This window comes from Rattus rattus, chromosome 2 (assembly GCF_011064425.1).
Source record: "Rattus rattus isolate New Zealand chromosome 2, Rrattus_CSIRO_v1, whole genome shotgun sequence".
NCBI classification, from domain to species: domain Eukaryota; kingdom Metazoa; phylum Chordata; class Mammalia; order Rodentia; family Muridae; genus Rattus; species Rattus rattus.
The window spans coordinates 222,987,448-223,247,646 of NC_046155.1; the positions used below are offsets into that span (position 1 = coordinate 222,987,448).

Consider the following 260,199-nt stretch of genomic DNA (forward strand, 5'->3'; position numbering starts at 1 on the left):
TGGCAACATGCTGGGAGATACGCAGAAAGCCAACCCATGGTTAGAACAAGTGAAGGAAGGGCTTCTTGTTCCCAGGAGAGTTAGCACAGGTTTTAAAGCAGGCAAGAAGAGACTAGGGTGCAGGCAGTGGGGAGGGGGTGCTTGTCTTTCCCCAACTCCTCTGTGTTACTGTCTATAAAATGAAGCTATTACACCCCCATTACCATCTCACTGGGGTCATAGGAGGGTACCCCATGTGACAGCTGGATTTCAGCCCTTTCTGGGCTCACCATACCCTTGGATAGCGTAGGCCAGTGTCATCTGTTCTTGACTGTATACACTCCCTAACATAAAACTGAGACAATGTTCACAGCCACATGACTCCTAAAGAAAAGCCAGCGAGCTTTGGCCATTCTTGATAAGAAGTATATTTTAAAAAGCCAAACTTTTACACCTCTGGGACAACCGAAGATGAGCTTTCTTTGAGCTCCTCGTTTCAAAGATGACTAACTCTTCATTCTTTAAGCGCTAACCTTGTGTCGGACCTTCGAGCATTCCAGTTCCCTGGGGAACTATCATCCCTCAGCTGAGAATAGACTGGGGAGATAACGCTGAACAAAGCTCAAGCTAATGCTCTCAGACTTCCTTGGCCATGGGCTTTCTCAGAGGCATTTCAAATCCAGAAATGCTCCTCCCCACCAACCAGAAGCCCTGTTCTGACTGTCTTCCTTCTGGTGTGTGTTTGTCTATTCGGTATCCACCAGTCACAGAGGCAAAGCCAGGTTGTTGACATCTCCACATATACACAAGGTCTGATTGCACGGACCTATGACAATCATTTACAGACCCTCCCAGCAAACCTGAGTTTCTTCTGGTCTCTTCTAACCAATTCTTTTAACCCATAATGTAGTGCCCCCCTATGCTAAGCCATTCAGATTAGGAAGTAATTGACAGGAAGCAGTAGCGGTCCTATAAGAAACAGCATGCCCACTTAGAAACACCACCAGTCATCTACCTAGACACAACCCTACCTTGCCTTATCTGTTATATCAGTGATGGAATCTCCTGTCTTCTTCCATACACATCACGGCTATGGGAATACTGTCCTGGGGTCATGGTCTCCTAAAGATAGGTCAGCAGCATCTTCTTCTATAAATAGGGTGACCATATGTCTTCCTGTGCTCCACAGAGCCCCAGCTTTACCCCTGTTGACCTATGTCATCACAGAGACAGCTCATCCCCTCTCACAACAGTTCAAACTTTGAATATTAATCACATGGCTATCCTAATAGAAAATTTAACCACTTCTTAAATAGATAAATGTCTTTTATTTAAAAAAACAAACCAGAGAACTAATTACAACGTAATCACTGGGCCTCACATCTTCACTTGAGAAAAGGATTGAAATGAGCATTACAGACTTCCTAAAAATATCCGTGTTTGTCTTCCCATCACATGCAGGGACTGAAGGAGGAAAAACCAGCTGCACGAAGTGTGTACACAAAGCAGAATAGTGATGACATCGAACTTTTTTTTTTGGTGAGAGCTGAGAATGTAGTCCATTGGCCCTAAGAAGCCTTGCAAGGGTAGGAAGCACAGTGGGCCCACCAATTGCTCAGCCACCGCTGTGCGTCTCAGTCTTTGATATCTGAGACACTGTCTCGTTACTCACATGCGACACATGCCCTAAGCGATCTGAATCGTAGGGGCATTCACATCAGGACATTATACCATCCAGGAGCTTATTCTACAAAGTAGCAGATCAATAAACACAGGGAACACTATTCAGAACGTAAGTGTGGGTCATTACAGCTCCATCCGAAGGAGCGTTCATCCCAATTCTTGGGCTTATAGCTGAACTTTGAAGTAACTTGTGGATATGCAGGAGAGCAAACTGCAAGACCTGAATGGTAGCTGAGCCAATGGACCGAGAGACTGTCGCTGCTGCTCAAAAACACAAAATACACACCTGAAGAAGCTACAGCTAGACGTTAGGGGACAGTCCAACGCCAAGGACATGCAATTGCCCAATTGCTACAGACAATTTGATTTTGGATCCTGCTTGCTTGTTTATTTGTTTGTTTGTCTGTTTGTTTTGATGTGAAGAATTAATATCCTTAGGAACTGACAGTAATAAAAATGACTAAAGCTTAAATGGAGATAACGGGTTCTGGATGCTTTAAATTTCCAACTTGCAACCAAACTACTTCCACTATTCCTCAGCTGAGAAATACTGGTAAATCCTGTCCTTCGACACATCACCTTCTGCTCCATGAGAGAATTTGAATCTGTGGAGGGGACGGCTCACTCGTCACCGTTCTCCAAGAGAAGTCTGTCTGCAGTCAAGCCCTTAGAAGCCTGCGACACACAGCTGCACTGTCTGTTGACAGCGCGTATGTCAACGGGAAGTCACCAGTTATGAGTGTGCCTCGGCTGGGCTTTGCTTCTCTGTACCCTCATCAGAGGCAGGGTTGTTTTGGTCTCTTACAGAGTTATAAATAAAAAAAGCAAGCTCTAAAGATTCGCTGAAGCAAAGCTGAGGCTAGAGGAGCAATCCTGCTTAATTGGTCTGACTTAGCCAATGTTCCGGGCATATGGTGTTGCTCTCCCTGGCCAGAGTGACTTCCTATAAAAAGAAACACCTAAAACTGGCCCCTGAAATTATTTTAGAGCTACAGGGTACGAGATGGAGGATACGGAAGATGCTTTTGCCCTAAATTTTCTTCCTAAAGATAAGGAACACCAGTGTTTGGAGATCTGTTCAAAGGAATCTCTCAAATGATACTCTTTTACTTCAGAAGAAAACACTGTTCGACTCTAACCCCTAGGAAATAGAATTTGTTGCGTTGCTAAGCTACACACAGAAGTCTCCGTTGTGTGACTTATACACCCAGATTGGGTAAAAGAGTAACATATGTGTTGGGCCTCCCGTAACACTTTAGCGCCTCATAGCACGGTCTAGGGGAATCCCAAGATGTCACATTGGGCCCTCAGCAGGGTCCTCTACTTGCCACACACCTCCTATCCTTTTTCCATTGTGCTCTTTGTTGCCCAAACCCTGGGAGATGAGAACTGGTTTGAGAAACTCATCCACTAAAGGTTATTTATAAAATGCCCACCAAACTATGTTCTTGAGTGCAAAAAGTCAGACACTACAATATTTTAAATGCTTCATCTTATTAAATCATAACAACTCCATATGTTATATTTTCCCCCATCTGAGGGGATAAGGAAAAAAGGTTTGGAGTTGCTCAATGCCATCTTTTGATGAAGATAATGCTGGGCTTGGGCCCAGGTCATTTGGATGACAGGCCTACCTTCTTTATCTGAATGGAGCAATGGCTCCCTGGATGTCAGTGGCTCAGATCACAACAAAGCAAGCTCACTTCCCCAAGAGCCCTCTAAAGAGAAGGACTTTACTTTGGATTTTTTCCCTGACTCTGTGGAGTATAACCGACCGATAAAAGGTGTGTGTACTTCAGATATGCAGATGCTTCAGTACAGGGTGGGCTAGTTTTCTCCTCAGATTGCTGTGAAAAGCTTCTCCACGTGCTAATTGGATTCTAATGATTTCAATCTTTTAAAAATCTTATTTTCTGTTTCCGAGTGTTTGCCTGCATGTACGTATGATTACTATGTGTGTGCCTGCTGCAGGCAGAGGTCAGGATATCAAATACCCTTGAACTAGAGTTGCAAATAGCTGTGATTCACCACATGGTGCTGGGAATAAAACCTGAGGCCTCTACAAGAACAAGTGCGCGTAACCACTGAGCCATCTCTCCAGGTTGGATCCTAAAATTTTCAATAGCTATAAAAATAAATCCCATCAAGTGAAGTGATTTTTGGCACTGATATTTCTTCTGATTTTTCACAGAGAAAAAAAACCCCACAGGATGTGTTAATTTTGGTTAATTCAGTGAATTAAGAGATGCCCGGGAGATCAGTGAAGAAGGCCTCTAGGAGTGCTTGTGAAGATTGACAGGAGAGAGGATGATTTCTGAGTGTGAGTACCATTGTCTCAAAAGCTGGGGTCTCAAATTGGATAAAGAAGGAAGGAAAGGCTTAAGGGCAAGCATATTCTCTCTCTCTCTCTCTCTCTCTCTCTCTCTCTCTCCCTCTCCTCCTCCTTCTTTCTCTCTCTCTCTCTCTCTGTGACTGTGTTTTTGTCTCTATCTATCTATCTACCATCTATCTACTATCTATCTATCTATCTATCATCTATCTATCTATCTATCTATCTACCATCTATCTACCATCCATCTACTATCTATCTATCTATCTATCTATCTATCTATCTGTCTGTCTGTCTGTCTGTCTGTCTGTCTGTCTGTCTGTCTGTCTCACTCTGCTTTCTGGCAGCCATAAGATGAGCTGCTGTGTCATATCCACTCCACCATAATGGACAGATACCTCTGAAACCTTGAGCCCAAATCTGCCCTCCCTTCTAAAACGGTTATAACTTCTGGTTCACACCCCCAGAGCCTTCTTTCAGTTATAACCCATTCTCTTCTTCATTACCATGACTGCTTGTCTTTCTCCCTTGGGCTCCTGAACAACCCCCAGCCCCAGCCCTAGAGTCCAGCTCCCAGAAACACTCCCTGTTATAGCAAGCAGCTGGGGAGACAATAAACGTGTCTTAAAGCACTTCGGAAAAAATCCATCACCCGTTCAACTTCCCTGTCCTCCCTCCTGCCTTCACTCTGAGCTCTACTCTCTAGCCACGCACTTTCTCATCCACCACATAAGAAGACATGCTGGAGAACCCCAGGGCAAATCCTAGAGCATACGGGAAGAGGTATTTCGTAAGGAAGACTTTACACCAAGGTCAGACACTCACTGACATCTCTCAAGCTCTCAGGACAAGAGTGTGAAATCAACTCCCTGCCACATAAACTCAGTCACAGGCACCCTCACCCGATGGTGCTATGTGCAGGAAAACGTTGTTCATTGTCTCTAACTTTCACCTCTGGGATTTCCAAGGCTCCCTCCACGGTGTCCATTTAGTCAGAGCTACACCGTCCCATTTGTGGTGTAAATGCTCTCAGATGACTGGACACAGAAGCTAACTCCGGCAAGACCATCTTCCCAAACTGAGGCCGTTGGGACACAATACGGCTTCCCGTTCTTCCCAGACTCTTTCTTAGGAAAAACCCCACTTCCTAGACACTTCCCAGCTCATTTCTATTTGCTTCCTCTCTCGAGCTCCTTGGAGTTGTTACTGTCCTTGGTAATGCCCTGGCATTACTTCTTGTGAAGTAATGGCAGGGCCCAAGATAGCAAGGCCAAGATTTCCCTATCCATAGCATCTGATCAAGGCCTTCCTGCAGTGTCCAGTCTAATGAGCCCCTCCAGCTACTCTGAGAGAAGATGCTTGTGCTTTAGGGAGATATGTAGATAATTTAGCAGCTTGTGCCCGAAGTTCAAATTGTACTCATTGTTTAAAATATGCAAAACAATGGCATGCCTTCCTTCTACAAAGTCTCCCAAGTTTTAGTTCCTCAAGCACACTTAGGTCTACAAAGATGGCATTGCAGAAGGTCAAGTTAGAGGTTACACAGCTGTCCAAGTTATGCGGGACATCTTGAATGATAGATACAGAATTAGTCTAAGTGCGAGTTATGCGGGACATCTTGAATGATAGATACAGAATTAGTCTAAGTGCGTGAGCCCCAAATTAGAGAAACCTTCCTAGATCAGAGAGTTGGGAAATGGGAACATGGATGGTGTTGAAGATGGAGAGACCATGAACAGAATAAAAATAAAAAGGCAAAAGAAGGGATTTTTCCTCCAGAGCTTCTAAGTCCTGTACTTTTATTCGCCCCAGAGTGGGACGTCTCCTCTCTGGATTAGAATGGAATGCATCAGTGCTGTTTTAAACAAAGACCTTTGTGGTAGTGAACTGTAACAGAAAAAGGGAACAAACTCAGCCCCAGAAAGAAGAAGAGACAGTCAGGGACACTTTACTTCTGTGTCAGCTTGGAGTAGTAATCATAAAACACCTACCTCTAAACTGTCAGGTACCTCTCAACAGCCTTTTACAACAACTGTTTGTTTGTTTGTCTGTCTGTCGTTTGTTGGTTTGTTTGACAGACACAGGACCACATGCAGCCCAGGGTCACTTTGACTCCTCCATGTAACTAGCAATGACCTCAAACCCGTCAGCCTCTAGCCTCCACTCCCCAAGGACTAGAATTACCAACGCATGCCACCTTGCCAGGTGCCACTGTTACGAGTGTCAAGAAAATGTCACTTTGTCTCCAAATGGGCCCTGCTGCTGCTGCTGATGTTGGGGGGCAGCAGAAAGCGTTCTGAACTCAACTGGGTCCCCTTACAGTATGGAACTCAGCCTCTCCAGATTTGGTCAAGACCTGATAAAGCAGGTGGAAAATTGATTTCATATTCTCTCTTATTACTTAGAATTACAATGCTGAAATTGAGTTAATAAAACTTCTGTGAACAACTATTGTGTGGCAGGAACCGAACAGTGGCTATGGAACTGGATTTCTTAGCTAAGGACCACTAACATCATGCATTAGCTGAAGAGACTGAAGCCCAGAGACTTTAACAATTTCTCTAAATTCTCAAAGGTGGATGGAGGCAAAACTCCGATCCTACCTGGGACTCTGTCTTCTCACACAGTTTCCTATGTTTCTAAGTGTGAGAAGTGTTCAAAGGCATCAGGAGGAATGGTTGAGAAATGGGGGTGTCCAGTTCATGACCCCACTCTACTTTCAAGCTTCTACCATGGCCAGCTTCCCTCTCTGGGAGGAATGAATGGAGAAGTGCAAACCTCTTCCTCTTTTAAAAATCAGAGCGTCTGTGAGTGAGTGATTACACACGTTTGTCACACAGCCCTTTGACCATCTTAGGAATGTCTGTCTGTGGAGCAACTTGTCACAACCCAGCATCCTGTAGCGTTGGCTGCTTTTAGGCTCCCTAAAAACATTTTCTCAAAAGAATTGTTAATATCCTGGTCACATGAAGAACTGTGCCTCTGATATATTAAGGTTATTATTAGCTCGCCAATGGTCTCTCTCCTCCAACTTTCAGCTCCATTTTAATCTGGAGGAACTGTTTTCTGCTGCCCTAGCTATTGGCGAATAAGCCCTAACCTCCTTCCCTCCTCACTGTCTACATCTTCTTATCACTTCAAAGGTGTGACGTTCCCTGATTGGCTGTACAGTTGGCATGATGCCATACTCTCCTTTGTGACTCTTGTCCTAATGCTCAGGTCCCCTTTCAGCAAAGTGAAGAACCACCAGTGAACAGTTAGCACACGGTAGGAGTGTTCTCTGTTAGCCATAATGAAGAAAGAATAAATGCCACGAAATACATTCATTGTTGAAATTATGGCAGTTCTTCCTCCCTTCCCCATGTTCCCACAAATAAGATGCAGACTCAAAACGTATTTACAAACACCTGGGCTATATAGTTAGGTTCTTCTTTGACTAGATTATAACGTACTTGGTTAGTTTATTCTAATCTTCATTCTTATACCTGGCTCATGTACCATGAATAATGGCTCCATCACATCTTCCTGGGCAAATCTCCAGTGCCTGGCTCTGTCCCAAGATTCTTTCTGCCTCTCAGATGTCCTGCCTCCTACTCTATCCTTTCCTATAGGCTGTAAGTTTTTTAATTGACAGGTGAGGCATCCATACAATACACAAGAGATCCTCTCTACATTTTGTGCCAGTTCCATTGAACTCAAGTTTTTCTTTGGAGCAGCAATTTTGCTATTTTAAGTGACAATAGTTATCTGTGTAACAATAAGCTCTTCTAAGATTTTACACATATGCAGTATATATTACATATGTGTGTATGTGTGTGTAATTATATCAATTATGAAGCATATGCTGTGGCAATAAATGAAATAAGTAAGGGAAATTATGAGAAAATGGTTTTTCTCTGTGGTTTGGGAGTTTGCGGGAGTGCATTTTGGATCGTGCTCACAGGATAGAAAAAAAAAATCATAGAGCCTTTGTACCGGTAGATGGGTCAAAATATAAGAGTAATGGTGTGTGAGAAAAGTAGGTCACCTCCTGCAGAGGCTGCCCCGATGCTAGGAATACAAGAGAAAGCAATCCATCTGGGACCTGGCCTATGGGGTTTTTGATTTAAGGTTTTTGTTGAAAAATAAGAAAAATTGCGTCTTATTCCTGTGTGAGACACTCCCTCCAGGGCTCACCAGCCACAGGCAGCAGTCAGCAGGGGTTATAAGCAAGACGATCCAAAGCTTCTTCAGAAATATTGAACAAAACCAGGACGGGTGGACAAACACAGAGTGAAGTCCAGAGTCCACGATACCAGGGAGCAGAAACAAATGAGCAAAACAGCAGAAAATCTCATACCCATCCAACAACACCAGGAGACCCAACTGCCTGTCATTTGCCTTAACAATGACTTGTTAAATATGGAATAATAAGAAAAGCCGAGATGAAAAAAAGTGACTGCAGGTTCTGCAGGTGCCAGACTGGGTACAACCAGATTTCGCACTCGTTGAGCTCAAATAGCAAATGTCTATAGCAAACTCTTCCCCCAAGGGAAGCTGAGACACTCCAGTCTATTGGGATGAGAGCAGGACAAACTCCCATCCTGGTTGTAAGGATTAACTCATAACTAATCCGCTCACAGACTGTCCCCAACCCTTTCCACCCAAATACCAACTCCTTCCTCCCGCAATGGCTTCTGGGGAAGTCCTGACCTCCCGTCTCTCTTCTCTTCTCCTAACGGATTTCTTCTGCTCCTTCTGGTGATTTAAAAATCCACTTGAGATGTTTTAGATAGCATGATTTTCGTCAACTTGACAAGAGCCCAGACTCACCTGAAGAGAGATAATTTCCATTGAAAAAAAAATGGCTCCACAAGACTGGACCACAGACAAGCTTGTGGGGTAGTGCCTTGACCTGTGTGGGAGGGTCTAGAACACTGGGGCTACGCAGCCCTGGGAAGGGAGCCCCGGGCTGTATAAGAAAGCAAGATGACCCATACATATACAGCCACCCAATTAGACAAGATGGATGAAGCAAAGAAGTGCAGACCGACAGGAGCCGGATGTAGATCGCTCCTGAGAGACACAGCCAGAATACAGCAAATACAGAGGCGATTGCCAGCAGCAAACCACTGAACTGAGAACGGGACCCCCGTTGAAGGAATCAGAGAAAGAACTGGAAGAGCTTGAAGGAGCTCGAGACCCCATATGTACAACAATGCCAACCAACCAGAGCTTCCAGGGACTAAGCCACTACCCAAAGACTATACATGGACTGACCCTGGACTCTGACCTCATAAGGTAACAATGAATATCCTAGTAAGAGCACCAGTGGAAGGGGAAGCCCTGGGTCCTGCTAAGACTGAACCCCCAGTGAACTAGACTGTGGGGGGAGGGGCAATGGGGGAGGGCTGGGAGGGAACACCCATAAGTAAGGGAGGGGGGAGGAGATGTTAGCCGGAAACCAGGAAAGGGAATAATACTAGAAATGTATATAAGAAATACTCAAGTTAATAAAAAAAAAAAAAAAAAAGAAAGCAAGTTGAATAAGCCATGCCGAGCAAGCTAGTAAGCAGCACTTCGCCATAACCTCTGCTTCAGTTTCTGTCTCCCTGAGCTCAGACCTTGACTCTCTTCAGTGATAGGCTTTGATATGGAAGTCCGAGATGAAATGAACCCTTTATTTCCAGAGTTGCTTTTCATCATGTGGTTTTATCACACCTAAGTCAGATGATGCTCACGATTTGCTCCAAACCTTGGCGTTTCTACCACATATCAGAAAAAATTATTTTTCTCTCATTTCCAAGGTTACCGAACACATTACAATTTCCTCAGATTGGAAATCTGAAAAGCAAAGTGCTATGTGTTTCTGTAGATAAACAACAGGCAAAAATAACATACAGGGTTGTCTTCAAAGTCAATGGCAGACTTAAGCTTCTAGCTGACCAATTATTAAGAATAGAAGGAAATCCAGATGCTTTGGACATCAACCCTCAACCCTCTATTCAGATACACTAGAGGATGTATCCAAAAGGAGGCAGATTTCAGGCTGGGGAGTGGGAGGAAGAAAAGACAACCATAGAGAGATGACTGACGTTCCACACTTACAATTATTCTACTTTCATCATGGTACAAAAGCAATATACATTCAATGGAAGCCACACTTCGAATTCTGCATTGTTACCTTTTCTTAAGCTAGGGATGCATGCTAAGATGTTTTACCTGACTCCAGGCAGCATCAAGCCACAGCTCACCGAGCACAGCTTTCATTCAACCCTACATGATGAGCCCAGAGTGTGGTTTACTAATCCAACACAGATGGTAAGTCACGCATGATCAACCGAAGGCCGATGTTTCTCCTTACTATACAAGTCAAGAAGTATCTTCACTCATTTTCTTTTAAATCAACTTGGCTGGGTTATTGGCAGCCAGATAGGTGGTTAGAGGTGTCCTGGAAGTTCTTGTGGATTGTCTCAACCTTAAGCTGATGACATTTTAGTGACGTATATGATCCTTTCTAGTGTCTTGGGGCCTCATCCTGACAGGGCAAGCCTTAAGAAGACAAAGACTAACTTGTCTGAACAAAAGGACGTTTTGCTCACTGCAAGTTCTCATTATGTCAAGAGATGAGTCTGTGAAATCAAATTCCTGCCGCAGACTCGGCCACTCTGGAACATTCACCCAGTGACACAGACTGCCAGGGGACCTTGCTTGTTGTGTCTAACCACCCCTAGAGCAGCTGATACTGCCTACGTCTTCCCCATCTCCTCAGTAGCTGCAAAATCCTGTTTCTACTAAAGTCAGTCACTCTCAGATGACTGGACAGACACACTAATTCTAGAAACATTGTCTTCTAGAGGGAGGCTGGCACTGCACCTTCAAGTAGCCCCACCAAGAGAATGTGTGTAGTTTCCTTGTCTTGATTACTCTTAGTCTAACCATAACTTCATTGATCAAACTATGTGTGTATATGTGTGAGGTAGACAGACAGAAAGATGGGCAGATAATTAAGTAATATATAAAAGATGATATCTGCTGCTGCTGGGATAGACTGATGACTAAGAGATAATAGATGATGATGGTGGTCCTGATGAAGACAGATTATTAAATAGACAGACAGGCAGAAAATAGATGATAGATTATCATGATGATGATGATAAGGAAAGATAAACTAATCAATTTATGATATAGATAGATAGATAGATGACAGACTATAGAAGTGTACATATGCAGGTGTAAGCATGACTATAGATGTGTACAAATGCAGGTGTAAGCATGACTATAGATGTGTACAAATGCAGGTGTAAACACATGTTCACATATGTATTTATGCATGACTACTTAGGGAATGATAGAGCAGAAAACACTTTAAGATGGAACCATCCATTTCAGACCTTCTTGTATTCATCGTTCTATAGAATGCCTTTAAGGAGCTTGAGAGAAGAAAATAAGACAACCTTGTAGCCACCATGCCCCCAAAGTCCCACAACAGTTGAGCTTCCTGATCATCAGTTTGACATCAGGATTATTGTAATATGCATGCTTTTAAAATTCCTCATATGCTAGAATCAACAAAGAGGGAGTGGAAGGGATCAAGAGACAGTTCGCTGAATGGTCCCTTTTAAACAATGGAGACATAATAAAGATTGCCCTATTTAACTAGAGAAGGACCTGGAACTAAGAGTGCTTCTATCCCTCAAAACTGCATTTTCTATTCACATCACAGCATAAAGCACGAGGTAAATAAACAAAACTTGGGTTTTGGTTACATTGCTAAGATGTAGGCTGCACCTTGATGACAACCTAGGGCTTAAACTGGAAAAAAAAGACTGGAAACACTACTGTTCCATCCAATGGCATTCCCCAAGAAATCACAGGCAAGTCAAAGACCTCGAAGGACGCTGCCATATTAGACCACAGAACATTCTTCCTACATTAACCTGCCAGTTCCTAGACTATGATTTCGATAGTGCCATGAGGCGGCGTGAATCCCGAATGCCCTTTTAAACAATGTCCCACCATAAGTATCGAGATGGAGACATACCTAGTTTGCTAGCGAAATTTAGGGCTTTTCATTTGTTCTCTGCCATGTGTTCAAAGAGATGCTTGTGTGGAGGATGTGAACTACATCTAGTCAAGAAAATTCTACAGTGAAGGAGATGGCTAAGTCGGTAAAGCATCGGGACCCGAGTTTGATCTCTATCGTCCATGTTCCATGCCAGTGTGTGGTCTCCTATTGCAGCTCCAATGCTAGGGGTAGAGGCAGGAGAATCCCTGAAACTCATTGACAAGGTGGTCTAGCCTCATCGTGAGCTCCAAGCCAATGAAAAGATAAAATCTCAAAAAACCAAAACAAAGCAACAACCAAAAACCCAAGGCAGATGGCACCTAGGAGATGACACCTGATTTTGACTTTTGGCCTCCACATGTACAGGTACACGCACATGCAGACACACATGAGCACGCACTCACACGTGCTCACTCACATAACGCATTCTATATTTTTTGCTATGTATTTGCTATAATGCTGTTGCATTAGTTTGCTTTTTATCGCTACGATAAAATACAGTATCAAAAGTAACTTAGAGAAGAAAGGTTTATTTGACTCACGCTACTGTGACAAAATGCCTAACGAAAAGCAAACAAGCAAACGAGGGTTCATTTTGACTAAGTCAACCGGTGAAGGGAAGGCAAGAAGGAGTTGCTGATTCTCGTGGCCTTTGGAGAATGCTATCATCCAGATGGACCAGGATATAGACCGTGGACAGAAAACAAAAGATGAACTCTAAACCTTAAGGCCCATCCCTGAGGGACCCACTTCTTCCAACTCCCTGAGGGATCCACCTCCTACAGGTTTCATAACCCCTCCTCCAAAAAAAACCAGCACTGCTACTGGGGGACCGGGTGTACAAAGGCATGAATCTAAGTGGGATGCTTTACATCCAAGCTGTAACCCTATTAACCCTAATCCATTTAGTTACTGAAGGTATGCTCACTGGGCTTCTCTCTCTCTCTTTCTCTCTCTCTCTCTCTCTCTCTCTCTCTCTCTCCCTCTCTCTCTCTCCCCCTCTCCCTCTCCCTCTCCCTCCCTCCCTCTCCCCTTTCTCTCTGTTGTATGTGTAAATTGAGATAATGACAAGATAATAATCCCTGGGCCAGCAGGATGTGCCAGCGGGTGAAGGCACTTGCTACCAAACCTGAGGACTTGAGTTTGATCCCTGAAACCCACAGGTAGAAGGAGAAAACCGACTTTCACAAACTGTGCACTGATCAGCACATGTATATGCACGAACGCCATGTCTCTCCCTCTCCCTCTCTCCCTCTCTGTCTCTCTCTTTCTCTCTCTCTCTCTCTCTCTCTCTCTCTCTCTCTCTCTCTCTCTCTCTCTCTCTCTCTCACACACACACACACACACTTTGTCCTCTGACCTCTGCCTGTTTATCATGGCTCATGTACATTCATGCCTAAATAAGTGTTATAACAATTTTAAAAGAGAAACCGCAAAAGCCTAGACTTAGGATACCTGGACCTCACTTCAGCTCTAGACTGCAAGGGATGAACAAACGGTAGGTGTTTGTTTCTCCCTCTCAAAGGTGACATGACTGACCACCAGTGGAACTGAACGTCTGTGACGTTACTGCCGCCAGAACTTAAAAGAGAAAAAACAACTGAACCTCCGGGAAAAACGCTTAAAAAGGGTCACAGAGAAACCTACATGAATTTTAAAAAGGACGATGTTCAGTGCCTTGAGAAATACGTAAAAGAGTGGCCTATTATTCCTTCATGAACTGGTTGAGGCACTGGGTCGCAGGAAGAAGCTACCAGCTCTCAGATCAGTTGTTGCGCATAAAAGAATCCAATGTTCCCATTTACTAAACACGGGGACTCTTTGTTCTCCACACACTGTTATCTGTGCTCTGTGTCCTCGCTTCTCGTCGAAATCACCCAGAAGGCCCAGATCTTGGAGAACAGGGATGATTCTGCATCTCACATCTTGGCTTCCAATTTGGATCCCCAGGAATTGAATTCCTGAGGGGAAGTTTCATCCAAACGAAGCTCCACAGGCAAAGCTTGGAGAGTGCCAGCTTCAGATAGATAGCTTTCTGAGCTCCTGCGGCAATGCCCAGAAATGCACGCAAGCATCAAGGGATGCCAATGAGCCAAATGTGTTTCTCAGATATATCCACACTGTGAACGAGCCAGGGAATGTCTGCAGGTGTCCGTGACAGCGCAGGCTGCTCCATCGCAGACCCTAGGAAGCCCCGGCACTTGAGATCTAAAACTAGCCAGAGAGGAGACTGCAGTCTACCCAGTACCCCCAGGCTGTTCACAGAGGGATTCCCACAGAGTGCCCTCATTCGGAAGGTCTCTTCCTTTTGTGGAGATCACGGGATCTTCAGTCAGGGAGCCTCCTGGGATGAACAGAAGGACCGGGTCTGTGCATGTTCACACATCTCATTCACTCACACTTCAAAAAGCTTCAGCTTATGTTAAATTTTTAGCTCTCATTCTCCAATCCAGTTTTGAAGCTGGCAGCAGTGCCTCCTAGTTCAGGTATAATGGAGCGCCCCTTCCTGCCTCCCACTTCCAACCGGAGCTGGCACGGCTGCCACTCAACACGCGTTCCTCGTTGTTCCTCCTTTCAACACAGACCTGGTGCTTTTCTTGCTTTCCTCAGCAAACGATGTATGGTGGCTGAGCTAAATGTGGAGACGGGGCTACAGACATATTTTGTTCCTGTTTAATGCCCTGCTTCTTGCGGGATGCTTCACATCCACTTCTTGGTTTCCTGTTGCCTCAGAACTAGGGGCTTATGGGTGGAGTCGCGACCTTAGAGTCCACGCTGTGAACAGCAGCGTGAGGAAGAGCAGACCTTATCGTTTCAGGCCTAGAGTGCCTCTGTTTACCTGCTTCCTCCTCTTTGCATAAAACCAGTCACTTCTGTGATCTGAGATCCACAGGCTCCTTGAAGCCCACACACCTGTTGTATTTCAAAAACTTATTTGCTCCCCATTTGTTTCCTGCAAGTCCTCCTATATTCTCCTCCCCCACCTCCAACAAGCTGACCATGGAGTTTTGTGACAAATCAGAAATATTAGCTTTGGAGAGGAACACACCCAGATATGTCTTCTCTCTCTCTCTGCCTCTTGTGATCCGTGGCCATGGACATACTGTTTACAACTGGGAAGTCTCTGTCCGACCGTCCGTGTCCGTCCCCCGTCGCCCCACCCCCCGCCCAAGGGACCCAGTGCATCTGGGGCTCTTACTCACATGGGGAAACTTGGACTGAAATACAGTATAATGGTTTAACACTTGCCTTGTATGAACAAGGCCTGGAGGGAGAGAGGGAGGATGGAGAGAGGGAGGGAGGGAGGGAGGGACAGGGAGGGACAGGGAGAGGGACAGGGAGGCGGAGAGGGAGAGGGAGAGGAGGGAGAGAGAGAGTCTACATTCAAGCCAGGGCTTGGAGAACACCCACATTTGGAATTTGCTCTATTATTTCCTCATGATTAGATTTGTTTTTTTAGATGGCGGCAATAATAAACTTGATACATGCTCATGGCATCACACCCAGTGGCACAGAATGTCACTCTGGCCCTTCACAGAGGTTGCCATTTCTACCAGGTCTTTCCATTTAAAGGAAACATCTTCTTTTATGGCTAATAAAGATTCTCCAGTGGCCTACAGTTTGAAATACCATGAAATTTAGCTCCTCAGAGATTATTCAAGTGGTGGCTTTCTACTCTATTAATGGACTATTTATTTATTTAGTGTATGCCTCCAAATTTGCTTGGGGCTTGCAAATTTATTTTAGAGGCTTAGCATTATCCTCTGTCTCTCTCTTTGTCTCTCTCTCACACAAACATATGCATACACACACACACACACACACATGCACACACATAGACACACACACACACATAGATACACATCACTGCATAGTGACACAGATTTTTAGTGACCATAGTGACAATCTGACATCACTGTTAAATCTTTGTTACTGAGCAAATTGACACAAACATGCTTGCCTTTGAAACGGATCTTCCTAAAATTTCAACTGCTTTTGTTGATTATGGTTGCCTTAACACAAGTATCTAACTTGATCACATTCTTAGTTTAATTGCTTTTAAATTCATTTTAAAAATGAGAGAATTTTTTTTTGTTAATTTGCCAGCATATTTTCCAGTTTCAATCATCAGTCACAAAGATCCAAATGTGTATTTGTGGGGCTTTCTGCTTGTTTGTTTGCTTGTTTGTTTGTTTGTTTGTTTTTGTTGCTTCTGCTTAGAGACTCTCGTTGGACTTCTTTTCCAGTGCAGTGTCTGCTGACAGTGAATTCTCTTGAGTTTTCCTTGCTACGAATTTTTCACCTGGTTTCATATTTGACAGGCAATTTAGTTGGGGAGAGGGTTTTAGGCAGATTGATTTTCTCTCATTACTGGGCAGTGCCAACTCCTTGTCTTTGGCTTGCATAGCCTCTGACCAGAAGCGAGTTACCATTGAGACGACTGTTTCCCCATCCATAATGTGTCCCTTTGTACTTAATTGAAACATAGTTTCTTCTTCTTCAGGTTTTAACAATAGGGTGTGTTTAGATATGGCTTCTTTAGGCTGTAGCATGTCTGCCACATTAAGCTTTTTCCTTCTGTGGGTTTATGGGGTTTGCTTGGTTGGGTAGGGTGGGTGGTGGCCGCTTAGCTGACTGATCTACCCTCTGCTTTTGAAAATCTGAACACACATGTCTATGTAAGTACATAGATATATTTGTCGTCTTTTTGAAAATACAAACGTCATATTTTCTTTATGCCCCCTTGGTTTCGTTGCTTTTTTTGCTCTTTAAATAATGGACAGGCTTCCCATAGCCTGCCTGTGATACCGCCAATTATTGCTATCGAAATAGGTAAATTTGGCATTAAATATAGGGGAGATAAGAGCTGTAAGACATCCTGGCAAGCTTTCCTGTACCCATTGCCATGGGATACCTCTTTATACTTTTACCTTGCCAACTATCAAGTGGTACTTCACGTTGCTTTGTTAAAATTTGCTTCTCCTGAAATGTTTCCTTCACAATTTGAGAACAATCAATGTTCTCTAAAGGACACTTTAAAAAAAAAACATATTTATATTCCTTACAAATCAAGATTGTTTTCCTCTGTCCTTGACTGTGTTTTTAAAACCTAGTTCTTTCCAAGCGCTTCCAGAACTTTCAAAGTTAACCACAACTTGCTTAATTCGAGGAGGCCCAGGAATGCAAATCTTCCAATTTAGATTCAACTTCCTAATCCCTCTAAATATCTCTATAAGGTCTAAAGCAGTTTGAATTCTGCACTTACCCTGCAAGTGGGTTTCCACGGGCAGCAACCTGAAATCCCTAGGCAGACCATGTGACTTTAGTACAGAACAATTTGAATCTGTTCACTCAGCAACTGACATTGAAGACATGGCCCCATGGAAAGAATGACTGGTCTTGAAATGTAACAAACTGTCTCAGAGCGTTTCACTGCAGTGACCTTTCCACTCTTTCTACAATGTAGCATTACTAATTGGAAGGTCTTAGCTAGGACCAGGACAGTTACATAATTCAGTAAACCAGAGATCTCACCTTCACAGGACTTCCCTGGTGGCTAAGGAGACAGTCACCGTCCCAAGTCCTGTTAAACTAACATTTCTTGAGTGTCTCATGAAAACATCTTTGAATAAAAGCCACAGAATTTGATTCATGTCAAAGGCTGACAGGTGTTTTGACAGCAGTGTGTGACAATTGGTTTGGACCTGAGCCAAAAAGACCTATTGAAGGTTTTAAGCAGAAATGAGAGCTGTGGGGGTAGAGGGGACAGGAGGAGTTCAAAGGTCAAATATATAAATTCAAAGTATTTAGGAAAAAGAATATATATGGTACCACTTTTTTTTACTCTAAAAAAAAAGAAAAAGAAAAGAAAAAGTGGAGATTTCATAAACTGGAGTTGGGGAGAAAGCAAAGTGAGTGTTCTGATGGATTTGTCTTCCTTCCTTCACAGGGTTGTCATGAGAATCAACAAAAGTGAATGTGAAAACTTGTTTGTTTGATGCGTGGTGTTCTTGTTATTTCCATGAACAAAAGAGAGCGATGATAACATGGTTATTTAAAGATGTCTTTTTGTCTCCCTGAAGGCCCAGGAGAGAAACAAATTTTACCATATGAAATAGTCCTACTGCGTACCTCTCACTGGAGCGGCTGATGCCTAGTCCATTGGCTTGTACAAGGATTGCTGTTTCCAGGATCCAAAGGGAAACTGTTGCAACCCAGAGAGCTCATTTGTCCAGAAATGCAGATGGGTCATGGTAGTCTGTGCTTTCAGGGGTCTCTGCATCCCTCCTCCAGCTCAGGGGTCATGGAAGGACTAGTGTCACCAAGTCCAATAATATCACCAACTTCAACCTTTGCTCTACCGCATGGGGCATGTGTCTTCAGAGGAATGAAGTCAAGCACAAGCTTCCAAAATAACACAGCAGCATCACCAACATCTTCTGTAAACCTTTGTGACTGACATGGCAGCTAGATATACACAGCAGCCTTTTGCCACTCAGCCACAGGCCTTACTGGCAGAGCTCAGTGGCTGTGTTCCTTGTAATCACGGAAGCTAATGACACTTAATTTCGAAATAAATTCTTACTATCTGTCTAGATCCTGTTAGGAATTTCCTGTTTTGTCTGGCTTAATGTCAGCATCCAGTCACATTTTGAGTTGATTGCGTGATCTAAATTTCCTTTTACTGATGGGAAAACTGAAAGAGAAAGTGATTAAATAGCTCACTCAAATGTAAGCAGCTAATGCAGGTCACCTCCAGGATTTTCACCTTGGACATGTGCTTTCAGAATTCATGCTTTTGACCATTAGAGTTTATTGCCTCCCAACAAAGCATTTCAAGGGTTAAGAGTAGGAAGAGCTTAAAACTGAGCCTGAGGTGAAAACAGAGATATAAAGAAATCATGGTGGCTTCCTGGATCAGAAGAGAGAGAGGAGAGAGCAAACAGAGATGCCCTGGTGTTGAATCATTGCCAAATACTCAGCACTGTGAGTATAAGGGACTTGGTTAAGCCTTTCCTTGTCTCAACCTACCTGTCCCACGAGGGCACAAACAGCAAAGGCAACACGGAGTAGCAAAGAGCCATATTTTATAAAAAAGAAAACACACAAAGAACCTTGGAGTAGTGGTCAGCACGCAGTAAGGCGACTATCATTAAGAACTTTCTTCTCAGCCTGGACTTGGTGGCTTTTAATCACAGCCCTTGGGAGACAGAGGCAGGTGGATCTTTATGAACTCAAGGCCAGCTACTTCTACAAAATGAGTTCCAGGACAGGCAAGGCTGCACAGTGAAACCCTGCCTCAAAACAAGAAAGAAAGAAAGAAAGAAAGAAAGAAAGAAAGAAAGAAAGAAAGAAAGAAAGAAAGAAAGAAAGAAAGGAAGGAAGGAAGGAAGGAAGGAAGGAAGGGGAGGGAGAGAGAGAGAGAGAGAGAGAGAGAGAGAGAGAGAGAGAGAGAGAGAGAGAGAGAGAAAGGAAGGAGGGAAGGAAGGAAGGAAGAAAGAAAGAAAGAAAGAAAGAAAGAAAGAAAGAAAGAAAGAAAGAAAGAAAGAAAGAAAAGAGAACACTCTCTAGAACTTTCTTCTCAGGCAGATTCTCTGAAGGATGTAACTGTGTATTCATTCTTCACTTATGTTCACTTGCTCATATGTGGCAGAAAAAAATCTCTCCCCATACAGGGAAAGATTTGGATAGAAGAGGAATTGAGGAGAAGGGAAGAGTTGTTTGAGGAACCGAAAGCCTCCCACCCCCACCCCCGCAGATATGAATTTGTCTCCACAGATTTCCTGATCATGGCCTTGAAGTGAACTTCCGGAGTTCCTTCCTTCTTTCTCTCTACTGGGGTTTTCCAGCTCCCATGGAGTACATTCTCAGAATTTAGTCTCCTTTCTAGTTACTTCCCCTTTCAACAGCCACAGAGCTAAAGGATTGCCCAGGGCCTCTGGTGTCTACCGCTCTCTTCAGCACACAGAGCCGCCCTCTCGCTAGGGACAAGCCCTGTTTGGAAGGTCAGGCTCTTGGATGGAAGCAGACCTGAAAGTTAGAGTCTCAAGGGACAGGGGAAGCAGTTTAAAAAGTAGAACAAAACTGTCGGAACAGATATGATCTCCACAACTCACTTCACGGATTGAGAAATTCAGATTTAGAGAAGTGATTAGCCCTGTGGATATAGCTGAATGGCAAAGAGATGAGCTCTTATATGCTATCCAATGTATTCCTACGTTCCATCCCGACTGCTACAAAGAGTCAACTAACCTGGTCCCTTGGCAGCTCTCCCAGACTGAGCCATCACCCAAAGAGCATACACAGGCTGGATGGAGACCCCATACATAGGGCCACCTTGTCCAGCTGCAGTTGGAAAGTATGTACCTAACCCTGCAGAGTCTTGATGCACCATAGTAGAGGGATAAGAGGGTGGCATCCTCTCAGAGGAGAAGGGAAGGGGAAAGGGATTGGGGGAGGGGGAACTAGGAGGGGGAAAGTGATGTAAATAAATAAATTTTAAAAAGAAAGAATTAGAGAGGGAAAACAAATGAGAAATAAACGCACATACACATGAGAAATGTTTGGCAACAAGCCCTTGGGTAGGATTTAACAAAATTGAGACTAGACAGATTTTGGGTCCAGGAGCCAGTGTTTTTCCGATGCTCCTGGGAACATCGGGATTTCACTGGAGTCCTTGGGAGGTCTGCATAGCACCAGCATATTGTGGGTGTGCTTTATTTTCATGAAGAAAAGAACTTAGCACTTCGTGAAAAGTGCTGTACTGCCTGATAAGGGTTCCCTAATTTTTCACACATGACAATGTCTTCTCTTTCATGTAAAATAAAGTAGGTGTAAGGATATGAGGGGACAGGTATGATAGAAAATATTACAATTGATGAAAACCATGACAAAGTGAACAAAATTTTCCCAGATATCCGGATTTTTTTTTTTTTTTGAAATCCAGAGATTTTTTGGAAAATGGTAGCACATTTGAGATATTTGTGTAGGCTACAAGCAAAGTCTGTGACATGCAGCAGGAACTTGATAAATACCAGACGAAGAGATTATTTTTACTAGTCCATCTATCTAGTCCAGGCAAATAACGTAACATTAATTTTTAATGATTTATAAGCTAAACTGTATTGGAAGCATCCTGAAAGCTTTATCCTCATTGAGCTTAAAGTGTATTTCAACAATTTTTATGATAGCCCAAGATATAATTTTATGGCTTCAATGCCTCCCCCTCCCATTTCTTCCTAGAAGTTGTTAGGTAGTGACCTTCAGAGAGGCAACAAGGCCCAAGACAATGATTTTTCACTCCTTCTCCTTGCCCTGGAACCAAATGTCAGTCAGAACCTCATGCAAAAGTCTTATCCTAGAGAAGTCTATTTCTTGTCCCTTGGTCTGCAGTAGTGACACATAGAGGGACAGATTCTTGCAGTGTCTCATGAACTGAGTAGTCTCCAGAATCAGCCAGGTACAGAGATTGAGTCCGTGAGGAGGGCCCTCTTCCTGTTCTTGAGAGGGTTACTCAGCATCACTGTGTCCCCTCATGGCAGAAGAGCCCTGGTTTCTCCTACTCTTCATAGAAAGTCACACATTCTGGCATGAAGGCCCCACCCTCACGGTCTCATTTAACCTGACTTTTTCTCCAAGATCTTACCTCCAGATTCTACTACATATAGTAGGAGCGTAGAGACTACTGCCTCCCCCCTTTGTAAACTTTGCTTTAAGTGAATACCTTGGCTGCTGGAGTAACTCTCCATGCTTTCTTAGTCATAGGCAGAGGGATGTTCTGTTTGCTCTTTAACTTTTTACAGTCACAAGTGCTTAGCATAGAAAGGAAACTCCTTTGAGCCAGTTATTTTATTCAACCCTGAATGAACTCCCACCAAAATCACCACAGTGTTATAAACAAGGTTCCCCATCGAAAAGAATCAGCAGCACATCGCCCTCCCACTATATGTGATAGAATCTGGAGGTAAGTTCTTGGAGAAAAAGTCAGGTTAAATGAGACCGTGAGGGTGGGGTCTTCATGCCAGAATGTGTGTCTTTCTATGAAGAGTAGGAGAAACCAGGGCTCTTCTGTCATGAGGGGACACAGTGATGGTGAGTAACCCTCTCAAGAACAGGAAGAGGGCCCTCATCACGAACTCAATCTGCAGGAACCTTGCATCTTCAACCTCCCAGCATCTAGAGCTATTTCTTTAAGCCAGTCTATGGTGCTGTGCAATGCTATCCCAATAAAAAGAGCATACATTCACAGTGCATTCAGGTCAGGTAACTCTTGACCGGGAGTTGTTACACATTACCTTCCCTTTCACTTTCTCACTGACCCACTGAAAAGTCCTCTGCGAGTAGACACAGCTATATGAAGAGCTCTCAAAAAAAAAAAAAAATTCCCACAGTCCTTAGAAATTGGCACTATGGAAACTGCCTTGAGAGAGCTCAATGCTAGCTACCATTTCAAATCCGCGAATATATACATACACGTATCGTCTTCAAGAACTAAACAGAAAGGACTTGTACAAACTGGATTAACTGGCGCTTCTTGAGTGAGGACAAGCCCAGAGCACTTGCCAACAGTGAAAGACGATGACCTACTGTCATTGTGACAACTTGCCGAAGAGTGATTTGGCAGAATTCCAGGTAACACTTCGCTTACAACTACTACCAGGAAATGGCTGAGAAAATACCAAGAAAAGAAATGAATTCCTAGCTGGAAGTCGGAGCCTCCTATCCTCAGTGCAAACTCTTGATTATTTTCTTATTACCACGTATGCACTCTGTGTGAGGCCTTTAAGGTCCAGATTTTTGATCTGTTTAACAGCGTTCCCTTGGAATCCATGTTAAAATTTCCTACCTTCCATTATGCCCCAGAGAGAGGGGGATTGAGGATGGCAGAGAACAAAGCAGTAGTGGGAGAAATGAGAATGAAGTCACACTCCCACAAAGTCAGCCACCTCAGAACAGTTGGCTGTGCGTTCTGGGTTGTTTCCTCTGCACCACCTCCCTCTTCTTATCAGCCGGCCCCAATCAGTTTCTCAAGCGATCGAAAGTCTAGGCATCTGATGTGCATCCCAAGAACTTCCCATCTTCCCAGCGAGTTCACTGAAGACCTTACAGGTTCCAATAAAGAGAGATCACAGCCATTGCAGACTGTCTGGGGATTTAGTGATGCACAAGCTACAGCAGGAGATGTCGTAAATAAATTCTGTTAGCTGTGTTTCCTATTCGTGCGGCTCAGGAAGTACTGTTTCCATGGGCCCCTGTGCTCCCCGATAAGGAAGGTTAACAATGCTCAAAGTTTTTAGATTGACGCTGGAATCTCACTCTCGATACAGAATATGGCAGCCCTCGCCGAGCAGACGGGAAGCCATCCTTGAAGTGTCACCGTTCACTGAAATTGCCCATCAGGGTTTGGGAATTTGGAAAGCTCAGATCCCTCTGGGGGTTTGGTACTGGGTACTGTGTGGATATACAGGTAGACTTAAGTTTAGGACAGACTAAGCTATGACTTTTTAGGGCTTAATTCACAGTAGCATTGTACACAGTAGGGTCACTAGGTCAACCTGTGCTTAGCAGTCTGAATAAACATAATAGGGGTAGATTTGACAGCACGCTGTCTGTTAGGGAACCATAGGAACCATTACTGATCGCATGATAAATGATCGATCACTTTTCTTTATGTGACTCGAAACATATTTCCACCCTGGAGCAAGGCGAGGGGATAAGCATCAATGTAATGAACGGTAATAAGAATACTGATGTTTGCGTGCTGAGAGTTTTGCTTGCTTGAGAGTTACTCTGGAGAGAGAGGTGTTGTGGGAAGGTGTGCGTGCATGTGCCTGGGTAAACAGCCCCAAGTAAGAAGGATACACGGATAGTTCCGAACAGGAGAGCCAGAAACGTGAAGGTATTCAGAGCTAAGAGCAGAAACGAAAAAGTAAATCAGGCATGCGATGAGAACCTCTGTGCACCAAGTGTACCCGTTTGTGTAGCAGGAAGGAAACATAAAGACGCGAGGCAATTATATTCTTGCTGGACCGCACAACCATTGGGGCAGTGGGCGAAGGCATTCTGGTTTCTCATCTCTTCGGAATGTGCATTGAGTGTGTGTTGGCACCAGGAATGCTTTAAAATGGAGGAAAGTCTGGGCAACGGGCTCGGCTTTCTTACTGCGTTCCCAGAACCCACTCATTATGGAAACCTTTCATTGACCAGCTAGTCCTTCCACTCAGTTTGGCACTCCAAACGCTCTCCGGAGCTGCCTAAGAGAAGTAACTAACGGTGATGAGAGAATATGGAAGAGACGTGACTGTTAGCTATCTCATGTGACTGTGGGTGAGACGCCATACTGGCAGGGGAATCCGGGACCAAGGGCACTAGTACTATAGTAAAAGTGCAGTCGAGACAGCAGTTTGGATAATTGATAGTTGGTGCCCAGTTTTCCTTAAGTTCTGCGATTAGATAAGCTCTACTTTGCAAAGTTCTTCCGAGTAACAGAAGCAATGGGATATGTCTTTTGAGGGAGACTAATAATAGGCCATTGGCTCCTGGGTCTGTGAAGACTGGTGTGTCCAAGGATTTGGTAGTGTCAGGGCAAAGCAACACACTGGAGACCCAGGAGAGGAAAACTAAGGCAGCAGTTCCCTGTCCAAGGCTCATCTTGTGGTGGAAGAAAAGCCCATGTCTCCACCTGAGTCAAAAGAAGGGCAGCAATCTTACCTCCCAGTTCTAAGACTTCAGACAGGAGGAAATCGCTCAGGGAAGGAGCTGGACTTTTCCTGATTATACTGGGCCCACCTCCTCTAGGAATTGTAATCTGCTTCTCTCGGTCCAGGTTTAAACATTTCTCTCATCTAAAACACCAGCACAGAAACACTTAGCATGAAGTCTGAGGAAACACTGGTACACTGCTGCCTAGTCAAAGCAACACACAAAATTATCTTTTACATATAGGAATTATAGAAATGCATGCTGGTGGGTTGAGAGATTAAGAGCCATCCTATAGCAAATTTACTCTTACATGGCAGAAATGAGGCTCACTGAGCAGCTTACGAACACTGAGTGAGCCTGAGTCATGAGGATGCAGTCGTCCACTTCCCATCTCCACGGGTCCTGCTCACCTCCTGCTGTCTTTTCTCATCTTTTCCTCCAAAGGTTTCTGTATTTGAGGCTTGCTTCTAAGCATGGTGGTGTTGGCAGATGGTAAGGAACATTTAGGAGGCAGGGTGAAGGGGAGGTAGTTCATCGAGGGTATTAGATTGAGGTACTTCTTAAGAGAGGGCCGCTACAGAAAGCAGTCACCCTAGTTCCTCCCCATCTCTTTCCTTCTTTGATCAAGGTAAGAGTCTTTGTTCCTATGTGTATTGTATGGACACAAGTTCCCTCACCAGACTCACCAATGGAGTCTCCTGATCTTCAATTTTTGAACTGCCAAAACTCTAAAGGATGTGTATATATATATGGCATGGCACCAGCTATAGAGTATTATTATAGGATGGGTAATTACTACTGATTGGTGAACAGAAACTCCCCCCACCCAAGTAATTCTAAAGGCCTGATAATTCAATTATATTGACCGAGTTGATTTAAAAAATATTGATAGACACACTTAGTATTTAATAATATTAAATAAATTGTGGAGAGCCTTCCAGGGCCACTTGCTTCAAGACACTTGGCCTTGGCAGCAATTTGGCCAGGACAGAAGAAGTAAACTCGAGATGGGAATCTGACTTTAGGCCTCGACTCAGGAAATAGGCTCAGATTAAGAACGTTTACGTTTGAGTCAATGCAAAGCTCAGAGCAGGCTCCGTGGAAGCATGTGTGTGTGGCAGTCCTGTTGTCTTGGTCATCCTCACCAGGCCCTAGAAAGGTGTTTACAGGATTTTGTTTACTGTCTTGTTTGTTCCTTGACGTAGACCTGATCTTAGTATTCTGCGTGCACTTAAAGTGGTAAAAAAGAAGACTGGAAAATAATAAACCCGCTCCAGCCCCAGCACTGGCTGGAGTCATGTTATAATGTTGTCTAATTGCCTTTTTATTTTCTTTTTAATTCCTCACTCCTGCCCTGGAGAACCTGTTGACTGACTAAGCTGGCTTGGTCATAAATATTTATTTGTATGATATTTATGTAACATTTATATGTTTGTATATCTAACAATACATAGCATATCATTATATAATAATGTATACAACAAAATATTACATGTATAATATATTTATTTTATATAAATGATATTTATTCATATAACAATTACATATTTAATACTTAATAGCATGAAACTCTCTCGGGATTGGGTTTTTGCTTTCCACATATCCAACGTAGAACATCGAACAAAGAAGGAACCCTAAACGTTCATTAAATGTAAGAAATCACCCAAAGCAGGTCATTCCAGAGAAAGGGAAAACAAAGGCAGAGGAGGAGCTTGCAAGTCAAACAGGACAGCAGAGTGCTGTCCCACTGGGCAAAGAGCTCCCAACAGAGGACAGACAGCTCTGCAGAAGTTTACCAAGAGCAGCAGTGGCCTCTGCCCCAGGACAGCTGCCACCTTCCTATGCTTTGTTTGGGGTTGTTTGGGGAACGGAGGTTTCACCTGATGAGTCAGGTTTCCTAGGAAGCCATATAGATGTCTCTGCAGAAGGTGATGAGAGCCAAGCACATACCAGAAATGGCCTTTTTCCTATCGAAGCCAAGGAAGAAAGTGCCTTTGCTGCAGACACAGTCAGTCAGCAGACTCCAGTCACTTTGATGCTGGGTGCTTGCCCTCGGCTGTGCTGTGCCTGCCTTGTCTGCAAGTCCACATTCCAGCACAGCATTGCTGCAGCATGTAAGACTCGACCTGAGCCTTAATTACCAGGAAACTACCGTGAATGAGACGTGAGGCCAGAGATCGATGCAATAGCAAGAGGATAATTATTCCAGCAAGCTGGGGTCCATCGACCTCACGAGGAGAGGCGACCCAGAATGATTCCTTAATACAGTTTTATACATTCCGTAAAGGGAGGGTTACAACGATGGTGATTGGGCATACGGGGCCAATGACCTTTAGGTTGCCACAGACTAGGGCAGCATCCCGGGGTCCTTGATGTGCATTCCTTTGGATAAGGTTGCGACAGCCCTGGTGTGAGGAAATGGCTCCCTGGCATTCCGGGATGGTGCCAGACAAGATTGGTGCACTCCCTCCTGGATGGGAGGGGCTGTCTGAGGCTGGTGGAAAAGTGCTAGCCCTCTCATTTCCCCCCTTTTCCTTGCGAGTGTTTCAATCATGAAATCACCCAGTTTCTTCGGTCATGACAGCCTGGTACTGGTGTCTAAGCACCATTACTTGTACTGTATTAATGAGGTCTTTAACAAAAGGTGATACAAGGCGATTTAAAATGCAGGGTCCAAAGGTCAAAAACACAATTAAAGGTCCCATCATGGTAGAAACCAGGGTAGGCAAGCATGGGGAGGAATTAAACCATGATTTGTACCAACTCTGTGTCACCTCTTTTTCTCTTTTTCTCTTGGCTAGCCCTTCTTGGATTTTGGCCATATTGTCCCTTTACTACTCCTGGATGATTTATGTAGAAGCAACATTCTTCTCCTAGTGCAACGCAGAGCCCTCCTTGTTGTGAGAATAGTAAGTCTAGACGTCTTTTATTTTGGAGAACCACCTCTGCTAAGGAAGTTAGTGATTCCCATAGGTGGGAGATGGAGTTTTCAATGATCTGGACATCAATATCAATGGTGGTGGGCAGATCAGAGTATTAATGGGACTGGGTTGCTAAGGAGGTAATTCTGGTCCCCAATCCCCCAAGGCTGGCCCCTGTTAGGGCAGTTATAGTTTCTCTTTTCTCCCATACTAGTCCTATAGTTTTTTTCTTATTCTTCAAGGAATTCAGAGTCCTCATGGTACAAAAGCCGGGGCACTAGCCTGACTAAGATGTAAAATCCTTGGGTCCTGCTTAGACCCTCCCGGTGCACGCAGGGGCTTAGTCCAGTGGAACATGTCCACCAGGCGTCCTCGGGAGGGATCGGGTATCTGTCTCTATTGGTTTGGGTACTATGGGTATGACTGCATAGGAACTGTTTAACTGAGCCCACGCTTAATCCCCGACCTGACACCTGCTGTATGGTGAGGGACACCCGGGACCTCTGTCTGCAGGCATCATCTTTGGCCGTCTGATTTACAGAGGTGAGACAGCTATATCTTCAGAGTAGGGTGGAACAGTATTGTAGCAAAGCCCACAAGAGCTGGTGAGCGTAGGCCTAGTAAAGTTTAGGACCAAGAAAGACTTTTCTATTAGGTTCAGAAGCGCGTGCCCATCGCTCTGGAGGTCCCGATTAATGAGCAGATCCTCCGTTACCTCTTTGAGGGGCACCGTGGGAGCGGGCAAAGTGGGTCTAGGGCTTGTTGTTCTGAGGGCCGGAAGTGACAGGGCCAGAACGTAGTTGGGCCCTATGGAGGCGGTCAGGGCCTCAATCCTCAGGAGGATGGTGAGGAGAAGCCCATTGTCATAACCAGATTGGTGACAACTTCACTCCCCAAGTATTTCCCTTTTCCCAGCTACGCGCTCCTTTTTCTGCCTTGGTCTGTAAACTGGATAGAAAGGGGGACAAGTTAAGGCAGGGTCCCTTCCCCGTCCAGGTCCCTGACTCCCCCAAGTGACATCCGGCAAGCTCCAAAGGGTAAGGTGCCCGTGGGATTATTCCATCCCCCTCAGCTGCTGCCTATTAGTCCTTTGCCTGTGGAGCCCCTCTTCACAGTTATCAAGTCCCACGAGGAGTGGGGCTTCCAGTAGGTGTCACCCGTGGTTTTGCAACCCCACGCACCACAAAAGTAGCCATCGGCCCCTCTGCACCGGTGAGCTCAGCCCTTATTTTGTCCATTTCAGGAGCATATGAAAATTGGGGCAAGACAGAGTTCACTTCTCAGCTGGGGGTGCTCACATCCTAATCCTCGTCCCCTCAGGTCACCCCCGAGGGCAGTGCTTCGGGGAGCATATGTGTTTTCCTTTGCATTCAGGTAGTCCCTCCCCTGGTTCCTGGGTGAGTATATCCCACATATCCAGTCTGGCGGTCAATTTACATAGGTCAGGGGTCAAAGTGGCCACCGGGGGTAAAGGGGAGCTTCCGTTGAGGTGGACCATATGGCATCTCAGGTGGCTGATGAAGCCACCCAGGTGAGTCTAGCGGGGGCGTGGGGTTGGGTTTTTCTATAGTAGATCTAACCAGAGAACAAAGGGATAAAGTCAGGAGCCAAGATGGCCTTGGCAGGTTCATGATTCTTTGACAATCTTGAGCTTTAAGGGCTTTTCGGTTTGCCGGAGACTTCCAGGAAGGATCATTGCCAGGAGGGGATGATTTAGATGCTAGCTTCACATGGGGTGAGTGGCCGCAATCCCATCAACTTTTACTGCTGAGGGAGTGGTGAGAAGCACTAACTATCGTCCCTTCCAGCGAGGCTGCAGAGACTGCGCCTAGTGGCGCCGAATATATACTGCATCACCCACTGGTGAGGGGTCTCTGGAGTTCCTGGGGTGTAAAGAGCAGAAAGTTTAGACCAGATCTCTCCTGTTGCACAGACTGTAGGGCCAGGAGTCTCAAGTAGAGGTCTCAGTTGCTAAAGCTATGATGGTCGCCAATGGTGGTCAGAGGTTGTCGCCAATGGTGGTCAGAGGTGGTGGGGTGCCATATAGGATTTCAGATGGGGTTAGCCTGAAGCGGGAGGGGGTGTTCTGAGCTAGGAACAAGGCTAAGGGAAGGGGCATCACCCGTCTGCGCCAGTCTCTAAGGTCAATTTGGTTAGGGTTTATTTTAAAGTTCTATTCATCCTCTCTACCTGCCCTGAGCTCTGGGGATGATGGGCACAATGTAGTTTCCAATTGGTCCCCAGTATTTTTGTCAATCCCTGGCTTACCTATAACACGAAGGCAGGGTGGTTGGGGGAAGATTTCATCTAGGACCTTCTTAGCCACCACTGTAGCTGTCTCTTGTTTGGTGGGGAAGACTTTCTACAAATGCTAGAAGATCCTTGTAGCCATATTTCCCAGGCTTAACCTCACTGAAATCTACTTCCCAGTAAACTCCCAGTCTATGACCCCTAGGCCTCCTTTTTCTGTCTTAGTCTTGAAAACATTTACTTTTTGACAAAATTCACATTGCCTTACTACTTTCTCTGTTAGGGGTCTGAAGTCCATAATGTAATTCCTTTAACTGCTTCTATTAAATTTTTACTCCCTAAATGTGTCTATTGGTGCATTTGACTGTAGCCCCTGCTCATTGCTGGCATCTACCAGGTAGCTACTCCCGTCCATGAACCAGGTAACATCTGTATCAGCTAAATGGCTGGTCGGACAAGTCTTTGTGCCATCCATGGGCCTCTGCTAATATCTGCTGACAATCACGTAGGGGAAACGTACAGGTTCGTGTCTGGTAGCAGGGTCGCCAGGTTGAGCCCTGCCCTTGGGGTGAAGGAGATCCAATCTGAGTTCAGTAACAGAGTCTGAGAGTGAGTCATACCGGCATTAGTCAGCCATCTGTCTGGGGGCTGCCGGATCACGCTCTCCAAGGCGTGTGGTGCTCTTACTGTCAGATCCTGGCCCAAAGTCAGCTTATCTGCATCTTTGACCAGAGCGGCCACAGCTGCTACTATACAGAGGCAGTAAGGCCATCCAGCCGCCACTGGGTCCAGTTTTTTGGACAAATAGGCTACAGTCTTTTCCAAGGGCCTAATTTCTGGGTTAGTACCCCCTTTGTTATCCCCTTGTTCTTGGCCACAAACAGATGGAAAGGCTTCAAGATGTCTGGAAGCCCCAGCACAGGTGCTGCCATCAGGGCCAGTTTGATAGCATCAAAGGCTTCTTGCTCCCTTTCCCGCCATGAGAATGGTGGCCCATTTTTTGTGAGGGGGTAGAGAGGGTTGCTATCTCTGCAAAGCCAGGAATCCATAGCCAGCAGAACCCAACAGTGCCTAGGAATTCTCTCACCTGCTTAGGACTTGTCGGTGGGGGAATGTGGAGAATGGTTTCCTTTTGGGCCTCCGACAGCCACCTTTGGCCATCTTTTAGTAGATAGCCTAGGTAGCATACCTGATGTTGGCAAATTTGGGCCTTCTGTGCCAAGGCCCAGCAACCCAATCTCCCCAGCTCCTCACCTAGGAGCTTGGTGCCTTCGAGGCACTGCGCCTCCCTTTCAGCTGCTACTAAAAGGTCATCTATGTATTGAACCAGGGTGGCCTGCGGGTTGGCTCCCCTGTAGATTGCCAGGTCTTGGTGAAGAACCTCATCAAAGATAGTAGGTGAATTTTTGAAACCATGGTTCAGTCGAGTCGAGGTTAACTGACCAGTTACCCCTAGTTCAGGGTCCTTCCATTCAAAGGCAAAGAACACTTGGCTTTTGGGGGCTAACGGCAAGCAGAAAAATGCATCTTTCAAGTCTAATATCGTGTACTATGTGCTAGAGGGTAACAGAGAGCTTAGTAGGGTTAGGGACCTCTCAGAAGTCCTGTACTGGATGATAATCTTGGGTGCCTGACTTTTTTTTTCTTTTTTTTTTCCTTTTTTCTTTTTGGAGCTGGGGACCAAACCCAGGGCCTTGCACTAGGGTGCCTGACTTTTTAACTGGCAAAAAGGGCGTGTTCCTGGATGACTGATATTTACACAGGATACCCAATTGTAGGAGTCTGTGGATATGGGACTTGATGCCTTCCCAGACATCTCTAGACATAGGGTATTGATGTACTGAGATTGGGGTAGCCTGAGCCTTGAGCTCTCTATGGATGGGGGTCCAGTGTATAACCTTCCCAACCCCTGCCATCTCTGACCATGCCCAGGGAAAGGTTTTTAGACACCAGTCGATGTCCAGGGGGGGGTGGTCTTTCAAGGGGGGACTCAAACGATTTGTACTCGTCTTCTGATCTAACCGTGAGGACTTTGATGGACTTGCTATCTATGGGCTTGTGGTCCATCTGGGAGGAAATTAATTTAGGGCCACATCTTTGTGAGGACATCTTGCCCGAGTAGTGGGTAGAGGCAATGGGGGATAAGCATGAATGAGTGGGATACCCGGCCCACACTTAGATCAACTGCTCTTTGGGTAGTCCATGTATACTGTCTCATCCCTGTGGCCCCTTACACCCAAGACTCTTTGTTGGAGATAAGTCCGTCCACCTGGAGCAGGACAGAGTGCTGTGCTCCAGTGTCCACCAAGAATTGAGTGGCTTTACTCTCCATTCTCCAGGTTACCCTGGGCTTGGGGAGGGGATCTGAACCCCATCCTCCCTAGTCTTTTTCCTCACACAGGGCCAGCACCTTTTAGGTAAGGGATCACCTCTCCCAAGTCATGGCCTCTCTTCCTGCCTTCTTATTTGGACATTCCCGGGCCCAAAGGCCCTGTTCCTTCTTTCTCCCTGGTTTGGGTTGGGGCCCAACTTCTCTACTGTCCCTCACTACTGTTGACAAAATCCTCTGTAAATTTTTCTCCTGGTGTTTTTCTTTCTTAATCTCTCTCTTTCTTCTTCTTTTTATCTCCTCTGTTCTTTTTCTTTCTCTGTCTCTCAATTGTGGAAAACTTTCTCAGAAGCCTGCACCAGATCCCTCGAAGACTTGTCCTGTAGCTCCTCCAAACTCTGAAGTTTCTTTGTAATGCCGCTACTGGCCTGATCTATAAATGCCATGGTCATGGTAGCCGGGGAGAAGGCCACTCAACAAGGACCAGTGTGCATACTGTAAAATCATCCCAAGTGGGCTGAAGGGTAAAGAGAATTGATTGTATCAGGTTAGTGAGTCCCTTGGGGTTGTCTGAGAAGGGCAGGTGTTGTGCCTTCCAGTTTTACAAATCCAAAGAGGAAAAAAGCTAATACTGCATGACTTGGGTCCCATCAACATCTGCGGACCCAAAGGCTCGAAGGGGGAGTACGATGGTTGTATCAGGAGAGGTGGCTCTCCTACTCCAGGTTCCCATTGCTGACCCCAGGGTCCCCTCCTGGTCCGGGAAAAGGGAGGGTAGAATCCTGAAGGTTCTAGGGCGGCACACTTCAGACCCCTCAGCTGATTCCGGTGGGGCCGTGGGTGCAGCTTCTGGGGAATATGGAGGTGAGGGGTCCAGAAGGAGGTAGAATCTCCTTCTGTGGTTTCTTCTCAGGGTGGGGGTCCTCCTGGTCTCCTACACCCATGACCTGTGTAGGCTTGATGGGGAGAAAAGGCCTGATCCAGAAAGGAGGGTTAGTTACTAAGTCTTCCCAGACAATAATGTAGGGGACCTGGTCAGGGTGGCTGATCGAGTCAGACCTGAATACCTTCCTTTTTATTACATTTATGACAGAGAGATCAAATGTCCCAGTGGTGGGCCACATGACCTCAAATGCAGGCCACTCAGATGAGCACAAAGTCGTCCATTTTTCCTTTCTAATGGTCACCCAAAGATTGTTAGCTTGTCCCTTAGTCTCATACCTACTGTCAGACTCAAGGGGGTTGATAAAGAATTCTTAGGTTGGGCCTGTGGAGGTACATACAGTTTAAGAGTGTTCTGACAAGCCCAGGGATCCGGGTTCCATCACCGGGACCCACAGAATAGGGAACTGATTTCATCAACATGGGAAGTGGCCTTTGTGTGTGAATACTCGCATGAACACACATACATAGGAAAGTAAGTACAACTGTGACAAGAGAATTAGACACTGTTAAATATTATGTATCATCTTACCGAATTCTAATAGCAAGTCAAAGAGAATGTTCTTAACATCATCCCCATGCTTTGGGAAATGCAATTAACTTTAGGAACACAAAAGGACCTATTCAAAGCCCATCAGAAATGATGAGCAGGCATTGGAACTCACACAGCCAGACCTCCAAGGTGATGGTTTCTCAGCTTCATTGCTTAACCCCTGAGCAGTGACTCCACAATATTGAGACAAGAGTTGCGAAAAATGGTGGAGGACATGAACTTGGGCTGAAGTGTGCCCCAAGTGTGAATAGAGGAGGAGAGAGCCATGGGGGAGAACACAGAACCTCCTGGGCCTTTAAGCCCAGCAGGGGTTAAAGCCCAGTCCTGCTGGAAGAATCAAGTTTCTTGGACTAGAGTAGTGGAACAGTGTAGAGATAGCAAAGGGCTCTGCAGTCACAGGACGATCTTGGTCTTCACCCCCCACACACAACCCCATGCTGAGGGCATTGGGAGAACTTAGAAAGTTTGAAGCTGGCTAGAGGTACAATCAAATGCTGTACCTCAAAGGAGTGTTCTGCTTCTAGGAGAGAAGGCTTATTCCTAAAGGCCAAGAGAGATAAGAAGGATGCTGTAAGATGCTCAGTCAAGAGATAGATGGGGATTGTCCTGTTCTAAATGGCAGTGTCTATATTCACTTGGTATAATATGGAATCCCAGACCATGTTGACCCAGGGAGGGAATGGTATCCCACCTCCCGTCTGCTAATTCCTGGAGGTAGCCAATCATGGCTGTTAGCATGCATTTCAGAATGTAGACCACACAGTTTACTTCAGATCTCTAGCTGCCTCATACCTAGCTCCAGACCATTCTTTGCATGCATTAATTACCTCTACGTAGAGGTACCTGACTAGCAGTAGCACCCCTTGTGCTTCAGAGTCTGGTGAGATCATTCACAGTAGCTAATTCTAAGGCTTTTCAGCCTGCCTGATGCATTTCCCCACCAAGAAATCCATTACAGAGACTGCCCATGCTCCCCTCCCCTCGCATACACCTGTTCCTTTTGCCTTATAACCATCCTTGATGCCTATGGAGACTTCATGGGATAGCATCCCTTCCTTTTAAGATCTGTGGTAACAATGTCCAGTGGCATCTCTTGGTCTGTTCGCCTCACCACACCTGAATCGTGGCAAGGACTGCAGAGAGAGACAGTGTTGTGTTATTATCTGGAGGCACCATGTTCTCCACAGGCTCTGGTGATTGACTGCTTGGCCTCCAGTTGGTGGCTCTCTTTGGGGAGGTTGAAAAGCCTTTGGCCTCGTGGAATGTGGAGTGGAAGCTTTAGGTTTCGGTATGACCTGTTTCTTGTCCAGTGTCTGCTTTCTGATTCACCAAGATCGGAACAAAGAGCCTCACACTCTTGCTGCCACATTGGCAGATCATCCTGGTGCCTCCTCCTTCTGCTTTGGGGTTTGCACTCTCAAATTGTGAGGCAAAAGAAAGAAATCCCTTTCCCATTAATGTGCTTCTTGACCACAAAGTGACAACAAAGGGGAGTGGTGCAGGCTCGATTTGAAGGGTGTTAGAAGGCACACTAACATAACGTTGTGACGGACCGTGAAGAGGAAAAGTGGATGACGCCAGTAGCTGCATGTCTATTCTGACAGCATGCAGAAATCACTAGAAACACACACAGAGGCCAGGCATCATCTTCCAGTGCTAAGTGCTCTACACACAACTTATTCCACTCTCTTTAAAATCCTACTTATTACTCCTATTTCATGTGGGTTCAAAGGGAGACACATGGCAAAGACTGGCTAACTGCTCCTTCATCCCTTCAGCTCTGCTACTTCGTAGTCCATTGGGTTCCATTTCCCAGCCTCCCTTAGGATTGGCTGTGTCGGTCTGAATTCTGGCTATCAGAACATACTAAAATTGATATGTGATATATGGGATCTGGCTCAGAAAACATATCATGTGCTAGTTTGTGTTTTCTATAAAACTCAACCTGCCTGCTATCAAGATGGATATGGACCCTACCCAGTTCCTGTGAAGAGAGGAGAGCCATGAGGCAGATGGAATATTGGTTATTAAAGGATTTAATGGAGAATTTGAAATTATAAGTGCTTATTTTTTTTGAGAAGCCAAAAAGCAGAATTAAAAATTCTATTAGGAAGGTATCTACTTGCCTTCTACCTAAAATCTGCCATTTTTAAAATGTGAAAACTGGAGGTTGGGCATGGCGGCACATATTTTTAATCCCAGTGCTTGGGAGGTAGTTATCTGAGAGTTCTACGTCAGACTAGTCTACAAAGAAAGTTCTAAGTCAGCCAGTGAAACATAGGGAGACCCTGTCTACAAAAATGTAAGACAATTCTTGGCTTATTGGTTACATAAATAAAACATTAAGTGGGGCAAATCATCACTTATGGGCAAGAAATTAACTACCTTAGCTACTCTTTTCTTGCTGTGACAAAAGATACCTGACAAAGCAACTTAAGAAAAGGAGGATTTATTTTAGCTTACAGTAGAAGGGGATACAGTCCACTGTGGTATAAAGGAACAATGATAGGAGCATAAGATAACTTGTCACATGATATAAGCAGTCAGGAAGCACGGAGAGATGAATGCTGGTACCCAGATTGATTTCTCCCAATTCAGTCCATCATCCCAACTCATTCAACAGTGCTAACTACATTCCTCCTCCCATAAATCTGTCTGCAAACACCTTCACAGACACACCTAGATGTATGTTTCAGGGTGATTGTAAATCCCATCTAGTTGATGGTTCATTTGATCCTCACAATACTTGCTGACCTGGAACACTATGTTCAGGTGGGTAACATACCATTGTAAAAGAAGCTTCTGGTGTCTAGGTCATTTGTTCTAGTAGAGAACAGTCTCTTGTATCAAATCCACCAGCTAAGATGTAACAGAGCTTAGGTTTGAATCCACAGCATCTAGTTTCAAAGCTCTGCTAACTGACAACACACAGTGTTCCCTCTGGATCAGTAGTCTGGGTCAGGACCCCTTTTGTAGTTGCATATAAAATATTCTACATATCAGATATTTATATTACAATTAATAACAGTAGCAGAATTAGAGTTCTGAAGTGAAGATGCAATAATTTTATGATTGGGAGACACTACAACATGAGGAACTGTATTAAAGGGCACCAGCATTAGGAAGGTTGAGAGCCACTGCTCTAGAGAAAGACATCAAGTTTGATTGATGGCTGCCAGAGAGACAGAAAGTGGTGGACACCATTTTTATGCTTCCAGTTATCATCCCTGGGCAGATATCAAGTTGAAAGCATAACAGAACACGGTGTAAATGTTGGAAAAAGTATTATTACCTGAAACAGGTTAGGGGAGCATAGGAATAAACTTCAAAGCAAAGCTGGTCCTGAACAAAGAATGAGGATTTAATTCAAGGGACTTGCATATATGCCTAACAGAAAGCATTTCAGGGATGAGCACATACCTGAGCATGCACAGCATAAAGTCAAACTTGGTAAATAAATATTGGCATTTCTTCAGATCAAGATCATGAAGTACATGTTAAAAGGTTAAAATGAAATACCTGAAATAAGAAGAAAGCTTTTAAGGTACATTGATATTAAAAAAATATATAGCCAAAGATGTGTGTGTTCTTCAGTTATCAGCAAATGGCAGATGGCCACAAAGATAAGAACCAGAGAGGTTGTACGTTGAACAGATGCCCCCTGAAAACCACTAGGTATCTAACATAAGCAGAAGAAATCATATCCAGTAGAATCAAGGGCAGTGGCCTTTTGTGTTATTGCAAGGAGCATAGGTCCCAAGTGAGCAATGTTCCGCACCTTATAGGAACCTCTTTGACTCTATTTGCCACCTTATCAGGTACATCTCTAGAACCGGAGGCCCTTAAGATGGCCGCATTTGAGGGGAGAGATCAAAGAGAAACATTTGGAAGGCACAGCTGTGACCTCATCAATATTTCCAATCTCTCTCTCTCCTGGAGAGATTTTTGACAGTTGATTTAAAACAACCAAGGATGGTTGGATAGCACAGGATGTGTTTATGAAATTTTGTTGAAAAAGAAAGGATGCCAATGGGCTTAGAATGAATGCCCAGACCCAAAATGTTAGATGGCTTAGAGTAGGGTGTGAGGGGGCATTCTCAGTGTAAGTTTCGAAATCAATAAACTAGCATTCCAGAATAACGTTCCTACTCCTTCTTGCCGTCTTTCCCCTCATAGTGGCATTGTTTATATTGGTGTTTATGGTAACTGGTAGGCTTCAGAACAGCTATTTTGATTTTGAGGCCTCGCTCATGGTTAAGGAATGTGAAAAGGAGGTTTCTGTGGCAATGATTTCATTTTAAAATTAAGGTGCAGCTGGTTAATCTCTCCTCCCCATCTCCAGCCTGGGGAGATGATTAACACAGAGTCCTAGGCTGGTGAGGGATAAAACTCTGAGTAAGCATTCACTGCGGAATTTCCCTTCCAATTGTTGCTTTTGTTTTAGTTACTGTTATTGTCCAGGACGGTAAGACAGAGACGTTATTTTTATTCATGGAATCGATTTAGACTGCACCCAAATCTTGAGAGAGAAACAAATGATTGCGAATGACTGTGTACCTTCCTTTGCTTTGGGACTACTTTGCTGTTAGTTGTGGCTTTCTTCTGCTGTCCTGTGCTCTGGAAACTCTTGGAAGAATGGCAAGAATCATCTCAACAGTGGAACGAGAGCTAATGGCTGGTTAGCCTAGAAAGTACATATATAGCATAACACTTAGAGCCCTTCAACTTCAACATACACTTATCATCCTACTCCACGCATGGCATATCGGTACTAACTTCCTTTCTGTTGGAGTCTGTGACTGAAGACTCAGCCGGGCAGTCAGGGAACTTACGTTCAGCTGTCCAAACCCCTACATTCCAACCATACCCTGTTTAAAGTGGAGATAGAAACATAAACACTTTGTGTCTGGAGGTGTGATGTGATATTGGCTCACTGATACAACCTTGGAGGTTTGACAGTTCATATCTGAGCCTAAGAAAGTATCAACCATCTCCAATGCACAGACGGATAGACCCATGTCACCTGGCTCATTGGCGTCTTTCTGCCCCACTATCCCGGCATCGAAAACACAGATCTTGCCAATAGTATCCATCTGGCAATGGTTAATTTCCATGGCCAACTTGAAAAAGAATCTAGAATCACCCAAGATATAAACGACTGGACATGTATGTGAGGAAATTTCATGACTGAATTGAGATAGGAAGGCCCATCCTGAATGTAGTCATCTGCATTACTTCATGGGCTTTCGCCCAAGACGAACAAAAATCAGAATGTAAGGTAAACATCTGCCTTCTTTGGTTTAGAATGTAGAGACAGTGAGACCAGCTGTCTCATATTCCTGCTGACACGCCTTCCTACTATAATAATGTACACCTTACAATGAGCCAAAAGTTACCCTTCTTTTCTTAAATTGCTTTGCTTAAGAAATTTGTCACAACAACAAGAAAACTAATTAGTGTACTTATCCTCAACTCTTGCCCCCAAACTGACCTACAAAATCTATGGGCCACCAAAAAAAGCACAGAGTGTCGAACATGACTCTCAGGCTTCTTTTTTTTTTCTCCAAGATTCATGTTTGAGCTGAAGAGGATAAAGTGGACAGGATCGCTTCTTCAGTAACTTTCAACTGGCTGCTGTCAGTGAGAAAGAATTAATAGAGAAGATGCAGAAGATGCGTGCATGTTTGTACCGAAAAATTCAAATTTACTTTTTCAATATTTGCATGAGGAATGTAGAGATGTAGTCTATGGCAATCAGTATCTTTGAAGATTGATACAGATTCGTGGAAATGACCTATCCTGTCTAGTGTCCTATGTCCATCCTTCAGTAACTCTCCAATTAAAGAGCGGTGGGTAGAACCGTAAGAATGTTATGTGTCATCCCGCAAGCATTTCCCTAACTCATTATTTCCAAGACATCCCTCTATAGAAATACTATTAAAATTTATTTTCAAATGCCAAAAAAATAAATAAATAAAGTGAACTTAAAGGCAGTCAAAACCACTTGGCAGGCAGAGTCAATTTCACTTGGACTTTTAGTCACATATTCTATATGTACAACACATAACTCAAAGGCAATTTTCCTAACTAGTTCTTATTATGTTTTTCCAATTAGTTAACTTAGTAGACGTAGGTATAGACTTTATTTTTTGCATTCATATTCCTTATATTGATATAAGATTTATAACTAAAATCATACATGCAGCTTGCGTGAACTTGCATGACATTCAAACCCAACTGTACATATCAGCCACAACTGATTTAAAGTGACAGGAAGAGCTCAGATGTTAGCAGCATAGGTGTGGTTTCTTTTTCCTTGTATTCACAAAGCATTCTACTTAAGACATTCCCAAGAGCACTACGACAAACATCTTATATTCAAGTCAGGGAATACTTCTCCTCGTTCCGTTTGGGGGGTTGTAAGCAACTGAAATCCGATACACAGGCTTACTGGTCACTGTCTTCCTCTATATTTACTTATGCTTAACTGCTTCACTCCCCGTTAGGCAACCACTCATCTTGGCCTTAACTTCCCGCTAAAATTCGCCTTATTATGCCCCGCACACCACATGTTCTACTCTTTCTTGTTATGTGATCATTCTAGGGGCTTCCCTGGGCGGCTTGTTCATGTTCGGCCACACCTGGTTACATTCTTCACATCCCTAGACACTTTGCTCCTCCCTGGCACCTCCAGGGAGATGGGAAGTCCCTCTCCTCTTTCAGACGGACTCGCCTCACACCCGTGACCACTTCACAACAGCGATTCCCTTACAAAAGCCTTGGGATGTCATCCTGGCTTCTCTTCTGCCCATCCCATTTCGTCTACTTAACAGTGGAGTACACAATAGAGTCAGTAAGTTCTGATGGAGTGGTTCATTACTAAACTAAGAACCCCCTTTGCTTCTTGCTTGCATGACCAAAGAAACACGTTACAGAATAGATGACTTTGGAGTCAGACCAAGCTGGACTTGAAGCTCAGCTTGTCATAATTGTGTTTCTTTTCTTCTGGTGCTTTACTGGTCAGGGAAATGCTAATTATGACACCTGCTTGATGAGGACTTTCTGAAGTAAATAACATCTGTCACACCTAAAACAATAGATATCCACACAGGAACATCCGGATGTGCATCCCCCAAGATTCAGATTCACATAAAAATCTGAGTCCTTCTTGGAGCCCAGTCCTAGCCTTTTCCCCTTAGGCCTGTAGAGGGGCTTATACATTTATACTGGGGCAGACTGAGAGGGCTCACATCAGTCTGGAGACTATGATGTCTCTTCGTAACATTAGCAAGTCTTATCTCTTCATAAGAGTGTAATTCTGCCATTAGCATGATTCCCAATGTCCAAAACTCAACTGAACACAGCCCTACCAGCATGATGATCCCTACCTGGACACTTAGTGCCAGGTACCAGGTATATGATCTATGATAGATGCTTGGTTTATTATAGCCCATTATTATTTCCCCAGCACCAAGAATAGAGTTGGCATATAACAAATGCTCAGCTTTTGTCGAGTGAACGAATACTCCTAGATACACATGTCACACCGTTCAACAAGGGTGACATGTAGCTTCCACAGACAGCAGTCCAATTCAAGAGCCACTAGCCCCATGTGGCTGCCAAAAGTAAAGCTAAATATAATTGGAAATAAATTAAGATTTTAATTTTTCACTTGTACACACCATGCTCCAAGTGCTTAACAGTCATGTGTGGCTAAAGGGTATTTTTGTGTTTGGAAAGTGCAAATATGGAATGAGCTCATCACCGTTGAAGGTTTTATTGGTCCCTCATGCCTTAAAAATTAACAGCCCGGGGCTAAAAGGTGGCTCAACAAGTAAAGATGCCTACTCTTCAAGTAAGGGAACTTTAGTTTTACACTTCAGAGCCCAGGTAAAAGTGGACAAAGAGAACCTTCTCCATCTGATTGATACCTGGTCTCCACATGCGTTCTTTGTATGCATGCCACACACACACACACATCATACATACACCCCCATGGCTAAAAACAAAAACAAAACTAACTGCCTTTACTTTTACTAAGTAGGCATGTCAGGTTAATAAAATCACTTCCTTTAGTTTCTGACTGTTAAGTGAGAGAAGGGTTGATGGATGAAAGGCTAGCACCCACTAGTTTAAACTATTCCTGAAAATGCTTTTGTAGAGGGCTGTTCCTGATCAACGTGTTATGGTCCTCGCACCATGCACTCTACGTGTAATTGTTTCTATAGACACAAGGAACTGTCACAGGGATAACAATTTGAGTACCAGTGCCTAGCACTGCCATCAAACTTAAGCCATAGCAATGCATATTTATAGCTTTGAAGTCCTCGATATCCTGCAGTCAGAAGAGAACTCCAGGCAGACACGCTTAGTAAGGAGAGAGATGTCCAGGACTCCTTTATGCAGTCCCTGACGCATGCCCTTCCTAGAACTGAGCTCTTTGCGTAACTAAGCTTAGGAGTCCAACGACCCCTACCAGCTTTCTTTGGCAAACCTAACGCTCAGAGCCAAAGGTTCCACACCTTGCTATGCCTTCTTACGATGAGCTCAGGAAGCTAGCCCAGATGTCCAGGCACCCACACGCTTTACTCCTATTGGAAACGTCACACTGGACCTTCTGTAGCATTTCCTCTCTTAATTAGTCACAAAACTGCTAAGCTTTTTCGTGTTTCCTTGGAGCCTAGAACCTGCCAACCACCAGCCCACAAATCCTTGACTATTTCTATAGAAAATTTTTATGCTAGAATGTTTTATTTAGAAATGTTTCACCCTTTAACATGATTTGTAATGGAGTAATAAGAAGGGTATCTTCCAGGGTTTGTATACTTGGGCCCAAAATGATGGTTCAGCCACTAAGGGTGCTTGCCACCAAGTTGGATGATCCGAGTTTGATCCCTGGGACCCATACTTTGGAAAGAGGGAACAGATGCCTGTAGATTGTGCTCTTTCCTCTGACCTCCATATATGTGCCAGGACACGTGTGTCTGTGTGCCTGAATGAATGAATGAATGAATGAATGGAGGAATGAATGGATGAATGGAGGAATGAATGGATGAATGGAGGAATGAATGGATGAATGAATGGATGGATGGATGTAACAATAAGTATTGTTATTAACCATTCTTTGTGTTGAGATGAAATTTCATTCATATCAAGCCATATTTATGAAATTCGTGCTTACACAAGCCAGCAATTTTGAATTCTGGTTGAAAGAGGAAAACAGGTCAGGGGCTATGCTGATTCTGAACAAATAGGGGAAACCTACTGGTTGGGTTATTTTGATTAAGTGTTTACATCTGAAGGTGACCCTAGTTTTAGCTAAGTAATGCATATGAATATGTATAAGTAAGATTATCCACAGAGAATTTTAGAAAATTGAAGATTAGCTTTTTCTGCTTGTCAATATTTAGCTATCCCTTAAGGGAAAAATAAAACAATTTCTGTCATGTTCTTGAGTATTACTACAAAGTCAAGGCTGGTTGCTTATTGCATATCAAACGTGGCGAGCATGTTTCTCTACAGTCAGAAACTTGTGGGTACAATGTCCTATATGATGACAAACGGCTCCGGAGAAAACAAAGCAGGCTGTGGCAAAGGCAGCACAGCCATATTTGAAACAGTTCTAAACGAATAGCTTTGGTTACCACTGGAGATGACCTTTGTGTTTCTGAACCTATTTGACCTTAGCAGCTTTCTCTAGAAATTGAGAGGCAACAATACCAAGCCATTTGTTATTTAAGATAGAGTTGGTCAGAGAATTTGACCTCTTTCTATATTTTACATATATGTATATATGTATGTAGTATGTAACACACACACACACACACACACACACACACACGTTCCCCTACAAAGACTTTGTTGCTCTTTGCTGCTGTTTCTTCCTTTCCAGACTCGCACAGTGGACTAGGAAAGAAGACTATTCTGGCCTCTGCCCTAGCCATGTAGCACTCTGCCAGATCCCTACAAAGACAGCTTCACTTTGCTCCCTTTCAGTGCACATACAGCTTCGCACATCCCGGGCCATCACACCTGTGTTTTCTCACTTCATTTTCTCCCTAACGCCCCGCCCCCCCACCACAGTCGAAACATAGATGACGGAAAGTCAAGAATCTGTTTTCCTATGCGATGTACACCCAGCACGAAGAACGATGCTCCATTGCAGCTCATGAAAAAGGATGTTGAGTTTGTCAACGTATTATTTTCAGGCTGTGTTCCAAGGCCGTGGAGGAGGGGGGTCTTCTTCCTACTTGCAAAACCACAGTCCTGATTACAAATCTCGGTTATGACAAAACACCCCAGTTCCCTTTTTAATTCTAACATTTGCTCACTTAGAAGTCTCCACTACTTCTGTGAGCTTCTGGAAAACAGACATCCGCACCCACTCTAGATTCCCATCATCTTCTCAGCTCACAGCTGCTCAGGAATAAATGAAGGAGCACACGTGATAAATTGGGCAAAAGCAAAGGCCCGAAATCCTCTCTACCCTGACTCTTTCTCCATCTCTCTCAGACAGCATGTCAGAGGAGGAAGACAAAACTTTCCCTACATAATCAAAATTATTCAGGAATTCTTAGTTGGTCAGCCTTGTTCACCTTCAATTCACGCTTGTAAAACAGTTATGACAGTCCAAATCGTAAACCAAACCGGTAAGGTCTAAACTTACCGACTTGAGATGTCTACAATAAAAAAACTGAGATTTCCACATTTTATGGTCATTTTAATTATTTTATTACTAAAAAGATTCTAGTCTTCAAATTCCCTTGATCTGTGGATTATTTTATGGTATAGTTCGGATGTGGTTCTTTTTGTTTTGTTTGTTTTTTGTTGTTTTTGGCCGAGGGTTGAACCTTGGAAAGACCATCAAAAAGAGATTTGTCTAGTGGAATTTCACTTGCATATATGTTTGTGTACTGACCGGGAGAGCAGAGCCTCTAACGAAGACACAGTACATGCTTCCCACACTCAAGCCTTTGCACTTCTTAGGCCTACATTCTAGAAACTGCCTGCCGTCTAGGCTAATCAGACGACACATGGAAGCCATTAACTATTACGTCACTTGGTTAGAGATCATCTGCAGTTGATGTGCCTCAAGACAGAAAGAACCCAGCAGAGTGTAGGTAAGAGCATCCAGAAACGAAATCAGAAATGAAATGTAGACACACACACACTCACAAGAACTAGACACCTCAAGCATGTAATTGTATATTTATTTCTCTTTTTAAAGAACACTCCTTAATGTAATTCAATATACAAACTTGTTTTCACAGAATTATAATCCACTATATAGCACAAAGATAACCCAGATTGTGTGTGCGCATGCACATACATGTGCATGCGTGTGCACATGTTGCTGTACCCCTCCCTCTGCTCTGCTCTTCTAGACCTGCAAAGGCTCTCCCCACCTTCAACACTGATCAAAAGCCGTTCTGAAGGTTAGATACAAAAAAAAACTTCCTTCTCCCCAGAGCTGCTTTCTTTTGAAGGCCTCTCTGCTTCATTCCCCCTGAGACAGCCAGGAGTGACACTCTTTCCCTGTTCAAAGGGTAAGGTGACATTTCCTAATGCTGATGGTAACCCTGTAACCATTATGGACAGGCTGATGGGAAGAGCTGGGGAGCAGGTCTCCACCCCTCTTCCCCACTTCCACACCCAACCCTCGAGTCCAAGTGCGAACCCTCCGTGCAGCCTTAGTTCCAGTCACCATCCTGTGCAGCAAGAACCAAGATTTTTAAGCCCAGGTCTTCTCCACGGGCAGCGCACAGCACTGCCTACCAAGCCACCGGGCCGGCCGATAACCAAGCTCTACACAGTCCATGTGCTTTCTCACTTTAATTTTAAAGACACTCTAGCATAGGTCTGTGGCAACCTCGTGTCCAACCGGGTAACACAAAACTGTACCAGTGATGCACTTGTACATATTTACATGGGGGCGGAATGTTTTTCCCATATTTTTTTAAGGTGAGTATATAGATCAACATGTTCACATAAGACCAAATACTTTTAATATTATTTATAACTGATTTATAAAGCTTTGAAAAAAACTCACAATAGCACATTGGTTACTTTAATGCTTTACGGTACTATCCATTTAAAATCACAATCAGCTCTTAAGTTATTGTCAATCCGGCAAACAAGAGACAAAAAGAATTTACAGGTTAAGAACCGACTGATACGTTCTTTATCTTTTTTTTTTTGTAACTTATGCATAAGTGCAGAATAAGATATTCTAGTTTAAATATCTTGCTTACAATGGACATTTCTGTTCTAGTTACGCAACAGGAAACCCATGCTTCACATAGAAAAGCAATCCACAACATTAAGAAAAAAATGTACAGTTTATGAAACAAAATAAATATTAGTATTACAGAATGAGAGCTGTACATAAAAGCTGTTCAGTTTTATCATATAAAAATATGTTTTAGTGCAACCTCACAATATATATAGATGCTGCTTTGCTTTACGTCGTTAAGATCCAAGTGTCCAAAAGAGGAAAGAGATTACATTTATTACAAAGCAGATACACAAATTCTAAAATATGTACAAATTACCGCTAAAAAAATGCTTATAAGAATATAAGCAAAGTAAAGAAAAGGCACAAACATCTGTACAATTTTTTTCAAAGTTACCAGACCCAATAGGTTAATTCCAAATTTTGTTTTGGTCAGGCTCAAGATGACTTGTTAATTTCCCTAATTGTCTTCAAAATAACAAAAGTATTTATAATAGCCAACTACTGTAACTTAGGACAGGCATGCTATCAACTCGTTTACTTCTATCCCTAGAAAAACAAAAACAAAAGGGGGGAGGGGGAAATGTGGAAATGAATGTGTCCATGCATTGCAGATCAATGGAGTCGATTCTTTTCCGATGAGGGCTCATTGCCTTCCTCTGTGCTTAAAGATAATTCCTTGCTGCTCTGAAAGTCCACCTGCTTCTCATCCACACTGCCCTTGCTGTAAAACGTGGGGTGGGCTACTGCAGTCTGTGATGTACCAAAAGTGTCCTTTTCACCATCGTGTAAGTCAGGGTGGGCGGCTGAGGTACAGGGCTGACCTGGCTCAGGCCCGCTAAAGTGTCTAATGCTGATGTGTGCACTTTCCAAGGGTTTCTGCGGGGACTCCTGCACCCATGTGGGCTGATCAGCCCCAAGCAGAGCTGCCTCTTCTGTTGCAATCCGGAGTGAGGCGATGGCTTTTGTACAAGTCTGTATGTTTTCCTCCTGTTCTCTCTCTGTGGAATTTAGGCTGTCTTCTGAAGTACTCTGTTTCATCAATAGCCGTGGGGAGGAGGGAGAACTAGGTAGACCAGATGACTGCAAAACGTGAGGGGCTTGTTTCTCGTGCCGCCTGGAAAGGGTGTAGGGATCCTTGGTGAAGGCCTCCCCGGGTGCTCCTTTCTTCTCCTCAGAGCCCTCTGTGGGCAGAGGCAATGTGGGTGGAGGATGTAAACCGGAAATGGCTGGCGGCAAGGAGTGAACCATTTGGATCCCACCAACTGGCACCATGGGGATAGGAGCTCGCACTTGCTGCTGAGAATGGAGTGGAAGATGACTGAAGACATAGTCAGTAGGACCCTCAGGGAAAAGGCTGGAGCCGTGATGTTCATAAGCACCTTCTTGGTCTCCATAGAGACTGAAGTAAGGAACCTGAGGTAATCCTCTTCTTAGATTCTACACAGGAAAACAGAGCACAGAGTTCAGATCTGCTCCCTCTCTCCCTCTTTTTCCCCCACCCTCCCTCAGGATGCCTGGCACCTAGAAAGAATTTCTCAAAACTGAATAGCTTCCTTAGCTATCTTTTTCTAGTTCTTTAATGAAGGTGTTCACCTGTTGGACAGCGGCTTTTGTTTTTTAAAAGCAAAATGCTAAAGCAACCAGTGTATTTCCCACTAGGCATAAAATCACATGATGGCTATTTCTTCATAAGAACAAGTACAGAAAATTGATTCACCAGAAAAACAACTAACAAACAAAGAAAATAACAAAACAAAACAAAGGATGACTAGTAAATATTGATGGGACTTAAACTCAAAGGAAATAGGATTATCAACTATTTATGCAGTAGGCTGCATTGAAGAAATTCCTGAGGCATGGCAGAAATAATAAGTTGGCAATAGACTTTTACAAAACAAAGGAAGGCGGGGTGGTTTTGAGAAACTACATAACTATTCCTTTGCTTTGAAAAGCTTGGCCTACAAGAAAACATCCCTATTTAAGTCCCTTTGTGCCAAGTACTAATCTAGTAGAAGATACCCCTGCAGAGGAGAGGTCTTGGTATACAAGGTATTGGCCTATAGGAATACATCCCGACTAAGAAGAGACCCTATAGAGAATGCAGAGTTCTTCAAGTCCCAACTCCAGGGTAAATCTTATAGAAATGGCAATGCTTGAAAGGAAGCAAGTACTCATTAATATCATGTGTGTTCAACAGTTAATCAGTCATATTCAATTTCATAGCTGGGAATCAAAGATGATTATCGCTCAATTTCTCTGTTGGTGTTACTTATAACATGAATGTCTTCTTGGAAATTAATGAAGTAAAGGTATTTAAAATTTGGAGCCATAATCCCGAATTTCATGGTTTTCATCCTGAAATGAAGACTTTATTTTGCTATTCTTGTTTTTGTAGAACATAGCTTAGATTGCCAGATTATCTGGTTCTAGTGAATCAGTCAGAATTTTAATTGCTAGGATTCCTTAATAATTTATTTATGCGAGAATTCAAGGTAGATTAAAACTTGTCCAAGATAATAATCTAGGAAAGTGATCTTAAAAATTGTTGTAATTCATTTCAAGGATGTTTTGGCTCTCAGATTCAAGGGCCAAATCCTACCACCAGTTCTGTTTAGATTTGATCCGGGCTCAGGAACTGTAAATTATGCATATGTCTGCTACTGTCTACCATGCTTGGAATTTGTGGTGGTCCAAGCTACATCTTATCCAGGCTGCACACAAATGATTTGCTCTACCACACAGATGAAATGGTCCAATCAGCGTCCCTGGAATCACTGGGACCTCACAAGCCAGAATAGACGACCATTTCAGGACTCAAGAAGAATCCTGTAAGTGCTGTGTATAGTCAGACTCTCTCCCTTAACTCTCGTTTTAGAGAAGATCAAGTCTTCATCAAACAACAGTTAAGGCAGAGGAACCCTAATGCATTTGGTCACAATCCTGGAAGAAAATGAATTCTTTGTGAACCATGGTTATCACATATTTAAGGTTTAAAATAAAACGTGACTTAGGTATTTTTTCCATTTGACTTTTGTCTGCTCTGTGTTCGATCCACTCTATATGTACCTCCCCAGAGTACAGATATTCCAAGTTTTCTCAGGGAAGGGGTCGGCAGAAGACACTAGGAGAGATGTGCCATTGCACAAAGCTACTCGACTTTTGTCTTAACTCTGGGCTGACAGTGGAGCGACAAGTTAGCCTCTAAAGCTAGGACACGCTCCATGTGTCCTAAAGCTACTAAGACAAAATCTTGTGCTCTCAATAGACATTTCCCATTCAGATCATCACTGATCAGAAATGAAGTTGCCCCCTACGAAAGCAAATGCAGAAGTAGAATTTCTACGATTAGTCACATGCATAGCTACCCTAGGTGCCAGACATTTCCACACACATTCCTTCTGTCTACCAAAGTCTTCCAGCCTGAAAATAAACTCCTGCAAACCTTTGTATTGCTCTGCTTTGGTCTTTACTACACGCTCTCCTATTGCTTAGTGACTTGAGCTTCATCATAATACAATGCCCACATTCTAATCAGAAAAAAAAAAGAATACCAAATTTCACTGTTGAGTTGTGTGAGGCTTATGTACACACAATGTTTGCATGCACATATGATACACATTTTTGTATATGCATGTATTCCAGGCACTAGAACTACTATGCTAATCATCTTGTCAACGGTGTGATAGGGCTTCTGGGAGCTGGGGAAGAAGGTAGGAGAGCCTGGCTTCATCGAGGCAGCTGGAAGCAGGGAGGTAGCAGACAGGGAAAGAGACAGAGGCAGTTGATGTAGCTGAGACACCAGCCAAAGGTACCTGAGCAGAAGTCCTTACGTGAGAAATGGAAGCTGCCCTCAATGTGCTGACAGCTCCCGCACGGCTTACAGCTGTGCCACACCTGCCTTTAGGGACAGACAATACCTATGCAAGGTCTATGTCTGCCTGAGGTTTCCTTACCCAAGTGTCCACGATGCAAGAGAACCTGCCCAAGATCCCCTGGACAAGGGAGAGATTGAGCACTGAGTGCTTAACTGGAGACCATCTTCATCTACACACCGAAACGGATATGCATAAGAAGATAGGGTTGTAACTGTAATAGTATTTCCCCTTTGACAAGCCATGTTCCAGTCCTCAAAAGTGGTAAGGGATGGAATAAAGTGCATGCACTTTTAAATTCTATTATCTATCTTACAAGGAACCAGAAGGTGTTAGGGGAGGAATCCTAGTGGTGTGTGTTTCTCCGTCTAAATCGTCTCTAAGTTGAGACGTCTCTAAATCTGGCTCTAAGTTGAGACTAAACCAATTGTATCTTGGTTTATTATTTATGTCATCCTGGATACCAGGGTCCCTTCACATCACAGTCATTGCCCTTGGACGCTTCTATCAAGTTTGCAAAATGACAAAAGGATTTCTGTGAAAAGGGTCATATCCCTTTTGTACATTATTAGAAAGAGGGAAGTCTTCATCAGACAGAACAGTCAGGAGGGACACCTGTCAGCAACTCAGGTCTATTTTTCTCTGACCAGGAAGGTCTCATTCAAGATGCAGTTCTCCCCGCCCTTTCAAAGGCGATCAGTCAATATAAGATGACAATTCAGGACAGAGCTCCCGCTTGGGTCCTGGCTCTGCTCTAGGCAGAGAACAGGCAGAAGGTGGCATTTTTTTCTTTAAAGATAACTGGACCGGGTAGCAAGCCAAAGGATTTGTTGGGGATGATGGATGAGCTCTGTGAGGTGTCTAGAGACTTTTTAAAAGAACAAAATAAAATAAAATAAAAACCGCACAATTAGGAAAAATTCAGTAAGTGGTGAAACTAATTTTTTTCTGTTTGGCACTAAATTTCTTGATTAACTTCGTAGTGAATCAGAGATCCAAAATAAATGAATTCTTTTATTCTGTTTAACTTCTTTAATTAATTAATTGATTAGTTAGTTAATTCTTTTGCCTGAGTTTGACAGCATGTTAAATCAATGGCTCTGTTTTCATGACATGGTTACCTGAATAAGTTCCATTGACTCATACAGGCCAGTTATGGTCTACTTGGACAAAGGCTGACTCAAAGGCTTACAGGACTAGTTTAGCGCATCGGGCTAGCATCACCATGTCTCTATGAGGAAATCCCAGAGGGATTTCCAGGTTTCTATTCATTATATAGTGTCTCTATTAGAGGAATCATTTAAGGACACACCAGAGGGATTCCCAGCTTTCTTATTCGCTGTATAGGGACTTGGGCAGCACAAGATACAGAAGTTTGCAGAGATGTGGTGCTTTTTCCTAGCTTGCTAATTTATTAGCTTGAAATCAGTCATGTCTGGACATCAGGGCATGTCTCTGCAGGATTGCAACACCAAGATAAACTTTATATATGGTTTATGGAAGAAAAAGAAAAAGAAAACGAGGATGATGAGGATACAGCAAGGAATTCTGGGAGCTTGCCTGACGTTTGAGAAAGGTCTTGTGAGGTCATGAATCAAGATAGCAGTAGGCAGTGAAGGGAGGGGACTGGCTACCAGAGCTGGGGCAGACAGGGCTAGGAGTTAGCAGCTCCTGAGAAAGACCATGCTTTGCCAGATGGAAAATAAAGAGGGTACAGTCAGGGAGAAAGATCTGGAAACGAAAACCACTTTTAAAGCAAAGAAACTCAGAAGGCATCATGGCCCTGTGCTCTCTGCCTGCCTTTTGACAATCCTACCCCAATGGAAAGAGATCCACTGGGCTATTGTGCGATGAGGTGCTTCGTGGTGGCTTTCACTAAACCTGTGGTTTCAGTGTGGCCCACGGCCACAACTGCTGTCACCTTCCTTTATAATAAAAGCAAAAGGTGGAAACCTCAGAATATTCTCCCCAGCTTTCTGAAGGCTCATGCTCTATTCTCCCTCAACATTTATACCAGGTGCTAACAGCAACAATAACGGGAAAAAAATGCAGAAATCTTATGCCTTTACCTTACGAGCTACTTGTCACACCGCCATTTCTCAGGTCCTGACCATTTGCACATGTACACACATTGGATAATGTAATGAGTATATTATAAAATGACTGTGGAAGTCAAGGACAAAGCCTGGATCAGAGTCCTCACCTGCTCAAGCGTACGTGTCACTAACAATTTACCGTCTTCATGTTTGTCTACGTAAGCATGCCATACCTGGGGCTTCACACCTAAGGGTTTTGGCTCATGTCTATAATTAGTTAAGCTTACAAAACATTTGGCAGGCTTCACCTGTTCCTAGCTGGAAGTTCACTCCTGCTTTGATACAATTTTATCCTTGGAATAATGCCACAGCCATGTCACTAACACGGTGTGTGATAAAAACGTCTCCCTGCTATTTGAATTAATAGGTTCATGCCTCCTCTAGAGAGACACCCACATTATAATAAATGCCTCATAACTATGCTATAGGAGGTACCCACATACTGCAGCATTGGTGAAGAGAGCTCAGGTTATACTTACAGGAGGCCCCAATACAATTGGCTCTGTTTGCAGATACTGCCCCATTGGTAATGGTGGGTTATGGTATAAAGCCCTTCTGGGAGATGGTGCTCTGATGGTGGTCATATATCTTCTCTCTCTTCTGGGAGAGAGGTCTCTTCTTGTTGTAATGTCTTTTCCAGGAGACAATGGTCTCCGTGGGGACAAATGCCTCCTTGGTGAAGCATCCCCTTGGGACATCTCTCTCCTCAATGCAGCTTCTTTTCTTGGTGACAGATGCCTCATGGGTGATAGATCTCTTCTAGGTGATAAATGTCTTCTGGGTGACAAATCTCCTTTGGGTATCAGATACCTCTTTGGCGAATTATCTCGACAGGGTGAAGAATCATATCCTGGTGAGGACCGGTAGCTTGAAGGGGAGAAGTCCCTTGGGGAGGAGCTTGGCTCTGAAGACAACATGGCCTCTTCGTCCATGGAGCTTGGGATGTCTAACCTGTCTTTGTCGGGTTCGGAGTCTGTGCTTTTGCTCTGGAACAGCCTCTGATATTCTGTCATCTGGGTGTCTTCACAAGAGTCACTGGGTGTCATGAGCTGAGTGACCTGAATACTGGGTAGAGTAACCAAATAGCTGATCAATGACGAATGTCCCAGAGAGCTATCTGAGGGGACGCCATGGGCTACAGCGCCAACATTGACAGGCAAGGACGAGAACCGAGGAGGCTGAGGACTGGTGCTTCTTGACCTTGTTTTGGGTGTCAAATCTCCTTGGTCATCAAAGTCATCATCATCTTCATCATCTTCATCATTATCATCTCCATCCTCTCCGTCAGATTCCTCAGCATCTGAGAACTGGTGGTCAGTTGAAATGCCGGACATGCTGTGCTTCTCAGATGTTTTGTGCAAATCTTCCATATTTTCTGAAAGAACCCAACGGTAACAACAGTGGTTAAGATCCCATTTTGAAGGCTAGGAGCTTGTATCTGCCCCCAACAATCTTCCCAAAAGCCTTCCTTGACCCTCTTGACCCCCTAAAATTATCATGCCTCTCAACCACCCATGGACACTTACTTGTGCCTACCCTACTTGGCTTCATCCCTGAGAACCCTGGAATAGGATTTTATATTTCAGACTTCAGAGAAGTCTCATGACACAACTCAAAACAAAGGGATGTGTCTGGTATTGCTAATAACTGATGCTGAAGGGGAAAAAACAAAGCGAGGGCCCGTCTCTCCGGTTTGAGGTGCAAGTTATTTGTAAGAGGGATCCCTCAGGAGGTTTGCCGACCTTCAGATCCGCTACTGGGGCTAATGATGGATATTTTATCTACTACATTTCCTCTCAATAGGAAGACGAACACATTAAAATACTTTCAATTTCCTCCCAAAGCTTCCCAGCACATAAATCACAGCTCCATCCCCTGCCTCATGCACACATCCCTTCACAGTGTTTAGAGACAACTATTTTGCTAACACAGCCCTCCCCACCTCTAGAACAAGTTACACTCAAATGTTTTCCTTTCTCCTTAGGAGCTCTCAAGCAGTTCAGTGTGCTGTTTTATTTCCTGCAAAGAGTACTTGATAAGGCGGCGTGCAATCACTAGACCACGAAGTCCGCCTAAGAGGCCAGTCCATTCAGTAAGCCACGCACCTGCTTCTTCTGTTTCTGTCTCATCTACTGATGTCATCGAGACGCCCAGCTCCAGACACTTTTTCATGTGGGCCTTAGATTTCATGTGTTTCGTTAGGTTTCCTAGAAAATGCAAACAAGGGATACAAGAGAATTAACTATCAAACTGTAATGACTGGCGTAAAACGTGTGGGATGGGCATATGCACTTTTTATACTATAGAACTTACCACAGGAGACTCAGGGATCAATTCAGGGGCCTAGAGTATATTCATTTGTTCTTATGAAATGACTGTTATTGTCTGTTGTCATCTAGACAGTGTAGGAGTAACACACAGGTATGCACTTTTATTTTCCAGTACATGCTCCCAGAAATTCAGCCTGATAAAAGCATTGTTTTTTTCTCTCTCTGATACAGCTATACTTAGTACTAATTAAATACCTACATCACAATGAACTAACTATTCTTTCAAAAACAACTGTCTCATATTATGATCAATTTGTTGATTGTATCTAGGAATTCTACATATTATTTTTATACATCCAACACATTATGATCAATTTGTTGATTGTATCTAGGAATTCTACATATTATTTTTATACATCCAACACAGATATTTCTACACTTTTATTGCTCTTGTCAAAGCATCTATAATTTTTGAAAGAGCTCAAAGAGATTTTGGATATGTTAACTCTTAAGGGTGTAAGTGAATTAAACGTTACTAATTTTCTATGAATTCATGAAACCCATGTGTTTCCGCTGTTTATGTATGCATGGTATGTACATGGGTGTAGATGCTAAACAAGGTTACATCCAGCCCTCTGTATCCATGACTTCTATATTAGTAGTCTCAACCGCCCAAAGATCAAAACTGGAAGAATATATTGTCTGTATTGAAAAACTTTAATCTTCTTTTTTGAATATTGCATAATCAATGTGATTTTTAAAAATACATAGCAATTACATTGAATAAGGTATTCAAGTAACCTAGAAATTATGAGAAGGTGTGCCCATAATACAGCACTTTATACAGAGAATGAGCATGTGGGGGAGCTCCTAGAATCAATCCATCACAGACACAGAGTAAATTGTGTCTGAACGTTTGTGTTGCTTCCACATACACCATAGATATGAACTATATATATGCATACTCCAAAGAGGAACTCACTTGGGCTCCCTTCTTCTGAGTAAGTCTGTAATCTTCAGAGTAGATTTCTAGATAGAAGTTGGAATTGGAAACAATCCCACCTTGATTTGTGGAAGCCATGAGCATCTGAGGTAGCAGGCCAAAGCAAGGGCAGGAGAGAATAGGCGGGAGCTTGGTACAGGCAAGGGGAAGGGATTCCATTAATGATCAGAGGATGCTCTTTCCTGGTGGAGTCCTCACAATGGTTCAGAATCGGATTTAACCATTTACCTAGAGCACTCTTTTGACAACTTTATAGTGATTGGTGGGCTTTCGGTGTGTCCTAAGACCAAATTTTTACATTTTCTTCCCTCCTGGGGACTTCTCAGCAAGCTGGATCACGATAAGGGAGAAGGGTATTTAGAGAGCAGCATGCTTACTTCCTTTGATGTTCAGATGCTTATGTTCCCTCTCCCTATTGCACTACAAATGAGGCACTGAAGACACATAAATACTCTCCAAATAAACAGATATTTGAAAACACCAAACATTAATACTTCCGTCAAAAGATCACAGTTTAAGATTGTGGGCTACAACTGAGATAGTTATAGATCTCCCTACCAGATTATCATAACTCACACATGTATTTCATTGTTGATATCAGGGCAGACTACTTGATATTGAAATTAAAGGTTAAAACACTGGAAATGAAGTGGGGGGTTGAAGAGGGGCTGTCTACAAGCTCCCTTAGACAGATCTGACATGGACCATGAAGATTTTCACCATAGTACAGAATAACAGAAATACAAGTCGAACAATCTTGAGTGAAACATTTCTGTCTAAATCAGCCTATTAAAACACACATTTGCAAGTAACAGGCTATCTCAAGGCAGGTCCTAGCTGGATGAGATTAACTCTTGAGGTCTGAGAGTAAGACTTGTCTCCATGCTGATAAATACAGAGAGCAGAAGCTATCAAATCTCTATGTATAATTAATGCAGCTGTGGATGGAGGGGCCCACCAGGGAGTCTGTGGGTCCTTACATTATTTATAATCTTGAAAGTGACCATGGCCACATCTTTTCTTCCCAGTAGCTTCCCTTGCTTATCCACTGCCATTCATGTATCGCCTCCCTGCAGAATTTCAATATTAGTACAAATATTACCTAGCTCACATAAATTTCCAACATGAAGTAATAGCTATCCAGACACTTCTAAGCCACTTCCTTCAGAGACAACCTGCCTGGCCCTCAGTCTGCAGCTCTTAATTAGTCATAAAAGGAGTCTCAGAGTCTCACATCCATCCTTTGATCCTGGACAGGAAGGAGGAAATATATCTCAGGGGGTCATATTTTCACAAACAAAACACTCTCTATGCTTGGTGAAAGTGAGTTACAAAATAGGATTCAGAATCCTAAGTAGCCAGAAGTTTTCCTGAAACCTTTCCTCTCCCAACAACAACAGCAGCAAAAGTCAAGCCCATACCTTTCGTTTTGAAGGCGAAATTACATAACTTGCATACATAAGGCCGAACATCAGTATGAGTGCGTATATGTTTTTTGAGCATGCTTGGCTTCTTACAGCGAATTCCACACTCTTCACAAATGTACTTTCCCCGTCCACGTCCTCTGACATACACATAATCTTCATTGGATTTGTACCTATTTGAAGAAAAGCAAACCCCTATGATTTTAAATACTCTTATCAAATCAAAAGCTAGTCACTGCCTGTCTTCAATTTTAAGAGGGTCTTTTCCAATTATTCACCCTGATTTCTATGAACCCTGAGAAGTTTATACAGCGAACAGTTGAGACAATTGTGTAATGGAATTATTGCTGTAAGCAAAGTTTTATTCTATATGGAATTACAGATTTACTGATGGAATATACAAATGTTCCAACAGATTTACATAAGCTCAAAGAGATACAGACCTGGATCTCCCACTTTTGGGCATAATACAGCTTCCCAACAAGGAACATCACTAAATGCATACCAACCTATTAGAATAATGATGCTTTATGCATAATCTGTTAACATGACATCATCTATATTATACGTATGGAAACACTCCTCTACATTTGCAGAAATAATTCTAACTGAGAATAGAAATCTCTCTTGCAAGTTTCCACGCTACTTTTGCAAGCCTGGCACATGTGTGCCTCCGAAATTTCAACTTAACCCAGGCTCGGCTCTGCTCACCAACTGTTGTCTACAGATTTGATCTGCTCTTCCCAGGATCATGAATCTGTACTCATGGAAAGTCTAAATTTCAACTGGCTTCTTGAAAGCCTTGTTGCATAATGAGAACTGGAGACTGTGGGATAAAATTAGCATTTGTTTCCTGAAGGGTTGGTCTGAAAGTGTATTTGAGGCCGTCTCCAGTCATGAACTTGAGGTGAAGAATGTCTCTGACAGAAGAGGAGATACCTAGCCAAATGCTCTGCAGTCTCATCTTGATTAGAAGGTGACAGCCCATGAGAAATCTCATAGATTTAAATTATCAAGCAGTAGACCTGTACTGCCCAACTCAATGAATGGTATGATCCCTCACACCACAGCGGGGCTAGAAATTTTAGATCCCAAGTCACTGTGGCAAGAAAGCACTTCTGAAAGTTCTTCGTATAGCTTCCAAAGGTAGGCTAACACACAAAATTCTTTGTTTGTTGTGAAATTCCTGGATGGTATTTAGACCTAGAGTTGTTTGGGTTTTTTTTTGTTTGTTTGTTTTGTCTTGTTTTGTTTTTTCCCATTTGAAGAGGCTTTGGTCTATACCCATCTTGCTCTAGCTAATACTCCAACAGGTACAAAAACAAATTCAAATTCAAACACTCAGTTTGTAGAAGGCTTTTCAAGATGAAACGTCCATCCATATATTGGAATACCAACTCTGCTATGAATAAAGCTTCATCTTAGCATGTTCGGCATTTCAATAAGTACTAATCAAAGGGGAATATGGGCATTATTACTTTTGCATGCCCTTTACCCTTTCAAAAAACATTTCAACTATGGCTTGGCCTTACAACTTGTTTTCTTCTCACATGTGCATTTTATAATGAATCACAGCACATCCTGGAGGACACAAAAAACCATTCTTCTACACTCAATTTTGCTCTCTGTTCCTATCAAGTATGAAACTGCTTAAAGGGATATGATGATGTTACAGAAAGCCAATATTTTTCAGAAAAGGATACTCTAGCTTTATCTGTATTGGGGTTGTACTGGCTGGTTTTGTGTGTAAACTTGATACAAGCTAGAGTTATCTGAAAGGAGGGAATGAATTGGCATAGAGAAAGTTCCACAAGATTTAGCCATAAGGCATTTAAACCAAAAAAATTAGTGGTCAATGGAGGAGAGAGCCCAGCCCATTTTGGATGGGGCCATCCCTGGGCGGACTGTCCTGAGTTCTATAAAAAGCAGGTTGAGCAAGCCATGAGGAACAAGCCAGTAAGCAGTACCCTTCCATGGCCTCTGCATTGGCTTCAGTCTCTGGGTTCCAGCCCTGTTTGAGTTCCTTTCCTGATTTGCTTAGGTAATGAATGGGAATGTGGAAGTGAAAGCCGAATAACCAATTCCCTCAGCAACTCGCTCTTTGGTCATGGTGTTTTCTTGCAGCAATAGAAACCCTAACTAAGGCCAGTTAGTGCCCACAGAGTGGACAATGGCCGTGACAGACCTGACCATGCTGTGGGGAAGATCGTAGAAGGACTTTGGAATTTTGGATTAGAAGAGCCATTGGATGTTAAGAGTTGTAATGGGATGTTCTGTAGGAGCTTGAAAAGTAAGAATGCTGAGGGCAGTGTACAGGACGGAGACCTGGTTTGGGAAATCGAGAGGGAGTTTGAAGACTCTATCAGGACCATTTGCTATCTTGAATTGAGGTTCTGTGGTACTGACTAGCTGAAGATGAAGAAGCTGCTGTGCTTAAAAGGTGCTAGAACTTCTACATCGGAACTTTGCTTTGTCTTAGGTGATTAACTCTTATAAAGAATGAAATAAAGTAAAATTCTACATAAATCTGTATATGAGGAGAATGTCTTCAGATAGCCTATTTACTCTATAACACTTCTGAAGACCCATAATTCTACCTGATACACAATGGATTTTGAAAAACACTAATTTAAAGAAATATTTATTATCCCTATCAACTAGATAACCTGGATAATCTAGTCAGTAATTCAGGTCATTGTTGTTACCACTTGCAATCAATTAACTTAAGAGGTGAGAACATGCTGTTTGGAATGAATACCTGGTTACCAGAAATTGGTAGAGAATTAGTTCAGAGATTAAAAAAAAAATGACTGGGTTAGAAACAGAAAATAAAAAATATGATTTTCCTGGATTATCAAAACACAGTGGAAAAGGGTCCCAGAAGTGCCCACCTCCCCTAATTTATGTTCTTTGATAGCGGAGATGGACTCCTCAAAACATACAGTAATCCTGATGGCCACGGTGAGCCATATACACTAGTACATATGAACATATACGCAAGTTCACATGCACTACTTTGAAGACAGCTGTTGCATAAAAATATGGTGACTGGGTCATGGAGACCTGAGAGACTTGTCTCTAGGGAGAGACAAAAATCTACATTCTTTTCATTTATGTAATGATAGGACATATGTCAAAAAGCATCGATGCAAAATTCATGCACACATGCAAGTGTGGTGAAAAGATTCGATGCCTGAAGGAAGCAAAACTCCAAAGGCAGCTCAGCCATGTTAATCAACTCCAAATGGGTAGAGCTATGAGGAACTGTGTGTCATCAACAGTTAACATTTTTATGGTCAAAATGACATTTTATCCTTCAAATACCACTGGAATAAAAGTATGCTCATGAAACTATGTAATTTATTAGTAGGTTGGAGAGATGGGACTAAATTACATAATCCCCCAAATATAATTAGTGTAGTTAAATTTTTTAACTAAAATCATAAAACCATAGAGCTAGACCTCTTCCATGGATTATAGCAACTAATGTATTCCTATTGAAACAACAAACTAGCTATCGCATACACTTATATTCTCTTAATTATATATATAAAAATATATATTAAACATGTTATTTGTTACACATATCTATTATTTGATACGTATATCGAATATATATATCATATATGTACACACACACACACACACACACACACACACACACACACACACACACACACTATTGGCCCTTACTACCTGAGTTCCATTGGCTTAGAACACTTGGGAAGAGGTCATTTTACACCAGTGGATAGAGAACACAGCGAGCTAAATGCGGTACGATACCTTGACTTCAAGAGCCAAAGGATCATGGGTAGTGTAAGTGTCAGAATCCCATGAAAGTCTGAAGTTCACAGAAACTATTTCTTAGAAATATACAGAATTATACATGGTTCCACTCAGGTCAACACAGAACATAGATATGTCCACGTAGTAACTCGAATGCCCATGAAGTAGTGTAGGACGAAGGGACATGAGAAACGCCATGAGGCTGCCAATGTAGATTTCGTACAGATTTAGAGAAATGAGAACTGAAGGCAGAGACTCCATGCACAATGGGACTGAGCTCACTGAGGGCAAGTCCTAGAAGGGACCTGTAATTGCTAGCCTTCTCCAGCAAGCACTCTTCGATTTGACTGCAAAAGGAATTTCCTTTAAGCATCTGCAAGATCACACACTATTTTCCACAGTCAACCATTCAGGGACCATTCATGACAACTTACAACCAACCCAACACTTTATGTTTTCCTTACCCCCCTTCAAAGATCTTAATTCGGATTGGCTCGGTTTGTTTGGATCCAAGATCTTTATCTCCGTGAATCTCTCCTTTCCCTCTTTCCTTTAAGACATTTCCCGCTAATTTCCTTTCTAGTTTGTTGCCAAACAAGAAGGGTGCATCAGGTTTCATCTGCAAGATCAGAAGAGAGAATCATTTCACATGCTTTCTCCAGGATAGTCTGGCCCTTGTGTCCTGCCCGTTACTCATCCCTGCAAGTTAGCTTAAACTCTATGATAAAAGGCTATGGATTTGGCTGCAGGAAACAGAGACCACCGGGTATAAAATCAGAGGGAAAAATGTCAGTTTCCATACGGTCAATATTTGAGTGCACGAACCCTGAGTAGCTCACATTTTCTCTGCACAGTGTTCACAGAGACTCCCAATGCATGCTCTATAATTTGAAGGGGCAAGTCAAACAATCCATGTTAAGGAAGTAGTTTCAAAAATCAACGAAGGGAAAATAACCCTGGCATAGTGTCCAAAATATATTTTTCAAATCTCTACTTTTTTCACTATTAATTTTGTTTACTGTATTGTTTAGGGGGAAAAAAATCAGAAAAAGACAGTAACTGGGGAAAGCCATTTTTGAAAGAGATACATAGAATATAAATTTTAGTCAAAAATACACTTGATATCAGGGATGACATTTGCCTTCCGAGAACTAACATCCTCCACACTTCCTCTGCAATTTTTCTTTCAGCATCCATTCCATGTTTTATTTCCTCATTTCTTAAGTCCCAGAATCCCTCATGTCTGCACTATCACTCAAGAAGCAGAAGGGAAAATGACCAGTGGACATTAGTCCCAGCAAGAGAATTTCCTTATCTGGGCTGACATAAGCACTCCCAAGGCTTTTCTGGGAGCCCTCAGACTAAGGGCAGGCTATGGCATCTCCCATCTGGATACTAAACATTCCTAGTTACTAATACATTCCTAGTACATTTTAACCTACCCTTCAGTCTACGTGCTATTTGACCCACAACACACCGTACTTTCTAACCCAAGGTCTGTTGTTACCTGTGCAAACTGCTTCCAGGCACTGGATGATGTGAGCTTGCCGGTTCCGGGCCTGTGCATAGCAGCCAGAGTGTAAATTTCTGCGGTAATTTTTTGTTTGGATCTCAGGAGGGCCAGCGTGGTCTTGGTGTTCAATCCTGATGGGTTTGGGTTACAGGAACTAATGCACCATGAAGCATAAACGGAGGATTTGAAGGTGGCCTGTTGCACAAAATTGGGTTTTGTATAATTTAAGAAGCACCAACTCACAGTAGTTGTTGTCCGCAGACTGGGGAACTGAAGGATCTGCTGGAAATCTGCCACGTCTGTGAAAAGAAGAGTGGAATTTGCCACATTTCCTCCCGGACCAGAGGCCATGTGGACTAGCATGCTGACTGGCAGCTTGCGGGCCTTGCCTTCCTCTTCCTGCTGACTGCCTCCTGTGGGCAGCGAAGAGCTCTGAGGGCTCATGCTCATGTCTGACGAGGTCTCATCGATGTCCAGCTCATCGGAGGACTCTCTGCTTTCTGAGGGCCCACTGAACTTCCGTCGCGGCGGCGCCCGGGAACCTGGAAGTATCTCCCTGTTGGGAGGGAAAGGCCCGCTGGCAGACGGATGGTCTTGAGATGAGGAGGGTGACAGGGAGGAGAAGGAAGATGACCTTGACTGAGAGCTGCCGTCCTTCGGCTCCGAAGCACACCCTTGCCTCACGAGCTGGGGCTTCTGGGGGCGGGAGAGGCCCTTCTTGATGTCCGAGTTGGTTAACTCCACAGCACTGAGCTCTTCTACAATCTGCCCGTACATCTTCTCCTCCTTCACCCGTTTCTGTTGCTTGGTTTCCATGAAGAGCTCCAAACTGCTGGCTGGAGACAGCATCCGCTTGCTTCCTCCGAGAGAGGCCGCGCTGTCTGAGGTGGACGGTAAACACAAGGGGATGGAGGATTCCAAGCCCAGGGGTAGGGTCTGAGGTACTTTCCAAAGAGGGTATTTTTCCAAGCCTGTGCGCTGCCCAAGCACTTGGGCTATGTTAAATCCTATCCCTTGCATGGCCGCGTTGGTTACCAGTGTTCTTTGGGTCATGTTCTCATCGACCTTGCATATGACAATGGCGGGGCTATTCTGTCCAAGTATCTGAGAAATGCTTGTGTACATGACACTTCCATAGGATGGAACATGGGTCTGGATCCGAACAGGAACCACCGTTCCCGGTAGGGACTGCAAAGGCCCAGCATTTTCTGAGGCAAAATCTTCTCGAAGAAGCTGTTCCGTGGGCGGAGCCTCAGTGGATTTACTGCCCGGGTCTGATGGAAACTTCGGAGGGAGGTTCTTGGAGTGTAGCCCTGATGCTCCGGAATAGCACGGGTAAGTCTGCTCTTTTGCATGCGGATAGTCAGCAGATTTCTTTCCAGTGTGTTCTGCTACGTGCTCTAAGGGATAGCTAGAATGAATGTCAGCTTGGAAAGGAGGCTTGCTGTAGCTGTTCTGAGGGTGTGGAGTGAAGGGATGGGGGAAATGCGCCTGCCACCAGGGAGGCTGCTGAGCTGGCAAATGAACCATACAGACGGTCGGGTACTGGAACTGAAACAAGGCATTCTGGATAGGAGAAAACGGGACCGAGTCTTGATGTGGAAACAGGTGGGGTTGTTCGGGTAAGTGCTTGCCCGTCATGTAGGATGTTGCCTGAATCAACGGAGTTCTCAGAGATTCCTGACTGTCCATGTGCATGATCTGTTGCTGGGCAAGGTGGAGCGGTGGCCCTGAGCTCAGCTGGCCACAAGGACCGACCACCTGCTTCCCTGGGTCATCCCCTGGCAGGGGTGGGAGCACAGTGGTCCATGCAGCCCTGAGGCCAGCATGCAGCTGCTCCATCTGCTCCTGCTTGACGCTGGGGTCCATGCCGGCTTCACCTTGGGCAATTTCTGGGGAGCCACTGAAGGAAGCCTGGCGTACCAGAAAGCATTTCTTCCTCTCCCGGGATGGCGATAATGTTGATGGGGATGCTCCCGCCACTGGAGCATGGGACAGGTTCCCATAATCAAATGATTTACTCCGTATTTCTGGGACTTCCGTCGGGTGAGGACAGGGCATCTGCTCAGAGGAGCAACGCCGCATTTCTTTCTGGTGGTGATGACCCGGGACAGACAATGAGTATGAACCCGCGGGGACAGTCAAAAACTCGGAATGCTTCCCACTCTCATCCTGCTTGGGAGGTGCGGTGAGCTTAACCGTTTCTTCTCTATCAAAGGACATGGAGAAACTGGAACTGTGAGATAAGTTGCTTTCTTGGCTTGGACTCCGAGAGAGGCCGGTGCCTGTGGACTCGAAACTGGATTCCCCTGAGGAGTGCTCCATATCTGCGAGCCTCAAGCGTTTCTTTTTGGGAGGCAACTTCTCAGCAGGGAGTTGAGAAAGAGTCTCGCTTCTCTGGGGCCACTGGAATTCTTCCACAGGCTTCTCGGGCTCCTTGGTGGGAGCCTCCTTCTCCTTCTCGGGCTTATCAGGTTCTTCTGTGACTCTGATTTCGGGGACCTGGATGTTGTGTTGGCGAACGAGCCTTGGTTGCCCATGGTAGGAGTGCTGAGGTACCTGCTGTGAAGGGGTTGGCCTGCTTCCGCTCTCCGCACCATCCCCTGGAGGAGCCCACTCTGGGCTTACGGGGCCTTCCAAAGCCTCACTGTCGCCCATCTCAGAAGGAGAGGGGGTCTTGTCCTGTGTACTGGCCGCCATTTCTGTTGACTCAGACCTTTCGAAGGAATTGGGCCGGCTCAGCGAGTTTGTGTGCTGAATCACCGAAATCACATTTCCCGGAGGCTTCTTGCCCAGGTCTGTCATCTTGTCAGGATCACCAGCCGAGGGCAAATCCTCAGACCCAAGAGACGGACTTCTAGACGGCAGCTGGGGCCGAGCCGGGTCTAAACGATCGGAGTGACCATGAGGAAGGCTCTCATGCCCAGTCATGGCGAAGCCACTCCTCCCTCCGTCCTGCAGCTTGGAGTCATACTCTGAGGACATCATGCTCCCAGGAGCACTCCCCATGCCGCCACAGATCATAGGCGTATCCTCCTCGTCCCCTACACTCTTCTCCTTCCTGCGCTTTCTGTTCTCGCAGGTCGTCCCGAACATGGTTGGCACTCCCGGCAATGGCACTGAGGGGTCCATAAAATATTCCCCTCCGTGTTTGAAGGTGCTCAAGCAAGAGATATCTCTGTAGCTCTGTTTCGGTGTTTCAGGGTCTTCCCACTTCTTATACGGTTTACGGCAGGCGTCATAGTCATAGCCAGGCCTATCTCCGGGAACTAATTTCTTTTCCTTCAGGGATGAGCCGGCAAGGCTCTTGGGTACCCTTGCGGGGTGCTCAAACTCCATGTGGCCCTCTTGCACCGACGGCAGCTCGAAGGCTGCCTGCCGTCTAAGCATGCGCTGGGGAGGTATGCCTACGGTGCCGGGATAGAACACGTCATCAGAACCCGTCATCCTTTCATCAAACGAGTGGCTTCCTCTCAAAGAAGGAGGGATGCTTAAGTTAGTTGCTGAAGAAGTTGGCATTGAGTTGCTTCGAATAAGGGGTGAAGAGTCCACGGGAGCTTCTAAGAGAACGGGATTGCTGCCTGGGAAACTTCCTGGGTAAGGTTTTCCTTCATTCCTAACAGATGCCGCCATGGCTTGCGGCTGCCGACACTCGCTGTTGAACTTCGTGGTCTTCAACATGTTGACCTGACTGGGGTCCATTTCTCCTTTGCTGGGAATCAGCTGTGTGATGGGATCTTCAAACATCTTGACCTCCAACCTGGTGTTTACGTGAGGTAATGGTTCCACGAGGCCCCTCCGCCCCATGGCGGTGCGCTCCTGACCCGTGGGGGTAACACTGAGTGTATTCCTGGGACTGAGTCGACAGTATTTCCCGAAGATGATTTCTTCGTAAGACTTTGCGTTTGTGTTGGGTGGGCTTATCTGCTGCTCTGCACTTTCCGAGCGAGAAAAGTAGCCAGAGTCTGTGCTCCCCTTGCTGTGTGGGCTCAGAAGGTTGAGGGATGGCTCAGAGTCATGTCCTTTTTTCTCTGACAGTCTCAGTGCAAGTTTCTGTTTCACTGTGTGAGAGTCATCGGCCTTAGCATTCAAAGACGGGTTTGGGAGCATGTCAGGGCCCAGATACTGAGAGCCCTCACTGGGGAGTGGGATCCCACTTTTGGGGATAATCAAAATTGGCACCTTCATCGGACCTCCCAAGGATTCTTCCAAGGATCCGGGGTAGCCACCTCTGCTAGCAATGTCCAAAGGGATGGGAGGGCCGGGGCTCACTTTGTCAGAAGCCTCAGCAAATAAAGAGCTCTCCTCATCCGTGTCTGTGCTCTGTTCACCATCCGAGTGGATCTCTGCTTCTACATCAATAAAGCCAGCCTCCAGGTCCAGCTTAGACACAGATGATTCGGTGAAGGGTACCAAGCCTGCCTTAATTGCGTGGGCATGAGACTTCCTGTGCTTGTACAAATTGCTCTTTGTCTTGAAAGAGAAACCACAAGGTATACACGGATACGGCCGCTCACCGGTATGGGACCTGATGTGTTTCTTCAGGACACTTGGTTTTGCACATGCCCTGCTGCAGTACGGGCAGATGTATTTGCCCGGCTTTTTGGGTTTGTGCTCTTTTTTGTGAGCATCTTCTGCCTGTTCGATACTTTTCTGGGAGTATTGGCTGTAAGCGGGGTTGAGACTTGAGATCTTTTTTCTAGGGTAACCACTACTGTGGCCGTGCATTGGAAAAGGAAATAAGTCCTCAGAGGCTACAGATGGCAAAGGGCCAGAGAAGAGCCAGGGAGGGCCCTCGAGGCTCTGGTGCGGCTTGTTGCTGTGCATCATGCCCTGGGGCAATGAGTGCTGAGGGAAAGAGAGCGAATGTTGGCATGGGTAGGGACTCGGACGGTGCGGTGGGTATTGCTTCTCTGTGACTTGATGTACGCCCTCGCCAGGCGAGGCCAGCTTCCCAGAACCGAACAGCTGAGCTGAAGCTACATTTCCGATCTGGTCAGGATCTATTTGCGGTTGTCTCTGCCCTTCCTGACTGCTGAAAGTGCTCATCTTAAGAACGGCTGATTGTTCCTGCCTCCATCTACCTGACACACTGTCAGTTTCTCCAGACCTTGAGGTAGCTTTTTGTCCTAGAGCTGTGTCCCCAGTGTCCATTTTAACACAAGGTCTTAAGTGCTACTTTGCCCGGAAGCCAAGCAGACTCATGGAGTGTCTCCAACGCTGTGCTTTTTAAAGCTGGGTTGCTTCTGGGTTCCTGGTTGTCTGCAAACTCGTGGATTGTTCCCCCTCTCTCTGGAACCTTCCAGGATCACACTGGAGTCAGTGGGCATTGGATGCCAATGTCCTGGGACCAAACTATAACAGTTCTCTCCATCCTAGAAATGTCCATCTTCAAAAGCAAAGTGCAACGTTACAAAGGATTCTTGTGGCATTTAAATCTTTCTCAACTAGGATGGGACTGGGATGATGAATAGTCCAGGAGAAATTCTGCCCATCAACTACAGCAATGTTCAACAGCCAGTTTCACTGAAGTGCAATCACCTGAAGGAAAAGAAAAGTGGTTGTCAGAAGAATTGCCCAAGAGGACAGCAAGACCAATGGGACACTGCCAGCCTCAAGTTGGAGAAATTAAAGTGCTTTTCACTCCAATAATTATCTATAGCTATTGCACTAATTATCTAATTAAAAGTTATCAATTTTAAGCTCAGACAAGTTTTATAACTATTCCTTCATTTTGTTTAGGAAGTGTATGTGGGGGCCAGAGCTCAGTGACAAAGAGGCACGCTTAGGATGCATGAGGTCCTTGGTTCCACCAAACGGACACATCAAAAAGCATTTGAAGGACAGTACGCTATTCAGTATTATTTATAACATATGATTTTTAAAGCCTTAATTAGAAACCTTAGCGCCATCCCTAGACAAGTTTTATGGCTTGAATGCAGAAGAGTATTATATAACTCTATAACTTAAAATAAGGTCTGGAGAAAGATTTAAATGCCATAAGAATCCTTTGTAATAATATAGGATGTAAAATGTAAATAATAGATATAATCAATTCTATATAATGCATATGTAATAAAACACACCTAAATGGAATTTAATATAATATGTTAATACAACACATGGGTATGTTTATAGTTTCGGACCAGCAATCAGCAGAGCTAGATCCAAAGCTCCAATACAGAAGACACAAAGATCATCAAAGGACTCTGGAGAGATCCGATTGATGTGTTCTGACAGTACTGTCCTGAAGCTTCCTTCGTTTCCTGGAAAGCGAGGCTTGCTTTGGAGACAGTGTAAAGGGCCATTTAAACATGGAGAGATTACCTGAACAGTTGAGAGTTCTCATGGGCATGATTGTTCTGACACTTCCTGCGAACAAAACAAAGGCCATTAGGAACAAGCCACTCCAAAGGATAGCACTGTTAAACAAACACAGAAAGTCTAACATTCATTTCACTGAGGAGAAAAGTTACAATGCTCCATGCATTGTATTTTAGATCGCGCTATCCTAGCGCTACGGCTTATGCTGAGTGAACCACAGCCAGAGGAGTAAGAGCTGAGCCATTGCGTCCTTTACTGCACATGTTTAGAGGCTGAGGGATGTGAGAGATTTTGTTCGAAGACAAGAAATTTTAGAATAGTTAGAGTAGGCATCCTCCTGTAACAAAATATTTGAAATAAAATTTAAGAAAGTCATCCCATTTGCAATAGCTTCAACAACAACAACAACTACAAAAGAATATATTTAACCAAAGAGCTGAAAGATCTGTATCATAGAAATTATAAGACACTGATGAAAAAGGCAGATAAGAATATACAAGAACTTGGAAAGGCCACCCAGCTCCCTGGGTAGTAAGAAGAAATATCGTTGTATGGCTTTATTACCCAAAATAATCTGTTTTTGATGCAATCCATCAAAAAGCCAACAGGCATTCTTCACAGGCACAGGAAAATACAATTCTAGAATTTACACAGAAACACACGCACTGTGATATGATTTTGCTTTAAAAAGGATGGAAAAATGGCGGTGGAGGGGGCACTATTGTGAAGGCTCACTTGGAAAAGAGCTTGTCAGCCAGGAGTGAATGGCATCTGCACACACATGTACACTCGCACACAAACATGTACACACAGGAGATGGAATTTCATCGTTGGCAACAACTCTCATGTACCTGAAGAAGATTACAGGAAGTGAAATGAGAGAGAGAGGGATGTAAAGACATAGACCATATAACGCTCCTTTGTGGAATCTAAAACGGTCTCATGGAAAGTGAGGTTAGACTGGAACATACTACAGACTTGGGAGGGTAGGGGGAGACTGTGGTCACTGGGTTTTAAGGGGGTAAGGAGAAAAATGTGCACCATGATATAGGGAAAAGAATACTGACCACTATTAACACGTGAAAAATGACTTTGAGCTAAATTCAAACTACACAATGTTAAGCATATTGCATGGTGACCCTGTAATTGAATGAATTTTGTTTTATGTAACTTAAACCTAGTTAAAGTTTTAAATAGTGACTGTTATATTTCCTAAGACATGTGTGTGTGAGTGTGTGTGTGTGTGTGTGAGTGTGTAGCAAAGCTTTTAGATTTTTAAATGATTAATTAACTAATTTGATAATAGTAGTGTTAAAAACAGTATCTAGGATTTAAATATTTAAATGGATTGTTTACTTTCACAATATTTGCATAACAGAAGAGTGAGGGAGTCCCTCAGAAGAGGGTGGCCAGCTCAGCTCAGGAGAAGGGACCAACACCTTGGTCACTGTTGAGAATTTAAATGAATCCTGCACTCCCATCAAGGGGTCATTAATGTGGGACCCAGTGGATCCTGAGACAAATCTTAGCAATGGGATGTAAGTGGTGGTGTCTCCAAGATAGCCTGGGTGGTAGCTTACTGAAACAAAACAGCTGGCATGTGTCTGAAAATCCCTTTGCTGAAAGGTGACCCTCGAGGATGTATCTGGACAAGTGCACAAAGAAACGTGTATGTGGACTAGTAAAATATGGCTCACAGAGGAAACAGACCCATGAAGAAGCAATGCAGGCACTGACACAAAGACTTGCTCAGGAGACAGAAATTAAGTGCGGGGAAAGCTTCCTGCCCTTGAGTATGCATAGTATAACCCACTTTAATAAAAATTGATGGGAGCCGACAATGGGGGCCCACGTTTTTAATCCCAGCACTCGGTAGGCAGAGGCAGGCAGGCCTGAGTTGGAGGCCAGCCTGGTCTACAGAGCAAGTTCTGGGACAGCTAGGGCCATACAGAGAAACCCTGTCTCAAAAAACAAATAAACAAACAAACAAAAACAATAAATAAATAAAGAGTTGAAAGCAGACGAATTCAGAGGTGCTGTGTTGTATGTGTGAGTGTATGTGTTGCGTATGCATGGATGCTGAAGTGCTGTGTGGGTGTTGTGCTCTGCATGTATGTGCAGGCTACAACCTCAGGTGTCAGTCTTCTGATGCTGTCTGCTTGTTTGCCTGTGTTTTTGTTCTTTTGAGACAGGGTCTCTCACTGTCCTAGATCTTTCCAAGTACTTTGGGCTGATCAGACTGACTCTGGCTTGTCAGCACTGGGATTGTGAGCACATGCCGTCATGCCTAACTTTTCTATGTGGTTCTGAGGACCGTGGTTGTGAGGTCCTCATGGTTGTGTAGCAAGGTCTTTTGCCACTGATCCGTTTCTCCAGACCTCCCACATCTTTTAATAATAGTAGAGTTGTTGAAACGGAGCCAGATGTTTGTAGCAAAATGGAACTTCCAGTAGTAGTTATGACAGCTAGAACTTTAAGTCATGAGTACTGAAACTAAACCACAAGCATATTAACTTTGATTTTTCGGGAAGTTTGACCCTGACTGGAACTTTGTCTCCTCGTGGAGATGTTGCTAATTTGAAAGAAAAGTGATGGCCTTAAGATTTATCATTGGGAATTTATTCCGATCAATTCTAGGCATGAGACTAACAAAAGCCCATGGCACTGCGCTTACACTGGTAAAATTCTGTTTACAGTTCAAGATTTAAGATTGCTGTAGACACAGCCTGTTTGGGACTTCTAGAAACAAGTATCACCCTCTAAGATGGAGATAGAATTTGACTGTGACTCATAGAGAAACACGCTCATCCTCAATTGGGATTCAGAGCTTGGTATGATTTTCTATTTACTTCCCAGGTTTACTATTTTATATTTATACTGGTCTATGACTACAGCCCGGATGTGAATATTGTTAGAACTTCCCTTGGAAAAGAATCTAAAATTCAAAACACCCTGAAAGATGAAGCCTCTGAGAATCAACGTGATGCCCAGGGGGGCTATCCATACCTGATGAGTTCCACCAAAGTACTATAAACATTATCTTCAAGCTATACTATATTATATTCAATGTATGTGTGAAGTGTAAATAAAATTACACTTCAACTTCCAGATATCTGTCTGAATATATACACACACACACACATATATATATATATACATGTGTATGTAATAGATATAAATAGATATGGTTAGATATAGAGCTAGAAAAAAAAATATATATATATATATGTTCAAATATTCTAGAATTTCAAACACAGCTAAGACTGTTGGACTGGTCCTGAGCACTTCAGGTGAGGAAGATTCAACCTACACCAGCTATCACTCACGATGCATTTGTTTTACACCAACACAAAAGGCCGTACGTACGTTATCTCACTTGGTGTTCATGACCCGTAGAGGCTATAGAGGAAGAGATCAGGAGACTGAGCATGGGGACTGGAATCTGGCTTGGCTGACCTCTGAACACTAGCCATGGTCATCTGCACACTCTAACGTCTTAACAAAACTTTAAAAATCCTCTCTTTTCACTGTTTTTCTCCAAGCATTTTCACCTAGCCCCAAAATTTCGCTTCCTTAAAATCCTCAAGTTTCGAAAGGCTCTAGAAGAAAATACCTCAGCTTTCCAGGTTGGAGATAAAGAAAGTGGACACTTTTCTTTGTGGCTTCTTAAGGAATAACTCCATAATTTAAATAGTGTTCTAACCAGGACTTAGACAGTTCCTTAGGAGAGTATGAGAAACCTTCAAGACAAATTGCTTTCCTTTGTTCTTTAACGATCATTACTTTAAAGGAAAATATGAACCTCAGAAGTGAAAATTAACATTTATCACTTCCCATTCTTGGGATGACACAGAATATGTAATTTTGCTATAGCAGAAACTTCAAGTGAGGTAAGGACAGAATTTCTTGAAAAGAAAGACTATAATGTACTCATGTTTTCATTTGACAATGAGATAGTTATCATTCTAAATCAGACAGCTACCATTACATTCTACAGCACTCAATTAAAACCATTATACCAGTGACTAGACACATACCGTTCATCCTTGCTGAGGACAAAACACAACATAGACCAACCAAATAAAACTCCTATCAAAGAACAAGCCCATTCTGAAAATAGACTTCAGAACAAGGAGGGAAAGGCCATATACAATTCCAAAGCAGACTTTTGGATAAGCTCCTTGTGATGCTCCACTTTTTAATCCAGGAACACGATCTCCCAGAACTTCCTTCCTACTCCCAGGTCCTTCAGGAAGACCTGTGTGGACCCTCTCAGTTCAAGGATGGTCTGATCCACATTCACCCAAAGGCAGAGTCGGTCTTCTGGAGCCAGTGAAATGTTCAAGGCGAGATAGGGCGAGGTAGGGCGAGATAACTCAGTAGGCTAAGAGTGCTTGCTTGCTTGGCTGGTCATGTTACACACACACACACACACACACACACACACACACACACACACACACACACCGATGGAATCAGGAGTAAGTTCCATTCCGTATGAACCTTTTACATATGATTTTAAACATACTCTTTCAGGCACTATTTTTGGGGAGTCCTCAAACTCACTGATAGTCATAAATCACTGGAACTTTCTGAGACAGGAAAGGTAGGTGGGAAAGGGCAAAATGTGCTGAGTCCTTTAGGGAATTTCCGGATCACACTGAAAAATACTACAGACACGAAGGGACATGTGACCCGCTCGACTCGAGTCACTTTTCTTGGCTGAGAAAGTAAACATGATAGGAAGTACTGGCCATTGACTGTGTGTGTGTGTGTGTGTGTGTGTGTGTGTGTGTGTGTGTGTGTGTGTGTTTCTTTACACCCAAGGCAGGCTCTGGGTATGCTCAATAGTTTGTGCTCTTTTCCTTCACTATGCCAAGGAAAGGAAGTCACTCTAAAAAAACACAAGACTTTCAAAGTTAAATCCGGCATGTGACGAAGACACGTCTTTTTTGTTATTTGATATTTTTACTAAGAGGTTTAATTTTCCAAAGGAAACAAATCCTTTGGCTTGTTTTTCATTACTAAAATGTAGGATAATGGTCATAAATGGGAAGACATTTTATTAGAGTATATTAGGGAGGAAAGTATAATAGAAAACTCACATCAAATGAATTGTTGAGTCTAGGAAAGTATCATGGGACTGGATATTATTTCAAACGTACCATTGCGTAGTTTAGGATTTAAGTTGAACTTTCTTGATATTGGTCTGCTTAAAAGCCATGAAGTTCTATAAACCTGGTTACTTACAGCTATATTATTCCTTTATGATCATGTATGTCCATTTATCATATTTTCAAAAAGCATGTTGAATGTAAATACTAGCTCTCCCCAATCAATTAATATGCCAAAAAATTCAATAACAGAGCAATTCTTATATGAAAAGAAAACAGCTACTTATCATTTTATTCACTGGGATTTCTTTTTATGGTAACCAACCCCCACACAAAGTCAATTTTTGGCACTTACTGCCAACAAAGGACTCAATATTCCAAGCACAGTCTCACATTCAAATTTTAATTTTCCCCAGTGCTTCAGTGCGCTGAGGACAAAATTCAGAGCATATGGGTTTAGGGGTTCCTGTGGGTGGGGTGACAGCCAAAAGGTCTCTCTGCATCAGAAAAGACAGGCACCATCCTGTTGGGCAGGGACACTTTTCAGAGGATGGTTGTATGGAAAAAGGTATTCTATTCTGGGTGGCTGTGACAGGGTGCCTGTGTGTGTGTGGTGTGTCTGTTTGTGTGTGTGTGTGTGTGTGTGTGTGTGTGTGGTGTGTGGTGTGTGTGTGTGTGTCTGAGTGTGTGTGAGTGTGTATGAGTGTGTGTGTGTGTGTGTGTGTGTGTGTGTGTGTGTGTGGTGTGTGTGTGGTGGTGAGTGTGTGTGTGTGTGTGTGTGTGGTGTGTGTGGTGTGGTGGTGTGTGTGTGTGGGGGTGAGGGTGTGTGTGTGTGTGTGAGTGTGTTTGTGTGTGTGAGTGTGTATGAGTGTGAGTGTGTATGTGTGTATGAGTGTGTGTGTGTGTATGTGTGTGTGTGAGTGTGTGTATGAGTGTGTGTAAGAGTTTGTGTGTGTATGTGTGTGTGTGTGTGTGAGTGTGTGTGTGTGTGTGAGTGTGTGTGTGTGTGTGTGAGTGTGTGTGTGTGTGTGTGAATGTGGGTGTGTGTGTGTGAGTGTGTGTGTGTGTGTGTGTGTGTGTGTGTGTGTGTGTGTGTGTGTGTGTAGAGAAAGCGGAAGCAAAGGGCCACAGCATGAAAGAGAGGAGCCAGACAGGTGGGCTGACCTGGCTCAGCGATGGAGACCTGCCCTACTGTGTCTCTTTTTTGGCTGGGAAGAGCATTATCTCAGAAAACAAAAAGTTTACCTCGGGAAATTAATCCTCACTTGAGTGGTAGCAAATGTTAAGTGACCATTGCTAGATTATCACATCCTAAGTAGTAAAATGACAGCGGGCGACAAGCTCAGCCTCTTTGCTTCCAATTTACCAGCGAGACATTTCTTAAAGTCAAGATGGCTCCTCAGCTGTGGCTTGCTGTTCTTATTGTTTTGGAGAACTGCATGGCACTGTGCTTACAAACCATGCATACAGACTTTCCCATTGCTGTGCTGCATTCACTGAATATTTTAAGAAACAAATGAGCTCAGGCATTGACAGTGTCCTTCAGCTGTAATTCTGGCCCTTGGGGGTTGGGGGGGACCTGAAGGGTCAGCAGTTTAAGGTCAATGTTTGCTACTTAGGGCAGCCTGGTCTACAGGCTGTTTTAGAGAGCAGACAACACGCATGCGCACATGCACACACACGCACAGGATCACGACTTGTAAATGTAGGTGTCACCACCACCACTATGATACGATTGATGAATTACTGCTCAGAAAAAGCTAGGTCAAAAAGTACCAGGAGGTAAGGGACCTCTCAAAAAATGGAGGCCAGTGCAGATGTTCAGATAAACACAGATTTCCTTGAGATTGTTTTGGAATGGCACTTTCCTCAAAGATGAGCTATGCGAAAAATGTTTCTTTTAGTAAAAATCTCCACAAAACCTTTCTTCTTTCCTAAAATGGCTAAGTTGCCAATAGGAGGAGAGAACTGTGTATCTTCTGGAACCCTGCCAGACAACTTGGGAGAACTTCTGTGAAACTCGAGTCATGAATGGCAGCCCCGTAGTCCGACCTGCTTGCAGTCGAACTTGACCTGTAAGAGTGTGGAGGAAACAGACGTGTTCTCCCAAGCGGGCAGTCGTGCTGCCAGCACTGCAGATGTAGTCGAGGCGTGTGACTTACTTTGATTCTAGCATGGCACTTTTAACGTCCAAGCCTAAGATTTTTAGAACCTCAGACAGTTGTGATATCATTTTTTCCAGTGACCTCTTTCCCCAATCGCACTGCAAAAGCTATTCTTATAAGGGTTGGGACTACTAAGAACTTTATATGGAAATAAACTATGCCAGAGGAAAAAAGTACTCCCAAATGAGATTCTCCCCATTGAGAAAGTTACAATTAAAGTGAGCTTATCGTAGAAATCAAAAGAAACAACAGCGGTACAACACGCTTCTCTCTAAATGGAATACACCTGTCAGGTTGAGGGTGTTTATGTCTGCGTTCACTGCAGGTCCAAACTGCTCTTCAAATACACACGGAAAAGGAAAGAATAGTGAACTTTAGTTATTAACCTCTTATCCTCATATCAGTAAACTGCATCACCATGTCTCTGCTTCCCAACTCTCTCCACCAAAGCTCAGAGGCAACTTCTGAGAATCTGAAGGATGAACAGGAACTCAATGTCAGCTGCTAGTGCTGACAGTTAACTTAATAGGCAGGCTTATATTTCACCCACAGAGGCTGCCAGCTCTCAAAAAATAAGATTTGCGATTATATCTCTCAAAAGGCATTACTTTGATTTAAAAAAAAACTCTTTTAACATAATGCAAATCTTTGAATGAATACCTGCATTAAAGGGGAATCCCTTGTAACGAAGCAGAAGCAATTTAAAACAATTCTATAGTTACAACTGGATGTAGTGGGGCCGGGGAGACAGCTCAGTTGATAACGTGCTTGCTTCGCCAGCCTGAGGACATGAGTGGGATTCCCACACCCAAAGAGGTCCACACTTGCAATCTCAGCGCTGGGGAGCCAGGGCTGGGCAGATTCCAGGGCTCACTATCCTAGAATACTTGGTGAGTCCCAGCCAGGGAAAGACTGTCTCAAAAACTAAAGTGGACGGTGCCTAAGGAAGAATACTCAATGCCCGCCTCCATGTGCATGCGTGTGTAAGCATGCATGAGCAAGTGCACACATATGTGCACGAAAGGCGCAAAAGTGAATCAAATCAAATCAAATGCACCAGATGTAGAAGCGGGGGCCCTGCAAGTCCAGGCTGCCTCTCTGTCTCCCAGCTTCAGAGATTCCCCACAAAGCTCCTACCAAGAGCCGGCAGGTAACTTCAAATGCTCAGACAGCCTCATAAAAGTTCATTTCTCAGCTGCTACGTTCTGTGCTAAAATTAAATTTCTGAACTAGGAATCCAAAACTAAGAAGGAGATTTTAAAAAAAGAATAAGAGAAAAAGAAAAAACTAGAGCCCCTTCATAGATGCTACCAAGTAATGAAGAAACGGACTTCATTGTACTTTAATATTTATCTAAATCTAAAGAAATCAAAGAAGATCACATTCCTTAACCCAAGTATATAATTAACCATCTGAGATGGTTTGGCTCTATGCATAAGAGGCCAAAAATACTATTTATTATACATCTTTCTGTGGTGTTGCCTGCCTGCAATCCCAGAACTCAGGAAGCTGAGGCGAGATGATAAGCAAATTCTAAGTCAGTCTGGGCTACACAGTAAAACACCATATTAACAAATGACAGCCATGCCCACAGAGGGACACTGCATATTTATTATTTAAGACAGCAACAACACATTGGTCTGTAGTGGGGCATGATGTTTGCAAAACTTTTACCGAAAGAACTGAAGAACCACGACCTAACAGTCAGGTCCGTGCCTTGTCCCTGAACCAGATTCTTACAAGGATTTCAAGGGCTGTCACCCCACCTCCCTAGCCCTCATCACCTCACTGCACCCCTGAAGTAGGACTTTGGGACACCCTGTGCACTTTAAGATATGAATCATTGCAAGCAGGCAGGCCCACTTGGTTCCTCTAAAGACACAAAAGGCACAAAAAATAGCTTCTGCCATTGAGGCAGAAGCCACGTCAGCAAGCAGATGAGCGTGGGTGGCCCGATAAGATCCCACTGCAGCAAACGGCACATTATTAAGCAAATGCTGCGTTTATTTTCTGTTTTAAACTTGGCTCTCCTTGCCGCAAATCAACCGGCTGTGAACACTCCAAACGACAGCCGTCAAGCTCCTCTCTAACCTGGGAATGTCATCAAAGACAAGGAACAGGACAAGGCTGCTTGCCGTTAGAGGGATGGTGACAATGTCTAAAAGCCAAAGATGAAAGCGAATAAAATAAAATACCGCCATCCGCAAATATCACCTCTTCAAAAAAAATGGAATTAATTAAAAAAGAAACATGGATGGTCACACAGTCTCAGAAAGAAGGAAACCCTTCTTTTCTCTCACATGAGAGAAATATCATGTACACAACACTATCTGTATAAATGTGAGCATATACACAGGCCGGTACAGTACCACATGAAGAATGGAGAACAAGAAAGGCTAATACATGCAACAAGGAAGAAACTGAGTCCAGATGATGAACCTGAGTTACGTAAGAGGCTGTAAAGTCAATTGTTTTTCCACTTCTAAGTCCATTCTGGATTTTTGAGCATGGGGTTTGGGGGGAGTGCATAGAATATATTTGAGACCAGAGTGTAGGGTTGGGGATTTAGCTCAGTGGTAGAGCGTTGCCTAGCAAGCGCAAGGCCCTGGGTTCGATCCCCAGCTCTGGAAAAAAAAAAAAGAGACCAGAGTGTAAAGTTTAATGTGAAGCCCCACGGCTTCTGTCTGGAATGCCTATTGTAATTGTACAACATTTCATTGAATTGCATCATGGGGGTGTGATTTTTTTATTTACTTGAAGTTTCCTTTTCATTACTACTAAAAGTTTTTTGTTTTTTTTAAAAGGGGAAGATAAAGCCCCTTAGTAATTGGAGCTTATTATACGAAAGGAAAAACCAGACAAACATGCAAAACCCATGGCGTTTCTCAGAAAAAAAAGGGGGAACAAATCAGTGAGCTCTTTTGCATTCAAAAAGTCATCCAAGACATAAATGGGCCAAGATGCCACAGATAACAACAGACAGTTTTAGGCAACAACTTTGTGCAGTTTTCACTAATACCCATGACTGGCCACGCAACAGTCACTACAGGAAGAGGTAAGAAAGGGATGGAGAGAGCTCAACTCTCAATTGATCACAGCAAACCCCAGCCACTTCCACAGACCAGGCATACTCTGAATGGCTGGCAAGCTGAGACCAGGGAAATGCTCTCACTTCTGGCTGTACGATGACTATGGGAATCGGGACATATTCTTCTCACCCCACATCCTTAACTCTGAAGTTTCAGATTACAGCTCCTCTTTCACCCAGGAAGACCGGTTCGCACCGAGAGGAGGAAAATGGATCTAACAGATGTACAACTGACTGACTTAACCTGACTTATTGCAAGTTTGGTCTTCTCTTGAAAAATCAACAAACCTTAGTGACATTGTTATGCTCTGACTTTGTAGGACCTTCCCAGGCATCACCGTGATCTTAAAGCAGAGATTCCAATGATATTAACATGAACATCACAGAATTGATTGGAATGAGTTTGCCCAGACAGGCCATCAGTTATGGTCTTACAAGCTAGGCAATTATTTTCACCATTAAAATGAAGACCCAGTTAAACCCTCTTGGAAAATTAATTTTCCCATTAATTTTAAGTGAGCTTTTAAAGCTTGGCTTCTCCCTCAAAATAAAAGGAAAATATTTCCCCCAAACTGCTGGTTTACAAGCTTCCATTTCCTAGAAACAGATAGTTTATGTGACACATGGTTGTTACAATGAAAGCGAAAAGAATGTCATTAAAAAAAACTTTACTTTTATATTATTAGACATATAAAATCACCAGGTGACAAAATCACTTTTAATAAATACTGGTTTGCCAGAAAGGGTGCTGATGAACGTTGTTTAAAAATCTCTGGGTCACAGAAACCCAGTGAACTACGCAGGGCTAATGAGTCACGGATCCTGGAGGAGAAACACAGCCACCACTTCACTGAGCCAGCATAACCTTTAGCTACTTTCTAAATATTTGTCATTAGACCCACAGATAAGTATGTGTCCTCATCCCCAACCAAGGAAACTTCTCTTTGAAACAGGTGGACACCATTACAGGAAACTACGGCCCATCCAAATGCAGGCTTGTGGAAGGGATATACCCAGAGAAGAAAACTCCCACATCTAAGGCTCAGGGAACATCGTGGAAGAAGGGCGGATAAGGACCAGAGGATCAGGGAATTTGCTGGGAGACTGTCTCCTGGTAACGTCAGAAACCACGCCCATAAAGTCTCACCAACATGACTGCCTAAACATGAGCTGAGCAAGGACAGCACCAATACACTTGCAAAAACAGACAGGGGAGCCCCACAAGGCAACCAAGGAACACTGAGAAGAGCTGACTCCCTGGTTATCCAATACCAAAAGGTCATCCCTGAAAACATACATATTTGTAATATCATACAGACTAAGCAGGTTAGATTTAGGAATACATATGTACACACATTTACGCATGCAAGAAAAATCAAATGCAGGAATGAGGCCATGCATTTGAAAGAAAGCAAAGAGTGGCAACTGATAGGGTTTGGAGGGAGGGAAGGGGGGGAGAATGGTTACACTCTAGTCCCGAAAATAAAGGGCTCCTCTAAACCAGATTTCTTAGCATGAGGTGAGTATGGCTTCTTTAACTGGGTACAGGCTGTCTGCTCTGTCTCTAGCAGGGTTAACTCCTTACTCCCTAAGTTACTATTGAGAGTATTTTCCAAACATTCATCTTCAATGTGTAATTGAAACTTAGAAAGTCCAAGTATCTCTGTTTCTATCTAAGTGGTTTCTTGGCCTTTTGTTGTCTTGGAAGAAAACAGCCCTTCAGATCAGAGAGTTACCTGTGGATTGTAATTCATTATTTTCATTAAGTTAGCAAGATAAAGAGAATACTCCTTGAACATAGAGAAATGGGTATTTGAAGATTATCCATTGTCTGTAGGACTGGTTGTCTCCAGTCTCTACTCTTCCTGAGTAATTCTAAAAGACAATCTAATGAGACTTCAATGAATTTTTCAAGAGCCTCATTGACAAACCTCTCTGGCACCTAGAGGAACCTCCAACGGTCTTTATTTTTTCTCTCAAGTTAAAAACATATACTAAATCAGAGTTTTAAGGAAAGGCTCAGACAAATCTGCCTCAGGATAAGAACTGGCCAAAATAAAATTAGCCATCATTTGAATAAATTCTATGACAACTGGACCAGTAGAACATGCCACAGGCTTGACTCCTATGTCTCTCAGTGAAAGGGAAGGTTTGAGCATGGCATCTCTAACAGGAGGATCAATGCTCCTTCTCAGCTGCAGGGTGGAACTGTAATTGAGTTTTGAGGGTAGAAGATTTGGAAGTGGTGCAAAACGAGAGAAGGGCACAGATAGCGATGTTCAAGAGGCGTCCTGTGAATATCACAAGCTTCACTTAGACACACCTTTCTCCACATAAGGAAAAAAGACTCGTGGCTGGCTCACTGCTCACCTTTGAAGAGTCAAGAGTGCTAGTGTTAAGTGTCAAGTGGCTGTGAGAAGCTACGTTCGATCTTCATGCACTGGAAACACACATGCAGACACACACATTCACACACCAACACATGATTACACACATCACACACATACCATGTACACACACAAACATATCTTTTCTTTTTTTTTTTTTTTTTTTTTCCGGGGCTGGGGACCCAACCCAGGGCCTTGCGCTTTCTAGGCAAGCGCTCTCCCACTGAGCTAAATCCCCAAACCCCACAAACATATCTACACAACCAAAAACAAGCACCACGCATGACCAGAGACACATACACATAAACACACATACCCTCACCTACACAACACACTCATGCACACATATGAGCACACACACAAACTCATACAGCAAACACACGTACACACCACACAAATGCCCACTTCATGCACATACACACATAAGTCCATGCATATACAAGTTGCACATGGACACAAAAGCAGACATGAGGACACACGCAAACTCATGTAGTACACACACCACACACACATGCACACACAATCACACCAAGTTGAATAAGGTACACTAAAGAGCAACTCTTCCCGAGTCATTACAAAAGGAGGTTTGACAGGTGAACTCCAAGAACCCACTCTGCCACTTTTCATGGGCCTGGTTCTGCAAAGGCCCATTTTCATGTGTATGAAAGTGTCACGTGGTATTCCACACATAGGTACGGAATTAATAAATTATTATCAAAGAAATAAACTTAGGGGTTGGTGATGGTTGTTGGCAAGACCATGTGAATAATGACTGCCAGTATGGCTGCTTCCCTAATGTTTTTGATGACCTTATGACATTTTCAAGCACATATTGAATGCTTACTATACACTTCTACACTTGATCTTAGCCAAAAGGCCAAGACGTGATATATATACACTTCTTCTACGCTGATGTACCTTCAAAATCAGTCTATAGGAGGTAACTGAATGTCTGTTTGATGCCCTGGATCCTGCAGTGTCATCATCCCCTCCTCCTTCCCCCCAGCCTAAGGCATCAGCCTGGAAGCTGCTGTCCTCCTCTGGTTCTGGCAACACCAACTCTCCCACACGTCCATCAGCTCATGCAATGTCTGCCAAGACCATAGTTACAACCAAGGTCCAAAAAGCATATTTAACAACCAGTAAGTCACATAGCAAGCTCATTGGTTTTAGAAGCAAATAGTTACAAACTTCTGTTATCACTTGATATTTTTTTATGCTTAGTCTAACAATATATTAATTTAAATGATCCTGATAGAATTTTAATAATAATTAATATAGTAATGTAATGTAAATTTCCAGGTCATTAAATTAGGCCCAACTAGGAGGTGGAAATGTGAAAAGTCAGTCTTGCTTTGAGAACCAAGACACGCTGTGATGTTTCTGGTCTAGGCTTAATTCTGCAAGCTCTAAGTCAAAAAGAATTTCTTTTCTCCTTTATAACTATCCAAACTCTTTATTCTTGGAACATTAATAACCTGGCCTTGTCACACAGACCAACTAGGAAGGACAAGAATGGACCCTTGAGAGTAAATGAGCTCCACCTTCAAAGAAGGCATTGATAGCCCATAACTTTATTGCTACATCTATCAGACATGGAAGACGGCAAGAGGAAAAAAAAATAATCGATGGCCTTAGAATTACTTTCAGTTTTATTAAAAAATGTTTAATGAAAATTTTAAGCTTCCCTAAATGGGTCAGCAAAATCAGATATCAGTTGATTCAATTTCTACAAATAGTACATTATTTAGTAACCAAAGCAAAAGCAGTGATTTAATCCACAGCCAGCTTTCTGTATGTGCTATTTTCTGTCAACTTGCTGCTGCAGCTCCTTTGCCCCCCCCTTTTCCCTCCCTCCTGCTCTATCTGTATCTCCACTTCCTTCTGCTCTCTCCATCTCTGTTTTCACTTCAGAGCCGGTCTCCTTAAGCTGCCTACATTTAACGTAACTCTGCAGACCTGGTAGGGCCCCCTCTTATGATCCCCTTCCTCCAGCCTCTAATAACAATTTAAAAAAAAAACAACTTTCAAAGTAAACATTTTAATCAAAGAAACCCCTTTCATACAGCCAACGGAGGTGAGCCACATTGTTCAAGGAGGCCAAGGGTAAGAGACCACCCCCGTTGCTGTAGGGTTCTCTTCTGACTGCTACAGGTTAGATTACCTTAGCAAAACGGCAGAGCCATACAGATGGTGTCTGGCTTAATTAAAAGCACTTCTAATCTAAGTGCTCAAGAGGCTGAGGCAGGAGGATTGGGTGTCAAAGGCTGGCCCAGGCTCTACAGTAAGGTCTGGTCTTGCATAGCCTGCTCCAAACAACAATCATCTTTTCTCAGTTTTCGGTACGCTCTCTAATTTTTCTTTTGTCCTTTTATCTCCTTGTAAATCTCTTTATCCTACCTTTAAGTGTTATTGTGGTGCGTAAACAACTGCTTCATTCCATATCGTCTTAACATTAACTATTGAACTAAATATCTGGAGGAACGGGGAGAGGATAAAAAGGTTTATTTGATGTCTATATGAGTGAGAACTACACAAACTAACAAAGACACAAATTCAGTGCATTGCTTTCCCAAGTCTATCTGGGGTTACACTGGGGTGTGTGTGTGTGTGTGTGTGTGTGTGTGTGTGTGTGTGTGTGTGTGTGTGTGTACTGATTTCAATGACACCCAAAATGAATTAAGAAGAGCTCACAGCTGTCCAAGCTGTCCTGCCTTCAAGAAGCTTCCTGTGCAGTTATTTCCAGGAAGTATAAAAAGAATCAGCAAAAGCAGTGGAAACTTCAGAGTGTGTTAGGAAAACACAGAGATAGTTAGGCAATGCCACATGTCAAAAGTACGGATACAGGCACGAAAGGGAGGCATGCAAGGCACTGCAAGACACGTTACAGTGCAGCAGACCAGCAAAAGCTCTAGAACAAGGAATACGGACTAGTTGGGTCAAGGGTTTCTGGGGGCTCTCCTGCCTGCACCACAGAGCCTACTACAGTTATAAGCATAGTAGAAAATGGGTGCCTATTTTTAATTAGTAGATGAATAAATGTGAAAGAAAAGATGAGCTAAAGAATGGGTATGGATTTACTCATGAGTGGGTGTCCAAGATGGGCTTTTAACTCTTTCTTGTTTGGTATCCAAAGAGGGATCTTCTAAACCCTCAGACATGATCATGGAAGAGCAAGATGCTTCGGAACTGCTCACTAAGATATCTCACTAGCCCAAGAAGTTTACTTTTCCTTCAACTTAGACATGACTTTTCCCAGCCTTTTTAGTGGCTCTCTCTCTTTGGTTTAGAAAACTAAAGTATAAATTTGTGTCCACTCTGAAGGAAGTATCTATTCTTTTTTTCTAGGCAAATTTTGGGTCATTAACATCATTGCCACCATGAACTACTTGGTTCATTTTTCTTGTTTCAGCCACATTAAAAGAATTCGTACACACATCTCAGAAAGGGGGAATATTGCAAGAAGCATCATAAGTACTGTTAGGAACCGTTCCCAAAATGGAATCTATTTGTACTTTATAATCACGTTTGGACAGCACAACTAGAAGAACTAATTAGTTCCAGGTCTATAAAAAATAATGGAAACCACTCAAGTGTTTTCCTCCTTCTGAATCCTTAACTACAGCATATTGATTCTAGAAGGTTTTTACAATTGCAACAGAAAAAAAAAAGTACATGCAAACAGTACAACTTAATAGAAATATATATTATTTTTCCTTCTCTAAGAAATTGTGTATGAATAACATGAAATAATATGATCAAATTACATTATCTTTGCGACATGGTCAAGTTTCCAGCTACTGTCAAGTCTCAGCAGGAGGCATGGGAAATATATTTGACATATTCTTGGACACAGACAACTTAGGCTGGCAGACCCCATATCCCAACCTTCTGCAGTCTATTGTAGGGCTGGATGAAGATTCTGTTGAGCACCCAAGGGGTTAAAAAAATCAGATTTAGATGCATGTACTTCAACCAGATTTGAGTCCATCTGATCAAAACTGCCTAATCGGTTAACATACAAGCACTAATGATCCTAAGTGCTATTTAAAATTTAAACAATGAAGAGTCTGGAAACGAAGTGTCATTTTGATTAATCAGTTGCATGGGATGTAAAGCAATCTTGCCTCTCAAGTAAATGTAAACACTAGGGTGGGTGCGCTTTGAATTCCCAGTTGGATTTTGGTCAACATTAGTGATCAATGCCCAACTCGGGCTTACTGGTATAATGCTGGTGTTTTTTTGACACCTACGTAAATCATCAGTTATCCACCTGAAGAGATCACAACACTATGGTAGGCGATGGAAAGCAGCTAGCCAACGTGTCCAGGCCCTCGGACAGCATCAGTTAACACAATTTCAGTGGTCCCATGCTGAGAGAGGTCATTTGGAATTTCACTTTCATTTCTTCTCATTTATCACTGAAGGAAATGGAAGTTGCTCTAGACAGTCCTCATAAAAATCCTTTGGGGCTGGAGTGACAAGGTGTTTGTCTTAACAACAGGAGCAAGGCTTTGGGACTGTTACTCAACACTGGAAAAACCATTCAACAGCCATAACCAACCTCATTAACATACTTTCTTCAGAGCAAACAGAAGCAGATAAGAAATAAAGACAAAGGAGGGTGTGATGGTTCATGCCCTGAAATATTAGGATTTTGTAGGCTCTGAAAGAAAGTCAGGAGTTCCATGGTGACTGGGGCTTTAGAGAAAAACCCCATCTTGTGAAAACAAAATAAGACAATACCACAGCCACACTAATAACAACAAACGACAACCCACCAACAGAATAAAAAATTACCGAATGAAGAATTGTATTATCTGATTTCTAGGCGCCTTGCTGTGCTTTCCCTGAAAGACTTAGACAAGATGCCCAGACTAATTTTACTGCGGCATCTGCTCCTTGATTTTTAATAAGGACATAAATTACTTGAACAAGCAGATTATAATATTGCTCTTAATAACAATAAATATAAAGAGAAATGTATCCAAAATGCCTTCCTCATTCAAAGTTTATTACAGCCTCAACATCCTTCTAACGTGAGAAGACATGCAGAAACTGAGGCTCACAGAGAGGACAGGCCCTGGTCAGCCCAGCTCCTAGAAGACTACATGACTAGATACTTCCAGGCTTTGTAATTCCCAGGACACAGCTATTTCTGGGAATTCCGCAGATCACAGCGGACATGGGTGTCCTGTCTCCTCTCATATGGACCAACATTGAGTGAGCTTGGGTTTTCTCTTTTGAGCTTGGGTTTCTTACTATGTAATATGGACACAATAAAGCTTGTGACCTCACTTCCACACTATGCTGGTAAGTCAACGTTGAGGTGCCATGATAAGGTAGGCTGCTGATGTAAGTGGGAAAGGAAGTTAAATCTCTTTAAAGGCCAAGTAAATATTGCTGTTGTCGTTGGTACTGATGAACACGGCAGTTTTGTTGTCTATGTAGGAAAGTGGACAAGAAAGTCAAAAGACCAACTCCTAACAATTCTTGCTTCACTGAGGGCACCAAGAAAGATCTGTCAACACCGTAACAGTGACGAAGTTTTTATACAATAGGATAATGTGATTATTTTACAGCTAATTAAGACTATAAACCGTCTAAAGACATCTGTTAGCAAACTTACATTCATTACACAGTTGTGTAGTTAGCACCAAACCCAGTCCTTACTTTTGCTTGCTTTTTCTTAAGGAATTAATGAACAAAACTTCATCTCAACAGGCGGTAATAGCAAACCGAATTAAACTGTGATTTAACTCTAAATGATTTCATAACCCCTCCATATACCAAAGAAAGGAGCAAGTCATCAAAAACAACTAATTTGAAATATTCTCCTCAAGGGCACAGTCATTAAGACTGTATATTAGCAAGCACACACCCAGCAAACGCCCAAGCTAAGGACAAAAGCACCTCCTGAATACCAGCTTCCCATTGTCTACATATCTGCCTGGTATGCACTATGTCTGGAAAATCCAGTTTTGTCAAAAGAAAAAAATGTGGTAATTTTACACCAAGGATGAATACTCCTGACAAGAAGGTGTACGGAGGGAATTAAGGTCATTCGTCTTGGTTGTAATTTTTTGCATAGCTCATCTTCTCTAACAAAAAGCTATTTGGTTCCTGACTGCTCCGGGTCATGGGTGATCCCAAGAAGGCTGTGGACTTTGAGGGTAACAGTTAAACTAGGCCTTATTCCTCACACACTGTTCACTAGCAGTGAGACCCTGGTTAAATGAATGACTACCCCCCCAACATGTTTCCTCATCCAAAAATAGTTACGATGCCAGAACAGCATTTTAAGAATTAAGTAAAATGCCCCATGCAAGTCATTGGGGACAACACCTATCAATCATAAAATGTCATAGATTATTCTCATTCTTTTTGTTACAACGGCAAGGTTATATTCCCAGAATTAATGCCTATAGTGCTGGCACTAAACGTAAGCTATTTGAACCTAAAAATAACATGTAGATCTACATACATTTTGTATGCATGTAAGCCCACGTGAACGTGTTTATAGGAAACATACATATTTTGTCCAGTACAGATAGAACTTCAATTATTGAAGTGTTGAGGAAGGTATCTATTTAGACTATTTCATAAAGTTATTATTTCTATTGGGGATTTTCTTAATGACAGGATCACTAGCCGTAAAAACAAGTCTATTCCTTGATTTATTGGCAGGAAGGTATATTAGCACTATCTACAGTATCTACCTAGATATTCCGAACGGACACAGGGGAATAGAGACCTTATTGACCTTGAGGAGAGCCGCTCTTCTGCATAGCATTAAAATACTCAGAGCTAGGGAGAGAGACACCATGTTGCCTAACTGAAGAGCACACATTATTCCAACCCCACCAAACGAAAGCTCAGCACTGGACAGCAGCAAGCTGCTTTAAACTCAACAATTTATTTGGAAAGGTACAGGCCATGGAAAATATCTCCCACATTACTAAACATTTCAGAGTTTTCAACGTCATCGCTGCTCGACTAACTTGCTTAAGACCGTGTACAACTGTGATAAAAGTTCAAGGTGGAAGAGGAACAACTGGTGACGTCAGAAGTCAGGGAAGCCTTTGGGCTGGGCTCCAACCTCTTCCTTAGCTACCGCAGGGCCAGCATCATGGGCTAGCTTGAGTTCTACCTTCCTCCTTGTGCACGAATGTCCCATATACACACATTACTTAATGCCAGAAATCCCAGATGTTTTTCAAATCCAGGTCAAATTGCTACAGGTTATTTACTCTCAGTATTTTTGCCCCAGAATTTCCCCAATATTAGATTAAGCAGCAAATATTTTCCCTTTACTTTAGATTTGATGTCTAGATGGCAGCACAGCTGGGAGGTACCACGAAATTACTGAAAATATCTGCAATATGACTGGTGCGAAAAAAAACCTGTTTTAATTCCATGCGTGAGAGCAAGCGCTCACGAGAACACACACACACACACACACACACACACACACACACACACACACACACACACACACACACACACACACAGTCTGCAGCATTCCACCCAGGAAGAGCATCGCCATGCTTGGCTGCTGAAGTGCGTCTGTCTCTGTTACTGTAATTTTTAGATACTTATCAACATTCAATTAACATCCGTGATACGATATTAGTCATTATTAACACTTATTAAGCACCTCTGCCTCTGCCGTAAGGAGTGCGGAACTCAAGTTTAATAAGGTGGAACACTCATAACAGACACCATCTTTCCTTGATTTGTTCTCTCCTGCGGAACACCTGACTCCTTTCCGAACTTTAATTTTGAACGATTTAGCCTCCATTTTCATCTATACCCAGTGTGTCCAAGCTTCACCATAATGGGTAAATCTATTTGTAAAAAAAAAATGTCTAAAAGGATTTTTTCTCCTACTTAATTAGTACCTATCGCATGGGGAAGATTTTTAACCTGTGGAGAGATTCAAATTAAAGCCAAGAGATGAAATACGGTTTCACTTACTATCACAATGAATGAGAAAGAGGATTAAAAAGGAGAGGATTGAGAGTGTCAGGAAGAGAAATCTCCCCAAACACATGGGAAGTATTTATACCTATGGGAATAAGCAAAGGTACCATTCGGTTTTCTAAAGCTGAGACGTCCTTCTTCACCGGGGTTGAGATCTCAGGCCTGGCTATGAAGGTCCCAGGGTAGCCCACCCAGCATCTCTTGCAGCCTGTTCCGATCCTGGTTCAGATCAGAGGGGAGAAGACCCTCTCTAGGTCTTGCCATGTATAAGGTAAGGGTGCATTCAAAACAAGCAACTGCAAGGGAGCCCACAAAAATACATTGTAGTAAGAGGTAGAATGTTGTGTGATAAGGAAAACCAATTAAGTCGGAGCAGACGTCACAGTGGTTTATCCCTGGTAGTTCTCATTTCAGAAGGTTAGATGGAACTGACAGCCATCCAGAGAGCAGGGCCAGGGTAGTGTTCAAAGCCAATTCTCTTTCAGTCTAGAGATCCCTGATGTTTTGGGGGATTGACTAGACCCCTGTGAGCACACTGATTCTATTCTCCACTGTGTAAGCTTAGCTAACTGAGCATCCTCAATTAAAAAATTGGTACAATCCATCCTGCTCTGCTAACGTTGGTTACTGTAAAACTAAATGAATCTACATGCTCCATAAAGATGGCCTCATCAACGTTAACTCTAGATGGCTCCACCAATGTTAACTCCATCTACAATGGTGGCCATATCAACTCACCTTGCCTAGCAATATCAGAGGTATTTTTGTTTGTGGAAGGAACTTCAATGTCAAAGCCAACTGACAGCACACCTCTCCATTACACGCTCCACCATGATCCATGGGTGTGAAGTGGAAATTTTCTGGTTTTCTTTGGAGACTCAGTTGTGTCCTGTTATGTTTTTCTGGAAGCTGTCTCATGAGAGGACGCTTTGCTGAGAGAGACACAGTAGGTTTGGAAAGAGTAAAAGTAGAACCCAACAGAGAGTGAACAAAACTCTTGCACTGGTACGCTTTGCAACGCTTTGCTGGTCTTCACGCATCTTTGCTGGTCCTGACTTCATAGAGAGAAATGCACCAAAGAATTTCTTGTGATATTCCAGCTGCTTTTTGACACTTCTCAAGACATGTGGCATTTTGATAAAGCTTCTGTTACTGATTTGTTTTGGAATCACCCGAAAGAACTACCTCTAAACAGGTCCACATCCCCCGTTTTCCATTAACCTTTTTCTTCTTCCCTACCTTTGGTCGGTGGGCTAGAAGGGAAGTTGAGCTGTTTAAGAACCCTTATTAAAATAGGTTTTGAGAAATCTAAGCCTACATGAGTTGAGTATGAAATGACTTTAAAATGATAATCACAGCATCACTGTAAGGTGTGACACTGGCTTTCACACACTCCCAAGTCATAGTTTTAGAGATGACTTCTTGGTGAGTGTCATGCCTTGACTTAAGTTCTTGGTTTGGGTCTTGATGCTTCGTGTCCACTTTGCACACTTGTTGGGCCTACTGCAACATGGTCATTCCAAGTATATTGTCCCTCTCTGAAACTTTTCTCCATGCCTCTCCCACGATTCTACGGAACAGACCTCTCCTTTGTTAATATTATTCTTGTTCCTGCTGTAAGCAAAAGAAGTGTGTAATCGCCTCTTCATAATGGCAACTTGAAATGTATGTCGTGGTGGTTAGTAATTTGAAGATCAATTATCCTTCAAATTTAGGGTCTTATCTCCTACAAGAGAAATCCCAACCTTGATCAATGATTCAACCTGGCAGAAGGGAGAAATAGGGAGAGTTATTTGGGGGAGAGTTTTAGGAATCAGGCCAGGAAGCCTTCTAGCCATTCCAGGAACCATCACTCCTCTACCTGGTTCCTCCAATAGCAGTGAGCTCTGGAGTTGAAGTCAGTGAAGCCCAAGAAGACAGGACATGGGCTTGGCAGCCAGCCGCCTACCTCTCTGCGCACACTAAGGGTGAAAAGATGTCTCTGGTGTGTGAGGGCATGGGCTTGACTTAGCTGTGGTCATGCAGTAATAATAGGAAAATAAGAGTTCCATGCCAAAAAAAAAAAAAAAAAAAAGAAAAATCACAGTTCTGATTCTCTTAACCTCACAAAATGCCACTTGGCTCTCCTTTTTCCTAATGTACTCAAGCTTAGTTTTAAGGATGAAAAGTGACATTTCCAGAAAAACAATACAAGAGGCATCATAAGCAAAGTCGAAGTTTCCAAAACATAATCATGCCCTAATAAGGGAATGCCCTGGAGAGGGAACAGTCATGACAGTGACTCGCTTACTGACGGTGCTTAAAGAGAAGGTGGAGAGCAGGGTGGAGTCTACTTACTGTGCAATTTACTTCGTAAATTCACCTTTTAATATCTAGAGGAAGAGTTCTGCTATGTTGTGTAGCTGAGTTAGACGTAACATGGTAAAACCCTCATTCTGATGTTTTCAAACTGATGTGATCTTTTAAAATCAACTACGCTAAAAAAAAACTGGTCAAGTACATGGGTGACATCTAAAACATTTATTTGACACAAAATCAGTTACAAACAGCCTGGGTGACATGCGGTCTTCCAAGGGCATCGCAGAAAATGTGCACACAGAAAGTTCTGTGGTTTTTTTCTTAAATGCCAACATTTGACCAGGTTGAGATTGCAGTGCATTTAATTCGTAAGGAAAGACATTTATCAAGTGTTTATTTCAGATCCAGTAAAAACAAAAACAAAAACAAAAAACTGGATGCATCACCAATATGTCACCATCACTTGAACTTAACAAGTGACGAAATGCTATCACTCTGGGACCAATCCAAAGGATCCCTTTCCTTTGCTGGAACTTGCTTCACCACACAAATCTCAAAATAGACTCGTTTCTGCTATTTTTCTGACTATAGTTTAAAGAAAGGTTTTGCAAAGGCTGGTGAAATAATTACAGTTGCATAGGCAAGGCATATAATTAGTTGAAGACGAGGGTTGAGAGGGGAAAAGACTTCTCCTACACTATGTGGGCACGAAGACTCAGGCTTATTAAACTGTGAAGCAATTGCTGTTGTATCTTTCATGGTTACAACTCAACAACTGGGTGGAAAGTACCCCACCACTGTGTACAGACACACACATTTACAAACCCTCAGGACACAAACAGAACACACCCGCCCTGGGCTCAAGTGAACGTGGATGCTTGCATATAAGCTCAGTAGTTATCCTGACCCCATAGTTGCACAGCTCAATCAGGACAGAACAAAGATAAAGGCCAGATGGTTTTCTTCTGCCTTAAAGGCCAGGATACCTTTCCCAAGCTGCCTAAGGGGTCTCCTCTCCTTATGCCTTCTCAGGCATCCTGTTTATGGGGATGCTTCTCCTGATTCCTGAAGGGACCCAAATGTTCTCCTTTCCATGCACACTTGTTGAACTCAAGAAGGTTCCGGCTACAGGAGGATCCCTAAGGTAAGGAATACCAAAAGTTTACCTGCTTCTCTAATTTCTTTTCATTCTTGTATCCAGTTGTGCGTGGCACGGTGCACAGGACTCAGGCCCCGACTTTAATTGCACATGGAAACATAACGCTGGTCTATTTTTATCCAGCATGCACACATTTTAATTGGAAGGATTTGCTCACAGCCTCGGCAGCCATGCCTTAGTAGCAAAGAGCTAATGAATATCACACATGGTGTGGTCCGGACAGCTTCACAAATTTGCAGACAAAAAAAAAAAATTACACTCACAGGTGCCAAGGCAGGTCGATGGATCCACGAACCCAGGGGCTGTAAGGTGCATAGCACAGTGAGGTCAGTGCTTTCCTGACCTGTCCTGATCTCCGGGAACATCAAGGTTCACAGCTCTTTTCTTCAGGGGCAGGTAAAGAAGGTGGGGGAGGGGCTTGGCGAAGAAACAAGAAGAGCAGTGGCCAAGAGTCAAATGGAGAGTGAAATTCGGACCTCGGACCTCGGTGTGAGTCAGCCGAAGAAACTGCGTTGGGCCAGCATACTGGCTTAAAGGTCCGGCCTCACTTCTGCCTGGACTAGGAGATAGGTCGCTCTCTCTAGTGCCCTCTGTTTAAGGTATCAAGTAAAAAGTAAGGCAAAGGCTGTTTTACTGGAGGTTCTGTACTCTGTCTAGCCCATCGGTGACACAGGAACTCAATATTCCAAAGGTCTCCCGAAGAGGAAAGGGAGCAGCGACATAACGCCGTGTACCTGAATGTATGGTGCTCCCACCTTCATGTACAGAGATTCCCAGACATTAGTCCAGATACTTATTTTGAATGGGGATAACAAGATGAATTGATCCTTCCAGCTGGACTCCAAAAATAAGTAAATAAATAAAAGAAAACAAAACAAAAACCCTGCACAAAGTCCCTTAACAACATACCAGTAAAACACAGTGAGGTTATCTGCTCTCTAAGACGAATTGACCGCCATGTGGACGCCCGACAACGTGAGACAGGCCACAAGCAGAGGTGGACATAGCAGGTGGACGAGTACTGTCAGCAAATGCTTTGAAAGAGCCTAAGGGGCCGGAAGTACATGGTGCATCACCCTGGGCCACTTCTTCTAGCTGGTCTCTGCACAAAGAGGACAGCCTGTGCTTCTTACAGAGAGCAAAGGAAGCAGCTGGAAGAACATTTCCTTCTCAAGATACTCCCGGCCCGACATTCCAGCCGCCCTGTGAGAACACCATGGTGAGATGCCAAAAGACACTCCACCTAACACAGGGATCTTTCCACAGGCCTTGCTCTTCACCGCGATGGAAGAGAGGCGTGGCCAGGCCGTGAGAACCTGCCTTGCTGTTGCTCTCCTCCAAGGGCTTGCCAAGTAGAGCTGAGTTCTCCAGGAAGAGATCTTCCCAGGCTCTCCAGGGTGCAGCTTATTCAGAACACACTCTCCTAGGACTGCCCTTTGTAACTACCCTTCATAACCAAAGCCTGACGTCCCATTGGTCATAAAGCCTTTTCAAACACAGTTCATTCCCCAATCTAGAAATCGTAATTAGGCATGTGAACATATACAAAATACTAGGATACCCTCTTCCAGAGAAGTTTATAGGAAAGAGCCCGGGAAGATAAATAGGAGAAAGGATGTGGCCTCGGGATGTATTCCCAGATTTGACAAAAAAATAAAAATAAATTTAATATTTCCTGAACACATATAGTTTGGCAATATCATGCTTAGACTTTTCAAATACATCACCTCAATGATTTGTCAAAATAATTCTGGAGGTGAATGGGATCGTTCCCAGATTTTAGCTAAGGTTTACAGTGCTTAAATAATGTTCTAAGGTCACAACGCCTGTAAGGACCTGGCACCAGAACCAGGTGCACGCCACCACACTTTTCATAAGCATCCGAGAATCATTCACAGGGGGAGCATGTGCATTTCTCCTGGCGGTAATGAAAGTTGGCTCGGCAAAGGACAGTGATGATAAATACAGGCCTTGACAAGCTGACTCAGGAAGACTCTAAATGGCAGAGATTGGAGGGGAAAGCTACCCAGGTGGTAGAACAATACAGTACCAGCCAGGAGCTGGCAAGGGGTAGGTTGTAGGCAGAATCAACTTGGCTAAGGCATCAAAACCATGGACTACAAAGGTCAGCTAAGGCCAACTTTCCCTTCGTGTTTTCTTTAGTTAAATCTATGCTCAGTTTGTATGCCTCGAGTATACTCTATGTTTTATTTGCACTGGAGCCCATCAGGGTACACAAGGCACGAATGTCTCACAGACACAGTGCCTCATATAGCTGGACTCTGGAAGAGGTCACATGTGTCATACAAAGAAAGTCACATGTCCAACTGTGCTGTGACACTGTCCTCGCAATATCCTTGTACACTGAAATGACAAGAACATGCAGATACACAGAAAGAAAAAAGCACATTTCAAATCTATGGCTGGATTATGCTCTAATCAGAAGTTCAGCACTGTAATTATATATGCTAGACAATAATGCCTTGGGTGTGCACATATACAAAAGATTTATCACAGCCATAACACAGTATCGGGGATTACTGAAGGACTGTGCGTCCAGGTCAGACTGTGGAAGGCAGCTGTGGTGAAGAACACAAATGCTGGGCTAGAGCAGTGTTTCTCAACCTTCCTAATGCTGTGACCCTCTAAACAGCACCTCATGCTGGGGTGACCCCCAACCATGAAGTTGTTCTTGTTGCTACTTTATAACTGTAATTTTGCTAGTTATGAATCATAATGTAAATGTCTGTGCTTTCCGATGATCTTAGGTGACTCACGTGAATGGGTCTTTCAACCCCCAAAGGGGCCATGACTATAGGTTGAGAACCTCTGGGCGAGAGGGATGGTTCAGCACTTAGGGCTGTGTACCACTCTTGCAGAAGACTTGTTTCAGCTCCTAGAACGTATACTAGGAAGCTCAAAACTGCCTATGACTGCAGATTCAAGGAAATTTAATGCCTTTGACCACCATAGGCAACATACATACACAGACAGACAGACACACACACACTTTAAAATGATAAAAATAATCTTTTTAACATAAGTGCTGACTAATTGCTCCAAGCCTATAGGGTCAAGTCTTAGGAAAGCTGATTGGAGTAGTTTGTGTTAACTTCATTGCATGACTCCGGTTCCAAGCTGTCCCTTCAGCCACAGGGCTTTCTAAAGATGAACCTCTGATCTCATCACTCCTCTCAAAATCTTTCAGTGACTCTCCCTTCTCACAGAAGTTCCAAAACCCAGGTCTACCCTGTTGATTCTTTAGTACTTACTGCCCAGCCAACATGGTCTTCCACCTTCTACTCTAGGATTGACAGCTATAGAGACACGGTTAAGCATTGTTCTCAAGCACAGACAGTCTTTCCCATCCTTGGGCCTTGATGCAAGCCATGGGGTTCTGTTCATTTTCTTTTCTGCGACCATTATCGTCTATTACAAACAACACAGATATAAGAATTGGTTTATATGCTGGACACTCCATGAAACCTGGTGCATATTGAATGTTCTGTCTGTGTATGTTGCCTGTGTGGCAGACTTGATGGATGATGGGTGGATGAGTGGTTGGGAGTGTAAATCCGTCTGCTGTTAATAACCATTCTCCAGTCAATATGCCATAGCACATCTCTGCTTTATTAGGAAACTCCACATTCTGTCTTCTTTTATGAGTACACAAATACAGTCTTCCCCTTTCTTATTAAGAATAGAAGGCTCATGAAGGTTGAAAGGTCTTTGTGAACCCCCTCCTAAAATCCAACATCTCACACAATGCATGCTTAAATATATTTAAAAGTAGTATAGTGAACATAGGAAAGGACACATACTACTTAGCATGGAGGTTCTGAACCTCCCTAATGCTACGGTCCTTTAATACAATTCCTCGTGTTGTGGTGACCCCCTTCAACCATAAAATTATTTTCGTTGCACTTCGTAAGTACAATTTTGTTACTGCTATAAATTGTAATGTGAATATTCGTGTTTTAGAGTGGTCTTAGATGACGCCTAGGAAATGGTCATTTGACCTCCCCCAAATGGGTTGCAATCCACAGATTGGGCATTGCTGGCTTACGTAATGCATTTAATGGCCATGGCCGAGGCTGTTTGTACCCATTGTTAAAGTTGGCTTCACAAACCAAGTTCTTGAATTTGAACTTCAACGTTTAGTCAGAGATAATGAAGGCCATTACTCCCTGTGCAAGACTCCACTCAGGCATCATCTCCTCTTGATGTCGCCTGAGGACATTCCCATCTTCACACTGCACCCCAAAACACTGGCCCCTCCTTCTCACTCCTGAACACACTTCCCACTCTTCAACTGCAGTTTCCTTGGGCACCCCCAAAGGTACAGGAGTCATCTTTCTTTTCTCAGCAACCTACCATCCCTAGAACACTATTTGACAAACACCAGCCTCTCAAGGACAGGGGGTCTAGTGTTTCCTTTTATAGGGACTTAGCCACCATTCTGAATTTTCTTTTAAGTACCACGTGCAATCACTGGGAATAAATAGAGATTCACTGTCAATCTTGTAGGGAAAGAACTTGTCCCATAGTCAGACAAACTTACACTGGAACATCAGATCTATCCTTACCAAGCCATGATCTTAAAGAATCATCTTGCCCTCTCTGTGTTGATTTGCTCACGCCTCCCTCACCTATGGGACACCAATGCCTAACCTGCCGAGTGTTGTGAGGATGAGAATTATGCAAATCAAGAACCTGACAATTTCTGGATATGATAATAACAATATAATTAATATAATATAATTTATAGTCATTAGTAGTATCACATTATGAGTGCATGTAGAAGTAAATTTTGAGATCAATGTTTTAACTACTACATATATAATTATTAGAATGTTTTTTTTAAAAACCGCGGTGGAAAGTTAACCCAGGAATATGGTCCAGACCCAGGGCACAGAGTTGGGGCTGCAGCTATTTACTCATCAGGAACCTTGAAGCAACACCAGGGCGACAAAAAAGGAATACTCAGGATGTATCGATTCATAGAGAAACAGGCAATATATGACACAAGAGGTAAGATTTCAGATCCTGGCCCCAGTATGATTCCTTCTTCATGGTGTTCCAAGGAGATTGGAAAAAGCCAGCGAGGAGGAAAGATGGTCTTTCCTCTCAACATTAAATATTAAAGCAGTTCGATGAGAGCACTACCTCGCAGGAATTCTTCCATAATCCTTTCTCAGTCCTCGTGCCTCTCTGACAATGTAAGTGGTATACATATCCCCCGTCAAAAAGCCTCTACTGACCCGACCCCAAATAATACTCTAGTGTCTGTCTGTGGAAACAAAGCTTATCATCTTCGAAGAGCAAATCAAAACATTCTCTGGAAAACACGTGTATTAATGAGGTGTGTGTGTGTGTGTGTGTGTGTGTGTTTGTGTCTGTGTGTGTGTGTGTGTGTGTGTGTGTGTGTGTGTGTGTGTGTGTGTGTGTAGGAAGGAGGGAAAGAGAGATCGAGGGAGGGGGAGGGAAGTGAGGGAAGATAGCATTCCAGCATGGAATGACCTCAGAAGCATTGTAAGACAAGTCATTAAAAATGCAACATGCAAGTCCCTTTGCTGCAGATGCAGAAAGGTTACTGAAGTAGAAATGATCACTTAGGATCAATGTAAGAAACCCAGCTTCACAGAAATAGGGACTAGCAGGTGATTTGCTCGAACCGCAGCATTTGTATTCTCTCTAAAGCCAAGCACTCTGTGCAAAGGCTAATGTTTTTTGCATATCATAAGTCTCCCTGGCCATAGAATGCAGCCAGGATGAAGAAGGTCAGATTGGGAATACAAAGAAACAGCTATTGTTTTCACGTGCCCCAAATTCAGGACGGAATTGAGGTAATCTGACTTTTAGGTTAAGACCTCCCAAACATGGAGTTTGCAGGAAGAACCAATTCTTTCATCAACGGGATGAAAATGTTTCCTAACACTTTCTCTCCACACTGATTTCACAGATCCCTCTCCCAGGGTTAGGTGCGTATGTTAAGCTAAACCCTATATTTAGTCACTTTTGACAGCATCCTGAATTCTTCCGACTAACGGGTAATATATAAATAGGTAAATGATGCTAAAATAGGCTCTGATTCAGCCTAACAACAGCATGGAGCAAGAGGAGCCTGAATACTGGCCTGAGCAGGGACAAGAAACACAGGAAACACAGCTCTCAGGACAGTCAGTCATCTGGCCACAAGGAAGCCATGGCACAGGATGGGAACACTTAAGTGGAGACCTGTAATCTCCATGCATGGATGATTTCTAAGATAGGAAGGAGGTCAAGAAAATAAGGCAGGGTGCAAGGGAGAAAAACATTCTACAGGGAGAACTCCAAGGAGGTCACAGGACAAGGGGCTCAACTGTCTACTGATTTATGTCACATACAAGGGAACTGTCTGCTGCTAGGGGAAGAATAGCCTGAAATTATTAAGAACAATGCCCAGTGTTCAGAGGGCTAAACCATTTTCTGTTCCCACAGGCCAGAGCAGTAAGGCTCATACTGGTGAGGCATGTGTTGGGTGAGTTCTTTGAGGGGGAGTTTCTTGTCTTTCTTGTCCTGGTAGTAGGAGCTGTGATTCCACGGGGAAATACCGCCTGTTAAAGAAGCAAGCTCTTTCTATATATCTGAACTCTACCCTGACAAAGAGCTGAAAAGGACATTTAGAAATGCTGAAGTACTCAACAAGGTAAAACTCTGACCCCAAAACTTCAGTTGTGAAGAGAAATGTAAAAAAAGGAAGATTCACATTGAAATCGACCTATCAAAATCATCCCCAGGAATGACAAAGACAGAATCAGCAGCAAAAGATACTATAATTCCTTTAATTCGATTTCATACAGTCAAAAGAGTAAACATGTTATGTAGTGATGGGAGCTGTAACTGAGATCCAAGCCGTACTAACAGGAAATCCTCAAAAGTCAAGACAAGAAAAACTTACAACAGAAAAGTAGCTATTAATGGAAGATTACAGATCACAGAATTAATGAACTTGTAGACACAACAGAAACCAACTCAAGAGAACTATTAAACTACCTGGCTTACTCCACACCTACAATTTGAATATACATCTGCTGTGGCTTAGCTGTGGTTTGACTGTGTCCCCTAAAAGTTCAGGTGTTGGAATTGGTTCTAGTGCAGCCCTGTGAGAGAGAGCACGGTCCAGCAGGAGGTCACTAGAGGCTAGCATTGTAAGTGATTAGCTGAGTTCCCCAACTAGCTCAGAGTGAGTGTTAAAAGACTGCACTTCTGGTCTCACAGGTCACCTCTACCTCCCACAAACACTCCCACTGTGATGTTACCCATTAGGATGTCATCATGTAAGACACCAGAACACCAGAACTGCACCCTGCTGTTTGGATGTCCAGCCTCAAAACATGAGCTGAAACAAAAACGAACGAACAAGCAAAAACCCACCTTCTTTCCTCAGTTAATTTGTTATAGCCAGGGAAAACAGACTAATAAGAGTGTAGAACCTAAATCAAACCAGTGGTTCTGAGGCTAAAATGTACTATGTAGTTTGGGGATCAATTCAACACCCTAAAACCGAGATACTTATTTTCGGTCAACAACTGTGTGAATTTATTGGTGTTTTATCTTATTTATTTATTTTTGCTGGATATATGCATTGTTCATAAGACCTATTACTGCTATAGATCCTTGAATTAGGACTGAAAAAACCTAAGTTCCTTTTCTGTTTTAACAGACTAGTTTTTTTTTAATTCTTTCGGAACACCTTTATTTAGTTAGTTATTGAGTATGTGTGTGTTCACATGTGTGTGCATGTGCACAGGTGTGGGAGTCAGAGAACAAGTTGTAGGAGTTGGTTCTGTGGATCCTAGGGACAGAACTCAAGCCTTCAAGCATGGCACTCTGTGACTTTACAAACTGACCCACCTCGCTGGCTTCCATCAAGGACTCATTCTTAAATTTTTAAAATATACTTTTTAAAATCAGCCATCATTCATAACTCTCATTTTCTGTTCTTGAATATTCAGAATTCTAGAAAATAGTCACATTCAAGATTTTACTACTATACATGAATATTTATCCCACATATTTAATTTTCCTTAAATGTGTCCCTGTAGTAGACTAAGACATGGTATACTGTAAAACTATTTAAATTCAATGATTTATAAACTAGATGGTTTTTATACCTGTATGTACCATCATCGATTCAGTTATTTTTGACATTAAACCATAGGTTCACCTTCTCTTTTATGTTGTTAACTTGCCTAGCAGATATCTGGAAACAAAACAGTAAGCCACAGTCATTGAACTCCTATGATCTAGGATTAGGCAACTGAAGACTACTTTTACACATGCACAGTCAAGTAAGGCAAACCAGTAAGAGCAGAAGTGAATGGGTGATTGGGAGAGGGCTTGGGGAAATGCAAGATGCACTACATAGAAGAGAAGACCAACCATCTTCCCTGAAACACCTGCGAAAGCTCACCTACAAGAGAAACTGGGAAACAGCAATGGCCGGACGGCAAATAGCAGAGAAGCCCAAGGCACAAGCTGCATTTTGGGAACAAATAAAGACGAACATTACTGAAGAACTGATAACTTTGTGAGAAGAGTGAGATGATCGAAGAAGCCATTTATGGTAGCAAAAAAAAAGTAGCTCTCAGTTCTAGAAGTTGGAAAGTCTAAGATCAAGATGTTGAAATCTGATGGAGGCTTTCTTGCTACATCATACCATTGGTTCAGGGGTGTGTGTGTGTGTGTGTGTGTGTGTGTGTGTGTGTGTGTGTGTAGAGGGGGGCAGGCAGAGAGACAGGGAGACAAAGTCAGAAAGACAGAGAGAAACAAGCATACTCATCCTTTGATAATGAGTTCACTTCTACAATAACAGCAGTATCCATTCAATATGGCAAATTCCTTATGGTTTCATAACCTGCCATTAGGCCCTGCCTCCAAATACTGAGGAACTAACATATGCTTCTGAAAGGGCACGTTCAAACCATAATGAAGCCACTGGTATTATTACTGTCCTAGACCCCAAATGATACTACAGAGCCATAGTGACAAAGCCACCATAGTACAGACACAAAAACAAACATGTAGACTAACAGAAGAGTTCTACCTAGAAATAAGCCCACTGCTACTGATAACTAATACTTGACAAAAATGCCATATATACTTTGCTTTGGTTGATCATTTCTACCACCAATCCTCCTGCTTCATGCTGTGTCCCTCGACCCTGAGTCACTTCCTTTCCACTCTCACGTCCCAGCACTTTATTACTCTCTTCACTCTCTTTTCCTTAAAAATTGCTTTTTGCTCTCATGGTTTGACAAAGATGCCATACACACACACACACACACACACACACACACACACACACACACACACACACACACACACTGGGATAAGAAAAGCCAATTCGACAAGTGGTACTGACCAAGTTGAGTATCCATTTGCACACCAAGGAAATCAGACACACTCTCTCATATTACAATTCTAAATGAGCCTAAGAATTTATTTTAAAACCTTAAGTGTTGAAACTCCTAGAAAACTAGAAACAGTTCAAGATATAGGCAATAACCTTCTGAAAGGACTGCAATATAAAATAATCCCAAGGATTGATAAATGGGATTGCACAAAATTACAAAGCTTCTCTACAGCAAAAAATAAACAGATACACTACAGGAAGTTGCAAAGTCTTTGCCAACTATACTTCAGACAGGGTGCTAATAGCTGGAATATGAAAAGAACTGCACACACAGAGACACACAGAAACAGAGACACACACACACATGTACATACAGAGACACAAAGACACAGACACAGAGAGGAACACACACAGACATATACAGACATACACATACACACACACACACATACACGGAGGCGGGGGAAGAGAGAGAGACAGAGACAAAGAAAGACAGAGAGACAGAGAGAGAGAGAAATAGAGACAGAGACAGAGACAGAGATACACACGAACACACAGAGATACAAGACATACACAAAGACACACACAGGCACAGAGAGACACACAAATGAGTGAAAAATATTTTTAAGACTATTAAACGTCTTTAGGCTTCAAGAAAATACAAATTAAAATTTAAAACTACATTGAGATTCCCTCTCTGCACAATCAGAAATACTAAGATTAAAAAAAAAAAAGCACAAAACAACACCAACACCATGATGGATTTGGAGATACGGCTCAGGGGTTGAGAGCACTCAGAAGTTAAGAACTCTTCCAGAGGACCTGGATTCAACTCCTAGCACCAACATAGTGGATCACAACTGCCTGTAACTCAGTTCCAGGGGATATGACGTACTCTTTTGGTCTCCATGGGTACCAGACATGCACATGCTACACAGACATACATGCAAGCAAAACACCCATGTGCATATATATATATTGTTTTAATTATGAAGTTGATGCTATGGTAAAAGAGGAACTCTTAGTCACTGCTGGTGGCAGCATAAACCGGCACAGCCATTATGGAAATCAGTAGAGATTTCTTAAAAACAAGACAAAACAACAAGAACAAAGCACACATAAGAAGAGATCCACCATGTAACCCAGTTGTGCCACTTCTGGATATGTTGGTAAAGGATTCCACCAGAGTCCAGTGAACACATCCATGTTTATTGCTGTTTTATTCAGAAAGGAAAGACAAGGAATCAGTCTGGATCAATGGATAAACTGATAAACGAGAATGTACTATAGATATATACAATAGAATTTCATTCAGCTACATGAAGAGAAACTGACGGAATTTATAGGAAAATATACAGGCCTGGAAATTATTACTTTTTCACTTACTTTTATGTGTGTGTGTGTTGCGTGTGGATTATGTGAGTGCACATGCATTTATAAGTACAGAGGTGTGCAAACAAGAATACATCTGGTGTCTTCCATAGCCATTACTTCTGGAGACAGGCTCTCCGGCTGAACCTGAAGCCTACTCTATCAGCTAGGCTTCCTGACCCATGCGCTCCAGGTATCCACCCATCTCGGATAATGCAGTACCAAAGTTACAGACAAGTGCCAATCTGTCCAGCTTTTACAGGGATAACTTTACAAGAGTGCACACTCATACCCTTGGCACGTGACTGACTGAGCCAATTCCCCTGCCTCAGCACTGTAAATTATTATATTAAGTAAAGTAACCTAGACCCAGAAAGACAGACACTGTACGTACTCTTTCTCATGGGTCTTGGCTTTTAACTTTCATAGTGTGCGTGTATGTGGGTGTGAGTGTGCAGAGTTCATGGGACTGGAAAGGTAATCAAGGGAGGGAATAAAGTAGCTTAAAGGAAGAGATAGAGGAAGGGGTAACCTGGAAGCAGACAGAGGATAAAGGGGGTTGAGCGGGGAAGAAAGCTCAGCCAAAAGAAATTCCATACAAAGCACCAACAATAAACCCATCACTATGTGTGCTCATTTACAACCCAAACAGATAAAGTGAAGAAGAGAAGTCAAAGACAGGAGAACACTGATCAGTGAGAGCGGAATCATGCCCGTTGGGCCGCAGTGGTACAGTGGTTAGTGCTCTGAGCTAACCACTAAGCTAACCTAACAATGTGCAGGGAACGGATCAGGACTCAGTGTGTCCGACAGAAAAGCACTGGCTTCTGTTATGTTCTTACATAATGGAGGGGCCAATGGGAAGGTGGCACAGGGACAGCCTTCACAGGCAGGCCTGCTGATCTCAGTTTGATCTCCACATCCCACAAGGTGGCAGGAGAGAACTGACACCTGAGAATTGTCCTCTGATCTCCAAACACACGGTAATTGTAAACCCTAACGAGCGCCTCATAAGTGGTGGCGGACTTAGTGGTTGCATGCGTCACCTTCTTTTAGAAAATTCAGAGTTCCAGAACATACCTTCTCTAATCCCAAGCTTTTATCGTACTGCTAATCTCCTGAACAAAATACTTAACTCAGTTATCTTCATCCTGGTTGAAGATCAAGGACAGTGTTTTGTACTTCTTCCCATTTGCCCAGTCTAGCAATCCCATGACCACCCAGTGAAGGCTTAATCCCCTTTAAATCACTAGAGTATACACATGGAGGTCTCGTTACCCTGCTTTAGAATATACACGCATTCTACGTCAGTCTGGAGTCTCCTCTGGAAGACAAGTAGGCATGCAGATGAAAATGTAAATTACAGCCCTAAAGATCAAGTTGAGTGCCTGCCGTGGAATTTATAATAGTACTATACAGAGACAGTAAAGGAGAAGCTGCTATGAGCTGGTGTTGGGAAAGAAACGTTTATGCAGCTGGTAGATGTAAATTAGGGCTTGAAAATTCTGACAGGCGGAGACGAGGCTTGGAAATGCCTGAGTTCAACGATGGTTATGCATCTCAGGAGAGCCAGGGGCTCATGACGATTTAATGAGCAAAATCTCCCATTCTGCTCTTCTTCACCCTCAGTTCAGCCATGACTAGCATGTAGGTTGTTTTTTTTTTTTTCTTCCTTGAATTTCCTTAACTAACGTCTTTAATTACATTGCATAGGCACAAGCCCCTGTAATTATATCCCATTTCAATTGTTGACAATCCCCACTCCACCCCACACTCTTAGCGCCTGTCCAGATTTTCGGCCTCACATGTAATGGATCTCCCATTGCTATGCTCATTCTACACACCGCCTCTTCCACGGCTGTGTTCACCGTTTTCTAGCACTCTGCATATTAGAACAGACCGCTTCTCTCTGTCCGTCAAAGACCCAGATCATCCAACACCATCCATTACACCCCGCATCTTTCTCCCCTGCACTAACTTGCCCCTTATCCCACAAAGACTGGCTCTGGGACCTCCAACAGCCATGCACACCTTGCTCCCCTCCGAGGCTTCCTTGGGTCAAAGTCACTGTTGTGCTCAACAGGACTCTAAATCATAATTTACTGTTTGGAAACCATCGATCTACAACAGAAAAAAAGAAATCGGCTACCATTAAAGACGAAGGCACTCTGCTTCCGGATACGTGTTTATTTAAAATCCCTACATTTTCCTCCCAGTGGCATCAAGGAATATAGAAAGAGAAAAGGGGAGGGGAAGACGAAGAAGGAAGGGGAGGGAGAATGATAGGCAAAGAGGAGGAGGAATGGTGTCTGTCGAATGACTCATGCCTGAGCGGCTCAACAGAGGTCCTTGTGGAATGGAGCAGAAGAGTACGGCTTTTGCCCTTGGAGGAATCAACAATCCATGAGCAAGCGGATCTCTGTGACCTTCAAGATACCTTTAGTCTAAGACAGTAAAAACGAAAGCATGAGCTTACCGCTGGAGAAAACCCGAATTTTCTCCTGAGACTCACACGTTAGGTCTACATGTTTCAGACACCTAACAGCGCCTGTCTTTAAAGATCGCTTGGTAATTAGCCAATGAGAAAATTCTAAATGAGGAACTGTGTCTTGGGTTTAGAGCACACTGTGACGGCAGTGGCTAGAGATTAAAAAACAAAACAAAACAAAAGCACTTGGGCCTGGGTAGATAGCTCAGGATGTAAAATGCTTATTACACAAGTGTGGGAACCCAGACTTATTCCCCAGAACTCCTCTAAAAAGCTGGCAGTGTTAGCAGAGACAGGAGACTCTCTGGGATTGCTGGTCAGTAAGCCTAACCGAGTCAGTTACACCCGAGGTCCTAGCAAGAAACCTTAACAGGAAAAAGCAAGGTGAGAAAAAGGCAGTGAGAGAGGAGAAGTGAGTTTGTCGTCTGCAGACACACAGGTATGAACCTCCCCCAGGCGCCCCACAAAGGTGCTTGACTGTGGCTCAGTGGTGGAAAGCACACTTTCAGAACCCCATTTCACTTTCCCTGTACACTGATGCTTTTTCATTCAGAGAGGACGGGCAGTTACCACGAAGTAACCCCAAGGTCAGACCTAAATTCTTTCACTTCCAGCAAACGCCGGCCCCTTCCCACTTGCATACAGGAAGTGCCCCGGTGTCTTCGGTACTAAGCTGGACTTTATGTCAAGTGTGTTCCACGAGAAAAATCAACAAAACTTTACCAATAATGACAAGATCCACTGACTTCACACTTTTCCATGTGAATGGTGAGAGCCAACACAGTTTAAGAGTGAAGAATTATCTAAACCAGGAGAGGAACATCATGGTCAAAATGTGTGTGTGTGCGTGTGTGTGTGTGTGTGTGTGTGTGTGTGTGTGTGTGTGTGTGTGTGTGTGTTAGGGGAGATTTGCCCAGAAGAAGGGCAAAAAATGATGTACTAGGAAGTGACACTTAAGATTAGATCGCAAAGCAAAAATGAGGAGATAATAGGTAGATTAACATGATATCTATCTATCTATCATCTATCTATCCATCTGTCCTTTATCTATTATGATAGATAGATAGATAGATAGATAGATAGATAGATAGATAGATAGATAGATGGATGAATGGATAGTTGATAGAAAATCGATGGATAGATAGATAGATAGATAGATGATTGATAGATGATAGGTAGACAGTAGATATTGAAAGATAGACAATACTGATAGAAATAATATAGATAGATGTATTTAATAGACAGCAACAGATATATACACTGAACCTGGATTATTTGCCAGGCTATAGAGCTAGATTTTTCCACTACTGCCACCACTTAAAGATGGTGAAACTGAAAAAGAGAGCTAAAGTGACGTACCAGAGTGCCCACAAGAGAACCTGTCTCAAAAAGATAAGATGGATGGTGTCCCTCCAGTATCATACTTGAGGTTGCCTTCTGGCCTTCTCACAGACCAATGCACTCAAAACATACCACCAGCCCCGACGCATACAGCCCAAGCACACATGAAAAACGCCCACGGGAGATATAGTTTCTTCTATAAGAAAATGCATGTCCTAAGTAACAGAGAAGGTTACTATATTCAATTAGTGATGTCATGACTCGAGAAAAGAGACGCTTGAGTGACCCCCTTACCCAGGTTTCTAATAAGGACAGGATGCTAACAGTAAAAGGACCATTTAGAAAGCTGATTTCCTTTTCATCATGCCTGTTAAGTGTTTACTTTAATTCACATCCTGTGTGACCCTATGGGAAAATTTTTTAACTACGGCTGGGGAAAATCCCATAGGGTTACGGCAGGATGTGAACCGGGCTTGTACTGAGTTACCTTCGGCTTGAAAAATAAACCCAGCTAAGGTGAGTTTCACTTTCTGTTTGTCATAAATTCCACGTTCTGCCTCCCGAAGTTGACGTTCACAGAGCACTGGCCTCTCTGGATGGCAGGTCAACGGAAGGCCAATGTTCTCACTGGCTTTAAAAAAAAAAAAACAAAAGCCTCCTTTTGAGTATTCCTGTTGAATAGCCAGCACAACGCTTCCGGCCCAAGAAGCAAATGAGTGCTGTCAATCAAAGGCAGCCTGTTGGAGCGCTCCCAGAGCGCTCCGGCATACCTGCGCTGCGCATGGTTCAGCTGCACTTTTCCATTTCCTGTGGAGAATGTGCAGCACACCACTTCCCCTATAGAAGGAAAGAAAGCAAGCAGCCCGGCTTCCTTGCTGATGGAAACTGTCATACTTTCCACTGACCGAGCTTGAGACCATTACTGACTTAACTTTCCTTAATTTTTCCACGACGATTTGCAGCAACGTCAGGAAGCCGCTGTACGAAGACTGATTAATTATCCTTATCATGGCTGCTTTGCCAGGCGCTCCTGCCCCGCTCCTGTGGATGTGTAGAAATATCTGAATGTATATTCTGGTGTGAAAATTAAAGTGGGCCCTTTCCTCTGTTGGTCGAGATGGGTGCTGCAGGATGGGTTACTCTGAAAAAAATCTAGATTCATCCGTGATGTCTTTCAACGGCCCAAATCTTCTGGATCTGGAGGCAACCCCATGAAATTTGGGACAGTAGCCATGAAGGGAAAGATTGCTTCCTGCCGATTACTCAGATCTGTTCAAACAGACGCTAATGGATTCATGTCTTAGGCAACGCTGCATGTATTAGTCAATCACAGAGGCTCGAATTCACTTCCGAAATGTGAATTAGAAAATCAAATGCCCTCTCTCTACTTTTGTTTTTTGAACTTTTCTTCCCCCACCCCTTCCTTTTACTTTGCACCGCACCATCTGTCTCGCCCTATCAAAGAACACGCTGTGCATGCCTGGCACAGACGAGGGCACAGCACACCTCACAGCCCCGCGTGCCAACCGTCGAGCATCTCTAAGGCAGGTTCGCCACCCAGTCTGGCCATCTGGGTGACTGGTTCTAGCAAGCTTGGCTTCTCAGCCAGCACTGATGTCAAATAGTGTTCAAGAAGACAAACACTGGCAGACTTATTTATTTTACTTATTATTTTTCCCGCTAAGACACAGGAATGTAGACAGAAATGTCAACGTGCACCTACTAACGTGGCCAACCAGAAAGCTTCCATAACAAAGGCTTGTCACATCCCTGAAATACAGAGACAGTCCAAACCTGGCAGCCTCCACTACAACTCCAGTTTTCACCAAGAACTGGTTTTTCCTACCCTCATACCGAAAGGGAATAAAGCGGAACAGGCTTTGAACCAAACGACATGGAGTATCTTTTGGGGAGACCAAGAAAGTCCCTCCTAAGGTGATATTGACAGCAAGACAAACCATCCAAAGGCTCCCTTCCTATAGAAACACTCATTTCCCTACCCAAAGAAACCCTACTGTACCTCACTGATATAATAACAAGAGGCATGCAGCATCCAGGCCAGGGCATGAGGATCTGATCCAGAATATCAGCTTTGAATCATACCCCACAGGCAATGAACAAATCATAGCATCAGGCGAGCTACCTAACCTTTCTGTGCCTCGGTTTTCTAATCTGTTCAATGGGAATAAAAGTAATGACTCCATTAGAATTACTCAGTGCTTTAAAGTGGCACCATTTACCACACTTAAAGTGCCTTAGTGTGGCCACCTTTACCAGGCCATCGGGTCTGTATTTTTCAGTTGATGTTTCTGACATAGAATCATCTAAAAGTCAGAGTGGAATAACATGGGAAGAGTCCTTGAATTCGTTTAAACAAGTTGATTGTATTGTTGAAAGGATGTGTCAACCATAGGGGAAGATTTGCACGGTTTTGGATGTGCCCATTAAAACTGAATCAAATAAACCTGGGGTTAATAATTTGGGGTTCTTTAGTACCTGTAGGACAAGCATATGATGCGGGGGATCATCGGGCCAAGCATCACTGAAGACTGCCACAGTGCCTCACCACTGCTAGGCCTAGAATGTGCAGGTAGGAGAAGCCACCAAGACGTGCATGGGCACACATTTCGTCAAGTCAAATATTTACCGATGAAGACAAAGGTGTGTGCTCACTGGCATGAATATCAGGGGACAGGGGGCAGCTGGTCACATGGTGATGAGAGAAAAGTTCTTTGACTTCCTCTTCTACCACACGACTTTAAGTGACTCCCAGGCCCTAAGGCCTTCATATGTGATGGTACCACACGGGACATTGTGTGACCTGGGCATTCCCCATCCTCTTGCTGCTATGACCCTCTTTCAAAGAGAGAAATAAAATCATTCCTATCCTCTCCAATGAATTTCTAGAAGAATCCTTTTGTTACCTATGGAAGTGAATGAGAGTATTTACTGATACAGAAGTGCTGATGCCACTAAGACTTCGGGAGAGACCCAGAAAGTACACGCAGAAGAGGACTTTGTTCCTATTTCTCTGAGCTCTCCTCAGTCTGCTTCCCTAGGAGTTCCACTGTCATGGAGAGACATAAGGAGAAAAGAAGGGCAAGATGTTGTTGAGGACTCTCGGGAAAATTCATTTATGAGTATTTATCTTGCCTTTACCAGAATTAAGAATAAAAACCAACCAATCAATCCCTATCCCGAATGAATGAATGAACACCCGAATGAATGAATGAATGAATGAATGAACGAACAAATGCTCCAGACTCACACATGAAATCAGTTCTGTTCTCTTTCCCTATCTGATGTCTGTGGACCCTTCAGGGCATGGTGTTTTTAACTATGCAACAGAACAGAAAAACTTCACTAACTTTTAAAAATTTATTATGAGATAACCGCATCTAAAATGTAAGCGAAGTTTAAAGTCTTTGTTAGCAGTTACGAACATGAGATGGTTCGTGTCTAATGTCTCCATAGCCTTGACTTGTTACGTCATGAAGACATTCTGTGAACAGAGTGGGGCTAGCAGCTACGACCTCAGCTGACAGCAAAGCCGTGATCGCTGCGGTAGCTACCACCGTTGGCTCTGACTCTAACAAAAGCAGGAATGCAAGCATGCAGCTTAGAGGCTAGTGAGACCCAGCTATCGTTTTTATTTAACTGAATTCTGTCCATTTGTATGTGAGAGTCCCAACCCCAACCCTTTGATAAGAAGCCCCTTTATCGTCCCACTTAGCTACAGTCACTGAGTCGTGTCCCTGCTTCCTCCAAGGAACAGTCACAAAGAGAAATGAAACCATACCCCTCCTTTGCAACCATGAGAGGAAAACATTGCTAGAAATGGCTTTCCTTTTCTCTATGACAGAGAAGAAGGGAGGATTTATTGACTTGGAAATGGACACAACCAGGACATCCCAGCATCCAGGCAAGTACATTATGTAGCAACATTGACACCAATTAACTACAATTTTTGTTCCAGCCCCCACTTGGACCACAGGACCTCTGGTCCCCTTGAAAAGTCCCAACTAAGTATTGCTAGGACTCCAGCAAGGGAACCTTCGAAGAGCCCACAGGCAGTCTGACAGCCAGTCACAACACCATCTGCTGCTTCTTCCTTCCTGTGCCAGCTCCCCCTAGTGTCCTCAGGAAGGTAGCCCTCTGCTGCCTCTGCAGATGGTGCCCACAGCAAGAATGCTAATGCCCAGATGCCCCACAGCCAACAGAGCCCTGCGACCAGGCAAGGCAAGTTCTGTGCTTTGAGTCTCATGCTTTAGAAGGCCCACATGCCATAAACAGACACACATGCACGCACACACACGCGCGCACACACACACACACACTATGTATGTATGTATATATATTTCATTTTCAATTCATTTTGTGTATTGTGTATATACACACACATTCATATACACATACATATACACACACTATATATATTTATATATTTCATATTCAGCTCATTTTGTGTGTTGTGTATAATAACATACACTTACATATACACACACTATATATATTTCATTTTCAGTTCATTCTGTGTATTGTGTATACACACACACACTCACATATACATACACACACACACACACACACACACACATGTACGCACACAGAATACACAAAAGGAACTGAAACCACACGGCACCTTTATTACCAGCATCCAGGTGCAGATAACTAAACCATGACTACAAGTGTTTAGGCTCCCAGGACATTGTTCTGCCTAATCTCTTTGCACCAATTTTTTTTTAAAGCTACTTAAAATGAATACCCTGAAGGTTTTCAGGTGTGTACACCATTCCAAGTACACAGGTTCAAGCAGCCTAATGCTTCTGTTAAAAAGGGGGCACAGCACCTAGCTGTGGCTGTTAGCATGAGCGCAGAGACCCTGCTTGGCAAGCACAGCCACGCCAAGCATCTCTTTGCTCCTCTTACTCAAGTGTTCTGTCTGACCAAAGACTCCACAGTTGCTGATGAACTGATGCAATTAAGCATTCCTCCTTAATCTGCTATCCGTAAAGATGGTGGCCACAGGAAGCATGCTGTTAATTATTTATAGTCACACATAAGTCGGCATTTCACAGCGAATCCGAACCCTGTTTTAGTTTCACCACAACCGCTTGAAAGCTGGTTATATTCAAATTTAAACGCATATATGCTATCTCTCTATCCTTCTCTCCGTCTCTCTCTTAGTTGTCAAGATAACTTATTAACTTATATATACTTTATATATAAGCTTGTTAGTCAAATAACTTCGGATTAAAATGCTTTATTTATTATAATGCAGACTTGCTTTTTTAATGTGTGATTTTTGGATGTTTAACGAAGCAGCTTTTTGAAATAGTTTAAAAAGTTTTAAATTCTCATACTCTAATTTTTGATGAGATGTAGTTTGTGTAACTGGAACATAATTGCACATGCACTCTGTGTGTGTTTGTGTATGTGTGTATGTGCGTGTGTGCGTGTGTGTGCCTGTATGTGCACGTGTGTGCACGTGTGTGCACGCGTGTGTGCCTGTATGTGCCTTTGTGTGCACGTGTCTGTGTGTGTGCCTATGTGCGCGTGTGTGTGCGTGTGTGCCTGTGTGTGCACATGTGTGCACATGTGTGCCTGTGTGTGCCTGTGTGTGCCTGTGTGTGCACCTGTGTGTGTGTGTGTGTGCGTGTGCGTGTGTGTGCGTGTGCGTGTGCGTGTGTGTGTGTGTGTGTGTGTGTGCGCGCGCACGCGTGCACCCTGTGGGAAATAGGTGTGTGTGCATCACAGATTACATGTAGAGGTCAGAAGGTCACCTCCGGTATCAATCTTCACCTTGTGTGAGACAGATTCTCGGGTTTCCTGTTGACACATAAAGCTAGCTGGCTCTAAGGCTTCTAGGAATTCTTTTGGCTCTGTCTCCCATCTCCTCACAGATGTGCTGGGATTACAGACACGGGGTACGGTGCCTCAGTTTTATTCTCTGAGTCATCTTGCCACGCACCCGTTTGGAGACAGGGTTTTCCGTACCCCAGCTGGCTTCAAACTCACAGTGTGGCAAAGGTGACCTTCTCAGTGCATGGGCCACCATGCTTGGCTGATACAGTGCCAAGGATGGAAGCCAGGCTTCCACGAAGTTAGGCGTGCACTCTGACCAAGCTGCATTCCTGAAACGAGGGTTTAATCTTAAGGTCACCGAAAACGAAAATCAGGGAGGACCTCGGCATATTTATCTTCTTACGTTCGGAAACATTAAAAGCACCCCCTCACCACCCGACACACACACAACCTAAAAAGAGTCATTCCGCTTAAAATTCAAAGAACAAAAAGTAAACACGCTTGTCAAGCTGATCCACATAAAATACACTAGCAGGATGTTTCAAATTCTTCGTTTGATGAAGATTTAATTGCTGTTCCAAACAATAGGAAGAGGCAGAAAACCATTCCCGTCCAATCTACAACTTGAACATCTGAGAAGAAATCCCCAGCAACTCCATGGTCTTTATAGATGAAGAGTTCATCTCTGGTTAAATTAAGAATGTCAGTGAGCCTTCACTTGAACTCTTAAACTTCATGCCCAACAAACCCTGGCAGCTAAGACCTCCTCCCCAGTTACGAACTCCTAAGAGTCAAACTAAGCTTGGCTCACAATCCACTCTCCTCTTCCAACACTCAGGAAATAAGTTCTATCTGGGATTTTATGTTTTCCCCCTTATACTGTGATCACTCAGCTCCAGGCTGAAGAAGCGAGGGGGCAACATAATGTCCCACCCCTCTGGGCATCTGCTACTGTTTTCTAGCCAGATACTAAACCAAAGCTGATCTGACCGTGTGTGGGAACACGTCCCAAGAGTCAGGATGCGGGGAGTCCGCAGCTGGATCTGATGAGATTCTTACTTAGAGGGAAAATGAGGACGTCACTGAGCCCTCCTCCATCTCTGTTCCATCTTCCTTCCAGCAAGGTTCTTGGCTGCCATGTACTGTACAGCCTTCACCCCCCACAGGGGCACACCTCCCGGACTTAGTAAAATGGGGGTCTGTGAAGTTCAACCCTAGTAACAAAGGCCGCTGAGGACGTATCAGACTTCCAAAAGCCTCCTTTCATATGTCTAGTCATTACCTGTTACTAAACTCTGAGGACCAAATCTCGGACCAAGCACGTTAACAACTTAGTGAACGCAGTGGTTACTTTGAACAGAATTGCCTCTTCTATTTCAAGGGATGGAGGAAAGGTATTTCTTAGCCATCTAGATTGAAGGACTGACTCAAAATAATATGTATTAAGTTTTGGTAAATTAATAATACAGCAGATCTCTCTCTCTCCTCTCCTTCTCCCCCTCCCCCTCCCTCTCCCTCTCTCTCCACACACTCACAGTGGGTTTCATTATGTATCTTCAAAACCTATAAAATTCCTCCTGTGTTTGAGATAAGAAAGCAGCCTAATGCTTCTGTTAAATAAAGGATATAGTATAGCTGTGGCTACCAGAATGACTTTTTTTTTTGTCTCAAACACAGAAGGAGTTTTAGAAGTTTGGGAAATATATAATGATACCCATTGTGCACATTACGAACGTGCGTGCGTGCGTGGATGCGTGCGTGCGTGGATGCGTGCGTGCGTGGATGCGTGCGTGGATACGTGCGTGCGTACGTACGTGGATGCGTGCTTGCGTGGATGCGTGCGTGCGTGCAGTCTGTGTAGGCCAATGTAGAGCCCACTAAACCTGGATTTAGGCTATCAGCCAGCAAGTTCTATCAATTCTCCTGCCTCTGCCTCCTTCACAGTGCTGGGGTTATATAACACTCAGGGCTGGGGATTAAAACTAGATCCTCGGGCATGCCTAGCAACCGTTCTTACCCACTGAGCCATCTTCCTAGCCCTGAAGTCCACTTTGTACACGTTCCGGCAAAAATACAGATACGTACATGTATATGTATTCCCACTCACACACAGAATAAAGAGGCTGAGTGATGAACTAGGGAGAAGTGAGCTCCCTGCCAGGGTCTGCAAGGTTCTGTACAGTGTAAAGCAGCACCCAGGGCTTCCTGGCAGTTCAATGGACTTTCCAGTTAATGGCTGCTCCCTCTCTATCCCAGTGAGCTCCTACGGCTGCCAACGCAGTGTTACTCGACCCCAGAAACATGATTATTAAGGCTTCGAAAGGTTAGAAAATAAAACATAGAAATCCTATATTACTGAGAATGATCCTGGTATTTTATATTGTTATATTGTTAAATATGTGATTCTCAGTGTCTAATGACCATTATAGAAATGATCCAGAATACTTCCAGACTTACTTCCCCTAGACGTCTTCAGAAAAGGCTTCAGGAATAATGTTATGATTAATAAAACAATTGAAAAATGCATTCTGCAGAAAACGTTAACTAATTGCATCTGCTCTGAAGACTAACCCACCGTGCCAAGATTAAAACACATTAATTTCAATTTAAAATTCCCACCAGGTTTCCAAAATGCATTAAACCTATGCATGTAAAATACAGCATATGCAAAGCAGAGATAATCAGTGATTATAATTCTAATAAATATTTAAAATAAAGCAATGGATATCATATATACACTCATACAAAACGTGTGTGTGTGTGTGTGTGTGTGTGTGTGTGTGTGTGTGCAGTTTTGTTCTGTTTTGTTTTTGAGACAAGGTATCACTGTTTATCTCTAACTTGCCTAGAAATTGCTCTGTAGTAAAGGTTGGTCTCGAACTCAAGAGAAATGCCTGTCTCTGTCTCTTGAGTATGCTATCAGTTTGGCTCAAATACACAAATGTGTTTGTATGATATGTATACATGTATGTATACATATATGCACATTTTTTCATTTCTGTGTATGTGTGTGTGCCTGTGCATGCCTGTGCATTCGCGCACATGCCTAGGCAAGCCAGAAGAGAGCGGGGCGTTTTCTGACGCTGTAGTTAAGGCATCCTGAGCTGCCTGACATCAGGGCTGGGAACTGAAGTTGGGGCCTCTGGAAGAGCAGGAAGTGCTTCTGACAGCTAAGCCATCTCTCCAGCCCCCTTCAACTTAAGTTTTCCCCTGTAAACCAGTTCATTTCTGAATTCCCAGCAGAATCCCGAGGGAATGGAGCTTACACCCTACATATCATATATGTCTTAAAAGAACATATTATTTTTAAGAACATGTCTTAAAAATAATGCTTCCAAAAAATATGAATTTGGTTTTGTATACTTGACTCAGAAATGAGAAGGAGGGAGCATCTTTTCGGCATCTGAACTTGGCTGTTTTAAAATGTCATTTATTTTTTAATTCTTAGAGTAGACGTCACCCCCCATTACATGTATGTTCAAGGAACTTGGGAATAAAAAGCTGCTATCCAGAATTGTGTAGCTGCATTCACAGTAGCCAAAAGTACTTCAAGTCTTACGTCTGTCATCCAGAAAAGGTTCAGCTCACAACATGCTGGTCACCCCAGCACCTGGGAAATAGAGACGGGAACCGCAGGAGGTCAGAGTCATCCTTGGCTACACAGTGAGCTCAAGGCTAGCCTAGGCTACATGAGAGACCTGGCTACACAGTGAGCTCAAGGGCAGCCTAGACCCACTCTCACTACCCACAAAAACACCAAAACAAAACAAAAATAATTAAATGGACTTAGTGCTCTAATTCTATAATGCTTTATCTTATTGACATGAAAGAGAATTTTGTAGTTGATTGATAATTTCTTTCACAATTCTGCATCACATAGAGATATTCTATTCACTTCCAGCTACCCATTTTTAGGCTGTTTGGTGTTTGAGTCCCTGATAGCACGGTTATACCTGTGTGCCTTAAAAATGAAAAAAAAAAAAAAAAAAAAAAAAAAAAAAAAAAAAAAAAACAAAAACAAAAAAAAAAAAAACAAAAAAAACCAACTGACCAAACACAAAACAAGAAGCGAGAGAAAGGGAAGAAGGGAGGGGGAAGGATGAATGGATGGATGTGTAGATGGAGAGACCAAAATGAACGTATCAGACTAGTTTTCTTTTCTCCAAAGTCACATATATAAGATGCAAGATGATGTCAAGTTTTAAAAGATAATGGAGGCACACATCTAGAATATTTAGAAAAATAGTATCACGATGAAATTGATTTTTCTTTCTAGAACTTAAAATATAAACATCTCGCCACAACTAAAATGAAAACTTCTGCACGGGGGAATTTTAAAATATGCTTAATATGCTTCACAATTAATAATTTAATTCAATTATTTTATTCAATGTAAAAAACGGAAGTTAGTGTTCATTCACTACAAAACTCTAAGCTGGCATAATGAACATTATTTGCCATTTGTGCTTATACTATAAGAACTACACTTTTATTTGCTTTGGAAACAAAAGAATTAGAGATTAAGATTCGTATAACAAAACACCCTAGCCTCTTAGATAAACTTGGATTTCCGACTATTTAAAATAGAGGTGAACAGCACAGCACACCTCATCAAACATTCGTGAATATTCGCTCCAAAACAAGGAAGAAGGGGAGAGGGGCCCTTGCTTTCTCACGCAACATAAACAAGCTAAAACAAAAATGATAGATCCTACAAGACACAAACTTGTCTCTGACAGCAGAAAAATAGAAAAATGATGGCTATGAGGTCAGGAGGGGATAATAAAAATGACAATATACTCTGGGCATCTGGATTTAAGTCTCCAACTCACGAGGGCCGGAAGGCTCTGCGCTCAGCCACTGGTTATGATATCTTCCTGGTGCTTCCAAAACTCCCCTCAAACATTTCCATGGACATACAAACAAGCATCCTGACCCGTCTATCCCAGGGCTTCATCTACCACCTCAGAGGGAAGGACATGTAAGGCTTTCTCACTTTGTTCACAAATAAGAGTTGCAGGAGTCACGGTTGATGTCTGACGATTTCTCCAAAAGCGAGAGGTCTCCCACTGCCATTCCTCTGAGAACCTGACTGAGCTCTCACGGGCTGAACATACTGTGGGATTCAGAGTAGCAGGAAACAACTTACGGCAAAGATAAGTATTACCTTACCAATGTACTTTATACAAACTCTCTCCCTATAATTCTGGGATGCCTGTTTATATTGGCTGGTTTCCCATAATATATTTTGTTTAGAAATTTGCAAGTCATTTCCCAACCCCATTACATTTCCCAATCATCAGCCTGAAGAAAGACGGAACTCAGATAATGTTTGGTGACTAAAGGACAAACCAGGGAGTGAACACACGATCACAGGCGTGTTCATACTCTTTGTGAACTACAGGGTTAGGGGGCACGTGCTCTTCCTTCCGTTCTGTCTTCCCTTTCTAGCAACTTTCTTTTGCTTCAAAATTGAAGATTATATCGACACAACTGAATATATACATGTAATTTAATAATACGGGTAAGCTGCATAAAACTTGCTTTGTTGTGCCAGGTGCTTGTCATAACTGCTTTAAAAACATATAGGCAAGAAAACCCAAAACAAGATACAAATTCTATCCCTTCCACCTGTTGTTTGAATTCTACACTGTTACCCTCTCCTTCCTTGGGCGGTGACACAATGTGTCCTTGTATATGACTGTGCAGTTTGTAGAGTAGTCCATGAGTGTTCTTGAGAACAGGAAAACCGTTAGGTGTGCGTCCGCACACTCCCACACTCACTTCCCCAGATTGTTTTCTGTAGAAATCTCCTACTCCGTGGGACAAGAGCCAGGGAGAACCAGGGAGAGCCCCAGGACTTCCCTGACCTAGGCCAAGGTTATACAGCGCACTAGACACTGTCAGCAGGGCGCCCAGAGGACCACGTGGGAAGGAGGAACTGAGGAGGATGCTGAGAGGGGGTGGGGAGCTGGCAGCAGGAAGCCCAACGCGTTTGCAGTATTTTGAAATCTGCAGACTTCTTGGGACAAGCTTGTTCTCAAGTGACGCCTCTCAGACCAGCCAGAACACAGAGATCTACCCGGGTTTATATAAACTTTACCCAACAAGGAGAAACCACTGAGAAAAAAAGCCCAGCCCTTCTGCTCACTTATGTGTTTAATTACATTTTCAAAATAAGTAATAGCCATTAAAATACTTTTACCCTTACTTCTACAACGTTTAGAACATTCTTACCTCCATGTATGTCTACACTGAAACTTTGTCATGGTTGCCTTGGATCCATTATGGCAGCCACTGGCCTTTCCTTAGAGCATAGTATTGGTTACTATTTGAAACCTTACACATCTAGCATACCCTTGTTCCCCACCCATTAAACAGGGCACCCAGCACAAGCAGGATCCACCTTGCTAGAGAGACGTGGGAGCTCTTCTCTCTAGCAAGCTTCTTCTATTCTCACACTCTCCTGTCTCATTCTTCAACTATATCTCTGGCAGCTTGGTAAAGTCTAAAAAACGCAGCGTCCCTCTGAAGTCTCATGTTCAAGGCTTGGTCCTCAGCTGATAGATCCAACCATTCAGAAGGGATTGGACCCTGAGGGTGTCCCTCTAACAAACAGACCCACCCATTAACAGATTCATAATGCAACGGCACTTGGGAAGTAGAAACAACGAAGGACTAGTTAGAGGCAGACAACCGAGGGCCAAGCTCTGAAGTGTAGCATGTTCCTGGCCTCTGCTTCCTGGTCACCATGAGGAGAGAAGCTTGCTTCCAGCATAGTCCATCAATGATGTATCCAGAGGGCATGGACTGAAGCCTCTAAGTCAAAATAAATTCTGTTTCCTTTTCAATGACTTCTTTTAAATATTTGTCACATACACACACGCACACACACACACACACACACACACACACACACACAGAGGCATACACACACTAACGTGTTACTTCAGAGTACTGGATCTGAATTTCAAGGCCAAGTTGAAGCATCTTTTTCTCTACACACTTGCCATCTTCTGGTCCAGAATTAACACTATTCCCATTATCCTTTGTTCAATACCCACTATACCCTTATCACACACTGCTCCTGACTTCGGTTAACTGGGTAGTATGAGAAATCCCTAAGTACTACTCAGCTATTTTGGCTAGAATGGCTCTCAATGTCTTCAATACACATTCCAATATGCATGCCCAGCACACCCAGTGTATAGAGATTAGCAGGCATTTCCACAATATGGGTTGATTCTCCCCCATTTACTATGGTCACTGGATTGAACTGTTATCTTCTTGTTGCTTCCCAAGCCCTCACAGTCGATTACAAAAATCCTGCAGTACAGGCCACTTACTACGCTCTCTCCAATCTGTCTCCTTGTTTGTGTTCCTATAACTCTCTGAGGGCAGAACTTTATGACTTCTCACAGAGACTAACCCAATTGCCTAGCTTATCTACCTCCAGTTCTTTTTCCCTCTACAATACTATCATCAATTAAACTTTAATTAGCTCCCCCAAAGTAAGGCAATATGGATCTCCTTAGCTCAAGAATGTGTTAATATTCTTTTAACCTCTAAAACAAAGCATGGGTTAGGATTATGATTACAGCCAAGGCTCTCTCTACTCTTTAGACCGTTTCCATGTTCCTTCCTTCACACCCTCCCGTTTATCAATGTCGTGTCTCAAATGTTTAAAACGACAATATCCATCCCATGCCTTGTTCTAGGCGGGTGTAATTCTTCCTACTTGACAGGATCCCTCCTTTCTTAAAAGCCATTCTTAGAAAATTCTATTTGATCCTGGAGTCCACCCCCAACCCCAGGACACCAACAAGAGCATAGATGTGGTTTCTTTCTTCTTGTATTGACAAAGCATTCTACTTAAGACATTCCCAAGGGCACTACTACAAACATCTTATATTCAAGTCAGGTAAAGACTACTCCTTGTTCTGTTTGGGGGGTTGAAATCCAATACTCAGGCTTACTGGTCACTGTCTTCCCCTATACTTCCAGAACACTAAACTGCGCATGGCAGAACTGCCGCAAACAAATGTTGACTGAATTTAACAAAACTAAAGCTTTCACAAGTAGCCAGAAAAGCTGAAGTCCCATGAAAAAAAGGATAAGGGCTCAGCCAGCAGTGTTGGCGTCAGTGATGATCGGTGTTCTCAAAATTTCCACTTAAGCTGATGACAGAATCAAGCTATGCTGCAGTCGATGAATAATTTATTCGTGCACAAATCACTCTGTTAATGGAAATCTTTCATGGCTCGAGATCTAAGATGCATCCACTGCCGTATACTCACATGTGTGCTTTAATCATTACTACGCAAGGTAATGACCAATGGTAATTACAGGATCATAAGATGCTCATACACTGATTTAATCCAGAATATCTCTTCTGAGATTGCTATGTGTGGAAGCAGCAGTGAGTTATACCAAACCAGCAAACTCCCTGCTACCATGAAATTTAGGAACCTAAGCTTTTCTTGTCATTAGATTGAAGGAGTAATTTTATTCACATAGCTAGTATAGTTTTCTCTATTTTTTTGGTGCTCAATAACCTCTCCTCCCATTTCCCCAAACCATATAACCAAATGAAATACATCACACTGAAAGAGAAGCGTGTACCTAATGGATTACCTGAGGCTGCAGGGGCCACACCACTCCATTACGGTGCTATTTCAGCCACCTGTGAGAGGGTAGGGGCCATGCTCTCCAAAAGAAAAAGGCTATTCCCCCTGTCTGTTATTGTTCTAGGAAACTGAAAGAGACACTAACTGATGGGAGTCCTGACAAGTACATTCGATCCCAGGGAGGTGAGCAATAAAAAGGGAAAGACTCGAGTTCTCCAGTGGATTCTTATTTCCAACCAAGGGCCCTCTCGACAAACAAAAAGAATAAAATACATGCATTTTGTCTGGTGTTATCTAAAATATATAAAATTAAGTTGATCACACTGCTACCCAAACTGGCACCTCTCTTCTCTCTCTCTCTCTCTCTCTCTCTCTCTCTCTCTCTCTCTCTCTCTCTCTCTCTCTCTCTCTCTCTGTCTGTGTGTGTGTGTGTGTGTGTAAAGTCAAATGTTCACCCAGGCTCACAGCTCAAAAGCTTCCCACCTCTAAACCATAGGTGAGCATGCGCCATCCAACCAGGAGTCCTTCATTGTCTCCTATGTATTTTTCCTTCCATTTGTCTATGGCCTGTCAGTCCTCTTTGCTGCCATTCAATTCCAAATCAGGTCCCCCAACAACTGCCCAGCCTCCATTCCACAAAGTCAGGAGACCGCAAGGCACCCCAGCGAAGGACTTGTACTGGCCACAGTGCCCTGGGGTACACAGGATACAGTAGCAGTTGTCAGAGGCAATAACCTGTGCAAGTGTCAGGAGAACCTGAAGGAAAAAACAAGTGGACCTGAACAGTCACGTAAGCCTAGAGTTCAAGACCTGAGATGGGACCCAGGAGGAATCAAAGGAAGCTAAGTGAGAAAGGATTCCCTGAACCTAGGATGGAAAGATTCATGGACTCCATCCAGGCAGTGCCTTTGTGACATGCATGCAGAGACAATAAGGACACACCAGAAGGTGACAGCTCTTAATTGACTTAATATGAACACACCCTAAGCCTGCCACGACTGCTACACCCACTTATCCTACCCCACCTCTGCTCCTACCAGCCAACACAACCCACAAGAGCCTCCTAAAGGGCAGCTCTGCCCATTGCTCTCCTGCTCAAAAACACTCAGGCACTCCGCACTCGGGACCACGGGAACCATCTACCTCATCCCGCCATCAGCAGCACAGGGCCATCCTTTCTCTTTTGCCCAGGATCTATTCTACCCATTCACAGGTTCACAGACCGCGTGCCATTTCATCTCATGAGTCTTCTCCCACACCGATATTTTTGTTGCCATGGAGCCCATTTTACTTGAAGAGCGTTCGCATTTTACACTTCAGGGAGGTACTAGACCCAAAGGCAACACAAGCCAAGGAATGTATAAAATCCATGTGAAGCTCCATAGAGCAGCCATTCAGAATGGAAGCTGTCTTTGTTAGGGTTTACTGCTGTGAACAGACACCATGACCAATGCAAGTCTTATAAAAGACAACATTTAATTGGGGCTGGCTTACAGGTTCAGAGGTTCAGTCCATTATATCATCAAGGCGGGAAGTATGGCAGCATCCAGGCAGGCATGGTGCAGGAGGAGCTGAGAGTTCTACATCTTCATCTGAAGGCTGCTAGGAGAAGACTGTCTTCCAGGCAGCTAGGATGAGGATCTTAGAGCCCACACCCACAGGGTCACACCTATTCCAACAGGGCCACACCTTCTAATAGTGCTGCTCCCTGGGCTGAGCATATACAAACTATAACATTCCACTCCCTGGCCCCCTTAGGCTTGTCCAAACATATGAGTCTCTGGGGGGCCATACCTAAACATAACATAATGCAAAATACATTTAGCCCAACTTCCAAAGTCCCCATAGTCTACAGCAGTCTCAACAATGTTAAAAGTCCAAAGTTCAAAATCTCTTCTGAGATTCATCCAATGACCTAACTGTAATCCCCAAAGTAGACAGGAAACCAGCTAGGCAAACTCCTAACTCTGCATCTCCGAGTCTGATGTCAAAGTGGTCTTCAGATCTCCAACAACAAACTTCTTTCTCCTAGGCTGGCTTCCGCTCCCTGTTAGCAGCTTCCCTCAGCAGAAAGCTCACAGCTCTGGCATCTTAAACATCTTGGGGGTCTCCAGGGCAACCTCAATGTTACAGCTTCTTATTTCAATGTCTGGGATGCACGAATGATCTTCTGGGCTCCTCCAAAGGGCTGGTGTCACTTCTCCAGCTCTGCCCTCTGTAGCACTCTAACCTCAGGCTGATGACTCCTCTGCCACTGCTATCCTTGGCCATCACCAATGGCCTTCCATGGCCTCTCACAGTCCCAAGCCTCAGCTGTTCTTCACGCCTTCAAAACCAGTACCACCTGGGTGATCTTTACACATTACCAATACCACCTGGCTGATTTTTGCACATTACCAACTACAGCTGCAGCATGGGGTACAACCTTGGCTACCTCTGGAACAGAGCTTCTTTGTGTTCTCTCTCATCATCACCTCATTGATGCTGGTCTCTTCTTAATCACCACTAATTTCTTAGCTCCAGCTAACCAGCATCAACTGTTCCAGTAGTTTCCTCCTCCTCTTGAATATAAAGCCAGAGCCATGTGGCTGAAGCTGCCGAGTTCTGCTGCTTACAGGGGCTGGAACACGGCCCCCTTGTTCTATTACATTATCACTAGCTTCCTTTTTCCAACTCCTTCACTGGCTAAGCTTGACTATTCTGGATTTTGCTCCATAGATTGACTTTGAACTGAGAGGTCTGCATGCCTATGTCCTAAGCACTGGGATTAAAGGTGTGGTCCACCAGGCTTTTTCTTCACCTAGAACTTGGTCTGTTCTAGGCTGGCCTTGAACTCAGAGATCTGCTTATCTTTGCCTTCTTGGATTAAAGGCCTGTACCAGCATTCCTGGACCTAAATTTAGCTGGGTGGAATCTTGCCCCAAGGTCATTACTCTAACAATCTGTTATCTCATAGAACACAGGATTCAGCTCCTTTTCACTTCCTGGTGTTCCTTTGATATTCAAACCATATATTTTATATTTTTCTTTTCTAAGCTTGCTACCCTTGTTCAAAACGCTCTTCATGAGACTTAACCAGAGAATGGAGTCTCTGTTGGGATTTTTTGAGACTTCCTTTGTCAATGCAATTAAAAAAAAAAATCTCTTTACCTTAGCCTCAGGTAGACTCTTCAGACAAGGGCAAAAAGCAGCCACATTCTTCACCAAAATAACACAAAAACAGTCTTTATGCCACATTCTAAAATTCTTCTTCTCTGAAACTTTTTGGGCCAGGTCAGCAAAGTTCAAATTACTCCCAACAACAAAATCTTCCATATCCCTACTAGGATGACCCATTAAACCCCATTTAAAGCATTCTACGGCTTTCCAAATCCAAAGTCCCCAAACCCACATTCTTTCAAACAGAAGCATGATCAGGCCTATCACAGCAATGCCCCACTCCATAGTAGCAACTTCTGTCTTAGTTAGGGTTTTACTGCTATGAATAGACACCATGACCAATGCAAGTCTTACAAAAGACAACATTTCATTGGGGTTGGCTTACAGGTTCAGTCCAGTATCATCAAGGTGGGGACATGGCAACATCCAGGCAGTTGATGGTGCAGGAGAAGCTGAGAATTCTATATCTTCATCTGAAGGCTGCTAGCAGAAGACTGACTTCCAGGAAGCTAGGGTGTGGGTGTGTCCACAGTGACACACCTACTCCAACAGGGCCACACCTTCTAATCGTGCCATTCGCTAGGCTGAGCCTATACAAACCATCACAGAAGCCAACAGAACACCAATGGTTTATGCTCTAAGATCAACAATACACAAATGGGACCTCCCAAAACTGCAAAGCTTCTGCACCGCAAAGGACGTGGTCAATAGGACAAAATGGCAACCAACAGATTGGGAAAAGATCTTTACCAATCCTACATCCGATAGAGGGCTAATATCCAATATATACAAAGAACTCAAGAAGTTAAGACTCCAGAGAATCAAATGACTGTATTTCATTGAGAAAATGAGGTACAGAGCTAAACAAAGAATTCTCAGCTGAGGAATATCAAATGGCAGCAAAGCACCTAAATAAATGTTCAACATCCTTAGTCTTCAAGGAAATACAAATCAAATCAACCCTGAGATTCCACCTCACACCAGTCAGAATGGCTAAGATCAAAAGTCACATTGGATTTCAGACTTTACTATCAAATGTATTTTTATACACTGCATATAGCCTTTGGAGTGTGGTTTTTCTTGCTTGATATTTTGATGATAAAGTTTCAAATGAAAACGTAAAACAGGGCCCTGTGATACGCAACACAACAAAACACATAGTTCAGTGTAACTCCTTCATCATTGGGTGTAAGCATAGAAATACAGTCAAGAAGACACGGGAATCAGAGACACGGGGATGGTCGAACGGATTATGGAACCAGATAAAATAAAACAGAACGGACGGTAACCCTAAAAGAGAAAGATTAACTAGACTATGACATTAGTAAAGCTCATTAGCCCAGAGTGTGGAAAATAGAAAAAAACAGACAATGTAGCCAGCAAGTTAATTATCATTTGTGACTTCATGGGTAAGAACTCTCAGTGGTTTTAAGTTCAAACACAAAATGAGGATCCCTATGTAGGTGGTTTTTGTCCATTATTTAATTTCAAAATTTATAATAAATGCAATCATAATAAATGCATAAGGAGACTGAATTCAAGCACCGGTTCTTAACCTGCAGGCATGAGGACGGTGCGATTCTCAGATTGGGGTGAGCGACTGGACAAACTCAACAGAACGGCCAGTTAAGTCGCATCTCTCCGGTTCACCGAAGAATCCCTAAAATCAAATTCTTCCTCACGATTTTAATATGGCTTCTCTTTACTTATATGAACCGTATGAAACAGAACATAGCCAGCAACCATATCCACAAAGCTCCAATATTTGGAGAATGCCAGTCAACTAGATCCATGACCACACAGTGACTGCAACATGTCATCTGATGTTGGGTAAATCTGTGCATCACCGGGGCTCTGACTTTGGTTAAATCAGTGGATGTAGCGTCTCCACGTCGGCATGGACTCCACTTCCTTATACACAAAATAAAGTAGATATAATTTCTATATCAGCTATTTTCTCCCATAAGGTAACACAGGTAAACACTATTTGTAAACGATAAACTATTGCACTGGAATGTTAAGACACAGGGACGCCAGGCACACCGACACTGTTTCACTATGTAGGGGTAACTGATGAGAAGTTCCCTACACAGCCTTCATCCAGCACAAACCAAAGGAAAAAGGCAGAAATAACTCTACAGAAGAGACTATTCTGAAACAAGGAAGCAGCCTTCCATCAGGGTGTTGACTAGCTACAGAGCAGACATGGGATGAAATATATGTTGGTCATATGACTGGCTTAATGAATGCTGTCTGGCCAAAGAGATGGACAAGTTATTGATCTCGTGAATGAATGAAGTAGGATGCTTTGAAAGTGCAAGGAAATACTTTTTGAAAAACGAAACCACACAGCTCATGAAATACAGTCACTCATGGGCTCTGTATGGATCTACTATAATGAAGGCACAAAGTGAGATCATTGGAAGTCAGATATAGATGTTTTTAAGGGCCTGATTCCACACCAACTTGTCAGTACTCAAGCGTGTATGATCCTCTCTACACCTATAGTAGAGTGGGGGGACATAAAACAACTTCCATGCATGTAAAAATCTACAAAACTGTCCTTGTCCGAGAGGAAACAGTTGAATGGCTACACCTTGGCAACTTACAGGATCTACTGTGAATCGTCTGCAAAGGCAGAAGTTATAGTAAGCCCAACAGGTTTGATATGAACCATTTGAGCAGCTGAAATGTGTCCAAATGTAGGTCAAGAGTAACCCTGGGGGTTGGGGATTTAGCTCAGTGGTAGAGCGCTTGCCTAGCAAGCGCAAGGCCCTGAGTTTGGTCCCCAGCTCCGAAAAAAAGAGAGTAACCCTTTATTTTCTGAATTTATAGAAATAAGGGAAATAAAAAAGCATACAGAAGCATATTAGAAGGGAACGGAGCCACAGAAGATTGAACAATTTATCTGAGAAACAGAAATCACAAAATAGAGCAATTTCTACAGAAATCGGGATCAGACATTTTGTACTTAACTTGAGACTTCAATAATTTCTGATTCTAAATATTAATAAGTGTCCTAGTTATGCAATTCTGGACAAGGTAACTACCACTCTGAACTCTGATATTCCCCAAATAGACAAGGGATCTTAATTCTTGGTTTAAAATAATTGTGAACCAGGATCCTCAATCATACAGATTGTTCAAAAAAAAGGTAAAAAAAAATTTCCCTTCGCTCCAAAGAAGAGGCACTCTTGCTAAACTCCTGAGTAAATCCGCCCCACTGAACGAAAGATTGCATACACCTGAGAATGCAGATCAGAACCCAGATCAGAACAGAAAAACAGCTTTCAGCTAGGCGTGTGGTGTTAAGTCGGATCAAAATCATTACTACCCCGAAGAGAAACAGCAGTGTATAAAATTAGCACCAATATGAGGATAAAATAATTCACATTTCTCATCCTTGACAAGAAGTACCATAAAATGAATATTAGAGCTAATCTTGCAGACTTCCTATCTTTTTCAAGCTCCGTTCCATTGGCTACTGGTTGTGGCGGTTTATTCCTTGGAGGAAAATTCCTCACTTGAACTAGGGGAAACAAGGTACTGATAGAGTGAGGAGTCACTGACCATACTGTCTGTGCTTATTATTAGAAAAGCTTAAGAAAGCCGTAGGAAACCTTCCTAAACATGTGCATGGTTGAGCTGAGAAAACATTACATCTCTGTGAGTTAGGTCCCTGCTACCCAGCTAAAGAACTAGCAGGCATGCGGTAGAATAAACAACTATGGTTCCTTTAAGATTGAAACACTGGCCATTCAGCTGTTAGCACTAACCTCCCTCTCTAACCATCATGAATCGTCACTGGCTCCCACTGCCTGCTGACCAAGTTGACCTTTACTTTCCAAGAATGTTCTAGGTTAGGTGGCACATGTATTGAACTCAAAACGATCAGTATTTTTTCAAAGTGATGGTGTCAAAGAAGCCCAGGGCTCAGACAGCAAAGCTAGGCCCACTTTCAGTCTCCTGCACATAACGGACATTGTTTATCACAAGCTGAAACGGAATGTTAGCACCGTGGCGCACGCACCGGGAATAATTGTAAGAGCAAATTACAATTTTGCATTGAAGTTAAGAGCATGGTGCATTAATTTTCATCTTCGGACACACAGAGAAATTGCTCAACACAACAAGAAAGTTCTGCTTCGAAAGCTTCTTAGACATCTCTCTTCCCAGTGCGATTTTCAACTGACTGACTGCCTTACCTCCATTTAATTACTCACAACTGTTCTCCAATGGTACTACGTGTGCATAACAATGGGAATTCACGGTCACCAACAAATACTGAATCATGCGCCTCACAAGGCAGGGTGAAAAAGGTGTCCCATAGTTTGCAAATTCAGTATTTCTACTCTCCCAGATATCCAAAGGGCTACAGGACTGACAGAGGCCTCAAGGCAGATCACTAGAGACAGCGGCTGGTCTCCACAGACCATGCGATATGATCAGTGAGAGCGTGCCTGACCAATGGCACCCTTGGGTGCTCACAGCTAGACAAACACCGGTGGTTGGTTGGCTAATCTCCCTAATCATTAGATAGTTTATCCATTAGCACTCATTGGATTTTTAAAATAGTTCCTGTTTATTTGGGAGAAACTAAATAACAAGGCACAAGATTTTAACATCATGAAAAACATGTAAGACTTTAGTAATTCACGTCTTGTGACCTAAAACTAGGAAGAAAGTTTTCCTAAAGAGTCTGTTACTATACAAAGGGTTAATTAAAGCATGAGTTTGCCTGAGGTTTAAAAAAAAATAACCAAGCCCTAAAAAAATCAGTATCATTTAGACTTTCTGATGCCAAAAATCTGTTTGAGAGAGCAGGCTTTTACTACACTGACATTTTAAGAGCAGCCAAAGTCCTGTTCCCACTAAATTCTGGCAATCCCTGGTGATCTGGGAACAGCCTAAACAACTCCTGGTTCCCAATTTTCTATCTCCAGAGCCTCCAGCGCCATCCAGCACAACATAAAGTTCAACCAGGCGAGCCTTAACTTAAATGTCTTATCACAGACACACATGCACGTAGAATGAGAATGGTTTAACATTGCAAGATGTGAGATTTCTTTAAAAGAAATCTAGTAGTATGTATTAGATTGTAATACAGTAAGATGCAGGCACGTGCACGCATACACATACATAGACTCACACACACATACAGACACACACACACAGACACACACACACACACACAGACACACACAGACACACACACACACACACACACACACACAGACACACACACACACACACACACACACACACACACACACACACACACACACACACACACAAAAAACACACACACACACACACACACAGACACACACACACACACACACAGACACACACACACAACACACACACAGACTCACACACACACACACACACACACACACACACACACACACACACACACACGCACACAGACACACACACACACATACACAGACACACACACACACACACACACACACATCTCCCTCAAAGTAAAAGGTGATATTTTACTCACATTAGTTCAAGATTACAAGGAAATTATCAATAAAAATGCAAATAAATGGGGGGGGGTTGTGAGTGAGGCCCTAGTGGCAGAACTTGAAGCCACTAGGCTTCCAGGGCCCTGGGTTCAATCCCCTGCATCCAATATAATACAATGAAACAGGACAGTAGTTAGGAGAAGCAATTCCAAATAGTAAGTGATGTTTCCTCGTCTTAAGTAAAATCAGACGACATAGACTACAGAGATGCCGCAGTGAGCAAGCAGAAGGCCGACCTACATTCAGAGGGCGCCCAGGGTAAAGGTCAGGAGCACCTTTATGCTTGTGTCCAACACTAACACTGTGGGGGACGAGCTTCTGGGGCTGGCTGGCTGCTAGACTAGGTGCTAGTCAGTGAGAGGCCCTGTCCCAAATGAATACGGCAGAGAGTGATCAAGTGGGATATCTGACATCCTGCCCTAGGCTTTGTGTGCCTGCATACAAATACATATTCTCTCTCTCTCTCTCTCTCTCTCTCTCTCTCTCTCTCTCTCTCTCTCTCTCTCACACACACACACACACACACACCATACACAAATGTGCATACACGCACACACATGTAATACACTTCTATCCCACACACATCCCACATATATCCCACACACATATACATATATACACATACACATATACTGCCCCACATACCATATATACATGTGCATGCATGCACACACGTACATACAATGCTACCCCCACACACATACACTGCCACACACACATCACATATATATGTGCATGCATTCATACACACGCACTGCCTCCCACACAGGCATCCCCCACATATACATACACATACACCATCTCACAGACAGACAGACAGACACACAGACACACACACACACACACACTTTCTTTTAAACTTTAAGTAATGTTTAAAATTGCAGGACATATATACAAATACATTCCCATGGTCTATCACTCGTCTTGAAGGCTTCAAATTATTTCTGTCAAAATCTCACTGAACATCTACTTAATATTGCACATATGAAGTCAAACCACAGAAAGGGGAGTACCTTCACTTACCTATTGGCTGGCTGTTGAGAGAATGTTCCAATCAAACCAATTCACTTAATCTTTCAAGTAGATCTGATTATCGTTGGCTTTGACAAAACTCAGGGACTTCACCTAGTGAAAACACAAACGGAAAAGCATTTACATCAGGGCTCGATGGTATCTGTAACTTAATATACAAGCGTAGGCTGACATCTTTTCTGCTATCTTGCTACAAAACAACCAAAGTATTTGGTAACTGGGTTAAATTTTATAACCAGGGTAAAATGGATGCCCAAGCAAAAAGAGATTAAACTCGTGGCAAGAGAATAACCCTCCCCCATTGAGTCTTGTTGGCTGCATTTCTTGAAAGCCATTAAACCTTAGCTGCAGTCAGTCTCTGCTCAGCGATAGATAGACGCTAACACCTACATTGATTATTTACACACAACAGTGGTCAAGCCAACTTGAAAATAACTCAGCAACATGGATTTCCAGATCATTCTGAGTATGCTGCCTTGTTTCCCTCTGCTCATAGCAGTGAATCCCCATCAATAACTTATTATAAGTATTTTATAAATGTTATCAGCTCATTTAACTCATTTTCTCAGTACAACACCTGTCCTGCAGCCCAGAAATCAAATTACTATCTCGGTTACTGAGGAAGTTCCGAGAGGAAGCAAGTAACAGCTCACCTGAGGAGAGACTGACATAGTCACTAGAGCATCAAGCTGAGGCTCAGATGATAGAGAATTACACCGCTTCAAGCTAATCCTGAACCAGGTCTCCCTAGAGTAGGCTCAGTATTTTCAAATAAACCAGGAGTTTGAAGTCACAGAACACAACCACAACTACATCCTAGTCAAAATTCAAGCCATATCCCAAAGCCATACACACATGAATTTTACTGCACAATTTAGAAGTATGAGATAGCCACTTCCCCAATCTTACTATGCACATGAATGAAATTAATCAGTATTTAGAAGAAAAAAATGTTTGAAACAGATTCTCTATCCCTCTCTGGTTTTAGAAGATATTCTAAAAGACAATGCTAAGAATGGATAAAACAAACAGCAATAGCCACATATACCGAGTAGACATACAGTAGTCATGGATGTGTATAAGTTAAGAAGACCTAGTGCCTAGATCCTGGCCTTATTACTGTTCAAAACATGGCTATTCAGGAAGCTTGTTTGGGCATGGACTCAAGAGACTTCTTCATTAGCAAAGATAAATAGTCCTTAGTATCGTTCCAGAGTTCCTGCCACTAGTGCGACAAGACAAATGTCATATGCTTCGGTTATTAACTTATTTGCCCATTTATTTCTGTGGTGTTGAGAATATAACTTGGGACCTACACTTGCAAACTAAGAGCTCTATCAGTACCCTGCTCCCCCAAACTACTCTGTGATAATGTGTGTGCACGTGCACATGTCTGCATCCGTGTGTGTGAGTGTGTGTGTGTGTGTGTGTGTTTGCGCACGCACATGTATGTGTGTTTTAATTTTACTAAATCTACAAATACAACCACTCTACAATGAACTGCAAGATGGCCCAACACATTCTCTTGTCTTTGAACACCTGAAGCTGTGAGAATGTCTATCTTGTCTTTGCTTTTCTGTTACACAGCCCTTTCAAAGACATTTGAGTACCAATGGTGCCCAGGTTCATGACCCAGTTTGTGGCTGTCTGCCAGAACGAGCCTGTGCACGAACGTGGGACACTGCTCCTTCCCTTTGGCAGCTTTCTGAAACAGACTAGGACTCGTCCCTCATGATGCAGAACCCACCGGAAGAGTCCTCCTTACCACATAATTTCTTTTCACCTTGTGTGTATGTGTGTGGTGAATGCATGTGTGTTTGTGTGTGGGTGTATGTACCTATGTATGCACATGTGGAAGCCAAATGATGTCAGTGTCTTCCTCTCTGGATCTCTTGAAACAGGGTCTCTTGCTACACCTGGATCTCACCAAATGGACAGATTGGCCCCCTAGATATACCTGTTTCTGCTTCCCAGCACCAGGATTACACACGCACACACACACACACACACACACACACACACACACACACACTTGCACAGAATGGGCGAGGGGTGAAGGGCAGAGGTAGAACTCATAGCTCGCAAGGGCAAGGCCTCGAGGTGTATTCTGAACACTACAGAAATAAGTTGCACACCTGTTTATATGTAGGTGTTTGGGGATCTAGGGTCAGGTCCTTGTGTTTACGCATCCAGTACTTTATCCGCTGAGCCATCCCGCAGCCCTCAAGCTTAAACGTTCTTTAGAATCCTTGTATTTACTGCGCTGTCACTGTACAGTATGAAACTGGCCTGTACAGACGCACAAGTCTAACATCTCTTTTCAGTGCTGCACACTTCTTAGACAGAATACGGTTTCCTTAAATTATATAATTTTTGCCTCCTAAGAAGTCTTCCATTGCCGAGTACAGCCAGTTATTAGGCCCATGTGGTAAAAGCCTCTTCAACTTCCCAGCTACAGACATCTTTTCTGTATCTGTTGTTGGGGGGCAGCAGTGACTGCAAGTGACTAGAGGACATTTCCAACGCTTGCAGAGCACCCCAAAGTGGTGCCGTGTACCTCCTGTCAAAGTGCAAAAGCAGGAAGGAAAATACATTATCCACCCATGAGTGACTCGGTTACAAGACGGCCAGTGATTAGCACAGAAGAAGATGCAATTATGTTTGCCTGTAAGCCAAGGTGGGCAAACCACAAGACGTTTTCTCAGAAATCTTCATTTCCTTACAAATAAATAGTGATCAATGGCACTACAGTCGATCCCCAGCAATCCTGTACTACAAGGCACAGACACGTTTACAACTAGCTAGAGGGGCTGGGTTTGAACTGCCTTCCCTCTATCTTCTTTTCCTGCTCCACACTGGATGCTAACAAGGGGGTGGGGGTTGAGCGGGGGTTGAGCGGGGAAGTGCGGCTCAGTCAGTGGTATTTTGGCCCCACCGGGAAACTGAAGTTCATCTGAACTTTGCATGTCAACCAGTTTCAGGCTAGAAAGTGTCTATCTTGTCGATCAGCCTACCCATGTCTGTGTCTAGCTATGACTTGACTGTGCTTGTTACCCGCTGGACTGTTTCCTCCACTTACAATTCAATACACTTGACAAACTAACAAGGCTGGCCTTGCGTGGCTTTCCCTGGTCATACGCAAGGACCATGCTTTGTGGGATGCTCCGTGGGGCGGGGTAGTGCTTGCTTCCTCCAGCACTCATGGAGGACGCTCACGGCAGTTGGAGTAAACTTGAGTCACCCTGTCCTTATCCATGTGAGCAATCTTCCAACACGTGAAGGACCAGAGAGGCGGATGGAAATGCATGCAGAGAAAACAGACCTCAAAGACTGCCAGCTTCATGCTATTCTATCACTGCTGTCACCACCGCTAGCAGCTTGGTTAGTATGCCGCCCTGCTTAGTTACTGAGTTACCCGTTAGTTTTCCTTAGAAAAACAACGAAATTGCAAACATTTGAACCAGAAAGACAGTCCTATTCCTGCAACCCAAATACAATAATCTCCAGCATGAACATACCTGCACACAGAGGCCCTTGGGCTGCATTTGCGTTCATGGTTTTTTTTTTAACTTATTATTCTGCAAGCAATTATTTATTTCCATGTGTTGAGACGGCTCATTTTTACCAGTCACACATTGTCTCAGAGTTGGAATGACGTCATGCCTTTCATTATCCCTGTTTGTGAGAATTCCTCAAGTGCTTTTTTTATCGGTGTCACGAGAAATAAAATGTTATTCTGCTTCCAATGGTATCAGAAACAATATTATTAAAATGAAAGGTCGGACTATTTTATGAACTTCTATTTGATGCATATCAAATTATTTAAAGTGCTTATAAAGCGACCAACAATAAACAACTATTCTGATTCAGCAAATTTCCTGACTTTTTACCTCATGCTTTTAAAGAAACCACTTTACTCAATGTCAGATGCACCTCAGATTTCTTTATTATTTTACTTTCTCATTTAAAAGAATCCTATTGTCTTTATTGTTAATAAAAATTTTAGCCAATTATGTAATTTGACCGTGTTTAGGTCCTGGTTATAGTTATATGGCTTTTTTATATGACGTGTGTGTGTGTGTGTATGTGTGTGTGTGTGTGTATGTGTGTGTGTGTGTGTGTTGTGTGTATGTGTGTTGGTGGTGTGGGTGTGTGTGTGTGTGTGTCTGTGTATTCTAGTGCATGTGTGGTATGTATGTGTGGTGGTGTTATGTGTGTATATGTGTGTTGTGTGTATGCATGTGTGTGTATGTGTGTGTTGTATGTGTGTTATGTGTGTGTATGTGTGTGTGCGAGTGTATGTGGTATGTGTGAGTATGCGTGTGTGTGTGGTGTGTGTGTGTGGTGTGTGTGTATGTGTGGTATGTGTGGTGTGTGTATGTATGTGTGTGTATGTGTGTGTTGTATTGTGTTATGTGTATGTGTGATGTGTGTGTGTGTTTACGTGCATGTGTAAATATGTACATATGTGTGCCGATATCAGTGGAGGTCAGAAGAGCCCATCAGATCTCCTGGAAGAGCTGCAGTTATGAGGCAGTTGCCAGCCAACTGCTGTAGGTGCTGGAAACCAAACTCCGGCCTCTGTAACAGCCGCTGTGAGATCTTCTCGGCCCTGGCTGCTGGATTATTTTGCATGTGTCTGTTGCCGGCTGCTGGATTATTTTGCACGTGTCTGTTGAAGCCTGAGGAGTTTCCTTACTTTTTACTTTTCTTCTCTTTTCATCATCTCAAGCCAAACACTGAAGACGGAACTTGGATTCAAACCGTGTAATGCTATGTGGCTGGCACTGAACTGCACAATTCCATGCTGCTACATGGAAACATGCATGTGTTATGCCGCACAGTCACCACTGTGTGCGGTGTGTCTGAGTGTGAGGTGTGAATGAGTGTGCGGTGTGTCTGAGTGTGAGGTGTGTCTGAGTGTGCGGTGTGAATGAGTCTGCAGTGGGACAACCTTCCGCTCCTGTGATTCTTCTTCCTAACATTCCTTGATACACACGTGTGCTTGCAAAGCTCCGATCTGCTTTATTCAGGTTACAGAGCCTTCAGTCCCTGGGTTATATGCCGTTCATTTCAATGATATTCAAAAACTTCAATTTAGGGTATGGTTAAAATCGCACTGTGTAATAATAATATGAAAGTTATAATGAATAAAAACGTCTCTTCTGGATTTTAGTTGTCCATGTAAACCAGGCACACTGGATCATCAACTATCTCTATGTGTACAACATGTGACTTCACATTTAATATACACTCATCCTCTGTCATTCTCCTTGCCTCTTTTCCTGCTCCCATTTCTCTTGCTAAAAATACAGCATTCCTATCCAGCCACTAATTGTGCTAATTCCCTTTAAGCCCCCCAGAATAATATTCTCTAAAGGTGGCGAAATGGTGATTAAAAGAAGGTAAGTATTTTTTATGTCCTATCTTAAATAAAACAGCTTAATTTTCATGACAAAATGGAAACCAAACTCTACATAATAAACACTACAAGTTCCACAAAAGGTTCCCTGTCAGCCACTTTGTTTCCCTGTCTAAAGAACCCTGTAGCTCGTTTCAAACAAGAATGGACAACTTAGACAGCCTAGTACAAAGCACGTTCCTCTCTCTTCCTTCTCCAGTGTCTCCTGTTTCTTCTGTTATTTAGGTATGGACTCAAAGACGGGGAAAACAGAGTGCAAACGACCTGGTGTAATAATAAAACAATCAGGCCTGGGGACCCAGGCCTATATTCTCAGCACCCAAGAGCAGGACATTGAGGTCAGCCTCAGCTACATTGCGAGTTTAAGTCCAACCTGATGTACATGAGATCCTGGTACAATAAAAATATTTTAAACTTACTTTTTCGTGCTGAAAACAGTCTGAATTTCGTTTTGTTAATTATAGCCATATGTCATTCTCCTTGACTTAGGAGCTACTCTACAGGTACTTAAAATAATCTTACATTTCAGATAGCTTAGGAGATCCATACATCCAGGCTCTACTGGCAGGCAAGAGGTCAACACACAAAAAGGAAAGAAAGCAAGTCGAGCGCCTCCCTGAGCGTGGGCACCTAAGAACCGAGGCTGGTCTTGCGCTGACTTGAAAAGCCACCGTATGTGCTGAGCTGCGTGAAAGTACGAAATGCAAGTGGCCATGTTTCTCTCTGCTTTACCCGGAGAAACACGCAGAGGCAGACACTTCATCTGAACCATGGTTTCTGAAAGACTGCAAGATGTCTACAAATTTTCTTCCCTGGAGTTCAAAATAGCAAGCTGAGTGGGAGTGAGCACTTTGAGACAGAAATTAAAAAAAAGGGAGAGAAAGGAAGAAGAAGGGAGAGGGAGGGAGAAGGGACGGAGGGAAGGGGGGAGTAGCAGGAGGAGCTAAGGAGAGCAAACCATACTGTTTGGTCCTTGGTGTGAGCTGTCTGCAAGGGGCCATTTGAAAGATGTGCACGATGTGTGTGAAGTAACAGTTTGAAGCAGAATGCAAATGCGGTTCATATGACTTCACACAGAATCTCCTGGTCACATCTAATGTGCATGAGTGTGTGTGTTTGTGTGTGTGTGTGTGTGTGTGTATGTGTGTGTGTAAAGGTAGACCCTGGGTGTCTTCCTCTCTTCTAGCTGAGACAACAAATCTCTGAACTTGGAGTTCATTAGACCGGCTGGCCACTTAGACCCAGAGACCCTCCTGTGTCTTCCTTACCTCTTTTGTTTTTTTTTAAGTGAATGCTAGGGACTAGAACTCGGGCCTCGTTGCACGGCAAGTGCTTGCTGATGGAGCCTCAGTGGGACCGGTTATGCTTAACGAAAGGCTAAACTAAGGGCATCCTAGGGACAGCAGAGGCAAGCGGCGCTCTGTGGTGGCCAGAGACCTTTCTAATAGAACTTCTGCTGGAGATGGCCGTGGTCTTGGCAGTGCTTTCTGAAACCTCAAGAGACCCGTAGTCAGCACGGGAGTTTGCTAAATTGAAATGCTGCTTCTGGATCCTGGAGCTCTGAGATGAGGCCCCAAAACGGATCGTGGGCTGGCATGAGAGCCAAAGTTTGAAAAGCAAGATGCTAGTTCATGGCCAGCCAATGGCAAATGCTTGCTAAGTACCAAATTTTTCCATTAGTCACTGAAAGAAGTAATGAAGTCTATGGTATGAACGCCGAACAGCACAGACAGACAGACAGACAGACAGACTATGTTTTTAAAAGTGGGTGCTCAATGCTAAAATGTGTGGTGAAGATCCTAAGAATAATAATTACTGAGACTAGGGAGCGTTCGGTCCAGGAAGCAGCAGCTGCCATCGGCTTCAGAGGGGCTGAGGGTACAGGCCCTAGGGTGGAATGGGACGTGGACAGGAATGAAGAAGAAGGGCTCCCAGGGCAAACAAGAAAAGGTAAAGTTTAAACAGCTACAGCTCACCTGCTTTGAGTCATAGATCCCGTCACTGGAGACTTGCAGCCAGAATTCACTTTTAACCAGGGGAGGGAAACCTCAGCTCTGTCCAATGGTTTCAGGTCTGAGACTTACAGTCCTATGCTGAGGACTGGTTAGCTTGCCCTAGGCCTGTGCAAGTAACCTCTACTGGCAACAGTAACAGTGTTAGGAATATAGATGTAACCCTAGGAGCAAAAATTACCCTTTCATTTTTGTATACATACATATGCATGTATACATAATGGCGCTGGTTAACATCCGTTTTAATGGCAACAACTTTAACAGCATTAGGCAACAACTTTTTACTGTGGCATGATAATTTTCAGCTAGTATCTGAATATTACTTTGATGGCAAAAATAAATATCTCTTCTTCTATGAAGTACTTTGGGATGGCAGTACCCACACAACACCCTCAACGACAGCACCCTTCTTCCTTTGCCTCCCACACTGGCTGACAATAGGAAGAAACATACCCAGATACAGAATGAAATCATTAAAGAATTACACCTTGGGTTTTTTTTTTTTTTTTTTTTGAACCGCCTCTGAGACATTTTCCCGCTAGCCCACATTACAGTGCATACATTGCACAACGGTTTCAGTGGAGGAGCAAGAGGGAGCCGAAAAGATCTATCAAAGTCAAAGTTCTCCCATGAGACGACTCTGAAGAAGATGGTATGGAGCTGCTGGTGCCTAACTGCCACCAGCAAGTGCAAGAGAAGCATTTGGAAAAGGATTAGGACACATCAGCTCCCCTAGGTCAGGCTAGCCACCTTACCACCACGTTACTTCCATTCGCCATGGAACAAACAGGGGCCATCACCTTAATAAAACGCTGAGAAACGGGCTGGGAATACCACCGTGCACCATGCTTCATACTAACGGTAACTGGCTCGCTGTGTTAACTGTCCCAGAGACATGTCTGACCTAGCAAACTCCCCTGTGCTATCCGTCCCCACAAGAGAAATTAGGGTAAGGGTTCTAAATGAAGTCTAACTTACAAATACTTGTAGAACGTAAAATACAGTACGAACAGGCAATCCCTGGTAAGACCACTGAGCCTACCTTCCGCAAACCTGTTTACTCTTCCTTCTCCTCAGAACCCTCAGAGCCCATCCTGGCACCCCCCCTTGAGTAAGTCATTCGAGCAAGTCAACTTCGACTACCTCATCTTGCTAAACCCACAACGGCAAAAGAGATCCAAAGTTTTACTGGAGGGGACTGAACTTAAACAAACAAACCAAACAAAACCAAAAATCAAACTACACGGTGAGTTTATGTGAGAAGAATTTAAGAGGAAAAACCAAACCAAACATGAAATCTTGGGGCCGTATAAACTTAAAGAAGGAAATCGCTGTGTGAAGAAGTGTCCTCGGACGAAGGGCTTCGCTAGAACAAGGATGCATGATCTTCCCTCTGTGGGGAATACCATCATCAAATCTAGCAAGATACAGAGTAAGTAAGTGACGCTCGCCATATAAATCAGGACAGGACAGGTTTCTGAGGCAGCTGGTTTTCTGAGGCCGTTTCTGCTTAAGTTGAACTGGCACTACTGAATCCAGATCATTGGTAGCAACTCTCCCTCAATGAGCACCCAGGCTCATAATGGGATGTACAGAGCCATTTCCGACGCATCGGTAGCTAGTTATTATCATTGTAGTCCCTTGTGTTCAGGGATCCACCTGCATCTAGAACGACCAAGGGGGACCACCAGAAGTCAAGAGGTTCTATTTGAAACAGAGGGGGCTCTTAACAAGCTTGGAGCTGTGGTTCAGCTGAGAAAGACTTCCCCTGCCTGAACTGATGTCTTTGGGAATCCAGCTGCCAGGCCTAGGCTAAAACAAGGTCAATGCATCCCCCAGAGGAAGCAGTTCAACTAGCTAGGTTGGTTTCCCAGAACCGGGCCTAGAAAACCCTTCGGACTAACAATAGACCTGGCAAAGAGCTGAATGCCGTCTTCCTCCACACAGAGGGGAGGATCCTCCTCCCAAGTGACAGGCAGGGTGCAAACCTGTCTCCAGCAGACACCAGAAGAAAGCATAGCTAAGCAGAGCAGTCAAGGACAGCCACTTGTGGATCGTACAAAGGCATACTCTCCCCGCCCCAGGACTAGGGCTGTGAAAATGTATATTGCAGACAGGACATCCCTCCTGGCACTCACTGTGAGTGAAGCCCAGGTCACAGCAACAACAACCTGGCCAGAGGACAGCCTGCACTGCACATCAAAGCCAGAGGCCCTAGGAGGCTGGCCCGCAGCCAAAGACGCGGGGAGCTGCTGGAGAGAGCGCTGCCTGGGACAATAGGGAAAGGACCTGGTAGAATCTATGAATTCCAAGCACTCGGGAGGTCTTCTCAGAGATCCTGCCCTCTCCTGTCAGAGCTGTGATTTAATCTCTTTGAAGAAATAAAAAAGGAAAAGAATACACATTCTCCAACTTCTCTGTCTGAAAGACAGACACCACAATGCAGGCTGAAAGCACTAGGGTCCCTATAGCCTGCAGCCAACATCCAAAACAATAGAGCTAAGTGAGATGTGGGCACCCCCCATGGTCCCCACCCTTCATCTGAACGTGGGCTTTAAGTGAAGGGAATAATCTCAAACATTTAAATGCAAACATCACGGCAGCATTGCTACAACCTCCCAGATATTTCCCACCAATTCTGTCTAATTAGAGTCACATCGAATGTTAATTATAACCTGACAGCTCTATGATCTAGCAGGGCACAGCTAGCAGTCCCCTCTTAGGTAACAAGGATTTAAGGTGAGGCTACAAACTCTGGCTCGGAAGCATGACACAGCTCCTGCTAGAGAAGGCCCTCCTGGAGAGGTTCAGCCACTCACTAGACAGAAACAGAATTAGCTGGGAATTCCACTTAGGCTCACCATTTTAAAGATAAGCAAGCAGGTGACAGAAACAGACTCCTACCCTGTACAAGGGTTCTGGGAACAGTCTGTGCTGGAAAAGGGCTTGCAGTAAAAGCTAAAGGATCTGAATTCTCATCCAAGGCTCTCCACACATACAACAGCAGACATCCAGTGCTGGGTGGCCTTTTGTCGTCTGGCTAGCAGGTTTTGTTTCATTTACCCCTGGGTTCAGGGTGAGACCCTGACTCAAAAAGTAAGGTGGAGAGTGACCGAGAAAACCACTTGATACTAACTTTTAACTTACACACACACACACACACACTCACACGCATACGCGCACAACGAACCTATAAAAGATAGGGGGAAAAAAGTCTTTCTATCCATGGACTTGATATGTGACCGCTGAAGGCTGCAGTCATCCTTCAAGATCCTTTAAGGTAGATCAGACAGCAGGACATGGGACTCTTGCAACCTTAAATCGAGTGTGGTTCCCTGTGAGAAGCCACTCACGCAAACGCTCATTAGAACAGAGAGTGCCTGTCAGGTCTCTTTGGAGAGGAAATGTATGTGAGTTGAGGTCACTCAGCGCTAATCAGGCCTGTACATCATGGCTGTAAGGCCGGCAGCACAAGCCCCATTAAACAAGCAGTTTATCATAGCTCCTCCTGTCACCCCTAATGGCATGCTGGGGGAGGAATAACTTCCAACTCCCGGCTAATCCGGTGTGGCGATGCCAAGGTACAGTGTTTTACTTGATTGCATAAAATGAAGACCTATTTTCAGCTTCTGAATTACCGTCCTGGCTCCTTCACCAATCCCGGAGCCGTGTTACCATCCTTTCAGAGTATCTTTTCGACTTTCATTTATTTTGGTACTGAAAGGAGTCGTCGTGGTACTTCGACAAAGCCTGAGACCGACTTAGGGAAGAGGTGAGAAAACAAAGAGTTTAAGAGTATTTACCATTTACAGGGGTCACTGTTACAGTGGGTAACCAGCACTTAGCAGGACTCCAGCTCCCCGAGGTCACGAACGACTTTGTTTTAGTCACTTCGGAAGAGGACTTAGAAGGGAGGAATACCAGTAATGGAAATTTCAAAGCTTCTAACTGATATAGGAAGGACCTTTGCTATTTCTGTAATTATTCCCCTGGGACTTGTACTGACTGTTCACAAAACAGGATGTTTTGATTGTTGTTCCTCATAAAAGACAACCAAGCCAGTATCAGGACTCAAAACCATCCAGGCTACAGATCCATGTGAAGTCTGGCAGTATTCAAGAAGCCAAATGGAACTTTTACTCGTATATTTAATTTTTTTTCCTTAACATGAGATGACCTTGGGAAGCAAGTTTCTTGTTGTTATGAATGCCGAAAGGGAAAGACAGTTACGTAAGCCCGCTCGGTACCCGCTCTGCATCCGAGCTCCCAGAATTCCACCCTAACGGCAACTGAGTCTTCACAACTAAGGCTTCATATTTTAAAATTAGCTCCGATTAATGTGGAATAATAACTAGATACTTGTTCCACAGAGTCAGAGCACGCTGTTTCCAACCAATGAGGACTGGTGGTTTTTACTTTTTATCAAAGCAGAGAAGACATCATTTTAATATCTGACTGCTTAGCAAACGCTACTGCCTGATAAAACACAATTTGCTTCCTGTTTCAATCTCTGTACCATTTTTAGGGCCCCGGATAGCAATGCTCTCCTGGATTTGCTTCGATGCGCAGTGCTATGATAAAAACCACAAAAAGATGAATTCAACAGCACTGGATTTCAAGATGACCTAACAGGAGTACAAGCCGCACGCACTGAGCACCATCTATGTCCAGACCTGGAATGGCCTCTCTCTATGAAACTTCAGTTTTCCTCCAAATACTTTCATCTATGTAAATGGAAGGATGGATGCCCCCTCCCTGATCCTAATCCACAGGAGAATGTAGGACATAAGAGAGGAAGTGTGTAGAACATGGCTGGGCAGTCTGAAGCCATGGCTAGCTTCTACTCTCTCCAGACACTGCTTTTACAAAGGGCCTGGAATAATCAAACTGAGAGTTTCCTACCTTTATCCCATCACGGCCTCCACTCAAGCCCTCCAAAGCGAGGAAACCCTCTTCCAAAGTTCTACAGGCTACATTCAACTAACAAGGCTTAACGATGATGGTATGTTTGTATGCGTGGCTTATATATGTGTGGTGTATATGTGAGATTATATCTATAATATATGTGTGTATATATATGCATATATATATACATATATATATATATATATATATATATATATCATGTACCATTTTATGTAACCTAGAATATAGAATATAAAATTTAGGGTATAAAATAAGTATGGAATATATAATGTATAATGTAATGTATAACATATAATGTGTAACATGATATATGCCATGACATATTATACGATATGTGATATGTGATATATAATATATATGATGTTTAATGTAAGATGTATCATTTAATGTATAATTTAGAATACGGAATACAGAATACATATAGAATATAGAATGTATAGCATAATATATAAATAAATATTATGGTGCACAACATATAATATAATATATAATATGTAATGTATATTATATATAATGCACAACTTTTATATCTGATTATTTGTCTCTGTAACTGGCAATTTCTATCATCTGTCCGTCTTTTACTCTTTGTGTTATGACATTGAAAGGTTATAAGAATTATCTTTGACCTCAAAAATCACAAAATCAGTGGAAGTATGAGAAGTACAGGCCTTCAGGTTACTGTAGGGCCCAAGGAGGGGCTTGTGTCATGGGAGGTCTGAGAGAGGAGACTCTTAACAGCCACCAGTCCACAGCTGTCAGGGAGACAGGGAGAAACCCCAACGTGAGAGGAGGTATGTTCAGTTGGGAAACAAACTCACACTGAAGTGCTCTCGAGCACATCTGAGGAAGAAAGGTTCAAGAGGGAGCAGTTGCATTGCCAGGTATGGAACCCAGTGGGTGTGTGTACATATACGATGTGGAAAAACAGCTGTGTCCAAGAGTGAGGCTCTGAACAATGGGCCCTGTAAGAACACTTCAGAAACTTCAGGCTGTAAGAGCCACCCACCTTCTGGTGGCTGAACCGGGGGGGGGGGGCGGGGGCGGGGCAGGGGGGGGGTAAGAGGCCAGGAAAGCAGTTTGATGGGGCCCCCGTGCACAGAGCCCCTGAAACAAAGGAGGGAGAGTCAGTGACAGTGACTACAAATCCGAATCTGCTGGCGCCAATCACCGGCTGACACGTCACTGAGTTTCAAAACTAGGAAGCTATTGCAATATCGACTTAGGTGGTCAAGAGGATGGCGGGTTGCGAGCAAATGCAGTAGCTGGGAAAGCCCTGGGGCGTGTTGTTTTTATCGCTTTCTTTCTTTTCTTTTTCAAGATGGAAGCCATTTCAACATTTTTTTTTTTTCAGTTTCCCATGTTGAGAAGTCTTTAGTGGAAAGACTGAGGGAGGAAAATAACAAAGTCCTAACAAGATTTTACAAGATTACATTTTGGCCACAGTGAAGGAATAATTATGACTTGATTGTGTTAAAGTAAAACTTCAAATTCTCAACAATTAGCTAACCACTAATATTGATTTATGAGCCCCGGCGAGCCTTTAATCAAAGGAATATGCTGTTCAGCCCTAAAAGGAATCGGTAAGAAATCACACAGAACTGTGGAAACCGTACTTAGAAAAATCCAAGCAGTGGTGACTTTTCTGCCAGAGATTTCCAAGCTGAGAAGATCATCCACATAAGCCCCCGCTCTAAGGCGGTATTTTAAATAAACGCAGTAACAACCACTTCCATTGGAAAATTTAACCAGCGTTATTAATGTTTAAGATAATATGTGAGACAAGGGGTGGGGGGGGTGGACAAAACCACCAGGCTAAAGGAACTTTTCAAAATGTTTTCTAGAGGAGGTCAGTCCTAAGCATAGTTAAGGGCAGCAGTGAAATACCAAGATCTGAACGACCCTGAGAGAAAGCTCTCACGCTCATCACCAACACAGACCAATGCACCCGGCCCTACCATGTTCTTCGTCTGGAAAGTCATTTCATAACAAAGAAACTGTCACATCGAAAAAAGAGAAAAAAAAAAAACATTCAACAAGAAACTAGTCCAACTGAAAAATACTCACATTACCCTCTGAAGGTGTGTTCTAACCTGTGGTGCTAACTGAAAACCTTGTTATTATTCATGGGATTAAAACTTCAGGGGAAGGGTGTGTGCTCCTTTAAACCCTAGAGCATTACATATGAGCTTGATGTCTGAAGAATTTAAACAGAACAGAAGCACTTTCTTATTCCTTCTACAAGTCAGTATTCTTTCTAAGTACTTTGCTCTTAAGTCTTAAAGAAAATAAATACAAAACTAGACCAAGAGGAAGGAACAACTTCAGCGGGCCAGAAACACAGAAGACCGGAGGACAGATGCTGGCTCCCAGCCAAGAACAGGGTCCACTTGCTTCAGTCTGGGTCTCTGCATGCAGATTCGCTCGCATGCCTTTATAAGATACGACAGCTCACTTTGATAGCCCAGACTCTGTTTAGGACACCCTGGTTTCTATAAAGTAATGGCTTAAAGTTTGATCTTCCTACTGGAAATGTTAAGTAAATGAAACATGTAGAAATAGGAAAGAAATCTGAACCATCATCAGAGAACAATGAAAGCAACTGGCATTTACTGGCCCCGTGGGCTCCAGCACCATGTTAAGGGATTACTATGTGTTTCCCATTAATCTCTTACAAGACAGGGAAAATTATTTCATACCATCACCTCACTGTTGCCCACTCAAGGCCTTGGGAGTTTGATGAACTTGTCCATGGCTATAGAGAAAGTGCTGGAGATGTTGATTGATGATTGATTGATGATTGATTGGTGACTGATTGATGATTGATTGATTGATTAATACATTTGAGAGTTGCATACTTGGATAGTCAGTTCTCTCTTTGTACCATGTGGGTTTCTGGGATCGAACTCAGATTGCCAGGCTTGGCCACAAGCACCTTTACCTCTCCAGTCATCTCAAAGGCCCTAAAGATTAGTTCGTTTAATCCTCCGAGACAATCTTATGATCTGAAACAGACAGACACACAGCGTGGGAATTTAAGAAGCTTCTTGGGTTCAAGAAAGACAACACAACCTGGTCATGGTGTCTCATGCCTTTAATACCAGTTCTTGGGAGGCGACGGCAGGCAGATCTCTGTGAGTTCAAGGCCAGTCTGGAATACACAATGAGTTCCAGGGCAGTCAAGGCTATATAGAGAGACCCTGCCTCAAAAGATAGATAGATAGATAGATAGATAGATAGATAGATAGATAGATAGATAGATAGATAGATAGATAGAGATGGATGGATGGATGGATGGATGGATGGATGGATGGAGGGATGGATGGATGGATGGATGGACAGATGGATAGATAGATAGATAGATAGATAGATAGATGGATAGATAGATAGATAGATGGATAGATAGATAGATAGATAGATAGATAGATAGATGGATAGATAGATAGATAGATAGATAGAGAGATAGATAGATAGATAGATAGATAGATAGATAGATAGATAGATGGATAGATAGATAGATGGATAGATAGATGGATGGATAGATGGATGATAGATAGATGATATGGATGGAAGAAAGAAAGGAAGTCACTGCACCCCATTTACAAATTCAAGTCTTACTGATTCGTGTGGTGGTGGGACTGAACCACGAAGCAAGAGCTAGAGACATGGGTCCGCCATACCCATGGTGATACAGTGCTGTCAAACCCAGAGAAAAGCTCAATACTGCACAGCCAGCACCAAAATCAAAATCTTTCTTATGCGCTTAAACCACTGTTTTTCTTTGCTCGTTGTCTTAATTGATTTTGGCTCTCAGAAGTGCCTGTTACTCTCTGATGTCAACTAATTGGTATGCTTGAGAGACTGTCTGTAACCGTGTCCCTCTAGAGGACTTTGAGAGGGTGCCATGCTCTCCGTCTCTAGAAATGACCATCTATTCCTGCTGTCCTTGATTAATAGCAACAATTTAAAAAAAATTCGTTCACTACGTGCTGCTCTTTTAAATTTTGCAGTAACGTCATTATTGGAAAATGCCTGTGATTTTTTTTCCAGTGAAAAACCAGCATTTACTTTTCTTTTAAAAACGTTCCCTGGTAGGTAGCCCATGTTCCAGTGGATGGCCACGCACATACAAGCAACGGTAATTGGACTCAATGGGCTTAAAAAACAAAAGGACATGAAGCCGTGAGGAGAAGGTGGCATTAGAGACGTCCAGGAGGAGTTGGATGGGAGGACTGAGAGGGGACATGACCAAGCATGTTGTCTATTTGTATGAAACTCTCAAAGAATAAATTAAAAAAAAAACACCCTATACAAATCTTCATGATGAACTTTTTTTTTTTTTTTTTTTTCCGGAGCTGGGGACGAACCCAGGGCCTTGCGCTTCCTAAAAGCGCTCTACCACTGAGCTAAATCCCCAACCCCCCATGATGAACTGTTTTTTTTTTTTCCTTCCCATGTATTCGTTCATTCATTCAACAAACAAGCGTACGGTGACTGGCAACACGGTTCTGATCCCCATGGACCTCCGAACTAGTGAAAGCCAACTGTTACTGGTTGAATCCCACACCAAAGAACACACAGTGTCTGAATATTTAATAGCATGCTCCCTCAAATTCAAGACCCGAAGCCCCCAGCGTCGGAACAGTCCATCAGGCTTGTATTTCACTTCTACAACTGTCTGATGTCCTGGGGCAGCCTGAACCCAACTTCAAAGCCATCAGTAAGATGGTCTAGGAACTTCGCAAAGGAAGTAACCGGCTCAGCCCCCTCACGGTCTGGCTTTGATAAGTTTATCTCTCTACGGAGTCCGCCTTGACAACTTTAGAGGGGAAGAGAGAATGCCCACAGGATAAGGGGAATCCTCAGGCCTTCTCGGTCCAGTCTCCTGGCGTGAAATGCAAATGTCCCTACCCTGACAAACCAGACACAAGCATTTCCTCATTTGATATTTGACGTACAAACAAGGACTGGAGGTTTTGTGCTTCTCTTGTAACTGTTTTCAGTTCCAGCGAAAATTTGTACAGCACAGATCACCTGTTTTCTTTCTCTCTCTCTCTCTTTTTTTAAAAAGACTTATTTATTTCATGTATATGGATACACTGTAGCTGTCTTCAGACACACCAGAAGAGGGCATCGGATCCCATTACAGATGGTTGCAAGCCACCATGTGGTTGCTGGGAATTGAACTCGGGACCTCTGGAAGAGCAGTCAGTGCTCTCTTAACCGCTGAGCCATCTCTCCAGCCCTTCTTTCTCTTTAAAACTGAAGACATCCAGTTATTTCTTACAGCCTTCGGTGAGCTGGGATCTCAGTTCACAGTAACTGTTCTTTTCTTCCCTGGGCAGACTATGCACATTTGGTAAAGACTGTACACCATGGCATGTCCACACCATGGGATCCGAGGAAATATTTGCACGCTTCCTCTATTCCTTACGAGAGGAACAAGTTGCAGCTGTTTCAGCCTGTCAGCTCTCTAAGCCTGGGACTGAGAAGGAAGGTTCTGTCTCACAGGGGTAGGAACTCTGACCTTGCTAGCAAGAGCATCCCTGTGATGTTCTGGAAAGCCTCACTTGGAATGGGGACCAGCTGGACTATGCCTGTCTCTCATCTCCTCATCTTATTTGAAAAAAAAAAAAGTCGCGTTCCCCAAGTTCGCTTTTATACCTAGCACTGGAAATCTGGACTGTGTTTCCCCTCTAGACTAATGTCACAAATGGTAATTGGCACTCGAGGCTACCCCTTCCTAAAGCTTATACAACCAGATTTAGAATTAGCCTAAGGCAATGTAATAGGAGTACCACAGGACCTGCCAACCTCGGTGGCACAGTTCCTTGCCAGATCGCCAAACTGAGAGCTTGAGTTAACAGTATAGAAAATTGTCTTTCCCAACATAGGCCATGAACGACCAGGAAGAGCTCTACGGAATAAGCAAACAAGTTAAGAACAGCGGGACACATTGTCTGGAGGCGCACACAGTGACCTGGCACTGCACCGACAAGACACTCTCAATGGCTCCCGTCTTTGTCAGAGGCAGCAGGGTTAGTCCAGTTACTGGCAGCAACAGGGGACAGAAAATTGAAAGGAAGACAGAAGAATTAAGTGAGTCAGAAGTGAGAGCAGTCCTTGAGAGGGAGTCCCAGCCTTCGGGAGAGGGGGAGAGGGAATTCCTGACACAAGCCAGCAGGGAAAGTCCCCTGGTTGCGATTGCTACTCGCTCAATCATAAAGTAGGAATAGGAATACTCACTATTTAGAAACTTAACTCTCCCCTTCCTTACTTTCCTACTCTGGCACCTTAAGTTCAAGCTCCGTGCTGCTGATAAACGTCTGGTACAGGCTGGTAGATACATGGGCTTCAGACTTCTTGATGGCCTATGGAGGCTTACAAGCACAGACATTTTGCCTCCCAGGGCACACTGAGCAATGGCAGGGGCTACTGCTGACTGTTAAGATTGGCTGGGCTACTGTCATCCACTGGGTAGAGGACAGGGACGTTGGGAAATATTTCTCAATGCACAAGACAGTCTCCCTACCGCAAGGGGTATCAACTCCATCATAAAGGTCACACTTAGCCAAAAGAAGGCCAACCAATACCAACGTGCCATTTAAAATTATCAAAGTGTAATACCTGATCTTTAATTAAGAACATAAAATTAAGACAGCTCAGCTTCAGGAGGCTGGCAGATAGAGCATTCATCATTCTGGTGTCACCTGGACAGAACTGAAGTTTTTTTTCTGTCAGGAACATGGCACTCCTATGCACAGAGCCACCATGCCACAATGGCTTCTTAAGCCATAAACTGCAACTGTATTCCTCATCCAACTTCAAACGACAACCAGGAGGAGGGAGCACGCTCCCGGAGGGCTGGCTTCCAGCCAATCGGTATTAAAGCAATTAATTCTCCTAGCAAAGGTCTTCCGGGGCTGCAAGGGTGAGAGAGGGTGGAAGGGTGAAGTCTGCCAGGAGGGTACAGGCTCCAGGAACACTCTGCCACAAATGGCTGCCTGACCGAGGCAGGGAACGTCAACTCTCCCTCCCTCCCTCTTCGTCTGAGAGTAGGTTACCATCAACTTCCCTTACAAAGTCTCATCCACCTGGAGGAGGCCTGCTTCCTTCTCAGAGACAAGGAGGCAAGGATGCTGCTCCCGAGAAAGAAGATAAAAGTGATCTGGGGAATCTTCTTGGAACCAAGCTCCTACCATCTGCAGAGCAAGACTGGAGAGCCGCCCACCCCCTCGCCCCAGCCACAATGGATTATCCCACTCCCCTCCACCCGTGCCAGGCAGTGAGCTATCCCACTCACCCCCTCCAAAGCTCCACCCCTTTCAGGCAGTGAGCTACACCCACTCCCCCCACCCCTGCCAGAGAGTGAGCTATCCCATCCACTCCCCCCACCCCTGCCAGAGAGTGAGCTATCCCACCCACTCCCCCCACCCCTGCCGGAGAGTGGCTACCCCATCCTTCCAGAGAGTGAGCTATCCCACCCACTCCACCACCCCTGCCAGAGAGTGAGCTACCCCACCAACTCCCTCCACCTCTGCCAGAGAGTGAGCTACCCCACCCACTCCCTCTATCCCTCCACCCCGGCCAGGCAGTAAGCTATCTCACTCGCCCCACCACCTCCGATAGATAGACTGTGAGATATCCCTCGAAAGGAGGATTTTTTTTTTTTTTTTTTTTGAAAAAGCTAGATTGGCCAAATCTTCTGAGGGGTGTGAGAAATGATGACCATAGGAAATCAGAGAAAGGGGGGGGGCATGGAAAAAAAGAAATCAGAGAAATCTCTCTGCGCATGCAGAAGAGAAGACACACTCAATAAAGTCTCACACTTGAAAGGGCAAAAGCAAGAGGAATGTGTGGTCAAACGTACACAAAACTTTTGTGTTTCCTAATTCTTTGGTGGGGAGCCCAGTAATGGGATGACAGATGGGGACACTTTGCTCACACTATGCTAAGAGAAAAAAAAAATGCCATTTTTGTAAATACTCCTGAGTACTTTTTTTTCTTTAAAAGCTTTGACTTTTAATTATGCATGTGCATGAATGAGTGTGGAGATGACATTTGTGAGTGCAGTGCCCACTGACGCCAGAAGAGGGCGTCAGATCCCCTGGAACTGAGTAAGAGGTGGTTAGGAGCCTCTCTACATAGATTCTGGGACTGGAACTCCAGTCTTCTAGCGAAGTATCAAGGGCTCTTAGGTCCAGTCATCTCCCAGCACCACAGCCCAAGTTTTTTATTTATGCTGTATATCATTCACAGGCTTAAAGGTAGCTATCAAAAATGGTGTAGTGCCAAAGGTACACTCTTGGGAGCATGGACATAATTTCAAATTTTTAAATATGAAAACCTACAGAAAATATATACCACCGTGGAAGCATGCATAAAGTAAATGCAGTAATAATTCATTTTTTCCCTGCCATTTCAACATTATCATAATGTCCCGGGGCTTTGTTTTCCCGGCAGAAACACCAGATTTTAACATGCACTTGAAATCTGAGACTTGATCAAACAGGTTTGTTTGCTAGCTCTGTTGTTAGCTTTCTCCCCCCAGTAAGGGCTGGCACTTTTAGAAATATCTCCCGTCTGCATTTGAGTAGACTCAGCAACTATCATCTCATTACTACTTTACCACATCCTGGAAGACTTAAGTGGCAGACATCATCCATCCACTGTCCTCCTCCCTTTTCACAAAGAAGCAGCAAGGGGTTAAAAAACTGAGACCTTCATGCCCCCAGATTGCTTACTGCTCCCTTCCTCTGCAGGACTCTGGCCAAGCTGCCTCCAAGGAGAGAAAAAAAATATCTCCTTGGATCAGAATGGAGACAGAGTTGCTGTACAGTGCCCTTGTGCTAAACCTGAGAGACAGATGCGAGAAGCTCACTCCTTTCTCGTTGTAAATAACTCTAACATGACTGATGTGCCACAGAAATCAATAGCAGGGACGATTGCCTTTTTTGGAACTGCCCGGGCATCGCTAAGCCCAGGCACACTGCCTGGATCATGCACTGAAAACAAGCTTCACAGAAGAGAAGGGTGAGGAGCTTCCTTATTAAAGAGACAACTGTAAAACCTGATACAAGCAGACAAGCGTAAAAGCCTTCAGTACACAAACCCGATGCTTGGCTCAGCAACAAAAGAAACAACAACAAAAACAACAACAAAAAGACAAAAAACAACAAACAAAAAACAAAACAAAAAACAAAAAAAAAAAAAACAAAAAAAAAAAAAAAAAAAAAAAAAACAAAAAAAAAAAAAAAAAAAAAAAACAAACAAACAAAAAAAACAAGCAAACAACAATAAGCAGTTGAAATAGACTGCACTACTTCATTTCCTAAAGTCTAAACCCCCTTCATCCCTATGATGACACTGAGAGAGAAACAGTCTGCAGGGAGGGTGCTGCAGAGATGGGTGACCCAGAACCCACAGCAGGAAATGGAGGGGAAGTCTCCTCAGCCTGTCTAGCAAGACCCCAGTGGAAGGCTGCAGTGGAGACCATGGGGATTTCTCCTTTGGCTTCGGTTCTGAAGCAAATCTACACCTTCCTCAGGGCCGAAAAGTCTAGCTGACAGTTGCCCAAATCGTTTTCTCTGTGGTCATTCATTCCCACACTGTCCACAAGGGCAAGGGGACCTCTGTGACCTTGAGGAGAATGAAAGTGACCCCGACTTTAATTTTCAACTTACCTAACTGAAACCAGACACTGAGTGCCAGGAACTAGAAGTTTAAAACAATGGGATGTGAAGCTTCAGCTGATACGCCATGTCACGAAGTAATATATACTAATACCCAGAGCTGTCTGTCAACTTAAAAATAAAATAAAGATGACGAAGTTCTTTTACAACAAACAGGTCTGGTTCACTCACAACTCCTACAAACAACGACGTGTTGGTCAAACGTTCTTATTCCCCATGTTCTCGTGGGCTCTCAGGACTGGGGCAAATTGCTTTCCAAGCACCATCCGGCCATAATGACCGGTTACCACTGGTAATTCCGCTCGCCTGTCTATAGGTTTGTCAGCTCAAGGAATCCACAGACGCCTGTCATAATGAGCAGAATTCAACTTCTGCTGGGCACAGCTGGGCTGACCACATCACATTAGGAAAACAAGCTCTTTGCAATAACCAGTTCTGGGCATCACTGCTTAAAAAAGACTAGTTTCCTGTTTTTCTCAAAGACTTCAGAATGTGGGTATTGCTATTTTTTACCCCACCCACACTTCTCTTTAATTGCTAAAGATTAGATGCTGTAAACACCTAATCATGGGATGAGATATATATATATGTATACACACACACACACACACACACACACACACACACACACACTCTAGTTTAATTCCACGTGGGGTCTGTCCATGCCTCACCTTTGCTGAGACAGGATTTGGGGGTTAGGCATGAGCTTGCCCCAGTCTCAACTATTCTAGAAAGCTGCCCTCCTTAGGGCTGGGCCTGGGCTAGGGAGGTACAGCAGGCAAGCTTTGTGCTAGGTCCTTGTAGCTGACACCAGAAATGGCAGGTTGGAAGAGAAGTCTATTGTTCTTACAAATGGAATTGTGCCTCAGGTTTGCTAAGCAAATCCCACAGTTGAGAGTCTAGTTTTAAAAAAAAATAGTTACGAATCAGTTAGAAAAAGAAAAAAAGCAAATCCCAACCTAGCATCTACTTATAACCATGGAAGCAACCTTCTCCCTCACTGGGAAATGCTAGTTTCTTTTCTCAGGGACGTTTAAGGACATGTCCGCCGTGGACAAGACAGCATGGCTGTTCTGCTTGACCCCACCATTTTAGTCAAGACCCTGTTCTAAAGTCACTTCCTCCCAGACCCTCCGCAAACTTACCAGTGTATATACATGTAAGCTCTCTCTCTCTCTCTCTCTCTCTCTCTCTCTCTCTCTCTCTCTCTCTCTCTCACACACACACACACACACACACACACACACACACACACGGATGGGAAGGATGCTCTCTGTCTGCCTCCTGGGGGAGTGGGGGAGGGGTGCAACAGAATGTGTGCACCACTAAAGCCACCAGCACCTTAAGCTGAGCCTGGGCAACAGTGGGCAATGGATGAATGTGTCCTGAGCACTTGGCCTGGCCCCTGACCTCCCACACTTATTCACCTGTGTCTCCTCTCCTCTCTCTACATTCTGGTGCACCTCTATGGAAACCCTCATCCTACAGCTCGTTTGCATTTGCTTTTCTCATAGAACACAGGCTCCCTCCCAGAGGTTGCTTTCTGCAACAGCCACCCAGTAAACACCGGATGAACTGTGACAAGAAAGTCACTTCTGACTGACAACTTTGGAGTCGGGAACTATCCAATCTATTAAAAAACAAATCCAGAAGAGGAAGACACAATTAGGAACAGATTCCTGCCTACGATTCCTTTGACCCGATATTGTAACTTTGAAGACGTTTCACTTTAAAAAAAAATGGTAAAAAGCCACTGAAGATGGGGGGACGCTAGGGGAAATTAAAATCTTCATTTTGAAGGAGTGAGGAAGAGTGAGAGTCCCAGTTTGAATCTTCAGAACCTGCATCAGACATCACGCACAAGTTTGGTTACTCTAGACCCGGGATGCTGGTAGAAGCAAGCCCGTTTATTTTCTTAGTCTAGCCTACTCTACAAACACTGGGTTCAGTGAGAAACCCCCATCTCAAAATTTAAGGTAGAGAGTGTTAAAAAGTGTCAGCCTCTGGCCTACAAATGAGAGTGTACATGTACATATGAAGAGACATATACACAGAGACAGACAGACACACAGAGAAAGACAGACAGACAGACAGACACACACACACAGAGGCATGCACCCTTATTCTGGTTCAAGCACACATTAGAGAAACTGAAAAGTTTTCCCCTTATAAGTTATATTACAGAAGAAGACTTCTATTATTCCTTCAGATCTTCTGTGTTTCTTTAAAATGGGTAAGAAAATCTAAGTCTCAGTCACACTTAAACGCATACCAATCCTGAGTGACGCCTGCTCTTGTTAATCACCACCAAGGAGAGAAACACCGAAATAGGCCCTTGGTGTGGGTCAATACGTAGCACTTACTGCCCTCCTCAGGAATTTTATAACTGCTTGTATGTACACCCCTAGCATTCTATAACCTATCCAGCTTCTTAACTTCTACCACTGACAGTTAATAAGACCTGTCCTTGACAATTTCTGGGACTTTAAGAAGAAGAAGAACAGAAGTTGTTACCCGCCATTTCATAGAAGACTTGGCTGTATTTCTGAAGGAAAGTGAAACTCTGCTAAGACTCCATTTGCATACGTCTGCTCACTGGCAAAGGCCATCAAGGAACCACCTACCAATTAGGTACCGATGAGGCAACCAATCTCGAGCATGGGCAGGTCCTTCTGCATTTGTGAGGGGAGTGTGATCACTGTCTTACGTGCTACTGGGCAAGTCTTACCCACTCGCTGACATCAGTCAGAATGGCCCTCTGAAGATCACTCCCATGATTGATTGGTGGGATGCTAATTAGTCACATGGAACTGAAACTTGAGGAAACCAGTTTACGCATGGAAAGAACAGCATAGCCCAACAAACCCGATCAGATACAAAAGCGCTCCGTGAAGTGAAAGCAAGCATCTCGACCAAACAAAATCAGTGTTAAATCATGGAGGTCCTTAGAGTCAGGAAAACAGCCAGCCACCTTTAAACATCAGTTGGTTTATGCCTTGTTGGGGCTTTCTGCTGCTGCTGCTGTTGTTGTTGTTGTTGTTGGCGGGGGTGGTGGTGGCGGCTGTGTGTTGTACGTGAACATGAGAGTGTATTCAAGCCAGAGGTCAATATCATAGGTCATTCATCAGAAACCATTCCTACTTTTTGTGGTTGGGTCTCTCATTGGGATTGAAGACTCCCTAGTTTGACTAGACTGTCTTTCTGGCCCTTGAACTCCAGGCATGCTCCTGCCTCTGTGTCCTTAGCACTAGTATTAGAGGCTCACACGACCACACCTGGCTTTTGTGTGGGTGCTGGAGATCCAATTCAGTTCCCCATGCTTGCGTGGTGGAATGTCACTAAATGAGCTCTGTCTCCAGCTCTTGTTTTCGATGTGTTGTTTTGGTTTTTTTTTTAACATATGTGCCCATTTTTCCGATCAGTTGTTGCTAAAGTGTAATGGGGACGTAATCTGAATACACTCCAAAGAAGAAAAACCAGGTATGTTTCCTCCTTCCTTCCAAGTCCTCAATTAACTGCCCTTAAAATTAGTCCTGCCCCGCTGGACGGTTTCGGATCATCTGAGTCCTAAGTTGCCAGTCCCACACTTGTAGGTTATAAATAGATGTGTGGAGCTTCTGTTTAGGAAAGGATTCCATTTCAAAGAGGGCTCCTAAGAAAGAAGGGGTGAGCAAGCAGAGCAGACAGGACAGGGCGGCAGCCTCAGTGGAGATTAGCACTCAGTCCACCTCAGGGAACAGATGGCCGCCCAGAACAGCTGCAGAAAGACAAGACAGCCTGGAGCGTGAATGCTTGCTTCCCGACGGGATTTTAAAGAGCCAACAACAAGGAGACAGTACTTCAATCTTCCTAATGGAACTTAAACAAATTTTCTTAGAAACTTTTAGAGTCATGAAAATCTTGGATGGAAAGTTAAGACCAGTGCTTTCTGTGGGGATCCTGTTATCAAACTGGATTGCTGAATCTCTGCAGGCCTGCGTTCCCCTTTCACACTGCGGTGGTCCCGGGCTCCTGCTGGGACTAAGAAAGACCCTTCCTCAGACGGTTGCTACAAGTGCAATGACTTACTTAGGTTTGCTTTTAGTGCCTTTAACTGCATGTATGTGTGTCTGTGCACAACTGTATGAAAGTCAGTGCTAGCCAGAGGTCTTGGCTCTCCCCCTGGAGCAAGAGCTACTGGTGGTTGCAAAGGGTCCAAGTTGGGTGCCGGGAATAGAACTTGACCACTGCACCATTTCTCTAGCCCCAAGCCCTGAGACATTTAGAAAACAAGAATATATTTGAAACTACACCAAACCCATGATTCCATACATTTATGAAAAGAACAGATCCGGTTATGTTTTTCTTATACCTTTTTGCACAGCTCCGTTTTCTAGAATAAAATATAATAGGAAATTTCTTACAGAAGAGTTCTTTATGCATTTAGATAAACTCTTAATTAATAGCATTTTTGGCTTGGGTGTCTTTGATATAAATCCTAAAGACATCACACATTTTCTCTGTCTTGTCCTGACCATAACAGTAGACGGAATTGTTTTATTTTAAAACTCGGTATCTTTTTGGAAATAATGAAACTTCTTCAAATTGCTTTTCAGTGGTTATCATGCACTAGATAGCATTTCTAAAAGACAACGAAAGGCAAAGAAGGTGCAACATTGCAAGACGTAAGCACGGAGCAGGGCAAACCCCCAAGTTATAAATGCCATTACAAATTTAACTGAGTCCTCAGAAAGAATGCTGAATTCAAATAGGCTTAGAAAGTCTTTCCAGAAGGTGGATAAATTCAATAGTCAATGTCGTGCCAGTTTTAAAAGACAAAAGAAAAAGAAAACTACCAACTCTGAGTCTCCCAGTACAGCATCTCACACACACATCCAGCTGTCCATGCTTTCGAATGCTAGACATCTTGAGGTCCCTGCCTTGTCTCCGCCTCGGAATCTCATAAGGGACAACACATGGGAGGCTTCACATTCCAGTAGCAGTGACTCAAGGAATGACCATAGTCCCCGGGTCCCTAAAGCATAGCTATGAACACCCTCTTCACTTAACCTCATCCCAGTGACCTTGGGCCGCGCTATCCGAGGGTAGACGAATGTTTATACCGCCAGAAAGGAGGGCCGTACTGAGAGGCTACATGTGTGTTAACAATTTTCAAATTAAACCTGAATGAGTTACCTTTGCCCCCTTCCTTGAAAAGGCCACCCAGTAAGCCAGACCAGAGAAAGGGCTGCGGTTGTGGGGGCTGGAGTGGGAGTGGCCCCCGGTCTTCTTTCTTTACTTTCTTCTGGCCTGGCTGAATGTTTTCCTCTTCTGCCTCCTCCCCCTACTCTAGCTCTGCAGCCTGGACCTGAGACTTAACTTCACTCGCTCTGTTACATCTACTTCCACCAGCCCACAATGGGGCCTCAGGGCCTCAAGGGCTCTTCTTCCAATCCCAGGAGGCTCAGGATGTAGCTTCTTCCCCCCCCACCCCCCGGAGCTGGGGACCGAACCCAGGGCCTTGCGCTTCCTAGGCAAGCGCTCTACTAGGACGTAGCATCTTAAACTTCGGGTTACACCCCGTACTGTGGTCATGAAAACTGTAGCCATGGGAAAAGGTTTCTGAAGCTCCGTGACCAAAACTGAATTCAAGATCAAACGTGTGGTAGAGCCAAGGCACGCACGGCAATATCCCCACGTGTGGCATCTCACGGGCTCGCTGCAGAACATACGACACGTACGCTTTGTCCCGTACAAGCCCTTACACCACGCAATGCCAAGAGAGGCTTCCTAAAACACACTGGCTTAGACTCCACACTACTGTCTATTACAGAGTTCAGTGTTTTTACTATACATACAATTATCAATTATAGTAAAACAGAATTTTAACATTTTCCTACCAACGTTCTTCAAGATGGAATTGTCTGTCTGGTGAGGATTCCTTTGAATTGGATGGTTTTAAAATATTTGATTGATTTTTTTTTTTTAAGACTGGGTTTCAGATGCTGACTTGGGTAAGCAAAACTGGTTCTAAGTTTGGGGCTGGGATTGGAATAAAATGTCCAATGTGTTTCTTTAAAAGGCTATAAACATTTTATACTAGGTATTTATACCTATGAACATTTTTATACTATATATATAGATAGATAGATATAGATATAGATATATCTGAGTCATCGGCAATGAGTTATAAAATTTAAATATTGATCAACCCTGAAACTGTTAATTATGATCCATGTCTGGAAATATCAAATATCCAGCTAAGTTTTAATTATTTCCGTAAAAACCAATAAACCCATCCATCTCAAAATACAAATTTGTTTTTATCTTCAACCATTCATTTTTTTAGTGCACTGATTTTGTTTAAAACAGGGTCTGATTATAGCCCAGGTTAGCATCATAAATAATGTGTAACTAAGACCGGCCTTGAACTCCTGATCTTCCACCTCCTAACTGATAGGATTCCAGCATGCAGCCCTACATCTAGCAATGATAAAAAAAAAATGCATGTGTATTTCTTGTGGTTTACTGTCAACAAAGGTTGAATTTGAGCACCTATTTTGTATGTCCATATAACTAGGGCTTCAAGTAGCAACTGCGTGGCCTACAACAGCGAGTGTAGTCCCCAGCACCAACAGGTTGCTCTTCAGAACGCATCGGTCCAAAGGAACGGACAATCAGGCTATGGCTACATCACAACCATAAAGTGCCACACGGGTCACGAGTCAGCCTTTATGACTTAACAAAGACGAATAAAGGCTAGTTAGGAAAACTGTTTATAAGCGAAGGGCATTTACAAGCCCACAAAGGGGCAGTAAGGGCTAAACTGTGCAAATGACGATTTCTACATAGGTAGTGTAAGCATGTGCTATGGAGGATCTCAGTTAAACGACCCAAGTCCCCTCTCTACTGCACCATTCTTCTCTTTGAAGATTGCTTCTTTCAGAAACAGAGTTCAGCTCGACACTCCCCCACCAGACAACAAGGAAACACAGTGAAGAGAGAAACTCCGCCCTCAGGGGTTTCTTGTGTTCCCGCGGCCCTAGCCCTCTGAGAGGTAATACAAGCGCGCATGCGTGCTACTTCCCAAGCCATCAGCGTTCACACCCTAGGCTTATCTAGATCCACCCGTCTGCGCTGAGGTGTGGAGTGCGGAATCTTCAAAGCTAGACTCCCTCAGCAAATTGCGGCCACAGTCCATTTGTCCATTTGTGAATTTTGCTCTCGCTGTCACCACTTTTTACTCTCTAACAACAATGGAAGTCTCTTGACCTCTGCTGGAAAAACAAAAAAAGCTCGCAGATCCCCCCAACAACCAAAGCAGAGACTGTCCCTGAATCTGTTTCCTGCCTGCCTGTGGACCCCATTCCCCTAACTGGGCCACCTGATCGGTCCTTAGAGGGAGGGGATACGCCTAGTCCTGCAGTGACTTGATGTGCCAAGAGAGGATGATACAAGAGGGGAGGGGCCATGTCTTCTCAAAGGACAAGAGGGTAGAGGAATGGGGTGGGGGGGAGACTGCATGAGAGGGAACTGAAAGGAGAGGAAGTCTGATATTGGAATGTAAATTGAATTAATAATGAATAAAAATAAATAAATAATGAAATAAAAATGAAGGCAGAATTAAATTTAAAAAACGGAAAAAAAAAAAAAAAAAACCTCAATCTCCAGTAAATGACTAGGCTGCAGTTTTTACCAATCCAGCTATGGGCTGCTCAGGTAGCCACCTGACTCAAATTCGGTTGTCTATTTTTATAAATATATATGTAGCTAGGATATGGATGGGGGGTTCATTAATACAATCGGAGCATTACAGGAAACATCTAATTGAAAATAAGAAAAAGATCTCAATTTCATTTTAAGAAGACATTAGAGTCATGTCACTAATGAAGGTGATGAGTTATTAAACTGAAATTAACAGAAAAGGGAACATTCTTTTTTTAAAGGTTCACTACGTTTTTCTTTTACCGAGTTCAAAATCCCCAAGTAATTAACGTCGTAATGTTTTACGAAGCACACGAATCCGCCACCTCTTGTCTCTAGCAGTTAAACCAGGTGGTTTACCTTCGTGCACACTATAAATTATAATGGCAATCTAATTATTCTTTTTAATGTGCACGCTTCAGAGATTCATAAACAGAATGGCTCAGCCGGGTACCCCAAAAAGAGACTAATGAAGTCAGGAGTAGCCTCAATAAAGACAGAACTGCTGCTAAGACATGGTTGAACCTGAAAGGGGTTCACCGGCTTCCTTAAGGGAGGATCTACTGCCTTAGTAAGCATGAAGCGTCACGGTGGGCTTCTTCAAAACCTTATCTGTCCTTATGAGGAGGGAGCCGTACATCCCTACCACTACAACTCTGGAGCTTTTGCATGAAAGCCTCCATCCCCACGGGGAAAGGTGAGCCATGGAGGAAATCAGACCTTGGTAACGGTAAACCTCTCCAGAGGTCAATTCCTCACCTGTAAAGTTCTACAACGAAGCCAAGCACGTGGTCGAAGTCAAATGTGATGGGTACGTGAGACAGGGTGTTAAGCCGGACCTCCTGGCTCTGCCCCTAATGAACTGGAACAAAACCTTGGGCAAAGCATGCAAGCACACATTCTCCTAGGGAGCCAGGAGTGAAGCAGGGTTAGTAAAAGTAACTACCTCAGAAGCCAGCTGTCGCACAAAACAGGTCCATGCTACTTAGCTTAATGTCTGTCAGCCCTTCTGCCTGGCACGCAATAAGTGCTCAATAGATACTGTCTATTAGGAAATGATCGAGCATAGTCATAAATACCCAGGACCTGTTCAGCCATATGTAATTTCTCTTCCTTCTTGCAGCCCTCAGGACACAGATATTTCCTATCAGTGAGCAGTTGCTTGGGCTGTGAAGTCTTCATGTAAAATGGAGGAAGTACTAATTCCCCCTTTGACTCAAGCTCCTTTGCATGTGTATCTATCAAAGGGACACACACACACGGTCTGGAGAACCAATAGCAATCCTCTAAGTAGTAAAGGGTTCCCAGTTAATGGTAATCAGGAAAAGGACTGGGAAGTCTGGATGGTGCTGGCTAGTCTTGGGTCAACTTGACACAAGCTAGAGTCATCTAAAAGGAGGGAACCGCAACTGAGAAAATGCCTCCATAAGATCCAGCTAGAAAGCATTTTCTTAATTAACGATTAATGGCAGAGGACCCAGCCCATTATGGTTGGTGCCATCCCTTGACTGGTGGTCCTCGGTTCTATAAGAAAGCAGGCTGAGCAAGCCATGGGGAGCAAGGAAGTAAGCAGCATCCCTCCGTGGCCTCCCCATCAGCTCCTACCTCCAGAAGCTGCCTGCTATGCTGTGTTGGTGGAGGTTTTTAAGTCTCCCCCAGGCTAACTTGGAGAACGAAAGACTGAGAAACAAGATCCAAAAAGAAGCTCTGTGCATTACAAGGTGGGGGTGATCTGACTGACCGTAGGCTGCCTAACTTATTGTGGTAAAGATGGTCAGACTGTTTCTACACTAGTAAGTGAACATGTTTGTTATAAATATTTCATGTGTGTGTGCGTGATTTTGAGTGTGGCATGTGTGTGTCCTCCACACATGATATACATGTATGTCCTGTTTATATGGATCTGTTCAAGTGTACGTGAGTTTGTGCACATGCAGAGGTCAAAGGTCAGAACAAAGTATCTTCATCCCTCACTTTCCACCTCCTGGGTGTCTTTCAACAAACCCGGGGCTCACCGATTTGGCTAGGCGGCTGGCAAGAGGGTTCTTGGGAGCTTCTGTCTCTGCCTTCTCAGTTCTGGGACTAACAGGCCTGGGACCCTGCCTGGCTTTTTATGTGGGTGCCAGAAACCTGAATTCAGACCCTGACGATTATGCGATAAGCAGTTTTCCAACTTAGCCCTCCCCCAGCCCATAAATATTTGTCATTTTTTTTCTAAAAATCACTTATTTAGAAAATATCACTGCTCATTCATATTGAGAGGCAAATATCTTCCCCTTTTATAACAATGTATTTTCATCTGTGTGGTTTTTATTTTTTTGGATCGGCATGTTATTAAAAAATCAAGGTTCACAGACCGATAAAGCGTTATAGAAAAGCCGTGGCCCGAACTAATCAACACTATACACTCATGGCATTTCATTAACAAAAAGCCTGATGCTCACAGTTATTCATCCAGTTTTTTTTTTCCTCTATTTCTCAGTGTTATTTATCACTACGGCATCGCTCGACTGCATATTTGGACAAACGTGTTAAAAAAAAAAAACAAAAAACAAGAAGTATCCGGTTTGAGCTGCCTTCTGCAAGCCAGTTGCTATCGGCACAGATTGACTGTGACAGATCTGCTTTGAGACACAGAACCCGGGCACTCACGCCATCCCTGCCTCTCCCTCCACCTACTTCGCAGCAGCTCTGGTCAGCGACAGCTGCAGCTGACGTGCTACTTGCCGAAGAAAAACGGCATAAAAACAGCGACTGGATGTCACGGGGCTGTTAGTATTAAACACAGCTCTCCTTATAAAGTCTTCCTGAGCGAGTCAGACGAAAAGCAAAAGGGATGTATGGGTAGTGCCTCGTCGCTTTTTCAGGCCATTGATTCCTTAATGGAGTACGGACCCTCCTGATGCTGCAGACCCTTTAATAAGAGTTCGTGTTTGGTGACGCCCCAACCATACAACTATTTCATAACTCTGCCATTGCCGCTGTTGGTTACGAAGAGTCGTGTAAAAAACTCAGACCCAGGGTATTTGATACTCGACCCCTGAAGGGGTCTGGGTGAGAACCTCTGCTCTGGATGTTTCTACAACAGTGGAAATTCAGGTAAGAGACCGTAAGCGTGTACTAGAAGAGATCATATATTGCTCTACCAAATAAACGAAGTTTCCAGAAATACCTCAGTTGCCCATCTATCTGACACAACTTCAGGCCCTGCATCTCACCATGTTATACCTGTCGCCTGGCACGGCTCTAAAGCAGAAAGGAAACTCATGCGCACAATCTAAAACTACCCAGACAGACATCCCTGACTGACACTGTCGTGTCAGTAATTTCCCTTTCAGGGAATTACACAACGCTCAAACAGTAGTCAACCTAGTGGACTCTGGCTCACCCAGCCTCGCAGTCCCGCTGGTGACTGGTGGAGGGTCAAGAGGGCAGCAGACTTTGGGTGCACAAATATTCAATCCTTTGTCAAAGAAGGCAAAGGGCCATGCGCTTCAGTGACGGAACCAAGACTTCCTTTTACCATCGAGCCAGTTCCTTCCTCTGATTGGCTAGAGCCTCGACTCCTGGGTCACAAGTCAGAGAGCGTGTTTTATCATTAGCAAAGTGTGCTCTAAAACAGCAACTGCTTTGTACGTACCTGGGCCGTGAGAATTGCCCGCATCTCTCCAAAGGTCAATAACCAGGTGAACCTCCTCCTTACCTTGTGCTGAAACACCTACTAAAGTTTGTAAGTGAATTTCTAAAACCCAGATCTTCAGCACCAACTCTTACTGATCAGGTCATGTGTCCACCGTACCAGCGATTCAACGTCTCAGGAAATGCATTGAGAATACAGAGAATGTGCTAACCGGGGAAACCTTTCAACAGATGGCAAACCACAGCATTGTTTCCAACTATGTGAAGTTTTGAGGAAAACAAAGCTACCGTAAATTCACGGAACTCAAAGGAATCCATATATTTTAAAAGAAACAGAACAATCAAAATGGTTGAAATTATGGTTATATGGAATTCTTTTTGATAACTGAGAGTTAATTACAAAGCACTTATTCTCAACCCAAGTTGGATTTTTTTAATATTTATTTATTTGTTTGTTTATGTAATGTATATGAGTGCAATGTAGCTGTCTTCAGACCAACCAGAAACAGGCATCTGATCCCATTACAGATGGTTGTGGGCGACCACCGTGCCGTTGCTGAGAATTGAACTCAGGGCCTCTGGAAGAGCAGTCTCCGGCCCTAATTTTATTTCTTTAAAATATTGGCAAATATTGCTTCTATAAATACAACATCTCCTCTGGTGAGCTTGTAAATAAATATCTATTCAAATTTGCGGACTAGCGCAGACAGCTGGATTTAAATAGAACGTGGAAGGTCTACATCAGTAGTTTTGGTCGGAGATGGTTTCCACCTTGTTAAGAGCCGCTTAGCAGTGTCTGGAGACACATGTGAGGTCGGTCACAGGGAAGAGAAAATTCTGCTGGCCTTTGCAAGCTGGCTGACAAGAGACGTCAGTGAGCATCCTACATGGCATGAGACAGCTCCCTACCACAAAGAATCATTGGGAACCAAATGTCAACATGGCAAGGTAGAGAAACCCTGGCCCAGTTCCTACTTGAGAAACAGAAATCACTGACATCGAGCGGCACGCCCTCAGGTCACCCACCACCTCTCCGTAGAAGGTGGAACAGAAGGCCAACCTTTTCCTCTAATCAGTATCACAGCTAATCAAAACTGCACTGAGTTAAAGGAAATCCAAACGCACTCAAAACCATGTAGGGAAAATGAGGCGTTCGACTTTGTTACCAAAGTCTGCTCTGAGGTACTCTTTGATGGGTGTCAAATAATCCTTCCCCATTTAAATACAGTCTTTAATACTCTAAAAATTCTGTGTTGGTCTTTCTCTAGTCAGTTTCTCAGCTCTTCACCTATTTGATAAATACAACATACAAGGCAATGCTTTGTTTTTGGTTTTTTGGGGTTTTTTTTTTTTTTTTTTTTTTTTTTTGGTTCAGGTTGTTAGCGGGGATGGGAGGCTTGTTTTCAGTGCCCAGAGACTTGCACTGCAATGCTCAGGTCCACCCCAGCCTGACAACTGAGCTCTCCCTCCAGTTTCACTTGAGAGCCCAGAGCAAGAACCATGACTAGCATGTTAAGACATCCCTCAGCACACAAGACCCCAGAATCGAACTGGAGCCTCTGTAGTTTATACATGAGTCATTTACTCCCAACTTCAAGCTTACTCACACGGTTACCCCAAAAGCGTGCCAGTCTGCAATCTCTCATAACGTACGTGCGTCAAGTATAGGCTCATTATCTTCCCAGCAAAAAATAAAGACTGACAGGAACTAGGGAGACAGTTCAGTCAATGTCGTGCTTGTCGTTTAAGCTTGAGTTCCCCAATTCAATCCCCAGGAACCAAGTACGAAGAAAGCCACCACGCTGTGCTCATAAACCCGATGCACAGAACAGAACACAAGGGATCGCTGGGGACAACCAGCTTAGCCAGGTTTCTAAGTTCCAGGTAAATTTGAAGGACTCTGGTTAAAAACATCAAAAAGGTAGATGACACCTGAGAATAAACATGCACACACATGTGCCTGCACGCACACATGCATGTGCTCACACGCCCACACATACCTGCACACTCACACAAACACACACACACAAACACACACACACACACACACACACACACACATCCATGCATGTGTGCACACACAAACATGCCCATACTGCCATGACACACACACACACACACACATGCATACACACACGCACACACGCACGCACACACCTGCATACACAAACATGCTCACACACATGCAAATACATACACACACATACACAAACACACATATACACACAAACACACATTAGAAAACAGAGACAACACTGGCATTTTGTACCCAAGCAACGCTGATGTCAAGTGGCACTTCACAGAGAGTAAACACGAGTTTTCCTGAGAGGCCAGAATTGGTAAGAGACCCTGATAATCCTCAAGCAGCCGTGGCCAGGCCTTGCAGCTGTGGATTCTCACTTCAAATCTTACAGGAGGGAAGGGCCCAGAGGCCCACTCACACACACTGCGTCTGTCTGCGTCCTGTCCCTCCTTCAGGATTCTGCACCCAGTCCTGCCACATGGCAAAGCAGGTTCTATGAACTGGCATGAAGGAAATGCAGGCCTGAACCCAGGATGTTCCCCTCCACAGTCTCCCTATCCAGCTCACAGGCCAGCAGCAGTCCGTGAGCCCGTCGTGGTACACCATCTCATATCTGCAAAGTACATGTTGTCATGAGGAATCAACAAAATGGATGTAGCCCAAAGCATCAAGCAAATGCTAGCGTGTAGAGGGCGTATTTTGTTTTACTTTGGGTTTTGTGTTTTGTTGTTGTTTGGTGGTTGTTTCCCTCAGAAGGTGACTTCTCTCTCTAAGCTTCCACAACATCTTCATTCCTACCAACCTCTTGCCCTGGTTTTCCTCTTAAAGAACAGATTCCCTCCAGGACTGGGGCACACAAGCAAACCAACTGCTTGGCAGGTAGAGGCGGGAGGTGCGAGTTCAAGGTCATTCTTGACCACAGGGAAAACTCAAGTGTAGCCTGGGCTACATGAGATCTTGTTTCAAAAGAAAAGAGCAGAGAGAGAGAGAGAGAGAAAGAGAGAGAGAGAGAGAGAGAGAGAGAGAGAGAAGGACAGATGAGACAGAGAGAGAGACCATCAAATAAAACCAGAACTAGACAGGACAGAGGCAGCAGCACAGGACCCAGGAGCAGAGGACAGCGTGTACTCTTGCCACCCACACTGGACACCCAATGCCCCAAGTGTCACAACAACCCTCACATGTAACAACCATCTGACCCTAGAGTTTGAAAGCTGAGCAGAGAGATTACGAATTGCCCCAGTTCTCAGTTGGCCAATGAGGAAGGGGACCAAGATGAGGAGCATCTTAATCCCACAGCCTTCGCTCTCTGCCACCACCAAGAAAATAAAAGCTAGCTGGAAAAACCAAACACTGACCAGTGCGAAGTGAGCCTTGCGACAAGCAGTGGCTGAGTGTGGCACGGTCAATAGAGACAAGCTCCATCTCCATCACCCATGCAGCCCGCCATTTTCTGCATCTGGACACTGGTGTATCCTCTGCTGGGATAGGTCGACTGACTGTGCCCTATACTCCCAGTCGTGGCTGAGGCGAACAACTGAGGTGATACAATGTGTGAAAACGAACAACTGAGGTGATACAATGTGTGAAAACGCAACTGAGGTGATACAATGTGTGAAAACGGGACTAATGATGGCCATGGGAACACTCACTCCCTCATTAACCCCCTCCGGCTCGCTCAGAGCTTTCACATTCACCAATCTCAGGATCATCTCACTACCAAAGAGTGTAGCACCAACCATGTAGAAAAGGAGGAGGAAATCCCAAGCCAAGTGCTAGAAAAAAAGAAAAAACAATAAAGTGGGCTGGTGTGGTGACTCAGCAGATAAAGCGCTTATTGCCAAACCCAATGACCCAGGTTGGATTCCAGATCCACTTGATAGAGGGCGGGAACCAACTCTGGCAAACGATCCTCTGACTTCCCCAAACGCACATGAACACGCATGCACAAGCATGCACACGCATACACGTATGTACACCATGTATTTATGTTAAAATACAATAAAAAAGAGGCAATTTAAAAAAAAAATCCAGGACCTTGGTTGCTTATTTTGTTACCAAAAAATAAATAAATGCATAAATAAAAATGCAATGTCATACATTTTGAAGGACCAGGAAACAAAATGTATCCTATAATTCCAAACCAATTCCCAAATATTTTCTTTTAAGGGAGAAAGTAGAATAAAAAACAAAAGCTGTATAAACAAGACGCTATTTGCGTTTTTACATTACAAGCCTAGTTCTAAAGTTAACATTCAGGAACATAGTAAATAAAGTAGGAGCTAAAAAATCAATCTCAAAGAAACATACTTATAAAAAAATGAGACACGTACAAATTTAATGGCCCTGCAATAAACGTTCCTCCTGAACTTTACAGCTCCCTGTCATTCAGACTCAGAGTAACGCAGGGAACCCTCCTCAGAAATGACTGTGGTGTCCTCTGAATCACTACCACTACAGGAGAAAACCCCAGGAAGTGGTTTGATTACGTGGCTGGACCAGTGCGTAGGAATCAGCTGATGTCTCCCATGCTTCCAGTCGTTAATGATGGGGACACAGTGAAACCAGGAATAACCTCTCTTATCTTCCGTAGTTCGAGAGATCTTTTCTAACCCAGTGAGTATATAACTTGGGAACAAGTCAGTGGTTAATTATTTACTGACGGCTTGGTAATTAATCTGCTCTGGACCAAGTTTTACCGAACCCGAGTAACAGAAGGAACGTCCAATGTCAGAGACAATGAAGCTTTGAAAGCACTCCCATAAAGCAATGCTTTTCCCTAAACAGTTGTGACTAACTAAAAACAAAGGTTAAGCCAGACAGCTGCTAGCAAGAGAAAGAGAATCGAGCGAGAGAATGAGAAGAAATAACTAATCAAAAAGAACAGTGGCGAGTGGTTTCTCTGTAAAATAGGAATTGGCGCATCTTGTTCTGCTGTAGCAAAAAAAAAAAAAAAAAATTATTGTATCTGGTGGGTGAGAAGCCAGTGAGCTCACCAGCCAGAGAGGACCAGAATCCATCCTCATCTAGATGACAATCAAATCATTAAAGATAAAGGCTCCTATCTGACTCCTCCTATCCCTTCTTAGCAAGTCCCATTGGACTGTTTCCTGCCTTCGATGATTGAGCCACCACCAATCTACCACATTCTTGAGAAGCCCAGTACCAGTTTACACAGGTGTTATTTCTCTAGAGGGCTTTAAACCAGGTCACAAGAGGAACCATAGGACATACACACCAAGAAATGACCCTTGGTTACATACAAGGAATGCTTCTTACACAGAAAGACATTACAGGGGCAATTCTAAAGTACTACACAACATATATATTTCCATACGGCTGGGACCTAGCAAGAGGACACTTCATGGGAACCCGGAACAGAGAGCCGGGCCATCAACAACTGGCATTGAACCTAACAAGTACTACACAACTTGCCATGCCAAACCATGGAACCTTCTAGAAATCATTTACTTTGATTCTCTTTTAAGTTTTATTTTAATGCCATTTGCTTCAAATCCAAGCAAGTTATTTACTAAGGAAGCCTTTCTTTCTATTCTTCCAAGATAAATGGATACCCTCAAAGAAATAAAAGTGGTTAGGCTAGCTCTGTAGTGGAGCCCTCCTCTGGTATGCACAGGGTCTAATCCGCTTGAAAGATTTGAAGAGTTATTTTGGGAAAGGGAGTATATAGTTACTCCTAACTCAAAGCATACATTTTCTGGGCATTCTGGAAGGGGAGACTTATGTTCACTGAATTAGGCCAGACCTCATAGCACTGGGTTCTTCCAGGATATCTCGATGCACATCAGAGCTGTCCCAGGGGCCTAAGGAATGAGCAGTATCCTTCTAAATCACCAAGTTCTGGGGTCCTGACCACCGTCAAACGCAAAGCACAACCTGGCCTCCCGACAAGCCTTAAGCAGAGTTCAGGACTTCGGCTTGGACTGGAAGGACACATACCGCTTATTCCCACCCACGACCCACGGTTCCCTTGCATGCACTGGGCCATTCACTATAAAAAGAAGCACGCTGTTCTGACTCTAAGCAGGAAGAGGATATTCAAAGTGTGTAGGCGGGATATTTTCATAGAGCTTCTTCAAATTCCAGAGAACGGAGTGGACCAAGCTAAAGCCCGACTCGAGCTTTGACTCCAGTTAATTTGACTCCTGCTTCCCTTCCCACTGCCCATGAACATGCTCCATACAGGAATCAACATTTACAGCCAAAGTTTTTACTGTTAAAAACGTGTATGAGTATCTTGCCTGCGTGTTCAGTCAGTGCCCCACATGCATGCCTAGTGACTACAGAGGCAGAGGACATTGGAGCCTAGGACTGGAGTTATAGATAGTTGTGGGCCACCATGCGGGTGCTGGGACTCGAGCCCCAGTCCACTGTATGAGCAGAAAGCGGTCCTAACCACCGAGCCACCTCTCTAGCCTCTCATTTACACAAATCTACAAGAAAAAAAAACTTACGTCATCGTTTATGCAAATTTCCAGACTTCTCTCCAGTTCAGACTTCTTAAAGATATACCAAACCCGGTTGCTGTTTTTAAAAGTTTTGTTCCGTATCAACAAGTAGATAGGCAAATGCTCTTAGTATTCTAAAATTTATATTTGGAGTGAAAACATGGGCTTATCATCAAATTATAAAGCATGCACAGGGTCGCCAGGGCTTCCATGGACATCCTCAAGGGCTATGGCCGTGAGTTACAGCATGAACATCAAAGCATCTATGGGAACGACTGAAACAACAGCCCTCAAGAGAGAAGGAGAAGCTGAGTAAGCTGGTGGCAGCTTGTAGCCCTAGCTCTGTGAAGACTGAGGCAGGGGGATGAGGAGTTTGAGGTTAGCCTGACTGACTCAACAGTTAAGTTGTTGAGGGGGAAAGAAATAGTTAGGGAATGTGGCCAAGAGCAAAGAAAAGGAAGGACACTCAGGAAAAGGAGCTAGAGGCCTGAAAACCTGAATAAACACGGTCCATTTATAGGAACTAAGGTCCACTGGACAGGTCAGGGACTCGGAGATGAGGTAAGTATTAAAACTGACTGGTCAGGGCAGCATCTGAGGACACTGAGGTAAGCTGCCCGAAACCTCCCTGCCAGATCAGGAAAGTAGGCTCAAGTAGGGGAGTGAGTCAACCAGGATCCATAAGGGCCCACCCGTCACTGAGCTCTCAGCAGGGTCCTGAGGATACAGATGCTATGTAAGCACAGTATGTCAGGAACCCTCAGGTTCACTGGGAAGACAGATGATGTGCACACTAAAACAAGCCCGGCCATCTCTATAGAGAGGAACAGGATAAAAGGTGAGCTAAGTGGTGGGACATAATCGAGTCCAAACACGATGGAAATCAGTACAAAGCCTCCTCAAAAGGAAAGATAAATAAACATAAAAATAAAATACATTGAAAATTGGGTCTACAACAGCTCAGCCATCTCCCTCCTAGGTGTTTACCCGAAGGACTCCTCCAAGGTGACAGATCAGAGATCTCTGCACGTCAATATTTACTGCTGCGCCATTCACAACAGCCAAGCTGTAGAACCGACCTCGGCGTACAGCATCGGAGGAATGGGAAAGTGAAAATGGGTACGCACACGAGAGCATTCCCCAGCCATGAAGAACAAGGTTGTCTGCAGGAAAATGGATAACCGTATTAAGTGAATTAAGCTAGTCTCAGAAAGAGAGGAAGAAATACCATGTTTCTGTCACATGTGATCGCTAGATTTTAGATAGATACATAAGATCATATCCATGCGTATATAACTATATACAAGATGAAGGCAGAAGCAATACTGTGTAAGGAAACAAGGGGTGCAATGGGGTGGAGGGGAGGCAAAGGTAAAGAAGAAGAATAGAAGGGATGGGGAGGCACTCGATGTACGATACATCCACATGAAAATGCCCTTGTGTAGCGCTACGGGCACTGACGATATACAGTGAGAACTTTTAAGGGTGAGCTGAGGGTAAGAGGAATCTGCTCAAACCTGAGTCACAAGTGACCAGTGTAAAACTGCGTTTCGGTTGAGATTTCGAAAAGGAGACGCCGTGCCTGAACAGATGGAAGTGAAGAGGCTTGCGTAAAAGAAAAGCAATTCGCTGCGAAGACCAAGCTTAGCAAACTTGAGGAACAGAAAGAAGCCATATGGTGAGAGCTTAATAGGGTATGAGGCAGGAGGGCAATGGGCCCTGAGAAGCACAGACCCACCACTGTGGGACTGGCACCATGGGCACAGCCTGGACTCTGTTTGAAGGGCGAAAACATTCTATTGGTGGAGATGATAGATGGATAGATGGATGGGATGGGATGGGATGGGACAGGATGGGGATGGGATGGGATGGGATGGGATGGGATGGGATGGGATGGGATGGGATGGGGATGGGATGGGATGGGATGGGATGGGATGGGATGGGATGGGATGGGATGGGATGGGATGGGATGGGATGGGATGGGATGGGATGGGGAAGGGATAGGGATAGAAACAATTTTATTTATCAGGTTACTTTGGGGAATATAGAATTAAGAGAGTGAACATCTTTTGAAGCAAATGTTGACGTTAAATCACAGCTTTTACTGAAGCTGTAGCAGAAGAGGCAGGAAGCTCCCCCATACAGCATTTACTCTGTAGAAAGATCCAGAAAGACTTGATCTGGGTTATAAGAAACGAGTAGACTCAAGAATAAATTCTCAGGCTTAGAGACCACTTCATCAGTAAACTGCTTGCCTTCTAAGCATGAGAGCCAAGCCTGATCTCCAGAACCTACATAAAAACCAGAACATGGTAGTGCACATTTATAATCCTAGTGTTGGGGAGACAAACAGCTAAACCCCAGGAGCTGGGTGGCCAGCCAGCCTAGCCTGATTGGTGATATCCAGGACAGCGGAAGACCCTGTCTCAAAGGAGATGGCTAGAGTTTCATCGACCCCCACATGCATGTGGACATATACACTCAATCAACACACACACACACACACACACACACACACACACACACACACACACACCCCACGGGGAGGGAGAGGGAAGGGACAGACAGACAGGCAGGCAGGCATTACAGAAGAATGAGTTTGTAGTTATAATTGTGACTTGAGCACAGGTGGTGTGTGTAATTATTCCATTTACTAGAAGGAATGTTTTGTGGGGAGCAGAGCTTAACAGAGAGACATCGTCTTCCCTGTTGTCTGTCCAGTTGCTTGAGTTCATACAGGTTGGGAACTCGCAAAAAAAAAAAAAAATCTATTCATAGAGATAAAACTTTGACAGTTAGCAACGAGAATATTTGAAACTGCATGCTAACTTGGCAGCTGCTGGGAGAGTTAGGTAAATAAGGGGACTTAGCATGGAACCCCGGGTGACTGCAATGCTTAGGGCTGGGGGAGGAAGGAGAACAAAGAGGCAGATGGGAGAAAAGTTTCACCAGTGTCACGGAAGCTAAGGAAAGGGAGGAGATAAGAATGACCACAAATGGTCATTTGGTCACGATGGGTGGTGACTGAGGGACATGGTCACTTGGTCACAATGGATGGTGACTGAGAGAGTGACATCATGCAAATGAGAGGCATTGTGAGGAACAAAACAAATAAGGGGCCACAGGAATGCCTCCCCCCCAGGCCACTACCTTCCACCTCCTGAACAGATTCTATGAGTCTACGTTATCCCCTCCACTGTGAACAGTATGGAGCCCCTCTCCTGAGTAAGAATGATTGCAAATGGAGAGTTGCGAGACTTGTCAAGTAAGTGGTAAACAAGATCAGTTTGAGCTAGAAAAGGTCCAAGTGTTCGGTACACTAAAGTGAGACTGCATTACTTGGGGGAGGGTCAGAATGATGGACAGGCCGCCAAGAGATGGCTCTGAAAAATCACAAGGCCAGAGAAAGTCAAAACAGTTTCAAAGGCTTACAGCCAACCCAAGAGCAAGGGGAAATACAGAAGGCAAGGCACTTCCAAAGGATTCTATCTTAAGCTCTGTCGCATGAGATCTTTTATAGAGAGGCTCAGTGCCATCCAACCAAGGGTCCGCTTGGTCTGTTTCTTATTCCTTACTGTCACACATTATAAGCAGGTTTCTATTAACAATGTTCTACTCATCGTTCAACTTACTGTGCAATGTATACAGTGACAAACTCAGAGGTCATTTGTCTGCTCTTCCAAAATGTCTTCTTCGTTCCATCAATAATGTCATTATTACTCATCATAATGAGCCCAGTGAAGAAATTATTGTGACTGTTACTAGTCACTACTCCAGAGAGTTGTTTTTACGTACCTGCAAGTTAAATAATGGAGCACTAAAAGCTCAGACTTTCTTTACATACTATTACCTCCCTAAAATACTTTTCTACCAACATCCAAACTGTAACTCATTTCAGAGCATTGAGAATCCCGACACCTCTGGTTACATTAGAGAAAATAAGAGAGAAAAAAATCTAGTTTGGTAGTTGAGACTCTTGGATCCAATCTCCAAATATTTATGGATTCTTTCATGACAACACTTAAAAGGATAAGAATTAAGAAATGTGTTCCTCATCCCAGGCAGATGGTGGAGGGCCAGGTTCTAATATTGGATGGCCGAGGCCATCTTCCAGGCTGCCTGGCAGCCATTATGTCCAAGCAGGTCCTGCTGGGCCGGAAGGTGGTGGTTGTATGCTGTGGGGGCATCAACATTTCTGGAAATTTCTACAGAAACAAGTTAAAGTATCTGACCTTTCACTGAAAGCAAATGAACACCAACCCCTCTTGAGGCCCCTACCACTTACAAGCCCTGAGTTGCATTTTTTGGCGCACTGTGCAAGGCATGCTGCCCCCAGGACAAAGAGAGGTCAGGCTGCCCTGAAACACCTCAAGGTGTTAGATGGGTTCCTTCCACCCTATGACAAGAAAAGGTGGGTAGTGGTCCCCTGTCGCCCTCAAGGGTGTACTGCCGAAGCCTACCAGAAAGTTTGCTTACTTAGGGCATGTGGCTCATGAGGTCGGTGGAAATACCAGGTAGTGACAGCCACTGTGGAGAAGAAACAGAAGGGAAAGGCCAAGATCCACCATCAGAAGAAGAAGCAGTTCTTGGGGCTACGGAAACAGGCAGAAAGAACGTGGAGAAGAAAATCTGCAAGTTCACAGAGGTCCTGGTGTGAACCCATAAACGCTGTTTGTGCCGGAAGGAAGGAAGGAAGGAAGGAAGGAAGGAAGGAAGGAAGGAAGGAAGGAAGGAAGGAAGGAAGGAAGTTCCTCAGCCTCCTGGAGCACTACACAATTGTTCCTAGGGGGTCAGAAAGGCATGAGGATTGTACAGGTGTGAAGACGTCTCTGTCCCAGCATTTGCCATTGCAAAGATGTGTCTCTTGGACATGGAAACCCACTCATCGCCGTTAGATGTGAACGACATAGCCAAACCGTTGCCAGGTCTGGAGGTGGGGAAGCCCATGTGGACTCAGGCAGTGCAGCCCTCTTGAAGCACATCATTTAATTCCCAAGCACACTGTCCTTTTCGCCAACCCTTACGGGACTAGAGAGCTGCTGATCCTCCAAGGAATTATCAGGAAAATTTTCACCTTTTAAACTTCTTAGGCGATAGATTGACTCCGAAGAAACCCTGTCAAACTCCGAACGCCTTTGGCTTCGGTGCAATGAGAAACTGATAAGAGACAGAGTAAGCTGTTAGATCAGGCTAGCACAGATGCATTGATCACTGTCTCGCCAACAACTATTCCTGATTATAATGCGTGCTTCAAATCATTGCTCTGCACCCTTCTGTGTGTCATACGTCTCCAAGCTACCCATGTCTAAGTGAGTGGTAAATGCACAGAGTGCCCCTTAATAGCACAGCTAAGCACGCATTCTGAAACCAGTATTGAGCCCTAGAGTTCCTCTACGTAAAACACAGTTCCTGACTCCCTTGCACACCTAACTGAAGCGTTTCGGAGGGGAAAACCGGTCCCGACCATGGCCAAAACCTATCCCAAATCCAATGTGCAGGCAGGTACAGCACTCCCCTTGTTCTAAATGAGAGGATGACATCAGAGAAGCACACAGTGTTGTTTTTTTTGTGCTTCCCAAGATGTGCTGGCAAGAAACAGGCTTTTCCCAATCTGAGAGAAAAACCAGCTGGGGACAATGTTTCAACTGGTGACAGCGGTGGCTGAGGGGACGCAGAGGGCCTTCCCTGTGGTGCGGCTGGAACCAAAGGCACAGGATGGCCGCAGCATCACAGCTTTAAAAAGCCAAGGCTCAGAGACAGGGCTTCCAGGCAAGCTGAGACCACAGCGCTACAAAACCCCTTGAACCTGGCCTCAGAAGACCTAATATCTATTATTGGCTCTGCCTCTCCTGCACCTGAAGCTCTGGGTACGTTATCTTACTGACGGAACTTGTCTGATCCTCTGTCACAGCAGTTATAAAGCGAGAGAGAGAGAGGAGACAGCAGTCTCTGTCCCATCTTGCAGATGGTCTCGGTAAAAATTTTTAACAGGGCTATTTGTTGAAAGTCCTTGGTAAATCCTGAAGCCCTGTGAAAGTGGTGATTTCTAAATTTTTATGCAGAAGCAAGTCGTGAATTTGCAGGCTACACATAGTTAGGCTTGCTTTGAAGGCCATGAACCTTCCAAATCAATTTATTTAACATAGCATTTTAAGATGACCCTTGCAACAGAGTCAGGGACGTACTGATTTGAATCAACTGAAATATCAAATAAAAAAAGGTTTTTTTTTAAAGAAAACACACAGATACTGGGCCTAAGAGACAGTAATAGATTAGAGGTACGAACTTCGTGAGCGGATGTCACATTAACCCTCATCACCTGACCTCTGGAGTCCTCCAGAGCCCGTATTTAACCCCACCATGCTCTTCTCCTCTGTCTCTACCTCAAACGTTCGCCTGCATACAACAGATTCCTTGTGCCTCGTGTTTTCTATTTCCTCGCAGCTGCTAAAATACTCCCTCCTCGTGTTAATTTCCAGCCTCTAACCCAACATCCCAGACCAACTGATCTCAGCAACTCTGCACGGCTGTCATAGTTGGATATCTCAGAGCACGCTCCTCAGACTTCCACAGTCTTCTCCGAGTGACCCTCCCATGTCCTTCTCCAAACGAGGCAAACCTCGAATCCTTTCTGCCTTCCTGGGTTATGTTGTAATCATGAATGAGGGCCTTGATCCCTGACTTCCAATGAACTCTCAGAGTTCCTGTGTCTGGGTCACTGTTCCATCTAGGGATTAGCCCAGAACACCCTCCCTCAGTGTACTGTTAATAAATAAAACCTGAGAGGATTTGAGAACTCTATAAACGACCCCTTAGGCTTCCATCGCTTCCCCACCTTTTAGGACCTAATGAATTACATTTTCCTCCCCAACCTTAGGATGGGACATTTCCCAGGATTCCAAGCTCAGCTTCCATGTTCCTTTTAGTACTTTCCATGAGTGATAAGCTCCAACCAGCAAACAGAAGAATGTCAAAAAGTTTCTGGTAAGCGTTCACCGGCACCCAGATCTGACTCCCCAACAAAAAGAAATCCACAGCTTGTACCCCACTCTGAGAGGTGAGGCTTTATCCTGATCCCCAAAAGAGAGACTGCAGAGAGGGAACAAAGGTCAGAGAGGAATCCAAGCGTCCCAGTGGGGACAGCTGAGCCTCAAGTGGGACTCACAGGCAAGCCTTTGCCATCAGACACAGTCACCAACGTGTCCTACATTGACGACAATGAGGCCTCTCTTCTCAGGGTGCATGGCTGGCCTTTAAAGGTGCAGGTTCTCTGGGGCCTAGGAGCGTCACAGCAGTAAAGGCATCCTGTGCCTTTCCTTTGAGGCAGGCTCTCCACAGAAAAGAGAACACATCGCCTCAGCTGTTCATCATGAACAGGAAAAGCTGTCCCGCGCTGGTGACATCTTGCCACCACTTACTCACGTGGTTCTCACGCACTGACTAATCTTCATGCCTCTGACTTACGTAGGCTCCACCTCCTGTCTTCCCATCGTCAAATGCTATGGCAAAGTCCAGATGACCACCCTAGCCCCATTTCCCCATCTGGACAGAGACTCCGCGAAAGGCAATCTCCTGCTCCACGAATATTTTAGAATTCCTTTCACCTTCATTTCCTGAATGTGACGTTTGAGTCCTCGGTACCGGCTTTCACTCGAGCGTGAGGTAGTCACCATCTCCTCCCTCTGTCAGACTGACGTTTCTCAGGTGTACATGGTTCGTCTCGTGCCTTCCGCTCGGCATGCTTACATCCCTTCTCATAGCTAGCACGACATTTTGCCTTCTTAAATTTCTTCCACCAAGAGAAAGATAATTTTTTCTTTTACTGGACTATGCCATGTGGATTTATGGACACCTTTCCTTGCACATAAACTAATTTAAATAACAGAGAAAGCCAATCGGGGATATGGCCTTTCCTATTTCACACAAGAGTCAGGCTATAATTTTATAGAAAATGAGACACTTGTGAGCAATTAAGTTATTTAAATATCTGAAAAATCTCCGTGTTAGGAAATTTTTAAACAGATAATGTGAACAGAGTCTTAGAAAAGGCAAGCTTTACATCGTGTTCTTACAGCGAGTGAAGTGCGGTGAGCGGTGAGCGGTGAGCGGTGAGAACCACTGTTTGATCTGACTTATACCAAGAATCCCCTCCATACCTGAAGAGGTCGCCTCCTGTAGCCCAGCAGGAACCCAAATAGAGTGATAGGGACACCAACCCACCCACAAAACCTTCAACCCAAAATTTATCCTATCTACAAGAAACGCAGGGACAGGGAATGGAGCAGAGGCTGAGGAAGAAGGATTGTGGGACTCCACAGGAAGACCAACATGGTCAACCAAACTGGACCCTTGGGGCTCTCACACTCTGATCCACACCAACCAAAGAACATACACAGGCTGGACCTAGACCTCCCCTCACACGTGCAGCAGATGTGCAGCTTAACTTTCATGTGGGGTCTGAACAAGTGGAGCAGGGGCTGTCCCGAAAGCTGTTGTTGGTATGTGGGGTATGTGAGAGAAGAAATGCCTAGCCTCAAGAAGACTGGATGTGCTGAGGGCTAGGGCCCCAACCCGCTCATAGGAGAAAGGAATGGGGGGGGTGGGTAAGAATTATGGGAAGGGGTGACTGGGAGGGGGCAGTGAGAAGAATGTAAAGTGAATAAGTAAAAATAAAATAAAAATAATAATAAATGAAAAAAATAAAATTAAAAAAAAGATCCCCTCCACATAGGACGAGAGGGGACTCCTTATGCTCTCTTTACATTTTTTGAGGCAGTTGGTTATTGTCATCAAACTTCAGTGAACTTAGATGAAGAACACAGTTAGTGAAATTATTTGAACTCTAGCACCCACTCTGGAACCCCACTTTCAAGTTGCAGAAGAGCTAAATCCAAGGGTTTTTTTTTTTTTTAGTCCTCTGAGTGAAAAGGAACAAAATAGCATTTCCTTCGCAAGTGCCCACGCCCCTGTCTTCTCTATTTGCCCTCTGTCCTTTTCCTCTTACTTAGCTTCTAAATCGTTTGCCTTGTGAAAAGTATTTTACAAAAGTCACCACTTGACAAGAGCTCCAAGTCTTGCTGGTTCGAAAAATGAGTGCCTCCTGGTGTACCTACACTCAGTCACTGGTGAGGGCTGGGGGTTGGCTCTGCCAATCCTTGGCATAGGGTGATTAGGACAGTGCACTCAGAATCATAGACAGAGTCTTAAGCGATGACTAGCTTGTTGCCATTTTCACGGCTGCAGGAGGATGCTGCATGCTCACTGTTGACATCAGATATATGATGATGTAAGAGCTTTTTAGCTCCTAAGACCTCCTAAACCCAGAGAAGACCCTATGAGTGAGCCTACCCTTCAGCCACTGTCAATAAAATGGGTCATTTCAGGCACAGAGTCCATCTGCCTACAATGCTTCCTGGTCCTCATCTGTGCAGTGGCTGATGGGAAGTGAAAAGCATCTCAATTCTCAAAACTAAAGGATCCTTGCCAATGGCCCAGGAAAGTAGAAGACTCATTCACTAAATAAAATATCTCTTGTTCCGAAGAATGAGCTCCACCTTGAGCAGGTCTTTTGACTTTCTAACTCATCGGTTTTATGACCCTTAACTGTAGGTACTTTGAGGGAGGGGTTTCTACTTAGTCCTTAAACAACACAGTTGTTTAATTAAGTTGTTATCCTGCCTCAGTGTTGAAGGCTGCTACTAGTGTTCTGGTGATTCTGCCCAAACGACAGGAAGTGTAGCCTATGGATTGCTTTGGGAGACAAGGGGCAAGCACGGACTGGACACAGAACCTCCTGGGATTCTTCACTGATTTTCCGTGCCAGCAAAGAGCACACGCTAACCAGGGACCTTCTTCAGCTGCTCTGACCCAAGTTGATAAAACAGTCACTTACCCTGTACTCAGACAGAGTGTCTACAAGCAATGAGAGTGTCTCCATAGAAACCAAGTATACAATGGAATCCACTCAAAGGACAGGATCTGCTCTGCAGAAAGGCCATTTGCAGCCAGGATCTTGCTCTAACTTACGTTTGCGCATCAAACACATGCTATTAAATCTTCCGCCTTTAGAGTTTCCCAATACTGAAGATGACAGAAATCATCCTTCATGAAGAGAAAAAAAGGGTGCTGAGGAGGAAGGATAGATCTGCATATATGTAGTTACAAAAAGGCCAAAGCAGATTCCATGCTAAGCTCTGCCAAAAGAGAGAACGATTACTCTTACCCATTAGCATGTAGCCTCAAAATCATATTCTCTTTCCCAAACAGAACCTGTCATCAGATTACCAAAACGAGGCGATCCTGTTCAAACTCAACCAGTTCTTATATGGAATAAGCACAATGCAGTCAAGGGACAAGCAGCTATTCCCTCCCACACAAATTATAATCTTCTGTGAAATGTATTTTTAACGAAAAAAATACATAACCCTCCTCCGTGTTTGGTTCTGCACTCCCACTCCTCTCACATAAAAGCAGACATTCATTTTAAAGAAAGGGAGAAGAACTGTGTACCTTCTCAGAACATCCCCCACACCACAGAGCACAGGAGAATGGAAGCATCTTACCCTTCAGACCCATCTTTCCACACAGTGTCACTCATCAATAAGCAAATCATGTTGCCAGTGGCACCTTGGAGATATTTCAATGAAATCAACCAAGAGTGGGCTTCACCCATGTTTAAATGATTCCTTTCTAAGCAGATGCATTATGAAAGCTTGATTCATTATATTATCAGTGACTCAAAACCCATAGCTCTGAATTTCAATCTCTCACAAGTTTCGAGTGATAAATTGCGTGCTGTGAGTCACCCTGCTTCTCCAAGGAGCAAGTTTGCAAAGGGAAAAGTGTTTTGCTAGGTGAGCTTTGCAGTGGCACCCAGCGCCTCTCTTTCTTTCTCCTACCGCCATTTGAATTTTAAATGACCCAAACTGAAACAATATGACTTGGCAGGTGATAGATTTTTGCCATTAGGAAGGCTCATTTGAAAGGAAGAGGCAAAAATAATTACAAAATGTCCCATGCCCACTTCACGGAACAGAATGAAGCCAAAGGGCTATGAACAAAATCCTTCCGGTTTCTTCACCCCACACATCTCTCTCGGGGTACTAGAGTCTGGGATTTTCTCCTAATTTGGTTCCTAGGAGGCAAATCATCAGGAAAGTTGTTGCAAAATGCCCTTATTTGGGAAGGGGGCAGGTAACAGAATTGGTAAGGAAAAAAATCAGTAATTTCTTTTCATTGTGGAAAACGTCTTAAAAGACCAGAAAAGTAATTCTACCTAAATGAGTAAATGTTATAATTGCATTTCAGTAAAAAGACTGTTTACATTTTGTCTAATTGGCATTTAAAGAAACCAAAGTCATCACCAGAAAGCTCACCACCCACAGAGGCAGCCCTGCCTCCCATGTGACCCCCACCCACCTGCTTAAACCCCACCTCCCTCCACTCTACAGGAAATTGGGAATCACTTCTGCAAACAAGTAGCAGGAGGGAATGATAAAATCAGGAAGATAAGATAAAGGGGAGGAAAGAAGTGGTGGGGAGACAGACAGACAGAAAGACCACTTGGGAGAAAGGACATACAGCTTTTTAGATACTGGGTCCAATCTCGCTACAGTTCAGTAATCTTACACACGTTTGGAAGAAAAAAAAGAAAGCAAAAAAAAAAAAAAATCCTGTGTGCTAGCTATCGTTCATTTCCACACATACACACACAGCTCTCTTCTCCATAGCTTGTCGAAATAAGGTGCAGGTTAAAAAAAAAAAAAATCAGTGCCAGATGGATAAGGCAACCCCTTAACTAATTAAAGAGTCCTATGCTGCTCTACCCAGCCCAGAGTTGTCCCCCCTCCCCCGTGCTGCCCACAGCGGGGGTTCTAACTATCTACTTTCTCTCGGGTCCCGGAAATGCACCTTTCCCCACGGGCAGCCACGGAGAAGAGCTAAGGAGCGGGCTGAGCCAGGGAGACCGCTGCTCACAAAAGGAATTCCCCTCCCTTCCCCTCTTTCTCCCTCTCCCTCCTTCTTCTGTCCCTCCCCCGTCATCACTGGTGAATAATATCCCTCACTACCTGCCTCGATCAACACCGTGAGCCCCTGTCTTCAGGCATGCGGGGAATTTAACAGGCTGGAAATTCCTGCTGTCCATTCGCTGAGGTCACAGATCAAGCTAAACAACAGCCGTGGTTCCCATCAATCATAAGTCACTCGCTGGTAGAATGTATGGAAGGAGACCTGATGTAAGCGAGTCACCAGAGAAAATACCCACTGATGACGCATATCCAGGCATAAAAATAGTCACAGGGCCCTCAAAGGGATTATTCAACAGCCTACATTTAGACTTTCTTACAACAGACCTGAAGTCAACGTGCGACAGTAAGGGGCTGAAGTTTTAAGTTCAACAGACAGAACCAGGAATAGTTGCTTTAACTATGCTCCCACCACAACAAGCTGTTTAGTAAACGTTGGCATCCCTTTCAAAGCATCAAACAGCGCCAATCAGCCGTCTCACAAAATGACACATTGTTGCTAATTCTACTCACAACTTTCAAAGGACGATTTTCGCTTATGACACACCTGGCCCCAAAACATTAGACTCAACCAGTCGGGAGATACATAACCGTGGTTGCTTCCTGAATCAACGGTAGGAAAATAATGCAAACGGCAGTTAGGCATCTTTTGTCCTTTGAAAACGTGCTTTTTAAGTGGAATCAAACTCAATGACAAGGTATACCAAAGAAGTGGACATTTTGCTCACTGTCTTTGCGATTACGATTGCTCAGAAGCGGTTGGATCATTTATAGAAATAATTATGGCGTGTGTTACATACACCTGCTGCATGTGGAGCATTTAGGTGTTAATTAAGGTTAATAACTCATAATAACTCATAAGCATGACCACTGTTCGATAAATGGGTGCATGAAAGTAAGGAATGATAATATCTTAACCGAGCAAGTGACAAGATATTAATTAATATATTAACGATGACATAAAGCCAGGATTGTTAGGCTATTATTATTATTATTATTATTATTATTATTATTATTATTATTGGAAAATATCATTTTACATGTATCACAATTATAATAACAGTCAAGTTATTTGTTCCTTCTCCATCCTACTCAAACATATGCACAGCTTGCTACCGGCAGAACTTGCAGATCAGCAAAGGCTGGGTTTTGGCATATTTTCTATTTGAATATCTAAAAATGTCCCCGCACAAGTTTCCTTTAAGCAAATGTGTCACCACGGTGAACAATGAAGGAAACTGGCTATGACAGAGCCTAAAATTCTGCCTCGGGATTTGAACACCTCGCCTACTTGCTGTGCCCTCCCCCTCGTTAGCCTTACTTGGCAATTCTCCTAATAATGCACCTAATAATCCATTGCTACCGTGCAAATTATCAGCCATACAGAACGAGTCTGACGGAGTTCATCTCTGGTACCTAATGTTACCGGCTGTCCTGCCTACAGGGCGAGCAAAGGGCTCTTAGCAACAAGGCTGTCACTTTGACAGAGCATTCTGGGCTTTCGTGTAGAAGTGTCTGACTTCTCTTCTCTAGAACAGCAAAGGTGACACCTTCCTCTTCTGGTAAGCTCTCCACCACTTTCCTCAAGTATGATAGCAGGGCTATAAATACAGGTGAAAATTATTTTTAGTTCAAAGATTTTTTCACAGGGTGCTCAAGTTCCTCTCCCGTGCATATGTGTCGACAGTATGTGGCCTAGTTTACAGACTCTGAACGGAAATGTTCACGGTGCCCACTATTGAGTATCGTTAAGCAATTCGGAAGAAGCAGATGTGTACCTCCATCACTTAATTCATCCATACTGCGCCGGTCCAAACACCTCAAGCATTAGCACCTGCATAAGATGCGAGACCAGGCAGCAACCTAAACACGGGGTAGGTCCTCATTTCACAGAATTCCACTGTTTGCTTTTGATAGCAAACAATAAAGCAAATTTAAAAATCGAAAAAAAAATAATCAGATGAGACATAATCCGCTTTTTCAAAATGATAAGGCTCTATAATTTAATGACTCAGAAACCAAGATGATTCCCATTAATTGTATACAAGCTTGTGGCTTTTAAATAGCTCGAAAGGAGCAGAAATATCCAGGTTTCATCGTACTTCATAGACATGATCGCCTTCAGTCATGTTGGTCTATGCATGGACAAGTCAACCAATGGCAAGTGCCTCATAAGCCTTGTTTCCAACCGCATGGACGCAGCACCTGGCAACACAGGGAACGAGACTGACTCCCATGAGCTATTACATCCTCAGACCTGGTTTTAACGACTCCATATCCATTACGGAATTAAAGTTGCTACCAGCAAAGCACTTCTTCTTGTAAGAAAAGGGAACTCTCGTACTTGTAGATTAGGAACTACACTATCGTGGCGGGCTTCATATTTCAATTTGTGACATCACTTCCTGCATTGTGTATAGCAACTTAAGAGCTTAAAGAAAGCACAGCTGGGACTGGAGAGGTGGCCCGATGGTTAAGAGCATTGGCTGCTCTTCCAGATGACCCAAGTTTGTTTCCCAGTACCCACGTGGCAGCAATTCCCAACGAGTCGTAACTCCAGTTCCAAAGGATCTGGCACCCTTTTCTGGCCTCCACGGGCACCAGGAACGCAGGTAATGCACAGGTAGGTACACATGCAGGCTAAACACTCCTAAACATAAAATAAATGAATCTTCAGCTGGGCATGGTAATACACTCAGGAGGCAGAGGCAAAAGGCTCTCCATGAGTTCAAGACCAGCCTGGTCTACCTAGTGAGCTCCAGGCCAGTCAGGGCTACACAGACAAAACTCTCTCTCAAAGTAAAAAATAAGTGAATATATAAATAAATAATAAAAACAAGTAAGAGTTATAGCTTAAGTGTTTCAAATGCCAATGTACAACTTAGAAAGCAATTGATTTTAATCTTCTGAAACAAGTTTTTTATAAAAATAACCACAGCCATTAGCTCTCTAACCTAAGGTCAGATGTCTTAACTGTCTGTGTAGAACTGGATGCACAGAGCGAAGCACAAGCCAGCATAGCATAAGAGCTAGACAGGGGAATATTTCCTTCCTCAGCGTTAGACTCTCCAGCAGCCATTTTTAAGTCCATCCTGGAGCGGTTAGTCTTGGTAGGATTAATAAAAAGCTTAGGAGATTAGTAGAACATGGCTATGTGTGTCTCTGATGAGATGTTTCCAGAGACAATTCACTGGTGGGAAGGATCTGCCTTGATGGTGGATGACATCATTTGATAAACTCGGGGTCCCAGTGGGACACATGGGAAAAGCTGCGAGGAGTTCCTCCCTCCCGCACTTCCCGGGCACCGTGGGGTCAGTTGCTTTACTCTGTCACACCTTCCGTGCCATGAAAGACTGAAACTTCTCTAATTGGGAGCAAAGTGAATCCCTCCTCCTGTAGAAGCATTCCTCCTGATATCTGTCACCATGACGGAAGGCTGGCATAATCCTATGTATCACAAACGGGAAATGATGGCAGGAAATCTTATTCTGTGTTTCAACTGTATCCAAAAGCAGCAAAATATGTCACCGTTCGATATACCATGCTAAACCAAGGACAGATAGATAATTTATACTAAAGGGACAGTTGTCCCTGTCAGTCTTTTTTTAAAAGCAGCCTTTTGAAGGTGGCAAATGAAATTGCTTACTGAATATGTTAAGGGCTGAATTCAAATTGGTTGCTGTCTTCTTTTCCAACCTGAAATGTACATTAAAGCTGCACACACACACACACACACACACACACACACACACACACACACACACATACTCAGACATATCGATATACACACGTGTGCACATGAGTGCATACACACATACACAGGTACACACTCACACTCACATACACACATGCATACACACACATACACACATATACTCACACTCATACACATACTCACATACACACATATACACACACATATTCAGACATACACATACACACATGTGCATGCATGAGCACACACACGGATACACACGTGAGCACATACATGCACACACTCACATATACACACACCCATATACACACATACTCAGACATATACACATACGTACACACACGTGCGCACATGAGCACATACATACACATACACAGATACACACACTCACATACACAAACACACACTCACATACACACATGAATACATACACATACACACACATACATACATACACTTACATACACATTCACATACACATATACTCACACGCATACACACACATACACACGCACGTGCGCACATGAGCACATACATACACATATACAGATACACACACTCACATACACATACACACACTCGCATACACATATGAATACATACACATACACACACATACATACATACACTTACATACACATATACTCACATGCATTACACACACACAGATACACACTCACACTCAATACACACATGCATACACACACATACACACATATACTCACACTCATACACATACTCACATACACACATATACACACACACATTCAGACATACACATACACACATGTGCACGCATGAGCACATACACGGATACACACGTGAGCACATACGTGCACACACTCACATACACACCCATATACACACATACTCAGACATATACACATACATACACACATGTGCGCACATGAGCACATACATACACATACACAGATACACACACTCACATACACATACACACTCACATACACACATGAATACATATACATACACACACATACATACATACACTTACATACACATTCACACACACACATATACTCCCACGCACACACACACACACACACACACACACACACACGTCACCTGTCACCCCCATCTCACTTCCAGTGATAAGGCTGAACATTCAGGCACCAATGGTGAACAGTGAGAGTTACCCTTATCCCAGCTTTACTCCTCAGCTCCCACATCATCACCACACTAGCCAATTAGATCAAGCTTCCTCTCCCTTTTGCCTATCTTCTCTCTAACGCCACGGCAGTGACCTTGGGTTTTAGCTTTCACTGTTCTTCTTTGGGTAAACACATCAACTATCCCTAAGTCCTCCCAAAGCACTGTACAGAAATGTACAAAACCAGTAGTGAGTGGGTTTAACGAATCCCGAAGCTGACCGCGGCAGGCACTCCATTAAACTCAATGGAGCCAGAAAGACAGCTTAGCTGATGAAGGCACTTGCCGACAACCGGGAGGATAAGAGTTCAATCTCTAGATCCCACACGGTGGAAGGAAAGAAGGGGCTCCTGGAGGTTGTCCCCTGGCCTCCTCCACACAAAGGCTGATGCATGTGTGTGTGTGTGAACATGCATGCTCTGGGCTGTCAAGTGTGAAGTCTTGTACCAGTAGTCACTTGCGCTGTTGTAATTATTAACTCTGCTGTCTAACCGCCTGTGTGCTTTCGAACTTCTTTACCAGAGGCTACTGTACTCTTCAGTTCCTCTCCAGGCCCCAGCAGAGTACCTGACACATCTGTGGAACTGATGTAGATCGAATGATAGGTCTCTCCATCGACAGTATAACTCTTCACATGGCCCCAGTGCAAATAATTGTATTAGGTGTCCTGGTTGGCCGTTTTTGGTCAAGTTGACACAAGATAGTTATTAAGAAGAATGAACCACAATTGAGAAAATGCCTCCGTAAGACTAGCCTATATGCCAGCCTGTGGGATATTGTAATTGGTGATTGATGTGGGAGGGCCCAGGCCCACCCCAGGCAGGTGGTCAAAGGGTGTATAAGACAGCAGGCAGAGCAAAACACTAAGCAGCAATCCTCCATGTTCCTGCTTCAGTTCCTGCTCGGACATCCTTTGATGGATTGTGAAGTAGAGCTGTAAAAGAAATAAACCCTTTCCTCCCCCAAGTTGCCTTTCATCATGGTGTTCTATCTATCGCAGCAATAGAAAGATAACTATGACGTAATGCAGTGATATAACCTCTGGGAATATTGAGTTCTCCGTTTACAAAACGGAGTGAGGGCAAAAGGGGTTCAGTAAAATGCACCTGCTGTAATAGCTGGCACCTAAGGAGAGTGTACTCCGTATAGGGAAGCAAGGACTATGTCTACAGCATAAGCACCCAACACAATAATAATAATATTATAATAATAATAATAATAATAATAATTCCTCCTCTTCCTTTCCTCCTCTTCCTTTCCTCCTCTTCCTTTTCTTCTTCCTTTTCTCCTCCTCCTCTTCTCCTCCTCCTTCTCCTTTTTCTCCTCTTATCCTTCTCCTTCTTCCTCTTCTCTTTCTTCCTCTTCCTCCTTTTCTTTATTTCCTTTCTTTCTCCTTCTTCCTCCTCCCTCCTCTTTCTTCTCCTTCCTCATTCTTCCTTCCTTCTCTTCCTCTTTCTCCTCCTCCTATTTTGAAGCTAGGTCTTTCCACTTAGTCCTGGCTGTCCTGGAATTCACTACACAAACCAGTCTGGCCTTGAACTCAGAGATTTGCTGCCTCTGCCTCCCAAGGGCTGGGATATTAAAGAAGGTGTGCACCAGGATGTCCAGCGACAGAACATTTCTTCCTTCTATGTACAAACACACACATTTATCAGATGTCAGCACACTAGCACATGTCCACACACCCGTGCTGTTCAATACACTTGAAACTGCCTAGTATGGCTATGGAATTGATTTTTACGTCTTTAGAACCAACAGCCCCATGGTACTATGGGGCTACCACCCTGATACAAGGGGAGCCCCATTATGTACCTGGCACTCACCCTGCTCACCAAATCAGTCATGTCCTCAAGCATTCAAACACCAGTGCTTTTTAGGGTATTAGTGCCTTCACAAACTCGATGTTGCCCCTTCTGTTAGGAAAATCAGACTGTGTGGCTGTAGCCCTTGCTCCCTAGACAAATTTACTCTGACACGGGGCAGAAAGTACTCCGCACAGCGTCAGAGGGTCACGTGACAGGGCCCCAGGGCAGCTCCTTCCATACGCTCTTTAAAGACCGTATTTTACAAAGCTAATACAGCCCCTCACTTTAGGCAACTACGTCTTAATGCACTTGTTCTGCCCACAGAACAAGTTCATTGCAGTCCAGCTATGAGCTCACTGCAGTCGGGTTCCCCTGCACAGTGGAGTGCCCATGTTGGAGCGGATGAGTAGCTGAATTAACGAAATGGACGGACATGACGCAGAGACACAGCCTACAGCAGCAAGTGCACAGGCATCAGGAGGAAACCCCAGCTCTGAGGTTCCCCATCTCAGCTCGGCTTTCTGTAGCAAAGAAACATTTGACCTCCCATCTGTCAGAGATTACTACTTTAATTACAGCTCCTGACTCTTCTATAATAATGATTAAGTAAGATAAACCAGACACATAAAGATTAATGCAAATGCTTTAACTGGGAGTCATAAAAATAACATTCAGCTCTCCAGCCCTGTGTTATTAGAGAACAAGGTCCTATAAAGAAGCACGCATATGTCTTACGGATCTGGGTCCATGTCTATAGGGAAAGCTCAAGCTCAAAATAATTAGAAGGACTGTTACTCTTCCATTTATAAACTCCAGTAAAAGGACATGTGGGTTCATTATACATTACCCGCGGTGTACAGTCTTTGTCTGTCACCAACCCAGGACGATGTTTAAATCAGCTCTCTTGTATACGCCCTACCTCCTTAATTACACTGGAGGTACTATATGGGCAGGGACTGCCAGCCCTTGACGGAATTTAAACAGTAGTAACAGTTCCTTTTCGTTCTATAACTTTCAGCTCATGAGTTAATCTCCCCTTTATCCATAACATCATCTACAGGACAACTCCAAGACAGGTTGAGGATTTTATTAGCTCCAGCTTTCAGGGAAGTACATGGATGGAATCAGTCTACAAAGCCATCGGGTTCACTGTCTGCCCACAGCTTACACTTCTTATCTCAACTCGACAGAAACGGCCTAGTGGTCCATGATTCTAAGAGAAAACCCCATTCCATCCATTTGTTCTTCTTACTAGAGACCGTACCATAGGCTGTACTAATCACATCTGTGTGCAAATGGCACGATGACGAATACATTACTTAGTGTTTCTGAAACGCATTCTCGGCCACACTCACTCAGCAAATCTTTGTGACACCTTATGAAGCACTCATACTGGGTAGTGCAATTCCCATTTAGCGACAAAAGTCAGGGCTGGGAGAGATCTTGCCTCTTGGCACTATCTTCATGACGAATGATCTAGGTGCTTGGGCGGCAAGTTCAGATCTACTTCCACATAAGTCACCCGCCCTCTCTGAGCCTCTCCCTGCCTTCTACCTAGAAGATGGCTAAGTGACTCACAGATACACAATTAAAATTCTATCCTTTGCAACTTACTATTAGGCAGCATCCTAGAAACAAAACCCTAGATGGTAAAATCCTCACTAGATCTTCGTTTCATGCCATACACTGGAGTGTCTCTTAGGACATTTCCCTGTCAATCCACAACTGAAAAACTGGACCTAATAAAGAAGTTCATTCTGGTCGGTCGGTTGGTTGGTTGGTTAGTTGGTCTTTGTGGAACATTAGAACCTATTTTATCACCTTTTGCTTGTGCCCAGTCAGTAAAACCATTCCTCTAAAAGAAAGGCCATGAGGAACATTCATGTGCAGAGAGGTTCTGGGGTCCAGGGACAAGGGTGTGTCCTCATGTGACCTCTCCTCCTCATCTAGCACCTTCACCTTGGGCATGGCTGACCCTTGTTTGTGGGCTTTGACGATTTTCATTTCTGTTTTCAGTTTACTAATACAAAGCCCCAGATTATAGGGAAGATTGGGTCTAATGCTCGGGACCTAGAACAGGGCGGCAGTTAAACTAAAGTAACCTAAGTAACCCACTCTGGAAGTCTTCCACGGTGAGGGAGGAAGACAAGTCCAGTTGAGGGCCCCTTGGCAAATGGTGGGACATACGAGCACGAATCAACACTGGGTGCCTCTCCTGGCTCAGAGAATGCTCTCCCTGCATCCCTACAGTGGACACTGGACATGAGCAACCTGACCCCTTGAAGAGTCTTTGGAGCCTGGCAGTAACCGGAGCTGCTCTAGGTTATTTTTGCTGATGCCGTGCGGTTCTTAAAGGGACTGCGTTCTGAGTTCACCTATCCGGGCAAGGGATGCAAAACGATGACAAGACAGACGGGATAAGCCCTACCTCATTAAAAGCAGCACCTAACACCAAAGAGCAGATAAATGTGAAGGTATGGACTGAAGATCCTCATGCCCTCTGAAAGGGATTGATTAGTCATCTCGTGGAGAAGCATCACTGTTTTGAACTGTGAAAAGGCTAAATAGGAAGGGATTCTACTGACTTAAAATGTAAACAGATGGCAAGCTATGACCCAGGCTTCGTCCTCAGCAAAAGCCTACTACTTAAACAGGGAGGAAGGGGCAGGAGATTAGAGCTGGAAACGGTGCCAGGATTGGCCCCACGGTTTTCATAACAAGTATAATTACTGCACTGACAAAAGAAAGCGAAGTTCAGTGAGAGTTCATTACAAGCTCAAAACTTGCATGACATGGCTGTTACACATGAACACAGCGGACACAGTTACCTATACAAGACCCACACCAGATCAAATCAGTTAAAATTTCTAGCATGGAGTAGAGGCTTCCCAGGCACCAACCCTTACCCGGATAGCTGTGCTGGTGTTTTGGTTTTTTATTTTTTCATTCGTGTGTGTGTGTGTGTGTGTGTGTGTGTGTGTGTGTGTGTGACATTTGTTTTGTCAACTTGACTCAGGCTAGAGTCACCTGGGAAGAAGGAACCTACATTTAGGAATTGTCTCCATCAGATTGTCTGTAAACACATGGTATAAGGGGGGGGCATATTTTCTTGATTGATACTTGATGTGAGAAGCACCCCACCCCACCCCCAACTACGGTTCCTGGTGCTGGCCCTGGGCAAGTGCACCTACGTTGATCAAGAAAGCAAGCTAAGCGAGGCGAAAAGCAATGTTCGTCCACTGCTCTGTTTCCCCTTAGTGCCAAGCCTGAGTTCCTCAATGATGACCTGTGACCTGGAAGTAAAACATGAAAACAAAGCAACAAGCAAACAAGCCCCTCCTCCACAAGTTGTTACCTTTTATTGGCAGGTGATGGCCGGGAGGGTGGCTTTGCTTTAGTTAGGAGGTGGTTAGAGCTAGCACTGTCCATGCCCCCCAGCGACTAACTCCATACTCGTGCACACTTGGATAGCACTAATGGGATGTGGCGGCTTGTTTGTTGTTTGTTAATGGTATGTTACATCGGGATGCAGATGTATTAGGAGGTGGTTTGGGGTGGGTTGGAGGGAGGGAGTGGGGGGAGATATGATTAAGATACATTGTGTAAATGTATGATATTTCCGAATAATAAATCTCAACAGAAACAGCACTGATTCCAACAGCAGATACACCCACTCGGACAAACAATTCTTGTAAAACAATCAATCCGTCCGTTCATCTCCCTTCCCATATCCCTATACTGACCAGAGGGATGCAGGAATAATCCAGGAACAAGGGAAAGATACCGAGTCATAAATTGCAAAGACTATAACCTGCTGGTGGCCTTAGCAAGGTGGCACTGTGGATAGAAGTTCAGTAGGGATGGCTGCCACCAAAGGGCATCAGCTACATTTTAGAGTCTCGGTGAGATCAATATACGTGACATGCTTTGGACTGGAGCCTGGCACACAGAATCCCCTTCGTGAATGCGTTGCGATACCTGGGCTCTCCATATTCCCACTCACCAGGTGTGGGAGTCCATTGGTCTTGAGATCTGACCAGGAGGAATCAGGAGGAAACTGCTACTTGTGGAGAAACTTTTACAGTGTCATCTCTAACACTGAGAATTGCCCGACTCTCTTCTGGAGAGGAGAGAACTGAAGCCCAGAGGTGTTGGTAAGTCTTGTCTAGCAGAGGGCAGAGCAGGGATCTTAACGTGAGTCTGACTTCAAAGCCTGAGCTAACAGTTGGAGTATGAATGGAGTAAGGGCTTGGGGAAGGGAGCTACAGAGTGACCCTCAGTGCCCACGTCTACTGCAACTGTGCCCTTAGCTCAGCCCCTTCCAAGCTCTACTCCAAGCCATGGTATTTTTTTTTCCTTTTGGTCTGATCTCTGCAGGAACTTAACCATCCATTATCAGACTGGAGGTTACTCTACAGAGAATATGGTTCCCTGTAATCCTATTAAAATTACATTATTATAAATAAGTGCTCATTGCCGAGCCATCAGTCTTCAGCCACGCCACGGATGATCACATAAATCATGCCAAACAGCACAGATGTGCGGCATCTCACGGGTCATAAAGCATCTCTACAGATATTTGTTGATTTAATCTTCCCGACACCTCAGGAAGGGAGCGGCGAGCCTGGTTCTCAGGTGAGGAAATCAGCTATGTCTGAGGTAAGTTGAATACAACCCATGTAATCAGGGCTAGCATCATCCCTTGAATGCTGGGTTTCCTGATATCTACTCATCTGCCCCATTCATTTCAGTGCCTGCGGCTCTGGACAAGGCAGCAGCATTCTTTCAGGTGCAATGTGTTATTTCCCAGCTATTTCTCAGCATAGCCCAAGTATTACCCAGGTGGAAACAGATAGGATCCCATCCCGTCCCAAAGTTTGAGCATTCAGGAGAGGAGAAGCGTGTGTTAAGCATTGTTACAGCACAGAGCAGTTTATGCACAAAAGCATAAGTGGCTAGTGATCTTAACTGAATAACGCTCAAACAAACTATAACTTAACAAAATTACATTTTACACACACACACACACACACTCCAACCTTGAATAGTCTATTTAAAACTGTATGCACCTTTAACAGAGGATATGACGGTATTAGCTATGTTTCAGGATAAGACTGAGTGCCCACACTATAGTCTGTGCTATCCCAAGAATTTTACTCTTACGAGGTTATCTCAGGAACACATCCAGGTAGGCACTGGTGCTTCTCTTATTTTACAGAGGAGAAAACTGACTCAAGTTTAACCTTCCCCGGGGTATACCTGGTGAGCAGTGGGGTTGTGGTTGGAACTTGGTGGCATTCAGAGTATATGTTCATAACTGTCCTACCAACCTGTCCCCATTGACTGAATATCAGACATTGCCCTCACTCAGGCCCCACTGAATCTTCACGATACCCCAGCAACAGGCTTAAAAGTCACAGAATCTGATGGTGGTTTGGTCAGTCACAGTTCAATATTGTAAAGTTTATAAAGCAACCCAATGTAACTGCGTTCAACTACCTTACTCCATGGAGTACACTTGTTATAGGATAACAAGTGAACAAGTGGTGGAAAACAATAAAAACTAAAGTTTTGCTTTCAATAACGAAAACTTTGGCTTTGTAGCCCGTTTACCTTGTCAACGAACGGCTGCACTTTATTTTGACCAGGTGCAACCTTGCAGCCTTGGTGCTGGTCGTCACAAGTTGACTTAAAATCATTTGATGTCCATTTAGCATGCACTGAAATTTCCATTTTACAAAGAAGAACTGTGAAGGGACATCTCCCAGGCCTTGGATTCTTAATTATTTTATTATCCTCCTGATCTTGTTGTCTCCCCTTTATCTTTAACCTATTTTTCTTTCTCATTTCATTTGTTCCTTAGTCAAAATGTTGTTGGTTCCTGGTACCCAACCCTGCCGCTCTCTTCCAAAGCACGGTGCTCCAAAGCAGGCTTCTCAAAGTTGTGTCTAGGACAATGCCCACATCATAAGCAGGGCCAAACCCCCAAATCTACGTTTTGTCAGAGAGCTTGACAATTAGTACAAGTACAACAGCACAGCTTCTGTCTCTAAGATCAGTGGCTATTCCAGGATTCTGCTTAGTTGGTTCTCACCTTTTTCCTTACTTCCTAACTTTTTCTAACTGTCCCTCTTTGATCACCATTCCCCCTTGTCAGCACGTATAAAAGGGTTCACGTCTATGTGTAAGTGTTTTCTGCCTCCCAACTCTCCCACTGTCTAGCATCTCACTCCTCCTTTGCATAGACAAACATTCAAAACCAACATTCAGTGGGGCATAAGGCATAGCTCTGTTACATCGAAATCCCAGTTCTTGGCAGATCTTCCATGACATTTCTCTTGTTTAATAGTGATGCTTTAAAAGGAAGAAAGACCGATAGGAAAAGTGGCAAATACTTCAATGGGCTCATTATAAAACAGAGCAGCCAATAGTAAAGTAAGCATGAAAAGGGCCCAACTTCATAAACCACAAGACAAATGAAAATCTCCAAGATCATGCTTATATATAATAATTAGATAGCCAGAAGTACTACACCACAGTGGGGCAACTGGATCCTACATGTATTCCCAAAAGGTACTCACCTTTGAAAAAGGCAAGTGGAAGGAGATACTAGAATTTATACACAGAAGTTCTTGGTGCAATGAGCCCGCCCCTGGACTATACCCTACAGATGTGTATTATGGTGTCCACAGAAGTACTTACCGATAGTGTACAAAGTACCCAAACTCATGGGTGGTAAAATGGCTAAAGAACATTCATACAATGGAATTCCACACCGCCATGGGGAAAAATGGCTGGTACATACAGCATGAATTAATCTCATTAACATAGACTGAGTGAAATAAGCCAGATGCACACAAAAGCAGAACGTGTGACCTCATAGCTCTCAATTACAGAAACAGGCGGAACCAGACAGGCAGTGTGAAAAGTCAGGATGCTCTACAGAGGCAAAATGGGGCAAAAGAGTGCACTTAGAAGGATGAGCACATTATAGACTGTGGTAGACCTGATGCTCAATTTGCACAATGTTTTACATTCCTTTCTGTCCATGTTCTATTACACACACACACACACACACACACACACACACACACACACACACACACAGAGGTGGGTGCTAAATATGATTTGTCCAGATCATCTCTTTAGAACTCCTTGATTCTAGCCCTGTCCTGCACAGCGAGACACTAAGACTCTGTGGCCAAGGACGACGTCTCCGTTGTCTTACACTAACCTGCTCTCAACACATCCTGGTGAGGGAGTGGATGAGTCTCCAGTAGCCCTGCCCCTGGCCAGTTCTGTTCTCTTTCGTTCTCTTGTGGAATTTGTGTTTTCAGCCTCTCTGTTGAGCTTGTAAAGACGGTGTGGTAAGAATAAACCGGCTATTAGAGGAACAACTGGCTTTGAGTCCAGAAATTCGTAGAAACAGCCACTTTCACCTCTCACAAGCAGCCCGCACGTCAGTATCACCCATCACCCCCACATTGGAGAACAAGAATCAGTGGGCGCTGAAGACATTGGCTGGGCTTGCAAATGCGAAAGACCCTAATGCATCTGTGGCTTCTTATCAGACCTGACCGATAACCATAGGTACGTACACACACACACAGACACACAACACACAAACACACACACACACAAACACACACGGGGGGGGGACACATAAAGTTGGAGAAGCAAAGTAGAAAATCATGTCATTTGTCATGCAAAGCCACACATTTCCACAGTTGGGAACCCTAGATTTACCAAATGTACAACATGGTTTTCGTCAAAGGCCTGCCGGTCTTCCTCAGTCTCACCCCTGCACTTCCCAGTTACCCAAGCTGCAGTCCTGGGGCTCTTGGTTCATCCTCTCCACACTACCTCAGCTCAGTCAGCCAGTGCTGTCTCCTATGCTCGACAAGTCATCCCGTATACACTATCCTCCGCACCACATCATTAGTCCAGGCCTTAAGTTCTGACTTTCTTTGGAGGGCAATCTTAATGGCTGGAATGCTGTGTCTCTCAAATCTAAGTGCAGACACTGCTGAATTCATCTAACTTGTGTTCTCATGATGGCCATTCAGACTCACTATAAAATCCCAATCCGAGCACGTCCCCTTAACTACGGGACGGAGATCACACCTACCATTCGGCATACCCTGACGGACAGAGCCCCAGCCAAGCTCTCCCTGGAGACTCTCCCCTTGGGACTCCATTCCTCCTCCATCCACCCTGCATTCCAAACATTTGCCAGTGTGCTGCTCGCCCTGGGAAATGCCTGCTGTTTTTTTCTCTGCCTCACTGCTTTGTGTGCCAAGGCTCTGCACCCCTAGAACGCCCTTCTCCTGCTATCAAATTCCCACCCATCCTGCAAGATGCAACTCAGGCATTTATGCCCCTGTCAAATCCCTCAAGCGAAGCGAAGATATTGCTCCTTTCACGGCACAGCTAGGCTTAGTGGAGGCTTTGAACCTCATACAGACAGCTTCATAATGTAGTAGGGGTTGTTGTTGTGTTTTTTACTTGTTTATGTAGTGTGCAGTTCTCACTGTACATTAGGTCTTGGGGCGTGTATTTGGGGGAGGGGGTATATGTGTCTTTTTTGCATGCCTTGGCCAGCACACAAGAGCTAACCAAAAATACTCGAACAATTAATAAATGAAACCAATTATGAATGCATGAATAGCCGGTTGCAGCAAATTTCTTTTTCATTTATCCGTATGTGTACTGTAACCGTGTATACATGCTCATGTATGTATGCACATGTGTGTACACACACAGAGAGGCCACAGATTGGTGCTACATGTCTTCCTCTATTGCTCTCCACCTGACTTTTGAGGCAGAATCTCTTGTGGAACCCAGAGCTCACAATTGATCAAGACCAGTTGGCCATTGAGCTTCAGAAATTCCCCCTCCATGGTGGAGAGATTACAGATATATGCCACCATGCCTGTCGCTTCCTTCTTCACTTCATGTGTACGTGCATGTACTAAGCGTGTTTGTATGTGTGTGTGCATGTTTACATGTGGGCACGGTTTCAGCTGTGCGCATGTGGAAGTAGGATCTCTCAGTCAAACTTCAAGCCCTCTCATAAGGCAGCTGGCTGAGGAAATGCATTGTTTCTTCATTCCAAGACACACTCTGCGTTCACATGGTTCTAGGTAACTCTACACTTGAGACCTGTCCACATTTCTCATCTCTTTTTAAAGTTAAGTCCAACAAGAACATCCACAACATAAATAATGCTAATTCACAACTCTGTGAATCTGTTAGCAAGCATCTTCAAGTAAGATGTGCAAACAACATTTGGCTCTTGCACAAGTATCCACAGAGCATGCTCTTACCCCTTTCAGCCTCACTTCAGCTCCTTCTACCCCTGGAACCATGTATGACTCTGGCCAGAGGACTGGAAAAGAGCAAAGATCTATCTAAGGCTTGGAGTGGTTGTACTCAGTCCTAGCATTTGGAATGCCGAGGCAGGAGGATTTCAAATTCCAGTTCAACCTAAGCCACATAGCATGGTTATCTTGTGGGGTGGAGGGGGTATAATATGTATAGAATAAGATGTTCTTTTTCATCCCTAACCCCTGTACTCAGTGGAGATGATAATCGATGTTCAAGTTCAAGTTTTCCACAGAACAAAAGTAGCCTGCGACTTGTTAAAGACTATTCTCAAAGCAGCCAAGAGAGAACAGAATATTCCTCCTCTCTCTCCTGTCCTGGATCAAGTAAAACAAAGGGCGCTCTACTATTTCTCAGCCCAGGATAGGAATATAGACAGGTAGACAGTGAAGGAGTCGTGCCATCTATCCTGATGGATGAAAGGAAGAAAGGAAGCAAGAGCAGCTGGGTCTTCTGGGGGATGGGTGTGGCTGTGAGACGCAGTGGGTGAACAGCAGGAGAAGAAATGAGTGCCACAGAAGGCCAGGAGAGCACAGGCAGCCACACTCAGTCCACCACTCCACGGGCACCTGGCATTTCAGCAAAAGGCATCACACCCACAGTGCATGCCCCCGTCACAAAGAAGAAAACCGAAAGCAGTGGTCAGCAGTCCCTGTGGATGTAAAGCTACTATTTCACGGTGCTTTCTAAAATGACCCTGGAAATCACCCAGAGGCCCTGCCCCCAAGACACCCAGAAAAGCAGTGCCCTATCTCTGCTGACATTACTAGAGGGAACAAGAGCGGGTTTCTTGCAGTAGCCTGCCTGCACTGTCTCTTCTTGCTTCTCCTCTGCTGGAGAGAGAAGAGGCAGAAGAACAGGGGCTGGGCTTACAAATGTGAAGCCCCTAATACAAATCCGTGGCCTCCTATCAGACGGGACTGATCATATCTCTCTCTCTGTCTCTGTCTCTCTGTCTCTCTTTCTCTCTGTCTGTCTGTCTCTCTCTCTCTCTCTCTCTCTCTCTCTCTCTCTCTCTCTCTGTCTCTCTCTGTGTCTCTCTGTCTGTCTGTCTCTCTCTGTCTGTCTGTCTGTCTCTCTCTGTCTCTCTGTCTCTCTCTGTCTCTCTCTGTCTCTGTCTCTCTCTCTGTCTCTCTCTGTCTCTCTCTCTGTCTCTGTCTCTCTCTCTCTCTCAGTCTCTCTCTCTCTCTCTCTCTCTCTCTCTCTCTCTCTCTCTCTCTCTCTCTCTCTCACACACACACACACACACACACACACACACGTGATCAGAACTCAGACTCCTCAGCTTTCTTTCCCACAAACATACCCTGAGCAACAGGCTTTGAATGCATTTGTGTACACATCCCCTCTGACAGACTGGATGTTGGCCTGGAGTTGGAACCTCTGTAGTTTAGCCCGAGCGTCATCGCACCTACACACACCTGCAGCAGAGGTGAGAGTCACCGTCGCAGTAACTGCTCTTGTATCTCAGCTCTTCTCTTGAAGAGATATTTCTTAACTTCACAGCACCAACACGATAAAAGCACCTGGTGAAACGATTCTGCTTTTCTAACATCCACATATCAATACTTGAGCACCTACGTGGTTACGTGAACCCCCCTCAGCCCCACCCCTTCTAGCAGGTGTTCATGATGGAACAGTATCCAGGGAAGTGTGTGAGAAACGAAAATACAAATAAACCCATATTTAATAAGTGTAGTGAGATACGTATCAAACATCTCACAAGTGCGATTTCTATTGTGATAATGGCTTTTCAGCTGTTTTTCAAGAATCAAAATCATGTCTAGAATACATTTTCAAATATACGTATATGCCTGCAAGTTCCTTTTGGACCTGGTTTCAAAGCTCTGCTACTGACCTGCAGTTTGGAAGCTGGGTAACAAAAGCTGAAAAAGACAGAGTGATTTCTTTGCACCAACAGTACCTCTAACCATCCATCCTTCTTAGGTGTAGCCTCCCGACTTTTGCAAAAACAAGCTCGAAGGAGTTAGGCAAAGCAAGTTTGGGTTTCCTACCTGGACATCTGCTTCTGGTCCTAGTCACAACTTCTCATAATCTTGAGTCTCAATTTCTCAGGTGAATTCACCAATCTGCTGACAAGAAGTTTCACATTATAACCCCTCCATCTACAAGTCGTACATTAAAATGTGATTGAAAACGGGTGAAACATTCAGTCTAAAGGTTTGAACTATGAGAGCATTAACACATGGGGGGAAGGAGAAATAACACGTAGGTAACATCTGCTGGGCCAAGCCACATGGAGCACCATGGTGCTACCAAAATAAACGTCAGAAAATAACTCAGGACACCAGGCGCGGTGATGCAGACCCAGTGCTTGAGAGGCAGAGGCAGGAGGAGCTCTGTGAGTTCAAGGACAATCTGTACTACATACAGAGTTCCAGGGAAGACAGAGGACACAGAAAAACCTTGTGTGAAAGAAAAAGACAGAAAGGGGGAGGGAAGAAGGGAGAAGAGGGAAAAGGGGGGAAGAGAAAAGGAAATACTTAAGAGTAGTAAAATAAACAGTGATGACATTGGATGATAACCTAAAGAATATGACAGACATTCCTGAATCCAGATTGAAATTAACAAAATATGCTGATAAAGGCCACATATCTGCAAGAGAGAAAAACGTAATTTTTCTGAATCAAGCAGAGTTTTGACGAAAAATGTACTAATTTTATAGTTAAAAAGACGGGGCAGCCTCTGTTTCAACCAAGTGATCAAGGTTGATGTCACCAGGGCACAAACATGACAATGGGACATCACATGTGTTTGAACAAAACTTTTTTTTTTTTTTTTTCATGGTTGTATTTTATTTCCTACACCAAATTTGGCAAACATAACTTTATTGCCGCCCTCCCCCAAAACTCCTGGGGGCCACTGTTCCTTCCTCAAAGTCCAGCTCTGGTTGTCTTGGCATTGTTTTGTGTTCCATGCTCTTAATTTTCTGAAGTATGGTCCCGTTCTCAGGCTGGCATTTCAGTATGGTTCCCAAGCTCTGGTGGGTGTTCCTTCAGTCCTAATCTTGGGTGGAGCGTGTCGCGTGGCACATAAAGTCGTGAGTAATATCCGTATGTCATTTCTGTGTGCTGTTGAAATGAGTACCTAATCAAAACTGGATCAACTTTTAAGCCAACCGAATTTTTTAAATGTGCTCATCACACATCCCAATGGACAAAGGCCACAATTTTTCTTCTCTTCCTTTTGTTCTTTGTATTTGGAGGTGGTGTATAAATACCCCATTTTTAATAGGCTCACCCAGCCTAACTTTTTGAGTTTGTATATTTTGGATATAAGACTTCTCTGTTGTAGGGCTGCCGTTTGTCCTTTGTCCACCACAGTGATCCCATTTGCCTAGATTCTTGATCAGAAGCCTTGGTGTTTTTTTCAAGGAAATTTTTCCAGTCATTATTTTTTGTGAGAAATTTGTCTGAAGTTCTTTTTCTTTAGTTTCTATTAGTTTTGAGTGTGTCTGGTTTGATGAGGTCCTTGGACCCCCATTCTTTCCCCTCCACTTTGAACTCTTTTGACAAAAGGGTCTTTCGACCAGACTTGGCCTCATTGTTTTAGCTGGAACTGGCAGGTCAGGGGACCCAGAGATCCACCTGTCTCCACTTCACCAGATCCGGGGTCACAGGTGCATGCCTCTGTGCCCAGCTTTCATATCAATGCTAGAGATTTGGATTCATAATCTCATGCTTCTGCAGCAATCGCTTTATCCAGTAAGCCACCATCCCAGCTTCAGACCAGCCCTTTGCAGGGCGATTTGGCGGGGTTTGTTCCACGCTTCCTCTTAAATCTTAATGCCTCCGAAACGGCCCAGAATAACACCTTCACCTGCTGTAGCCCAGGTTCTTCTCATCACAGAAAGAATATCTACCTTCACTGCCAGAGACAACGCACTTGAAATGGATGCGCTTAAACAGACCCACTCTACCACAATGGAACAACCCCGCCAACATCGCGACGACGGTTCAAGACCTTCTGAGCACCCTAGCTAGAGCACCACACTGCTTGACAATGGTTGATCCCATCTTTTGGCTGACGGATGGACAGCAGCAGAGAGTACATGACACGTTGAAAAACTGGTGGATAAAATAATAAATATGTGGAAAGAAACAGGATATCGGCAATGAAAGCAGGCAAGGTTGACTAGCCAATTGGTGAGCAGCCAAAGTTACCAAGGACTTCTAATGATCCCAATGAGAGCAGAATCAGATCTTAAGAATCAGATCTTTTCACTCTACATGGACTGGCCCAGGGCTCCAACTGCATATGTAGCAGAGAATAGCCTTGTTGGGGCAGCAGTGGAAGGGGAAGCCCTTGGTCCTGCCAAGGGAATATGGGGGGGGGAGTAAGGGGGATGTATGGGGGGAATACCTGTATGGGGGAGGGGGAGAGGACGAGATGGGGGCTTATGGACGGGAAACCGGGAATGGGGATAACATTTGGAATGTAAGTAAAGAAATATATCTAATAAAATTTTTTTTCAAAAAGAAAAAGAATCAGATCTTTTCCCAATGTTTTTTTTTCTACTATAATAAATAATTTAAAAGACCGTACACCTAGACATAGGACTTAAAACTTTGACTATTAGCCACTGTGCATGCACCAACATACTAAGGATGCTTCAAACAATATTTGAAAATCACTCCCCTTCAGGCCAGAGTGCATACTTTCTACAAATCTGTCCTTGCCCTTGAACGAGCTTGGACAATAAAGCCACTACTTCTGCCCTCGTCTGATATCAATGCTCAGGGGTTCGTGAGTTTTCTTGACCCCAGTACATTCAAGAAATTCGAAGTAAAATGCACAGCTTCTGGGTCACACTGTCCTCAAAAAGACATCATTTTATGAAGTCCCCAGCCAGGCTAGGAATGAAGGGGCTCCCAGCATTCACTCACTGACTCTGATAACTGATTACCAAACTTGCTAGAAGGTGGAGAACCAGTGTTGTGGGGACTTTTGGGGCTATTTTCTGTTTTGAAAGTTCTACCATTTTTCAATGCCTTTTAAAAAGTAAGTCATAACCATCTTCTGTAGATTTCTCTCTCCCCATTTCGCTGGAACAAAACTAAGTAAGAAGCACCAAGGCTAAGGCATATCACAGTACCAGTTTGCAATGTGGAAGACCTGTTCCATGGGGAGCGGCCTAAGAGTCCTCTTATTCAATCACAATGTGGCCATTAAAATGAAGAAATTAGGAAAAAGGAAATGTTTTCAACAGCAAGACAGTAATTAAAGATAGGAGTTAACTATTTCAGGCTGGAGAGATGGCTCAGTGTTTAAGAGCACTGACTGCTCTTCCAGAGGTCCTGAGTTCAAATCCCAGCAACCGCATGGTGGCTCGCAATCATCTGTAATGGGATCTGTTCTGTTTTATCTGAAGATATCTATATAAAATAAATAAATAATTCCTTTAAAAAAAAAGAGTCAACTATTTCAAAGGTACCTATGTAGGCAAAGACTAGCATATAGAAGGGAATTTTTTAAATCAAACTGGTCCATAGCAGGTCGTTTCTGTATCCCACAGTACTGCTGGTGAGGTGAATTATAAACTGGGCAGTAACAACGGCCTAACAGCAACCTGCTAGGCTCCAAAATAAAGCCGCTCCAGGGTCTCAACCTATTAATCCCCTAAAACCATGACTATTCCATACGAGAATTCATCAAAGACTAGGTCTCTAACCCAAGCAAAACATAAATCTGCATGCAGTGAGACTGAATGGTCCACAGCACAGAGACCTTTCCAAGCCGCTCACCCACACTCACGATTTCAGAGTGCACAGAAGAATGTGCCGTTAAAGACTGTTCATTTCATCCGTTGCTTCCATGAGAGGTCATATATGCCACCAAATCACATTGTTTGAATGCACGCAGCTCTCAACTTACAAACACCTGACGAAAACCAAAAATAAAACCAGCTGCTGCCAACACTATCGGAGGCCTTGCTGTTACTCCTGGGGACAATCAGCTGTCATGAAGAAATTGGAAACCTTTGCAGAGGGGTGACAGGAGAAAGATAGAAGCAATAAAAGGAGAGCTAGAAAGGAAACTCACACTGGGCAGGTGCCTCACCTGGGGCAGTGCAGATAAACCAGGGTGGGTGGGTGGGTGGATGGATGGATGGGTGGGTAATGGGTGGGTGGATGGATGGATGGGTGGGTGGGTGGATGGATGGATGGATGGATGGATGGATGGGTGGGTGGGTGGATGGATGGATGGATGGATGGATGGATGGATGGATGGATGGATGGGTGGTGGGTGGGTGGGGGATGGGTGGATGGATGGATGGATGGATGGGTGGATGGATGGATGGATGGGTGGATGGGTGATGGATGCATGGATGGGTGGATGGATGGGTAGGGGGATGGGTGGGATGGATGGGTGGGTGGGTGGATGGATGGATGGGTGGGTGGGTGGGTGGATGGATGGATGGTGGATGGATGGATGGATGGATGGATGGATGGATGGATGGATGGGTGGATGGTGGGATGGTGGGTGGATGGATGGATGGATGGATGGATGGATGGATGGATGGGTGGGTGGGTGGGTGGATGGATGGATGGATGGGTGGATGGATGGATGAATGGATGGATGGATGGATGGATGAGTGGGATGGTGGGTGAATGGATGGATGGGTGGATGGGTGGACATATGGATGGACAGATGGATGGATGAATGGGTGGACAGATGGACAGATGGACAGATAGATGGATGGATTTCCATGTTTATCTTCAGCATCCTGTCCTTGCTACTTGGCCCTTATATCCTGCTCCACCTACATGTTAACAAACTTCCTTCTCAGGCTCCTCATTCATAAACTTGACCTAAAGGGAACTACAAACCAAGAGCAAACAGCTGTAATCAACACAGGAGAGGAGCCGAGCCCAGGACCGATCTACAAAAGTCAAAGTTCAGGTGGAAAGCCGATGACAGCGGCACACATGCAGCAAAATTTGGAATTTCTCTAGAATCTTCTTCTTTAATGAGGCCTAATTATTATGTAAGAAACCAGAGAAATGAGGCGTCTGTGTAAGGCCGAGACAACAAAGAAACTACAGAGAAAGCTGATGCTAGGTGTGGCTTGACATGAGTCCCACATCCTCCCCAGAAGCACTAGTTCGACATATTCCTCAGACCTTACAAGGATGGCTTTGGTGAATTATTCTAGACACACCTGGAGCCTCTTAACATCTCACTTCATTTATACTGGGTGCCACTACCTGATCCTGATCATGTTCCTTTTTGCTCCGTCACTCAAACCTATCTTCCTCAGCTTCCTCTTCCCAAGAAAGCTCAATCCCAGAGGGTCAAAGTTCAGAGGCATTAAGGGACTTTCCGTTCAATGACTTTCACTGAAGAGCCGCCAGTGTGTTCAATAGTCGAGCCTATGCTATAATGACTGCCCGGTCAGACCCTCACACATTTCAGTTCATTCCAGACCCATAATTCTGCACTCTACAGAGACCGCAGAGCAATCAGTGTGGACGGTCCTCTGAGAACTTGTACAATACCCAGCTCTTATTCTGCCCTATAACGTGATCCTAATTCTATCTGTAACATTCACTCTTCCTGGGATGCCGTCTTCCAGCCCCAGTTTTCCTTCCAAAGATGTTAACTGTACTTCAAAGCCCGTATCTTCCATAGAATCTTGCCCACTTCCTTCCTGTAACTGGCCTTGATCTTTATCTATGGACCTGCAGCTGTTTTACGCCTCCCATCCCGTCTTTGAGCATACTGAGTTCCTTGTGCATGCATCACTGAGACCAGCTTGTATGGCCTCTGAGAACGCAAATGACACAAAAGTCACTGTTCTTTCTCTGTCATTCCTAGACCACTGCCAGAATCAGGCCAGGTTCTTAGATTGTTCATGAGGTCGTTGATCAGAAAGGAAAGGATGATTCGGGCACGAGGCAAGTTTGAGCATGTAGTTTTGAATAAAATGAAATACAATAGGAGACCTGGAGCTAAATAACCAGCTCCTTCCCGCCCAGTGAGTCAACCCAAGTCTAACTGGTAAGATGTTACAGTCAGGAAAATACTCTATCCCAGGTTTTTCACTAAGAACTACTTGTGTTCCTATGGGTAAAAAGACTTCGCACCTCTTCCTCTCTTTCTGACAGAAATGAATTCCAAGTTCAGGTCCGCACCAAAGAACAAAGTAACCCAGAACAATTTTGCCTATCTTACACATTATTCAAAGCAATTCTTCAGCCAAGGGCAGTGGCACACATTTCTAGTCCCAGCTACTCAAGAGGCTAAGACGCAGGACCCCTTGGGCCAGTATGTTCAAGGCCAGCTTTGTTCTTCTTTGCTATGTGGAACTCATGCGTGTGCTAGCACTGGTGTGAGTTTTTCTAATTAACACACCTACCTAATAAATATATCTACTTTTAACAGATGGACCATACTCCGGGGAAATCATTACGATCTATTAAAGGATAATTAGCCACATAAAATAGGACCCAACATTAGCCATGTAAAAAGAGACATCTTCAGATCAGTGTTTGATGATATGATCTGAACTTTTTTGAGGACCGTTTGTGTAAGGTAAGGATGCTACAGATTGAATACTGATCCTAAATGTTTTAGTATTAGAACTACATGCGTGGGGATTTGTAATCCAAAAACTACATGCTATGTGTTTTAAGAAAATGTAAATATAAACATGGCCTTCAGGAGAAGAGCAACACCAGTGAACATGTAAGGGGGAACAAGTTGCCAAACATGCATATACTAAAGGATTTGAGGGTGCATGGAATAAAACACAAAAGTACTTGCACATCTCTTCGGTGAGCAACTTCCCCAGGTCTTTAATGTGGCTGTAGATTACCGTCCCAAACCATGTATTTATCTATCTAGTTTATTTCAACGCGTTACAAGATTCCCGCGAGCCACACCTCCACTGGGGTCTGGGAATGCAGCCTCAAGGCAGCAGCAGATCACGTCCATCTACTGAGGGCAGCTGAAGGGCCCCTCCACGTGTCGTTGGTCCCTTCTGTTCTCAGCTGTCCAGCCTGCTTTCCATGTTTGCTCTGCCTTCTTAATGACTCGTTTCTGATTTTCATTTCTGACTTTCTGACTCAGTGATTTCTTTTGCAACCCATGTGCTCTCAGCTGCCAGCGGCACTCTTTCAGATTGCACTGCATACACGTCGCCAGTCTCTTGGGGACCGGATCATGAAACTTCTCAAAACTGAGCCTGGAGTAAGGGCAAACAAACCGAGGGGAGGCTCGGGAGGTGCGTTAGATCACTGTGGTTTGAGAAACCATCCTAGGCTTATCCGGTCCTTCTGATGGGACAGCCCCAGTACTCGGCTGAAACTGGGTGACTTGTTATAATAATCTGAACAGATGGTTAGGTTTGGGTTTTTCTGAGACAAGGTACCACACAGTCCAGGCTGGTCTCAAACCCCATAGAGTTAAAAATGGCCGTGGGATTTTGATTCTCCTGCCTCTCAGCTCTGCTTCCCTAATGCTGAGATCACAGGCATGGAGCATCATGTCCAGTTAAACAGTTTCTCCTACAAGTCCTCCACCTCTTCTCCTACCTCCTTGGAAGAGGAGGAAGAGGAGGAGGGGGGAGGAAGAGGGAGGAGGAGGAAGAGGAGGAGGAGGAAGAGGAGGAGGAGGAAGAGGGAGGAGGAGGAAGAGGAAGAGGAGGAGGAGGAAGAGGAGGAAGAGGGAGGAGGAAGAGGAGGAAGAGGGGGAGAAGGAAGAGGGGGAGGAGGAAGGAGGAGGAAGAGGGGAGGAGGAAGAGGAGGAGCAAGAGGGAGAGGGGGAGGAAGGAGAGGAGGAGGAGGAGGGAGAGGGGAGGAGGAGGAGAAGGGATGAGGAGGAGGAGGAGGAAGAGGAGGAGGAAGGAGGAGGAAGAGGAGGAAGGAGGAGGAGAAGGAAGGAGGAAGAGGGGGAGGGGAAGGAGGAGGAGGAAGAAGAGGAAGGGGGAGGAAGGAGGAGGAGGAGGAGGAGGAGGAGGAGGAGGAGGAGGAGGGGAGGAGGAAGGAGGGAGGAAGGGGGGAGCAGTGAGGAAGAGGGAGGGGGAGGGGGGGAGGAGGAGGAGGGGAGGAGGGGGAGGGGAGGGAGGAGGAGGGAGGAGAGGGGGAGGAGGAGGAAGAGGGGGGGAAGGAGGGAGGGAGGAGGAGGAGAGGAGGAGGGAGGAGGAGGAGGAGGAGGAGGAGGAGGAGGAGGAGGGAGGAGGAGGAGGAGGAGGGAGGAGGAGGAAGAGGAGGAAGGAGGAGGAGGAGGAGGAAGAGGAGGAGGAGGAGGAGGAGGAGGAGGAGGAGGGTAAAAAAGGAGTCTTAATAGTAATATTCTTTACCACCAAAAGCCACTCAAGGGTATAGGACAGAAGTGTCATGACGACTTCTCAAAGAGCAGCCCTCGGAGCAGCTGAATGCACATTATGCGGAATTTTGCATCCCATCTCAGACCCCGTAGACCACCTGTGTAACTGAATCTTCAAACCGAAATCCTGGAAGCAGCTCTAGAGACTGCTGGCCATTAGTGCACCTCAAAATCTCTGACCCAAACAGCCATCCAGCGCTTCCTAAAGCTGCCAGCCCAAGCCCTGACGCCCCACGTCCTCTACTTAACTATCTCTGTATAGCCTTCACAGAAGGCCAGTCTCTGCAGGCCACTGGATAAAATTAATTCTAAAAAAAAACTCAAGAAAATAAAGATCAAAGCCGGCCTCTGCCCAGGGAGCTTCCATTTCTAAGAGCATAACACAGAGCACAGACATAAGAAAAAAACTTAAAAGCATCTAGAAGCAACATTTCAGGGCATTCCAGGGCATGGTGGACACCTACACACTGAGGGGGGCACAGCCAAAACTTGGCAGAGTGCTGTTAGGACTCAAAAAAGAGGTGTCCCAAAAAGAGGTGAGACTGGAGCAGAATTTAAAGAGGGAGATTTTCAAGCAGGCCTTGAAGAGATTTGGAGATTGCCAAAGGACATTGGAGATCAAGGAGAAAAATGTATAGCGATGTCTCTTGGTAGTCAACACAAAGAGAAAAAGAAGTGTCCCTCGGGACCTTAAAAAGCTATGATACTGGCTTAGTCAGAACACCCTAGGAAGAAGTTTTATAAATATACATTATCTTTGGAGGCAGACCAGCAGTACTGTCACCCCCAGCCTATAGGGAAGAAACTAGGGCTCACTTGAAACCCTTAAACAAGTCATTGTAGGTCAGGGATAGACATTACCTTCTAGTGTGAACTCTTCCCAGACTAACATCCCTAGTAGAATCATTAAGTAGCACTCACACCTTCCAAACAGCAAACTACCCTTTTTCTCCTTTTTTTCCAGATTAAGAATCTAAGGGAAAGAGAACATCCACACACATACTTGCATGAGCGGGCTGATCCCCCTGTGTGTGCACATGGAGGTTTGTATGTATACACTGCTTGTGCATGTGCGTGTGTGTGTGTGTGGTTTGTGTGTATGCAATGTGTGTGTGTGTGTGGTTTGTTTGGTGTGTGTATGTATATGTGTGTGTGTGTATGCACTGCGTGTGTGTGTGTGTGTGGTGAGGTGTGGTGTGTGTGTGTGTGTGTGTGTGTGTGTGTGTGTGTGTGTGTGTGTGTGTGTACACAAAGGTAGAAGATATCCCTAACAGACTATACGTCGTCTCTTAACAACTTACTATATTTCCTAATTTGTTTGCTAGATTGGTATATTGAAAAGTAAAAGCCAGTCAAAATATCTACAATTTATGATCAAGAGAATTACCTAAATTCACCATTGTGACTTAGTCCTTTGAATGTTTTTGCATCCGACTACACAATCCAATGACAGCCAACAATACTTGTCATTAATACTTATTCTTTAAACTTAAAACAGTGTTGAATAAAAGTTAGAGTTTAATTCCTCAATTTGCAGGGATAATCATGTTTTAGATGCCCTAAAAAGGGTCAATGGCTCTCCTCTCAACCAAAGCAAATGCAGGTTATCTCCATCATCATAAAAGGTGTCCAAAGAGCAACGCTATGAAGTGTATTTTGTTCCGAAAACATGGTTACAGATCCAAATATGTACACCGATTCTGTCTGTATCTAAAGATGTACTTTGCCCCCTGCCACTGAGCCTTCCCAAGCCACCCGTGTCTTTCTGCTCAGAAATCCCGTAGTCTCTTTACGTCATGAGAGTTCTGGGTTTGTGGGCATTTCATCCTCGTTCACAGGAGCGCACACCGCTCTGCTCTACCGGCTAGTTCAAGATGGCCAGTGGAGGTGTTTTTGAGCACACGCTCCCAAAACAGTGAGTTCTGTCACGGGACTCTTATGAAGTCAATAACTGTGAGGCAGAGCCCATGTTGGAACAACCTTCAGAACAAAAATATAAAAAGAAAGAGGTCCCCAACTCGCATCTCACATGATGCGATCATCCATAAAACCATGCTCAAGAACAGAGCAATTGAGTTATTACACACACACACACACACACACACACACACACACACACACACACACATACACACACACACACACACACACACACATACACACACACACACACACACACACACACACACACACACACACACACCCACACACACACACACACACACACACACACATACACACACAGACACACACACACACACACACACACACACACACACACACACACACACACACACACACACACACACACACACAACACACACACACACACACACACACACACACACACACACACACACACACACACACACACACACACACACACACACACAACACACAACACACACATACACACAAACATACACACAGAAACACACACACACACACACACACACACACACACACACACACACACACACACACACACACACACACACACACCCTAGTTTGCTTTCTGTAGCTGTTACAAGCATTTTGACCAAATGCAACCTAGGGAGGAAAAAAGATATATTTCAACTTAGATTTTGCATCCCAGTCTTTCAGGAAAGAAAGCCAGGGTAAGAACTCAAGCAGGAACCTGGAGTCGTGAACTGAAGCAGAAACCTGAGAAGGATGTTGCTTATTGGTTCACTGCTTTGGCTTGCTCAGTGACTTAACTTATACATCCTGAGCCCACAGGCGCGCCCACTCAGGGCACCACCCACAGTGGTCTGGGCCTCCAACATTAGCAACTATTCCACAGACAAGCCCATAGGCCAAGTGTGATGGAGAGAATTCCTCAACTGAAGATCCCTCTCCCCAAGTGACTCTAGTTTGTCAAGTTGACAAAAATTAACGCAGCCCAAGTCAGGCTACAGTTGTGTACTGGGCTGTACTGCCAGCTCTCCTGGACCACAAGAAGCCTGGAGGCTGCAGGCTGGAGACACCTAGATAACACGGTAAAGTTTGGTGACCATTATGCAAGGTAACTGCTCAGATAGAAACACTGCTTGGTCTACAGGCCTAAAGGAGAAACCAAGTCATTCCAGAAGCAAGACTAAAAATGTGCTTAGCACATGTCAGTCAGAAAAGCCCTTCATGCTACCCATGCTTACCCTGCAGCATGGCAGAACCAGCGTTCTTGGTGCCCTATGGGACTTAACTCCAGAGCTTAGGACAATCGGATTCTCAACCAGACAGTTACATCGCTTACAAACCTCAAGCCTGAAGATCCAGATGACAACACTTTCGCTCTGAGAGCTGCTTCTCGACCACAGAAAGAGAAAATTCCCTTCGTAATATTAACGGGCTAGGTCCAAGACACCTGAAAATATGAACGGTTATCTAATTTTTAAACACAACGAGAGGAAAATCCCACATCAGGAGCGGCCGAATGTAAAATATTCTTATTATTAAACTCATGACGGAAGAGTGAGGTGGTCTTACTGAACTTTTCTCCTTACTGTTGATACGGGCCAGTGTAATGCACTTTCCCATGCTTAAATGTGCACACAGGCAGTTTCCCACAAGCCTTTAAGCTAGAGATACCTACGGGGTCACCTCAGACCTTAGAAGGGAACTTCACAGGAAATAAGACCAAAGCAGCACACTGACAGCAACTCTGATTACAACTGAGAGATTGCAGATAAAGATTTGGGTGGGGGGGGACCAAGTACAGCCTGCAGAGGAAGTGAAACCTTACTGTGGGGCTGAAGACACCTCATTTTTCCACACGAAGTCACCCACTCTTGCCCCATCCCCACCCACACCTGCATCTCTTGGCTTACTCATGGCCCTCCCTCACTGCAAACACTGTTGACTGTTCAAAGGACCCAGCAAAGTCCCTCATCGGCCTCTCTCACCAGCGCAGTTCCCCACCTGCGCACAGCACTGCGCCGCACCCCCGAGGTTGGTCAGATGAGAGATATCTTGCCTTTGATACCTGCATTTTTATTTCTGAAATTAAAATATAATCGCGTCATTTCCTCCCTCCTCTTTCCGATGCCTCCCAGGCCTCTGTCCATATCAAACGCATGTCCCGTTTTGTTTTTTTTTCATTCTTTGCCATTGTTGGCACGCTTAAATAGACAAATTCAACCTGCTCAACCTGTTATTTGTGAGTCTGCGGTTTCATGGAGGGGCTCATCCCAGTGGAAGAAGACGATTTCTTCTGCCCTCAGAACTCCTTCGTTAGCTGTAGTTCTTTCTCGATGGCGTTTTGCCCTCCCGTGGTAGCCTGTCCATCGAAGTTGTATTTGTTCACGTCTTGTTTACGCAGCCATACTGTTGGGGAATCATGGGTAAAACTTCCCTGTCGCTTCTGCAAAATCTCCTCTGGTTCTTACACCTGGAGTAACCACAGAAACCAAGAAACCAACAAGAGTCTATACTGTGTGTGTGTGTGTGTGTGTGTGTGTGTGTGTGTGTGTGTGTGTGTGTGTGTGTGTGTGTGTGTGTGTGTGTGTCTGTGTGTGTGTCTGTGTGTGTGTGTGTGTGTGTGTGTGTGTTTGGGATGTTCCCCCCAAGAGATCTATACCTTGTAGAGGGAATATCTTGTGTATTGAATGGCTGCATCACCTATCAATTAAAAGGCCTATGACCTATAGCGTACGCAGGAAACGGGAGGCGGAACATCTGGGAAGAGAAAGAATTCTGGCAGAGAACCACGTGAGAGATTCGCCAGGGAAGATGTGAGGAGATGGACGAGTGGTGCCTGGGCACAGGTAACCAGCCATGTGGCAGATCGTGGGTTAAAATAATTGGGTTATCTAAGTTTTAACCTAATCCGAGTAGAGCCTAGCTATATGGCCAAGATATTTGTCAATATATTTTGAGTCTGAGTCGTGTTTCTGGGAGCATGGGGCTGGGAGGCAGAATCAGGCCTGATGTCTACAATACTATCTAACAAAATCCCCAATGTCGGGTGGGAAACTCCTCCTCGTGCCAGTGTCCATTTTTCAAGGGCTCCTAAAACCTGCTCAGTTGTTTGCCGTCATGGCGCGGAGAGGTGTGGAGCAGATGTCCAAGCACTGAGCTCCGGCGCAGCTCCTCAGGTGAGAGTCTGTGCACTATAGACTGTGTCTGGCACCACGCAGCCTGCGAAGACTCTGTGCTTCCAGTTTTTCCGCTGCTCACGGTGGCTTTATGCTATAGCTCATAGGCCGCACACCTACTATACTATGCTATAGCTCATAGGCCGCACACCTACTATACTATGCTATAGCTCATAGGCCGCACACCTACTATACTATGCTATAGCTCATAGGCCGCACACCTACTATACTATGCTATAGCTCATAGGCCGCACACCTACTATACTATGCTATAGCTCATAGGCCGCACACCTACTATACTATGCTATAGCTCATAGGCCGCACACCTACTATACTATGCTATAGCTCATAGGCCGCACACCTATTCTAAAACATAAGCGCATCTCCCTATGTGAAACTTCCGGGATCAATGCCTTCTTTCAATGAGCAACAAGTCCTGCGCTTCCTCATTAAAGCTGCAAATACCCCTTGGATGGTAATTTGGCGCCTATGAAAAACGGGAGACGTAGCATCATAGAGTTTTAGTGAAGATTAAATTTAGATAAAATATATAGAACAGTCATCCTTGGAAAAGATGCTCAGTTACTGTTGGTTACTGTTGCTGTCATATTCTTATTATTATACTCGTGACTGTGAACAGAGACACGGTGGTAAGGGATAACCTTCACAGATTTTGCATTAAAATGGGGGTTGGCATTGGGTACAGTGGTAGTTTATACCTAAAGTCCTAGCTATTCTTGAGGCTAAAGAAGGAAGATCATTGAGGCACAGGAGTTTGAGGCCAGTCTGAAAAACTCAGATAAAAAGATACCAGTGAGTGGGGAGATGGGAAAGTTAAATCCCTAATTCAAATGTGCTGCAGCCCAGCACTTGGCCCACTGCCTGCTACAAGGGAAGGTTTCAGAAGGTAACTGGTGACCAAATGAATGCTCTCCTCCTACCACACCCCCCCACCTCGACAGAAATGTAAGCCCTAAGCCTTATCCATCAAGGCTCAATTTAAATTTCTTCCTCTGTGAAGAAAGAAGAGGAGAAGAAGAAGAAAAGGAAAGGAAAGGAAGTTTTTTTCATTCTCTTCTCCCCTATTTTGCCCTCTTCCTATTGCTATGCATTACACCTGACTTGGACCTTACTGGGCCGAATAATTCTGTGTACAAAGAGTAACTGTGCCTCTATTGACACCACATGCCACAGAAGGTCTTAACACAAAACAAATGCTCTCGAGATTGAATTTTGAGTCCTGCTAATTTCTATGAGGCCATACCACACACACACACACACACACACACACACACACACACACACACACACGTCCCGAACCCAGGCCTCCTCCCCAGAATGACCTTATTTAAAAGCAGAGTCAATGCAAACGTAATTAGTTAGGATGATGTCATACTGGCGCGAGGTCGGCTGTTTAACCTAACATGATGCCTGGTGTCCTGAGCAGACAGAGAGAATACCGTGTGAAGACAGGGGCAGAGATCAGAGTGGTGACAAGCCAGGGCATGCCCATGATCGTCAGCTGTCACCAGAGGCTGGCAGGAAGGCTCTTGAACACGGTCTTCCTCCCAGCCCTTAGAAGGCTTCAGACAGCCTAACCTCACATGTTCAGACCTCCTGAAGAAGCCAGCGGGAGTGTGTTTCAGCCTCCTTTGTTCGAGGCAGCTCCTCACAGCAGCCTTAGTAAACAAATGCCCATCTCTGCTTGCTCCAGTACAGGGTCAGAGGCTCCACTTCTCTGCTCTTGTCCAGCTACCGTTGTCTAATTTGTCTTTTGACCTCAGCTCACATCCAGCTTTAGAGCTGGAGTGTCAGGGGCAGCCTGACACCCTCTTATGCCCGCTACATTCCCATTTGCCACCATCAATGCACCGCTGGGACCCACGTTTCTTTCTCAGATTACCCTCTCCTCCATACTGACAGACTCTGCTTGGTCGCTTGACACTGAATTACCTGCCTGCTCAGTCATTCAAAGCCACCTTAAACCCAGCAAAGCCAAAAGCCAAGATGCTCTTAGCACCTCTTTGCCTTTGGTGAGCCCTATCCCTGTGAACAGCACCTCTAGCTCTTCCAATGCAAAAACCACAGACCTAGAACCACAGACCCAGGGTGCATTCAGGGCGGTTTCTCTCTGCATCCAACCCAACATGAAGTCCTGTAAGTCTTTCCTTCTGGAAACCACTCCAATTTCTCCTATCTCACCACCTTGCCCTAGTCTCCTTCTCCAGCATACTAGTTAGGTGATCACAACAGATTAACCCAGCGTAGTGATCCAGTCACTGGGTTCCAGTGGTCTCCACCAACTCTACGCTCCCTTCAAACACAGACACCAAGAAAATCCCAAAACACAGGTGTGATCCTTTCATCACCCCGAATGGATAACATCTATGGCATCTACGGCTCTCCATGGTTTGCAGGGCAAATGTCAACATCCTAACATGGGTTTATGAAGACAGAATAGAACTCCCCCCGCCTTCACCTCCCTGATCCCGGAAGCTCTGACCATAGCCATGTTTCCTTATGTCTTTCATCTGTAGTTCCACCCACTCCCAGGGCTGTGTGTTTCCCTCAACTTGGTGAAACTGCCAGTCTTCTTCACGCTTACCTTTGTCAAACTAACTGTCCTTAATCCTCTGTCCGAGCACCAAAGTCATATCCGTCCCAGTATTTCAGAGTAACTTGTAATGATCAGTGAGTGACCCCCCCCCCCAACTTGGGTTGAAGCCAGAGCCAGACTTTTCCTGACCTGCTACAGGCTCAGCTCTTACATCAGTGCCTGGCACAGAAAAAGACGCTCAACAAACAAGTGTAAATAGCATAAGGAATAATAAACAAATGTGTCCAAAGAATACACAGGGGAGCTGGAGACATGGCTCAGCGGTTAGGAGCTCAGACTGCTCTACTAGAGGTCCTGAGTTCAAATCCCGGCAACCACATGGTGGCTCACAACCATCTGTAATGGGATGCACTGCCCTCTTCTGGTGTGTCTGAAGGGAACAACAGTGTACTCACACACATTAAATAGATACATCTTTTAAAAGAAGAAGAAGAAGGTGGTGACAGTGGCACTGGTTCAAACTCTACATTGTAATGCAAATTTCCTCCTTAGAAAGATGAACATGGCATGCTTTTAATTTTCCTGCAAGCTCCTGCCATAGCACAGTAAATATAAAATAAAGGTTGTTTGCAGTAGTTTTACATAATTTAACTATACTTAAGTGTTTTCCCCCAATATGGTATTGTTAATAATCACACAGCCATAATCAGCTATTAACGTCGTACATCGCCGTTTCAAAACTTCAACATGATTAGTCAATTATTTCTCCTCCTCTTAAACTAATAGGCTAGATATGCAAGTGGATGTCGAATCGTAACAGCTCTCAGAATGACATGTTACTGTGGGTTGTATCGCTCTTTCTCCCCTAGAACTGTCTACCTGGTTTGAAAAAAAACAAATTATTCTTATAAACCAAATCCGCATAAACAAAAAAGGGACTACTGGGGCAGTAAAACGAAGCAATTTCTTTCTCCAACCCAAATGAAAGATTTCCTGAGCGTAGACCTTGGTGCAGTGACGGAGGGAACGACCACAAAAGCCACCTCTGCCGAAGCCGGGTGGGTGGGCAACTTCCAGATGCAGCAGCAGCCTGGAAGGCTTCTGCTGCACACAGGAATGCTCTGTCTGGGACGTTAAGGAGCACAGACACAGCTTCAAATAACATCTGTAACCAGCAACACAGGTATTAGTGTATCTGTACCTAAAACCTTGATACAAAGAAGCACAAAGTAGCACAAAGCACAAAGCAGATCCACAATCCCAAATGCTAGCATCCATGCGCCCAGTGAACAGATTCTTCTCATGTAGCTTCAGAAACGCCCAAGCCTGTGAGGCTTCGTACGACTTTAACAACAGTGTCGGCGATAAAGTGAAACATGCCTCCCTTCTCGATGCCTGTTTCCTTGCCCCCTGCCCGCCCCCACCCGCCTTGCCTTCCTGTTCAGTTGTGTGTTCAAGGAGCTCGGATTGAGCCCTGAAACGGCACAGAGAGTCTTCATAGTAGCACATGATGCTGTCTTCTAGCAGTTTCCTCCTGGGACTTATATACAGGGGAGTTTGGGGGAGGGTGACTCTCTTATCTTTAGATTCAGTCTTAATATAGACGCTGGTGAGAGGAATCTATGGCAGCATGAACAGAGACGTCTCAGCACTTGGACACTGTGAATTTACTCTGCAGCTCTGGAGGCCTGTGGCCCGTCCACAATTGCCTCATGCCCATGAGGTCATGCCCAGCTGACCTCTCCAGAACGTGATACCCTGAAGCGCAGCTGTAAAAACAGAACACTCTCTAACAACTTCTTGTTCGCCAGCAAACAACAGAATGTCCTCTCCATTTTAGGGAACTAGCGCATTCATAATAATGTACACAAATTCAAACGGAAATGAATGGGTTTCAAGTTATACAAATGTTATCTTCCTACTTCCAAACTATTTATTTTATTTTTAAATAAAAAATGGACGTATGGGCTCTGAACACTTACAGTAATGCACAAAAGCAAACGATTGGGAGAGCCCCAAGTCTCAGATTAAACCACTGACACTGCATAAATATCAGTCGTTAACACGTGTATGCATTGCTTCCTGGGGCATATTATGTCCTACAGATCACTTCTAAGTTGTCAAGTTAAGTTGTCTGTTTGTTTGACTGATTTTAGATACAGAGTTTCACTAGGAAACTCTGGCTCTCCTGGAACTCACTGGGTAGGCCTCCGGACTCATAGACGCCCACCAGCCTCACCCTCAAAGGTCTGTGCCCCCACACCCAGCTACACGCTGTTCTCCCACTTATGCATCTTGATCAGTGCTAGGTTTCTCCCCTGTCCTGTCACTCTCGTTGAAGGACACTTTCAGTGGCTCATATTGGCTTTCTTAATTTTTTTTTAAATACATTGAAGCTGTATGAAAACAAACCAAACCTCTTAAGGCAATAAATACCAATGAGAAAAGTCACCCAAGGCTTCTTTTTACATGAGACCAAAGTCAAAGTAAATAAAGGAAAATAAATAAACACATGATTGATAGATAAATGATAGATAGATAGATAGATAGATAGATAGATAGATAGATAGATAGATAGATAGATAGGGTGGATGAGTGAATGGATAGATAGATAGATAGATAGATAGATAGATAGATAGATAGATAGATAGATAGATAGATAAATGATAGACAGACAGATGATAGATAGATAGATAGATAGATAGATAGATAGATAGATAGATAGATATGAAGGGTGGGTGGATGGATGAATGGATAGATAGATAGACAGACAGATAGAGATAGATAGATAGATAGATAGATAGATAGATAGATAGATAGATAGATAGATACATAGATAGATACATAGATAGATACATAGATAGATACATAGATAGATACATAGATAGGTAGATAGAGGAAGGGAGGGAGGGAGAGAAAGGGAAGGAAAACTAGTAAAGGTCATTATTGAATGTTATTTATTTACGTCAAAATATGAAATCATCTGTACTCTTCCCGAAAGTTACCTTCCTCACCGGGTTCAGAGACTTATACATCCTGGTCCTTGGCTCATTAGTGTGTTTTAAAAATTAACAGCAGACTCTTACTTACATGGCAGCGGACCAAGCTCACACTTAGAACCAGGAAGTGCCCACAAATATCTTCCATGCAAATCTAGGTCCGCAGTCATCCACGGGGCTATTTTTGCACACCAATTTGCTCTTTATGGAACTCACACCCCAGTGCAGGAGACACAACGAACAGCTCCCCATCACTCAAAGGCCCATATTTTTATCATTATTTTCTCATTTTCTTCTATTACAAAATAAACCCTATGCTCCAATCCATTAATCTCTGGGAACTAAGATGTGATGCACAGTAACTATGTTAGACTACAAAAGTAAAATTTAAAATATTGGCAACTGTAACTTTGTTTAGCTGATCTAAAATAAACTTACCTTGCATGACTCTCCTCTGTTCCTTAGACACTCAGCCTGACTATGCCGGAGTCCTATCGAGAAGTTGGGAATGAATCTACCCTTCCACAGGAGGGACTGGTGTTAAAATGCAAAGAACCATGTCCTCGAGGGAAGCAGACGGGTCCAGAATAATCACCTATTCAAATAATGTAACAATAGGATTAAAAAACACCCTGTTCTGGGTGTGTACACAAAGCTGTCGAAGGACATACCACTGCCAAGTCCTGGGGCATAGAGTAACTTTCTAAAAAGTGCTTCTTTAACAGAAACTTAGTCCTACAATGTCAAGTTACTGGCTATTGCGAAGACGCAACCCTTCCCTGAGCTCCATCTTATGTAACTGATACAGAAGGCCAGAGTTACGGCCACGAAGAAAACCCGCGAATGTTAAGAATAATGTCCTTTCTGTCTATTCAGACACTTATCTGTCCCTTAGTTACCTTGGTATCTCCTGAGTCTTGCCTTCCAAAGGTCAAGGCATTCTGAGCCGGCATTGGACCTGTTCCAGGTCACAAGCTGAGTGGATCGCAGTTTTACTTCCTGGCAATAGGAATGGTGGTCCACTCTCGTACCATCCAGACGACCAGCTGTAGTAGCAGTAGCAGTAGCAGTCCCAGCAACCAAGACCACGTGACCAACACCAAAAGGGTTAACTCATTTGACCACGAGGTAACCAGTTCCCAGTGTCTCACATTTTGTCACAGGCCTGGATAGAACCTACCTCAAGATCATCCACAGAGTTTGCAGGGTCAAGACAAAAAGAAGATGCAGAGGTCCTCGCTTAAAATTTAAAAAATCCTCAGTCCCCAGCTCCGAAAAAAAGAACCAAAAAAAAAAAAAATTTAAAAAATCCAGGGCTAATACAGCAGAGCATGGAGTCCCACTCAAGGCCCCTCTGATCTTGGGCTCCACTGTGATTGTACAGGTGGCAGGCAGGGAGAAACCCGCCTTGTACAGCCCTTGTACAGGCACTGCAGGTAGAGCCAGTGATATTTAACCCCTTATCCTGGCTTCCAGAAAACCAGCATCAGCAGCCATGGTGGAAATGAAGAGTCAAATATGCATATTATGTTTCAAATCTTCTTTCTTTTTTTTCTCTTTTTGTTTTTGGTTATGTTTGTCTTTCCAGACGCTGTTTACTCTGGGTAACCTGGGCTGATTCCAACTCTGTAGACCAGGCTGGCCTTGAACTCAAGAGATCTGCCTGCCTCTGCCTCCTGAATGCTGGGATTAAAGGTGTGTGTGCAACACCACCACCAGGCACAGTTAAACTCTTAAGGCACTTCGGGTCTCAGGCTGTTAAGTATCGCCTACCGGCTAAACGCCAGTGAAAACTGTTCTGCGTCAAGTGGGCTGCTTGCTACCTCCCCCTGAATTATCTACTTTTGTAAATCAATAGGGTGATGTGATGATATGAAGAAGGAGGAGGAGGAGGAGGAGGAGGAGGAGGAGGAGGAAGAGGAAGAGGAAGAGGAGGAGGAGGAGGAGGAGGAGGAGGAGGGGGAGGAGGAGGAAGAGGAGGAAGAGGAAGAAGAGAGAAGGGGAGGAGGAGGAGAGGAGAGGGAGGAGGAGGGGGAGGAAGAAGATGAAGAAGAAGAAGAAGAAGAAGAAGAAGAAGAAGAAGAAGAAGAAGAAGAAGAAGAAGAAGAAGAAGACAACGACGACGACGACGACTCTCAGTAGACGAAAAGCCATTTGTCAATGACTAACACAGTAGCTAGAGCCCCAGACCTGCAGGACTGCCAAGCATCCTGTGTCTTTCAGTACTTCAAATTAATAAACATTTATTGTGCACCTATTATGCTTACATTCCATTTCCGGAAGCTCAAGTATTGTTTCATTGTTGGTGAATTTAAAGCACTTGACAACGAGAAGGCTGGAAGTGAGCCAGGAATGTAAAAACGCATCTGACGTCCGAGAGATGACCAGGACATTCTTCTCCTACCGCTCCATTCAATGCCTTCGCATGGAACCAGAGCTCTGGGTGAGACTTGGCTGTCGGCATTGGAAATAGAACAAACCCAGCCCTGATTGCAAGGTTCACTAGGACAGGTAGAGGGCAACTCCTTTGTATAAGTAAAAGAGCTTCAATAAATCACTAAAAATGACTTTAAATACATTTTTAAAAATACTTCAGATTACAATCCTAAGTTCCCCTGCAGTATTTTTATTATTTATTTATTTTTATTATTTATTTTATTTCCCTCCAAGAATCCGACTTCCCAGCTTAGAGTTGAAAAGATATTTTCTAGTCCTCTTGTGAGAGCTGTAGGGCAGCTCTAGGAAAGCATGTGACCTTTCCGCACCACAGAGAATATTCCCTCCAAACTAGGTATGTCTAATTCATGGATGAGATAAAGCACGAGTTTAAGCCACAACAACAACAACAACAACAAAAAGCAGATCAAATGTTGGGTTTGGATCAGTTTTATAAAAATTGAAATTTGGTGCCATCCAGAAGCACTCCTCACAAAATGGTTTTCATACGACTGTGTGATACTCTCCTGGTGATTAAGAGATTTAATTAATGTGTCTGAGGATCCTACTTAGCACCTCCAACAAGAAGGTGCATTAAAAACTGGGGATTATTGTTAATACAAATCTGGATTAATTGATCCTTATAAATCTACTACTAAATAAATACTTTCATAATGTTAACGTTATAAATGGACAAACTGGATGTAAAACATGGTTAAATCATACAGAACAAGCAATGTACAGTGAGTGGGCTCGAATGTAATTTGACCTCAAAGATGAAACTCTGTACTTAAATAGTTTCCATGATATCCAGTGTACCCCCTGCCTACGTTGGTACAAGGACAAGAAAAATCACCTCTCGAAATTAATCTTTTACTGACGAAAGACTCAGTCATTTTAATTCTCATGGTCTTGTTCGCTCTTCGGTCTGTTTAACAATCAAGAGTGCCTCACAGGTACAGCTCAGTGGTAGCAAGCTTGCTTAACATTCTTTAGGCTCTGTGTTTGATAAAGTGTGCTAGAATGTGGTAATGTCTACACAACGAAGTCAGCTCCCCTCAACTACAACTTGCCCTGGGCTTTATGTTCCCAGTTCACTTCCCTGAGTAGCCTTCTACATTCCGTCGAAGTTCCAAAAGAAACAAAACTATCTTCCCCTACATACACACCAAAAAGGAAAAAAAAACAAAAAACAAAAAGAGACATGATTTCAAGAATCCACAGATCATACTTAAAACTCTACTCAAATAGCCCTTAAAGTTCTTCACTGCGAAAATCAGTTGAATGTTCCCCAAAGCTAATGACATCATATGCCACACACATCATCACGTGAGGACGCTTTCAGAAGCATAGGTCAGTGGTCAAGCTTCAGAAGGAGCAGAACACAGAGGGTAAAGTTGTGGTCCACCACATTTTCAGGTTTAAACGACTGCCCAGTATTTTCATCTAACTAAGACTCTGTCAAGTGTCTGATATAAGAAACTTCAGCAGACCTCCCAGTGAACTTTGGCATTTTGGCTGTGTGGCCAGAAGAACAATCTCCCATGACAAAGCCTATTCATGAGTCAACCACGGAAATCATCACAATGCTTGCTTAGCTGATGGTTCTTCCCTTTATCGTGCTGGCGAGCATGTGCGAGCAACACAGGCATCCGCGATACTAAATTATAGATTGTAATACTGAATATCGTTCTAAAATGCAGTTTCAAGGATTATGTAAACATTTTTATTAATAAGCCCGGGTTGACTTGCTTTATTTTCAATTGTTTTAAGTCTACCGGGGAGGGAAAAAAAATCAGCGAAATATCCGCAAATTCAAGATAATAAATCCACGGCAGCTGACGTATTCCTGTCCTAAGTTTGCAAAATGGCTCGTTTGTTTTTTTTTTTTTTTTTTTTAAAGCAAACCTCACTTTACCTAAACAAGGTCTTAAATGACTACTAAGGAGTCTGTCCTGCAGGGTCGCCAGGCCTGATATTTAGGCTCTGCCCTAGATGTCCGTGTCAGTATTTCCACAACAAAGTAAAAGATGGCCTTTGGAAGGAGGGTTAAAGAGGAGGCTTCCTGTCAGGGCTGTACAACAGAGAATCAGCAGAGGCCCTATGAGGTCAGCATTATTCAGCACTGGGGCCTCCTTTCCGGGACCCCTCCGGATGCTCGGGGTCCCCAGGCTGGGCGGTCCGCGGCCAGTGCTCACCCTCCTGGCTTTCCGCCCAGGCAGCCCCTGACAGGCCTTGCACCCGGAGCCCTTGAGCAACCAGGGTGCTCAGCGTGGGCCCCGAAACTAGGTCTCGGCCAGCCGCCGAGAGCAGCGAGCCCCACTTTCTCCTGGCAGGAAGGGGGGTAGGCGGAGAGCATTTCCTGTTGTGCACTGACAGCAGGGGAGACGTCATCGCAGTCAGCTCCTTTCTGACGGCCGCCCCGGGGCCAAAGGTCAGCTGTGGGCAGGGCGGGAGCGCGCAGCTAGGAGCGCGCGCTGAGGCTCCCAACGCAGCCCTCCGCGCCCCCGGGTCTGCAGTCCCGCAAGAGGCCACCTGACGCCCTGCCCTCCACAGTGGCTCCCTCCTGCAGGACTCACCTCCCCCCAGCAAGAAGAGGCTTGCATTTTCAGAGGCTGAAGACGCATTTTCCCTGCCCAGTCTGATGGCAATTTGCCTACCAGGAATCTTTTACAGCTTCAAAAGTTGTCTGCCTTCTCCCATCCTCCCCTCAAGCCCCACTTTCTATCTCCAGAATCGATTCCTTAAGCACCTGTCACAAGGCAGGGGGAAAAAAGCCTATTTCCACGCTGCACACCTCCAATGAAGTCAAAGACAAACAGGAAATGCTATGTTTTCACTAATACGGCATAAACTTTCACCTACTGAGGCCTTTAGTGTTCCTAACTCATTTCTTAAGTGTCTCCTAAGATCTATTCGGTCTTGCTCTTACCCTAGATATTAGCAGCAAAATATAGGACCAAAATATTTTAAAGGAAAAATTGATTAATTTATACGTTTAGAGTCACTGATTTTTTTTCCCCCTCTTTAGCCTCAATTTCCAGTCTTCTATTTCGTTTCAAGCCATAACCATGATAACCCTGGGTAATTCTACAAAGTCAGTGGGTTAAGGTTAATAGTGGTTAAAAATAAGACCACAAGGTATTGGATAATTATTATGAAACAAAAATGAAACAGTTTCTTTTCAGTTTGTTAATGAGGTAGATTGTTAATTACAAGAAGAAATGATGACTTCTGTTCTCATGATGAATCAGTATTAAAAGCCCTGAACCAACATGTCTAACATTTCCACTATGCAGTGTTTCTCAGGGCCTGACAGGAGACGTTTACAGCCTTCCATGATGTAAATTATGACCTTCAGCAATGGTAATTTCCCAACAGAAGTCTTTGGATGATAGCAGGTCTTCCTCATTGACTGAGGTAGGGTACACACAGGTAGGGTGTATGAGAAAATCTCTATCTTCTCATTTTGCTATGAACCTAAAGCTGATCTAAGACATATAGATGTTTCACGTATTTGGGGTTCTGTACACCTGACTTAAATGTAAACATCACCGTAACAGGAGTAAACAACTTTAAGAATCGACACCGAAATGACCAGCTTAGCATTTCGGTGACTCTCGCATTCCATCCGATTCCTTGATAAAGAAATCTGCTGTCTGTGACAAGTTCTCTCTCTAGATGACCCAAAACTTGTGATCCTCCTGCCTCCGGCTTTTTAGTGCTGAGATGATAGGTATGTGCCACTGCAGAGCTGGAACCAGGAACAGTCTCCCAGCTGAGCTGCATGTCCGACCCAGGAGCGTCCCTTTGTGATCAGTCACTAACTTTTTTATGCTAAGTGACCATAATCATGGAATCTCATGAATGAATGTCAACTGCCATATTCAATCCTTACTATATAAGACAATATCAAAAGATGCCATTATAGTGATCCAAAGCCAATGTGTCTTCAACCCCTTGTTTTTTTTACCTTAACACCGGAAGAACAAAATTAGGGGGTTTTGCATCATTGGTTTAATTTCCATACAATTTGCATAATATTAAAATATTCCATTCACTCTGCCCATAATTATACTGCCATCCAGAAAGAAGTGCTGAGTATTTAAATGTCCACTCAGCCTGGGACCAGCAGACGTGTAAAGGCCTAGGCCCCTATGTTACCACTGCTCTGCTTCAGGGAGATAATGCTTTACTGTGAGTCTTGGAAGGGTCTAAGAGATAATCATTCCCAATCCCTCGTTTCCTTAGCATGGACACAACGACTCATAAAACAAGTTTTAGATTCACTTTATTTCCTGTGTGTGAGTGTTCTGTCTGCACCAGATGCATACAGTAAGCACAGGTCAGAAAAGGGCATTGGATCCCCTGCCAGTGGATTTACGGATGGTTTTGAGCCACCATGAGGATGCCGGGAACCAAACCAAAGTCCTCTGCAAGAGCAACAGGTGCTCTTAACCATGGAGTCATCCTCCAGACACACGCAGTAACCTTTAACTAACATCTGCCGCTTTCGCAACAGTGTCAAAGCATCCTTCCTTGCAACAGGGATTCTTAATGTATCTGATCCCAGGAAAACCTTGTCTGTCTCCTGAGTGATCCCTCACTGAGGAGTTTCAACATGTGCCCCCATCTCAATGGTTGTTTCATTGAGTAAGTCTGCCCTAAATATTTCTTTTGTTTGTTTGTTTGTTTGTTTTTATGAGTCCGTATTTTTACTTACTCTTTCAAATCATGTCACTGGTATATAATTAACACCCCACCAGCTACAAGTGACCGCCCCAATACTGTCTAGAGCCAGTGAAAATTTTATTCAATCCTCCTGCTCTCCAGTTTACATTATGTTGCTGATGATGGCACTTGGAAAGAGCACAGGTGATGCTCTCCTGTTTTGTAAGCCTAATTACAGACTAAATGAAAAGTAATACCATCATACATTTAGCACAGACTGAAGACAGAAAGGCAAGTGTAGCAGCAATAAAACATATCAACATGTGGACAGATATGTACTTGTGGACACCATAATATTGAGCTAGGGTGTCTTCCGGTTCAAGGTGCTTTTCCCAGTAGGTGAAAAAGAATAACAGGAGACACAAAGATACTTTACTGGCTAACTGATTTCACACCTTCTCCTTAGAAACAGCAGCAAGTCAAAATGAAGCACCTGTGACTTAGTCCCCAGCACTACAAGGGGCCCAAGGACCATTTGCCTCCCCACTCGGTGACGGTGAGGGCAGGATGAGGTGCCACCGCCACCCTTCAGACCTTACAGCTCTCGAAAGCTGTTAACGTATTTTCAATTAGTAACAGAGCTAGGAAGCGTGCCAGCGTGTGGCGGCGCACCTCCTCTGTCAGCCACCAGCCACACTGAATATTTCGGAACAGTAAGTTTTAACCAGAATTCATTTCAGACGTGTTAATAACATTTAGATTACGATGAAATCTAAATTGTAGCAATGATTGAACATCAGTATCCTCACATGCACTGAGTGAAACCTGAAAAATTGATGGTGCATACATTACGTTGTGTTTATCCTAGCCCCACGCAAAGTACCTTTCTCCAGGAACTGGAAATGCGAAGGAAGTTAAAATATGATAATCTCGATAATCATTAAGAAATCCAAAACCGAAGTACCTATGCAGGAAATGAGAACTCTTACTTTATCAAAGTAGAACCACTAACTCCATTATGAGGTTAATAATATCATTTCCTATGTAGATTCATTTGTCCCATGACATGCATGCCTGCTTTAATATTGACATCCCTGGCTATTTGTTTTATAGACGAATAAGCGATCTAAGCAGGCGAATCCAAACTTTCCAGGAGACACCATAAGCAGTGCAGAGTTTACTTAAGGATATATAGTTACATAGTATACTGCGCTACATGCCATAGGAAGTGCAGAGTTTACATAACGATACATAGTTACATAGTATACTGTGCTACGTGGAGGTCGCACAACTAATGTTCTTGCATGGAATACTTCCAATATTCTGTTTTTAATGGGCAGAAAACATTAGTTTACCTTACCTTAAAGAGATAATGAATCAAACTAAGCACATCACGGGTATGCTTAAAAGGCAGAAAGTGCAAAGGGGCAGGCCTGACTTGCACCAGAGAGGAGAGCAAAGGGTCCCCCAGCCACACATTCACCCCTCTCTGCCTTTAAGACTGAAGTCATTATTTCCAGACAGCAGCCGCATTTTTAGGACAGGTGGTATACACTTACACCAAGCCAACGCAGAACCAATGTCTTTCATGGCGCACTATTTATAAACACAATCGGATTTCCAGAATAGGAGCTTCCAGATACCTTCCTTTCACCCACTTATAGCCTGCGCATTTTTTTCAACTGTGCTTGTAAAGTTATGGGGACCAAGCTCTAACTGTGGCTCAGTACAGCTCTGCGGTCCTATGGTTTGGGGTACTGGACTGCAGGCTCTTGAGAGAACTGTCTTCAGGTCTCTTTTCAGCCTGCATAGGCATTTGAGGCTGTCCTCAAAGCAGGGGCCTTTCTGAGCACACTGCTGACACTTCCCTGCCCTGTGGTGTTTATGCCTGTCAAATCAAGGCCGCACTCAGGCATCCCCTTCTTCCAAGAAACCTCTCCCGCATGAGGGTTATTGTGCACCACCTCGGCCTCTCTGCTGGTACTTCACCTGTCTCTTTCAAAAATAGCTTCCTCTCCTTTCTTTTCTGAAGCACGCCAGAGCGTACAGCGTTCGAGGACCGCAGTGAAACACTCTGCTTTCTACCAGTTCATACGTATACTGCGCTTTATTTCCCATGCATCCTACGTGCAGCAAAGTTACTTTCGCTAAAATCCGCTGGCACCAAATGACTGTACACGGTACCTCTGCACTGGATAAGCGATCTATAAAACCTCAACAAGCATGGGCCCTTTCTGTAAAACATTTCTGAACCAGTTGGGGCCATCTTCTAAAGACTAAAGGGAATTGAGCAATTTACTTCTGAGATCTGATTTTTAAAGACAAAACAAAGCCAAACACCAGCCTGGAGTCAGTTTCAAACATGAACAACCCCAATCCCTGAGAAAAATAACAAAAATGAAAAGTCTTACAGGCAACAAGAACTGGAAATATTTAGCCTGGGGGAAGAAAAGAGAGTAAATAAAATGTACGTTACCACCTAAATAACTGTAGCAGTGTCTTCCAGACGATGGGCAAATCAATCCCGCATCGCTGCTGAAAACTATGCTGCTCTCGAAAAGAAATATCACAAAGTAGGCGGGGCTTCCTCAGGAAAGTGGCGTTTAAGTAGAGGCTGACTACAGGCAGCCCAGGGTGAACTGTCCGGAATTATGTCCAACATGGCTGGGGATTAAATGATGGCTCCAATGGTCTTATCTAGTCTTACAAGAGACTTTACATTGCAAAGCAACCGGCCATCAGCTAACAGCTCAAACTCAGTACATCAGACCTTATGCATAAGACATTAGTCAGTGTCATTTCGGAGACTTAAATGTGCTCAGTGAGTTACCTCAGCCACACTTAATACACAGTGCACCATAGTGAAAGAAGAAAAGTATCTCAAGAGATTCCCTGGCTCATACATAAACTCTTAACCCACTAGGAAAAAGAACAACAAGCCATGTGCAAATTCCAAAAGACGCTATTCACCCCTCCCATTTTCTGTCTCATTTCCCAGGGACACTCGCCTGTCAAATAGGAATAGGAACAATTGTTTCCTTCATGCAGTGGTGTGGCATAGTGTAGAACTCTCCTAAGGAACTTAAATCCAAACGAGTTGGCTCAAAAGGCTACCACAAGTGTTAGATACACAAGGAGACAATGTTTGTTTGTTTGTTGTTTGTTTGTTTGATTTATTATGGCTATAAGATGGACTCCTATAGACTTGGTCTGTTTAGAAAACCACAGTAATTATTACTGTTTTTGATATGTCTTCTCCTTGTCTTCTATTGTCCCCTCTTATATCACCCATAAGAATAAGAAGAGGGTGGTCAGGACAATTTCTTCATGATACACATTTGTGTGATTATCCATCAAGGGATAAAACTTCTCCAGCTGTTACTGATCACTGCCGGGTTTCGTGAGGTTCAACACTAGCAAATTCTCCCCAAACAGCGCCAAAACTCAACTGATGATTTAACGGATTTGGAGTTTGTCCACTAGAAAACTCTAACATCCACATTTTGTGTCCAATTACTTGTTACATTCAGTACTGTTGAGTGATGTGTTTTTTTGTTTTTTGTTTTTTTTTAAAGATCATTTAGAATATTCTGAGCCACTTGGCCCATTTTAAAGGCTACACTTGATTAAATTTGGGACCAAGTTCATTATGCATATTACTAAGGTCATTTGAACGCGTAAACAGATTCAAAAACAATTGCCTTCGGATGCATTCCATTTCGTGGGGTTTCTTTATTCTATTTATTTACTGCTTGAATACAGCTGTAACTGGCTTGATATTGTATTAGCCTTGCCTGGCCATGGTCTACACCAAGTTAAAACCCACGAGGAGACATTATCAGAAGCTACGGAGATTCTGGCCATCATCTCTCTACAAACACATATCCTGTAATAAACTGCACCAATAATAATCAGTTACCTCAAGAAGGTTCTGCTAACCCCTGTGCCAAACATAACTGCTGTAGGTTGGGCTTTTTTTTTTTCTTCCCTCCTGCAACTGAATTATTCTCAAAAGTTACTGTGGCTTTGCCTCTAAAAATAGCCTGATTCCCTTGTATTGCCCTGCTCCATTCCCAAGAGGCAGAGCAGTGATACCAGCAAGACTTCACTTTCACAGACGAGAAAAACCAACAAAATATGATAGATGTACAGTCACTTGGCCTGAGTCATTTTGAAAATCAATAATGAGGCAAGCAATAAGTGCTGGGGTCAGGGTTTAGAGCCATCCATTCTGGCCGCTTCTCCGGCAGCGCTGTGAACTTTAATGAGCACACCCTCAGAAGACCAGAGCTGGCTTCTGAAATCTTCCTTTTGTTTTTTTCTTGTTTTTTTTTTTTATTCCAAAAGGTCCTATACTTCTAGAATAAACTTTGACACATGGCTAATGACATGAAAATAAACCCAATGTTTATAACCTTGTGGTTTTCCTCCTTCCTTAAAGGCATGGAGACTATGCCAACTGTAAGAATCAAGGGAAGAAAGAAACAAAAAGTTTGATCATTGCTCCTTGGGCAGTTAAGAGCTGAACTCTGCATGACCTATCTACAAAGTGCTGGGCTGGCCATCAGGACTGTCCCACGGGACACTGCCCAGTGCTCAAGACAGAGAATTTCACCACCAGCTTTGTGAGACTAGGCAACAATGTTTCAGTCCAACTCTGCCCTCCATTTCGCTTGGCCCCCATGGGACAAGGGCAAATGGGGGCTGGGGTAGAATAATACACTCTCTTTTTTACACCGTTATTTATCTAAGCTGGCCCACCAAGAAACTTCCTTACACTCCCAACCTGAGAGCAAGAGCCACTTCACATAAAGAAAACGGGACAAGGAAAACTAACTCCGCTTACAGACAAACTCCAGTTCAACTAACTATGAAGTCCCTTCCTCAGCCATGGAGGAGTTGGTGTGTTCAAACTAGAAAGGTGACGTAGGCAATGGCTTCAAGAGGTTTTTGTGACTAGAGAGCATAGAATAAAATGGAAAACAGCAAGACACACTTAGGGGAAGCACACCGAGGGACTGCCCACGGAAACCGAGTCAAGACTGATCCATTTAAGGTTCCTTCCCTGGGCTGTAAGCATACCCCATCTTGCAGAGAGATTTCTTTCCTAATCTTCAACAGATGTTTCTGGAGATATGGATACACCACGTGACCACTGAGAAACACTGGGACTGGAACACTTTAGTGGAAGTGGGAGCCATCCTAATCTACTTGAATAAGATCAAAATACAAATTCCAGATATGAGCTTTGCGTCAGCACACTCACAAATGCATTTATAATACAATGTGATGTGTCATTTGAAAATAAAAAAAATGTATTTCATTCTCATGCCACGGGGGCAAACAACACAGAAATATTAAATATTATTTAAATTCCTTTCTGGTTTTTTTCCTTCTTTTTGGGACGGAACACTATGTTTGGTGCTGTTCTATACCCTCAACCCTCAAAAAATTAAAAGTAAATACTGATATATACAATATATGTATTTACGTTTACATATATGTGTATAAATGCACATGTTTAAATGGGTGGGATATCTCAGGAGTGATTTAAGTAATCTTTCAGTGTTTGTTTAAACCCCATTAGGGCTAAGGGACTCATTATGTAAGCAGGAATTATTGAACACCTTGAAAAAATATAGCATGTTAACTGGATTTGCAAGAAACACTTCTAAATCTGTCTCGTAGAATGCAAACTCTCTAAGGGCTAAGACCCTCTTTTTACTATTTTGTTCCCTGGTGATGCCTCCATGTCTAGACCACCACCTTTCCCAGATCACCAATATTGGCTAAATTAATAAGGAAAGCATTTTAAAGTCAGCAGTCCCCAAAACGCCCCATGGTGTCTCTTAAGTGGACCCAAGGCCTCAAGGGTGAACATTGTCTCCCAGCCACTGAGACTTAGGCAAAAGTTCAAACTGGGTAATTCAGGCACCAAGGGCTATTTTTAGACCAAAACCTTCCCACACCAGAGAGTTCTGTTCACGTCACTGGTACAGCACACAGGCTGAGCTGGATGAGAAGTATCCAAGATCTTAATTGGCGGTTCCACTTGTTAGCCGGCGAAGCCCTGTACATTATGACATTGTTTTATAAACCATTTCAATCAAGAGTTTAACAGACCATTGAAAATACCTCAGGAATATTGTACTGTCACAACAATTCGAGTTCTTTTTGTGTTTTTCACTTGGGAGCCATCTCCCTTAAAAAATAATCACAGCTTCCCGGTACTCCACACTCACAGAGCTCACAGAGATCAGAGCACGTTCCCACAAAAGTTTCACGCTGACCCTCCAGCGGATATTCCCTCCTCTCATAACCTTGGGGCAGCCGAGTAGATTCCACTCTGTTCTGATTTCAAACTCAGGCTCCTGCCCCGTGAGGTATCCACTGGACACCTGGTGCACACCCACAGGCTGCTGAGGGAACCCATGTGCTCAGCGCTGAAACTAATGGGACTTCACTTATTTATTTTTTTGAAAAGCTCTTAGTGTGAACAGTCACACCCCATGGATTGGCACTGAGCCCTCAGTTCAAATCCTGCTCCACTAATGACTCAGTTCCTCTGCTTGTAAACATAGAGACAGCAACGCCAAATTGTCTAGGGCTGCTGGGCACTGGGACCTGCTATGAGTCCTGTCACAGGACAAGAACTCCGTAAACCTCCAATCCCTTCCTCCTAACTTATTTGCTAAGTCGAGCCCTGTGCCGATTTTTCTTTAACTGTTTTTTTATTTCCCCCAGTCTGGTAATACCATAATTACAGACTAAAATGACACTGCATCCCCTGTAACGACGAAGTAGAACTTAAAACTGATCGAATATGCAGACTATGCGTTGGAAGAGGCTCTAAAGCCATCTGTTCTGATCTCTCTCGTTTCCAAACCAAGTCCGGGAGAGCTGGGATGTCTGGCTTCCAGGTTGTCACAAAAAGCTCCCTGCAAAGGAAGAGCCAAGCCTTTTCGCACCGCACCCCCTCTATACCTTCCCTGGCTCCTGCCTCCCAGGGCAGAAGCATGGCAACACATGTAATTTTCAGACAATTAAGAAGTATAAAATAACCTCAATTTAATTGCGTCCAATTAACAAGGCAAATTAGCGTTTCATATGTACACTATTAAACTAGTTGTCTGGCTTCCAAAAGAAATAAAGCAGAGTTTCAAATGAATCTCCCATTTTGGAGCACAAAGCTACTTACAATTTAAATAACCTTCCCAATAATCTTCCTTATATGGAATTAGACAGGGTCTCTATTTTAAAACAAATGTTTTCTCGACCTACCTAGGTAAGAATTAACGGTGCTACTTTGGAACTATCAGTACCTGCTCTCTTGCTGAACGCCTATGATTGTCTATGTCTGTGTGAGGGCATGTACACCTTTCAGAACCCCACGCTATGACAAATGAGGGTGGGTATAAGTTTACCTGACGCCTAGCTGCCAAAACTCCAGGCTTTTGCTACCCTTTCACATCAAGGGAATCTGCCCCAATCCATAAGCTCTCCCACGACCTGCTTTCTTTTGCCAAATGAAGTTCTCCATGTAAACCCTTCACTCACTGTCCAACACTGTCATGACTTAGATACGCCTGGTTACCAATTAAAAACCACGTTCTAATAGCTTTCCCGTGAATCACCTACCCATTCCTTAAACATTCCCGCCCCAAAGTACAAACACTCTGTGATTTTAACTAAGAGTACTTTTACACACTGGTATTTGATGGTCAGTTTCCTCTCCATCACTGTTGACTATTTTCCAGGGTGAAACTTTGTTGCTTCAAAGAACAATGAGAAACTTCACTCGGAATGCTGCTCAGAGCAGCAATAATGTTTAATAAAGTATTTGAATGAATAGCTTTGCTCACTTGCTTCGAGTTAAGGAAACATTAAGACAAAGACAAAAGAAGTCTCACTGTCACCCAACAGACACAACCTCCATACTCAGTCGTCAGCCTCCGTGTGTGTGTGTGTGTGTGTGTGTGTGTGTGTGTGTGTGAGAGAGAGAGAGAGAGAGAGAGAGAGAGAGAGAGAGGAGAGAGAGAGAGAGAGAGAGAGAGAGAGAGAGAGAAATATTTTATGGCAATCTGACCAATTCCTTACCTCCAAAACTTTATAACCTTTTTAAACCACACACTTCCGAGGATTGTTTCTCCAGCCCAATCCTCAGGTACATATCACCTTCCTCTACAGACTTCCAAGATCCTAGAGGATCTAGAGCCAGCTACCTTTCCAAGCTCGCCTGACTCTCCCAGTCTAGTCCCCCGAAACACACCTGTCCCCCTCCGTCCTACCCCACCACACCATTCATTTTGTTCAAATCCCGCTTTCTTCTTCCATTCTTCCCAGTTTAGGAGGCAGGAAGCCTCTGCTTCTATTCTTTCTGGACTTGGAAGTTTTAATTCTGTATTATACTAAGGTTTACTGGTAAATGATACATCATCTCTGGACTAATAAAGAAGCCTTGAAGATGGAGGTAAGTGTCCTGTTGTCTGGCAGTGAGGCTGTCTACAGAGTCCAGACTTGGACTGCCACTTACGTTTTCAGATAATAAAAATGGAGACGGTGTTAATAAAATAGTAAAGGAAAGCTGTCTTCTCAAGCCTTTATTTTCAGTTCTTTCCCTTCAACGTCATGTTACTCTGACTCCAAATCATATGGAATTAAATCCTGATCTGCAGCCATGTGGATAAATTCTTGGAGAATGGTAAGTGTCACCCTTCACTAGTTGTGGAGGAATACATAGCTCATGCATGGCTCCGAAGACTTACTGGTTACTTAACCCAAAGACCCTGTTTTCAAACACTCCGAATTTGTGGTCACACAACAGTGCAAGCTGAGGTCAGCTCATCCAGGGCCTCTAAAAACTTCCACAGAGTCAGAACCGACTGACTGATAAACACTACGAAGGAAATGTCTGTTACACATCTCCATCCAGCCCCAGGAAATTCACTTCCCAACAACCATCTTCTAGGTTGCCGAATCAAAAGGGCATCAAATGGCCTGATTTGTAGGAGCAGGCCTCATTTCCGCCTGGTTGGATAATCACTCATGAGGCCCACCTGTCTCAGTAGCCTGACCCCCAAGGTCTAGCCTTACCTTGTTATTGCTTCTCCCTTGGTATCAGCCCTCCAGCCCTTGCTTCCAGCCCCCTGGTCACATCTCAACCCCATGACAATTACAATTTGTTCTTTCAAAACTTTCCCATCCACTTTTCTTTACTTGACTCTTTGCTCCCAGACCAGGGTGACATACACTACTTTATGTATCTTCCGCAGCACTGAAAATAGATGCAATATCACTCAGGTATTACACCTTCAACGCATGACCGACACCTGTCCATCAACTCCCTGACTTCACCTATCATATCCGTAGTAGCTAACATAAGTCCCACCCATAGAAAATATGTACACAATGCAAGACTAGATGATCAACTTGATAACAGAGCATCTGTCGTGGTATTCTGAAAAGACAACTAAGATTATTAGTGCGAAATGTTCTCTGGTTTTTGTTTTGTTTTTTAAATGTCGTCCTGATTATCCCCGACCCTGCAGACAAACATCCTATGAACCCAAAAATGATGCCACTCCACCTGCTTCCTGCCCAGACTCACCCTGGGGGACAGAAGCACCCCTGTCTCTTTTCTTCTCCGTGCCAACGTGGTTACACTGTGGTTTAAGTTAGCAGGAAGAATAAACTTCCAGATTAAGTTAGACAGTAGGTCACTTGTCCTACTTGGTACCTCAAATGATGGATCCTATGAACTGTATGATCTTTGATCCAGGCCAATAATAGATGAAATATCAATCAGTCCTGGTTCAGTTCAAACACGCAGCCAATCAAAACCCGTGTCACTTTAATACTGGATCATTACAGAGAAGCCAGATTTGCATGGGGACAAGGGACACATCGTCTTTGGGAAGTTTTAAATTATATCATGACAATTAAGTGCTAATATGTTTTTCCAAATGACCTAAGGAGTGTCTGAGTCCTTTAGCAAATACTAATTTTCAAGCTCTTTAAGTTTTACCATGACACCAAGGGAGCACTCCTCCATTGTGACATCAGGAACCAATAAGAAAGTAATACCATTTCTCAGACATTTCCTTCAAGCACGTACAACTATGTTACCATAAAAGCCTCCCTGCTGTTTTTACTACTCTGTGTCCACTCACGGCTTCATAGAAAAGGCCTTATGTATGTATCAGCATCCCTTCAGGGATTAAAACAAACCCGCTTCACCTTCAGGGTTTGAGGATCCAGATGAAACTCCAGGAAGCAGAGTTAGCAAACTTCCTCTGCTCCATTCTCTGATGACACTCTAAACATCACAACACTGACATACCAAGGTTTAGTCAAACCATGGACTCGGGGCGACTCCACAGGAAACTCCCTAACTGAGAAGTCTACTGCTGAAATGTTCAAGTAGACGCGTCCACAGAAGAGCCACTTCTCCACCCACAGGACTGCTGTAAAGGACTAACATAATACAACGATCTCCCTGGGTTGGTGTGAACTAAAGTGTGAAAACTGTGTGACAGCCAACAGGAGAGCAAACCTTTCGTCCCACAGCCATGGATCCAAAGGTTCTTACCACGTTCCTCTTATTATAATCGTCACCATGCCAGAGGTTTCAATTACTTCACATGTAATACTGGACTACATTTTCACCATGCCAAATATTCTCTACCCATCTTTTCCTAGGTTGAAGTTTTCAAACTAAACTCTGCTAATTGCTGGTACCAAGTCAAGAACTGAAAAGAAACAGAAATAGCAAACTTATTATCTGTCGTTGTGGCTGAAATAAAATCCTTAGCGTGTACATACACATACACACACACACACACACACACACACACACACACACACACACCCCACTGCCAAAGTATAAATTCATCATTTAGGGAATAAGCATAAGGCACTCAATCTGATTTCTGAATAATGTCACAGTGCCAACAGTTCAAGCCCACACATGCACCATTATTCTCCAAGGCACGCCTGCATATATGTTGCCCTCTGTTTTGTTTCATAGTAACAAGAATATCTGTAAACACATCCCAGGGAAAAGGAGCTGATCAATCAAAAGATTCTGCTAGGTAATCTTTCAACACAGTAAACAGGACCCTCTCCTTATGTCGTATGTTACCGGAAATAAATTCTTGCCGAACATACTACAGAAGTATTTTTTCTACGTCCCCCGCCCCATCTAACCAATTAAAATATAATCTTTTATTTATAATATATAGAGAATACATGTTCTAAGTATGCGCTATCATTAATATTAACTAACACCCTCCCTAACTGTCCCCAATCAATTTTCATCTATTTAATTTTAAGCAACTTTAAATACATAAATATTAGCTTCTGCTCATACGGAGTCTACTAAAATGCGATCACTGAAACAGACTACAGATGCCAATAAGCAATTCTGTGTTACGATCCACCTCTTCTCAAAGCAACAAAGTATCTCAGATAATATTCAAAAGAGTCAGCCCTGTAATACATAATATTTATTTTCCTGTACATGAGAACTCTACTGCCCATTTCACGACTAGTGGTCGAAGAGATTATGACACCTGAAGCACACTGTCATTCTGTGGCTACTGACAACTCCCTGCCTGCTCCAACTAAAAATGCAGTTGTAACCTGATACTATGACTCCTCAGAGCTCCACCAGAATTTTCTCTTAGCAATAAAAATATGACTTCCACCTTATTCACATGCACGGCATTCCAGTTTTAATAAACTGCCGGCCCTCCATCCTAAAATTCAAACCGGGCATGCTCATTATACAATCCTCTTGGGTAATTCATAACACTGTATTTTGGCCTGCCTATAGGACAAATAAGCAAGCGGGCATTCACACATCCTAGCACGTATGTATGTAACGATACATGAACATATGTAAAACAACTTAGTTTGCTCAAGGGCAAATGGGATCCTTATCACTAGAAGAAATGGGTCTAATAAAGTTCCCTGGCCTTTTGCTAGGCAGAGAGAGATCACTGAAATTTTTATTAATATCAATCTTATTAATACTTCAAGTAATTTCTAGGTTTGATCATTCACGAAAAAGAAACTGTTGAAGAGGAAAAAAAAAAAACAGCCTGATGAGGGCTGAGTTGGCAAAAACAGCAACAACAACAACAACGACGACGACCAAAACAAGATATATACAAAAACAGTCCTCCTGTGGATTACTGAAGTCTTGCTTTGAGAGTGCAAGAAAGTACCTATATAGTTTTTTTAATAATTTGAGTTATTTTTAAAATGGCAGAAAAGGAAAGAAGAAAAAAAATCAGTTCAATTTTCCTATTATAATGAAAGGACCGGAAGCAAGCCTCTCTGTGTTCATTTTAGGCCTAAATAACTGTGCAGAGCATAAGGGTTTTGCAATGTCAGTTGCACACACAGCTTCCTGTGTGAATTCTAAGCCATTACAGGTGTTCTGGGGTTTCCAGTGTAACCTATTATCAAGAGATTCCTCTGGTCCCTTCTATGCTAGCCCCTCTGCCCTCAGCCCAAGCACGTTACTGCGGGTCTCCTCCTGGCGTCTGTGTTACAGACCCTTTCTCTTCCCTGTGTCTCCGGAGGTGAGAGCGCCCACTTTCCCTAGGCGACGCAAGTCAAAAGCTTTCGCATTCAGAGGACTAGTTCCTGCAGTCCTTTGCACTTAGATGCTTTCAAGTAGGCGAGTGAGGCGAGCCGCTGCAAGAAACGCTCCTTCCCCTCGGCCTCTTCCCCCCACCCCTAGAAGCTGCATCCCTGCAGCACAACATCCAGAGACCCTCTCCGACATTCTAGCCTCCACGCAAACTGAGCTTAGAGGGTTGGGGTCGCATTTTCTCCCGTCCTCTGCTGCACTGGGTATGTTATGTAAGAGGGACAGGACGCGGGAGGCACATGCGTATAAAGCGCACCGATCTGTGATAACAGCTGGGATGGCAAGGCTAATCTGGAGTCGTACCCCCACCAAATACGACAGACAAATCACCCCCACCACACACACACACACACACACACACACACACACACACACACACACACGCACGCACGCACATATAGAAGCTATGTTTTCCTGTCTTAGCCCTACCAGCACCAGACGCACAGAATGGAAAGGAGGGGGTTGGGGGTGAAGGGAGGTGAGAGGTGCGGCGGCAGCAGCACATCTGCTTTGATAGCAGCCAGCAGAGCCGCCGCGGCAGAGAGCCCCTCGTTAACCCCCTTCCTGTGGCTGCACCACGTCATGGAACATTCCCGGAACGGGCCAACGTTCCACCCACTTCAGGGAACAGACATAAAGGCGCAGACCCAGCTCCTCGCGGTGCACTGCCCAAACACACATGTTTCTTCCCGATCCCCCGACCAGAAGCACAAACAAGCATGCAATCCGCCCCCACCCGTCTCCACGCGCCGGGGGCCAGCCGCCGGCGGCTGGAGCTGCTCTGCGGCCGGTGCACCCGCAAGGCGAGGGCGCCTCCGCCTGAACCTTCCATGGAGACAGTCCCCTCCTTCTTCGCTTCCTTCCTTCCTTCTCTCCTTCCTTCCTTCCTCGCTCCGGAGGAGAAAGGAGTCACCGAATTGCCCAGCGCCAGCGCCTCCGCTGCGCTCGCTCGGCCTGCAGGCCGGCGGCCCGGCCCTGCGGTCCGCTCGCCCGCTCGCCCGCCCGCGCCGCCCCAGCCCCGCGCCGCGCCGCGCCCCTCCCCGCTACCTGACAACGGGCCGCCGGCCGCGCAGCCGCAGCGGTGGCCGGGCGGTGCGCGCCGGTGCACGTCCCTCGTTAGTAACCAGGCACATTCCTGCCTCCAGCGCTCCCGCGCGGCCCCCTCCCCCCAGGACATTACGCAAAGCAGCCTCCCCTCATCTGCATAGAACCTCGGCCAGGGTATTCCCCGCATTTCCCAATGCGCCCGACCCCCCTTGCCTAGGTCTCCCCCATCCCCGCCCCCTCCGACCCTTACCCCTGGGCCACCGGGAAAGCGGCCGGGGGCGCGCGCCACGGAGGGGGCGATGGAGTTGGGCGAAGGCGATTTCAGGGTAAAGTGAAACAAGCTCGATCTCTGGTGCAGGCAGGAAAAACACGGCACCGAGGCCACTTACCGAGCCGAGAAGGGACCTAGATTCCCGCCGCTCTGCTCTGCCGGCGGCCGGTGCGCCCTCCACGCACCCCAGGGCTGCACCCAGTACCCAAGAGTCGAGGCGTGGAGGGAGGCTGCTACCCAGCCAGGAGACCTTTCAAGTTGCTCGAGCTCCGGCAAGCTTCAATGTCCAAGACTCAACTTGGCAAATACTTGTGCCACAGTCACCGAAGATGTCTTTTTTTTTCTTTTTCCTTTTTCTTTCTCTTTTTGAGGAGACCCTCCTCCACCGGGGAGAGACCGCGCACGGCGGCGCCCCGCTCTCCAGCTCTCCACCCCCTCACCTCCAGCCCGCCTCCCGCCGGCCGCCAGCCTCCCGGCCGCGAGCCCCTCGGGCGGCTGTCAGCTCCCGGCAGTCCGGGTGACAGCGGCCGAAGGAGGGCGCGACGCGGCGGGCGGTGGGGGGGGATCCTCGCAGCCGCGGCGGCCGCTCACCTGTAAAGTCACAGCAGCGCAGGAGGAGGAAGAGGAGGGAGAGGAGGAGGGGAGGAAAGCCCCCCGATGCCCTTGTTCTTGCTGCCGCGGCCGCTCCTCGCCCAGGCTGAGCGTGTCTGGTGGGGGGTGTCTGGTAGCATTTCCTTAAGGACAGAGGGAGGGCGGGCGCGGAGGGAGGGAGGAGGGAGGGAGGCGATCCCCACCGCCAGCCCAGGCTCCTCTTGCCTTTATTTATATATTTATTTATTTTCGGACACTGTTAGGAGATGGAGCCAGGGCGGGGGCCAGGGCGGCCAAGCTGGGGCTTGAGCCGCCGGGACCCGGGCCGCAGTTTGTCGGCGTGAGGGAGCCGCAGCGGCCGCCTCCCCTCCGGGCTGTGGACGCACCGGGTTATTCCTGGCAGCGCCTCCCGGAACAGAAGTTACTAGGAGGAGTGCGCGGCGAGGGCGGGCGGGGGAGAGGCGAGGGAAGGGAGGGAGGAAGAGGGAGAGACTCAGCCAGCGACGTCATCGGATCCCCCAGCGCGTCCCTGGGAGGGAGGCTGAACCAGAAAAACCAGTCTGGAGCCGGCCAGCGGGGCGAAGGATGTGCGGTGCGCCGGGCGACCCGGACTGGCCCCGCTGCCCCGCTGCGGGTGCGCGGGTAGGGAAGGTCGCGGTCGCCCTTCCTTCCCTCGGAGCCGAGATCTCCCCTGAGAGCGGGTATCAGCTTGCCACGCAGAAACACTGGGACGTCTGAGCAGTCTGAGAATTTCCTACTAGGGTGTGGAAACCTCCGTGCCCATCCCCTTCCCTCTCTACCCCCCTTCCCACGTACTGGTTCCTTGCCTTCCTAGGGAAGGACACTAGGTATCAGTGGGATCCTTACATTTTGCCCGGGTACCAGGGATCTCTCGCCTCTTCACCCTCCGGCTGCACTCACGATTTTGTTATCAATTGAGGGGGGAAATTTTTTTTGCTGCAGCCCCTGGAACTCTCAAATGTGTTTCACTAGCATTTTCCGTGCCCCGGCGGAAGCACGAAGTTTTCACGCGCTCGAAATGCCTCAATTGCTTTTCCCCCGGGGTCACTCCCCAGGGCGCCCCGGGTGCACCCTGCTCAGGAAGCAGCCCGCCCTCGTCCGGGTATTCAAATAGGCTAGGGCTGAGACGCCCGGAGCAGCTGCCGGCTTCCTGGGGGGCCGCGCGGGGAAAGGGGGCGAGCTGCCACCTCCAGCTGCGCGCTTCTGGTTCCCTGCTAGGGACTGAAATCACACCCAGCCCTGGGAGAGCTGGGCGGGGCGGGGGGAGGGGAAGGGAATCCCAAGCGAGTAGGGGCCGGGACTCTGGCTTCCTCCCCAGCCCGGCAACACCCGGGGGACACCGGGGCTCCCTCGGGCCGTTACCCAGCGTGTGTGGACTCGTGTGCACCCTCAAGGGAGGTTCCCAGGAGGTCGCTGCGCCGGAGCGCAGACTCTGGCTTCTGGGCGGTGCCGGCTCCCGGAGCGCCTCCTCCGGGTGGGCACAACGCAGGGCTCGACCGCGCGCCACCCACCCTTTGGATCCAAGCGTCCCGGAGCACCCGGGGCTGTAGCACCCTCTCCCCACCCGCCTGTCCGCGCCACCGCCCAGCCCGGGGCGGAGTAAACAAGAGACGCACAAGATTTGACCTGGCGCGACCCAGCTTTCTGGCCGGGGTTCCCCCGGAGCAGGTGACTCCGTGGGAGGGGTGGAAATTAGCCTCTGGAATTCCGGGCCTGAGACTTGAACTGTGGCTCTGCTTTAAGGCAGGTAATAACTATGAGATGTTTTAGGTCTCCAGTCTCCGTTTTCGCAGTTACCAAACGTCAAGACACTTAAAAAAAAAATCGTTACCCTTCTCATTGCAAATGCATATATTAAAAAAGAAGGACCGCCTCTTTAAATGAGTTGGAGAATAACGCCTTTGGTTTCGTTTTGGTTTTGGTTTTCGTTTTGACCTATAAACAGTGTTATGAGAGTCCCCATGTTGTGACAGCATTGCTGTGAAGAGCGGCTCTACAAAATGAACTTTTAATCATTTTTAGGAGAAGAAAATCTGGAGATACGGGATAAACTTCACTTTTTTTTTTTTTTTTTTAAGATGGATCTCAAACTCAGGGCCTGCTTCCTTTTAAGCAGCCTCTCCTTTCACTGTTTAAGTTCCTTGATATTCAGCTCCCTTTGCCTTAACTAGAAAGCCTTAATAGAAAAAAAAAATCTACCAAGCAGCATTTTAAGTTATATCTTTAAATGTCTATTTAAAATCCAAATGTGATTTTCAAAAAGTTTTTTCCCCTGCTTTCCAGCCCACCTGCTAAATGTGCCGAAAGTCCGTTTTATTTAATTGCTTAATAGAGATTACTCAGTTTCTTTAAGAATCCAATTTCCCTTCAGCAAACACAACGCAGCAGCTGCCCAAGCACTCAGAACTGAGCAAACAGAGTAGCGGGCAGCTTTGCTTGGGTGGAATGAATGTTACTTGAAGACTTAGAGCTCTTTAAAAGGCTAAATAAAGTAGGGTATGGTGAATTCTACTATATTCAATTAAATGAGTAGTTGAAGTGCTACTTTAAAAGGGAGACAATGTAGAAACAGGAAGCTCTGATCCTACAACAGAAGGACCACTGGAAACATTGTCTCTAATCAGTCTTTGACACTTTTTTTCAATGATTGCTTTGTCTGAAAATTATCAAGCTTCAAGAAAGATAGTCCGGACTGAGTTGTCCAAGCGACAACTGTTGAAAGTATGTATCAAGGATAATGCCAGCTAACAGGTGACCCTGTGGGAGGGAGGGGCAGAAGTTAGCCTCCGGAATTCCTGGCCCAAGGACTGAACCACAGTTCTGCTTTAAGACAAGTAAACCACCAATAACTATGGAATGTGAACTGGGACAACACTATTTTTCTGTACATCAATCGTTGCTTTCTCTCTAATAGGCCCACAATTTGCTTCATGCAAGCTACTGTGCACAGAATGCAAACCAGTGCTTACCATTTCAAAGCCAGATGCCCATGGGACTCCGATAAAAGGCACTTTGGGGCTCCTGTCTCCCCCACCCCCATCATACTCACCGCCCCCACAGGTTTCACCTGCTTGGCCTGCCTTTTCAGCTTCTCTTGGAATGATCATACCACCCATGCCTTCTAAGCAAATCTCTTTTATAACCCATATTGTACATCTATATCCCGTGCACACCGCTCACAATCTGGATATTTGTCTGCTTACAAAGGTGGATAGGAGAGAAAAATCTCTTCCTCCAAAGCTAAAGATGATGTTGGTTAGAAAACTGCATGCTACCTATAAGAAAAGCCCCGTGGGAAGTGAGGATAAATAAGGCACAGCTGGAGCACCTCTATGGAGCACCAGCAACCAGGCAGAATTTCCACCCCAACACTCACCCTGCTCTCTGCATTTCGCATTTTCTAAGTTAGCAATCTGCCTTGTGAGGTGTTAAGAAACTAAAATACTAATAGGTCTGGGCACACATAGTTTTTTATCCTGTGGAAAGAAAAAAATTGCTGTCACTGAACACGTATGTATGATGTGCTGTATACTGAAGACACTTCAGACACACCAGTGAGCAAATGAAGGAAACGTAAAGTCAAGGAGTTTGATTTCTAGTCAGAAGAGTAGAAGAGAAGAGAGGAGAAGTGGGGTATATAATAAATCTGAGAATCATCCTAATGTATAGGATGTTGAAAGGTTAAAAAAAAAAAACTCAGGGAGAAAGAAAATAAGGCAGTCTAGGTTAAGCACACAGTTTGAGTGTTGGTTAGTCCTGTTACTATGTCAACTACTAGGGTCAGAGTGACCCGGAAAGAGAAGCTTCCTACTGAGGCTTAAGGGAATCATTTAGCGTTGCAGGTATCTGGAGGACAAGGTCTTCAGGAAGTAGAAAAGACTAATATAAAACTTCCAGCCCTGGAATGTGTATAGACCTCAAGGGGAGAAGGTTAGGCATGGAAAGTCCAAAGAATCGATGAAAAATGAGCCCTCCAGGCCACTGTAAGGATCCCTCCCACTCTAGCCCAAGTTTGAAGACAGGCAAGTTTCAGACCACCCAGTCCCCCTCTGCCTGAATCTGTGTCAACCTGAAACTCTGTTTCTAGCAGATAACACAGTTGGCATTTACTGCATTCTAGTGCTTAAGACCTCCTTCAACAGACCACACAGCCTGATCGCCAAGAGGACGTTGCACACAAAGTATCTAGAACCAACCTTGTAGCTAACCAAGGCTCTTGTAGTGGAATCCTCAACTCCGTTATTAAGAGCACAGGAAAGAGGGGGCTGTTTATCATGTGGTTGCCAACATCTGTCAAATAGCCTATGAGGGAACTTCAGATTTAGAAAAGACATGCCACCATTCCTAAATCCCTAGGCTTATGACCATTTTGTAATGCTAAATGGCTTTAGTCTAAAAAAAATACTCCCCAAAATCTCCAGAGGTAAAACACTCAAAAGCCCAAATTCAATTTCTGCACTAAGACTCATAGCAAACTCTCAGCCATAAGAGCCTAGAAAAGAAGAGAAAAGGAAAGGAAAGGAAAGAAAAGAAAAGAAAAGAGAAGAAAAGAAATTGCATACTTGAAGATAAAGGAACCCGCCCTCCCTAAAAAGGAAGAATGGGAGAATAGGATGAGATCTAAGCAAGACTGAAACCCAGCAGGACAAACACCATGTCCAGACACTGGGCTGTACTGTGGAATGAAGTGAGTTCCAAACACTTGGGTAACTCTGGTTCGCCAGCGTCTGCTTTGTAACCAAGTGACTTTTGTCTTAGTTTGACTCAGCTCACTGCCTGTTCTTTTCCTTGGTAGATATTCCATGCTCCTGTCCTCTACAACTCTGTGGGCTTTCCGTGTTCAGCTTGGCAATTGCAGCTTCACTCACCACCCTCACGGGGCAACCTTTCACATGTCTGGCCTCCTCGAAGGCTTTCCTTTTAAAATCAGGTGGAAACCTCCATGACCCTGTAAGGTTGGCATCACAGGGATATATACCATGTGACCACCTTTGGCCATAGCTGCAGTGGCTTCTAAGGATCTTAGAGGCTAAGCAGGATGAAATGAGTACAGAAGACTCATCTTCCTAACTGACCCCAGGCTGACCCTGTTCAGGCGGGGCCCCTCAGAGGCTCTCTTCCTTTCAAGGGAAAATTTTCAAATGCGTTGACTTTTTCATATTTTTAAGTCAGCCATGAGTGGCATGTGACCAATTCCTATAGTATCTTAAGAGCACCTTTTCCCCACTGTCCTCTTGCATATATACATATATACCATATATATGCCATATATATATGTATAAATATATAAATATGTATGGTTATTGTTGGCTGCATTTATCCACTTTACTTTTTAATATTAATTAATTAGTTAATTTATTTATTATGTATATAAGTGCACTGTAGCTGTCTTCATGCACACCAGAAGAGGGCATCGGATCCCATCACAGATGGTTGTGAGCCACCATGTGGTTGCTGGGAATTGAACTCAGGATTTCTAAAGAGCAGTCACTGCTCTTAACCACCGAGCCATCTCTTCAGCTCCCATTTATTTAGTTTAAAATGAGAACTGTCAGCAAAAATGAGAGTAAAAAGATTAAAAAGAGATTAAAAATTAAAGATTACCAACAAATTTTTAAAAATTAGTTTCATAACAGTGAGAAGAAAGAGCTAAGGAATATATATAATATATATATTACATGTATATTATATATATGTGTATGTGTATGTATGTGTGTGTGTACATACACACACACACACAAATATACAAATATCAATATGGGCTGATCTCTTCAGAAACAACATGACCCTTACCTCTAACTTTCTTCTCACTTTTATTACAAAACCATATTTTTTAAAATCTTCCTACCCTCCCTTTTGCTGCCAGTTCTCACTATTGACTGGCTAAATCTGTGCTGGCTTTGATTTTCTTTATCAAATTAACTAGTCCAGTCCGTTTTTATGTTTTTGCCTCACCTAAAGTGAGGGCCATGCCAGAGGGCCATAAATATAAATGAATTAGTTACCCAAAGTGTAACACAAATGGCCTTGCCCAAATTTCTCAGAAACTCCCCCATTTCTATCTAAGATCACGTGGAAACAAACTTTCCTGTGTGTATTGTTACCTTCAGTCTGCTCCTCTGAGCCCCTCTGGTCACCTGCCTCCTCTGCTTACGAACACAGTGAGCTTCTTTAACTCACTTCTAACTTCCAGATACCCACTGAGCCAGTTCCAATACCTTATGGGCCATGGGGTCAGCCTTGGCAACAGAGATCTCCCAGTTGTTGGCTACAAATATCAGCATTGCTTATTTATTTTTAATCATTCTAACAAGATAATGGACAGTAAACTTAGCCACACAGATCTGTCTACCAAACCCCTGGTTCTGCCTTGTTTGTTCAAATTAAGGAGTTGACCAACCGTAATGATGTGTCTGATATCTAGGACTATAAATTCTGAATGGACTGCAGTAATACATGTTCCTTTAAACTTGTGGAAAATGTGGCTGGGACGTAACTCCAGTCAGTAAAGTGCTTGTCTTGAAAGCATGAAGATCCAAGTTCAAATCCAGGGAACCCCATAAAAAAATCATGGCAAAATGGCATGTACTTAATATCCCACTGCTAGGGAGGCAGAGGCGGGAGGGAACTCAGGGCTTGCAGGCTATCTGGCCTCCACCATGTATGAGTTTCAGGCAGAGAGATGCTGTCTCAAAAATAGGTGAACAGAGCCTAAGGAATTATACCCTAGATTGTCCCCTAGTGACAGACAGACAGACACACACACACACAAAATGTACACAGCAAAAATGTAATTAACTGATTAATTGGCATGCCATTTCCTCAGACAAATTTATGGTTTGTTTGTTTGTTTATTTATTTATTTATTTATTTATTTATTTATTTATTTATTTATTTATGTGAGTACACTGTAGCTGTCTTCAGACACACCAGAAGAGGGCATCAGATCCCATTACAGATGGTTGTGAGCCACCATGTGGTTGCTGGGAGTTGAACTCAGGACCTCTGGGTGAACAGTCAGCGCTCTTAACCACTGAGCCATCTCTTGGTTCATTTCATGCGGTGTCATGGAAGCCGCATGAAATGACAGCAATGCGCCGAACGATAAAAGTAGTCATGATAAAATTAAATGAATAAAAGAAGACACAAAGTAGAGGAGAGTGGTGGAAAGGAATAGAGGCTGAAAGTGACCAAAATACATTGTATGAATTTTTTCAAAAAATATATTTTTTAAATTCCCATCAAAAATGACTAATGTCCCACCTTTGGGCATATATCGGAAGAACACTTGATTCTACCATAGAGACACTTGCTAAACCATATCCACTACTGAGCTATTCAAAATATCCAGACGTTAGAAGCAACTTGGTTGCCCCTCAACAGAAGAGTGGATAAGGAAAATGTGGAGTATTACTCGGCAGTTAAAAATGATGAAAAATCGATGGGACTAGAAAAAAAGTCATCCAGATAGAGGTAACCCAGACACACAAAGACAAATGTGGTATGCTTTCTGAAGGGAGAGGGAGAACACACCATGGGGTGGATGAGTCATGAAAGCATGGCCATGAGGGCTGGCCAATTGGAGTTAAGAGTGGCCCGGTTGGAACATGGTATATTAGTTAGGGTTCTCTAGAGTCACAGAATTTATGGACTGTCTCTCTATATTGAGGAAATTAATTGGGATGGCTTCAGCTGGTCTTCTGCATAAAGCTGAAATCCTGAAGAAGTAGATTCCGACAGACGTGCTGGCAAGCAAGTGTACAAAGCCTTCCTCCTTCCAATGTCTTCACGTAGGCCTCCAGCAGAAGGTGTGGCCCAGATTAAAGTTATGCACCACCATGCCTAGATCTGGGACATGCTTTGTCCTAGGCTACCTTGAACTCAGGGATGTCTTTGCCTTAGTCTTCTAGGATTAAAGGTGTGTAATCCCTTGCCTGGAACTAAGCTTTTCATGGTCACTAGGCCTCAAGGTCAGGATCACAAGTGTGCCCTCCAATTCTGGATTGTAGTTCATTCTAGATATAGTCAAGTTGACAACCAGGAACAGCCATTACAATCCACCCCTTGTCAACTTGACACAAATAATAGTCCATGTCCATGTGAGATAATAACCAGTCCTAAATATACCTAACATGATATAACTATTCCTCATACAATCGCAAATGCATGTGTTAATTTAGAATAGGTCAATGTCCCTTGGGAACATTCTTTTAGTATCTCAACTTAGATACCAATTGATGTTAAAGAAATTGGAAGAAAGCACAAGTATCTATACAAATGTGTCCTTAACAAAATAAAACAGAAGCATCCATATTACTCTATAATCCACGTTTCTGCAATTGGTCATGTGGCCTTAGCTGATGTTTATAACTACCATCCTCCACTACCCATTCTGTATTTCCTCCACTATCTATAAACATCTCAGCAGGTCTTGGCTTTTTTCCTGAAGGAATGATCCATACCTTCATTCCTGATGGGTGTGTGTCCTTTGTCATCCTGTTTGGACTAGGCTGTCATAGTTTCCCATTGGCTTTAATCACAGGACATCGTAGTACTAAGAGACACCCTAAGGGATCTCCTGCATTCCAGACATAATCCTTCTTACCTCCCTTGTGGAGAGGCAATCCAACTTCCCCATGATAATCTGGATTTATCACCCCTCCTAACACTATTATTCCTTTCTTAGACTGTTGTTTATGGTCATTGGAATCCCAAAATGGCGAGGGGGAAGTCTGAGCTTCCAGTCCAATGGAATGTTTATTGTGGATCCTGGTAGACACATTTCCTCCTCTGGAACTAAAACTTCCAGTCCAGCGGAACCTAGGGTTGTGGTGTCAGGAAGCAAAAATTTTCCTAGTGGGGTCACTAGGAGTGACAGTGAGTGGAACTATTCCCTTTTCCATCCCTTGATTCCTGAACCCTTTGATTCTGGCTGTGCGAGAGACTGTACCATATATATGTTGATTCAAAGCATATACTGCCTTCTGAAGAACTCTACCCCAGCTCTCCATGTTGCTGCCCCTTAATTGGTGCTGTAAATGCATCTTCAAAAGGCCATTCCATCTTTCTATCAGACCAGCTGCTTCAGGATGGGTGGGAAGATGGTAAGACCAGTGGATTCCATGATCTGGGCCCACTGTCACACCTCTGTGGCTGTAAAGTGAGTTCCTTGGTCAGAAGCAATACTGTATGGAATACCATGATGATGGATAAGCATTCTGTTAAGTCCACAGATGTTGGCCAAAAGGAGTCTACAAACAACCCAGGCTGTTGCTCAGACTAGAGATTGATGTCCACAAACTGGCAGCAAGACCCCATTCCTGAACATAACACAACACACTGAACATAGAGAAGTTGAGCTGGTGCCTATGTAGAGCCTTCACCCCTGTGTGCTAGCCTTTTTGGTACAGGAAGGTGTTCTGCACACTACCAAAGTAGAATCATAAACACCAACCCAGCCACAAACCCTTTGATCTACAATGACGTCCTGTTTGCGAGATAGGGTAGTGCAGTGGGTAGCACAAAGCTTCTGGTAGTGGCCGACCAATGTCTGATTTGACTGAAGGCCTGCTCCATGAAATGACACCCAGGCCCAGCACTGCTTGGATGACCAAGAACCTGAAATTAGATAGCCCAGGGACCTAGGGTAAAAGCAAATAGTGCTGTTCTTTAAAAAATGAAAGTAAAATAAATGGCTTCTAATGACATTCTGCTGAGGGAAATTCCTCCTGCAGCAGACAGGAACAAGTACAGAGACCCAAGCCAGGCATTATGCAGAGAAAGGACCTTGGAACACCCAGATCCAAGCAGATTGTCTCCATAAAATCCCTCCCTCCGGGGCTCAAGGAACCCTGATAAAGATTAGGCAGAGAACATCAGAGGGAAGGGGGGTGGCCAAGAAAACAGAGCCACCCAAACCGACAAGACCCAAGCTCATATGAACTCAAGAGACTGAGGCAGCATGCACAAGGCCTGAACTGATCTGTACCAGGTCCTCTGTGTATATAACATGGCTTCCAGTTTAATATTTTTATGGGATCTATGAGTGTGGGACAGGTGGGTTTCTGATTCTTATAACTTCTCTTGAGCTCTTTTTCTTCTGTTGTGTGTGATAGTTTCTGTTTTACAATATTAGTGTATCACATTATGTTTATTATATTATTATCCCTTAGAAATGCATTTTTTAGTAAGAGACAGAAACGAGGTGGGTCCAGAGAGGAGGTGGAGACACTGGGAGGAGTAGAGGAAGGAAAAAATGTGATCAGGATATATTATGTGAAAAAACGATATTTTAAATAAATTAATAAAAAATTTTGGTATCAAAATTCTTACGACTTCTGTCCGTCATAAGAGGTCACAATCAGTTCTGGGAGTCAGTCTAGATTACCAAGAAGGACACAACTTTAGGTCCCCTTTGTTATTCTTTTTTTCTTTATCTTCCTCCTCCCATCCATACAAGAACCATACAGTTAGCATGGACATTTTAGGTAAATAATATGTAAAAGTTATGCTTAAGGTACATACACTTGCACATGTACACACACATAGCTTACTATCAAGGTCTAAGACAAATAAACAAAATTGATTTGTTTTCAATTAAAAATATTCCTAATTCCTAAAGTGTCAAGTTAGAGAAAAAACATAATGGTTGAGGAGCATCATGAAACACCCACACACACACACACACACACACACTCACACACACACACACACACAGACACACACACAGACACTCACATACACACACACACTCACATACACATAGACAAAGACACATATAGATGTACAGACACACACAGAGAGACACACAGACACACACAGACACACATACAGACACACACACATACACACACATGCACAGACACACACACAGATACATACACATACATACACACATACACACATATACACACACAGACACACATATAGACACACACACAGACACACACACACACACACACAGACACACACACACACACACACACACACACACAGACACACACAGCCTCCTGCTCCAAAGGACAGGGGGATGAAAACAATGTGGTCTCTGCCTTTGAGAACTCCCTCTCTGGAGGGAGAGACAGATGCTCGTGACTGAGTGCCAAAAGATAGACTTGAATTCATGAGAGCAGAGAGAAGTGGGTGCTTGGTGAGAGGGTACACACATACACACACATACACAGACACACACACACAGACACACACACATACACACACACAGATAAACACACATACACAGACACATAGACACATACAGACACACACACATACACACACATACACACACAGACACACACACTCGATCACACATACCCACATGTTCAACTCTTTTTTTTTAAGACTCCTTTAACTCCGAAATCGGTTGTAGTTAAAATTCCTGCCTTCAGTAGGTCACTGTTTTGACCCGTAGAAATCTTCTCTTACAAGCTACATTACAAGTGATGATCCCATAACATCACATGCTACTCTTCTCTCTCTTGACGCAGAATTTTGATCTCTCTGTGTAGTTCAGGCTGGCCTTATATTTAGTGAGGGTCTGTCTTCATCTCCCGTGTGCTCAGATAACAGTCATGTGCTGTGTCAAAATTCTTGCTTAGAATCTGGGCTTTGTGTTGAGAGCCGTATTCTTAGCTACTTGGAAGGCCTCAAAACAAGGGTTTTGAGTTCAAAACGGTCTATAGGCTATAGATTAAATTCAATTTGGCCTCTGCACTTTGTGAGTCTCTATCTTCAAATTACAAGTGTATCAGAAAAGAAATGGTGTATAGGAAAAGAAATCTTAAAACTGTGGACTCTTGGCCTGTTCCTATGTATTGTAATGCTGAATTCTGTATCTGAAGGTCAAGTTGCCTTTGAGTGAATTCCTGCCATTACTCGCTTTTGTTGTGCAAACCTTGTTCCTTAATTTAAAACTATTGGCTAAATAAAAATGGTACAGCCAATTACTGGAGGAATTAGAGGCAGGCCGGTTTTGAGTTATCTCAGAGGAGATAGAAGGACAGGAGACAGAAGGATAGAAGACAAGAGAAGGGACAAGATGGAGAGGGGACGAAGCTGCCAAGAGGGGAGGTGGACCATGAACACATGGACAGGAAAGACAGCTAGTATTTGGGGGGAGGCTGGTTATCTCATGGGAAAGGGTTACCTCCCAGTAACTGTCAAAGCCAAATAAAATCACTGTAGTCTGACTCTCATTCATTTGTAAGGTATCGTGGGGATAAGTTTAAATTGGTCCAACTCCAGTAAATTTCTATGAGAGTTTATTAGATTGGCTTTCCAAAACAACGGCTTAGTTCATGACATAAATCGGTTCACCTAGACGGAAAAGCTGTGAGTCTGGTAGTTGTTCAGTCCATGAAACTGGCTGTCTCAGTCATCCCAACCTGGTCCTAGAGGATTCCTAGAAAGCTCCTGGTCTTCCGTCTGTGTTGGAATCCTCAAGATGCAGGTTCTAAGACCCTCAAAGGAATAAATATCTCTGCGACAGGATAGATGAACTTGCTGGCAAGAATAATCAAGCAGGCAAAAAGCAAAATCCTTCTTCCCTGTCCCCTTGTATGGGCTGCTACCAGAAGGAGCGGCCCAGATTTAAAGTGAGTCTTCCCGTATCAAATAATCAAATCCCTCCGGAGCTCTCCCAGCTCCTTGGGTTTTAGTTGTGACCAGACAAACTTGAGCTTATACAACCTCAAAGCTTGCCTCCAAAGACACACTTCCTCCAACAGGGCCACACCTACTCCAAAAGGGCACACCTCCTAATAGTGCCACTCCCTATGAGCTATACTTTCAAACCAATGGGTCTGTGTGGGCCATTCCTATTCAACCCACCACGAACACCCACTTTAAAAGAAGCTGGTACTTTTGGAGTGTCTGGAAGTAAGCAAGGATCACAAGTCAGATTTGGGTTGAAGGCAATCCAGTAGGAAGTCTATGTGCAACCAGTTCAGAAATGAGATTGTTTCTCGTGACTAGACTTGTCCAGGTAATGTGTTCTCCTTTTACCAATTAAATATTTTATTTTTACTTACTATCTCTGGAATTCTGGTAACAATGGCTTCAACCACTGCTAGGCTGCCGATCCGTCTGGTTTCTGATGAGCTAGGAGCTATTTTTGTATAGCTTTGAACCTTGAGTTAAGAGTGGGAGGGGGTGGGGTTAAATGGCAATCCAGTGGCCACTTAGCTTTGCATTAACGCTTGCTTGTAGCTAGAAATTTGACCTAGACTAGGACAGAAAATCAGAAACGCTACATCAAGGGAGGGGGTGCAAGTGTCAGTGTTATTTTGGCCCAGAGGAATGTGACCATCAAGGAAGGGCTGTTCACAAAACAGAGTGAAGGGGGAGAGGCACACTCAGTTAACCCTCACTGGGATGACTTCAACACAGCCAGTAGCCACTGAGGTAGTGCCCTCTGCCCATCGATGTGGATCGTGAACCCAACACAGAGAGACTGGTGTGCCAGAGCAATAAATGTTGTGTAATTATGAAAGGAAATCCACGCTGTTTAGAAATATTCCACAAGATTGAAAAATAATTAAATGATTAAAAAAACATTTTGTACTCGAATTAAGATTTCGTTGCATTTGGAAAATTAACTTATATAGGTGAGAGCACTTTTGCATAGTTTCCACAAACGAATTCAACATTAGAGTCATTTATTCTATATCTTTTAAAGACATATTCTAAATTAAGCAACAACCTACTCAGTATGCCCTTTCTAGTTGGCTTTCTTGCATATGGAGATGAGTATGTTGAAACTTTCCATTCCAACAAACTAATACGGTCCATATCTAGCTAATGTCCTCTAATTTTACGTTCTCTCTAGTTATTTCTCCTCGGTGAGACTGTTGAATCTTCAATTAGTAGATGCGAAGATGATGCCCAGTGTTAAATACTTTGCCTTTTTGTTTTGTTTTGTTTGAGACAGGATCTCACTATGTAACTCTGACTTTCCTGGAGCTCACTGAGTAGACTGGGCAGGCCTAGTACCCAGAGCTCCCAGTGCTGTCACCTGAGCACTGTGATTAAAGGTACATCCTACCATAGCCAGTGATAATTTGCATTTTATTCTCTCATCTATTTTTTTTTTCAGGGCTCTGTGTGTTCACCGTGGCATTGCCTCTGAAATGTATGAGGCTCCCTCTGATAAATAAAACCTTACCTAACACAAATAGAGCTATGCTCAGAGCAGGTCCACCTATAAGAAGCAATATGAATCTTTGGGGAGCTAGCTTGTTTCGTTCTTGATATCTGTCCTTTAAGACAATGGCTACTTTCCAAAATCAAGGATCTCTAAAAAGCATTTAGAGATGCCTGACCTGGGCGTCCAGTGGGAAAAGCTCCCTTAAATATTACCTGAGGAGATTACCCCTTGACTAACTGACAGAACAGTTCGTAGCATGATAAACTTTGACGAGTCATAAGTATACAGATAAATGACTTTTGTGTGACCTTCCATCACATATGCTTATGGTAGGGGAAGGGAGGAATTATCGTGTAACCATTAACCCAATGACAACGGGGATATTTTTTTCTTTTTTTTTCTTTTTTGTTTTTTTCAGAGCTGGGGACCGAACCCAGGGCCTTGCGTTTGCTAGGCAAGCGCTCTACCACTGAGCTAAATCCCCAACCCCTACAACGGGGATATTTTTAACACTCCAGACTGCATCCTATGCCCTTTCCCTGTCGATACACCCCCAAACCAATCTGTATTCTAACTCCTACCTCCACAGAATGAGCCGAGTAAAGGAACATGCTTACATATTTATAAGTGCCCACGTGCTAGGTATTGTTTAGCGGCTAGAGATAAAGTCTAGAACAAGGCAGATAAAGGCATGAGGGTACCCGAGGAAAGAGAAGGAAATAAATCAGAGTTTCAGATGATAAAAATTGTAAGAATAAACAAAGTCATCAAGTGTCGATAAAGTCATCAAGTTGTTGGAACAAGACTGGATGTGAACAGGGGGTCCACAGAATTGACATTTGGGTTAAGAACTGACTAGTGGGAAACAAGGAGAGGCCATCAGAGAAAGGGAACTGAAAGTGCAAAAGCTCAAGACAGAAACAGCTCAGCACCATGAGGAACTGAGAGCCAGTGTGACTGGGCAAAGGTAGGGGGAGTGAGCAAGGGTCCTGAGAGGTGACCAAGAGCTAAGACAGAGGCAAGCATGATCACTGGGTAGGCCACTTTCAAAGGAGGGGAAAGAAAAACATAAAAAATAGACACACACACACACACACACACACACAGAGGCACATATGCACAAACACACTATTAATGATTTTAAAACATGCTTTTCGCAGAAACAACCTTTAAAATTTAGATAAACAGAGGCTGCTGGGTATGGCTTACAACTAGGTGGCAGGTCAGCGAGGGAAAGATTCCAAAGCAAAGGACTTTCTGAAAACATAATTATACACACTGAATATAACAAAAGGAAAATAGTTCTTCAGGTAGCAAGCCCTCCAGAATGTGGGTGCTATTCTTCACATTTTTCTAGGGCTAATTAGAGAGAGCTGGGAAACACAGTGCTGCCCACAGCCCTGCCAACCCATTGTGGGCCCTTCTAATTTCAGATAAATGAAGCCCTTGGTTACCACCCCCGGCTTGTCTTAGAACATCCATTGTATTATCCGAATAGATGAGCAAAAATAATAGCTTTCTGGGTATCTCTAAAGGGTACCTTTCTCTATGGTAAGATGCAAATTTAAATCACATCACTGTGTTAATAAAACAACTCTAAATTTACTTTACTCTTGCCTACTGCCCTCTTAAAAACCTAATTTTTCTTTCTTTCTGTCTTTCTTTTCTATTTATGTGTGTGTGGGGGGGGGTTGATTGCTGTTGCTGCTGTTGTTTGATTTGTTCGGGATATTTTGGCATTTGCACATAAAATGTGATATATTCCTGTGCTACTTGACTTAAACAGAGCACCAACATTTTCATGGGTATGTAACTATAGATCTCAGAGACCTTAATCAGTGTGTGTGTGTGTGTGTGTGTGTGTGTGTGTGTGTGTGTGTGTGTGTATGTGTGTGTGTGTGTGTATGTGTGTGTGTGTGTGTGTGTATCAAGTACTATTTCTGGTCACATGGAAAGATGTAAATAAATTTAACAGTATCTATTAAAACCTCTAAAATTTGTGTTTTTATTAAATAAACCATGATGCCTTACTAGGGGGGAAAATAGAACCCCAATAAGACAGTGCATGGTTAGAATAGTGACTTCTGGGTGTCTCTCAGAAGACACCGTTGTTTGATTCTTGCTAGCCATGTGACTTGTTTCCTCATCCTCATTCTGGGCAGAATAAGATCCCAGTCTCGGAAGGTTGTTCAGAGGATAAATGAACACATGCAGAAGGGCTGCAGAGATGGAGGAAGAAATCCTGATGTTAACCTCTGGCCTCTGCAAGTACCCTTACACACAGTGTACATGCACATGTATGTACTCCACACATATGCACACAAACACACATACACAAAATACAAGCAATTCTTTTAGGATAGTACCTAACACATAGGAAGACACGAACATGCACTAGCATGATGTTGGAGATGACGGCAAATCCTTATCCGGTGTGGTGGTGTGAATAGGAATGGTCCCCATAGACCATTGGGGATGGCACTATTAGGAGGTGTGCCCATGTTGGAGGACGTGTCTTGTGGGGGAAGGCTTTGAGGTCTCCTATGCTCAAGCTACACTCAGTGGTAGCTTGAGCATAGTGGTAGTCTCAGTATGGTTTCCAGTCTCCTTTCTGCTAGCCAAAGATCAAAATGTAGAACTCTCAGCTCCTTCTCTAGCACTGGACTTGCTTGTTTCTGTGCTTTTTGCCATGACAACCAGGAACTAAATCTCTGAAATTGTAAGTCAGTCCCAGCGAAATGTTTTTCTTTGTAAGACTCACCATGGTCCGTTCCTCCTCATAGCAATAGGAAGCCTATTTAAGGCATCCAGTGATGGGCTCCCTGGGTAGTCTGTTCATCAGGCTGACCCGCACGTCTTCCTTCCGGTCAGTAACTCAATTACCGAGACTTTATTTATCCTGTAGAGGTCCTCCAAAACTGGACTCTGTCGCCTCTCTTAACAAAAGGAAAAACAAAAAAATGTCTTAAGATTTTCTAGTGCAGACGTGTTTGCACACTTTTTTTTTCCCTTTTGGTATCAGTGTAATAAAATGTGGGCCGACACATTTGCATGCAACCTTCTCTTCTTTCATGAGCCCACACGTGGGCTCACTTTTATCCCCAAAAAAACCTAATCTAGCCCCCCAAATTCTACAAGTGTTGTCAAAACTTAGTAGGGTTACCTGAAGAGTTTCCCGTCATCAACTATTCTGTGTTTGTTTCATATCATGCATGATTTGAACAAGTAACTCAAACTTGCTAACATTCAATTGGCAGATGGAGGGAAGTTTTGCATTACTCTGAACTGCGATTTCTGTAGGTCATTTCCGTGTTCCCCCCAAGCTTTTAACAAATGCGAAATGCCATAGACAATTAAATAAGCCAGGCAAGCCAAAGGAACTGCTGAGTGCTTTATAAATAGCAACAAAAATTATACTTCAGATGTTAACTGGTTTGTTCCGATTTAATAACGACTTACATCATTTGACAAATGAGATAAGACCTTTACCTCTCGCCTTTTGATCCAAACATCTAACGGTGGAAATGTGTTATTAACATCTGGTGTCTTGTCTCTGATGTGCCTGGGTGATCTCTGCCTCGTTTCAAGCAGCCAGGGCTCCTGTGCCAAAAAAGCTCTTTCCTTACTGTCTTGATTGGCAGGAAGAAGGCTAAGGACCAAATGAACCGTGAAGACACAGCCCCGGCTGTGCAGAACTTTCTAGGTCAAGTTGGGCTCCTTTTCTTCTTCGTTTGTTGTGTTGCAAAGGAATCGCCACTAGCAGACTGGCTTTTTAGTTTGCACTTCTATCCTTAAGAATCCTTAAGTCCCTGTACTTTTTAGGAAAGTGTGAATCTCCGTGGTTGCTGGGCACACTTTCCAACAAGGCAATGATTTTCTCACCTTTTATCTTCAGGTACAGCAATTCGAGAGTGAAGCTGAGAGCTGTGTGCGGGCTCCAGATGTTGATACACAGGAAATAGCGTGAGTACTGAAATTCTTTATTGTTTCTTATATCGAGCTAGGCAAAATGAGTCTTACATACATACATACATACATACATACATACATACATACATACATACACACACATACCATACCACACCACACACACATACACACAACATGCACACACATACACACACCACACATACATACACACACACACACACACACACACACACACACACACACACACACACACACCACAC

The 260,199-nt window shown here is 44.0% G+C and overlaps 1 protein-coding gene and 1 pseudogene across 1 annotated transcript; one reads left to right on the forward strand and one right to left on the reverse strand.

Annotated features, from left to right (window-relative positions):
• Positions 1-44,926: 44,926 nt before the first annotated feature.
• Positions 44,927-242,501, reverse strand: Hivep2 (HIVEP zinc finger 2). The gene is made up of 10 exons (XM_032894967.1): positions 241,373-242,501; positions 201,188-201,262; positions 131,201-131,302; positions 68,262-68,306; positions 61,929-67,475; positions 60,886-61,040; positions 56,633-56,808; positions 54,044-54,145; positions 52,418-53,313; positions 44,927-47,407 (listed from the first exon to the last, which is right to left on the reverse strand). The coding sequence occupies exons 5-10, from the start codon at positions 67,086-67,088 to the stop codon at positions 46,583-46,585; spliced, it is 7,314 nt and encodes a 2,437-aa protein (XP_032750858.1). The 5' UTR covers positions 67,089-67,475; positions 68,262-68,306; positions 131,201-131,302; positions 201,188-201,262; positions 241,373-242,501; the 3' UTR covers positions 44,927-46,582.
• LOC116893575 lies at positions 175,138-175,729 on the forward strand (annotated as a pseudogene).
• Positions 242,502-260,199: the final 17,698 nt, after the last annotated feature.

Bases quoted from the DNA above. Each gene is read 5' to 3' on its own strand.
- Hivep2 (XM_032894967.1), bottom strand. From the start codon at position 67,088: ATGGACACTGGGGACACAGCTCTAGGACAAAAAGCTACCTCAAGGTCT. The intron at 54,146-56,632 runs GTATGGGCTTGA...TGCATTTTCTAG, and splicing joins TTTCGCCTTCAAAACGAAAG to GAAACCTAACGAAACACATG. The intron at 53,314-54,043 runs GTGCGTGGCTTA...GGGTTCTTTCAG, and splicing joins GACAGAAACAGAAGAAGCAG to AAAATATGGAAGATTTGCAC.